Source organism: Salmo salar, chromosome 19, assembly GCF_965601325.2.
Source record: "Salmo salar chromosome 19, fSalSal1, whole genome shotgun sequence".
NCBI lineage: Eukaryota > Metazoa > Chordata > Actinopteri > Salmoniformes > Salmonidae > Salmo > Salmo salar.
Window position 1 is genome coordinate 30,241,676 of NC_138309.1, and position 251,397 is coordinate 30,493,072.

The following is a 251,397-nucleotide window of genomic DNA, read 5'->3' on the forward strand; positions in this document are numbered from 1 at the left end:
CCTGGTATGGCAACTGCTTGGCCTCCGACCGCAAGGCACTACAGAGGGTAGTGCATACGGCCCAGTATGTCACCGGGGCCAAGCTTCCTGCCATCCAGGACCTCTATACCAGGCGGTGTCAGAGGAAGGCCCTAAAAATTGTCAAAGACTCCAGCCACCCTAGTCATAGACTGTTCTTTTTGCTACCTCACGGCAAGCGGTACCGAGTGCCAAGTCTAGGTCCACTTCTAAACAGCTTCTACCCCCAAGCCATAAGACTCCTGAACAGCTAATCAAATGGCTACCCAGACTATTTGCATTGCCCCCCCCCCCCCTTCTATGCTGCTGCTACTCTCTGTTATTATCTATGCATAGTCACTTTAATAACTCTACCTACATGTACATATTACCTCAATTACTTCGAGACTGCACATTGACTCTGTACCAGTATGTCCTGTATATAGCCCCTCTATTGTTATTTACTGCTGCTCTTTAATTATTTGTTATTCTTATCTCTTTCTTTTTTTAGGTATTTTCTTGAAACTGCATTGTTTGTTTAGGGCTTGTACATAAGCATTTCACTGTAAGGTATAGACTTGTTGTATTCAGCGCATGTGCCAAATAATGTTTTATTTATTTCATTTGCTCGGTCTTGAAGAGTGAGAACCAATTTTCACCACTATAGACGGCCCTGGTGTCCCCTAGCTGTGGCCCGGGTCCGGCGACTCTCTTCAGACAACAAAGGCCGATAGATGGGTGTTTATTTAATCTCGACTGTTTGCAAATGTGTATTCAACAGCACCCCATCAAATAATTTTTATGAACGCTTTTTGTTATTAACATCATTTACATCCAGCCTCAGTCAATTTCTGTGAACGCTGGCAGACTGTCAAAATGATGCGTAAACCTGCGCTTTAGAACTTCCAGTTACCCAATCCATCATCCCAATAGGCCTACACAGATGAGATAGTCCATGTGCATTAGGCTTACATCTGACTAACAGTGAGAATAAAATATACTTTAAGGCAGAGTTAAAACTTAAGAGGTGGGAAGTGATATAAAACTGTCTAAAACTGGAAAACAAGATTTGAAAGTGATGGTGCATGAGCAATGGAGCAAGTGTCTCTCACCAAAGCAGCATTTCAGTTGAATTCAAACGTTTGTGTGCATTAACGTTGACTTTTTCGGATATTCATTATTTGATATTTGCTCAATTTGATAGGCTGTAGGACAAATTATTTTCCCATATCCTTTTAAAATGATGTATCCCAAATTATGTTCTGGTGTTTCTTTCACGAACGCAAGATGTTCTTATTTAATCATAACCCCAAAATGCACAATAGCAATATTCCGTCTGTTTAATCTTGAACTGTGTTTGGGCACCTAATGTGTTGCTTGTATTATGCATAGACGACAGTGCTTGTCTCCATGGGTGGTATCGCGCTCCCAATAAGGCTGGAAGGCGGTTACTTCAAACTTTTTGCGCCTCAGGGGTGGGCACTCACACCTTATGTTGATTGGTTGCCTGTGCTCTTATAGTATCCCCACCTCAGGGTAAAATAGTCAGCTCTAGTTTAGTCTGCTCCTGGCTATTATCTAACAGTGACGGATATTTCCCATTCAGTTTGGAATCGTTACTCTTGCGTTAACATTCATTTTTATATCAGTACAGCTAGGGCCACTTCTGTTTTTTTGTGCGAGTTGCTGCGGTTGGTGTAGATAGAACAGAGATGAGTAGTCCGGATGCGGGTTACGCCAGTGACGATCAGACCCAGGCTAGGTGCGCGATGTCAGTCATGATGCCTGGAATGGGACACTGTCAGTGGGCAGACCCCCTGAGCCCTCTCGGGGACACCAAAGTGAAGAGCGAGTCGTGCGCTACCAGCTCCGGGAACCAGAACCGTGGAAAGACTGAGCCGCGGATCCGGCGACCCATGAATGCGTTCATGGTGTGGGCAAAGGATGAGCGCAAGCGACTGGCACAACAAAATCCGGACCTGCACAATGCGGAGTTGAGCAAAATGTTGGGTAAGACAATACAATTATAAAGTAGGCTTAATTGATTTTGTGAGCCTGTTATTCCATGATATTTATAAAGATCAATGTGTATTTCTTTCGTATTTCATTTTTTTTAAATATACATGACGAAATCCTTAGTGAATTATTGTTATTCTAAACAGTGTGTTGTTGTCACGTGAAAGCATAATGAATTTATTTTACAATAGATATGATAAATATTATTGTAGCCTACTTCAATGATTTTGGTTTGCAGTATTTGTGTAGTGACACATTTTCATGAAAAAGCACATTATGGAAACTATCTGCCCTTACTTTGGCCATTCAAATATAGAGTAAGTAACTAATATTTCCAAATGAACTAATTACAACAATTACTGCTTTTGATCAATAATAATAGTGATATTATCATGTTATGAAATCAGTGTTCTCCTGTTGTTACTAAATTGGCAATTAGCTATTTTGGAGCTCCACCAGTCTGCATGCCTGATGCCGCCATATAACTCATATGAGCTCTGTTCTTGATCTGTAGGGAAGTCGTGGAAAGCCCTTCCTGTGTCCGAGAAGCGCCCCTTTGTAGAGGAGGCTGAAAGGCTCCGGGTCCAGCACATGCAGGACCACCCCAACTACAAATACCGACCCCGGCGGAGGAAGCAGGTGAAGAGGATTAAGCGTCTGGACTCAGGGTTCCTGGTTCATGGCGTGTCCGACCACCAGAGCACCTCCGTGGGTGGGGACGGCCGAGTGTGTATGGAGGGCCTGGGGATGGGTTACCACCACGAGCATGGCTACCAGATGTCGACTCAGTCCCTCGGCCACTACCGCGACGCCCAGGGCCTCGGGGTGGCTTCCTACGAACCCTACAGCCTGCCTACCCCCGACACCTCCCCACTGGATGCCGTGGAATCAGACTCCATGTTCTTCCACTCTCAGGAGGAGTGCCACATGATGCCTGCGTACGCCTACCACTCCCAGGGGGCAGAGTACACGCCTCAGGACCCTCACTCCAACCAGCACGCCAACCACATGCTCCACAGACACCTCTCCTCCCCCACTGAGCAGCAGCAAGGCCACCAGGCTGGCCCCATGCCCCCCTCTTTCAACCAATTGGCTATGTACTACAGCCAGCATTGTAGCCCCCGTCACCCCAAGCGACACCCAGGACATGGGACAGGACAGCGCTCCCCTCCCCCAGACTCCCACCCAGCAGACCAGGTGGAGCAGATGCATCCATCAGAGCTGATAGGTGAGGTGGACCGGAGTGAGTTTGAACAGTACCTGAACTCCTCCAGACCTGGAGACATGACAGGCCTGTCTTATGGGTCACATGAGGCCAACATGCAGGGACCTGAGAGCCTGATATCCTCTGTGCTCTCTGATGCGAGCACAGTGTTCTACTGTAACTATACCTCCTAACCTCCTGGTCCTCCCTGTCTCTATCTACTACTGAAGCTATTACAGCACATAACCTGACCTCAAATGTCTCTTTCTGTCTCCTGTCACTATTTCTGTCTTCTCTCTTTCTCTCTCTCTCTCTCTCTCTCTCTTTCTCTCTCCCTCTCCCCTCTCTGTCTCTCAATGTCTTTCTCTTTCATTCTGTTACAATTGAAGACCAGTGGGAAAAGTGGGATCTCTTTAATTTGAGGGTTCAAATTCAGTATGTTATTTTCTTTTTGTGTGAAGGGCGTTCAATGTGTATCACTGTATGAGCTAAGAAGCCATAGTATGACATCTGAATTGTAATGATGATTGTTCACACATTGGTTTGTATTTTCTTTTTGTTCTGAAGAGGAATATAAATACATTTTCTGATAATAAATAATGTACAGTTACTATTTGAACGTTGTATGTATAGCTGTTTTATACTTTTGCACTTTTGAAAAATAAAGTTTTGAACCAAAATACATGTTCCCTTACTTGTTCCCTTGTTCCCTTTTTTGTTTTTTAATTACTTTACCCTACCTTTTCATTGTTGAAATACAGCATTACACCAATTATTATATCAATGCACCTTGGTAATAAGTAACCATATAGTTATTAATACAATGTTTTCATTGTTTATTTGAATCAATGTTTACATCAAGAAGAGGTTGAAGAGGTTATAGACCATTTAGCCTACACCTGTGTTTTATGTTATTAATTATCACATTTGTTGAAACTGCTTTTTATCCATAAAATAGATCACTTATTTCTATACTGTATAGACATTAGTGGTAGCCTAGATTAATTTCACAACAATATTAGAAACATGTATCTGATCATTTTTACATTTAACAAATCCTCCACAGGCCTACAACTCTCAGCCATCTGCTCACATTTGATAGATAATACATATTATATTTGAATGCTTTGTCTATTCTCAAGAAAACACATACATGGTGAATAAGCTGATGGTAGCGTTGTGGAACATTGTGGAACGGCTCACCGGGCAACAGAGTTAATCCACAGTGGAAGGCTCTGGTCTGGCTTCCTGCCCCGGTTAGAATAGCGGTGATCTCAGGGTTTGACTTACAAATGACGCCTTGTTTTCGCAGCATGGAAGCACAGTTTATGTCCCGGATATCCTGTCTCTAAATGACTTAGTCTCCCCTGACTAATGGCAGAGAGAATTCAATATTTGTGTATTTACTACACCTATGCTAAATAATGGAGAGTCGTACAATAGGACTAAACATATTTATACAAATATATTTTTTATAGCCAAATAAGAGGTATACTGTATGTTTTTCATAGCATGGATTAATTCAGAAAACAGATAAAGTATATGGACATTTGATGTGGAATGGATGAGGAAGGTGTTAAGCACATCAAGACTACGATAGCTATATATTTATAGTTGTATGTACCGTTTTATAAATAAAGATGTTCCTTTTGAAAGGAAGAGGTTCTTCTTCGAGGTGTCAAGCACCCTGACCCCAGAATCCATTTTTAGTTCTTCAGAGGAAGCATGTTCCAGAAGCGTATATTCCTCCACTTTGTTCATGTCCAGTGTTTTGATATTTCTCCTATGTAACACAAGCAGAGGTTGGATCTCAAGGTAAATATTCCCTGTCCTTCCCACAGACATAATGATGATGTCATTTTAGAGATTGGAAATATTCAAGAAAAATAAAAGGTGCATTATAATTCTACAGATTAATCAGATCCTAGTTTGGGTAAATTGCTCTGTCCAGTCCAATTTAATTAATCTCAACGTATTGTATTTTTTTCTCACATAAAACACGCAAGATGGTCATTAATCGAGCATTGCATATGACTGGGATTATTTTCTGTTTATTGTATTATTGTAACATAAGATAATCCCCTAACCACCCCAAACACACACAAAACGCAGATAGGCTTATCGCTTCCACCCCAAAAGAAACATGCCCTACAGATGAAACATTTGCAACCCCACCCGCAACCCGGACTCCGGGGTAGACGTAACTTAGTAAGTACAAATCCGGGACACCCCAATTGGTGTAATATGTTATGTTTCATACGGTATGTATTCATTTGTGGATGTCCATCATCCATTTTGTATGTTACAAATTCAAATTTGTATGAAATGTTACGAATTGCAATTTGGACAAAATGTAACGAATTCGCAAAATGTATGATATGTTACAAATTCCAATTTCTTGTTGCTAACGTTAGCTAAATGACTAGGTGGCTAACTATAGCTAGGTAGCTAATGTTAACTAGGCTAGGGGTTAGGGGTAAAGGTTAGAGTTAAGGTTAGGGTTAAGGTTAAGGTTAAGGTTGGGATTAGGTTAGGTTAAAAGTTGCAAAGTAGCTACAAAGTACTAAGTAGTTGCAAAGTTGCTAATTAGCTAAAATTCAAAAGTTGTCTGTGATCATTCGTACAAAACACCTTTGGGGTTGCTAGACTTACACGTTATACGCCCACCCTTCCACCCCGACCAATCACCCTACTTTTGTTTTTGCCTTAACCATTTCATGAGTATGATCACATAATGTATCATCATTGTTGACTGGTCCCTGCAGCGTACCATCACAAATATGGGATTGGAATAGTAGCAACAGAACGTATAGGGGGTAGAAATCGGGGAAGGTATCATTATCACATTTTAGGGAAGACCCAGATGCAGACAGTGTCAAAGCAACAAAAGTTTATTACTGGAACAGGGGGCAGGAAAAATGAAAGGTCAAGGGCAGGCAGAGGTCAGTAATCCAGATTAGAGTCCAAAAGGTACAGAACGACAGGCAGTCTCAGGGTCAGGGCAGGCAGAGGTCAATAATCCAGTGTGGTGGGGCAAGGTACAGGATGGCAGGCAGGCTCAGGGTCAGGGCAGGCAGAATGGTCAAAACTGGGAAAACTAGAAAACAGGAACTATAGAAAAAACAGGAGCAAGGGGAAAACGCTTGGAGGCTTGACGAACAAAATGAACTGGCAACAGACAAACAGAGAATACAGGTATAAATACACAGGGGATAATGAGGGGAGATGGGAGACACCTGGTGGGGGGTGGAGACAAGCACAAGACAGCTGAAACAGATCAGGGTGTGACAGAAATATTACTTTTATGGGGGATTTATCAATAAATGGGGGGCAAACACAGGATAAGTTTATATGCTGGAAAATAGCTTAGCATTAGCTGATCATAATCAGTACAACCTTCAAAAAAGTATTTTAAACACATCATATGTGTCCATTACAATCTATGCAAGAATCTGTTTGAATGATTTGTCACCAGTACTTGAAAACATGTGAATAAAACAGTAAATACATTATGCTCCATACATACATACGGTATGCTACAGTAGAAATGACAACACGATATTTATAGAAAATAATGCACTTACTTCAATAGGAACGCACACATGACCAAAGTTATTATTTGTAAGGAAAACAACAATGAAGGCAATACGCGTCACCAGCCAGAAAATGTGCCAGGGGGAATATGTTTGTGCAAGGCCAGTTCTGACTAGAGATGCGCAATGTCTCCATACTTGATCTGGGGAAGCACTGGGGAAGTGCTTGGGCTCTCATTGAAGAGAGAAGTTTGTCCGACTCAGTAAAGCCTCAAACATAAATTGTCCGCAACAGTGAAATGGGCTACTTCTTATGTGAATTAATGGGAAGGTGGAAAACAGCTCAATTCAAAATGTTCTTACAAAATAAAAATAATTTGAAATTGACAAGTTGAAACATAGCCTATAGATAATTAGCAGGCAGCGTGCCTTGGTTTGAGGGCAGCGTGAGTTAACTGTCCTGCTGTGTAACAATCACATTTTGGATTCTGTTACAAAATTGCATTTTACAAGCATGGAAAAACTCACGCTGGTGCGACCGTTAGAGATATTTGGAACTCACACGTGAAATGGTTAAGTAACCTTCTGTTTTATGTAACCATACCAAACGTAACATATCATACTAATTTGAGTGTCTCGGATTTACATTTACTATGTTACGTCAAGTCTATGAGACCAGGCTGACCCCCTCTATAACAGGTGACACACTTTCCCTAGGGCTAGGCTGGGGAATCCCGTCTAATTGGTGTGAATCTGTGCAAATTCAGTCTGCAGCTGGGTTTAACTTTAGCCTCTCTGTTGTGATAGCTAATGGCTGGCATAAGGACAGGCTCAGACCACTATCACCACAGCAGCACTCAGGATCAGTGGCGTTGGTGGGTGGGGGTCACCTGTACAGACTGGGGTGGGGTGGGTGGGGAGGTAGAAGCTCCCTGTGAGAGCTAATGTTATCTCCCCCCACTAATTTGATACAAATGATGGGAGCAAACCGCTGAGTAAATTTGCTGTTTTAATATTCAGGCCAGAGAGAGGGGCAGCTGACTCGAAATATGTGTGCTCAAGAACTGTTGGAATTTCCACAGTGAATACAAATATGTTGAGCCGACTCAAATCTCAGAGACTGATCTACAGCTGATATTATCACAGATAAATGTATAGGAGATGACGGGCATTGTTTTGGTGTGGCAAATTGTCATTTTTAAAATACATGATAAAATACAGGGCAATAAAATGGATAACAAAAGATTATAGAGAGAGTGAGAGAGAGAGAAAGAGAGAAAGAAAGAACGAGAGAGAACAAGACGAGAGAGAGAGAGAGAGAGAACACACTGATAGACATAGTCTACAGCCCAGGAAACAGGTCCTTAATGTGTGTTCCTGTGTACTGTGCGAGGTGATGAGAGTCCTGAGGCCTGTCTGTCTGACAGCGAGTGGCCAGCCAGGCCGGGACGGGGTGGGAGGGGAACAGACAGGGAGATTACCACTAGGCTTGCCTGGGCGGCTCGCTACATTAACACAGAAGCACTTAATCACAGCATTGCACTAATCTCACCTCAGGTAGCTGCCTTTCACAAATACAGCTTTATTCAAACACAAATACAGTGACAAATACAGCTTTGGGGTAAATTTGGGCACAGTCATAGTAAAACAAGTGTCATTCACTCACAGATACTGTGAAGTCACGAACAGCTTTAGCCAGTACTGAACACAAAGAAATAGATACACCTCAATATATGTCACAACTAAACATTATTGAAAATGATATGTCCCTTATGAATGACACAGTCTCTGTGTTGTAATAGAAAGAGAAGACCCATTCTATGTCTTATGAATAGAATTTGTCTTGAAAAATCTGGCTTTGCCCCCGAGCCTCCAGCAGAGTATTTGTCAAGGGTTACTAGCCATATTCAGACGTGACTAGTATCACCTTAGAACATTGGTTATGTAATTATTGCCACAGCATGTGCTTTATTCCAGAGGACTTTTCGCACAGCATTAGTTTTTCCTAACTGCCCCCTGTAATTATTTGTTTATTTTATTCAATTAAGTCTTATCTGTTACATCTGGAGTATTTCTCTTGTCTTATCCGGTGTCCTGTGTGAATTTAAATATGCTCTCTCTAATTCACTCTTTCTCTCTTTCTTTCTTTCTCTCGGAGGACCTGAGCCCTAGGACCATGCCTCAGGACTACCTGGCATGATGACTCCTTGCTGTCCCCAGTCCACCTGGCCGTGCTGCTGCTCCAGTTTCAACTGTTCTGCCTGCGGCTATGGAACCCTGACCTGTTCACCGGACGTACTTGTTGCACCCTCGACAACTACTATGATTATTATTATTTGACTATGCTGGTCATTTATGAACATTTTAACATCTTGACCATGTTCTGTTATAATATCCACCCAGCACAGCCAGAAGAGGACTGGCCACCCCTCATAGCCTGGTTCCTCTCTAGGTTTCTTCCTAGGTTTTTGACCTTTCTAGGGAGCTTTTCCTAGGGAGTTTTTCCTAGCCACCGTGCTTCTTTCACATGCATTGCTTGCTGTTTGGGGTTTTAGGCTGGGTTTCTGTACAGCACTTTGAGATATCAGCTGATGTACGAAGGGCTATATAAATACATTTGATTTGATTTGATTTTATTTATGACATAGCCTGGATGCTTTTATTCTAGGCGTTAAGATATTTCAACAGATGATAAAAGACTAGACTGAGAACTTGAACTTCGCTGCCAAATGTATAGGAGTCCACTGTCACGCCCTGACCTTAGAGATCCCTTTTATTCTCTATTTGGTTAGGTCAGGGTGTGACTAGGATGGGAAATCTATGTTTCTATTTCTTTGTTGGCCTAGTATGGTTCCCAATCAGAGGCAGCTGTTTGTCGTTGTCTCTGATTGGGGATCATACTTAGGCAGCCCTTTTTCCCACCTTAGATTCTGGGATCTTGTTTTTGGGACTGTGCTGTATGCCCTACTGAACGTTACGTTTTCGTTTTGTATTTATTTTGGTTTTGTTTTGGTGTTCATCTAATAAAGAATGATGTACGCTTACCACGCTGCAACTTGGTCCGATCCTTCAATCAACGAACGTAACAGAAGATCCTACCACCAAAGGACCAAGCAGCATGGCCAGGAGGAGCAGGGATCCTGGGCCCGGGAGAAAAGGGAGTGGAGGACATCATGGACATGGGAAGAGGTTATGGCAGGGGACAAGACCCTGCCATGGAAGCAGGCGGAGGCAGCGAAGGAGGATCAACGGCGACTCCGAAGTTCACGACCACGATGGAAGCCCGAGAGGCAGCCCCCCCAAAATATTTTTTTTGGGGGGGGCACACGGGTTGATCGGCGAAGCCGAGGGGCAATTCTGAGAGCGAGGAGGGATATTGGGATAGACTGAGCGAGGAGAATTGTGAGATAGTTGAGGGGGGTGATGAGGTAGAGTGGATACATTGGTGTCTGGAGCAAGACAGTCGCCGTGAGGAGCGTGGGACCAGTCAGGCACCATGTTTTGCGGAGATACGCAATGTGTCTCCAGTGCACATCCACAGCCTGGTGCGTTCTGTGCCAGCTCCTTGCACTTGCCGTGTGAAAGTGAGCATTCAGCCAGGACGGGTTGTGCCGGCTCAGCACTCCTGGTCTCCAGTACGCCTCCTCGGTCCAGGATATCCTGCGCCAGCTCTACGCACTGTGTCGCCAGTGCGCCTTCACAGCCCAGTGCGTCCTGTGCCAGCGCCCCGCACTTGCTGTGCTAAAGTGAGTATCCAGCCAGGACGGGTTGTGCCAGCTCTACGCTCCAGACATCCAGTGCGCCTCCATGGTCCAGTATATCCTGCACGGGTTCTACGCACCAGGTCTCCAGTGCGCCTCCACAGCCCTGTACGTACTGTGCCTGCTCCTCGCACTCTTCCTGAAGTGCGTGTTCCCAGTCAGGCACATCCTGTGCCTGCTCCCCGCACTCGCCCTGAGGTGCGTGTCACCAGTCTGGTGTCACCTGTCCCAGCTCCACGCACCAGGCCTTCAGTGCGCCTTCCCAGTCCAGAGCTTCCGGCAACAGTTCCCAGTCCGGAGCTTCCGGCGACGTTTCACAGTCCGGAACCTCCTGAGATGGTCCATGGCCCGAAGCCTCCAGTGACGGTCCATGGCCCGAAGCCTCCAGTGACGGTCCATGGCCCGGAGCCTGCAGTGACGATCCATGGCCCGGAGCCTGCGGTGACGATCCATGGCCCGGAGCCTCTGGCGACGGTCGGCGGTCCGGAGCCCCTGGCGACGGTCCGCGGTCCGGAGCTTCCGGCGACAATCCCCGCACCAGAGTCGCCACCGAAGATGGCGGATCCGTGAGCGGAGCGGGGTCTACGTCCCGCACCGGAGCCGCCATCGAGGCTAGATGTCCACCCGGACCCTCCCCTATAGAGTCAGGTTTTGCGGGCGGAGTCCGCACCTTTTGGGGGGGGGGGGGGGGGTACTGTCACGCTCTGACCTTAGAGATCCCTTTTATTCTCTATTTAGTTAGGTCAGGGTGTGACTAGGGTGGGAAATCTATGTTTCTATTTCTTTGTTGGCCTAGTATGGTTCCCAATCAGAGGCAGCTGTTTGTCGTTGTCTCTGATTGGGGATCATACTTAGGCAGCCCTTTTCCCCACCTTAGATTGTGGGATCTTGTTTTTGGTACTGTGCTGTATGCCCCACTGAACGTTACGTTTTCGTTTTGTATTTATTTTGGTTTTGTTTCGGTGTTCATCTAATAAAGAATGATGTATGCTTACCACGCTGCACCTTGGTCCGATCCTTCAATCAACGAACGTAACATCCACACAATATTTATAAATTCGGTTTCACATCCACATCTGAACCAAAAATCTAAAGTGAAAGAATAGGACTAAATCAAATCAAAATGTAATGTGCATTTAAAGTTTGATTTGATGTAGTGCTATTCTTTAACTTAAATGTTTGGTTGAGATGGACATGTGAATCCAACATATCAATGTTCTTTTGTGCCATTGTCAGTGGCGCAAAAAATACATCTGCTTCAAATGTTGATATTTGGTTGAGTTGACAACCAAACACAATTCAATATCACTTTTACAATACAGTATATAGCCTACTAACTTGTCGACAAGTTAAGAAATTATGTTGGATTCACATATCCAACTAAACCCAAAATACAAGTGGAAGAAAAGGATTAAGCAAGTGGCTAAGATTTAACTAAGCATTAGTTACATCTCCTTTAAATGTTGATATTTGGTTGCGTCAACTACACACAATTCAATATAACTTTTGTAATATAGTAAATAGCCTAAAGTTAAGGCTATCTCACAAACTAATGTAACAGTATTTATTCAACCTTAAAATGAGTAACACATCCATGGCCACATTTTGAGGTTACTGTAACTACAAATGTATTTTTATGTAATCATAGAAAGCGTGCATGTTCAAGATAGCATGCAAAGGTTGCAGGTCTGTGGAAATCTTCACAAATGCTGTAATAATCTGCACAGAATCTCAAACAGCGTTGATCTCTTTCACTATGTACTTTTCATGTAATCTCAACTGCAATCCAGGTTATTTGGTTGTGCTATTAGATTAAACGTTGATAACACATTAACTCATTGTACAAATACAACATATTTGACATTGTATTACCATTTGAACTTTGTTGTGCTTTTAGATGGTTGAAAGCATAGTGATAACACATTGGGAATTCAACAAACTTCCGGCTGTCTTTTTGAGTAGGTGAATAAAAGATTAAATCTCATTGATCAACGTCTCAATCAATCATTACCCACATTTCTACACTGAAATGACGTTGTGTGCCCAGTGGGCTGGCTGTCAATTAAGTTATTGATAGCGGATTGCATACAGTATGTGAGACAGCTGCAGAAACAGAGGAGGGTGTGTCTGTTCCCTGTCTAAACCAGGGTTTGGATGGTTGTTCTATTGTATAATCCCAGGCAAATGCACTCCTTCTCTGGGCCTGATCAGTTTCATAGCCCCTGCCTGTCAGAACGACCAATGTCCATTTGTGTTGCCACTAAATATAGTCCACATCAAGTCAATATCTGCTCCATGCAGTGACACAATAGTTTATTTTTCCTCTGATTCGGGCCCTTGTCTTGTCTAATACGATTATAAATAGCTATCGCAGGAGTGGGTGTGGGTGGTGTAGAAAAATTATCTGGATCCCTTCATTTTGTCATAACCTCAGTTACGATATCAGTGATTCTCTAAGTAGGTCTACAGCACCATTTCCTGAGACATTAATATCAGCCTTACAAGACTCTTATGCAATATTACTACACAGCTTTTATAGATGTATGCTAAATTAGTACACTGTAATTTCTACCTGAAGGAAAAGGGGCAATGTAAACATGAACAAACTAATAAATACTAGTACTCAAATAAAAACAATCTTAACAGCAGAACAGACACTGTGAATGTATCTACATTAAAAGTTTATAGCTCTAGCCTTGGTCATAGGAAAAGGGGATTCAGTCAGAGAGGTAAATAAACTCCAGGGCTGTTTTGATCAGCTCTCTGTACTCTTGTTCTAAGTCCCTCATGGCATCTCCAGGCATTTTTAGCTTGTGTCCAGGCGGGTAGTGATTAGAAGATGACTACATCAGCAGTCAGTTTCCTCTCCGCTGTGTTTTCCTATGGAGGGCGGATAGGTGGGGGTATTGGGAAGCGAGGCCACAGTAGAGCTCGCACATACAGTGCCTTCAGAAAGTATTCACAGTATCCACATTTTGTTGTGTACAGCCTGAATTTAAAATGGATTGAATTTAGATTTTTTTGGTGTCACTGGCCTACGCACAATACCCCATAATGTCAAAGTGGAATTCTGTATTTAGTCAAAAACAGAAATGTGAAATGTCTTAAGTCAATAAGTATTCAACCCCTTTATTATGGCAAGCCTAAATAAGTTCAGGAGTAAAAATGTGCTCAACAAGTCACATAATACATTGCATGGATTTTTCAATGACTACCTTATCTCTGTACCCCACACATACAATTATCTGTAAGGTCCCTCAGTCGAACAGTGAATTTCAAACACAGATTCAACCACAAAGACCAAGGAGGTTTTCCAACGCTGCACAAAGAAGGGCACTTATTGGTAGTAGACATTGAATATCCCTTTGAGCATGGTGAAGTTAATAATTACAGTTTGGATGGTGTATCAATACACCCAGTCACTACAAAGATACAGGTGTCCTTCCTAACTCAATTGCCGGAGAGGAAGGAAACCGCTCAGGGATTTCACCATGAGGCCAATGGTGACTTTAAAACAGTTACAGAGTTTAATGGCTGTGATCAGAGAAAACGGAGGATGGATCAACAACATTGTAGTTACTTCACAATACTAACCTAATTGACAGAGTGAAAAGAAGGAAGCATGTAAAGAATTAAAATATTCCAAAACATGCATCCTGTTTGCAAATAGGAAATAAAGTAAAGATGAAAGTGTGGCAAAGAAATTCACTTTATGTCCTGAATACAAAGAGTTATGTTTGGGGCAAATCCAACACAACATATCACTGAGTACAACTCTTCAAATTTTCAAGCATGATGGTGGCTGCATCCTGTTATGTGTATGCTTGTCACCGGCAAGGACTAGGAAACTTTTTATGATAAAAAGAAACGGAATAGAGCTGCGCTAAACACAGGCAAAATCTTAGAGGAAAACTTGGTTCAGTCTGCTTTCCAACAGACACTTGGAGACAAATTCACCTTTCAGCAGAACAATAACATACAACACAAGGCCAAATATACACTGGAAATGCTTACCAAGATGACATTGAATGTTCCTGAGTAGCCTAGTTACAGTTGTGACTTAAAATGGCTTGAAAATCTATGTCAAGACTTGGAAATGGCTGTCTAGCAATGATCAACAACCAACTTGACAGAGCTTGAAGAATTTTTTTAATAATAATTTGCTAATATTGTACAATCCAGGGGTGCAAAGCTCTGAGAGACTTACCTGGTTAGACTCACAGCTGTAATCACTGCCAAAGGTGATTCTAACATGCATTGCCTCAGAGGGTTCAATACTTATCTAATCAAGATATATTAGTCTTTAATCTTTTTTTTATTTTATTATTTACAAATGTTAGAATTGCTCTTCCATTTTAACATTACATAGTATTTTCTGTAGTTGGTTGACAAAAAAAATAACAATTAAATCCATTTTACCTTTGTAACACAACAAAATATGTAAAAAGTCAAGGGGTGTGAATACTGGTAGTAGTGGTGGTGGTGGTGTTTGCGCCCAGTATCCCACGTACGTCAAGACCACTTAATTAAGGAAACCTCAGGAAATAGTCTCAACCTCCGCAGGTCTGTCACTGGACATTGTAGTTTACTCATTGACAAACAGTGACTAACTTTTACCAGTAATAACTAGGAATAAATCAACTAGGAATTATGAATAAATAAAAAATTGTGTTTTGAATAGAACCACCCATTAAAGAAAAGTTACACATGACTGAATGCTGACATTTTATTGCCAAATAAATAACTACATAAGTATATTTTTGTAAGTTTAGAATAATTGGAAACAAGGTATAATGAAGGTAATTTCTATTCACAAAACGATTTTGTCTGTGAATAAATTATACACAAAATATATTCATCGATATTACATAATATTTTAGAATACAAATTTCCTTTGATAATATGCCTACTAATATAACCAGAATTTTGTTTTAAAATTAAAAAAAAAAAAAATCCTATTGAAAAAATGTACTATTATCACTGGCAGTCATAATATGATAAATGTGGACCATTGTGTTTTATTTCTGTGGATTTTTGAATCTTTCCGAGAGCACCTGTCCACACTTCCTTGTCCCAATGACTCCTGTTTGCTCTATCCATGAAAGATTGGCTGGGAACATCCTCCATCCGGGAGGAAACCTTGCTCCATAAAATTCACACCGCTCTTCCCATTTTGGGATCACCGGTAGGATTTCCTAAAAAAAAAATGATACATGAAAATAAAATCTAAATAAAGTGAGAGAGGGCAGAGTGTCATGACCCGGGTCAGGCCCCTTTGTTGTGTGTGTGTGTGTGTGTGTGTGTGTGTGTGTGTGTGTGTGTGTGTGTGTGTGTGTGTGTGTGTGTGTGTGTGTGTGTGTGTGTGTGTGTCAGTTCAGGTGCAATTTTAAAAACACCGGCGTAGCATAAACAACAGGGATATAGCCTCACACCAAGTGCTGAGAACGCCAGTAACAGGACTTACCCACACGGGTGCATCTGCAACAACAGATAGTCCCTAGCTGCTATGATTCTGTTCTCATATTGACATCTATGGCGTAGGTAGGTGGCCTATACTTTAATGCTTGGTAGTCACTGTTGATAGTCTGTCTAACTAATAATAACTTATAGCAGGAGTATTCAAAGTTGAAGGATTGGAATTTAAATATAACATATTTATCTTAATTCATTAAATCAAAATGTGCCAATATGTTTACCCACAGTACTCAATTGATTAATAGTGGATCTAAAGTTAGGATTTCAGAGGTCTGTCCTGCTTTTTTAGATTGTGTCCTACACAGGAAAGTAAATGTCTCTGTTTAAGTTGGAGCTAATATGAACTTCAAATAAATTATTAACACATTGTATCATTAAAATAGCAAACAGTTTACTTCCAGTTCCCCAAGAAAGACGACGGGTTCTCCTCCTTTTTTCAAGTAGACCTACAGTCTCTTTTCCAGTCTCTAGGCCCAGTTTATTATTATCCATAAATTGACACCCATTCAAAAGGCACTAAACTACTGAAGGCTAACTCTCCTGCTTTCTCAGAAGTGTCTAGATGCAATTAGTTTTATGTTCATAGTTTTATGTTTATAGTTCTATATAATGAACGAATATAATATTATACCGTGTTTTTGTACCAGCAAATGAATGCCTTTAGAAAAAGTTAAGAGCTGAGCTGAAAAGATAAATAAGATTTCCCGCCAGAGGGCAGCCTCGCGCAGTTTGTCAGTGTAGCACGCTTTCAACTGAACATTTCCACAGGCACGTCGCGTGCTGCTGCTGCTAATTATTACATCGTTTTCCCGCGGTTTGGTACATGATTACAGTGTCACCAAACTATTCCTTTCTAGCAACATGGTTCATGTTGAAGTTGTAGCCTAACATCACATAACCACTTACAATTTGAAATGGTAAGGTTACACAGGGAACTACTCTTCTTATTTTCACTCAAAATGCACCAGTCTGCCTAAACTAATCAGACGTTTTCCTGATCCATATACTATGACGTTGAGCAATACTTTTGTTGTTTTCTCGACATAGACACGGATAGGGTGGGTCGGTATTTGACTAACTGGCTAATTGTATTACCGTGTTACTAATAATAGAAAAACAATGAGCACACAGGTCCTCACTCCCAATACATATCTTGGAGAAATAACTAAGATTACAGTTGTGTTCAGTACTATAGTAGCCCAGGAAAATAGGCTAAATTGTTGTTTTTGTTGTTGATGATGATGAGCGATTTGTCTTCAGGCCAGTTTATTTTATTTTTTATTTTACCTTTATTTAACTAGGCAAGTCAGTTAAGAACAAATTCTTATTTTGTGAGCCTATGTTTTGGCAAATTAGGCCAAATATTGTATTTGCTGTGTTTTTTGCAGACTTGTTCATTGGGCCAGAACAGAAGCAGTTTGACACTGACTGTGTTGAGACTCCAGTATGCCAATATAAAGTTAATGGGATGCCTACTGTGTGCCACATGGTCCGTGTGAGATGTCAGGGCCTGAGGTGTGCAGGTGATGTTGGGATTTGCAGATGGAGTTGTTGGTAGGTAAGAAGGAGGTAAGAAAGAGTACCATCACGTGAACAACAGTGTCCAATATGGAGCATACAGTAGAGGGATGGGTATCCTGGGCCCTAGTAACCCCATCACTGCTCACTGTTTGGTTACTCTACCACACAGGGTCACCGTTTAGTTTCAGACGTCTGCTTGTGTGCTCTATTTGCATAGATCTGAGAAGTGATTTTGTTTTTGAAAGTAATTCCTACAGAGTGATGTCATTATGTGCTGTTGTGTGCTTATGCTGTCTCATTTTAATGTTAGAACAGGGTTGTGTGTTAAACAAGAATTGCAAATTATATAGAGAGAGATACAGTGGGGAGGAGAGAAGGGCAGAGAAATAGCTGAGGGGTAGAGGAGAGGGGGTAGGGTGTTTTGTGTGTGAATGTGAACAATTTGATTGAGTGTTGTGGGCTATATGTAGGCAACAGTTTGAAGGGATAAAGCCTTGAATTACACATGTGGTCTTCTTAAATTAGGTCTATACAAGTAATCAGTGATATGTAATAATAACATTTCAGTCCGTTGCATTACAAAATTCCTATGTAGTCAGATTTTTCACCCAGACTACAGTTCTTTCCATTTACAGGAAGAACTGTGCAGATACACATTTTGGTAACAGAATAAAACTGAGGGAGATTTTACCATAATTCTGTCAATACACTTTGCTTCTGCACAGTTTTTCTTCCTTTTTTTTATTGTGTAAATTGTTCAAAGTAGTTATTGTGCATAAAGTTTGTTAAACTTTCAAATCAGTGGTTTTGGTATGTAATTTTTTTTAAAGTGAAGAATCGGAGTCTCAGTGTAGTTTCGTTACCATGTATCGAAAGAGGGCTGATAATCGCACAGAAATGGGCACTAAATGTCCTGCATGTACTCTGTATGAGATTTGTTTAGTATATTTCCAGGTTTTGCCAATCTGAAAAGGAAACCTAGTCAGTTGCACAACTGAATGCATTCAACCTAAATGTGTCTTCCGCATTTAACCCAACCCCTCTGAATCAGAGAGGTGCAGGAGACTGCCTTAATAGACATCCACGTCCGGGGAGCAGTTGTTGTTGGGGGTTAACTGCTAGCAGATTTTTCCACCTTGCCAGCTCTGCGATTCGATCCAGCGACATTTAGGTTACTGACCCAATGCTCTTAATCGCTGGGCTACCTGCCACCCTGTATACTGTAGAAGAGAACGTCAGATACAGATAGTGGTTATGGCTGTAAGAGTTATGAACAGTCTGGAAATAGTTGTGTAGATCGTTGTATTGTTTAGCGCTTTTAGTCTGTACTAATTAGCAGTCTTGAATGACTGGAAAATGACTTCTTCGTCATATGGTAGCGTATAACAATTATCTACAAAAAAACTGTGACGATAACATAATCGGACATTTATGAACAAACAAAGCAAAATTATGAAACGCTGATAATTGATGAAATACAGAATAATAGTTGTAACTGTGAAATTAAGATAAAAAATGACAGGAACTGAAGGGGTGTGCATTTATTTCATTTGAAGATATCGAAAGAGTCAGCTATTGCTAACAATGTTCATAAAATGCCTACAATGGACCCAGGGCCTCAGGGTTGGCAGTAACCTTCAAGTGAACCTTGAGCGTTAGGAAGACAGTGGTGTTTAATAGTCCACTGGGACAGGAGTTTAACAGTGGGGGACTGAGATTCACCACATCCTTTTGTTGTTGGGTTGAGGGAATGTCAAGGCCACGTCAGTTGAGTTGACTCCTGGCTCACTGATGTGTGTGTGTTTGGGGCAGCGTATGGAAACTCCATTTGTTTGGTGGTCAGTGTCTCGGTCGCGCTGGAGGCAGGCTGCCCATCTGGTCTGATCTGGTCTGCTTTGCTCGGTGGCTGGCTCTGGCTGAGACTGACCCCTAATCAGAGGAAGGTCGTCTGATTTAGACCCCGTCCAGAACACAGACGGATAAATCACTCCTCACCCCTGAATGCTATCTGGGGCGCTGACTGACCCTCCGCCCACCCGCGTCTCTCCAAAACTAACAGCCATGTGGCACTCAGCCCTGGGGTCAGTACTCGCACAGTGACCCCTGGGCACATACAGAGACACGTTTCTGCTTTTTATTACAATGTTATTGAATGATTGAGTGAGTTATTAAGTGATCATTGTAAACTGTATCTCCCAACCGACCCAAAAGAGAGGTCTACTCTGCACACTTCAAGATTGTAAAATGTAAAACATAACAATGGGATGTAGGGCTGTGACAGTCATGGAATTTTGGATGACAGTTATTGGCCAGCCAAATGACCGCAGTCACTGTAATAATATGTACAGTACGAGTCAAAAGTTTGGGCACACCTACTCATTCCAGGGTTTTCCTTTATTTTGACTATTTTCTACATTGTAGAATAATAGTAAAGACATCAAAACTGTGAAATAACACATATGGAATCATGTAGTAACCAAAAAAGCGTAAAAGTAGCCACCCTTTGCCTTGATGACAGTTTTGCACACTCTTGGCATTCTCTCAACCAGCTTCATGAGGTAGTCACCTGGAATGCATTTCAATTAACCTGTTATGGCTAGGGGGCAGTATTTTCACGGCTGGATAAAAAACGTACCCGATTTAATCTGGTTACTACTCCTGCCCAGTAACTAGAATATGCATATAATTATTGGCTTTGGATAGAAAACACCCTAAAGTTTCTAAAACTGTTTGAATGGTGTCTGTGAGTATAACAGAACTCATATGGAAGGCAAAAACCTGAGAAGATTTCATGCAGGAAGTGGCCTGTCTGACAAGGTGTCGTTCTTCTTGTCTCTGTTTATTGAAGAGTGAGGATCTTAGCTGTCCCGTGACACTTCCTACGGCTGCCATAGGCTCTCAGAAGGCGGCAAAACGCTGAATCGTGGCTTTGCAGGCTCTGGCTGAAACAAAGTAGCGCGTTTGGGTAGTGGCTGGTTACAGTACTGTGAGACTCAGGCTCGTGCCCGCGTCGACCGAAAGCTTTGTTTTCTTTCCTCTGTTTAGCTAAATGGACATTCCCGGTCGGAATATTATCGCTTTTTTACGAGAAAAATGGCATAAAAATGGATTTTAAACAGCGGTTGACATGCTTCGAAGTACGGTAATGGAATATTTAGATTTTTTTTGTCATGAATTGCGCCATGCGCACGACCCTGATTTACCATTTCGGATAGTGTCTGGGACGCACGAACAAAACGCCGCTATTCGGATATAACGATGGATTATTTTGGACCAAAACAACATTTGTTATTGAAGTAGCAGTCCTGGGAGTGCATTCTGACGAAGACAACAAAAGGTAATGAAACTTTTATAATAGTAAAGCTGATATTGGTGAGTGCTAAACTTGCCGGGTGTCTAAATAGCTAGCCCGTGATGGCTGGGCTATGTACTTAGAATATTGCAAAATGTGCTTTCACCAAAAAGCTATTTTAAAATCGGACATATCGAGTGCATAGAGGAGTTCTGTATCTATAATTCTTAAAATAATTGTTATGCTTTTTGTGAACGTTTATCGTGAGTAATTTAGTAAATTGTTAGCAAATTCCCCGGAAGTTTGCGGGGGGTATGCTAGTTCTGAACGTCACATGCTAATGTAAAAAGCTGTTTTTTGATATAAATATGAACTTGATTGAACAAAACATGCATGTATTGTATAACATAATGTCCTAGGTGTGTCATCTGATGAAGATCATCAAAGGTTAGTGCTGCATTTAGCTGTCTTCTGGGTTTTTGTGACATTATATGCTTGCTTGAAAAATGGGTGTCTGATTATTTCTGGCTTGGTACTCTGCTGACATAATCTAATGTTTTGCTTTCGCTGTAAAGCCTTTTTCAAATCGGACAGTGTGGTTAGATAAAGGAGAGTCTTGTCTTTAAAATGCTGTGAAATAGTCATTTGTTTGAAAAATTGAAGTTTTTGTATTTTTGAGGAATTTGTAATTCGCGCCACGCCTATCATTGGATATTGGAGCAGGTGTTCCGCTAGCGGAACGTCTAGATGTAAGAGGTTAACAGTTATGCCTTGTTAAAAGTTAATTTAGAGAATTTCTTTCCTTCTTATTGTGTTTGAGCCAATCAGTTGTGTTGACAAGGTAGGAGTGGTATACAGAAGATAGCGCTATTTGGTAAAAGATCAAGTCAATATTATGGCAAGGACAGCTCAAATAAGCAAAGAGAAACGACAGTCCTGCATTACTTTAAGACATGAAGGTCAGTCAATCTGGAAAATTTCAATGACTTTTAACGTTTCTTCAAGTGCAGTCGCAAAAACCATAAAACGCTATGCTGAAACTGGCTTTCATGAGCACTGCCACAGGAAAGGAAGACCCAGAGTTACCTCTGCTGCAGAGGATAAGTTCATTGGAGTTACCAACCTCAGAAATTGCAGCCCAAATTAATGTAAGTAACAGACACATCTCAACATCAACTGTTCAGTGGAGACTAAATGAATCAGGCCTTCATGGTCGAATTGCTGCAAAGAAGCCACTACTAAAGGACACCAATAATAAAAAGAAACTTGCTTGGGCCAAGAAACACGAGCAATGGATATTAGACTTGGTCTGATGAGTCCAAATTTTGATTTTTGGTTCCAACCTTCGTGTCTTTGTGAGATGCAGAGTAGGTGAATAGATGATCTCTGCATGTGTAGTTCCCACCATGAAGCATGGAGGAGGTGTGATGGTGTGGGGGTGCTTTGCTGATGACACTGTCAATGATTTATTTAGAATTTAAGGCACACTTAGCCAGCATGGCTACCACAGCATTCTGCAGCGATACGCCATCCCATCTGGTTTGCACTTAATGGGGCAATCATTTGTTTTTCAACAGGACAATGGCCCAACACACCTCCAGGCTGTGTAAGGGCTATTTGACCAAGAAGGAGAGTGATGGAGTGCTGCATCAGATGACCTGGCCTCCACAATCACCCGACCTCAACCCAATTGAGATGGTTTGGGATGAGTTGGACCGCAGAGTGAAGGAAAAACAGCCATCAAGTGCTCAGCATATGTGGTAACTCCTGGAAAAGTATTCCAGGTGAAGCTGGTTGAGAGAATGGCAAAAGTGTGCAAAGTTGTCATCAAGGCAAAGGGTGGCTACTTTGAAGAATCTAAAATCAAAAATATTTTTAGATATGTTTAACACTTTTTTGGTTACTACATGGTTCCATATGTGTTATTTCATAGTTTTTTATTTTGTAAAAATAAAGAAAAATCCTTGAAAGAGTAGCTGTGTCCAAGCTTTTGACTGGTACTGGCTAATTACTGTGTAGAAACTCTTTTGTTGTATTATTATAAAAGTCTGTTAGGGTATTGTAGCCACTGTGAGAGCAGGCTAATTGAATAGTAGTAAACAAGTGAATGAGTGGGTGTGTGGAGTGATTTACCGCACAGAGGAGTGTGCTTATTTCTCCCTCTGCCCCATAGCGGAAACACAGGGATGTCACCAGGCAGATTAAAAGCCTGGCACAGCTAGCTGAAAATGGAAGGGGTGGGGGACTTCTGAGTGTGTGTGTGTGTGTGTGTGTGTGTGTGTGTGTGTGTGTGTGTGTGTGTGTGTGTGTGTGTGTGTGTGTGTGTGTGTGTGTGTGTGTGTGTGTGTGTGTGTGTGTGTGTGTGTGTATGTGTGTGTGGATTGACCGCATGAGTCCTGTTTGGCAGACACTGCTCATTCAAAAGTTGGGAATTCCACTGAAAAGGGGAAGGGAATAAGGTCTAACCCTAAAACATGATGTCATCATGGAATTCTGAATAGCAGGCATATTTTGGGAAGTTAACAAATTTGTCTGGAAAGATTTTTTCACTTTACTCCACATTTCACTGTCCTCTACAAATGGAATTTTTACCATTACATACTGTGCTAAGAATTCTCCCAAAATATGAACATTTTTCCTTTGGTGTATGTTACAGAGTAAAGCTTAGATAAGAGCTTGATCAGCTGCTTGGTCTTTAATTGGAATGGCTAGTTGTAGTCGTGACTCTTGTTGGTGAGATTGCAGTTGAGTTACATATAATTGGTTGCCTGGCAGCTGCAATGGTTGGAATCTTAGCAGGAACCCACGTTGGCCATATAATCATATTTTAATTCAAAACAATGCATTCAATAAGCTTTTCCTTCTTGCCTCCCATAACTTCTTTAGAACACAGAGCAAAGCAAGGTGTTTATTTTTGTGAATGCTGGATGTTGTTGACCTGAAGAGCAGGAGTTGACCCCAACACTTGGTGTGTGACATACTGGAGGAGTGTGGCCATGGATTGAAGCATTACACCGGAGAGATGTGTCTGATGTGTGTACGGCCAGACAGATCTGCAGGAGCAGCTGCATAGAGAACACCAGGCCAAATATAGCAAGGGTACAAGGGCCAAAACATATCACACATTTTTTCCCATTAACAGCATAGGTTTGAATCTAACTTGGCGCCAATTAGTTATAGATGGTAAGGGTTAAAAATAGAGCATGGTACATTATGTGTGGCAATGCACATGGAATGTTGAAACAGATATCTGTTTAGGCAGTGTGTGATTTTAAGTGTAATCGGGACTTTGTGAAAAGAAGACAAAAAAACAAATTATCATATCAACAGCTGATTTAGTAGAATTTGACTGAGAAAATTAAAGAAACAGAACACTTGTGTTAACATTGAAGGGAGATGAAGCTTGAAGCGTGGGTGTATTTTCAGTATCAACAAGGCATAAAGCCCCAACCCAAGCCCCCTGCTTTAAAAACATTCCCCAGTCTCTTATCACTAGAGGAGAGGGTTGGAGTGAGGGGCATGCAGGCTCCAGGCTTACCTGTTTACTCTGAGACCTTACTCAATTGTTCATGCCAGCTTCCTTTTAAGGATTTTTCCAAATGTTTAGCTCTGTTTGGTTTTGGGAACAGGCCACACGGTGGATGCACGGGGAGCCCGCAGTGGCAGTTGTGAATTCTTCCAGGTCTGTCTGTTGGGGCTCAAACAAAATTATTTCCTGGAACATCATGCAAGCACACGTAAACTCACAGAAACACATGCTGCTCCCACACACACAAAATCAGCATTTTAAAATGGTATCTGCCTTGTGATGTGATGCATGTTTGCTGTTACATCATGTCACTCGGATATGTTTTGTTTTGAAACATTTGTTACTGTAAGTAGAACTGCCATTAGTATTTTCCTTGGGTCCCTTACTGTACTGATCAAGGCCTTACATAGCAGGAATGAATCCACCTCCTGAATAAATCCCTCTCTTGCTATAAATAGAGTCAGTACAGTTCAGATTTGGTCGCTGTTGCATAACTTCTGAGTGCTGATATACAGAACATAAACATGACTGGCTAATACCTACAGGTCAGATGTCATCGAGTGGCGCTGCGGTCTAAGGCTCTGCATCTCAGTGCTAGAGGCGCCACAACAGACATCCTGGTTCAAATCCAGGCAGTGTCACAACCAGCTGTGATTGGGAGTTCCATAGGGCGACGCACAATTGGCCCATGTAGGCCGTAATTATAAATACACATTTTTTTCTTAACTGACTTGCCTAGTTAAATAAAGGTTAAATTAAATTTAAGAAAAATACCTTTATACTGTAACTCTGTGGAAAGTTAGACCTATGTCAAAAAGGAAGTGTGTATTAATAGTAAATGTATTTACTATACGGCAGTGGTTCTCAAACTTTTATAGTCCCGTACCCCTTCAAACATTCAACCTCCAGCTGCGTACCCCCTCTAGCACCAGGGTCAGCGCACTCTCAAATGTTGTTTTTTGCCATCATTGTAAGCCTGCCACACACACACACTATACAATAAATGTATTAAACATAAGAATGAGGGTGAGTTTTTGTCACAACCCGGCTCGTGGGAAGTGACAAAGAGTTCTTATAGGACCAGGGCACAAATAGTGATATAATAATAATAATAATCATTTTGTTCTTTATTTAACCATCTTACATATAAAACCATATTTGTTCATTGAAAATTGTGAATAACTCACCACAGGTTAATGAGAAGTGTGTGCTTGAAAGGATGCACATAACTCTGCAATGTTGGGTTGTATTGGAGAGAGTCTCAGTCTTAAATCATTTTCCACACAGTCTGTGCCTGTATCTAGTTTTCATGCTAGTGAGGGCCGAGAATCCACTCTCACATAGGTACGTGGTTGCAAAGGGCATCAGTGTCATAACAGCGTGATTTGCCAAGGCAGGATACTCTGAGCGAAGACCAATCCAGAAATCTGGCAGTGGCTTCTGATTAAATTCAATTTTCGAAGAAGCGATTGTTGCAATTTCGATGAGGCTCTTTTGTTCAGATGTCGATAAGTGGACTGGAGGCAGGGCATGACAGAGATAACGAATCCAGTTGTTTGTGTCATTCGTTTCGGGAAAGTAGCTGCGTAATTGGGCACCCAACGCACTCAGGTGCTTCGTTATATCACATTGTCCGTAAGCTTGAGTTCATTTGCATACAAAAAAATCATACAATGATGGAAAGACCTGTGTGTTGTCCTTGTTAATGCAGACAGAGAAGAGCTCCAACTTCTTAATCATACCCTTAATTTTGTCCCGCACATTAAATATAGTCCCTGTAAACCTAGATTCAGATCATTCAGGCGAGAAAAAACATCACCCAGATAGGCCAGTCGTGTGAGAAACTCGTCATCATGCAAGCGGTCAGACAGGTGAAAATTATGGTCAGTAAAGAAAACTTTAGGCTCATCTCTCAATTCAAAAAAATGTGTCAATACTTTGTCCCTTGATAACCACAGCACTTCTGTGTGTTGTAAAAGCGTTACATGGTCGCTGCCCACATCATTGAATAGTGCTGAAAATACACGAGAGTTCAGGAGCCTTGCTTTAACAAAGTTAACCATTTTCACTGTAGTATCCAAAACGTCTTTCAAGCTGTCAGGCATTCCCTTGGCAGCAAGAGCCTCTCGGTGGATGCTGCAGTGTACCCAAGTGGCGTCGGGAGCAACTGCTTGCATGCGCATTACCACTCCACTGTCTCCCTGTCATGGCTTTTGCGCCATCAGTACAGATACCAACATGAGCAGCAGCTATGTTTGACTACATACGGACCGTTAGTGGAATTCCCGCGAGAGTAACGGTTAATGTGATTGGATGTTAATTATTTGACTAGGCTACCTGTATTTGACATTGTGTTGTTATTTCGCTGAACACTAGATTATTAAATTGTATTTTTGGCAGTGAAACGAGGCTACTCAGGTGAGAAAAAAAATCTCACCCAAATGTATAACCCCGTTGGAAAATATAAATGGACTGTTTGAAAATGTGAAGAAAAATAAAAGTAAAAAAAAAAAATATATATATATATATATATATATATATATATATACTTTTTTTATGTGAATCACATTTTTATTTGGCGTACACCCGACAGCATTGCGCGTACCCCTGTTTTTTCTCGCCTGAAGGATCTGAATCTATGATTACAGTTTGGGAATACCTGCTATAGGGAAATGTGGAATCACAAAAGTAGAACATTTAGAAGGTACAAGTATGTTTTTCTCGGAATAGAAACACCATAATATTAATCAAATTTATTAAGCCAAATCTCATAAAATCAATCCCATGTACTATGTTATTACAAAAAAGGTTTTAAATTCTCTAGTAATGCCAATATGGGAGACTATCAAATGCTTCTCAAAGATGCCGTCTGGTGGTCAAACTCGCACTAACTTGCATTAATGTAAAAAATGGCTGGCAATTAAATAACGTGACAGAATGCTGCAGCAGCCTGCACGGTGTGCTGCAGTATGACGCATCTTTTAAAGGAGGAACCAATGCACGGGTGAATGAAAGAAAATTGTTGTTAAATTGTATTTTAATATTTAAGGACTCTTGGAAGATTAGTCCAAATGGGGACTAAAAGAGATCCAAATAAAATAAAATCCCTCATTTTAGGCCTACTGCTGCCTGTCATAACCCACTGCTGTTGCTACAGGTAGGAGGAGTGGGAAGGTGGCCTAAACTTGAAGTAAAGGTTGTATCCCTGAATTGACAATGCCAAGGCAGAGCGTGATGTGCTGTGCACACCTCATATCACCTCATTGAGAATAAGCACACTCTCTGAGGGTCCTCTGATTGAAAGCCCCCTAATCCTTATTACCTAAAGAAGTCTCTCCAATGAGATTAGGCCTTGCCTTGCTGGAAAATTAGAATTGAGTAAACTACTATCTGCTCATCTGCTGGCCCTAGTGGTCAGAATGGACAAACCTGCAAATGTGCACTAATTTCACTTTCTATTATCAGTATTTCATGTTATTCTCACTGGTAGTGTAATATGGAAAGGGGTGTTGTACATTTGAATTATTAGGCTAACACTCAAAATTAAATGTTCAATGAGCCTAGATACAAATGTGATCATATTTCAATCACTGTCATGGTTTTGCAGAGAAATACACATTATCTCCTCAGGTGGGAATCTCTCTTAAATATATGTTCTAGAAACAATGAATGACAGCTGAATAAATGGTATTATTTGATCTGGGCAGGCCTATTACACACAGTCCCTCTCTTCTCCCACAACACTGTTGTAGGGGAGATTATTTTAGAGCAAAGATTAAGCAAATTAACCATGATGTTGCCTCCCAAAATAACCCTTAGCTCCCAGCACAGAGCTGGCCAACAGTAGCCAAAATGCAGAGCACGGGACAACATTTTGTGGATACATTTGTGGATACACCAACTGGGATTTCTGGGATTTTTAGGATGGGATATTAGGTAAGTTTACTCAATCTTTTTATGTTATTGAAATTTTCATTCACTTATGTATTTGTTTTATTGTGAATGAGAGGAGTTGTTGAGCTATCGCACATACCTGTGTTCAGGTTAATCTATGTTTAGCCTAGCTACCTTGTAGGTCTAACATAGATAACCTTGTAGGTAAAAGATAGATAACGGTATATATTTTTCTATATAACAGTGGCTTTAATGTTACTTTACAGTAATATTTTGTGATGGATACGAAAGGGACTGTGATAAATAGTTACCCTATATGAACACATTTTTATTTCTACAAATTCCTCATCAGAAATAGGATCAGACTATTTTCAACTACTTTGATATTACCCAATAGTCTGAAATAGCTAAAAATGATACATAATGCATTACAATGTTGTTTCATGGTTGTAGTTTATTGTTGTCAATAATAGCTTAACATGGGTAATTAAGTAATTGAAAATGTCAGTTACTTGGAAGGTTCCCGCTTCCTAGTAGTCTGTTAAACCTGATGTCACGGGGTCCCTTAAACAGCATATGCCCTCAAGACGTCACTCCATCTGCCACAAGTAAACAATTAGGCCTAACGAGGAAAATAGCTAGAGGTCAATGTTTTGACTGGGTTTTGTTTACATCCTTTATTCATAATGAGTATTGCTAATGGGACTTCCCGCTTGTGATAATTCTGTAATCATAATGATCATGTGTTCACAGATCCGAAATAATTGAAATAGTGTACCCATTCAAGTACATTAGGAAACACAATTGTTGCATTTCCCCCCAGACTCTTATGACCTATTTCCCATGTAGATATTTCTTTTACAGCACTGGTAAGAATAATATAATTTGAATTTAATATAATTGAATTGTTTTAACAGCACATAAGTTATCACAATTGCCTTCATTTTTCAGAATGATATACTATTGATATTAATAGTCTAATGACTGATGACACATGATTCTGCAGCCATAATGAGTGACGCCAACAAGGATCAAACCTGCCTAACAATGTTTACACAATGTGTTTATTTAGACAACTCCTAATTACATTTTTGACACTGGAAAATTCTATAAGAACCTTGAGGGGAGTCGACCTGCTAATTAACCACCGTCCAAAACTATTCTGTCGTTTTATTTGATGTAGAGAAAAAAACATTTTTTGTTAAGATACTACTGATACCACTGCAATGCAGGTTTGATTTGTATCCTTGAAAGTTGATCTGATATACTACAACAGATATCACAATCCCATAATAATCAAGTAATTAATGTTTAACATTTTTTCTTCATCCAACTCCCCTTTCTATCTGTAGCCTATTAACCAATCAAAATGAGTGTTGTGGGGCTCACAAAGCCCGCCCAGGACCAGTCCTCAGGGAGTGGGCACACAGTGACCACGTCACGCCACCCATATATCACAGATCCCATCGCCTCCAAGCGCATCTGCTTCTACAAGAGTGGTGACCCTCAGTTCAGTGGCCTGCGCATGGTCATCAACAATCGCACCTTCAAGACCTTCGATGCCCTCCTAGACAGCCTCTCCAAGAAGGTCCCGCTGCCATTCGGAGTAAGGAACATCACCACCCCCCGAGGGGTCCATGCAGTGCACACACTAGATGAACTGGAGGATGGGAAGGCCTACATCTGCTCTGACCAGCGGAAGGTCAAACCCATCAACATGGCAGTAGCCAATAAGAAGCTGCCACCCTGGTACAATACCCGCCCCATGAGCGCCCGGCATCGGGCCTTGCAGCTGGCCAAACAGAACCCTGGCAGGCCCATGCGCATAAATACCCCTGTCATTGTACGCACACCTAAGAGGTTGATGGTATTCCAGAATGGGGACCCCAGTGTCAAACATAATCTGATGCTACAGAAGAGAACCACACCCACATTTGAGGCTCTGCTGGATTACTTGTCCGAGTTGATGCACTTTCCTGTGCTAAAACTACACACACCAGATGGAAGAAGGGTAAGTGCTCTCCCCATGCCTATGGACACTAAAGTTACTGCTATTAGTAATTCAGATTTGCTTGATATTGTTTAAAAACACATATTTCATATGTTTAATCTCAAGCTCCAGTTAGACAGGAAACCAGTGCTGATACTGTAACCAAACACATGGAGGTTCAGGCACTCAACTCTTATCTCACACAACATGCATTGGCATTATTCTGTGATGGCCTCACCTCATGACTGGAGGTGACCTGGCCCTAACTGATTGGCCTTACTGATCCATAATAGTTGGACTCACATCAGGACCCATAAATAACTGACATAAAAAGGGAAAGTCTTAAGCTCCTCAATTGTTATATCCTTTTAACTGAGAAGGCATTTTGGGATAGTGTTGCTAAGGACCTCAGGATGTGCATCTTCTGCTGATGTGTCATGAGATCGATTTCATACATAGCCCTGGTGTCACATATTTATTGAATGATACATTTAATTGATGAATTGAATTGATAAATGTATGAAATCAATTAAATTGTAGTTCTGATTTAGGTACAAACATGATTTAAGTACATACCAGTGTTTAGGTACATATTTAGGTACATACAGTATGGAAATATTTTGGATACATACATTATTAGTCTTAAGTCATGATTCTAAAAGTAAGCTATTTTAATCATTAATAGATGCCGTTCACAACAACATTTTATTACACTATTACAGTTAAAATATTTCATTCTGTCTGCAGGTGGATGGGCTCCCAGCTCTGATTATATGCTCTGGGATTGTAGTAGCTGCTGGTCGGGAGGCCTTTAAATCTGGAAACTACAAGACACAAAAATCTTCTGCTTCAACATGGCTGCCTGCTAGACGAATGGCATCTAAAAGACTAAAGCAACCAGCATCCCGTAAGTCTCATTATGTTCACTCAACATTTTGTATGTATTTTGAAGCATGTTTTTGTCTTGATGTTTTAAAAATCATTTGGATAGCATCTGCCTATTAACTGGCATGTTTTGCATTACTTTGAGAATATTGAAAATGCATTGTTAAACATTCAGGTGTCACATCTACAGTGCTACTGTCTGTCCAGTAGTAATCTATCCCCTCCATGTCTACATGCTTGTACGGGATAAGCAGTGGGAAAGTGCAGAGACATTACTATCATCCATAATACCATGAATGACCTACAAAGGCCTACTCTCTTCATATGCGGCCAGTCATTATGCAGTATGAACTGTGTGGACTGTGGATCTGGTTTTCCTAACTATTGTTTTTGTTCTCTTTTTCTTTGCTGACATGCTGAACATTCTTGCCTCCCAAAAAATACCCATCCATCGTTCTACACTCTCTCTTTTGATCCACTCCAAAGGGAAAAAGAAACCTATATCTAGCGGCAAATCAAAACTTTTCTCCCCATCGTCAGAGAGATACTTTGTGAATCAGATAAACCACTGCATTGCAGGAAGTGAGTGTGACCTCCCCAGTAACAACGCAGAATCTGTAGAACTGGAGGCTGGCCATTTTCTGGAGTCAGTGGCCGAAACAGACGGCGACTCCTACCATGTAGATAGGGGTGAAGGGGCAGACAACTGCATGCCCGGTGACGATGACATTGAGAAGTCCTTTCGGGTGAACCAGGATGGCAGCATGACAGTGGAAATGAAGGTGCGACTAACCATCAGAGAGGAAGAAACCATCCACTGGACCACCACCCTGAGCAGGTCCAGTGTGGCCAACCAGCTCAGTGCGGCTGAGTCTGAGAACAGTTCTCCTGAGTCCAACATCCTACCACCAACACAACCCAACACCATGGGCACCATCAATGGGTACAATGTTAAAAAGGATGATCATGATGATAAGGATGATATGTCTCCAGAGACCAGCAGACTTACCAGTGTGGAAGTAGACAATGAGGATGATGCTAAAACACATGTGGGTGTGGTCTCTCCCAGGAGGGCTCCTACCCCAGGACCCAGGAGATATAGACAGAAGCAGGCCTCAGTGGAGAGCATCAAAACAATGTTGGGAGATGAGATTCAGGAGAACATGGTAGGTTCTAACTCCTACAGAGAGACAACTGAGAACGGAGAGGTAAAGGAGGAATACTGCATGGTCAGACAGTGCAGCAGCAAGCCAGTTCCTAAACCAAGGGGAGTTGGCTCTGTGGATATCAGCAATTACAATAAGACTCAATCCACTTTTAAATCAGGCATGGCTGAGATGTTGCAGTTCCAAAATGGCGGGGAGGAAGTCATAGAAAGTGTAATGCACATATACGAGCAGCAGACCTGTCAGGACAATTTCCTGCCTAACAGCCAGTACAATGTCCAGGGTGTGTCCATATATGGGATGATGTACGGAAGAACAGCCACCTCTGACACAGCCCACTTGTCCTCCAGTAATGAGCTGGAGCTGGGTAGACCCTCTACAGCCTCAAAGTCAATCAGCTTGTGGAGGGCTGACCAGTCTCTTTCATCTGAGTTCACCATCCCCAAATTTAAGGCTGGAGGATCTCTCCTACGCAACAGGGTACTAAATGTCCATAAAACCCCTCTCTCCATGCCCACCAAAGACAATGACACCCCAGAGTGGGTCTCTGAAGCAAGCAAAGAAAACTCCACCACTGGTGTAAAGAAAGTCAAGAAAATGTTCTCAAAGCCCAAAGTGAAAAAGAACCAGGTTCGTAAGGTTACAACACCAGACAAAAGACGTAAAGAGAGTAATGCAAATGCTCCTGAAAACAATAAAAGAGTGAAAACTGGGGGGTTTAGCAGGAATGTATCCATAAGGAAAATGTATGGACCAAAACCTGCCAGAAGTGTCATCAAAAACAAAAAGAAACTAAAAGGAAAGGAAATCAATTTAAATATTGAAAACCCAAAGGAATCGTCAGTGAAAGAACTAAATGTTACTGAAAATAGAAACAAGACTTCAGTTTCAGTAAAGAATCACGTATTGCATGTTTCATTTCCTACGGAGGCCCAGGTGGAGGGAACACTAAAAAGGCAGAGGTCTATGCACGAGGAGAGAAGGATTGATAAAGAGAGTCATGATCTGAGCTCTTCTAATATCAATGAATATGTTGAGAATTGGTTAGAGAAAGCCCTCCCAACTGTGTACCCAGACCCAGTGGAGGAAACTCAAAATGTGGAGACACCAACAATGTCTCCGGTAGAAACTGAGGGAGACATTGTTCCAGATGTATCAGAATTCAATTGTGAAATGGATACTGAAGACGATGAGCCTTCTTTGTTTAAGGAAAAAACACAAATACCAAGTAGTCCATCTTTGGAAATGACTGCATTTCCAAATAGAACATTTGAAAATGTAGCAACACAGACCAACCTGGCTTTGGAAATCACAACATTACCATGTCCTTCTGACCAATCATCGCAAAAGACTCCATTACACAGTGATACTACACAGGAAAGGTTGCCCATTAATCAATCAGTGGAAAAGACACCTTTCTCCAACGGTCTCTCAGTCTCTCCAACTGCAATAATCTCAGTAGAAAAGCCATCACCATCTGACAGTCATTCCTTGGAAGAAACATCAATGCCTAAAAATATCTCAGAAGAGAAGCCACCAATCACAAATGGTCTGTCATTGGAAAATAAATCAGTACCAAATAGCTCCTTAATAGAGAAGACCCCAGTCTCAAACAGTCTCTTGCCTGAGAAGACACAACTGCCTGCTAAAACGCAGATGGAGAAGACACCATTATCCAACAAAGACTTAGATGTGTCTTCCATAGCTAGCAGTCCTTCATATTTCATGTGTTCATCACCTAGTAGTCTAGGTGATGAAGAACAACCCTTATCAAGCAGTCCTTCATCAGATAAGGCTCCATCACATACTGGCCATGTATTTGAAAAGACAACATTGTTCAACCACTCCACTCTGAAAGAACCACCATCACCTAAACTCTCAACAAAAAAGACAAGATTGGTCAGTAATTTCACCCTGGAAAAGCAACTAACACTTAGAAAAGCTTCAGCTGAGAAGTCTTCAATATCCAGTGATCCTACTGTGGAAAAGGTGTTGATGGATAAGGCATCAATCTTCAATGGTCTCTCATCTGAGAAGACATCACTGCCTGCTAAAACCCAGATATCCAACATTGTCTTAGATGAGGCTCCATTAGCTAGTAGTCCCTCATGTTTCATGTCGACATCACCTACTAGTCTCACATCAGATGAAAGACCCATATCACCCACTGGCCATGTTTTGGAAAAAACAACACTGTTTAACCACTCCACTCTGAAAGGACCATCAACACCTAAACTCCCAATGAAGAAGACACGATTGATCAGTGATCTCTCCCTAGAAAAGCAGCTATCACTCAAAAGAGCGTCAGTGGAGAAGTCTTCAATACCCAGTAATACTACTTTGGAGAAGGCCCATCTATCAAATCCTGTTCAAATCACAGTAGAAAAAACACAATTACCTAACAGTCACTCATTGGAAGAGACATCACTACCAAATAAGTCCTTACCCAGTGATTCCACTTCGGAAAATACCCAATTATCTAGCAGTCCTCGACAAGGAAGGACACCACTACCAAGACATTTCTCTTTAAAAACATCATTACACAACGTCTCACCTGAAATTGCAACATTACCCACAACTCTTGTGATGAGAAATGCTCCCAGTAATCTCTCTTCAGAAAAGATACCAGTACCTAGTAATCGCACATTGAAAAATAGACTGTCACCGTATTCTCAGTCATTGGAAATAGTGTCACCACCTATGGGTCTCAAGGTTAAAAAGAAGCCAGTATCTAGAAATCAATCCCTGGAAAGCAAACCATCACCAGTAAGTCCCACTTTGAAAAATATACCTTTACCAAGAAAAAGCCACAAAACACCATTATCGCCCAAATCAACGCCAGTACACCTCAATTCCTCTTTGACGAAGCCAATACCTCCCAGTTCCGCTTTAGTGAATCACAAAGAGATGAACGGGGATGATAAGCTGAGCAATTCAGATCAGGGAGACAGCACCAAAGTAACAGCAGAGGAGCCCCTAACAAAAACACAGATACTGTCACACACAGACAAACTTCCTCCCCAGCCAGATATGAAACCTGTGCTAGAGAAGCTCTGTTTCTCAATTCAGTCAATTAGACAAATCACACACAACAATCGTCCATCTTGTCTTGAAAAGTCAAACAGCTTGCCTGATTTCTCCTCCCATGTGGCCTCTACATTTGGGTCATCTACTAAAGCTCTCCTTTCTTTCTTATCTGTTATTACTTTAAAGGAAAGCTTCACTAACTGGAACATACCTGAACTGAATGCAAACAGTGTAAGCTGTGCTGAGGCTTTGAAAATGATGGAGTCTCTGAGAGAAATTGCCAACATAGAGGGTGCAGAGGAGTTGAAAGCTAGTCTGTCAGAATTGCAAAAGTCAACTTCCACACAACTACTTCAAAGTTGGAAGGGTTTCCAGGAACTCAACAGCAAAGTCAGAAGTCGCAGCTCAACACTGAACAGTTCAGAGCACAATGTCTTGTTTGAGACATGCCCAGAAAAGGACTACATCATTGAAGAAAAGGCATTGGATATCGATGAGCTAATACATGAGCTTGACTTGCCTGAAAAGCTGAAGGAAGCATTGGCAGCCCTTCCAACCGGGGTGAGCGAAAGCATGGAGGGGGATGAAATAGAAATGTCTAAAGAAGCGAATGAAAAAGTGGAGTCATTCCCAGATGAAAGGGTAAATGCCAAATCAACTGCAGTCCCTAAAGAAGAGGCTTCAAATGATAATGTGCTTAATATTGATGCTAATGTTGATGTTAAATCCATCATTAAAAGATTTATAAATATTTACCATCCCAAAGAGGTGACTGAAAACAAGATGTCACCAATCCCAGAGAGCCAAAGCAGTAGGCAAGAGCAGCCCTTGTCCTCAGAAGAACACAACTTTAAAGAGGATTTTACTTGCCATAGAAGCAGACAGGCAGCAAATAAGGAAGGTTCTGAACTTGAGCAGGACAACTGGGAAGAAGAGGCTAAATGTAGCGACAAACAGATTGACCATGATGAAGAACAGACATACTCAGACATAGAGCGGGTTTACAGTTTAGCATTGCATGATGGCTATTTGGAACTGCAAGCGTGTCCCTTGGAGACCAAAGTGAAGGATGGGGACATACAGTCAAGCTATGTGGAGGAGGAGGAAAGCTTGGAGGAAGAGCAGGAATCCTATATTGAGAATGCACTTGTGGAGCAGGAGAACAAATGTATGGATCTGCAGCTTAGCAATGAGGACAGAGAGTACACTGCTGAACAAACCCAGGCTAGCTCAAACCAACATGAGGAGTCAGAGGTTACACTTGTTGAGTTGAGGTTTAGCAGGGAGGAGGAGGAAGGCTTGGAGGGAGGGCAGGAATACTACATTGAGAACCCACATGTGGAGCAGATCAAATGCATGGAGCTGCAGGTTAGCTGTAAGGAAAGCTTAGAAAAAGACCAAGCTAGCTCGGAGGAAGAACAGGAATGTCATGTTGAGGACCAACTAAGCTATGTGGTATCAGAAATTAGATGTATGGAGGATGTATGCTTGGAGGAAGAGCAGCAATGTCACATAGAGGATCAGCCAAGCTATGTGGGGCTGCAGGTTAGCTATGAGGAAAGAGTATCCACCCTCAAGGAGCAGGCTACCTCAGAGGAAGAATATGAGTGTCACATAGAGGATCAGCCAAACCATGAGGGGCCAGAGGTCAAATGCTTGGCGCTGCAGGATAGCTGTGAGGACGGAAAGTCGACCCCTGAAGAAGACCAGGCAATCTCAGATGAAGAGCTGGAACATTATGTTGAGAACCAACCAAACCATGAAGACACTGAGATTAAACGTATGGATGCAAAGGTTAGCAGTGAGGAAAGCACGTCTAATCTTGAAGAACAGCAGGCTAGCTCAGAGGAAGAGCTGGAATGTCACATTGAGAACCAGCTAAGTCATGAAGAGAAGGGGGTTAAATGTATGAAGATGCAGGTTAGTAGAGAAGAAATAGAGTTCACCCCTGAAGAAGACAAGGCTAGCTTAGGGGAGGAAGAGGAAAGCCATGAAGATGACTTGAGCTATGCAAATGCACACATTAGCGTGCAGGATGAGCAGACTCACTTATGGGTGGAGCAGACTACTCAAAAAGAAACTGAGTATGCTGTCAGAGAAACACTGCCTAGCTTGTTCAAGCAGCATTCTATTGCTGACAGGATGGATAAGGTTAGTGGGAAGAATAGTGCGCAGCATGTTAGCTTCGAACAACAAACTGATACTGCAGAAGAAGCAAACTTTGAGGATAATCAGTGTAGCTCAGAGGAGAAGCGAGTAAGCTATGAAGAGAAGCTGTCTGGCTCTGATGTAGAACATGTTAGTGTAGTGGATGAGCCATACCCAGAGGAGGAGTATCAGGAAACCTTAGAGGAAGAGCCTTCTGAGGAGGATAAACATTATGAAAAGACTGAAGCAAAAACAACCAACTGTTTTGAGGAACCATTACCATCTGTAGCAGAGCGAGTAAAAATACTGGATAAGAAGATTGCTGATGTAGAGCAAAGGAAAAGCATTACTATAGCGACAACTGGCATCAAACCGTTTGGCCAAATAGAGGTTTCTGCTGTCTCAGGCGGTGATGATGTCAAAGAGCAAGACAAAAATACGTCAGAGACTGTAGTCATGTCCCCCCCAGCTCCACGATCCTTGTTGGCATTTAGCTATGACGGTTGTATAACTAGAGAGCCTGACGGAAATAGGGTCAAGTCAATAAAGGAATTGTTTATTGCAAAAAGCGTTGTGGACATTCAGTATGGACAAACAAGACTACCCAGCCCAAACACCTCAGATCTGTCTGACAACAGACCGGAGACTTCTGACAGTGGTGGTCATCGATCACAGACATCAACTGAGACGTTCAGTGGTGAGGATGATTCAGTGAAGAAATCCATCATCAAATGCGTTGTCAGGAGAACAATTGATAGGCTTTATGGAAAGAAAGATACCAATGTCAAAGACCGTGCCAGTGAAAGTCAGCCCCCATCTTCCCTGAAACCAAAGTCCAGAGAATTTCCTGGTAAGATCAGCCTTTCCCCATTTCATAATGCACAGACCAAAGGGATGTCTGACTTATCATACTTCAATGCCACAAGCTCTGTAGGCACATACAGTGATCCAACACGGTGTATCGCCTTCAATGCACAGGTCGGGCCTGGAGACTGTTTCCTGATAGACAAAGACAGGTGGCTCCTCAGAGAGTGCGTGATCAGAAAGTCTGTCTCAGAGCCTATTGATATCAACAAGAACACATCTGCATCAACTGAAGATGTGTGCAAAGATACAAAAGAAGACGTCCCTTACTCCCTTTTCGGCCACACTGATTTGGAGGACATAGTGAAGTCTGTGAAGCCTTTGGTGCCAAAGTGCACCTATTTCAACCTGCCTCATGGCTGTGACTCAGACCCGCACCAGGATGACCTAAGCCCTGTCAGCAAGGGCAGTGCTAAGGGTGACGTCTCAAAGGACAGTAAAGACAAGACAGAGAAACCAAAATTGTGGGCTGAGAAGAATGGAATAGCTTTTGCCCCTACTGACTTCAAGATGCCAGATAATAAAGTGCACCCTCTAATAGAAGGCCCGGGAGGTGGAAAGGTTGTGGTGGTACAGCCTGGCAAAGGTCAGACAGGCAAAGGTCAGACAGATGTCATGAAAATCCCACAGGAACCAGATGCACTAGAGATGCTCTACTTCTCCTGTGGCCAGCACTGCCCCATCCTGTGACTGACACACTTAAATATGGACTTTTTTCCACAGGCAGCTTAGAATCTTATTGAGGGTATTCAAGGTACCAGGATATGTCATATACAGTGCCTATAGAAAGTCTACACCCCTTTAACGTTTTTCAAATCTTGCTGCCTTAAAATTCAATCTTAAAAAGGATTACATTAGATTTCCCCCCCCCTAAAGATCTACACAATCTTCTCAAAGGAGACACTGGACTGATCTTATGGCACATATTGTTAGTTGATCACATGCTCTAGAAATGTATTGTCAGTAAGTAACCCCCTGGTACTTAATGTTGTATTGTGTATTAGCTGTACAGTTCATTTATCTGTGTAAATGCATTTCTCTTGCATCATTACATAAGAGAGTGAACTCAGAAAGCTCCAGATTTGCATTTACAAACATAATAACCATGAACATAACTTGCAATAACAGATCAACTTTTATTACAGTAGTTTTATATAGATGTTTATGACCTTTCTACATTTCTGGCAGCTGTGATTTATTGTTCTGTTGAGTGTTTCTTCACTTTATTTTTTGTGATATGTCAATAAAACAAAACAGAATCTATACCTGTTTCGTCTACCCTGTGTTTGTCTAGTAAATGGATCATCTACTGTAGATGTTCCTTTTCTGTGAATATACTGATTTTGTGGGTGCCATGTTTAATGGCTCACCCAGCAGGCCCTGCATTTGAGGAAATAATTTCCTGATCAGTATCAGAGCAGCTCTGAGGATCAACGTAGCTCAGTGTTTTCTCACGCCCTCCGCCTGAGGAAGTATCCATGTTGTTCTAAGGTGCTTTTGTTTCTCTGAAGTAACCATGGAGCAGACCCGGTGTTGTGACAGGAGAGGCGAGAAATGCACTAACAGGAGAGTGTTTACATCAATCCATTTACAAAGTTACAGAATGACAGCATGGTGGCCAGATTTAAGATATACTAACATATTGATGTTAGACAAAATCCCTTTCAGTTGAGACTGTGGCCAGGTCAGATGCATTGAGTTGCTATGACTGGTGTCATAGCATCGATTATTTTCTGTACTAGCATCAGCCAGTCTCAGAGAGCTGATATGAAACTCACAGGGAAATGTGTGACTGACTACTATAATACATGGGATTGACAGTAATAGAACACCCATCTATTCATGCTGTGGCGGTAATGACTGTGGCTCTAATTAGAACATTCAACAGCAAGACGGACAGAAACCTGTCTGTCACAGAATGAATAATAAGAATGAATAATAAGAAAGATGCCAAACAACTCAACTTCATGGTAACATTGGGCTTTGTCTGTATTGGCCACCACTGGTACAAAGAAAATAGGTTGGAATGTCCACTAGGTGGTAGAAGAAGCCTTCATCACCCAACCAATTCAAAGTCGTGATATGTAACCATGAAGCTTAACTTGTGAAGGTTATCACATTATGAATGCTACATTCGTGCTCAAAACACTGAGCTGTGAGACACGTCAATTTAAATCAATTCAACCATAGCAGGGCAGGTTAGTTTTTATTTTTAAATAACTATTTACATGACAGCTCTTTATAAATCAAATGTGTTTTCTTACACGACCCACAATATTTCTAAAAGAAAATGTTTCAAAATGAAGGGGAATGTGATGAATAAATCATTGATACCAGAAAATGTACGACTCGCAACCCTTTTTGATGGCTGAGCAACTGACCCTTGGTTTGCTGTGATAATCACCTTTGACATGGATGGTGTTTTCAACTCCCTCAAAAAACCAAATAACCCTGAGCTTTTAAACCCTTTCAACGGCATTATTTATATTATTCATATTACGTGATTTACTTTTAACTCTTAATGTATTATCAATGAGGTCCTAAATGTGAATAACAACATTTTCTGCCAATAGAAGAAATGGTCAATTATAAAAAATTGTGATTTCAGGTGTGGTGGGGGGGGGGGGGGGGTCGGGCTCATATAAAGGCAGTTTGGACGAGAACATTTGTGGGAGTCTACAGTACGATCAGTCTGTCAGTGAAATCTAACAGTCAGGTTGAGGTTTATGATTCACGGTAGGCACAAACATACACAGGCAGAAACGAGCGAATGCTCACTGCCTTGCCAATTCACTTATAATCACAGCTCACATTTAACATTTCTGCAGTTAGATATATTTCTGAGGCAACTTGGGTAAAGAGCCTTGACTAGAAGCACTACAGAAAAATGCCCCGTACAGTAATCTAACCATTATTACCTCCGTTTTTCTTCCTGCTAGTCCATCCTACTTACTGCCTAAGGAGGATAACTATCCCAAATAGGACTCTCCATTTTAATAATGGACATGATTAGGACACATGGCAGCAAGACTGAGAACAATCATGAAGTGAAGAAAATGGTGAGTAAAAACTTCACTCAACAGAATCAAAACAACCACATTCTGATAAATTCTGTGAGAGTGACCTTAACAATAATGTACTCTGTATCACATAATGGAACCTCAGGTGGTCAACGCATCCCTTCGTTAAAAGTAAAGAGATGATGAACATGGAAGTGTGTAAGAACAACCCCTTGTGTACACATGACAACTCATCATAATATTAGCAACTTCTAACCATTTTAAGATGCTCAACGTGAATGAAAAGCATTATTAGAACAGGACAACATTGTTTTAGAACCGTTTGAGTAAAATTAAGTGCATCTTCAAAAACTATGAATTGTGAAATGCTCTTTGTTTTCTATTGCTGTCAAGCTTAATGCATGTCAACTCTTTAATACTGCCAATAAAAGCTTGTTTCTTATTTAAAAAACATAAATAAAAATATTATTTGTCTCAAAATACTATGCAGGGATTAAAGGGAGATTTTAAATCTTTTAAACAACACCTTGTTGTTTTCAACCTGAGATTAAAAACCAAGATTTCTCCTCAGAAGAGTCAGTACAGTAGTCTTTGATGAGTCTAAACGTTCAGTCTAAAAGAGCCACAATGTGCTTGTGACAGGATGTCCACGACAAGATTGGTTGGTGAGGAGTCACACTGGGCCTCAGCAAAAATCCACCTTGATGCGATTGTTTACACCAAATTTGGGCTTGGTTGGTCTGAACGAGTTCCACTGACAAAGTTATAAACCAGGAACTGCGAGGTGCCACAGTAGTGTGAAGCAAAGAGCTTCCCGTCGGGCGTGGGGTCGGAGAAAGCAATCTCCTCCTTGCTCAAGTAGGAGCCGTAGATGAAGTTGTTCCTGTGGGAGGGCAATGAGAGAAGAAATGAATGTTGGAAGTTCCAAAACTACATTTTTCAATTATATACCGTAATTTCCGGAATATTAAGCGCACCTGTATATAAGCCGCACCCACTGAATTAATTTTTTTTATTTATTTTGAACATAAATAAGCCGCACGTCTATAAGCCGCAGGTGCCTACCGGTACATTGAAACAAATTAACTTTACACAGGCTTTAACGAAACCCGACTTGTAACAAAAATAAACAGGCTTTAACGAAACACGGCTTGTAACAAAACATTTGCAGTAAGCTTTAGTTGTCTTTTTGCACTGAGTCAATTCCTCACGCTGCTGTTTCCAACGTCTTATCATCGACTCAGACCAAGCTCCCGTGCAGCAGCTCTATTTCCTTTTCCAACAGCCAGATCAATCGCCTTCAACTTGAAAGCTGCATCATATGCATTTCTCCGTGTCTTTGCCATGATGAGAGTGACAAAATGACTACCGTAATCAGAATGATGGGAAGTTTGAGAGCGCTTGATTTAATCTAAACAGTAAACAAAAAAGTTGTTTGACCTTAACCCGTTCGGCAATTTCATTGGTCTAATGAAAGCTTCATGCCGCCAAAAAACCGAGCACGTCACAGAATGTGTTTTTTTTTTAAGAAAAAAAATTGAAAGCGGGAAAAATCCATATATTAGCCGCGTCATTGTTTAAGCCGCGAGGTTCAAAGCGTGGTAAAAAAGTTGCGGCTTATAGTCCGGAATTTACAGTATACACCCCTTGACTTTCTCAAAAGAAAATTGTGTTACAGCCTACATTTTAAATGGATTCATTTTAGATTGCGTCACTGGCCTACATACAATACTCCATAATGTCAAAGTGGAATTATATGTTTTTACTCATTTTTTTTTATTACTAAGAAGTGTAAAGCTGTAAAGTCTTGAGTCAATAAGTATTCAACCCCTTTGTTATGGCAAGCCTAAATAAGTTGGGAGAAAACATTTGCTTAACAAGTCGCATAACAAGTTGCATGGACTCACTCTGAGTGCAATAATAGCATTCAACATGATTTTTTAAATGACAACCTCATCTCTGTACCCCACACATACAATTATCTGTAAGGTCCCACAGTCGAGCAGTGAATTTTAAAAACGGATTAAACCAAAGACCAGGGAGGTTTTCCAATGTCTCGCAAAGAAGGGAACCTATTGGTAGATGGGTACAAATAAAAGCTGACACTGAATATCCCTTTGAGCATGGTTAAGTTATTACTTACACTGGATAGTGTATCAATACACCCAGTCACTACAAATATACAAGCGTCCTTCCTAACTCAGTTGCCGGAGAATAAGGAAACCGCTCAGGGATTTCACCATGAGACCAATGGTGACTTTAAAACAATTAGAGTTTAATGGCTGTGATAGGACAAAACTGAAGATAGAGCAACATTGCTGTAGTTACTCCACAATACTAACCTAAATGACAGAGTGAAAAGGAAGCATGTACAGAATAAAAATATTCCCAAACATGCATCTTGTTTACAATAAGGCACTAATGTAAAAATAAATAAAAAAATGTGGCAAAGAAATGAACTATGTCCTGAATACAAAGCATTATGTTTGGGGCAAATCCAACAGCATCACTGAGTACCACTCTACATATTTTTCCAGGCACGGTGGTGGCTTCATCATGTTATGGGTATGCTTGTTGTCAGCAAGGACTAGGGAGTTTGTTAGGCTAAAAAGAAACAATAGAGCTAAGCACAGGGGAAACCCTACTGGGAGACAAATGCACCTTTCAGCAGGACAATAACCTAAAACAATTTGACAGAGGTTAAAGCATTTTTAAAAGAATGTTCAAATATTGTACAACCCAGGTATGCAAAGCTCTTAGACATTCCCAAAACTCACAGCTGTAATCGCTGCCAAAGCCGATTCTAATTTGTATTGACTCAGGGGTGTGAATACTTATGTTAATGAGATATTTCAGAATTTCACGTTTTCACTTTGTCATTATGGGGTATTGTGTGAAAAAAAAATAATCTGACTAACAGGAAAATGTGGAGTAAGTCAAGGGGTATGAATACTTTCTGAAGGCACTGATATATATAGTGCATGCATGCATGCATGCATGCATACGACATATTTTAGATTTTAAACATTTGGAAACAGAGGGGGAAACATGCAAGTGGAAGTACAGTAGGAAGGCTGAACGTGGGGATTGAACTAGTCTCCGGTGGGGAGCAGTATATACATTGTGTACAAAACATTAAGGACATCTGCTCTTTCCATGACAGACTGACCAGGTGAAAGCTTTGATCCCTTATTGATGTCACTTGTTAAAGCCACTTCAATACGTGTAGATGAAGGGGAGGAGGCAGGTTAAGTAACGATTTTTAGCCTTGAGACAATTGAGACATGGATTGTGTATGTGAGCCATTCAGAGGGTGAATGGGCAAGACAAAAGATGTACAGTGCTTTCGGAATGTATTCAGACCCCTTGACTTTTTCCACATTTTGTTACGTTACAGCCTTATTCTAAAATTTATTCAATTGTTTTTTCTTCCCATCAAATCGACACACAATACCCCATAATGACAAAGCAAAAACAGTTTTTTTTTTACATTTTTGTAAATGTATTAAAAATAAACTGAAATATATTTACATAAGTATTCAGACCCTTTAAATCAGTACTTTGTTCAAGAACCTTTGGCAGTGATTACAGCCTCAAGTCTTCTTGGGTATGACGCTACAAGCTTGGCACAACTGTATTTGGGGAGTTTCTCCCATTCATCTCTGCAGATCCTCTCAAGCTCTGTCAGGTTGGATGGGGAGCATCACTGTACAGCTATTTTTAGGTCTCTCCAGAGATGTTCGATCGGGTTTAAGTCCGGGCTCTGGCTGGGCCACTCATGGACATTCAGAGACTTGTCCCGAATCCACTCCTGCGTTGTCTTGGCTGTGTGCTTAGGGTCATTGTCCTGTTGGAAGTTAAACCTCCGCCCCAGTCTGAGGTGCTGAGTGCTCTGGAGTAGGTTTTCATTTTGGATCTCTGTACTTTGCTCCGTTCATCTTTCCCTCAATCCTGACTAGTCTCCCAATCCCTGCCGCTAACAAACATCCCCACAGCATGATACTGCCACCACCATGCTTCACCATAGGGATGGTGCCAGGTTTCCTCCAGACTTGACACTTGGCATTTTTACTGAGGAGTGGCTTCCATCTGACCACATCACCATAAAAGGCCTGATTGCTGGAGTGCTGCAGAGATGGTTGTCCTTCTGGAAGGTTCTCCCATCTCCACAGAGGAACTCTGAAGCTCTTTCAGAGTTGGTCACCTCTCTGACCAAGGCCCTTCTCCCCCAATTGCTCTAGGAAGAGACTTGGTGGTTCCAAACTTCTTCCATTTAAGAATTATGGAGGCCACTGTGTTATTGGAGACCTTCAATGCTGCAGACATTTTTTGGTACCCTTCCCCAGATCTGTGACTCAACACAATCCTGTCTCGGAGCTCTACGGACAATTCCTTCGACCTCATGGCTTGGTTTTTGCTCAGACATGTACTGTCAACTGTGGGACCTTCTACAGACAGGTGTGTGCCTTTCCAAATCATGTCCAATCAATTGAATTTACCACAGGTAGACTCCAAATCAAGTTGTAGAAACAACTCAAGGATGATCAATGAAAACAGGATGCACTTGAGCTCAATTTCGAGTCTCATAGCAAAGGGTCTGAATACTTACGTAAATAAGGTCTGTTTTTTATTTTTTATAAATTAGCAAACATTTCTAAAAACCTATTTTTGCTTTGTCAATATGTGGTATTGTGTGTAGATTGATGAGGGAAAAAATGAATGTAATACATTTTAGAATAAGGCTGTAATGTAACAAAATGTGGAAAAAGTCGAGGGGTCTGAATACTTTCCAAATACACTGTATGTGCCTTTGAACGGGGTATGCTAGTAAGTGCCAGGTGCACCGGTTTGTTACAAGAACTACAACGCTGCTGGGTTTTTCACGCTCAACATTTTCCCGTGTGTATCAAGAATGGTCCACCACCCAAAGGACATCCAGCCAACTTGGCACAACTGCGGGAAGCATTGGAGTCAACATGGGCCAGCATCCCTATGGAACCTTGTTGTCCATGACCTGATGAATTGAAGCTGTTATGGGGGCAAAAGGGGGTGCATCTCAATATAAGGAATGTGTTCCTATGTTTTGTACACTCAGCGTATGTGTCTGAATCAGGGGGCATTAAGGCGTCAGCATGCTTCTGTTAGGCTGGCACCTAGCTGAGCTTACCCCCTTAAAATATCTTTGCTTGAAAAATGAAGAACAAAAGTGGCAATAGCACTGTTTGTCCATTTTGGGACGCCGTTGCCATTATACACTTCCTCAAAATAGTCAGAATTAACTCAAGAAATCGGTCATTCATTTTGACATTTTTGTAGAGGAGCTCTTAGTCACGCAATTTTACATCTAAATAAGATGATTGGTGCAGTAATTCTCAATGGCAAATTTTCCATGAAAATGAGTCGTCTCTCGTTGAATGACAAAGACTTTATTGAAGAACACCTACTCTTGACCAATCACCAACAAAGGGATGTCGTCTTTGGCTGCCGACTTCGGCTTGCCTTGAGAAAAGAAATTGTGCACGAACAGCCGAAAAAAAACCTTACCGAAGTCCAAAACAAACAAAATGCCACAAAATATGCAAACACTCTTCTGAACTGTTTTGGCTGGGAAGCATGCGGACGCCTTTACCCCCTCCCCACGGAGCAAATGATGTTGATTTTTCTACCTTCTTCGATTCATGCCCAAGTAAGACTGACGGACTGACCTGAGACACTCGATCATGCGTGAGGCGATGCCCCTCCGTCTCATCATGCTGAAGACCCAGATGCGGCTGATGCCACAGAGGGCTGGCTCTGGGTTGGTGGAACAGCACCAGGCTCTCTGACGCTCAAACATCACCTTCTCTCCCTCCGAGCCCTCGGGCACCGCCTCCTCAATGACCCTGTAGCCCTGCACACGCACATACAATCACATACATGCAACAACAGCGAATACATCGTCACAATAAAGTCTCTTGACTTTGCATCTCAACCACCCTCCCAACAAACACACACATTCCCAGCCTTAACCCACACAGTCTTTCTCACCTCCTGAATGTGCTCAGCAATAAGGCACCCAGCTACCTTCTTGTCATTGGAGATAAACAGGAAGGTTTTAGTCTGGGAGGGACACTTGGTCTCAACCTGCTGGAAGCCCAGGTCATTGTCCACCATCTCTCTAATCTCCTCAACCTGACAAACCACCAATAAACAGGCTATGTAAGACTTCTTTGCAGGGTCGTATTCATCAGTGCACACCGTAGCAAAACCTTTTGCAACAGAAAACCAGTGTTTCTTATCCCTCCCTGTTAGTCAGTTTTCATTCTGTTTGATGCCTAGTGAATATGACCCTGGACTACAGGACAATTAAACTGTAGTGATGTACAGAGGATATTGGCACCCTTGATAAATATGAGCAAAAAAAATGCTGTATAAAATCAGCAATACAAACACAGATATATTGTATGCTAAAAATAATAATAATAATCTGACAATTATATTATTTTACACTAATACAATTGCTCAGAGAAATACATTTTGTTTAACCCATTACACTCACAGCACCCATCATCCCATATACGGGTTGAAAATGGCAGATTTTGTCATTGATAAGTGCCTAAATTGGAAAACAGTTGATATACAGTAACATGCTATACATGGCGTCAGAGCTCAGGTTCTCCGCTTCACAACGCTGTATGAGTTTTGACTGACAGAAGTTATAAACTTGAGCACTGTGCGTGACAAGAAGAAGCCCCCATACCTCCTGCTAATTGGGCAACTTTTGCAAATGTGTTGTTTAAGTGAGGGAAATCCTGTAAATCACGATTAGTTTGTGTTCTGAAAGATGAGATGTTGAGGATTATAATAATAGAAACCGCTTTGTCAAAGAAGCGAATCACCCACCTATGAGTTAAAATGTGCACTTCACATTTCAATATTTGAAAACTCGTAATTTACAGTATCAACGTTTCATAATCGGCATGTTGGATCCACAGTTACAAGGTTTTCAAAGCCGTGGGAAGTAGGGGTGCTGCGGCACCCTCTGATAGATAAACGGCATTGGCACTTGGATTGGAACCGATGCTATGAAAATAAGGCTCTTTGGCCACGCACACCAGTGGTGGGTTTAGCGTTGAAAAACAGAAGCATTTGCAGAAAAGTACCTAATATCTACAGTAAAATATGGTGGTGGATCTTTGATGTTATGGGGCTATTTTGCTTCCACTGGTCCTGGGGCCCTTGTTAAGGTCAACGGCATCATGAACTTTACCAAGTACCAGGACATTTTAGCCAAAAACCTGGATGCCTCTGCCAGGAGGCGGACACTTGGCTGCAAGTGGATCTCCCAGTAAGACAATAAGCACTGATCAAGATCCACAAAGAAAGAGTTAATTTACCACAAAAATCAACATTTTGCAATGGCCATCTCCGTCTACGGACTTGAACCCCATTGAAAACCTGTGGTTTGAATTGAAGAGGGCAGTCCATAAGCACAGAGAAAGGATATCAATGATCTGGAAAGATTTCATATGGAGGAATGGTCTAAGATCCCTCAACTTGTTTCCAATCTCAAAAAATATTTTTAGAAAAAGGCTTTGTCGTTATCCTCGCAAGGGGAGGGTGCTAGAGTACTGAAAAACAGGGGTGCCAATCAATGTTCCCTCTAAGCTGCGCTGCTGCGCAAGCTCCCCTGGGACTGCCTTGCGAGAAATATCAGCCCACGCAAAGCGGTACAAGATTGAACTTCAATTATCTAGAGTTTTCCCTGTTAGTTAACAGTATCAATGTTTCCCGTCACTGTGGGAATTGTGATCGAATCAACGGAATACTAGCCACTTTCAATGCAACATCCCGAAACAAAAACTATGCAATAGATTTTGTTGTGGGCAGAACGCATCCGAGTAGGATTCTATTGCATTGACAGGCTTGACTCAGGCCCGTACCACCCTACACAGACTATGTGCGCCACAACCAATTAGAGCTGCAGTAGGCCTTTATGCAAATAGACCTTTGCCATTCACTTTGCACTTGTTTTGAGTTCAAAGCGAGAGCTACATGTACTGTAGCGACATGTGCACATTTGTTCATATCCTTTGCTAGTTAGTTATTAGCCCAGTTATAAACAATTTGCAGTCAGCAATAGGGGAGTGATTGCTTCCTACAAGAGCACAAAATGGGTGCATTTCTAGACATCTTTGAAAAGTGAGTCAGATAAATCGTTTTTTTTTTTTAAAGGGGCAGTGTTGTATCTTGAAAAAAAGCTTGAATAAGCTAACTAGCCAATAGGTAGAGGGTATCATCATTTTCCTGATTCTCTGTAATAATGGTATGGGAATAATGATACATTTTAAGTATTTAAGTGTTTATATTTTTTATTACTTGTTAAACAAAATCTCTTTCTCTGTGCAATTGTATTAGTGTAAAATAATATAATTGTCCAATTTCTTTTTAGTATACCATATAGCTCAGTATTTGTATTATTTATCTTAGTCTTTTTTGCTCATATTTATCAAGGGTGACAAAAATTATGGACCCCACTGTATATCAGGGGCTTACAAAACCTCGACATATGTAGTGGTGTGTATCAGGGGGATTTAAAGTATACAGTAGTTTAGATTAATAATGGCCTTTTTTTATATCGTATTACAGTCAACGTTTTTCCATACGTGATAATGTGTACATTTGGAGCCTGAAGCACACATACCTTCTTCAGTGCATATTTGGGGTCATCTGGAAGGACAAGGATGATCTTACCATCGGGGTACTCCCCCAAAATCCTCTCCTTCTTCCACCCCTGTGGATGGCATGACAAATCAGTGGTTTATAGGTTAAGAGATGTGTGTGTGTGTGAGAAATGTTTGAGTCAGAGAAGATGAGTTGGCACACATAGTCTGCGTCCCAAACGGCTCCCTATTCCCTATATACAGTAGTGCATTACTTTTGACCAGAGTCCTATGGGACGCATTCATGTGTGGGAGACAGCTCATTCTCACCACATATCTGACAGCACTGGTGAACTGGTTGTGGAATAGCAAATGCTGGGATTCATCCTCTGGGTTGGCAGCGGAGTACAGCATCCCACACACACCGCAGGTTACTGGGCCAAAGTGCTTCTGCCCTGCATCCTAGGAAGTGACACACACAGACTCTAGGTCAGTTCTGACATACAGTTAATAGATTATATCTAAATATAGGAACTTACTGGCCTGAGTGCCAGTCTGTGCAATCATGCCAACTCCTTGTCATGCCAAACCTTTGGCTTGACAATTACAGCAAGTAAGAGGACAAACAGATTTGGGACCAAGCTAAGAACATGCATAGTCTTTGAATAACACCACTGTGTTACAAAGGATAACTCAAAGTACAGTAATACAGTAGGCAGTATTTGGCGAAGGACTGAAACACTCACAATAATGGCTTGATTTCCGTCTTTGTCGGTCTCCTTTAGTTTCTTGATTTCTTTCTGCAGACGTTCGTCAGAGAGGGGACTGCTATTACCTGCTGATTGAACGACCCCACTGCCATGGAAACACAGACATTGTTCGAATTGCTCCGGAAAATAGCTTTTGTGCAGAAAACTATTTGGTCATTGTAATTTGAGTGTAAATTCTTACGAGTCAGAGGCCTTCTCTGTTGTTGTCTTGTCCTCTGTCTTGACCTCTGGGGATGCGGGTTTAATCTCAGTAACTGATAAGTAAGAGACATTCTATAAGAAGCAAGTTACACAATGTATGATATGACAATGTGTTATAACACTGTTCAAACTGGTCATTTGGATGTTATCACACATGAGAGTACCAGCAGGCTTTTCTTCACACTGCTCTTGGTCAACATAATCTCTTGGGGGCTCTTCAGAGGGAGGGGAGGACACTGGTGCTATGGAATCCTGTGGAAAGACAAAAGGTTAAGAGGGATACATTTTGGCGCCAAATTCATTTTTACCATAAAAATGGCCGTATGATGATCCACACTGCTTCTAATGTGTCACTGAAGTGCCCTGTACAGTTATTGAATGGGATTTTAATATAATTTCTAAAACTAACCTACCATTCTTACATGCTAATAAAGAAATAACAGGTCCAAGGATGTTACCTCATCTTCGCCAGTTTTGGCCGTAGGTGGTGCTTCTGCTTTCTGCTCAGTTTTGGGGGAAGATATAGGTACCACCGCTGCCTTTGGTACACTGGGTCTAGGCATGTCTGCCTTCGGTACGGTAGGTACTACTGCATTCTGTACAGTAAGTTTGGAGTCCTGTGGAAGGAGGGGATATAAAGACAGTTACAGTACCACACAAGACAACATTTAAGAAATGATAAGGATGTGGGTAAGAGCGTTGCTAGTGCTACACTCTAGCAGGTCGTGGGTTCAAATCCTACAGGGATACAAAAAATGCATGGTTGCTTTCAATGTCTGCTGGCATTAAAAAAAAAGTAAAATATCAACCAAGAAAGTTACCTCAAGCAGCATAACAACCAAGAAAGTTATTTCAAGTAGCATAGTTCTATAGTTGCCATAGAGCTACCGTAATTTCCGGACTATTAAGCCGCACCCACTGATTTTTTTTTTTTACATAAATAAGCCGCACATGTCTATAAGCCGCAGGTGCCTACCGGTACATTGAAACAAATGAACTTTACACAGGCTTTAAAGAAGCACGGCTTGTAACAAAAATAAATAGGCTTTAACGAAACACGGATTGTAACAAAAATAAATAGGCTTTAACGAAACACGGCTTGTAACAAAAAATAAAACATTTGCAGTAAACAGTAGCCTACCAAGAAAGTCATTGGTCACCATCTTCCTCCTCCTGTGCACTGAAACCATCTCCTTCGGTGTCGGAGTTGAATAGCCTCAGAATTGCTTCATCCGATATTGGATCGTTTTCATTGTCGCTCTCGTGACTTTAATCCGGAGGCAAATCCCCCGCTGAGCCCTCTTCAACACGCAGCAGTCCAGCCTTTCGAAACCCGTTGATAGTGGATTTTTTGACAATGCTCCACGCTGTCAGGACCCACAAATTTGAAAGCGGAAAAAATACATATATTAGCCGCGTCATTGTTTAAGCCGCAAAGTTCAAAGCGTGTGAAAAAAGTTGCGGCTTATAGTCCGGAATTTACGGTACTGTAAATGTGTACATAGTAATTTTTTATTTCACCTGGCTGCCAATTCCAAAATCTCCTGAAACCAGAAGTAGACGGTTGGGTATGGGGGCTAGCAACCCCATCCCGTAAAACCTTTGAGCATTAATTCAAACAGCACTTTCGTGCGTTTGCCAGCAGCTCTTCGCTGTGCTTCAAGCATTGAGCCGTTTATGACTTCAAGCCTATCAACTCCCAAGATTAGGCTGGTGTAACCGATGTGAAATGGCTAGCTAGTTAGCGGGGTGCGCGCTAATAGCATTTCAATTGGTGACGTCACTCGCTCTGAGACCTTGAAGTAGTTGTTCCCCTTGCTCTGCAAGGGCCGCGGCTTTTGTGGAGCGATGGGTAACAATGCTTCGAGGGTGGCTGCTGTCGATGTGTTCCTGGTTCAAGCCCAGGTAGGGGTGAGGAAAGGGACGGAAGCTATACTGTTACACTGGCAATACTAAAGTGCCTATAAGAACATCCAATAGTCAAAAGGTATATGAAATACAAATGGTAGAGAGAGAAATAGTCCTATAATTCCTATAACTACAACCTAAAACTTCTTACCTGGGAATATTGAAGACTCATGTTAAAAGGACCCACCAGCTTTCATATGTTCTCATGTTCTGAGCAAGGAACTTAAATGTTAGCTTTTTTACATGGCACATATTGCACTTTTACTTTCTTCTCCAACACTGTTTTTGCATTATGGAAACCAAATTGAACAAGTTTCATTATTTATTTGAGGCTAAATTGATTTTATTGATGTATTATATTAAGTTAAAATAAGTGTTCATTCAGTATTGTTGTAATTGTCATTATTACAAATACATTAAAAAGGCCAATTAATCGGTATCGGCTTTTTTTGGGTCCTCCAATAATCGGTATCGGCGTTGAAAAATCATAATCGCTCGACCTCTAATGCTGAGGTAACAAACCATCAAGAAAACCTTAATAATGCAAGTTCGCAACAAGTATCAAGCCCTTTCAAACAACACAGAAGAAAAAGATGAGGCGGCAACTGAGGAAAATATTGACAGGAAGTGGGGGAAAGTGGTTAAAGCAGCAAGAAAACCATAGAACACAGAAGGCAACGCAAGGAATGGATCACCCCAGAAACATGGGAAATGATCGAGGAAAGAACAGACATTAAAATTGAAAGATGCCAAATTAAAGGCTAAAACTAAAATTGGAGGAGCAGTACAGAAAAATCGACACAAGTCAAAAGGCTAGTAAGAAGAAACAAAAGGGCCTACCTGAAAAAGCAGCAGCAAGCAACCAGCAAGGAAAAGTATACAAAATCACTAACCTAATCTGTGGCAGAAAATTCTAGTCAAATACTCAAATCTAAAAGACAAGCAAGGCAATCTCCTGACAACAGAAAATGAACAGGAAGCAAGATGGACAGAACACTTCAGAGAAGATCAACAGAGAACCTCGGGTGGATCCAATTAACACACCACACCTGAAGCTGCTCTAGAAGATCTAAACATAAACACCAACCCACCAACCAAAGAAGAAATAATCACTATCATCAAGTCACTAAAGAATGGGAAAGCTCCAGTTCCTGATAACCTTAATGCCGAGCTGTTCAAAATCGATCCAGTAGGGGCTGCAAACATCCTTTCACTTTTCACTGATATCTGGTTGAAGGGAAAGATACCTTCAGATTGGACCCAGGGGGTCATCATACGGGTACCTAAGGGCACTCTATCCGATTGCAACAACTGGAGGGGCATCGCACCTTTATCCGTTCCCAGCAAGATCTTTAACAAAATGATCGTACAACAGATGTCTTCAGCTGTAGACAAAGTGCTTAGGAACGAACATGGGAGGGAAGAAGGAGCTGTACATACCAGATCTTTGCTCTCAGAAACATCATTGAGCAATGTAGTGAGTGGCAACAAACTCAACAACTTTATTGACTTCCAGAAGGCTTTTGACAGCATTCACTGCAAAAGCCAAACGAAGATTTTAAGAATTGATGGAATCCCCAACCATGTTGTTAACATCATAAAACAGTTCTACAGCAACTTCTTCATGCACTGTGGTAACGAGCAACATGAGCTTTGCTGTGAAGCTGAGTTCGTCAAGGCTGTGTGATGTCAGCCTTACTCTTCAACCTGACAATAGATTGGGTCATGCGGCGAACCAAAGAAGATCAGGCAAGAGGAACACAATGGACCTGGTATTCTACTCTAGAAGACCTAGACTTCACCGATGACCTGGCTCTTTTATCACACACACACACACACACACACACACACACACACACACACACACACACACACACACACACACACACACACACACACACACACACACACACACACACACACACACACACACACACACGAGAAAACTGCCCAGTCCTTTGGCCAGCAAGTCGGCCTGGTTATCAACTGCAGCAAGACAAAGGTCATGTTCATCAACACAGCAAAATCAGTCAAAATCAAGGAACAGGACCTGGAGTTAAGCCACAGTTTTAGTTACCTTGGGAGCACCATATGCCATGATGGAGGCACCAGCAAAGACATCTGCACCAGAATCAATAAAGCAATCTTTATGAAGTTCAAGTTCTGGAAATACAGCAATAATACAGCACAAATACAAAACTCAAAATATTGCAGAGCTGTGTACTGGCAACTCTCCTTTATGGTTCAGATTGCTGGAAAATGACAGAAGCAGACCTGAAAAAACAGTCTACCTTCCACACAACTTCATGAACATCTTCTGGCCAAACACAATATCAAACAACAACTTCCTTATATAAACGAAGCAGGAAGCTTCGATCTAGTAATACAGCAGTGCTCAGGCAGAAGACTCGTAATGAGGACAACTGGCTATTATACTGAACTGCGTGATGAGCTTTTTGTTTCCCAGAGCATCACCTAAGTGGGTGCTACACAGAGTGGAAACGGAGAAGTCCAGTGGCAATAAGAGTCAGGCTGGTACCCAGACTTTCCCTATACAAGATCATCAGCAGACTCCATCATCTACCATCCTCTGAACAGCTCTCTCCGCTCAAGCTATTAAATTGTCCCTCCTCTCCATCTTTGGAGGATGCAGCTTTCAAAGATTTGGCCTCTATTGGTTGACCGGTCATGATATATTGCTTGTTTGTTTTTTGCTCTTGAAGCACTTTGACATTCTATGAAAAGCGCTATAGAAATGTAAATAATACATTTGTATTGTTACAACTAAGAAACTTACCTCATGTTTACCATTTTTGGACATAGGGGTTGGTATCTCTACGGCCTTCTGTACAGTTGGTACTGTATTCTGCGCGGTAGGTCCTACTGTTTTCTGTGTGATATGTCCTGTTTTCAGTGCAGTAGGTCCTAATGTTTTCTGACCCCTGTTTTCTGGCTTCTGCACGGTAGGTTTCGAGTCCTGTGGAAGGAGAAATTAAGAGGGTATGAATTAATTTCAATACCATTTTTGACACAAAAACTGCATTTTATCATTTTAGATCAATGTTTAAGAAAGTTACTTCATGTTTGCCATTTTCGGCCGCTGGTGTAGGTGTCACCGCTGCCCTCTGAATGGTGGTAGGTGGTCTCCCTGCTGCCCTCTGAACGGCGGTAGGTGGTCTCCCTGCTGCCCTCTGAACGGCGGTAGGTGTCCCTGCTGCCCTCTGAACGGCGGTAGGTGTCCCTGCTGCCCTCTGAACGGCGGTAGGTGTCCCTGCTGCCCTCTGAACGGCGGTAGGTGTCACTGCTGCCCTCTGAACGGCGGTAGGTGTCCCTGCTGCCCTCTGAACGGCGGTAGGTGTCACTGCTGCCCTCTGAACGGCGGTAGGTGTCACTGCTGCCCTCTGAACGGCGGTAGGTGGTCTCCCTGCTGCCCTCTGAACGGCGGTAGGTGTCACTGCTGCCCTCTGAACGGCGGTAGGTGTCACTGCTGCCCTCTGAACGGCGGTAGGTGTCACTGCTGCCCTCTGAACGGCGGTAGGTGTCACTGCTGCCCTCTGAACGGCGGTAGGTGTCACTGCTGCCCTCTGAATGGTGGTAGGTGGTCTCCCTGCTGCCCTCTGAACGGCGGTAGGTGTCACTGCTGCCCTCTGAACGGCGGTAGGTGTCCCTGCTGCCCTCTGAACGGCGGTAGGTGTCCCTGCTGCCCTCTGAACGGCGGTAGGTGTCCCTGCTGCCCTCTGAACGGCGGTAGGTGTCCCTGCTGCCCTCTGAACGGCGGTAGGTGTCACTGCTGCCCTCTGAACGGCGGTAGGTGTCACTGCTGCCCTCTGAATAGTGGTAGCTGTAGGTCTCACTGCTGCCTTCTGCACTGTGGGTTTCGGCTCGTCATCACATTCAAAGTCATCAAAGGAGTACTTGGGCCTGGATTTGTAAGGCTTATACTCCACCACAGGCTTGGCCTTCTGAGCTTTCAGCCCGTTGGGCATCGGTGGGGGTTCTGCTGGAAGCGTCCTCTTTCTCAGGGTGGGTCCCTTACTGGGGGTCACTTTGGGGAGCTCAACTTTTGGGGGCTCAACTTTTGGGGTTACTTCTGGAATGGTTGGGGAGAGTGCAGCTACTGTGGGTGCTGCTGGACTGGCTGAGGGGGGTGGGGGTGTGGTCACTTGGACAGGTACTGCTGCTGGAGGGGAAGGTTTAGTCTCAGTCTCTGGAATCATCTTCTGATCGGACTTGAGCTTCTTCACCATGGTCCAGGACATATTCTTCTCCCGCTGTAGCTCCACCTGCCGCAGCCTCTGGAACCTGGTAAGCTTCTTCTTCTCGTGGATTTTGAGGGGTACTGTCACTTGGCTGATGAAGAAACGCCTCTGAGGTGGCTCTGGAGCTGGGGGCTTGGCTGGAGCAGGCTCCTCAGCGGAGGGTTCTACTGCTGGAGAGGGTTCCTCGGGCCCGGCAGGAGTTGGAGGTATAGGAACAGTCTCAGCCTGTGTGACAGGCGGTGTGCATTCTGGCTCCTTGCTGGGTTCAGCCTTAACTGTTACAACCTGCTCCTCCTCCTCCTTCGTCTTTATTAACATTGTGTCAGTGGCGATATCATCTGCTATTTCTTCACATAGGGCCAGGAGGTTGAGCTGCCTGCTCGCTTTTTTGGAGGCGGCTGCCTTTTGCTCAGCTAGTGCTGCTAGTCGGGCTTTGGTCCGGGCCTGAGGGTTCATCTGCTGTTTCTTGGGTTTTTCCAGGCTACCCTGTGTTTTTTTAGTAGCTTCCTTCTTACCACTATTTGTGCGGTCTTGGTTAGAGGAACTTGTGCCTTTCTTTTCAATACCATCTTCACTTTTATCCACACTGCACTCTTCTTCAGACCCTTTGGTTAGCTCAAGTGTGTTCTCTGGCCTCTCAGAGATGTCTATGATTTCCAGATCACTGTCCACCTCATCTCCATTCTCTCCCACCACCTCCACAACACAGTGGCCGATCTCCATATCCTCGACAATAATCGGGGTCTCCAGGTCTAAAGTACACTCAATGCTCTCTGTTACACCAAACTCACAGTCTTTTTGTGTGATTTCTAAAGAATCCTCTACTCCCAGAAACTCTTTAACATTTGAGCGCATCGTATGAGACAGTGGATGTTTGCAAAGATTGGACTCCTTTAGAGCACTGAAAAGCACCTCTAGGGGTGGAGACTTTATTTTAGCACCCGACTTTGTTCCTAAACTTTCCCTAAGTTCATCTGTAGGGGTGGTCATGGAATCTTCCTGGACTTCCTGTGTCTCACTGCTCTGCAGCACCTGTTCTGAGACAGAGACCATGTCTGAATACTCCTCAGAGGATAGTACAACAGGTGGAGGAGAATTTACCTCGATATCAAGCTTGGTGTCTACACTCTCACTTACTTGATCTGCATGAGCTGGCGCGGAATCTCCCTGCATCTCCTGTGTCTCAGTGCTCTGCGTCACATGTTCAGGTGCAAGTTCTGAACACTTGGTCTCTACATTCTCACTAACTTCAAATGTATGGGTCTCCTCAGAGGATGCTTCTAAAGGTGGAAGGGACATTATTTCTGCATCAAGCGTGCCATCTAAACATTCACTTACTTCATCTGTTGGGGTGGTCATGGAATCTTCCTGCACCTTCTCTATTTCAATGTATATCTGATTCACCTGTTCAGGATTCACCTGTTCAGGGACAGGGTCTGAAGCCTCCTCTGAATATACTTCTATAGATGGAGGCTTTATATTTGCGTCAAGCTTGGCGTCTACACTCTCACTAGGGGTGGTCATGGAATCCTCGGTAACTTCTTGGTATGTAGGGGAGGCCATGGAATCCTCGGTAACTTCATATGTAGGGGTGGTCATGGAATCCTCCTGCATCTGCCTCGTCTCACTGCTCTCCTTCACCTGTTCAGAGACAGGGTCTGAAGCCTTCTCTGAAGATGCTTGAGTTTTCATCTTCACATCTATTGACTCTGTGACTCCCGTCCTGTCATTTCCCTCACTTTCACATTCAGAATCACTACTGCTACTATATGCTACTAAGCCTATGGCTGGAGGAGACAATATTTTTGCACCGATCTTAGTCTCTAAATGTTCATTAACTTGATCTGTATGGGTGGTCATGGAGTTTTCCTGCATAACCTGTGTCTCAGTGCTCTGTTTTAGTAGTTCAGGTATGGGGTCTGCAGACTTTTTATATGCATCAATCTTGCTCTCTACACTCTCACTAACTTGATATGTAGGGATGGTCATGGAATCGTTCTGCTCCTCATGTGTCTCACTACTCTGGTTCACCTGTTTATGGATGGGGTCTGAAGCTTTCTCAGGGGATGCTGGAGGATACATTTCTGTGTCAGTCTTGGTCTCAAAACTCTCACTAACTTCATCTGTTGGGGTAGTCATGGAATTATTCTGGTTCACCTGTTTATGGATGGGGTCTGAAGCTTTCTCAGGGGATGCTGGAGGAGACATTTCTGTGTCTGGCTTGGTATTGACACTCTCACTAAATTCATCTGTTGGGGTGGTAATGGAATTATCCTGCATCTCATGTGTCTCACTGCTCCGCTTCATCTGTCCAGATTGTTCAGGTAAGGGTTCTGAAGATATTTGAGTTTCCATCTTCACATCTCTCAGGGTCTCTGGGCCTCTGGTGGACTCTCTGACTCTTTTCCTTTTATTTTCCTCAATTTCAGAATGACTACCACAAGACGCAGAGGGTATACCATAATTGTGATCCCTCTGCACAGGGTCTGAGAGCAATACTTCTTCATTCAGGTTAGACTGTGACCCTTTACGCTTACCTCTATCCCCATTAGAGTATTTTCTGATGCAATGGGGTTTATGAGTTCTGATAAGCTCCTCATCAGACTCTGTGGAAGCAATTTTGAAGATCTTGGCTGGTCTTTTTAGGGTTCCTTTAGAGTTGGGATTCTTTGAGGAGGCACTTGTGGCTTTCAGCAGCTTGGTGTTCTTTACAGGTGGATTGAACTTGGTCCTAGTCCTGGCCTTTTGGGTTGATTTTGTCTTGGAGGAATGGCGGCTGGACCCTGCAGGTTTATTTCCCTCTTTTAGTTCTGCAGGGGCCTTTTTCTTATTCCTTCTCTGCAAAGGTGCTTCTCTTTGGGGGTTGCTTGACGTTGCAGAGGCTGGTGTCGTTTTGTTGGATGGCATGGCGACTTCATTCTGATCCATCTTTCTTCTCTTTGCTTGAGGATCCTGAAAAGACTTGTGTCTTTTAGGGGCAGGCATTCTATAAAGAAAAAGGAATGCAACATATGAATGGTAATAGGCACATGTGTTTGTTGTCATAGTTATTATTGAACATGTATAACAGTCAATCCCATTGAGGCTACAATAACCACTAAATGGGGTAAGTAAGCTTGTATGTGTGTCTGTCTGTCAGTATTAAGTCATTGCTAACTATCAGAGTAAGCCAGCCAATGACAGAGATAGAGCTACCATGCAAATAAATACTTACTCGAAGCGTGGGATATGGTTATTGTTCAACTATTTTACTGTAGCCTAATAGCTAGTAATTGAATTTGCGAGTTACCTAAGTAAACGAACTAGCTAGTTAACCTGCTGTAATGAGCGCAACAGCTTAATACTGACTGGCTAGACAGTTAGCTATGTTGTTAGTTAGCTGCAACAATGTAACAAGAAAACTACCTAGCTAGTTACTCCAATAATCAAACTCCCATCCATTCACGATGCAGCATAGCATTAGCACGCTAGTTGTTGTGGAATCGATTGCAAGCAAACCACTTTGCTTGCAGAAGATAAGACACTTGGGAATTACCGTTAAACGACAGCATAGCGTCGTTGCGAGTTAGCTAGCACATTTTGGCTAGCTACAAATGCGCAAGAAGCAAACTAAGATGCCAAACTAAATCACATCTTGTCATTTATTATGATACGTATTACTATAGTAAAACTATAAAATAATCACATTCGTCACTAAAACTCACTTTGCTGTTTTGTTTCCCAACAGCAGTTTTTTTTTCCTTTTCCTGTGAACCAAAAAAATTACTGTACTTCCGGAGCCAAAATGCCGGAACTGAGGAGGCGGGGCTATGACGAGTTGAGCGTTCCAAAATTAGTGACACGTTTAATGTATACACTTACAAAGTTTGTACTGATGCGATAATAAGCGATATCTCTTTTTCGATTAGGTTTAACGGCGGTTGGCATCCAATAAATGTTGCATTACCGCCACCTACTGGACTGGAGTATAACGCCCTTATACTTTGCTTTATGGTTGTTCTTTTTTTTTACACCCTTTAACAAATACCCAAACATATAACCCAACACTCACAAAACAACCACCACCATACTCCACTATTTAAATCCATTTAGTCCTTCCTCAGGCCAATAACATGAAAGGATGGGACACGACCACTTAACACACCCTGTAACTCTTCTGACATCAAGTCTCGCACACCCAAATACCTCTCTGCAGCTGTCACCACAACCTCAATTTTCTGTGACTTACGTTCCATCCCTGCAGTTTGATAACCATTGCTATAAATGCAAAAAAAATCAAATCTTACTGAAACATACCTAGGAACCTCCCTCCTACACACTGCTTCCACATGCCCATACGCTTGACACCTGTAACAACATAACGTATTCGGCACAAAAGCTTGTACGGGATAACTTATATATCCTAACATCCCTTTGTCGGGCAAAGACTCAACATCAAAACTCAAAAGGACAGACGACTCTTCTGTTTCACCATTCACTCCACCCTGTCTGCGTCGCACAAAACGATGAGCGTCACAAACACCAGAGTGAGCGTATAGCTCACTCCGCTTACACTTTCTACCATTCTTCTTTAACAAATCTCCCTTTTTTGCCATTATTAACCAAGTCAAGCTCACCCTCTTCCTCCCTCTCGCTCTTCAACCTCTTTTTCCCTCCATTACTCCTCCGTATTACAAGTATGTGTCTCTATGAGAATACTGCACTTCTCCTGACATTTAACCGGCTGTCACAATCAGTACGAACGCCTCAGGATGTAGCGCTCAACAGTGCATCCCACTTGTAAAACAGCTGCTTCGTCTTTGTTTTTCTTTGTCAGTTTTCAAAGCACTACTGATCAAATCTAAGAGATATTTATGAAAAATGCTATGAGGGTACTCATTTGACAAAGTCATTTGACAGATCTACAACAAAAGGATATCCAACTAAAATAATGTTTGAAGATGCTGTAGACGGGGCTGTGTTCTCTAAGCAGAGTGTAGTCCTTCTCAATAGAACAAGTGATACTTTCCAATAAATGTAGTCACTGAAGACCAAAAGTCTTGTTATTCTTGTAGAGAATTTGTAGGTCCATTACTAAATACAGTATATTATTTAATGAGCTACAGTGGAAATTATAGATCCCTTTTAACACACATTGAGATTTCAAAAGCCTTTTATTTGGAATCCTAAATTCATTGATCATTGAGGTTCAATGCAAATTGCAAGAAGTGAATTAAGAGGAAATAGTGCAGCATTTCTTATTTTATTTTAGTAACAGTTAAAGGTAGACTCAACGAAATGACGTGGCCACAGGAAGCACCACAAATATTGGGATGAGCGAGATGCAAGACTGCGCTCTCACAGTTTCTGCACAGGTTCGCTTCACACTGTTACAGCCTGGTAGCCAGGGAGCCAAAACAGCAGAGAAGTTGAGCCTCGTGCTTCAATGCTCTTAGTTGTTGCGGAAATGTACACACTATGCAGTTTACTTTCTGCCTCTACGTCATATCGCGGAGTCTACCTTCAACATTACAACATATTATGCATTTGATACAACAGAGCACACTGTGACAGAGGAATAAGCTAACTGCCATTCACTCCAACTGGGGAAAGATGAAGTGATGGCATGGGAAGGTGAGCATTTCCTGTTACTTCTTCATCTCCATTATCCCACTTCCTGGCCCTCTCCGCTTCGCACTGCAGATGTTGCAAAACTGGACCCCAGGAATCTGAAAGAAGAGAAAGGCAAAAGGCATATTAGGCATGAAATCTGCTGCTCTCATCTGAAAGTCCATACTCTATATGAAGTGAGAAAGAGAGGGGGATGAAAGGAGATGGGGTAGATACTTACCGTTCCAGGAGAAGGTAAACACTCCTTGTGGAACATGTGTCTGCAGTGGAAGACCACCACACTGAAGTTCTGGGCCATATCTACGCCAAAGGAGCAAAACATGAAAGCAGGTGTTTTGAATAGCTTCAAATGCAATGATGGTAAGAAGCATCCCAATTATAATACTGAAGTGTAGACACTATATATGAATATGCAACATTATACTGTATAATGCTAAATAAGGTAAGCCCACCTGATGGTAATATTGAAGCGTGACAGGATTCACAGATGTTCTCTTCTGAAAAAGAAATCAACAATTCAAACACAAACAATAAAAACACATTAAAACTAATGCTTAACAAAGTCATTATGTTCCAACTCCACAGTTTGCACATCCACACACAAAACAAAAAACTACCCACCATCCACCCTGACCCCTCTCATCTGAGTCCTATGCATCTTCTGGAGCAGTGACAGCGAGTCAGCCACTAAGATCTTCTTACAACCCTCCCGGAGCAAGATCTGAGAGACAGTGAAACAAAAACGTTTAAAGGCAAGGCTGTTGTTACAGTGATATTCTAGGTACACTATGTGATAGCAGATATTTTGACATATAATAATGATATATTTTTCCTATTTCATTGGAAATGTGTTTTTTGCATATCCCACTATCCCTTAGACACCCTCTGAGAGTGGGGTCATGGACTGGGTCATCCATTATCAACGGCGACCCTGGAGTAATTAGGGGTAAGTGCATTGCTCAAGGGCACATTGACAGATTTTTCACCTTGTCGGCTCAGGGATCCGAACTAGTGACCTTTCGGATACTGGCCCAACGCTCTAACCACTAGGCTACCTGCAGGTTGTAGTCTTGGAGGATCTTGACCAGTGAGTCTCTGAGGTTAGGAATCTCCATGCCCTCCTTTATGCGGTGGATGAGTAAAATGGGATCCACATGTGTCCCAATGTTATTGAGGAGACCAGTAATGAAGGCTTGAGAGAGGAAAAAGACAGAAACTTAAAATGACACCTGTGGAAACACTATGCAGTAGGCCTGATCATTTGAAAGTGCTTCTGTATTCACGTGACTTACGTGGCTTATCGATGGAATACGAGATGAGATCCTCCCACAGCTCAGCGTCATCCTGCTCCTTGGCAAACTCTATGGCCTTGTCCACATCCTCCAGTTCCTCCATGATCATCTGAAGAGCGCGTCTACAGTTCCCCATTCTGCCTATGAAGGACAAGTTACAGTGGGTCAGTTTCCTCAGACCAAATGCAATTAGTTACCTGACTGGCTGGAGGTTTAGTTCAGCTTGTCCTCATATCTAACAGCATTTCTAACAATTTATAAAGCACTTATGAGCATTTATAACCTGTTATAATGGCTTATTCATTAACGTTATTAATGTCACAGAAACTATAAGGGGACACTTACTGAGCAGGAAGACAGTTTCCTCCACAAAGTTTCTCTCCTGACAAATTTCTAGAGCCTAAAAAAAGATAGGGAAGGCAGTTGCAACACACTTGAGTTTCAGAAGTAAGATGATTCATTATTCTTCTAATGTAGTAATCTGACATACATGGTAAGATACTATACATCTAAATTCGAAGAAATGTACTTCATTCCATGTGTAACACTGTGTTGTTGTTTGTGTCGCACTGCTTTGCTTTATCTTGGCCAGGTCACAGTTGTAAATAAGAACTTGTTCTCAACTGGCCTACCTGGTTAAATAAAGGTGAAATATATATATTTTTTTAACAAAAATTGTATTTGAGCACAGTTTTGAAAGTGTCTCAGAACCTTTTCTAGTGGGCAGTGGATGCTGTCTCTCAGAAATGGCAGTAGGTTGGGCCGATCGTATTCAGCATACAGGCCAATTTGTCTCTCATGGTACCGCTGACCCTTGTGGTGGTCCCTCTTGAATAGTTTGTGGAGATACTGAGAGAAGAAGGTGAAATGCCATGTTAAACACAATTTTCAAATCAAGATAATCATAGGAAATTAAAAACGTATAATCACTAAAGAACTTGTAGTGTGACTCACAATGTGTAGCAGCTCAGGCCTGTTCCTGAGTTCCTCCACCACTCTGTCAATCTGTAGAACATTGAAGACAGAATCATCATTAGCGAACAGCATGTGCTTTCATTTCAAACTCCCCAAGAAAGATTAAGAGAAGCCAGTACACATACCGATATTTTGTCTTCGTTATCCAGGAGCATGTCGACAGCTTTCTGACAACACAAATGAAAAGGCCATTCTTCAGACAAGGAGACATACAAAGTGACTTATGACCTTTGTGGCCAGACAATCCAAATGCAATAAGAGCTGTGTGTATGAGGCACAAGGACTCAAGACAGGGTTTCCGTGACTTTTTCACAGTTTAAAGCACTCAAAGACTGACTTTCAAAAAGGCAAGTTGATATTACTATTCAAGTAAGGACAATTATACACATAACACAGCCTTAAACAGTAGCAAGGTCCTATGATACAGTAAGGAGTCTACTTAATAAAACAATTGTGCATGTGCTGGCGAACCACCTCTTTATCAAAGTCCATGAGGAGCACAATCTTGTCTTCTATGGAGGAGAAGAGGTTGTGTTTGTGGATCAGCTGGTAAACATCTTTATGCCTCAGTCTCAGGTAGATCTCCAGGGCTCGGTCATACCGCTGGTCATATGTATACCTGCATGGACAGAAGAAACACACAGCTTAGTGGTACTATACATCTCAGAGGAAAATAAGGATTGCAGCAATTGAGAGGTAATGAAGTCAATCAAAATGCTCAAACCAGTATAGAGTCACTCACAGTTCAGCCAGTGTGGTGAGCAGGGTGCTGTTCATGGGGTCCTTCTTGAGGTGGTCGGTGACTGCCTGAACAATGGTCATGTTATTGTAGAGCTCTCCTGGCCACTCACGGATCAACGTGGCAAAGCCCTTGGAGAAAGAGGTTGCAGAGAGAGGCTGGTTAATGCTATTCAATTTGGTTCTTCTTGAGTAATTGTTATAATACGAGTTATAATGTAAGGCAGTAAAAAGACCACCAGACCATCAGGAACAGACAGACATACCTCATAGTCTGACTTTAGAAACTCATGTAAGATCATCTCATAGATGGCAGGTCTGAGACGCAGGTCCCCTCTAGGCAAGTACTGACTGATGGCCTGAAGAGACAGAGACAGGAGGAGAGGTGGGAAAACAAAAGGAGAGAGATGGGAGGGAGTTATATGAGGGAAAGAAAACGATAGAGAATTACAACAACAGTTAATACTGAGGGCAATACTGAGAGTATTGTTAATTCCAAAACTTGCTCAAAGTCTCTAATGCCAGAATTTCCCACAAGTTGCAAGGTCACAATGTGGCCTGACTCACCTTCAACTGCCCAATGGTTTTAAACCTGTACACCTCATTCTCCCAGAGTTCCATGTTTTTTCCCAGCACCTTCTGACACTTCCTGGACTTAAAAGAACACGAGAGAGAGAGAGAGAAAGAACACGAGAGAGAGAACACGAGAGAGAGAGAGTGAGGCAGAGAGAAAATAATCACCACATCTACTCCTTACACTGGTATTTTGCAGAAGAAACACTAAACTGAAATAACTAAAAGGCTGTAGTACCTGGCAGCGGTGTCATAGTCACCTTTCTCCACCAGGTGATTGATGTAGGCCATCCCAATTTTCTGATTACAAAAGAAAAGACACTCCATGAGGGAACACAACATGAGTAATGGACTGTATCCTCTGTAATTTCATCAAATGTTGTTTCCAAAAATCTACTTCATTCTTTTCCTTGACCTCAACAGATCTGTAACTCATTATTAATGTCAAGAAATCCTGTAAAACCAAAGCCCCATCTAACTTAAAGTGAAGAAAGTAGAGGTCTTAGATTTTCATTAGAAAACTAAGGGATCGCAGTGTGTCAAGGCTTGAAGACATGCAGTGAACTCCAAAAGTATTGGGAAAGTGACCATTTTTTCCCCCAGCACTTTGGATTTGAAATGATAATGACTGAGGTTAAAGTGCAGAATGTCAGCTTTAATCCATATCAGGTGAATAGTTTACAAATTACAGCACTTTATATACATTGTCCCCCAAATTCACTTGTGTGTGTATTAAAGTAGTAAAACGTTACGTATTTGGTGGGTGCTACCATGCTTACGGATAATCCTGACTGAATCGTGAGTAATGTGAGAAAGTCAGATGCACAAATATCAAAACCCCAATGCCTATACAGTACCTGGACTTCATGGCGTTTAATGTTCTTGAAGCTGATCTCGGCAGCCATCAGAGCTTCCTGTGAGAGAGAAAATACGTTTTGGTAACACAGTAACAGCCGACAGTTATAATGCATTAGTACTGAACACAGAAGATATATCACAGCAAAATACGAAGTCCCCACATGAAGTCTGCTTGATTGGATGATTATAAACACCAACCTCATACTTCTTCTTGTCCAGCAGCCAGTCAATGTGGTCATCTTGGTCTCTCTCTTTGGCCACCACAATGTCTTTAGGGCTGATGATGTAGTAGAGGGATTCTCCCTGGGAATGTTCTGTTGACACATGAAGGTACAGGACAGAGAACGCTGGAATGATCTTTAGTACATGATATATCCTGCACAGTAGTTTATAGTAGCTAGAATAATCTGTAAATACAGAGTGTCACTGAGTAGTGTTTGCCGGGGCTTTTCTGATTGGCTCACCCAGTCGGTAGTCTCGACACTCGTTCTCCTGGAAGTTGCGGACGGTCAGGGCGTCTGATGAGATTTCCTCGTAGCCCTCTGGAAGAGGCTGAATGATGTCCAGACAAGGCCGCGCTCGGAACTCCTCCTCCTGATCTCCCCCCACACACACACACACACACACACACACACACACACACACACAAATGGTATATAAAAGTGCCTTCAGAAAGTATCCACACTAAACTTTATTTTTTTATTACAAAGTGGGATTGAAATGGATTTGTCATTTTTTGTTAACGATCTATTCAAAATACTCTAAATTGGACGAAAATGTAAAAAATTGTATCAATGAAAAATAAAACACTAATATATCCTGATTAGATAAGCATTCACCCCCGAGTCAATATTAGAAACGCTTTTGGCAGTGATTACAGCGGTGAGTTTTTGGGGGCAAATCTCTAATAGTTTTGCATACCTGGATTGTACAATATTTCCCCATTCTTTTTTTTCTTTTTTATTCTTCAAGCACTGTCAAGTTGGTTGTTGATAATAGCTAGGACAGTCATTTTCAAGTCAAGCCGACTTAAGTCAAAACTGTAACTCAGGAGCATTCAATGGCGTCTTGGTAAGCAACTTCAGTGTAGATTTGGCCTTGTGTTTAAGGTTTTGTCTTGTGGAAAGGTGGATTTGTCTTCCAGCATTCTGAACCAGGTTTTTCCTCTAGAATTTTGCCTGTGCTTAGCTCTTTTCCATTTATTTTTATCCTAAAAATCTCCCTTCTCCTTGCAGATGATAAGCATACCCATAACATTATGCAGCCACCACCGTGCTTGAAAATATGTCACAAACATAACGCTTTGTATTCAAGACAAAAAGTACATTTCTTTGCCATTTTTTTTGTTGCAGTATTACTTAAGTGTTGCAAACAGGATGCATATTTTATTTTCACTCTGTCATTTAAGTTAGTATCATGGAATAACTACAATGTTGTTGATCCATCCTCAATTCTCATATCACAATCATTAACTTCTTATGGATGGTGGCAGTATTGAGTAGCTTGGATGACTGACGTGCCCAGAGTAAACTGCCTGCTACTCACGCCCAGAAACTAAGATATGCATATTATTAGTAGATTTGGATAGAAAACACTCTGAAGTTTCTAAAACTGTTTGAATGATGTCTGTGAGTATAACAGAACTCATATGGCAGGCAAAAACCTGAGAAAAAATCCAAACAGGAAGTGGTTTGTAGTTTTTCAAGTGATTGCCTATCCAAACTACAGTGTCTGTGGGGTCATTTTGCACTTCCTAAGGCTTCCACTAGATGTCAACAGTCTTTTTAACCTTGTTTGAGGCTTCTACTGTGAAGTGGGGATGAATAAGAGCTCATTGAGTGAGAGGACTGCCAGCAGGACATGAGCCTTAGCCATGCGCGCTCATGTGAGAGGTAGCTCAGTTCCTTTGCATTTCTGAAGACAAAGGATTTCTCCGGTTGAAACTTTATTGCAGATTTATGATAAAAACATCCTAAAGATTGATTCTATACATCGTGTGACATGTTTCTACGAACTGTAATGGGATTTTTTTAGTTTTCGTCTGACCTGCGCGTCTTGAATTTGGATTTGTGAACTGAAGGCGCGAACAAAAAGGAGGTATTTGGACATAAAGGATGGACTTTATCGAACAAAACAAACATTTATTGTCGAACTGGGATTCCTGGGAGTGCATTCTGATGAAGATTATCAAAGGTAAGTGAATATTTATAATGCTATTTCTGACTATTGTTGACTCCAACATGGTGGATATATTGTATGGCATGTTTTTGTGTCTGAGCGCCGTACTCAGATTATTGTATGGTGTGCTTTTTCGGTAAAGCTTTTTTGAAATCTGACACAGCGGTTACATTAAGGAGAAGTGCATCTATAATCCAATGCATAACACTTGTATTTTCATCAATATTTATGAGTATTTCTGTAAATTGATGTGGCTCTCTGCAAAATCACCAGATGTTTTGGAGGCAAAACATTACTGAACATAACGCGCCAATGTAAGCTGAGATTTCTGGACATAAATATGAACTTTATCGAACAAAACATACATGTATTGTGTAACATGAAGTCATATGAGTGTCATCTGATGAAGATCAAAGGTTAGTGATTCATTTTCTCTCTATTTCTGCTTTTTGTGACTCCTCTCTTTGGCTGGAAAATGGCTGTGTTTTTTTGTGTATAGGCGCTGACCTAACATAATCATATGGTTTGCTTTCGCCGTAAAGCCTTTTTGAAATCAGACACTGTGGCTGGATTAACAAGAAGTAAAGCTTTAAAATGGTGTATAATACTTGTATGTTTGAAGAATTTGAATTATGAGATTTTTGTTTTGAATTTGGCGCCCTGCACTTTCACTGGCTGTTGTCATATCGATCCCGCTAACGGGATTCAAGCCATAAGAAGTTTTAAACTCTAACTGTTTTAAAATCACCATTGGCCTCATGGTGAAATCCCTGAGCGGTTTCCTTCCTCTCCGGTAACTGAGTTAGGAAGGATGCATGTATTGATAGACCATCCAAAGCCTAATTTATAACCATAACCATGCTCAAAGGGATATTCACTGTCTGCTTTATTTTCTTCTTTTTTTGACATCTACCAATCATTGCCCTTCTTTGCAAGGCATTGGAAAACCTCCCTGGTCTTTGTGGTTGAATCGGTGCTTGAAATTCTCTACTCGATTGAAGGACCTTACGTATGTGTGGGATACAGAGGTGGGGTAGTCATTAAAAAGTCATGTTAACCACTATTATTGAATACAGAATGTGTCAATGCAACTTATTATGTGATATTTACTCCTGAACTTAGTTAGGGCAGCCATAACAATGGGGATGAATACTTGACTGAAGACATTTGAGCTTTCCATGCCAAAATGTTTTTTCTCACTTTGACATTATGTGGTATTGTGTGTAGAACAGTGAATCCATTTTACATTCAAGCTGTAACACAACAAAATGTGGAAAAAGTAAAATGGGTGTGAATACTTTCACTTTAGACAAACGCATGCATGCACACACGCACGCACCAGCGAGCGCGCACAGACAGACGTAAACACACACATACAGAAAATATCAACATTTAAATACCATGGCTGTGACCACTTAAGCCATTCCATCATGCAACATATGTACTGTTTCTAACCAAACATTACCATGTGATCAGAGTTCTCCTTCACAAAATACAGGGTGACCAGCTGGTCTGCTAGAGGCGCCAGGCCACTGATGAAGAACTCCGTTTCAAACGCAGACACTACAAGAGAGAAGAAACCCACATTTCTTCAACTCTAAACTAATGCTCGTTACCCCCACATTATATTACATTACAGTTCTACAAAACATTTTGTTATCTACAATACATGTCCTCACCAATTTCCACATAACGGCTAGGAAGGTCTCTCAACTCTGTGTGGCCCCTCTCCTTCACAACACAGATCTTAATGGAGGAGCCCCAGCCGATGATGAGGGTGGAGTTGTCTTTCCAGCACAGACTGCAGGGGTACATATCAGGCCGCAGGCTGACGTTATCCCGCAGGACATTGGTGATTCGCTGTTTGGTGCTGATGTCATAAATCTTCACCCCCTGGAAGAGACCAAGACAAACAGAGCATGTTCACTATCTGTACGTCTAATGAACTAATCTATGTAAGTTGACATGCTATATGCTGCAATAAAAATCCTAACAGATACAATAAAGTAAATTATCATAATGTTTAAATACATAAATATATATTAAACCACATAAACTAATCACCATGTTTCTTGTTGCCACGTATCTGTAGCTTTGACGGTTATCCTTACTTACCATATTGTTGGCCCAGGCGATGAGATTTGCCCTCCATTGGACGTTAGTGATTGTGCCCTCCCCCTCGTGCAGAGTGGACGTCTTCCAGCGGTTCAGCCAGTTCTTCTCGTACAGCAGCAGCTTGGGAAGGTAACATAAAAAAAACTCACATCAGAATCACGTGTGTCATCAATGGTATCCAAATCAGCACCACTGTTTCAAAAACAGACAAACAATCGTGTCCTTGGAGCGGTGGTTTGTGGTTCTGTATTTCCACCACCAGAGGGCAGTAGAGCACAGGGACAGGAGGGTAGTCTGTCGTGTCAGTGGGCCTCCCAGAGCGGGAGGATTGTGTTTAACTTTATCATAAACGTTAAGTAAACAGACACTGTGTTTCCCAACTTACTTCAACTCTGTGAGCAGACATGATCTGTCTTCACATGATTCAACTAACCATTCAGTGTGTATGTATGGCATGATGTGACAAAAGAAGTGGAAGGGAAAACTAAAGATTGCATTAAAGATGTGGTCTTGAAACACGGATCACCTTCATAATAAAAAAGAGACAAAATCAATTCCTGATTACTTAATTACTTCAGTAGGTTGGACAGACAAAGCCTTCGCCATATTTCTCGAAATCACTTTGATTCTCGTCAACGGCTTTGAGACAACGATGGCTGTAGTCACTCTTTCCAGTCATTATGTAGACGGCGGAGGCGTCACCTCAAAGGCCATATACATAAAAAGCCTTTCAGGCCCTTTAAAAGCATCTCTCAGTGTCATACAGATGGATGTACAATACCATATAGGTATTATGTTCTGGGGAGTGAGATGAGAGAGAGCCCCGGCCTCTCTAATTCAAAAAGTCTGAAAATGTTAACAGTTCTCTACAAAGAGAGGATATAACACTGGCAGAACTGTGGAGACAGAATTGAATTGCCTTTGACAGGATGTGGCTCCAGTTGAGGCTTATTGATTTTCATCACAGGGCGCTTTATGGAGGGTCTTGAGAACAGGGAGAGGAAAGAAATCAGTACCAATTGAAAGAAAATGGTTACACTAACAATGAGTGTTTCATAAGAAAAGAAAGGTGGATTGGATGATTCCAGAAGCTTTCTCTCACCAGTGCTGTAGATATGTATACAGCTTGTTTTTTTCTCTCCAATGGTCATTGAAATACAGTACTGTATAGATTTTTGGTCTATTTTAATCATTTATACTAAGTGATGCTGCAGACTGCAGTCTTCGTAACTCAAAAGGGAACATTAATACCTAATATATATCAAGTGTTTTCTGAGTCTGAGACAAATTAGAGAAGAAACTGCTGTGTGCCTGCTGGTCCAGGACCCTAAGACTATGGGCCTTCCTGATAATGACATCTATTTGGTGTGCTTGTAAAGCATTGCCTTTCAAACATTGTTGAGCGAGCAGCACTTTGTGAAAATGGGCCGTTCTCCCCGGAGTGCACTCCAGAAGAGAGACAGGGGAAAGTAAGAGCCTTTCACACCACCCAGCAAAGGCCTACAGTATGTGTGCACAGCCATCAGCCAAACACAAGGGAGGAGGCTCACAAGAACAAAATCTAAATAAATTCATTTTGAAAAACAATGGCTAATATTCTATCCACATTAGCTAATGCTCAACAGTTTTCAACTACACCGCTAACACTGTTGAGATGGGCTATATACTTTAATCACATTGAAAAATACCTTTCAAATCTCACCTTGTTGCCTCCGGTGACAAATTGTTTGTAGTTTGAACTGCTGAACCGAGGGTGTAACGCCACCACCTGGAGAACATGGCAAGTGGATCCATTTAGAACGCATCGAGAGTTTAGAAGCAATGATGGGGCTATCTTGAGATGCACTCAATATATTAGTATACCACCTCGTACACATACTCTCAACTAAAAGTATGAAGTTAACAGAAGTACATGTATTTGACATCAGCTTACTTTGACAGGGCAGTCAAAGTTCTCATGGAAGCCCTCCCTTGTGTAGAGTCCAAACACTTGAACCTGCAATAGAGAAAGTGTAGAATGTCAGTATAAAAAAATAAATCTGTACTGTGTTTGCAGCTGTTTCTGAGGCACTCTTGTGTATGCAGGGGGAGTTCTGGACAGCAAGACTGATTGGATCACTGCTACCCTTCCACTGGGTCACCAATTAGTGGCCAGGTTGAATCTCTGAACCCTCTGGTGCTTTGATACGAGTGTCCTAATCTTTGGCTTTACCACAGCCGCAGTTACTATAGTTACCTCAACACCTTATGTAACAATTACACTGTACCACAGCCTGACTGTCTGGGAGTCAAAAAAGTCAAAAAATGTAAAAAAGACAAAAAGAAAGTTTCAAAAAGAAACATCAAGCCCTTTTCACTCTCCAATTTCAATCCCATAGATGATTCAGGATTATTTGAAGGGATTGACACAGATTAATGGCAAACTGAATTGGTCGAGGATGAACAACTGCAGCGGTGTCGATTTTAATTGTCAACGCCACTTTCTGTGCGACAAGATCTTGTTTTGCCGCTGGAGTGCGAGCGAGGAGGCGATATCAGAGAGCATATCTGGACTGCAGGATCCATGAAGGATGGTAATAATGATCAGGAGAGGAGCGATAACAAGAAGGTAGAGAGCACTGAGTGGGTATCCATAGAGACCTGATGACTGACAGCCAGGCAGACAGATGGGAGAGTCTTTCCCCTTAGAACATGAACATGTGCTTGTTCAAAACCCTATACATTTGTAGATGTATGAAAGTAAACAGGTATGAGGAAGATAAAGCTTCTGGTTTGTAAAACGTATATGGGAACTGAGGCACATACCATATTTCTAAATTCCCTTTCTCCAGGCAACAAGTTCCATTAAATTCTAAATATGAACAAGAATATCCTTTGCTTTTGGCATTGATGAAATGAGTTCAACACATTGTATAATTTCATGGTAAATGCAAAGTGATGTTCAACATATTACACCCTGCCACTTAATGGTGGTGCAGAGATCTAGGCTACATTCCAAATGGCACCCTATTCCCTAATTGAATCAACGTTGTTTGCACGTAATTTCAATGAATTTACGCTGAACTAACGCGGAATAGACGTTGAATTGACATCTGTGCCCAGTGGAGTGTCACTCGTTCTGTACTGCCACCAGTTTGGAGCAGAGAGATGATCTCACCTTGCCGTCTTCAGAGCAGATCCCCATATGCTCTCCACTCTCATCCAGACTGATCTGGTTGATCTTCACTGGACTCTGAGGAGAGACCACCACAACAACATTGACACTGAATGACTGGGAACGTTCTGAGAGCAGGTGATTATTTGGAATTGAGTTGAGTACTTACAATTTCAAACTTCTGAGTCAGATTTCCTTGGATGTCCAGAAGGAAAACCTTCCCAAAGTGAGTGCCCAGTGCAAGGAACTGAAATGGAATGAACCTGAGATTAATCTTTAGGACAATTCAAGATTTTTTAGCAAAAATGCGTACTACTGGTGAAAGCTGTGGCAAGAGGATTAAAAATGCACTGTCTAGCATAGCTGGGGGAGGCGAGTAGCGGGGTGGAATCAGTGGGCTCTGGGGCAAAAACTGTGAAATTACAGAGGGTGGGAAAACCCTGTTTATTAAAGCAGACAGTGTGAAATGGTATTGTCTCTCAAATTAAAACGCTTAAACATAATAAATGCGCTGTACATCTGGCTTCTCCTTGCGTCGCCAGCAACCCAACCACCGCCTCTCCTGCCCACCATAAAGCTATTATTTTCTACAGAGCAGCAACTGGTTTCCCACGTTTCCTGCTTCTGTACAGTATGTGAGTGTGTTGAAGTGTGTGTGTGTGTGTGTGTGTGCGAGAGAGTTTGTATGTGTAGGTCCGCTGGGACAAGAAATTATTAAAAAAACTGGGAGGCTTTTTGGCATTAGATTAAGTGTGCGTTCTTCCACACAGGCCCAGCTCGAGCCCCTCCCCCTAATCCCTCTCCCCTTCCTCCCGTGTGTGCGGTGAGCCCACCATGCTTCAGTGCAGCCTATAATGAAACGCGTATATTTACAGGCACAGCTGAGCATGTCAGACAGAGCCCCTGCAATCTCCCCAAATAAAATACCCCAAATAAATAAATAAAAGGGGTCAACCTTGCGAGGCGGAGTGACTTTTAAAAAGGATTTATTAGAATGGAATTGTTCAAATTAAATTCCAATTCAGGCACTGTAAATATGAGGCAACATCGGGCAATGCGGAGTGCTGGTGGTTTTAAAGGTGCTGGGGGTTGGCTGGGTAGGGGGTTTGTCACAGTACAGGTAGCAGAGCTGGCAGGCGGTAAACACAAGCACTAAAACACCGGCAAGAAGGAACGTTGGGTAAAATGTGGAATTTCTGCACAGCAATGTCTCTCACTCTGGCACGATTGCTTTTTTTATAGGATCAAAGAGAGGAGAGAAAAAATAAATAAGTGAAAATCAATAGTGGTTAATAAAACATCAGGTGAGCAGACATAACCAGGTATGACTCGTCCTCTGTTCAGACGTGCATGAGTGCACTCGGTGCCATAACGATTAGCCATCCAGCTCAGAGATGGCCCGGTGAAAAACAGAAACGTTCAAAAAGAGAACAGGGGAGCAAAAAGCTGAAAGAAACTGAATAAGAAAGGGATAAAGAAAATGGCCGGCGGCGGCTGATGTGTACCTCCCTGAGTGAAAGGGATGAGTGGAGGGTGAGAAAGAAATGGCCTGCCTCTCCATATTGTAGAAAGAAAATGCTAACCGACATTGAATATAGCAAACGTGCGTAAACAATGACATTTTAAATCTAGTGTAGTTTAGCCTGAAAAGCTCTGCTAGGTTAGGACCTGTACCTTATCATGGACAGTCATACAGCTGGCAGCATCCTTTTGGAGAATCTCAGTCACCCCATTGGCCAGTCGCTCATACTTCAGCTTAGGCTCCTCCTCGCTGTCCTCTTCCTAGTTTGAAAGAGGGATTCAGTTAAAACAATCCAGCATAACTCATCTATAATACACAGAATATTACACTGGCACCAATTCATGCATTCACCTTGCTGATAGGGAATCTGAATTTGGTATGGGAATTCCCTATCAGCAAGGTAGGAAATTCAATACAAAATTTCCATAGAAAATTCCCTTTCACTATCAGCAAGGTAAATGTTTCTAGATACACAAATAAATGTCCAAGGCCAGTCCACTCTCCATCTGTAACCAGATCATCCTTCCTCTCTCTACTGGCTGTGCCACACTGTCCCAGGAACATAAATTGATTACAACCCTCCTAGGAACCCCAAGCATGTGTGCTGCTGCCATATTCTCCTGTTGTACATTTGCTGTCACAGCCTGAATATTCCCCATAACCCAGTTTATAACCAATGCTGCATAGACTGAGGCCGTCTATATGGTGCATCAACACAAAACAAAGACTGCTATTATCAGCACTATGGGAGAAGGTGTGTGTGGGGGGGGGGGGGGGGGGTTCAGTGTGTGGAAAGAATATAATTTACAAGAACCATCCTTTCCCACTTTACACCAGCATGTCTATTTCCTGTTTATTCCCTTGTGAAATTTCTAATGCATGGGCATTTGTCACAGTTTTACAAAGCTTTAACACAGAACAACAAATTTACACCCCATAGAGGGTCTACAGGCACCGTTTTTCAGACGTTTGTTAGTGTGGTAAATTTCCTTTTTGTTAGGCTAATGAGACTTTGCCACAACACCACATTTCAATTAATATATATTAATAAAGGCTAAATGTTTAGAGGGCATGCTAAATCAAGGGTCTGATTGTTAAGTCATATTACAACAGCCCATGGGGGACACAATCAAGTGAACGTGAATCTGTCTAAAGAGCATGAACCAAGGGACTGGTGGGAGTATGTAACTTGGTTCCGATCTAGCCATTCTGGCAAAGCCTTCAGAACATAGGCTACACTCTCACTTCATTCATCAAGTCAGTCTACTGACAACCCACTCACAGAGACAGGTGCCTAGCGAATGGGCAAGCTACACCACAATAACTAAATAAGCGGGGGCTTGTAGCGATTCAGAGGGGACATACAATCATGCAGTCCCAGGTGCTTGTTTACCTGTGAGTGTTAGTGTGCAGAGAGGATTCTGTTTGTGAACTGGTGATAGGGGGCAGGCAGACTTTTCATTTACTGGTGAAGATTTTCTTTCTCCATTCGGAATGGTTTTTCTTTGGGGAGTAGGGGGTGGAATTGCTCAATGTACTGGCTATTTCTTACATTTCATTCTCTGTATCATTTAAAGACAGGCTGCTCCTCACCCTCCCTAGCAGTCTGACATGCTATATTTTATTTAGTGATTCCCAGACGCACAATTGCAGGAGCTGGATGATACAAACGTATGCAGAATCAAAAGGTGTGGTGCAACAGTGTACTTCACAACTGCATGCGTCTCTGACATGGTCAGACATTTTATCTTCTGCTGTTAATCCAGACAATTTTCACAACATCTGGAAAATTGCATAATAACATTTCTCTAAATCTGCCTTGCTTTTGCTGTAAAAAAAAACGTTGTTTGTTTACAGGTGGGAAGAGAATAAATGCACAGACAGCACATACATTTTCTCCAATTACTTCAGCCAAAATTAATCAAAATCTTCCACTTTATATTAGCGGGCCATATACATAGTTTGCACACAGTATCTTACCTCAGAGTCATCTGTGGATTCTTCACTTGGTTTTCTTCCCTAGAAGACATACAATCATGTTTATTAAAAGACAAGAGAGCTCTAAAGCAAAAATGACATTACATTATGGATGCAATGTTTGCTTTAGACCAGTTTGGTTTGAATTTTACTTGGCTAATTATCTGTCAAACTCAACTCCATGATGTACTTCACATCAACGGAGTTGAGCTGAGACGGGAGTGGGCGGGGTGTACCTCCGACTACATCGAGTCGCTCTCAGTTGATACGAGGAAACAGTCGGTGGTTGTATTTTATTATAGTTTTATTAAAAAGTATGGATTTCAGCAAACAAAGGAAGGCACACAACAGAGGACAAACATGGGTAGGCTACATGGTAAGGGTTTAAAAGGGCAACTGCACTTCCTGATTTGGCCTGGTTTTAGATTTGGTTCATTAAAGGGCAAATCCGCCACTTTTTAACCTCAAATTCATCATTTCCAGCACCAAACCAGTGTCTACATACAGATAACTGCCAAAATAAAGGAAACACCAACACATATTGTCTTAACATAGATTCTATAAGTGTCTGGAACTCTATTGAAGGGATGCGTCACCAATCTTCCGCAAGAAATTCCATCATTTGGTATTTGTTGATGGAAAACGCTGTCTCAGGCGCCGCTCCAGAATCTCCCCTAAGTATTCAATTGGGTTGAGATCTGGTGAATGAGACCGCCAAGGCATATGGTTTACATAGTTCATGCTCATCAAACCATTCAGTGGCCTGTGGATGGGGGCATAGCCCTGTGGATGGGGGCATAGCCCTCCTATGGAGGCACAGCCCTGTGGATGGGGGCACAGCCCTCCTATGGAGGCACAGCCCTGTGGATGGGGGCACAGCCCTGTGGATGGGGGCACAGCCCTCCTATGGAGGCACAGCCCTGTGGATGGGGGCATAGCCCTCCTATGGAGGCACAGCCCTGTGGATGGGGGCATAGCCCTCCTATGGGGACATAGCCCCGTGGATGGGGAGGGACATAGCCCCGTGGATGGGGAGGGACATAGCCCCGTGGATGGGGAGGGACATAGCCCCGTGGATGGGGAGGGACATAGCCCCGTGGATGGGGAGGGACATAGCCCCGTGGATGGGGAGGGACATAGCCCCGTGGATGGGGAGGGACATAGCCCCGTGGATGGGGAGGGACATAGCCCCGTGGATGGGGAGGGACATAGCCCCGTGGATGGGGAGGGACATTTGTCCTCCTATGGGGGCATAGCCATGGTAGGCAAAATAATGGCCTGCCCAATATTTTTTATACATGACCCTAAGCATGATGGGATATTAATTAAATCGTATTTTTTTTCTCCAAAACCTAGAAATGCACCATTTTCACATGTTGACACTGGTATTGTGCTGGACATAATGCAAATGTTCACGACTCCTACCGAAGGTAGCTCCCCTTCCTTCTCGGGTGGTGCTCGGCGGTTGTCGTCACCGGCCTATTAGCTGCCACAGATTCCCTTTTTTCCCCCTTTCTGTTTATTGGTTTCACCTGTTTTGTGTTAGGCTGATTAGTCTGGTTATTTTAGCAAGTAGGCCCGCCTGCTCTGTGTGCGGGATTGTTTGTGTGTTGCTACTGTGCACGCTTGTGTCCGACGTGTTTTCGGTCATGGGTTTACTCCGGACTGTTTCAGTCCCCAGTGTTTGGGCATTTGTTTTGTGTGCGCCCTGTATTTTCGTGGGGTGGCTTATGTTCGCTGTTTGTGCAAATAAAGCACTACCCTGTACTCTCTGCTTCCTGCGCCTGACTTCGCACCCACTACACCCAGAGCCTTACAGAATCCCGCACCTTCTGAATGGAGTCAGCAGGAGCAGCTGCCACCCCCCTTCCCTCGATGGAGGAACGCGTGCTCCATCATACCACCGTTCTCCATCGGATAGGATCGGCAATGGATCAGATGATGGAGAGAATGGACCGATGGGAGGAGTGGTCTCCTCTCTCTACCTCCAGTTCCTCCGACGAGTCCACCTCCTCCCCCTGCGTCTGGCTCCGGCGTGCTTCGTCTTGCGCTCCCGAGGGAGTACGATGGAGCGGTGGCTGGGTGCCAGGGATTTCTGCTCCAGCTCGAGCTGAACCTGGCTACCGTGAGACCTACTTCCTCGGGGGAGGAGAGTGTGAGTGTCCTCGTCTCCTGCCTGACGGGTCGAGCTCTGGAGTGGGCCAACGCGGTCTGGAATGGCCCAGACTCGGCGAGGGATCATTATCCAGAGTTCACCCGCCGCTTTCGGGCCGTATTTGACCACCCTCCGGAGGGCTGAGCGGTGGGTGAGCGACTATTCCATCTTAGGCAGGAGACGAGGAGCGCGCAGGACTTCGCGTTGGAGTTCCGGACCTTGGCCGCTGGGGCTGGGTGGAACGACAGGGCCCTGATAGACCACTACCGGTGTTGTCTCTGGGAGGACGTCCGCAGGGAGCTAGCGTGTCGGGACACCGCTCTCTCCCTCGACGAACTGATAGACATGTCTCTCCGGCCGGACAATCTGCTGGCTGCCCGTGGGCGTTCGGAAAGGGTCCTGTCTGTTCCACCTCCTAGCACTCCCGCCCCTATTCCTATGGAGTTAGGGGGGACCGTGCCGAGGGGTACCGGAGGCGGAGGCTCCTCCTGCACCAGCTGTGGTCGGAGAGGACACACGGCCGACCGGTGCCAGTTTGGGAGTCGAGAGGGCAGGCAGAACACTTCTCGGTCACCCCAGGTGAGTCAGCACCAAACTCACCCAGAACCCCCTGTTGGTCACATGTTTGTATTTATTTGTTTTCGTGACTTTTCTCCCTCTTCCCAGCATAAGGCGCTAGTCGATTCAGGCGCAGCTGGGAACTTTATGGATCGCGGACTCGCCATCAAGCTGGGAATTCCTCTAGTGCCGATAGATTTCCCCCCCCCCCTCACCGTGCACTCCTTAGATAGCCGGCCATTAGGGTCAGGGTTGGTCAGGGAGGCCACGGTTCCACTGGACATGGTAACGCAGGGGAATCATAAGGAACGGATTAGTCTCTTCCTTATCGATTCGCCTGCGTTTCCGGTGGGTTCCCTGGCTGGCTAGTCACAATCCCAGGATTTCGTGGAGACAGGGGGTTCTCCAGGGGTGGTCAGAGGAGTGTTCAGGGAGTTTCCATCGGTGCCACGTCGGTGGAGAGTCCAGACCAGGTTTCCACTGTGCGCATTCCCCCTGAATATGCCGATTTGGCTATCGCTTTCTGTAAGAAGAGGGCGACTAAATTACCACCTCATCGACAGGGGGATTGTGCGATAAATCTCCAGGTAAACGCTGCGCTTCCCAAGAGTCACGTGGACCCATTGTCACAGGAGGAGACGTTGGCAATGGAGACATATGTCACGGAATCTCTGGGACAGGGGTACATTCGGCCCTCCATTTCACCTGTCTCCTCGAGTTTCTTTTTTGTGAAAAAAAAGGAGGGAGGGAGGTCTGCATCCGTGCATTGATTATAGAGGCCTAAATGCCATCACGGTGGGGTTTAGTTACCCGCTACCTCTCATCGCTACGGCAAATCATTTCATGGAGCAAGGTTTTACACAAAACTGGACCTCAGGAGCGCGTATAATCTGGTGCGTATTCGGGATGGAGACGATCGGAAAACCGCGTTTAGTACCACATTGGGTCATTATGAGTACCTCGTCATGATGTATGGGTTAAAGAATGCTCCAGCCGTCTTTCAATCCTTTGTAGACAAGATTCTCATTGACCTGCACGGGCAGGGCGTGGTTGTCTATATCGATGATATTCTGATATATTCCGCCACCCGCGCATGTCTCTCTGGTGCGCAAGGTGCTTGGTAGACTGCTGGAGCATGACCTATACGTCAAGGCTGAGAAGTGTGTGTTCCGCAAACGAGCTGTCTCCTTCCTGGGTTATTGCATTTCCACCTCGGGGGTGGTGATGGAGTGTGACCGCGTTAAGGCCGTGCGTAATTGGCCGACTCCAACCACGGTGAAGGAAGTGCAGCGGTTCTTAGGGTTTGCCAATTACTACCGGAGGTTTATCCAGAGTTTTGGCCAGGTAGCGGCCCACAGTACCTCACTGCTGAAGGGGGGGCCAGTGCGTTTGCGGTGGTCGACAGAGGCTGACAGAGCCTTCAATACGTTGAAGGTGCTTTTCACCGATGCACCCGTGTTGGCGCACCCGGACCCCTCTCTAGCATTCATAGTGGAGGTGGACGCGTCCGAGGCTGGGATGGGTGCCGTGCTATCACAGCGCTCGGGTACACCACTGAAACTCTGCCCCTGCGCTTTCTTTTCGAAGAAGCTCGGTCCGGCGGAGCGTAACTATGATGTGTGGGACCGGGAGTTGTTAGCGGTGGTAAAGGCCCTGAAGGTGTGGAGACACTGGCTTGAGGGGGCTAGGCACCCTTTTCTCATCTGGACCAACCACCAGAATCTGGAGTATATCCGGGCAGCTAGGAGACTGAATCCGCGTCAGGCAAAGTAGGCCATGTTCTTCACCTGATTCAGGTTCACCATTTCTTATAGACCAGGCTCCCTGAACACGAAGGCCGACGCGCTGTCCCGTCTCTATGACACGGAGGACCGGCCCATCGATCTTACTCCCATCATTCCAGCCTCTAGGCTGGTGGCACCGGTGGTAAGGGAGGTGGACTCGGACATCGAGCCGGCATTACGGGTGGAACCTGCGCCTCCACAGTGTCCCACGGGTCGCAAGTACGTGCCACTTGGTGTTCGTGATCAATTGATTTGGTGGGCTCACACTACGGGGTGCCGGAGGACATCGTCTCTGATCGAGGTCCCCAGTTCACGTCCAGGGTATGGAGGGCGTTTATGGAGCGTCTGGGGGTCTCGGTCAGCTTGACCTCCGGTTATCACCCCGAGAGTAATGGGCAGGCGAAGAGAGTGAACCAGGAGGTGGGTAGGTTTCTGCGGTCGTACTGCCAGGACCAGCCAGGGGAGTGGTCTAGGTACATTCCATGGGCGGAGTTGGCCCAGAACTCACTCCGTCACTCCGTCACTCCTCTACAAACCTATCACCATTTCAGTGTGTCTTGGGCTACCAGCCGGTCCTGGCACGATGGCACCAGAGTCAGACCGAGGCCCCTGCGGTGGAGGAGTGGGTGCAGCGCTCCAAGGAGACCTGGAGAGCCGTCCAGGAATCCCTCAAGCAAGGCGGTGGACGGCAGAAGAGTGCTGACCGCCACCGCAGTGAGTCCCCCGTGTTCGTACCGGGGGACAGGGTCTGGCTCTCCACCCGAAACCTACCCCTCCGTTTGCCCTGCCGAAAGCTGGGGCCACAGCGCGTGGGGCCCTTCAAAGTCCTGAGGAGGATAAACGAGGTGTGTTATAGATTACAACTCCCTTCCTATTACCCCCTCGTTTCATGTGTCTCTCCTCAGGCCGGTGGTAGCTGGTCCCCTGCAAGAAGGTGAGGTGCCAGAGGTCCCTCCGCCCCCTCTGGACATCGGGGGTCCCCGGCGTACACTATACGGGCCATTCTGGACTCGAGACGCTGGCCGAGGGGCCTGCAGTACCTCGTGGACTGGGAGGGGTATGGCCCGGAGGAGAGGTGCTGGGTACCGGTGGGGGACATCTTGGACCCGTCACTGTTGAGGGATTTCCATCGCCTCCACCCGGATCGCCCTGCTCCTCACCCTCCGGGTCGCCCTCGAGGCCGGTGTCGGCGCATGTTGCGGGAGCCACACGTCGGGGGGGTACGGTCACGACTCCTACCGAAGGTAGCTCCCCTTCCTTCTCGGGTGGTGCTCGGCGGTTGTCGTCACCGGCCTATTAGCTGCCACAGATTCCCTTTTTTCCCCCTTTCTGTTTATTGGTTTCACCTGTTTTGTGTTAGGCTGATTAGTCGGGTTATTTTAGCCAGTAGGCCCACCTGCTCTGTGTGCGGGATTGTTTGTGTGTTGCTACTGTGCACACTTGTGTCTGACGTGTTTCGGTCATGGGTTTTCTCCGGACTGTTTCAGTCCCCAGTGTTTGGGGCATTTGTTTTGTGTGCGCCCTGTATTTTCGTGGGGTGGCTTATGTTCGCCGTGTGTGCAAATAAAGCACTATCGTGTACTCTCTGCTTCCTGCTTCCTTCGCACCCACTACACCCAGAGCCTTACAAAATGAGGATGAAAAGTGGTGAAATTGCCCTTTAAGAAATGCAAGCAGCCATGACTGTGGTTTGATTGAAGTGGGTGTCGTGTGTGTTCGCAGGTAGGAAGAGTTAGTCAAATGATTTCGCCAATTAGCTTCAACCGGCTGGTGTGCAACCGTGGCAAAGTTGGTTTGACTTGTCTTACAGAAAAAATATTTAAAGCATATGCATAACCATGGTAGCGATTGAAAGGGAACAGTTTGTAAATTATGGGGAAATTATTAGACCAAAAGGTTAAGATAACTAGATAGAATCCAAACATTACCCTATTGATTGTATGTGGATTCTACATATACTTTTTGTGAACGAAATCTTAAAATACTCTGGATACATTCAGTAACATGATAAGAATATTCCTGGAAGATATGTTGTAGGTGCAACATAAGACAAACATATGTAGTGGGTTTGAGTGAAAGGACTAACTAGTGTAGCCACTCTAAAGTGTTTCCTAAGTCATTTCAATGCACTTATGACTGAAAGAAGACTCTACAACTGTAAGGTGCTTTCTATTAGCTCTAATCAATGTGCCATTGAGGAATTAAAACAAGCAAACTTGTAATTGTTTTGTTTGGAACACAACCTTGCATCCCTGCCGTCATATAATTACTGTTGTGTCCATTATAAATCGCAATCTGGGTCAGGTGGGCACAATTTTGTTGTTACATCGCCAACATGACTAGCGAAGTTAGAAAATACGATATGACAGTGTTAGGCTTTCACAAGGCAATTCAGGGAAACAAATCGTAATTTTGGTGCACAAAAAAAAAAAGAGTCATGAGAAGTGGCGACCCGTCATTCAGGGCAGAGCGTGTCACATATCAGTTTGCAAGCAATGTAAAAAAATATATAATTCAGTTAATAAAGCTACATACACACGGTCTCTTTTTTGTTTTCTTGAGTAAGGCAGCTCCAAAATGCAGGTGTTTCAGCCTAGCTCAGTGCTTTCTGTGGTGGTGGGGCGAGCCAGCAGAAAATAGGAGCATTGCGCCGTGATTGACTCAGTGTTCTGTCACTAATGGGGACAGTACGTCGTCAGCAAGTTTAAGTCCTTAGCAAGGGTAGACATCCAAAATGTCAGTCCTTTGGGTCCTGCTATAGATTTATATTACAATTGCCCTTCCAAGAAGGCTCAAGGTCATTGGCCACAGATAAAATGAAGGTCAAATCACGTTAATTGGACTGATCATGTCAGCATCTTACTTCCAAAGTCTTAGCTAGCAGTCATCATCATGAATAAAGTTGACAATCTACTGGCAAATCCTTTTTAATCTTTGTCATATGAAGAGAAATAATGAAGAGAAATTGTAGATAAAATGAATTGGTGCTCATTGGCCATGAAGATTACACAAGTTGGAAATCGCAAATTGAACAATGAGTTGTTTTGAAGGAATCAATGGCTAACTGCAAGCATTGCAAAGCAACCACTAACCTGCTATTCAATGGAGTGGCTGTGTGTGTGTGTGTGTGTGTGTCGTCGTCGCCCCCCCCCCCCCCCAAGTTCCCACCATGAATCCAGAGAATGCCAGACCTTGATGACAAATTTTGCCCAAAAAGGAACGCTGCGCCACTTTCACAAGGTAAGTCCAAAAATGTCTTGCATGCTGCTGCATAAATAAATGTAATAAACAAGGGAGATACAGTTGAAGTCGGAAGTTTACATACACTTAGGTTGGACTCATTAAAACTCGTTTTTCAACCACTCCACAAATTTCTTGTTAACAAACCATAGTTTCGGTTAGGACATCTACTTTGTGCATGACAAGTAATATTTCCAACAATTGTTTACAGACAGATTATTTCACTTATAATTCACTGTATGACAATTCCAGTGGGTCAGAAGTTTACATACACTAAGTTGACTGTGCCTTCAAACAGCATGGAAAATTCCAGAAAATTATGTCATGGCTTTAGAAGCTTCTGATTAGCTAATTGACATAATTTGAGTCAATTGGAGGTGTACCTGTGGATGTATTTCAAGGCCTACCTTCAAACTCAGTGCCTCTTTGCTTGACATCATGGGAAAATAAAAGAAATCAGCCAAGACCTCAGAAAAAAAACTGGACACCTCCACAAGTCTGGTTCATCCTTGGGAGCAATTTCCAAACGCCTGAAGGTACCATGTTTATCTGTACAAACAATAGTATGCAAGTATAAACACCATGGGACTACACAGCCGTCATACCGCTCAGGAAGGAGACGCGTTTTGTCTCCTAGAGATGAAAGTACTTTGGATTCGAAAAGTGCAAATCAATCCCAGAACAACAGCAAAGGACCTTGTGAAGATGCTGGAGGAAACGGGTACAAAAGTATCTATATCCACAGTAAAACGAGTCCTATATCGACATAAGTTGAAAGGCCACTCAGCAAGGAAGAAGCCACTGCTCCAAAACCACCATATAAAAGCCTGACTACGGTTTGCAACTGCACATGGGGACAAAGATTGTACTTTCTCGAGAAATGTCCTCTGGTCTGATGAAACAAAAATAGAACTGTTTGGCCATAATGACCATCGTTATGTTTGGAGGAAAAAGGGGGAAGCTTGCAAGCCGAAGAACAAAATCCCAACCGTGAAGAATGGGGGTGGCAGCATCCTGTTGTGGGGGTGCTTTGCTGCAGGAGGGACTGGTACACTTCACAGGTGTATAAAGACTGATTGACAATCAATTTAGGTTATCTTTTCTTCTAAGTTACATTTTTCCCCATTCGTGGCCCGTTCGTGGCCCGGTGTGTGCTTGTTTGGCTACTTTTTTTGTACAACTTTGACAGTGCTACTGATAGTAGTGTTGGCGCTTGGCTTGCATGTGCAAATTCAGCACACACAACATACTATAATAGAATTGTGTTATTTGACGTGTTAAATTAAAAGCTGATTTAACACGTTAAATAGTGTTGTGTGACGTGTATCTTTTTTGACACGCAAATACCCAAACGGCGTTCAATGTGCCTCACCCTAATAATTTGGTATATTTTCACCTCTTAATTTTGCCTCCTGTTCTAACTTGGTGATGCACATGTAGCCTATAACCTGTTTTAGAGAAATGTAATCATCAAATATTGTAAGAGCTCTCATTGTCTGTTTATATGCCCCCTTTATTTATCCTACGGTTCTGACTTGTACAGGGAGCACACTGTAAGAACACACAACACTAAACAATACATTCATTTCACTATAATGGTGACAAACGGTGCCCACAAACTGTTAGGGCCTACATAAAGCTGTCCCAACAGCAGAGTCCCATCAGCAGTCCCAACACCTTACCACTGCTACACCTGGCTATCAGCGGAGCCTCGTCTGGCAGCCAAACAGTTCATTCAGCCTCATTTACTGCCTTAAAAAAAAAACATCGCTGACATGGCTGACTTGCTTCAACAAATGTGGTTTCTACTAACAATTGAGATGTACAAACTATGGCATAAGGGGATGATGATAAGAGGCAATCCGTTATTTAGATTAAGACATTAATGAGCGAGCTAAGATGGACGTAGTCATTATAACTATTTATTCAGCACTTTGAAATGAACAGCGACAGAATTCCGAACATGGGCCGATAAGAGGCAAGTCGTAATTTCGATTAAGACAATGAGCGAGCTAAGACGGACGTAGTCAATATAACGATTTGTTCAGCACTTTGAAACGTACAGCGACAGAATATCGAACATGGGCCGTTCTTACAGTATTCTCCCTGTATACCAAGTCAGAACCATAGGATAAATAAAGGGGGCATATAGGCAGACAGTGAAAGTGCTTAAAATATTCAATTATGATATTTCTATAAAACAGGCTATAGGCTACATGTACACCTCCAAGTCAGAACAGTAGGCTAAGTCAGAGCGGATGTCTGAGAATTCCCAGTTTCCAGTTGTTTTGAACACTGCAGAAGTCATACTGGATTGACAGCATGGCCAATGTATTCAACCTTTTCTGGCCCATGGTGTTGCGTGTGAATATTTATCCTTTAAGCTTGGAAGAGAGACCCATTCAGACAGATGTTTTAAATCCTAAAACCCAGGCATGGACCACACACCCTCTCCACCGGATAGCAAGCAGGGGAAGCAAAAAAGTGATTGCTTTGCAACGCCTGCAGTTAGCCACTGATTCTTTCCAAACCACTCATTGTTGAATTTGCAATTTCCGACTTGTTGTGATTTTACATAATCTTATCTGTGGCCAATGACCTTGAGCCTTCTTGGATGGGCACTTCAAATGTAAATCTTTGGCAATTTTTTTATTGTTTGCAAACTGTGACTCAAATTAATGACAAAATAACATGCAAAACAGGCAACAGCTCTGCCCCAGGTGCCCGGAAGATGCGTCACCACTGCAAGCATAGGCACATTTTCTTCAGAATAACCCAGGGTATGGCGCAATACAATTTTATGATATCGAAATGTGAAGTGCACATTTGGACTTACTAGTGCTTGGCTTGCTGGTATGACAAAGCAGTATTTATTATAATCCTCAACATCTCGTCTTTCAAAATACACCGAGTCCTCTTAATATACAGCATTTCCTTCACTGAATCAACAAAAATGTGCTAAAGCTGCCCATTTAGTGGGAGGGATGAGTGCAACTTCTTGTCGCACGCAGTGTTCAAGTTCAGAACGACTGTCAGTCAAAACCCATACAGCGCTGTGAAGTGCAGAGCCTGAGGTCATATACAGCATGTTACTGTACAGCCACTGGGTTCCAATTCAGGCATTTATCAGTGCCCAAATCTGCCATTTTCAACCTGTATGGAAAGAGTGTAAAGGGTTACATCATCGAAATTTGGAGCTATTGACCTTTTAAAATATTGTCCCATGTACATTGTGCAATTTACTGATGGTCTCTTAATATCCTTATTGTGCCAGTTAATGGTATTTTTTTTACCCCCTTATTTCTCCCCAATTTCGTGGTATCCAAATTGGTAGTCTTGTCTCATCGCTGAAACTCCCGTACGGACTCGGGAGAGGCGAAGTTCGAGAGCCATGCGTCCTCCGAAACACAACCCAACCAAGCCGCACTGCTTCTTGACACAATGCACATCCAACCCAGAAGCCAGCCGCACCAATGTGTCAGAGGAAACACCGTACACCTGGCGACCTGGTCAGCGTGCATTGCGCCAGGCCCGCCACAGGAGTCGCTAGTGCGCAATGAGACAAGGATATCCCTGCCAGCCAAACCCTCCCTAACACGGCCGACGCTGGGCCAATTGTGCGTCGCCCCATGGGCCTCCCGGTCGCGGCCGGCTGCGACAGAGCCTGGGCTCGAACCCAGAGTCTCTGGTGGCACAGCTAGCACTGCGATGCAGTACCTTAGACCACTGCGCCACCCGGGAGGCCTCGGGCCAGTTAATGTTACACCAAATTCACCATGGGCATTATTATCGCCGCGCATGTAGGTGCGCTGCGAATTGGCGATTACTTGGGCGCTGCCAGTTGTGGGCATGTGGGCAGGATTAAAATAAATCCAACCCACAGAAAACTGTAGGCACCTTCATTCCGTGACACAATTTTTTCCTATCATCTCGCAAATCTCTGTTTTGGACGAGACTGACTTTATGACCAAAATGATCCCGTTTACACTTTGTAGTCAATTTTGGCACTAGAATAAATGTTTGACTCATATCGATGCCACATAGGTCTAACGAGAAATTACTTTAGGGGCAGTCGCTCTAGAATTTAAAAAAATTAAGTATCAACTGCAAAGCGAATCAAAGGAGTCTGAAATTCCTTTCAAAAACGAGTCTGCTCTCAACTCCGTGGAGGAGTTGAGGTACTTGGCTAACAGGGGCTTATTCATTAGGCCTATTCTGTTGCAAAGCATTTCTTAAACGGAAACAATGCCCCCGTGCACAAAGCGAGGTCCAAACAGGAATGGTTTGTCGAGATCAGTGTGGAAGAACTTGACCAACCTGCACAAAACCCTGACCTCAACCCCATCGAACACCTTTGTGATGAATTGGAACGCCGACTGCGAGCCAGGCCTAATCACCCAACATCAGTGCCCGACTTCACTAATGCTCTTGTGGCTGAATGGAAGCAAGTCCCTGCAGCAATGTTCCAACATCTAGTGGAAAGCCTTCCCAGATGAGTGGAGGCTGTTATAATCAGCAAAAGGACCAACTCCATTTTAATTCCCATGATTTTGGAATGAGATGTTCAATAAGCAGGTGTCCACATACTTTTGATCATGTAGTGTACATAAATAAAATCAAAGATCCTATAAAAGACACCAGGAGTATGTTAAGAAACAAAAAGAAAGATATCTCAAGAGAAAAGAAAGTGGTGAACTGAAACCCACCTCACAACTTTCCCAGCTAGAAAAAAGGGAAAAAAGGAGGCAATGGAAAATAAACCAAAGAAACAGAACATCACCTATCCAGAAAAGAGTGGTTATGGTGTCATACCTGTCAAGGAACACACTGCCACACTCACCTTAAGTCTTACAACTACACAATGATGACCTACCCGCACCTCAAATGACTCCACTTCTATGTGATTATTGAATTATTACAGTCTGTGGGCCAAAACAGAGGCAGACAAAGCACAACCTTCTACGTTAACCTGCACAGCACCACAGCCATCTCCTAGCGCAATACAGCCCATTTCTGACATATCCGAAGGCCTGATTGGAAAGTGTTGTGAAATATGATTTATATATGACCCTTACCCTGGTATTATACAAGATGTTGATGCAGAGAGCTGCGCTCTAGTCAAGACGATGAGTCGTGTGGGAGCCAACCGATTATTTTGGCCAATGAGAGAGGACATTGTATGGTACCAACCAGAAAATGTGTTTGGGCTTGTCCCTGAGCCTCATCCAGTGACAAAACGGCATATGATCCTTGATGGCGCAGTCGGAGGAAATGTGCTCTCTCGTTGAGCAAAAGAGGGTATTAAGGGCAAAACCTAATATTGAGTGAGCACACACCTATCTCACGAGTCTGAATTAATAGACTGCAACCAGTGAACAATAATTTGTTTAATGTCAACCAGTGTTTCCAACTATGTATTTCTGCCTAATGCATTGAATCCCAAAATTGTGAGGTTTGAATGGTGTGTTCTATATCTTCAATGAAATTAAACATATGTGACATAAAAATATTTAATGCTATTTTCATCAGTTGTTTATATGTCATTTCCACCATGCTGTCATTACCACAACACTAAGTCATTACCATCACAGTACATATTTTTGAGGAAAAGGTGTATTAAATTACAATTGATATAGATGATTTTTCCCATATGTGAACATGTTCTTAAGATAAGTCCTAAAATAATGTAAAATATGACAATGTTGATGTGGTAAATACATGTTTTTGAGTATCACCAAGGCATATATGGATATCTAGACATGATGAATTCATATAATTAAGAAAACTTCCCAAAAAATAAATAATGTGAAATGTTATATAAAATACATTGGGCACAATTTCTGTAATTGCCTTTTCAACTAAAATAGCAATATTTATGACGTGGTGGTACTGACATTTCCCCTCGGGTATTTGGGGAAACCGATCAAAATCTTTATATTGTTAAATAGTATGGTCTCAGACGCTATTCAATCTTGTTTCCAGACAGAGTGAAGAAAATATTCTGATAGATAAAAAGCAGTTTCAAGAGGTTCCATTTTCCCCCAAAAAAGTACAAATAAAAGTGCCCGTATTTGCAAAATCAACCATAAATGCCGAAAATAAGGTCCGTGGTAAAGAAGGTTTCTAGATGATCATCAGGGAACATCACTTTGTGAATTTTTTAGAATTGATGTAACAAAAACACAAAGGGCTCATAATTCACAAAGGTCATGGTAACTCACTGCTATCATCTAATAGAACAAAATGTATAACCTCAGGCCTTATTTTCGGCGTGTATTCCAAAACCCTATTCTTTCCCCCATTTTTCACATGGGGTGGCTAAAGAAACAGAGCTAACTTATTTCCGGGTTTTAGGACTACACGCTGGCGTTATACGAATAACTAGCAAAATACTGTTGTCTTTGTTTACATTTTTCAGCAACGCACTGTCTTCATCACATGCATACTAGGTTACAAATGCAAATAAATAATTTTGTTAGAATAATATCCTAGAAAAGCCAATGCACGAAGATAAATTGATTTGATTGCAAAACAGATGAGACGATAGGCTACGCTTACCTTCTCTACTTCTGCCATGATGATTGGAAGCGATAGCAGAACAGCGTTCTGTTTTCAACTAACCATTAGTGGCTTTAAATATTTAGCTAGCTAATGGTACGCAAAAGAAAACTAAACGAATTCACTGAATTCTCCAGATACCAAAACGGTTTCTTGTTGACAAACGCACTATGCAAGTCATATAAAATCACATGACAGAAACCGGAAACGTGTGGTATTATGGTTCTCTGAGGTTTTCTTGTCAAATGGACTGCACCAAAGGGGATCTATTATTTTGCCAAGATGGTCGACTGAGCGCTCTACTAATGGAAATACATTGCGGGAGGAGGCACGATCAGGTGGGAACATTCTAGCCAATTATATTTTTGTAGAAGACATATCACTCTCATTATAACTTAAGTATTATGAAACTTATAAAATAAGCCTCGCCTATAAAAATAGCAATTCACCTTAATCTTGACCAAATTCGACACTCGGTCATTGTCCCAATGACTGTATATATGATGCATTGCCCCCTTAAGCATATTTTTTGTTTTTTTATTTCACCTTTATTTAACCAGGTAAACTAGTTGAGAACAAGTTCTCATTTACAACTGCGACCTGGCCAAGATAAAGCGACACAAACAACAACACAGCGTTACACATGGAATAAACAAGCGTACACTCAATAACACAATAGAAAAAAAGAAAGTCTAAATACAGTTTGTGCAAATGACGTGAGGAGGTAAGGCAATAAATAGGCCATAGTAGCAAAGTATTTACAATTTAGCAGATTAACACTGGAGTGATAGATGAGCAGATGATGATGTGCAAGTAGTGAAACTGGTGTGCAAAAGAGGAGAAAAGTAAATAAAAACAATATGGGGATGAGGTAGGTAGATTGGGTGGGCTATTTACAGATGGACTATGTACAGCTGCAGCGATTGGTTAGCTGCTCAGATAGCTGATGTTTAAAGTTAGCGAGGGAAGTGTAAATCTGCAATATGTAACCTTTTGGGCAACCTGACTAAATTCACATAGAAATTTTGTGTTATAGATCTGTCATTCTCATTGAACGCAAGTCTAAAAAGCAGTAGATCTGTTCTATGTGCATTATTTCTATGTTTCCCGTTCTTAAGTTTCGTTTTGCTGGCTTTTACTTTCGGTTTTATGCCAGCTTCAAACAGCAGAAAATACAATACAATATGAAAGTATATTTCACAGCATTTAGATGGTACAATGATTCTCTACACTATACTTGCTTGTTTTTTGACATAAATTGAAATTAGGCAAACTATTAGCATTTTAGCAACCAGGAAATGGAGGAGCGATTTCTGCATAGTGCGTCTTTAAACAGACCAAGTCTGCTTAATCTGCACAGACAGATTTTCGGGCGGAGTCAACTCTTTCACTTTGGCCTCTACCTCTTTGACTGCACCCAAAGATTATCTACAGTGTATAATTCACCACTGCAGAATCCATTCCTGCTGCTGCTATAATAATAAATATGTAGCAACCCTGGTTTATAAGTGGACATTCTTTTATTCATGACCTATTGAGGTCATTGCAGTAAAATTGTTATTATTAATCATTAATTATTATTCTACTAAACATAGCATGCATAGCCCCAACTGGGATTTCAACCCAGGTCCAACAACTGTCAAGCCAACACCTTAACCCTTACACCAAGATGTCTGAACCTCTTGATAATATCGCTAGTGACATCACTATATTACCCCCTTCCTTCAGGAGAGAGTATCCCGACACCTCTCTCCAGTCGTGGCCAAAAGTTTTGAGAATGACACAAATATTAATTTTCACAAATCTGCTGCCTCAGTGTCTTTAGATATTTTTGTCAGATGTTACTATGGAATACTGAAGTATAATTACAAGCATTTCGTAAGTGTCAAAGGCTTTTATTGATAATTACATGAAGTTGATGCAGAGTCAATATTTGCAGTGTTGACCCTTCTATTTCAAGACCTCTTCAATCCGCCCTGGCATGCTGTCAATTAACTTCTCGGCCACATCCTGACTGATGGCAGCCCATTCTTGCATAATCAATGCTTGGAGTTTGTCAGAATATGTGGGTTTTTGTTTGTCCACCCGCCTCTTGAGGATTGACCACAAGTTCTCAATAGGATTAAGGTCTGGGGAGTTTCCTGGCCATGGACCTAAAATATCGATGTTTTGTTCCCCGAGCCACTTAGTTGTCACTTTTGCCTTATGGCAAGGTGCTCCATCATGCTGGAAAAGGCATTGTTTGTCACCAAACTTTTCCTGGATGGTTGGGAGAAGTTGCTCTCGGAGGATGTGTTGGTACCATTCTTTATTCATGGCTGTGTTCTTAGGCAAAATTGTGAGTGAGCCCACTCTCTTGGCTGAGAAGCAACCCCACACATGAATGGTCTCAGGATGCTTTACTGTTGGCATGACACAGGACTGATGGTAGCGCTCACTTTGTCTTCTCCGGACAAGCTTTTTTCCCCGGAGGCCCCAAACAATCAGAAAGGGGATACATCAGAGAAAATGACTTTACCCCAGTCCTCAGCAGTCCAATCCCTGTACCTTTTGCAGAATATCAGTCTGTCCCTGATGTTTTTCCTGGAGAGAAGTGGCTTCTTTGCTGCCATTCTTGACACCAGGCCATCCTCCAAAAGTCTTCACCTCACTGTGCGTGCAGATGCACTCACACCTGCCTGCTGCCATTCCTGAGCAAGCTCTGTACTGGTGGTGCCCCGATCCCGCAGCTGAATCATCTTTAGGAGACGGTCCTGGCGCTTGCTGGACTTTCTTGGGTGCCCTGAAGCCTTCTTCACAAGAATTGAACCACTCTCCTTGAAGTTCTTGATGATCTGATAAATGGTTGATTTAGGTGCAATCTTACTGGCAGCAATATCCTTGCCTGTGAAGGGCTTTTTCTGCAAAGCAATGATGCCGGCACTTGTTTCCTAGCAGGTAACCATGGTTGACAGAGGAAGAACAATGATTCCAAGCACCACCCTCCTTTTGAAGCTTCCAGTCTGTTATTCGAACTCAATCAGCATGACAGAGTGATCTCCAGCCTTGTTCTCGTTAACACTCACACCTGTGTTAACGAGAGAATCACTGACATGATGTCAGCTGGTCCTTTTGTGGCAGGGCTGAAATGCAGTGGAAATGTTTTTTTGGGATTCAGTTCATTTGCATGGCAAAGAGGGACTTTGCAATTAATTGCAATTCATCTGATCACTCTTCATAACATTCTGGGGTATATGCAAATTGCCATCATACACACTAAGGCAGCAGACTTTGTGAAAATTAATATTTGTGTCATTCTAAAAACTTTTGGCGACAAGTGTATACCAAGTCCCTCACGCCATCCCACTTCTGACACCAATGCAGCTACTAAATATAGACACATGTTTTGAAAGACATTATCATTCTCCCAACAGTCTTTTGTCATTGCACTAACACTCCGGTGATCTGTTCTTGTCAATGTGATATCAAGACAGGAATAACAAAAAATGTAACTAGGCAAGTCAATTAAGAACAAATTCTTATTATCAATGACAGCCTAGGAACAGTGGGTTAACTGCCTTGTTCAGGGGCAGAATGACAGATTTTTACCTTGTCAGCTCAGGGATTCGATTTAGCAACATTTGCAGTTACTACTCCAACGCTCTGACCACTAGGCTACCTGCATATCCTTAGTCTTCAATCATACAAGGTGGGACGTGAAAAATGTACCTGTAGGTATATGCCGTTCTACCCGGTTCTATCTCACTATAGTAGTGTATTAGCCTAAACAATATATACTGACAAAAGCACATTATATTTAGCCAAAGCAACTAGGGTTAAGTGCCTTGCTCTAGGGAACATCAACAGATTTTCACCTAGTCGGCTCAGGGATTAGAACTAGCAACCTTTCACATACTGGCCCAATGCTCTTAGCCACATACCTATCACAGCATACTGCAGGTTTTGGAGGGTGTGAGAAGGTCAATTCTAGTGAGTTTTTAAAAGGACATTCTACTCTAAAGTGAATTAAAATAGAATGATGCTGACATCTAAAATGTAATTTCCCCCTCCAGAAATTAGCCCAATAACATTGGTCCATATTATCAGGCAGATGTTCTATTTAAGCATTATCACCCAATTTACCCCACCTGATGCAGCATAGTGGCTATAAATAAATAGGCTGAGAGTTGCCCGTCTGCATTTACCCAATTGGGCTAATTATTAGCTAGATCACAAACTTTAAAAACCAACATATTGATGACTTGAATGTCAAACAAAACATTCCAGTGGCACTCAGTCAACCAATGATCATGTACTGTGAATATAATGTAGGCCTACCTGTTACACCTGACCCGTGTTACATGTATCCCCTGTCTTTCCTATGCATTCAATGCCATTGACGCATAAACCAATGCCGCTGCTAAAAACTCAGGTTATAAAATTGTGCATTTTACACATTTCTTGGTTTTAAGAAATAAGTGTAACCTAGTAACACTAGAAAGCTCCTTGATCCTCCTCTTTTAACAGTGGTCATCAAAACTGGGGGGGGGGGGGGGGTATGGAATTGTTTTAAGAAGGTCATACCAAGGACCACTTAGCTATTTGATTTGATATTTAAAGACCCCTTGAAGTATCCCCAAAAAAATATATACAATTATTTGATGAAAAATTATTTTTGGACTGCTATTAGCCCATACAAACGTATTGAATGACAGATTCACTACATGGAACAACAGATAGTACCCCGGAAAATCTAAAGGAAGTTTGTTCTGAAGTGTCTGTCCTATATCTGAGAGATATATGAAAGATCAGTAAAAGAAAAAAAAATATGTATACATGTATTTAACCTCTTATTTTTGGCACAGTCTCCATACAGTATATACAGTACTTTCATACATTTTTTCAACTGGTACAGGGAGACTTTCAGACGAGTCTTGTGAGGCCTGCAGGCCTTCTAGAGCAACACAACTGACATGTACGTGTTCGTAAGAGTCTTATTAGTATGGAGCCCAAATTGTTCGGACACTACAGACAGAAGTTGGTAGATTGGCTGTACCGAATTCAGACGATTCCCAAGACGCTTATGGAGGTCGCAGTGCAAAACGGAGAACACCATCGTGTTCGTGAGAGTCTCATCTTTCCAGAGATATAATAGTTTGTAGGCCAAACCGATTGAAGTGTCAACTTTCTCCGCCAATGTGGAAGTGCGACAGCGGCGGATACGGCAGATGCGGTGGATGGAGATGCATCCAGTGCAAAACTGATATCTCTAGCTTAAACTGACAGATGTTTATGGGGATTGTTTATTACGCTAATTACATTTCCATGGGGGTGCAGACATCGACTCTAGGGTTTTTTAAAGAATGTTGTAGAATGACTGGGCATGAATATTTCTCTCCCTGTGTGGAGGGAGAGGAATATTATCGCCTGAAGAGGAATATTATTTTCTTGCATAGAATTTAACAAGCTGAACATTTAAATAGGTAAACATTCTACTATGGGGTTATCTGATTTTGCTGTTGCTTACTCGTATTGTTGGCTGTGGTAAATTGGACAACAATTTTTCATTAGTGAATTCCAATAACCAAAGGTACTGGGTCCCAGCTGTGCCTGGCTCTCATTTGGATTATAAACTCAGCAACAAAAAAAAGTCCTCTCACTGTCAACTGTGAGATAGGGATAGGATTAAGTAATCCTTCTAACCCCCCCCCCCAAAAAAAAAAAAAAATATATATATATATAGATGTACTATTGTAAAGTGGTTGTTCCACTGGATATCATGAGGTGAATGCACCAATTTGTACGTCGCTCTGGATAAGAGCGTCTGCTAAATGACGTAAATGTAAATGAACTGCGTTTATTTTCAGCAAACTTAACATGTGTAAATATTTGTATGACCATAACAAGATTCAACAACTGAGACATAAACTGAACAAGTTCCACAGACATGTGACTAACATAAATGGAATAATGTGTCCCTGAACAAAGGGGGGGTCAAAATCAAAAGTAACAGTCAATATCTGGTGTAACCACCAGCTGCATTAAGTACTGAAGTGTATCTCCTCCTCATGGACTGCACCAGATTTGCAAGTTCTTGCTGTGAGATGTTACCCCACTCTTCCACCAAGGCACCTGCAAGTTCCTGGACATTTCTGGGGGCAATGGCCCTAGCCCTCACCCTCCGATCCAACAGGTCCCAGATGTGCTCAATGGGATTGAGATCCGGGCTCTTCGCTGGCCATGGCAGAACACTGACATTCCTGTCTTGCAGGAAATCACGCACAGAACGAGCAGTATGGCTGGTGGCATTGTCATGCTGGAGGGTCATATCAGGATGAGCCTGCAGGAAGGATACCGCATGAGGACCTGCCTTACAACAGGCCTGCAAGCACTCAGTCCAGCCTCTCTCAGCCTATTGCGGACAGTCTGAACACTTATGGAGGGATTGTGCATTCCTGGTGTAACTCGGGCAGTTGTTGTTGCCATCCTGTACCTGTCCCGCAGGTGTGATGTTCAGATGTACCGATCGTGTGCAGGTGTTGTTTCACGTGGTCTGTCACTAAGGATGATCAGCTGTCCGTCCTGTCTCCCTGTAGTGCTGTCTTAGGCGTCTCACAGTACGGACATTGCAATTTATTGCCCTGGCCACATCTGCAGTCCTCATGCCTCCTTGCAGCATGCCTAAGGCACGTTCACGCAGATGAGCAGGGACCCTGGGCATCTTTCTTTTGGTGTTTTTCAGAGTCAGTAGAAAGGCCTCTTTAGTGTCCTAAGTTTTCATAACTGTGACCTTAATTGCCTACCGTCTGTAAGCTGTTAGTGTCTTAACGACCATTCCACAGGTGCATGTTCATTAATTGTTTATGGTTCATTGAACAAGCATGGGAAAGTGTTTAAACCCTTTACAATGAAGATCTGTGAAGTTATTTGGATTTTTACAAATTATCTTTGAAAGACAGGGTCCTGAAAAAGGGCCGTTTCTTTTTTTGCTGAGTTTAGGTGCCGGGTCTCGGACCCAGCTGGACCTGGCCCAATTTAACCCCTGCTTATTTGGTATTTTAGGTATTTTATTAGGATCCCCATGTTGCGAAAGCCGCAGCTACTCTTCCAAGCTACACTTATACCTCCCAAAATCGATGCAAGCAGAGCGCTGCATCTTAGCTAGAAATGGCTTTACCTCTTACCTCCTCTATCCCACCGGGCCACCGCATCACTAGAAGAAGGACCTGCTGGGAAACAATCAACTAACACATTTCTCTCAGATCTGAGTGATTCCAGCCAAATCAATACTCCATGCTGGTCTACTGTGAACACATGAGAGGCTTTGGCCCTGCAGGTATCAGAGAAGGTACATTTGTTGTAACCTTGTCTTAAAAGCACGTCATAAGCACACATTTCCCTTTTATATTTTATCCAGTTCTGGACATTTGTAGGATATCAAATATGTGTTCTCCAATTGTGGGCCTATCAGTGTTGTCTGAGTAAGTTTAGTCTATGCATTTTCTAGAAATAGGCTACAGTGCAACACAAAATAAACATATTTTAGTAATAGAAAAAACATCTAGCCTCATTATGTATTATAGACAGTATACTGTATAAATGTTTAGAATATTATAATAAGTGAACACATTCACAGTTGTTAGACAATGCAATTTGACATTACTGTCCGCACGTGACGTCAAAGAAAAAATATATATATACATTTTTTCCCGTTTTGTTGGGTTAAAATCAATCAAGGTAGCACGTGTAGCTGAGGAACGCTCAACTCTGTTCTATTACATAGAGGCAGAGTTGAGTTTTGTTAACTGGTCCCGGGATTGGCTAGCAATATTGAGTCACCATCAATCGATTAATTGTTGTATTTGTTATGCCACATGTTAGAAGCACGTAACTAGCTGTTTATGAGAAAATGTTTGCCATGTGGGACTACCTCCTGGGACTACCTCCTGTGAGTATTTTAGTGGTCAGCATTGCCACTTTCGGCTACTCAGATGAAAAAAGGGTAGCCTATTGTTAAAATAGTATGAAACACCTAGCTGCCTGTTGTGTCCAATAACAATAAGATATATTGTAATCCCTATAATCTCTATAGATTCATGACAGCAGTACATAGGCTAGGTGTATTTGGCTATGACCTAGGCCTAGGCCCTATCTACATTTGAGGGCCAATACTCCAGAATAGTGGCCAATAATAGATGCCCAGCTGTTTTGATTAGAAATAACTGAGGGTATTATATTAACATATTGCCTTTAGAAACACCTGCTATTGGCATTCCCTGTAACATATGAGCCTTGAGAGCAGCCATAGAGCATTTCTGGCCAATACAGCTTTGGGACCCAAAATCGAGAGTCTGTATTGGTTGGACACCCTGAGTTGTGATTAGTTCTGGTGGTTGGCGACGGAAAATAAACATACCACAATATAGCCGACTTCACCAAAAAAAAAGTGCTGCGGTTTGGACAAAAGTTGGATTCTGATGTTCATTTGATAACGAGGGACACATTTCACTTTATGTCTGGTAAGTACAGTTCCTAGAGATTATACATATGCTTTGGTTGACAGGAACGTTTTTTGTTGTTGAAGCCGGGCCATATTGAGGTATGCTTCTTTTCTGTCGCCAACCACCAGAACAATGCATAACTCCAACCAATACACAAAGCTAGCCAACACACCCAGTAACTTCATTAGTAGGCAGTGAAATAATAGTTATTCCAGTTTATCATTAATGTCAAACAAGGTATCAAGAGGAATGTAATGTGTTTCAGCAGAAAGATAATATTGTAAGTCATTTCCATGTAATTGCAGGCTGGGATTAGCTATTCATTTTCTCTCTGAGCAGGAATAAAATGTAATCTAGTTGACATTCAAAGTATTGCTTCTCCCCAAATTATGATCAACCAACAGTAGATACGACCCACTACCCCCTTCTGCAATTACTTTATATTAGATAGTTAATGACTAAGAATCTCTGGTGACATAAAAACCCAATGAGGTGATACATTCAAAGAGGTTCAAAAACTGTGCTATATGTGGAGGACAAGTTACTGCTGGCATCTGAGGCCGCTGTTGTCATGTGGGCTTGTCCTGAAAAACGTTACAGGCTATGATAGGCTCATATTGTATTTGTTGGTCAGGGCTTATGTAGTTTATGTAGCAAAATTTGAAATTGTGTTTTTTACATTGGCTAAAAGCAGAGACACAGAACTACAAAATGGTATATCATACACTGTATTTGAGGAACAATGGAAAGTAATTCTGCTTTGAAAGTTGATCAACTTGTAACTTCACTTTGAGAAAATGGCCTTTGAATGTTTTGGTACCACCTGTAGAGCTCTTCTTTGTCTACACCCATTCATACCCTCTTAAGCTTTAGCACCACCCATCTCTTTTTACCTTTATTTAACTAGGCAAGTCAGTTAAGAACAAACTCCTAATTTCAATGAGAGCCTAGGAACAGTGGGATATCTGCCTTGTTCAGGGGAAGAACGATAGATTTTTATATTGTTAGCTAGGGGATTTGATCTTACATCCTTTTGGTTATTAGTCCAACACTCTAACCACTAGGCTACCTGTTGCCCCTCTTCAAGAGTTGATCCGAGCGTTCTGTTCTAACAACAACAGTTAAGCACTCAAGCTAACTGGCTAATGTGAAAGAACCGTTCACTGACCATTTGACTCATCCTAGAAGCTGGTTAGGCTGTTTTCATGTTATCCAGAGCGTTGGTGACTACAACTGTGCTGCTGGCAACAATTTACGCTTTTTTTGCCAACCTTGACTGACACCGGCCATATCCAACAGGTGTTGAGCGTTCATAAATGTGTCAGTTATTCTGCACTCTGGCACACTCAGATGAGAGTGCTCTGAAATCGGAGTAGATAGCCAGAGCGAATTTACCAGCTACATCTATCTATTGAAATAGTTACTTGCATAGTTACTTGCATAGTGGTGTCTTTTGTTAAGACATGTAGCTAGCTAGCTAGGTAAAAAATGAACCATAATCCAAACTCATCATATTTCTACCCTGCATGAATCTGCAGGTAGCTAACCAACCGGGTTCAATGTTAGCTAGCTAACATTAGGCTATAACTAGCAAAGTAAATGGCTCTAAGATACAAATAATAAGATCATACATGTAACATTAGCTAGCGAGCCAGCCAGCTAACGTTAGCTAGCTAGCTAACATACACTAACTTGAAATGAAAATGACTTACTGTTCAAATTAGAAACGTGTAATGTCTGAAAATGTAGCTAGCTACACTATCTTACCCATATACACCATGGATGGACGCCTCTCCCTATCACAGATGCCGTGGTTGCCCTTAGTTCGAAGATGTAATCCGGAGACAGGTGTTTTTTCCTTCTCCTTAGCTATCATACTCTAATTCCACTGATTTCAAAACTCGGTCCTCCAGAAAGTGGAGAGCAACACTGTGCCTGTTCTACTACGCGATACATAAGAAAAAGCCACGTTAAACAGGATTACCTACACATACTGACCAGCTCAAATAGACAGAGGCGTGATGTATGGCAGAGAAATCCGAACTCGTCAGTCAGCATGTCCAGCCCACTCATTATCTCAGCCAATCATGGATAGCGGGAAGGTTTTTGTCTTTTTCTGTGACTAAACAAACTGGGCTCGTAACTTAACAATTTTATTCATATTTACAGATGGCATTTTGATAACGAAAAAAAGGTTTACGTTCAAATGGCTCTCCTGTGAAGTTGTGATCCGCGACATACACCTAGTTTCCTGAAACAAGTCACATTTTGGCGTCCTTCCTATCAAATCCCATTAGAGCAGTCATTGACAGAAAAACTTGAATTGTTGCATCTCATTGTGTTGTTGTCCTCTGGTGGCTAGCTAGCTAGCTAAAATTGGCCCTTTCCTTAATTAGCCATGGATGGAGATAGGGATTTGGACTTGTGGTTTTACTTAAATCTCCATACTGGCCAATGATTATAACAGCGATTCTGATCCAACCATTAATTCATACGTTTTTGTGCCACTGGTCTGAGAGGATGGACATTCAATATGTAGCTAGATGTAGAAGGCTAATGTTAACTAGCTAACGTTGCCCATGAATGGAAGTTAGGCTAGCGAGCAAGCATTTTAGCCAGGTAGCCTAGGACAGCAAAAATTAAAGCATGTACTGTGATAGATTATTTTGTCAACATGAAAGAGAGGAGGATGGCACTTGCCGTTTCTCTACAAGTAGAGTGAGTCAATATGTTTTACTACTGGTTTTCCTGCTTGTTTGGACTGGATATTTACCAACTAACCAGCCAGCTAGCTAGCTAGGTTGCAATGGAGCCAGATTCACCTGGAATAGCTAATGAACGTTTCCAGCGTTGTAGAAGTTGTGTTTATTACGCTCTTGTCCGTGACAATATTGCCAATCCGGAATTCCAATGTGGCAATTGTTTGCTTGCGGAGGATTACAGGAATGATGTGGCTATTCTTAGCAAAAAGCTCATTTAAATTCTGCATGAACGTATCCGGAAAATGCAAATTGGAACTTTCTTGTTCTCAACTCCTGTGGCTGAACGCCTCTCGGACTTGATGGATGTATCCCCGCCTTGTCATCTGTCCCTATCCGAATGCCCTGTGCTACCTGGAACTTTCCTGCCAAGGAAGTCATCTCCATCTGCTTCTCCTCCTCCATCTTGTAGTGGAGTAGACAAGGAACAGAAAGAAGATTGTTCCAATCAGCGCTGGTCCCATGTCACAAGTCGTGGAAACCGAAAGCAGTGGCATGCTGCTAAACAGACTAGAGTGTCTGCGAGAGGTCAAGAGCAGATTGACATGAAGAATACCTTCGCCGCCTTGGTGCCTGATCTACGTTTGCCTTAATCGCTGTAACTGTATGTGTCTGTGACAGCTGTGCTGACTCCAACTACGCTGAATCCAACAGCAACTTTGTCGTCGAGCTTGGCTCCTTTCCCTCTCTCTGGATCTGACGGGGCTCTGCCTGCTGTGAGGAGGTCTCGGCCTATCGCCGAGAGCTGTGGGTGTACGCTATCCTGCCTTTCATGGGCTCGTGAAAGGTTCCACAAATTTTGTGAAGGGTAGGAAGGGGCGGATTTATCAATCCCCTTCTCCGGCCGTTGTATTGGGCAGTTCAATGTCTGAGAAATGTCTCAGTCCCTGGAGCAAAAACGTTGCGCTATCCGGAAGCATGAGTACAGGACATCAATAAGCTGCTCCCAAACATTTTAAACTTGCATCTGGAAATGGAGTCTATCATAGTTCATGTGGGATTCAATGACATTATGAAGGGAAGCTCAGAGCAGCTGAAGATGAATTTTAAATAACTGATTGGGTCTCTGCTTGACACCAACAAACGCCCCATAATATCTGGCGCTGTGCCTTCCCTAAATCGTGGCATTGAACATTTCAGCAGACTTTTAGTTCTCCATAACTGGCTACGTGACTATTGCAGCTCTGTGGGTATAACATTCATTGCAATTTGGATACCTTCTGGAAACAAAGCTTGTTTTATAAGGAGTCATTTGGGTCCCTGAATCCTTTCACAGCATTATAAGGCTGCACTGAGACAATGATTTATCAATGACCCAGACCCAGCTGTCAGGCGGTGGGTAACTGGTGCAGTGAATCAGGCGCAGGAGAGCAGAAATGAGTGTACAGGGTATTTAATTCCACGACAGCACCAGTATACAGACAATACTCAAGGTGCGGAGAAATACCAGTCACTCGAAAATAACGGGCGTAAATACATAACCCGGCAAACATAACCAGCCGACAAGTACCGACATGAACAATCAATAAACACACACACAAACATGTGGGAAACAGAGGGTTAGGTGTGTAGAAAACAAAGACAAAACAAATGGAAAATTAAAAGTGGATCAGTGATGGCTAAAAGACCGGTGACGTCGACCGCCGAACGACGCCCGAACAAGGAGAGGGACCAACTTCGGTGGAAGTCATAACACCAGCTCAGTTAATCCCTACCATTGTGTCGCTGAATTGTCATAATGCTTCAGCAAATGTACAGTATCCCATGGGCGTTGGTAGACACAATATAAATAACCTAATTTATGTCCATCTAACTGCCATAATTGCCTCTGCTGATCCTACAGCTATTGTATGTAGTAATCATGTGCCTATGAACAAGAGTTATACTGTTAGCACTGAGGCTGTGTGCCCTAGTAGGAATTCCTCTCTGCAGCTCACCCTGCACTAACATAAATAGCATGTGCATGTCTACTTCTGCTAAGCTTCCCAGTAAAGCAATGAAAACAATCAAGCATCCCAGAAAAGTGCCAAAAATTGCCCACGTTAACATATGTAGCTTAAGAAACAATAATCTTCTAGTAACAGATTACATTCATATTCTGACAATCTCTGAAACTCACTTAGATAATACCTTTGATGATACAGTAATAGCAAAACATGTTTACAACATCTCCAGAAAAGACAGAAATGCCAATGGTGGAGGTGTTGCTGTTTATATTCAGAACCACATTCCTGTAAAGCTTAAAGCTCATGTTAAACACTGTTCAAGTAATATGGCTACAGGTTCATCTTCCTCACCTAAAGCCCATTCTTGTGGGAAGCTGCTATAGACCACCAAGTTCTAACAGTCAGTATCGGGATAACATGTGTGAAATGCTTGATAATGTATGTAATATGAACATAGAGGTATATTTTCTGGGTGATTGAAATATTGACTGGCTTTCATCAAGCTGCCAACTCAAGAAAAAGCTTCAAACTGTAACCAGTTATCTGTCAACCTACCAGGGTAGTTACAAACAGCACAAGAATGAAATCATCAACATGTATTGATCACATCTTTACTAATGCTGCAGAAATTTGTTATAAAGCAGTATCCAAATCCATTGGATGTAGTGATCACAATATAGTAGCTATATCTAGGAAAACCGAAGTTCCAAAAGCTGGGCCTAAGATATTGTATAAGAAGTCATACAATAAGTTTTGTAGTGATTCCTATGTTTTTGATGTAAATAATATTTGTTGGTCTGTGGTGTGTAATGAGGAGCAACCAGACGCTGCACTTGACACATTAATGAAATTGCTTACTCCATGAATTGAAAAATGTTATGGTTGAGAGGGATGAGACAAAAGGATTGGCAAATAACTCTGGCTGCAAAACCGACTGGCAAATGTACTGCAAATTCAGAAATAATGTGACTAAACTGAATAAGAAGAAACTATGCTATGAAACAAAGATAAATAATATAAAGAATGATACTAAACAGCTTTGGAGCACCTTAAAGGAAATTTGGGACAAAAAGGCAAACTCAGCTCCATCATTCATTGAAGCAGATGCTCATTCATCACAAACCCCATTGATATTGCCAACTACTTTAATGCTTTTTTTCATTGGCAAGATTAGCAAATTTAGGCATGACATGCCAGCAGCAAATGCTTACACTACACATCCCAGTATAACTGATCAAATTATGAAAGACAAGCATTGTCATTTTGAATTCTGTAAAGTGAGTGTGGAAGAGGTGAATTTTTTGTTGTTGTTGTCTATCAACAATGACAAGCCACCGGGGTCTGACAACTTGGATGGAAAATTCCTGAGGATATTAGCGGATGATATTGCCTCTCCTATTTGCCATATCTTCAATCTAAGCCTACTAGAAAGTGTGTGCCCTCAGGCCTGGAGGGAAGCAAAAGTAATTCCGCTACTGGTTTAAGTAGTAATCCGCCTGTTACCAACCCTTAGTAAACTTTTGGAAAAAATGGTGTTTGACCAAATACAATGATATTTTACTGTAAACAAATTGACAACAGACTTTCAGCACGCTTATAGGGAAGGACATTCAAGAAGCACGGCACTTACACAAATGACTGATGATTGGCTGAGAGAAATTGATGATAAATATATTCTGGGAGCTGTTTTGTTAGACTTCAGTGTGGCTATCAATCATAGTCTGCTGATGGAAAAATGTGTGTGTTATGGCTTTACACCCCCTGCTATATTGTGGATAAAGAATTACCTGTCTAACGGAACACAGAGGGTGTTCTTTAATGGAAGTCTCTCCAACATAATTCAGGTAGAATAAGGGCTTCCCCAGGGCAGCTGTCTAGGCCCCTTTCTTTTTTCAATCTTTACTAACGATATACATCTGGAAATGGAGTCTATCATAGTTCATGTGGGATTCAATGACATTATGAAGGGAAGCTCAGAGCAGCTGAAGATGAATTTTAAATAACTGATTGGGTCTCTGCTTGACACCAACAAACGCCCCATAATATCTGGCGCTGTGCCTTCCCTAAATCGTGGCATTGAACGTTTCAGCATATAACGATATGCCACTGGCTTTGAGTAAAGTCAGTGTGTCTATGTATGCGGATGAGTCAACACTATACATGTCAGCTACAGTTGAAGTCGGAAGTTTACATACACTTAGGTTGGAGTCATTAAAACTTGTTTTTCAACCACTCCACAAATCTCTTGTTAACAAACTATAGTTTTGGTAAGTCGGTTAGGACATCTACTTTGTGCATGACACAAGTCATTTTTACAACAATTGTTTACAGACAGATTATTTCACTTATAATTCACTGTATCACAATTCCAGTGGGTCAGAAGTTTACATACACTAAGTTGACAGTGCCTTTAAACAGCTTGGCAATTTCCAGAAAATTATGTCATGGCTTTAGAAGCTTCTGATAGGCTATTGACATAATTTGATTCAATTGGAGGTGTACCTGTGGATGTATTTCAAGGCCTACCTTCAAACTCAGTGCCTCTTTGCTTGACATCATGGGAAAATCAAAAGAAATCAGCCAAGAATTCAGAAAAAAAAATTGTAGACCTCCACAAGTCTGGTTCATCCTTGGGAGCAATTTCCAAATGCCTGAAGGAACCACGTTCATCTGTACAAACAATAGTACGCAAGTATAAACACCATGCAGCTGTCGTACTGCTCAGGAAGGAGACGCGTTCTGTCTCCTAGAGATGAATGTACTTTGGTGCAAAAGTGCAAATCAATCCCTGAACAACAGCAAAGGACCTTGTGAAGATGCTGGAGGAAACAGGTACAAAAGTATCTATATCCACAGTAAAACGAGTCCTATATCGACATAACTTGAAAGGCCACTCAGCAAGGAAGAAGCCACTGCTCCAAAACCGCCATAAAAAAGCCAGACTACGGTTTGCAACTGCACATGGGGGCAAAGATCGTACTTTTTGGAGAAATGTCCTCTGGTCTGATGAAACAAAAATAAAACTGTTTGGCCATAATGACCATCGTTATATTTGGTGGAAAAAGGGGGAGGCTTGCAAGCCGAAGAATACCATCCCAAACATGAAGCACGGGGGTGGCAGCATCATGTTGTGGGGGTGCTTTGCTGCAGGAGGAACTGGTGCAATTCACAAAATAGATGGCATCATGAGGTAGGAAAATTATGTGGATATACTGAAGCAACATCTCAAAACATCAGTCAGGAAGTTAAAGCTTGGTCGCAAATGGGTCTTTCAAATGGACAATGACGCAAGCATACTTCCAAAGTTGTGGCAAAATGGCTTAAAGACAACAAAGTCAAGGTATTGGTGTGGCCATCACAAAGCCCTGACCTCAATCCTATAGAAAATTTGTGGGCAGAACTGAAAAAGTGTGTGCGAGCAAGGAGGCCTACAAACCTGACACAGTTACACCAGCTCTGTCAGGAGGAACGGGCCATAATTCACCCAACTTATTGTGGGAAGCTTGTGGACGGCTACCCGAAACGTTTGACCCAAGTTAAACAATTTAAAGGCAATGCTACCAAATACTAATTGAGTGTATGTAAACTTCTGACCCACTGGGAATGTGATGAAAAAAATAAAAACTGAAATAAATCACTCTCTACTATTATTCTGACATTTCACATTCTTAAAATAAAGTGGTGATCCTAACTGACCTAAGACAGGGAATTTGTACTAGGTTTAAATGTCAGGAATTGTGAAAAACTGAGTTTAAATGTATTTGGCTAAGGTGTATATAAACTTACGACTTCAACTGTACTACAGTGAGTGAAATCCCTGCAACACTTAACAAATATCTGCAGTTAGTTTCAGAATGGCTGGCAAGGAATAAGTTAGTCCTAAATATTTCAAAATCTAAAAGCGTTGCATTTGGGACAAATCATTCACTAAACTCTAAACCTCAACTAAATTGTGTAATAAATAATGTGGAACTTGAGCAAGTTGAGGTGACTAAACTGCTTGGAGTAACCCTGGATTGTAAACTGTCATGGTCAAAACATGTTGATACAACAGTAGCTAAGATGGGGAGAAGTCTGTCCATAATGAAGCGCTGCTCTGCCTTTTTAACAACACTATCAACAAGGCAGGTCCTACAGGCCCTTGTTTTGTCACACCTGGACTACTGTTCAATTGTGTGGTCAGGTGCCACAAAGAGGGAGCTCAGAAAATTACAATTGGCTCAGAACAGGGCAGCACAGGTCGCCCATAAATGTACACGGAGAGCTTACATTAATAATATGCATGTAAATCTCTCATGGCTCAAAGTGGAGGAGAGATTGACTTCATCACTACTTGTTTTTGTAAGAAGTATTGACATGCTGAATGCACCAAGGTGTCTGTATAAACTACTAGCACACAGCTCAGACACCCATGCAAACCCCACAAGACAAGTCAAGAACAGATTATGGGAGGCGCACAGTACTACATAGAGCCATGGCTACATGGAACTCTATTCCACATCAGGTAACTGATGCAAGCAGTAGAATCTGATAGAAATACACCTTATGGAACAGCAGGGACAGTGAAGAGACACACACACACAAACACATGCATACACACATGATAAGACACACACTACACACACGTACACACGTTGCATTGTAGATATGTGATAGTAGAGTAGTGGCCTGAGGGAACACACTTAATGTGTTGTGAAAAGTGTTATGAAATGTAATGTCATGTAATATTTAAAATGGTATATAACTGCCTTAATGTTGCTGGACCCCAGGAAGAGTAGCTGCTGCCGTGGCAGGAACTATTGGAGATCCTTAATAAATACAAATACAAATACGCACACACGCATGCACAGGCACACATAAATCAGAACCATGGACAGCCATATCATATTTAGCATACGTTGATGGACTAAATTGTTTTGGTGTCTTTTAATTGTCACTGTATTAGACTAAGCAGAGGGGATTTGATCATGTTGAAATGGTGCTGGAATAGTGGAGGCAGCTCCTGTTTTCTTTGTGACTTGCTCTCTGTGGCTCTAAAACAATAGTTGTTTAGTGGTCCAAAAATGTGGGAAACATTAACTTGCTTGACTATGCTGCAGGTCATGTAACTGTCTGTTATTGTACATGCAATATGCTTTGTGAACTTCAATAGATAGAGGTTCAGTATCGGTGCGTGGGTAAAATCTGTGTGCGTGTGTGCATATGTATGTGTGTATGCGTGCGCATTTGTGCAAGTAGAAAAACATATTGACATATAGGACCTGCCTTGTTGATAGTGTTGCACGCTACTTGTAGAGAAACGCCAATGCATCCTTCTCTAGTTCATGTTGATGAAAAGGTCTATCAGTCTGTCATACAGTACATGCTTTAATTTTTTGTTGTCCTAGGCTACCTGGCTAAAATGCTTGCTCGCTAGCCTAACTTCCATTAATGCGCAACGTTAGCTAGTTAACATTAGCCTTCTACATCTAGCTACATATTGAATGTCCATCCTTTCAGGCCAGCGGCACAACAATGTATGAATTAATGGTTAGATCAGAATAGCCGTCATAATCATTGGCCAGTATGGAAATCCCTATCTCCGTCCATGGCTTTATCAAGGCAGGCTAAATGCTTGCTGGCTTCCCTTGCTTTCAATACTACGGGCAGCAACAATATCATACTCTTTTGGCCCAGACAGCATCAGATAGATGGGTTCCACGTAGAGAGACAGAGGGGCGCTGTTTCGCTCGCTCTGATGCTTTTTCCTGTGAGAAATATTCAGTCTCTGAAGGAACATTATGAAAGACAGAGAGGCTAAATATCTATTTTTATTGGTACATTTTTTGGGGAAGCCTGGCTTCCCTTGGCATCAATGAATACACGCCACTGCAGAGCTTGCTGTCCGGTTTTGTGATAAAACAAAAGTGTGGTTGAATTTATTCTGCCACTGTGTCTCGGCCTTTAGGCCTATATATCATGTTCGCAAGGCATATGAATTAACAGGTTATAGAGCAAACAACACAGTTATCAGAACACATAGGTTGTAATATGGCTTTTTTGGGGGTGGGGGTGAATTGGCTTCCCCAGTGATTTTACTCAACCACTGCTACTGCTGGAGACTAGTCTCTTTCTAGTTGCCTTTGGCAAAAATGTAATCATGTGCATCAGACAAAACACAAGCGTGGTAACCAGTGGAGGAAAACGTTTGTTCTCATTCTCCTGCCCCTCAAACTAGCATGATATTTATAAGGCTTTACTTTGCTGTTATAGTGGTGTGGCTTGGGTCCAGATGGGTGCTAAAGGCATGATTTGTCTCTGCTTTATTACACCTACCTTCTCCTCTTATCCATCCTCAGAAGAATCCTAATGCAGTGACACCAGCGGGGATACTTTTTTCTTTACAATCTACTTAGCAATGATTTATCGATCACTGCCTCTTCCCTCATTGAGAATTAGCAATCCTTTTTGGGAAATCAGATTTTCACACCTTTCATGAGAATGTGGATATGGTGCAGGTCCCGGGGGGGGGGGGGGGGCTTGGGGAAGTTGACTTTGAGGAGAAGTCCCAAGGATGCTGTGTGGTTCTGTGGGTGTGTCAATCATGATATTGGCGATAGCACAGGTTGCTGAGGGGAGGACAGCCCCAAATAAATTCTGGAACAGATGCAAACGGAATGGCAATAAACACATGGAAGCCAGTGTTTGACGTATTAGATACCATTCCACTGATTCTGCTCCAGCCATTACCACGAGCCCGTCCTCCCCAGTTAATGTGCCACCAACCTCCTGTGGGCGAAAGTAACGTTGGCCCAGTGACATCCATCTCTATTTCCCTCTCACTCTCTCTCTCTGACTGAATTATGCACTGCACAACTTTTTAAATGTTTTTTTTTGTATAATTGCAGAATAGATTGAGTTAAATGCTGACTACAGGCAGTATTTAAATCAACGTGAAGATGAAAGGCCCTTCTTAGAGTTGATACATTGCTGTTCCAACCAAGCCGATTTTGAGCAGATCTATGAATGGATCTACAGTGGATCTATATGGATCTACAGTCGTTCAGTAGAATGCTGTGTTAGATGCATCACAAAACGACCTGTGTCATATGTCGCACTGTCTCCCTAAGGTAAAAGCTTGTTACATTTTCCACAGGGAAAGCTTCCTGTGCCGTTTTAGGAGTCAGATTAGCACAGCAAAGGCTTTGATGCTCCAGAATGAGAGCCCTGTGGATTGTTGTACAGAAAACACACTCCTGACCAATCGGGGCCTTTTATTTGTTGTGGACCTGCTGATTTACAACCTTCATAGAGCCTGTCCCGTTGGACGGTTTAAACTGTTATTCTGGGAAAAGTTGGTTTAGTACATTCAGCGAATCTATGCATTACATTGTATTCCAAGTTCGCAATTAGTTTACTACATGATACTGGTGTCTTGAAGAAGACATTTGAAAGAATCGCACTGGGGTCTCGTATATAAAGGATAGGAAAGTATCAGACAATTTTTCTTAAACGGCCTACATTAGGCTACTGACAAAAAGAAAAAGCCATATTTACACAACATCTGTCAGTATTGTAGACGTTTCATATTTGATTTGAGTACATTTTAGATTTCACTTGACCTTTTTGCTTATATATATATATATATTTTATTTTTTTTTACGCAGTTTTGTTTTAACAGGAGAATAGCTGGACACTAACGTAAAGGCTTCCCAGTCCACAACAGATATGCCAAACTGAGGGAACAGTATGTTTCCCTACCTTAAGGCGGAGACAAATCATCATCTCTCGTCGCGCGTACATACAGCATACCATAGAGGTCCTGGAACATTATAGCAGCTAATTCTAGTGGTGTAGGATGCATTATTTTTTCCACCTCTTACTTACCTTTTATAGACATTTGGTTCTCCGAAAGTCAGATAACTTCTCCCTGTCTTACTGTATTTCTGGGACCCTGTGCTTTTTTGTGGGTATTGAGACAAAGCTTCTTTAGGTGAATAGAAGGGCTAATTTACCCTGCATCTGGCAACCAAACACACTATAAACCATCAAAAAGTGTAACAACTCTGCTATCTCCTCAGGGACATCAATTGTGATCTAAATTTAAGCAACACACATTCTGCCACAAAGAATGACCTGTCCTTAATTTATGACAAGTAACTGTGTTTATGTCAATGATGCCTTAATAAAATAAGACAGTAGTTGTCATACTCAATCAGCTTATGGATTTGCTGTCAAATACCTCAGAAAACAAATTACCACTATAATTTAACCATTTCCTTTTACATTTAGAAAAGTATGATTATTTATTTCAACTGGGGAATGTTTCATACATGATTAAATGATATAATTAAATGATATTATACTTTTAAAATAATGATTGCCATACTATTATATATTATAACATATATGCTATATGTTTGACACAGAATAAGCTACAATTATTATAGTTATTACCACTGTTTTTATTATTGTTATTACCATTATTATTATTATTATTAACATGACTTAATTATCATTCTCTTTCAGTGCCTTGAATGTCAGTTGAGTGGAGCATGTTCGTCCAAGTCAGAAGCCCCTTGCCCAGGGGGACTCATGGGACAACGGCATTAAGGCCATTAGCTATTAGCATGGATATCTGATGAGCGCTGAGGGCTTTGTGCTGACCACCTCCTCCATGGAAACTGGGGGTATGAAGAGAGGAGTGGGAGGGAGGGAGGGGTGAGAGCCGAGTGCTTTTCCCTGTTCCTGCACTGCGGCCAGGGGGAGTAAAGCAACCCCACTCCCCCCTCTACTCACCCCACTCCACCCTCGAGCCCTCACACCACACACACCTACTCTGTTGAAATAAACATTCACACTTTGGCTGAAGAGCTGCACCGAGAGCTCCTTTTTAATAATGTAATTAACAGCCTTGGATGAAGGCGGAGGAGACAGATGCTTACCTATCCGCCAATGGAACTGAAGATTAGAGCTGTGATCTCATTCCCACCACTTGTTAAGAGTCTGTCAGGAAGAGGAATGTCAACATTAGATATGATGAAATAAGGAGAAAATACAAAAAAGGAAAGATGTGGAAGGATGGACAGAGAGGACCTTGCCCTACTCTAAAGTGTCAGTTGCTTCATGTTCAATTTTTTTGAATCATAGCTGGTGGGGAAAAGATTCCCCTTTCCCTTTATTTCTCCCACATTCTAACCAAAGGCATTGCCTTCATTGTTCTCTATTTTACTATATGTCTTGCAAACAACTACATTTTCAAACGACAAGAGAAATTTGAGCACTGCCCGTGCTTTCTGCTGCTGTTCCTCTGAGCTTTCAAACAGCCGACAGACTGTGAAGAATAAATAATAAAAAACTATTGATTATTTTGATGACTGCAAGATTCAATTAGGTATTAATTTTGCCCTCCAGTGGACCTATCAAGTGACTCAAAGGAGAAGAGGTGGGAGGTGGGGGTGGGCCCAAATGGATGCAAAGAGCGAGTAAGGCCAGGCTCAGACAGAGGGGAAAATGTGTTTACCTCACCGGGCAGAGAGGTGCATTGATGCGCAGAGTCCCATATTTAAGTGCTCCACAAATGAAGCCCTGATGACAAGAGACATTGTTACCAGGAATATGAGTATTGACCAGCTGACTCGCCTTTCGATGACATCTTAAACTATTTCTATTGATTAACATTTTCATAGATTATCATGTGTCATATCAAAGCCCCTCGGTTCCCCTGATGAGCACATTAAAAAGGACCCTCTGGACAGGAACACATCGACCACCATGGCAAGAGTGAAGGTAGTGGGGGACTGGCGCATGGGCAAGGTTGACCCCCCTCTCCCTCTTTCCCTCGCGCCATACATGCTGGTCACCTGTCCCCATCTCCAACCCATTTAGACTGAATGTTCTCAACCATAATTAAGGCAGAGTGAGAGGGACAGAGAGTTTTACCCCTCTCTGTTCCTGTTGTTCATTGTGTGTCTCAGAGCGGGAGGGAGGTGTAACAGTCTGAGGAGACACGAGGGAGAGGAGACACAGGAGAGGCAGAGAGGGAGGAGAGAGAGTGGAGGTGACATCTGCTTGTCTTGGGAGGCAACCTTAGGCTTGATCCCGCAGTGGTTATTCAGATGCACCAAGATCAAGGAAAATGTTTCTGGTTTTGTAGCAAGCATCGTGCACTAGCTGGTCTCTGCTCTGTGGCCACGAGCATGTTTTAATTGGTTTCTGTCAGGTTTTTTGGACATTCAGAAGATAATTTCTACAATATTTTTTGGGCCATTCATTCACTGGAGCTTCATTTAGGTATGTATGCTTTTTGTTGGTTTATTTATGATATTTTTCATTTGGTGCACTTTTACGTAGTTGCACATCGGTAATTAGCAACATTACTTCGTGACATTACATTATACATTACTTTGTTAGTAATTAACTGACAGTCATTCTAATTCCTTCCAGTTTACGGTGGTTTTTGTTTTTGTGAGACATTAGAATTACATTTTTGGGAGGACCAATGATATGCCTCGATCTATTCCTGCTCTTGATTGGAAGAGGACTTAATCGTTTGCTGGTGTAGCCTCTGAATAATGATGCCAACGTTGACTTCTTGCTCTTAATTAAAATATCATGCAGGCTTTACTTTTGAGAAATGAATTAACTGTCGACGTAGATTTGTAGCAGTAGATAGAGTATGTCAATATTTCTGAAGCAATTTAATGTGTAGGTACAGTATGCGTGTACAGGATGTGTGTAATGCTGAAGTTGTGACACATATGTTCTGTGGGTATTAATGAGCCTTCAGAGGTGTGAAGAACCTTGAAGGCTGCAGGGTATAATGGCAAAGCCAAACAATCCGTAACCGCTCTTCACCAGGCAGGTTGCAGCCACCAATACCAGCAGGAGCAGCACCAGTCTCAGATAAAAGAGAGACCGCTGGAGAGAGAGGTAGGGGGAGGGAGGGAGAGAGTGGTTAGTGAGTGATAGAGGGGAGACACAGGGGTAGAGAGAAGGGGAGTGAAGGGGAGTAGACAGAGAACAAGCCAGTGTAGAGTAGTGTGTGAGAGGCGGCGAGGCAAATCTAACCACGTTCTGTTGTATTCCCCACCTGGGCTCTCCAGCTCCCTCCAGGATCCGATGATTACAGGGCAGTTGAGCAAGCCGCTGCTCTCCCTGCGCAGCGAGATGAGCGCGGCAGAACTCCGGGCAGAGGACAAAGCGGCCACCCCAGACAGCAAGCTCAATGACGAGCCCCTGCTCCTGTCCTCCGAGGCCACGGGCAGAGAGGACACTCCCAACAAGCTCTATGGTGAGTCCATTGACAGGACAGTTCTCGGTCTCTCCTCTCCTTTCTGAGACTTGTCATGGTATGATTGACCAGGGAAATGCTCTGTCTCTGTGTGTTTTGGAAAGGGTGTCTGAGACCAGGTGCTACTGGAGCAGGTTCTAGAAGAGTGTGATAGACCAAACTAAGTTGAAGTGCAATGATTCAGGGGTGGATGAGGTGGATGCAATAAGGTTGGTTGCCTGAGTTAGAGTATGCAGATGTTGAAGATAAGTTCTTTAGGTGAGCTTTCAGATGACATGGTGTTTTATACGTTCATTATGTCTATGACTCATTTCACTGGAAATATCAATGAAGTCATGTCCTATAAACTGTTTGGTGTCTTGTTATGAGTCTTCTGTTAATTGATTCATTGATTTCCTTATAGGCTACATCTTGAGAAGTTTAGTTGTGGTAATTTTCAAATAGATTGTCGTGAGCGTCGCAATCAGTTGAATACTCAAAATGTCACACTAGAGTTGTTCATGTAATCACGTTTCATAATGTGCATTTAGGCCTACACATTTAGAAATGAGTGTTTGTATAGTTCACATTGATTAGATTGGTAGGAAAGTGACCCTTCCTTTCAGAAACATCTTGGAATATCTTGGAATGTGGCATTTTGTATTTTGTAGCAGGTATGAAAGTGAAATGTGTGAATGTTGTGACAAAATATGCTAAATAAGAGAGAATTTTAGGCTATTTTGTATCAGAAATGTGTGTGCGTTCTCAACTTAAAAATACCTATATATTGAACAGTGGTGAGGATCTCTGGCTTTGGTGTTGGCTTTGTTTTGTGACATTTCCTTACGCTTGATTTTATCTGCAATGGTGGGTCATCACAATTTATCATTTTTTAAGCAACTAACACATTTTTTTTGTAGGTTAATTGCAAATACCAGTATGAAGATTAATTGATATTTATAAAAATGAAATATGGTAAACACATTTAAATTACTCATGACATTAGCAATTTAGAAATATAAATGAAAAATGGCCTATTGCTCTGATAGGGAATTACATATCCTTACCACAAGTAGACCAACATAAGAGATACTAATTAGAAATGCATATTTTTTATTTTTATTTCTCTCAATTAACTCCATGTCCAGGTTCAATTACAGTTGTGATCAAGTTAATCAATATGCTTTCGATGAACCTAATTTACTTATACAGACAGTCTAATTTAATCCTAGGTCATAAGGATGAATCGCTATGTCTAATGAGATTAAAACAATTGTTTTGTATAATGAAACTATAAAAGTCATTGCACGATGTCTAATATAGACTACTGTAACATGGAGATTCAGTCTCAATGTAAAGGTTAAACACTACCTCATTTCAATTTGTTTGGATTTTGGATTGATCCTTTAGGATGGAAGTATAAGCGTTACATTTATAGTCAATGCTATCGCAATATAATCAGAATAAAATCAGTCACTCACTAATCCTTATTTACAACAAAGTAAAAAAAAATTGTACCATCAAAATAAGGTTGATAAAAAACAATGTAGCGATTGGAACATTGTGATATGTAATATGCATCTAGATATGAATTTATGCTTTTCAAATGGCACCATATAGGCAAAATTTGGTTTCAGGCATTTCAATTAGATTTTTTGTGTAATGAAATGCATTAATAGAACAATTACTGTATGTCATGGATGGTCTAAAGTGTACTTTTGGAGTTATCCTGATGATTGTGCTTTGGATGTATAACTATCTCTGAGAAAACAATATGTAATGCAGTTACAGCGTGTGCCCTTGGTGTGAGTAGATACTGGATGGGATATGATGTGGTCTATTTAAGACATTTTACACAGAGAATTTCATCAAAGGCTATTTCAGGGTACAGTAATTTTACACTTAGTACACATCTAAACAAGCTTGTAAGGTTATGAGTCAGTACTCAGCATTGAGAATGTAATACGTCTATTTCTGAAGATGCCCATGGACATCATTGTAAAAGATTATTTCACACTCACTAAAATTCCGTGAACCCCCTTCAAATTACAGTAAAGGTATGCTTGTCCGGAGAGGCTTTTCGAAAAGTAAGTGAATTGTGTCTTCTAGATATTATTGATACAAACTACTACAGTACTACTAATACTTGATTAAATTGGTAGTAAAATATATTTTCATATTAACATAATACATTATAAACATAATAATGATAGTAATATAATAAAATTAAAAACATATTTGTTCAGTAACCTAAACATCTCATGAAAAAGCAGTGCCAAAAGAAACAATACCAAAACACTACACAGTGACTGACGTGAAGAGTGCAGGATTGTGAGTAACTGCAGTCACCATATGTAGGGCTCTATAAAATCTGTTTAATTTTTTTCCTGATTCCGTTTTTTCCCAAATTCGGTTTCCTCAGTTTAGTTTTGTCAGGTTTCCACTTTCCACTGTTTTTCAGGGTTTTTTTTCACTCAAAAACCCCACAGATGTTCTAAATCTACAACAATGCTTAAACCACATCAGTATCCAACTTTTGAGGTCTTGGAAATTTTGGGGGGATGTAGTTACCCTTTAATTCCTAGCATGAGGCTAGCAACAGGATGTTGCTTAGCAGTGTTTTTGTAGCGCACAAGTGATAGTAGAGTTTACAAAACAAATACCCACTGGATTGATGCAAATAATCATTATAGAATTCTGACAGGTAATCATAGGCTACTTTGTAGTTATCCTTTTTGGGAAAGCCTTTCGATCTAGCAGAATACTTTTCATTAGCATCATCGCTACACAAAGTGGTAGATGTGTGACCACCATTTGCCTCATGCAGCGCGACACATCTCCTTTGCATAGAGTTGATGAAGCTGTTGATTGTGGCCTGTGGAATGTTTTCCCACTTCTCTTCAATGGTTGTGCAAAGTTGCTGGATACTGGCGGGAACTGGAACACGCTGTCGTACACATCGATCCAGAGCGTCCCAGAAATGCTCAATTGGTGACATGTCTGGTGAGTATGTAGGCCATGGAAGAACTAGGACATTTTCAGCTTCCAGGAATTGTGTACAGATCCTTGCGACATGGGCCATGCATTATCATGCTGAAACATGACGTAATGGCGGCGGATGAATGGCACGGCAATGGGCCTCAGGATCTCATCACATATCTCTGTGCATTCAAATTGCCATCGATAACATGCAATTGTGTTCCCCACCATCACCATGGAGCACTCTGTTCACAAATTTGACATCAGCAAACCGCTCGCCCACACAACACCATCCACGTGGTCTGTGGTTGTGAGGCTGGACGTACTGCCAAATTCTCTAAAACGACGTTTGAGGTGGCTTATGGTAGAGATATTAACATTAAATTCTCTGGCAACAGATCTGGTGGACATTCCTGCAGTCAGCATGCCAATTGCACACTCCTTCAAAACTTGAAACATCTGTGGCATTGTGTTGTGTGACAAAACTGCACATTTTAGAGAGACCTTTTATTATCCCGAGCACAAGGTGCACCTGTGTAAGGATCATGCTGTTTAATCAGCTTCTTGATATGCCACACCTCTCAGGTGGATGGATTATCTTGGCAAAGGAGAAATGCTCTGTAACAGGGATGTAAACAAATTTGTGCACAAAATTGGAGAGAAATAAGCTTTTTGTGCATATGGAAAATTTCCGGGATCTTGTACTTCAGCTCATGAAACATGGGACCAAAACTTTACATGTAGTGTTTACATTTTTGTTCCGTGTAAGTTCAGGAGTAAATATTTGCATAATTAGTTGCATGGACTCACTCTGTGTGCTATAATACTGTTTAACATGATTTCTTAATGACTACCTCACGCCACCCATACAATTATCTGTAAGGTCCCTCAGTCGAGGAGTGAATTTCAAACACGAAGACCAGGGAGGTTTTCCAATGCCTCGCAAAGAAGGACACCTATTGGTAGATGGGTAAAAATGTAAAAAAGCAGACACTGAATATCCCTTTGAGCATGGTGAAGTTATTAATTACACTTTGGATGGTGTATCAATACACCCTGTCACTACAAAGATACAGGTGTACTCAGTTGCCAGAGAGTAAGGAAACCTCTTTTGGATTTCACCATGAGGCCAATAGTGACTTTAAAACAGTTTGAATTTAATGGCTGTGATAGGAGAAAACTGAGGATGGACCAACAGCGTTGTAATTACTCGACAACACTAACCTAAATGACAGAGTGAAAGGAAGGAAGCCTGGACATACTTTTTTTTCTCCAAAACATGCATCCTGTTTGCAATAAGGCACTAAAGAAAAAGTGCAAAAAATGTGGCAAAGAAATGAACTTTATGTCCTGAATACAAAGCGTTATGTTTGGGGAAAATCCAACTCAACACATCACTGAGTACCACTCTTAAATGTTTAAAGCATGGTGATGGCTGCATCATGTTATGGGTATGCCTTTCATCGGCAAGGACTAGGGAGTTACAAAAAAATAAAAAAAATGAATAAAGCTAAGCACAGGCAAAATCCTAGAGGAAACCTGGTTCTGTCTGCTTTTCAACAGACACTGGGAGACAAATTCACCTTTCGGCAGGACAATAACCTAAAACATAAGGCCAAATATACACTGGAGTTGCTTGCCAAGATGACATTGAATGTTCCTAAGTGGCCTAGTTACAGTTTTGACTTAAATCAGCTTGAAAATCTAGGGCAGGACTTGAAAATGGCTGTTTAGCAATGATCAGAGCTTGAATAATTTAAAAAAGAAAAATGTGCAAATATTGTACAATCCAGGTGTGCAAAGCTCTTACAGACTTACCCATGAACACAGCTGTAATTGCTGCCAAAGGCGATTCTAACATGTATTCACTCAAGGGTGTGAATACTTATGTAAATGAGATATTTCTGTATTTCATTTTCAATACATTTGCTAAAATTTCTACCAATGTTTTCACTTTGTCATTATCGGGCATTGTGTGTAGATTGGTGAGAAAATATGGCTAATATATTATGGTTAAGGGCTGTTCTTATGCACGATGCAACGCATTGTGCATGGATACAGCCATGGTATATTGGCAATATATATAACACAAATACCCAAGGTGCCTTATTGATTTCATAAACTGGTTACCAACATAATTAGAGCAGTAAAAATACATGTATTGTCATACCCATGGTATACTGCTTTCAGCCAATCAGCATTCAGGGCTTGAACCGTTTATAATAATTGCCATTATTGTTACTTAATTTATGTGTGCTAGGCCTGCCTCATGCCAACAACACAAATATATCATGTTGGCTTTCTATACACACTATATAATCAGGGTTAATCTAATTTTGGATTCATTCTAATGCTCAAGCACATTAAACCACTTACATGCACGCATCAATCAGTACAGACCCATTGCTGCTGGCATCCTTCAACACCATTGGTGCCCAAGAGGAGCAATGCTCTTATTCTACCTGTTATCACACAATAAGAGTAAAAAAACATGGTAGTGCTACATTGGACATGGAAAGACGAGAGAAAGGCATTGGTATTTGTTTTGTCATGAATAATACATCAAAAACAGCTATCCCATTATGATGAAGCATACAATAACAAGGTACTTCAGGGTATGTGTGGTCTATGAATGTGAGTGTGCGTGTGCGTGTATTTGTCTGTCTGTTTATTGTCTGTGCGTGTATTTGTCTGTGCGTGTATTTGTCTGTGCGTGTATTTGTCCGTGCGTGTTATTTGTCTGTCTGTTTATTGTCTGTGTGTGTATTTGTCTTTGCGTGTATTTGTCCGTGCGTGTATTTGTCTGTGCGTGTATTTGTCTGTGCGTGTATTTGTCCGTGCGTGTATTTGTCCGTGCGTGTATTTGTCCGTGCGTGTATTTGTCTGTGCGTGTATTTGTCTGTGCGTGTATTTGTCTGTGGGTGTATTTGTCCGTGGGTGTATTTGTCCGTGCGTGTATTTGTCCATGCGTGTATTTGTCTATGAGTGTATTTGTCTGAGCGTGTATTTGTCTGTCCGTATATTTGTCTATGCGTGTATTTGTTTCTCTGTGTGTGTATTTGTTTCTCTGCTTCGTGTATATGTTTGTGTGCATGTTTTGGGATCAGACAAGGGGACGATAGTGTGCAGTCTGGCAGTGGTGTGTGTGCGTGTATTTGTCTGTTTTTGTGTGTCTGTACAGTTCGCATGTGTTTTGAGACTAGACAAGGAAGTGGCATAAGGTGAAGATAGTGTGCTGTTTGGCAGTGTTGTGCTCCATTGTTACATACTGCTGAGAAATATTTTGGGAGAGAGTTCTCCAAACAACCTCCCATGTCCTGAACAGTGTATAGCCCCAGCTGTCAGTCAAATGAATTTTTTAGGATATCCCAGGGCTAGACTCTGCAAAACAAAGACTAGTGTACCAGGTAACTAATTCATCTCAACAGTGTTACAATTCTCTGCAATAAGCATCAAGCGTTCTTTCAGTTCACTTCCAGACTCATGATTACATGTGAAGCCCGCTGGTCCATGTTTGTCTGTACCTCTCGCTCTGTCTCCCCCCCCACATTGGCGAACTGGCAGCCCGGCCCGCGGAACAATTCCCCCTCCCCCCAAGTTACTCAGTTAGCCCATGTCAGCTAACATTTTTTAGATTGGTAAGTTAGTTTAGCGGCCATCAAAACTTGTAGTAATCATGGTCGAATTACCAACTGGGGGGCCCCCATTGATTTTGTTCGTCACTCTCACTCAGATATCATATTAAAAACTTCAAACATTTGGCAGAATGAGTAGAATTGCATGAAGTTAGTTATACAATTAACAAAATCTTCTCTACTCTCCATGGCAAAATGTGTAGAATTGCAGGAAATTAACTGTAAAGCTTAAAAATGTTTTCTCCGCTGCCAAGTGGGTGCCCCATAACAACATGTCGCTTAGGGTCCCCGAAAGGCTAGGGGGCCCTAAGGGGACCACATAGGCTAGGGGGCCCTCTGACTGCATGTGTGGGTATGGATGTGGGTACACAAACCCGCACCAATAGCTCATGATGAGTTCAGATTTTTTGTGTCCCCCACCCCCATCAAAGTAACCCATCCATGTAATACAACTTTCTAAAACGGCAGTCTTTATTTTTATAATACTGTATTCCACATAACTCTGTTGTCATTTTTTATTTCATGTCAATTCACCTGCTGTCACCTTTATTGTGAATTCAGTGGTGTGTTTTGGTAGAGGTTGTCTCAATATGTGGTTGGCCCGAGCTGCCCTGGTGTTTCTTGTGATGCTGATGGAGGGATGGCATGGCTCGGCCCGTAGGCAGTGCCGGGGGGGGCAGGCTGGCACGACTCGCTTGCTCTGAGACTAGGCACAGCTTTGAGACAGTCAGGATATGTGGTGCAGTCAGATGGAGAAGAGACAAATGAGAGAGAGAGAGACAGAGAGAGAGCTCAACTCCTCTCACAAAGCAGCACAGCTCCCCTACATGCAGGTCACAGGGCATTGTGGATGACAGGAGGATGGTTTCTCACAACAAGGAAACAGTCTAATGTTATGCCAAGGTTGTATATGCATCTATGTACACACACGTTTGTTTATGCATGTTTAGCCTATGTTACAGTATTATTCTTAGCCTTAGATGTGGGTGTAGGGCAGTGCTACCTCGGTGCAGATATTTGAGTAGAGTGTGAGGTCTGGATACTCTCCATGTTCTTTTATCAGTGTCCTTGAGTCTCCTTTGCCGTAGACGACAGATGCATGTACAGTAGGCCTATTCTAGGTACGGTATGGATATGTGTCTCTTTGGGGTGGCTTACTTTTATAAATGTGCAGATTTGTTAATGAGATTGTAATTTCTGAAATAGAAAGACAATGAATAGTCTTCAAGTCACGGTACCTGCTGTTTAAAGTGGTTGATAATGTGTGTGAATCTCCAATGCTCCAGCGTTTCCCTCTAAAAATGTATTGTTGTGTCATTTTTGTGTCCAAGTAGAGAACATTTGGGATGTTTAGAGAAATCCTGACTCTTGATTATCTCAGTTACATTTTGAGCCCAACTCATTATCCAAGAAAATTATAGTAATTATTTCAAGCTATGATTGTCCATGTATCTCCACACCACCCTCGGGATTGAGTACGTATGTATTAAGTTCAGCTCTTTGAATAAACCCCTTCTGCATAACGGTAATTGAGCTAGTCATATGAGCCAGTTCAGATACTCTACATTTTATTTGGTTAAGAAGTCCCTGGTATTAGACAAACTACACAATATTATTTGCTGTTGACGGACTTAAGAACTTCCTACCCATTTCTCGAGGCGACTCTTCACAGTGTTCGCTGAATTGCCAGTTTCAATGAATAGAACAGCAAAGGGAAGTTTAATATTTTTGTGTGTCATTTTCATCAGTATGTTGGTGGATGGTGACAATGTACTCAATGTACGCATAATAGAGGTGTTTGTCAGAAAATGCACGGTACAGGTTCACACCATCAATCTGAAAATATCCATGCAGTGGTCAACGAACACATGTACTTGGCTGTATGGGTGAAAGTGTCTATATTCAGCTGGGATGCGAGCAGCTATAGAGAGTGAATGTTCAGAATTCACCAAGCATGATTTGTTAAGTGCTAACTTTGTTGAGGCAGCAGAGGGAAATAACCGAAAGAGTATGAGAATGATATTCAGTGACTCTTTATTCAGTGACTATTTCTGTGTCAACACAGTAAGAGAGTTCAGGTTCAGTTAGGTTATTTGTGAGGAATTGCTTTGTATAGAGTAGAGTGCTGCTTTTGGATTTAGTAGGATTTTTTTTACAGTTAAGTGGATACGTACTGAAGTTTGATTTCTGCAGGGAAAAAGTGTTGATTGAAGTGGTGTCAACTTTCTTGGGGTTCTCGAATTTGGTTGATTGTTGTGAGTAGGGTTGCAAAGGGAGTGTACGTTACTGGAAACTTTTACCAGTAAACTACCGGAATTTTCGTATCCTTCAAGGATTTTATATCTATCAGGAGTCATCTAGTGGCCCTTTTGGGTACTTCAGATTATCACAGGTGTCTGTAATTATCTCTGGCCCTCTCTCTGGCCTTATCACATGTAACATGACAATGTAAAACATTATTCTAAATATAAACCATTAACTTAGTCGATTCCATTGGGGTTTAATAGTAGGCTTAAAGCATTTAATATACCTTATCTTTTTTAGATTACTTTTTTTTACTATTGTCAATATGTATTTGTTGTCAATGTTTTGGCGTCAAACTGGTGGGAATTGTGAAAAAAAAAGTCAATAGTTAGACGAGTTGCAGAGGTAATTGAAAATAATGCCAATGTAGATCTTTTTTCTCTCTTCATTAATTAGGCTATTTTCTCTTGTGCCATATGGTCAATCTATTAGAAACTCATGGATAATATGGACACAGATATAAAACATTTATACTATATATTATAATTTTTTTTAAGTTATTCAAATATAAATTGCTAAAGTTACAATAGATTGCCATGGATTTTCTGTTAATTACCAAATTATTGAAGATTCCGGTAACTTTGGTACATGACCAGTAGAATTGCAACCCTAGTTGTGAGTGCCCAGGCAGTTGTATAAAAGGAAACACTGGTAGACAATGTCATTAGTAATGTTTGTTTGTAATGAGTAATGAGTAATGTTTGTCTACCACACCTAGCCATGCTCGTTTCACTGGTGAAATGGTTTCTCTCGTTTTTAAAGCAAATTTCTCATGGTTGTGCAAATAGTCTTCCACTCCAGCTATCAAAAGCCACGAGGCACCACAAACATCCTGAAAAGTGGATGTTAGGTGGGAAAGCTCGTCCCCAGCATGAGGACGAGATGGCGGGTCTGTGTACAGATTCTGTCTTCCGCTCTCAAGCAAATCTCTCCCTTTCAAACATCAACAGACAAGATAATAAGACACTCAGAGCACAATTCGGTATTATATTCCGCAACCAAAGGCTCCTCTTGTCAGTTTGCATTTACTCTCCCTAGGATGTGACGCTTCTATCATCATGCCGTCAAAAACAGCCTGGCTAGAACGACAAGACCACTCATTTCATACACTTACTGTCTACATGAAATGGCCTGCACTTATACCGATTCTGCCAAAATGGAGGAACATTTTCAGAAAGGTCACCTACAGACTAAAAAGAGGAGAGAAAAAATCATCTTCTATCGATTTATGCGATTGGGGGTCATTCCGAAGAAAAAGTCTAGAAAGACTTACATGTCTTTATTTGTTGTATTTTGTAAGATCAGTTACTCATTCATTTCGATAAGATAACATATTTATGACTAAATGTGGGCTTTTTTGCAATCCGGTAGCAACTGTACAGTACCTCACTAAAATCACTTAAATTAATTGGATTACTGAAGTAGTCCTTAATACCAGTATAAAAAATATGGTTATCACTAGGAAGAACCTGTTGACTTTTATTAGGATCAGCATGTATTTAATTTCATACCAACATTCTCTACAACTATCTCCTACTTCCTCCTTATCCCCTTGTTCCCTTCAACTTGCCTTTCCCTCCTCTGCATACACAGAGACACACTGCTGGAGGTAGCCCTCCATACTTACAATTTTTCTGTAATCAGCTTAGTGAGCAGGGTGAGTGAGTGGAGCTGTTTGGCTGCTTGCTAATGCAAAGAGGCCTGTAATGTTCTGATGTGCTGAGGTTAAGTAATAAAGTGGTAGAGACATTGTGTAAATGGGACTGGCTCAGTAACAGTAAATAAGACTAAGGATAAAGAAGGCTGAGAGAGGGGGAGGACTAGAAGTCTTACTCCCGAGGAGGTGGATCTCATTATGAGGATTTCAGATGTCTGCGCCGCAAACTTGAAAAGCGGCTTAATGCATGCCCTATAAAGCAGGTGTAATACATTCTCTAATGCGCCCAGAGCGACCGTGTACTATCCTTGCCATCGTCACCATCACAGCTCAGATAGCATCGAGGAACAAGGAGGAGCTGTTTCTGAGCTGGACAAGCAGAGGTCATCTGTTTTACAAATAGAAACCCCAGTCATGTAGATTACATTCTCGGTGACACTGAGCACGTCAAAGTGACTGACATTATAATCCGTCCAATATATTGTGCATATACTGTAGAAATGAATTGTTAACCTTATTGCGAAGTAAATGACATTGAGGGCACATTTGCCAGTGGTAGAGGACATTTAATGAATATTAAAATGCACTTTATTCCCGCTCTCGGTATGCTCAGTCATTTTGAGATGAAAATAATAATTTTCAAAGAAAAATGTATTTCATAGTCTCCATAAACAAGATCAATCAGCTCTTCATGTTGGACTAACAAAGAAACGTCGCAACTCCTTGGCGTTGACACGGTCGGTGTTGTTGGGATGTAATTGAAGCTGGGGAAGGGGTCACGTTTTCAGGAATGGAAATTACAATGTTGTCTTTCACTTGTGTGGCGTGAACCAGAGATGTATCCATCCTACAGTCCGTGTGTCGTTCACAACCCTTTATTATTTATAGCTCTCCCTCTTTGAGCAATGACCAGTACTAATGCATAACCTTCTGTCCTTCTGGCAGATTCGCTTCCTTTGAAACAAAAGATTGAGGGAAGAGAAAAGGGTGTGTGGAGATCCAGGCTATCGAGAAGTTATTAGTTTTTTTCCCCCCCTTCACATCTGAGGATGTGTAATAACATTGTGACGCTTCTTTTCTTGGGGAATGGAGTTACGGGCTTGAAAGCAATAGTCTATCCTGTACATTCCCCTCCCTCCGCAGCGTGACGGCACTATGAGGATGTTGTGTGCTGCTGGGGAAATTCTGTTAGAGAGAATCGAGGGCCGGTTCTCGGTTCTGAACCCCCTCCCGCCGGAAGTGGGACATAGAGGCAGCATTAGTGTTAGTGTTGGGTAGCCTTAGGGCCCGGAGGTGATGTGTCAAGTGTGACATGTGGGTGTCTAGTAACCCCCCGCACCTGCCCCTGTCCCTGTCCCCGGCCCTGTCTCCACCCACAGACGCCACTGGCTGCCTCTTAATTGTCCTGCCACTGCTCTCGCTTGGCCAGATGCAACGGAGGTTGACGGGCGGCCGCTCTTTGGACGCAGTGCATTCACCGTACATACTATGTGCTATCGATGTTCTGCCTATAGTAATTCTAGGATTGTGAATATTTCACATAGCTATAACTGTTTCTTTCCTTGATACTGTTGAAATGAATAGCATCAAATCATTAGTCACTTATTTGCCCTTTTGAACATGAAGCCGTGCTATTCCACACATTTCCTTTGTTTGAGACGGAGGTAAAGGAAGATAAATTACAACCAGTGCTGTGAAGAAAACACGTTGAATGGAGATGCAGACAGAGGGCCATGGCTGAAAAGAGACCCTCGTGCAGGACAGGGATGAAGGGGGCACCAGATCAGGCGGAATCCTATTTACCACAAATATAATTTAAGTCATTTAAAAAGAGTTGCCCATCAATAGAGAGGGAGGCACCTCAGTATTCTCCTCATCTCCTAACAGGCTTAGAGCCCTCTCAGGCAGGCCCTGATTTCACCATCCACGCTGCACCGATGGACATAAAAGGATGAGGAATAATTTGGGATTGTTATTTGTCTCTTTCAACCCTGAGGTAATCAGGTTGACATTGCTAGGGGAATGAGGAGAAGAGGCCGCAACAGATGTGCTCATGTGCAAAGTGTTCTACTCCCCTGAGAGCTTGCCTGCACAAATGCCCTCTCCCTTTCTCTCTAACTCTCCCCCTCTTCCTCCTCTCCACCCCCCCATCCGTCTCTCTCTCTCTTCATCACACCCTCTCTTTCTTGACCTTTGAGATTAACATTCCCCCTTCTCTCCAATTTACCTCATCCTGTCCCTCTTGTGTTCTCCAGCCTCCTCAGCTCCTGGTCCCCTTCACTGCAGAGGGAGAGGCAGGTACGAGCAGGCCTAGAGCACTTCCCTGTCTCAGAGAGCCTGTTGGAGGGAAAGAGGAGAGAGGATAACTACGGGAGGATGCTACTTCCCTGTTATCAGATACATTGACATACTGACAATGACCAGTAGCTACCATTGAGCAGCGACAGCAGAGTCTACACTTCAAAAACATAGTTTTTACCCTGTAAAAACTGGGAAGACAGAGACATTAGTCAGTCTCTATACCTCCATCTCTCTCTCTTACTCTCTCTCTGCCACTCTCTCCCTGTCTCTTTCTCCCCCCCATGTTTTCCAATGTGGTACTGTAATTACTCCAGTAGTGGCTGAGGAATTGCTGTGGTGAAAAAACAATCCACGCTTCCCTGTGCTTTGCTTTGAGAACCGACCCCTTAACTAAATAAGTCCACTTATTGGTGGAATAATGAATTAATAAGATATTTTTGCCTGTAAACTCTGGCGCCCCTTGCAGCTCTCCTTGCAACTCCAGCAAATCAAACTTCAATGTAAAGGGCCCAGAGAGACTGGCACGGTCCCTGACCACCAAGCCCCTACGCTGGGTCCTTAATTAAGGAAACGACAGCTCTCCAGCGGGCTATAATGTAGCTAATGGTATTACAGGCTGCCAACCACTCAACAGTCAGTCTCTGGTGTGTTCCGACTCCAAAAACGCTATTGACCTGTAACCAGCCAGCCTCTCCTCTCACTCAGGGTCTCTAAACAGCGTATTACTTTCCTGCTCATCCTCAGGGAGCCTAATAAAGAGGACCCAGGGTTATTGGCAGCACATTATACTCAGGGTTATTGTTGAAGGCTTTAGTGTGCTCAATGAAAGACAGAACAATGATATGAAAAACACTTTGTCAGTCTGGAGTCTAACACAAGGTGCTTCCACATAGGGATACAGGTAGAACATTCTTGAGCAGGTAATGTTCTGCCACTCAGATTTAACTATAGCCTACTGTAGTGCACTATAAAGTACTGTATATGCTCTGTCCCTTCTCTTATGCATCTCATTTTGAAGTATTATATAGTATGAGTAGGAACTGAGGAATCGGACATTTTCTCTCTCCCTCGTTCTCCTCCTCTCTCTCTCTCTCTCTCTCTCTCTCTCTCTCTCTCTCTTGTGTGTGAATACTTGTCTGTGTGCCAATCCTATAAAAGCTATGCCATGTCAGCCATTTCAGCAGCATTAGTGAAATCAATGGCCAAACAATCCAGCACAATTGGTCTGGTATTGACAGAATTAAACCTTGTGTATGATGTGACTTGTCATTTTCTGGGCCCCAGTATGATGCCCTGATCCTCATCATCAGTGAATCTCTATTGATTGGTGCAGCCTGAGCGGTCACCCTCATTTGTTTAGCACTAAACAATGACAAGGAACAACAACACATATTTCCATAACAAATAGAAACTGTATGATAAGAATGTATTTTCTTTTGAATGTACATTTTGTGTGGATATTTAATAGTAGAAAATAGATATGAATAATACATACAGGAAAACCAAAATGTTGAGAGGAGAAGTTGAGTCATTGCTGTCATGAATATACTACATTTCATGTGAGACCAGCTACATGAAGAAATAACATGCACTCAGCCCAGCTCTTTAAAAAGAGCCTTTACTCAAATGGTTGGTTGGGGGGTTGATGGCCTGGTTGATTTTGAAAAGCTTGAATCGTTACCACAGCTCTCTCTCCCACATTTGACAACTTATATAATGAATCGCCACTAAAACAGCTTCATTGTTAACGTTTCTTTTATGGACAAAACTAGATTCAGAAATGCACTGGGGCAAAAGCTAACTCGGGACACAAAGCCTTCAATAAGACCCATTTCATTGAGATGGTCAATGGGTAAACAGTTGCTGCATTAGAGTAGGTGGCATACTGATTGCTTTATGAAATGCCGGCTTATTGTTTTGTGCTATGGTGTCCTCGGTGCAGCACTCTGTATTGAGGAGAGCGACGGTTGATTGGCAAATAAATGCAGCTCTTTGCACCCCATACGAAGCCTTCTGCCTTTTGAAAGTGTCTCTCTAGTCGCCACTTAGGTGATCAATGCAAGATCATTTATGTAGTGTCCAATATTGGGAATATGTCCGCATCATAAGCCACCTCAGAGCCCCACCAACACTGAAATAGGAATCATTCTTGTTGTAAAGTGTAGAACGGATGACAGGTAGTTAGACTAAAGTGGGAGATAGTTTTGGGTTAAGTTAAAAACAGCACAAATAAGTTACAAAATGGTATTTTATATTAACAAGCAATAAGTTCCTACGGTCAAGGCAAATTCTATGTGACAGAGAGAGGTTAGCTATTCAAAATAATATAGTGAACACATTCATCCTTTCAGTACTAGATTTTTGTGCACACAATAGTTAAGGAAGTACTTTAGTCTATGTATAAAATCGTCAGTCTAAATTTTGTCTATGTATAACATTTTCATCAAACATTCTTTTCAGCAAACATTTTATCATTCCATGTGCCAGTATTGCTATTGTCAGTCCAGTGTTACTGTCCAAAAAGGAATCCACTTAAGAAACCTTCACGTTATATAAACTGGTTAAAATAACTTCAAAGAACCTAGTAATAAAAGGGAATTGAAGATGGCCTCCCTGGATATTTCTCCTGTCAGCTTTTTAATTTTGTTAAAGAAATCACACCCAACACCTTAGGGAAAGATGCATGTGCATTTATTTATTATCGATTCCTTTCCCAGAGCTAAACGTGTTAACGTCACAGATATTTGCAGGGGGATCAAGCTTTCTCTTAACATCCCACTAAGTTATTGTGAGATGACGCAATGAAAGGCATACAGCAGTTATTTAATAAGCCATAGCCCCCTGCGCTGCTTATCAAATGGAATATATTATTCACCGCACCAACTGCATTTATGAGCCATACGTTCATTACTTATTGATGGTTTTGTCATGCATTCTGTAAACTCTGAATCGCTCATCAATAATAGAGCAGAGTGATCCGTCTGATTAGGGGTGGGTGCCAGAGTCAAGCCGTTGTTATTTCATCTCAGATATTGAGATGGAATGGATATCTGCTAATTAGCCTTTGTTCAATCCTATTGTCAAGGTTGTCGTTCTCTGATATGACATTTGATGATACACAGGCTTGTAGGCCTTGTTGTCTAAATGAATTAGCGGCTAGTTATGCCATTGAATAATGTCTAATATGTTCATGAATATGAATGAGATCCTCAGTTGACTCGTGAATTCCGCTTTTCATTGTATGAAGAAACTTGTCTTCGAAGACATAACATTTAGTGGGTAGTAATGGGTGAATTGATGCCATAAAGAATAGCTGTGAGAAATAGAGACACCCTTAACCAGGCTCATCATCATGCACTTATTTGAACCTCTTTTGAATGTTTGCCCCGGAGTTAGGATGAGACGAGGGTTCTGCTGTTCAAAGCCATAGTGCCTTCCAATAGTTGTTTTCTTCTCTGCAAAGATTAAAGGCATTAGGTTGGGTTCTGTTTGACTCATAATGGGTGAAATTGGTAAGAGACTGTACCGTCTAATGTTAAGTGACTGCAGGGTTGACAAGCTTGGGTTTATGTGAACCAATACCTAGATGCAGGCCCAGTGAGCCAGAGGTAGAAACCAGCTCGAAATGCGGACTTGTCCCCAGGGCAATTAAATCAAGCCTCAAATGCTTAAGGTTTATTTGATGGGTCATGCCATTCACCAATTATTTGGATTTTATGTATAGATAAGATGATGTTGTATGGCGGAGTGGAGTTTTGGATGTAATGTGCACATTTGTACAGTCCCAGTCCAACACATCCAACCGGCAACGAGATCTTGACAGCAAAGCCTTCAATAATACAAAGACTATGGTCTGAATGGAACTCTCAAACCCAGTGTGTGCATTTTCACATCTATGTCTAGTTAAGTTCAGAATTCATGAACAAAAGGCTTTTTTAAACCATTCTTTTTTTACTGTGTGTCTGTCAAATGTTCTTGGTCTTTCTAATATTAGTGTTTTGAAGTTTGTTATTCAATTTTGAAGGTCAAGCTATGATTTTTCTTCAATAGTCCTCTTGTAAATTGCCCAAATTGAAAAGAGATACACAAGTGTATTCATTTTCATTGGCTTTCTCTGGAACTCTCCCACTCACATTCCTACTTTCCTTGATTTGTGTACTTCTTTTACAAACTTGAATTAAAGTTTTTGAGGGAAGTGAGTTAGAATGTGTTGTGGTACAATGCATTGAATTAGTTGTGTAGTAGCCTACCATTTGAAGTATGACTGCATTTAGAGAAAGATCAATTTTCCGAGACCTTTGTACTGATTACTTCTATTTACTTGTGATATTTGAGGTTTACGTTCTTTGGTCAATGAACTTGACTTATGTAAAGCATGGACGTTATAAAAGTTATACAAGCCCATGAGGTACGAAAGCAAATAGTTTATCATTGAACTATCTGATTGAAGATACTTTTTCAAAGTTGAATGTCCAATCTGCAGTATACAAGATAAAATAGCTAAGCAGAAGGGATCTATAAAGAATGTACTATAGTGCACTTTTCTAGTAACATGTTATCACACAAAACCCTTGGGATTAGCCACCCACAAACTGAGCATGAGCTGTTGAGAGATGCTGAGAGAGTCAAACCCACCGGGCAAAAACTGGTTGACTCAACATTGTTTCCATGTCATTTCAACAAAACAATTTCATATCTTTTCACCCAACTTTTAACCTAAATCTAATGACATGGTGAAATGTTTTGTTGATTTCATGTCGTTGAGAACTCAACCAAATGTAAATCAAAACTAGACGTTGTACTGACGTCTATGCCCAGTGGGAATGGTCAGTATCTGTGGCTCAAATAGTACCCTACGGGCCCTCGTCAAAAGTAGCGCACTACGTAGGGAATAGGGTGCCTTTTGAGACACTACCAGTGTCTCACCACCCACCCACCCTGAGTGGCTTTGTTTTCTCTCCAGCCATCACATAACACAGCAGGCCAGGCTTATTATCATGTCTATGTCTGATGTGTGTCTCCGTACTCCGCTGTGGCTTCGTTGCATACAGGTCTAATGGTGTCTCATAGCCGCAAGGCTGCTTGTGGTACAAGGGGGAGGAGGGGGGTTAGATGGGTGATGATACTCAGCGATGTAAATGGATGAATAATGCGGAGCCGGGCCCCATAGTTTATGCAGCGCCGTGGCCATCCATCCCTCATCCCTCAGCTGTAATCGGGGCGTCGTGGGAGCGCCATCTCCCCATCAATGAGCCTCTCAGCTGACGGGTCATTTATTCAGGGATGATTGTAAACGGCGGCAATACGTTTATTGATAAAACACTTAAACACAAAATCCTCTCCCCTTCGTACTTGAGGCTGTGTGATCACAGCTGGCTATGTCTGTGTGTGCATGCGTGTTTGTGCATGTTTTACGATTGTTTTGATGTTACAGGGGATTCAAATCTCTCTCTCCCTCCCCCTCTCTCCCCATCTCTCTTTCTCTCCCCCAGGAGCCCGTGATGGCTCTGTCCAGTCTGATGCCAGCAGCAGCCCATCAGAACAGTGTCATCTGGGTCAATCTCACCCAGCCTACCCGGTAGGACCACAGGTGAGTGTCTCCCCATGTCACCTCCTGACCTGCGCCTAAACACACACGCCCAGCACCACACACACAATCACACCAGGTACACAACAAAACATGAAAATGATCTGAGAAGGCTTTCAAATCCTCTACAAAGGTAATCAGTCGACATGTGACCTTAATGAATATATACCGTTTTTGAATAAATGGTGAGTTGTTTACATTTCCTCTGCCCCTTCAACGCCAACACAAGCACAGTCTGCCCCCTTCAACGCCAACACAAGCACAGTCTGCCCCCTTCAACGCCAACACAAGCACAGTCTGCCCCCTTCAACGCCAACACAAGCACAGTCTGCCCCCAGGCAGCCCAATAAATAGCTCAATACGACAGTCAGCTTATGTGATTGGATTTATTGGCCTGGTGGCTCAGCCCTGTTTAATGAATATCTATCTCATTAGTGCTGTCTCACTGTCACCTCCCTAAACCCAGTAGTGTGAACAGCTATCCAGCCAGGCAGACATAGGGCTTCCCTCCCTCCCTTCCACTAACGAGGCCACTCTCCCAGCACTCAGTGGTCACGTGCTAAATTACACCCTATTCCCTGTATAGCGGAGTACTTTTGTCCTGAGCCCTATGGGCCCTGGTCAAAAGTAGTGCTCTATAAAGGAAATAGGGTGCTATTTGGGACACATCACTCAGTGTTACTCAATAAGGGCTCCACTACTGAATCAATCCTCATCAGGGTAAACAAAAGAGGATACGTGAGAGTCTAATTCACTGAGTTCCCTGCTGAATTACCTCACTCAGCTCAGCAGAATCAAACACAGAGAACCAGACTGATTAAAGCCACTCTGATAATGAGAGAGACATGATAGCTGTTTAATCCATGAATGGTAAACAAGGTTATCAGACAGAATAGAAATGCTTTAGTGCAGCTAGTTGTGCCAGTCCCTATAAGCTTCAGAAGGTTGTTCCCCCAACAGTCTGTCTAATATATTAATGCTGTCAGTAGAGTCTCAGTGAAGCTAACAGTTTTCAGAAACAAGGCTCTCCCCATGCCATAACCAATTCTCCTATTTTGGGATCAATATGTTTTGATAGATTCTCACTTCGGAGCCGGATATTGTGCGAACAGGCATTATCCGAAGGTAGTTTACCCAACATGAATCCGCTTTTCCCCCTGTCTCCCACTCACAGTTAGGATAACAAACTCTGTGATTACGGGCAATTGCTCAGAGCCTGACTGGGCTTCCGGTCAGATGGAAGGGCCTGCTGGCCCCTATTGGGCAGAGAGGCAGGGTATCTCAGCCAGGTCTAAAGCTCTTCCCAGAACCATCCAGACCCCATCCACCTCCACCCAGAACAGGTTTGGACCAGAACATGTGCCTGTTCCCTGGGCACCCCACTCCTCAACACTCAGCTGTCAGCCATGCCTAAGGCAGTACCACACCATCCCCACTAGACCTGCGTTGGAGAGACAGGCAAGACAAACACAGAGGAAGGAAAATAACGCAGAACTATTCACACGGACACCCAAAGGGAGCAGATAGGGCTGTTTACAGTAATGATCTGGTATTTTAAAAGGACAGTTTTGTTTTAATGTTCTGGAAATTTAAGCTCACTTTGTGGTGACGGTCAGGGGCTAGTTTTACAGAAGCAAGTTAGGTAAACATTTAATATATTTCTGAACTATCCTTCTCTTCCCCTCACAAAAGCCATGAGTTGCACAGCAACAAACACAGCCTAAAGACAAATAGCAAGGGGTCTTATTCACTTGAAGTGCTCTGAAGCTGGCAGACCCGTGCCTGTAATAATAAATCAGAAGTACATTTGATGTATGTAGAATAGTTTTTTAATATCATTCCCTTCCATGTATCGCTCTTCAGTGTCAGGGGAAGGGATCTCATTTCATTTCAATATCAAATGTTCAAGATCAAATGTTCAAAGACTTTTCTATGATTATATGCCACCACAATTCGACGTGAAATTTACATTAAAAAGCGAGATTAAACATATGTCACTTGCCTTGGCGAATAGGCCCCCTTTGTTATTGTCCTTTGTTGGTTCTTCTTTGCTCACTCAAATGACTTATTCCTTAGTTAAAGCGAATGACAAAATGTAATTTTGAATGCATTCAAAGGAGTCAACCCGTGTCACTCATTTCTGTTATGATTTGTTATAGTGTTTCAAAGCAAACTAAAATGGTTGTGAATTTTGAAAATGTTCAGTATTTTAAACCTACGGTAACGAGTATTATATAAAACATACTCTGTTTTGTTCACATGACACTGTTGCTAGAACGAAACGTCTCTCCATGCCAGTGACTATTCATTCGTCCCTGGTCTCCTTTGATCAAAGCCGTGGGACAAACAAATCCATGATCAAATTAGATTTTTTTGGGGGGGGGGGGGGGATTTCCACTGACTTTTAATGCTAGTGTTTACCTTCCAATCTCTCCCAGCCTCTTGGCTTTAAACTCATGCAACATCACATTCCTAAAACTGTGATTATGTCGAAACTGGTGCTCGCTCTCCGCACTGCGCCGGGTTATCTTAGTGACACCGCTGTCACCCAGCAGCACCAAGCCTGGGAGGATGGTGCCATGTTCACACCAGTCGACCCCTCCACTCCGTCTTCCGCTCCTTCGCCACAGGCACCCCATGCAAAACACAAGCAGATAGCTGACAAGTGCCGTTAAAGGTTCGTGGGCTCAGGTTAGTGTGGAGGAGTCAAGCGGAGAAGGATCAGCACCAAGGCCACAGGGCAGCCAGGCATACTACAGGCATACAGGGGCTGATGTTCAAGAGCAGTGTTAGGCTGGGCTTGGACACAAAGAAGCCATGCATTCCCCCATGTCCATGCCGTGTATGTAGAGGCACTAGCAGCTATTTTGGGAATGTCATTTTACGGATGTAAAACGCTTGTTTCCCCTGATGACATTATGAGAATCATAATGTATCTGTATCTGACAAACTGGCAAACTGACAAACTGGTGAACTAATAGATGATATATCAAATGTAATACATATCTGGGTGTCCTAACTCTGGACTAACTCTGCTCTGCATTCTGGTGCTACATTCATTAAACTCGGGTTCAAAGCACTGTGCTACAAAATGTGTTTGTGGCTGTATATTTGCAGAGCTGCTCGCTGTGAAAATACATTTGAACGGCTCCTCTACTGTGCCAAATGTCTTCTAGCGATACTTCAGATAACATATCTTAGCGTCTGTGTCTATGACTGCACCGATTCTACTCTGACTAATATTAGTGAATGCTGACATGAAGTCAGTGATGTACTGTATCTCCCACCAAAGGAGGAAAGTGCTGATATTTATGAAAGCTTGGGGGAACAATTCAACGGCTGATTCTAGGGTATCAGAAGTGTGTTCATTGTGATGAAATATAAACCACTCTGCATCCGTCTGAAAGGAAAATGCACTGCTCTTTTTCAAAGGTTGGAGTTGGATTCCTTTTTCCCGCATGCCAGCAAGCAGCACTGCGTTGTGACTGTCACTCTGGCTGTGGCATGTTTCAAAGCACAGATGTCAGCAGAAAAAAAACAACAGCATTCAACACATTGATTAGAGCACCTCTGTCACTTGAGTGAAATGTGGGTTATATGTGTGATGGCCGTTGATTACTCTCAGATGAATCTGATGGGAATATCTTCATGTATTTTTATGAATGGTTCCATATCCATTCCATATCCTGAGGCACTCATAAACATATGGATGAAATGTGATATTAATGTAACCTCTCTCTACTATGCATGCTAATACATGAATCACCGTTTACTATGCGTTTTCCTATGCATACTAATATCAATATATTTTTGTAACCCAGTGTATTTCTCTTCAGTCTCTGCTGGTGGCCCAGCAGCTGGCCGGAGGGTCGCCAGGCCTGAACCAGCCCATCCTCATCCCCTTCAACACGGGCGGCCACCTGGGAGGCCAGCAGGGTCTTGTGCTTTCCCTGCCCACCGCCAACATCCAGGGCCTGGTGGCTGCAGCAGCCGCACAGGGCATCATGACGCTTCCCCTACAGAACCTGCAAGGTAAGAGGGCTGCCTCAGCAGATAACCTATAGAGGACAGGGTGGGAGACTACATATACAGTCATTTTGACAATGCATGTATTTTGATGTAATAACAGAAGTTATCTTTTATTTCCGTAAGAGTGCATTGTACTCTCCCTCACCTCTTTTCTCTCCATAAGAGTGCACTGTACTCTCCCTCACCTCTTTTCTCTGCATAAGAGTGCACTGTACTCTCCCTCTCCTCTTTTCTCTCCATAAGAGTGCACTGTACTCTCCCTCTCCTCTTTTCTCTCCATAAGAGTGCACTGTACTCGCCCTCTCCTCTTTTCTCTCCATAAGAGTGCACTGTACTCTTCCCTCTCCTCTTTTCTCTCCATAAGAGTGCACTGTACTCGCCCTCTCCTCTTTTCTCTCCATAAGAGTGCACTGTACTCTTCCCTCTCCTCTTTTCTCTCCATAAGAGTGCACTGTACTCGCCCTCTCCTCTTTTCTCTCCATAAGAGTGCACTGTACTCTTCCCTCTCCTCTTTTCTCTCCATAAGAGTGCACTGTACTCTTCCCTCTCCTCTTTTCTCTCCATAAGAGTGCACTGTACTCGCCCTCTCCTCTTTTCTCTCCATAAGAGTGCACTGTACTCTTCCCTCTCCTCTTTTCTCTCCATAAGAGTGCACTGTACTCGCCCTCTCCTCTTTTCTCTCCATAGAGGCACGCCCCCCCCCTTCTCTCCATAAGAGTGCACTGTACTCTTCCCTCTCCTCTTTTCTCTCCATAAGAGTGCACTGTACTCTTCCCTCTCCTCTTTTCTCTCCATAAGAGTGCACTGTACTCTTCCCTCTCCTCTTTTCTCTCCATAAGAGTGCACTGTACTCTCCCCTCTTCTATTTCCTCTCTTTTTCACCTCATCCACGGCTGTTCTTATCCTCGCCTTTTAAACTTTAGTGTGCAAGTGTTTTCTTTTGATCATAGTTGTAAATGGTTTCCACTTTCATGTTTAAAACATTGTCTCTTTTATACCATTAGATTGAGGGATGGATGGGGAAACCATCAGTCATGAATGTTGGATGAGAGGGGCCTCGCTAATGTAAAAAGATGCCAGGCTGCATGTAAAGCAGTGTGTTTTTTGGTGGAGATTACAATAATGCCAGGGCAGCACAAAGTGCAGAGAAAGGAGGAAATGTGAGGAAATGGATGGACGGATGGATTGAGTGAGGAAATGTGAAGGAAGGTAGAAGCCCTAATGGACACAAGCATGCATAAATAACAACGTGCATCATCGCTACGGGGTGAGCTTTTAATAAACCCCTCATATATCTAGCCACTGAAACCCCTCCAATGTATCCTGGAGCAAGGGGCGATAAGGGGCCCAAAAGGCTGTCTGTCTGTCTGTCTCACATTTCAACAACTTCTCATACTGTATGTGGGACAAGCCAGAGGAAGTAATAACCGACTGACAAACACATTGTCATAATGTTGAAGGCACAAAACCAACACCTCTCAATCATCATTTTTATAACAGATGGTTTGGTCCTCAATCACTTGCTATACTTCATCATCCGTTGGGTACAAAGTTAAACAATAAAATGCCTCCATGGCAGTTTAATTTTAAGCGTACAGACGCATTGACAGACTGGCTGTTCCCACATCCTCCTCCCATCCTATCTGAGGGGGACGCAGTGAAGGGACCTCCGTGAAGAGAAAGTGACACGAGTCAGGAGTGAAGCTAAATGTCTTGACTGTGTCCGAGGCCCTCTGGCCACGTGCCGCTCCTCCACTCTCCCCTGTCGGAGCGCATCAGGGCCCTGCTAAATGAGGCCTGCTGGCACAGCACCTCTGTAAGGCGGCCCCAGCCTGCCCCTGCCCTCGCCCCTCGCCCTTTCACCTCGTTACTCACGCCAGTCCCCATCAACACTGATTAATCACACGTTCAATGCAGTCATTGCCCCTTTTGAGCTCAGAGCCAGCAGCCAGCTCATTTCACGACCTCAAGAGCAAGTGTGTTTTACAGGCCTGCTGCACTGCACTGTGTAACACTGATCTGCTGGTTAATTAGCATCAGATCAGACACATACAGCTGTTAGCCTACAGTAATGAGACTGCAGGAAGACCTTTGACTCTATTTAAATCTACTGACATGGCTAATGATCAGCTAATAGCTGTTTGTCTTTGGGAGGGTGAGGGATTCTTCACTGTACATGTTTAGTATAGCTACTATAGCTAGTTAACCCAGGATGGATTCCACTTTTGGAGTCCACCTTTTCATATTTTTAACAGAACCCCAAATGTAGTGCTAAAAAGTATGCATTTTCTATCAGCACTCACTGGCTAATTAATCCGATTGTTCGCCCCTATCAGCTTTAGTTTTTGACAAGGTGCTAAACATTCTTACAAATGAGATAAGCAGGGAAATGTGAGAACCAAGAGATTCCCGCTAAGCATCTTTGATCACTTACCTCTTGTTAAACACCCCTGGCTTTTACCTTGTCTAAGATCCTTCTAGAGCAGAGATGGGCAACTGTTGGCCCGCGGGCCCGCGGCCCCCCATTTTTAGGCCCACAGACCAATTTCACCCTCCCCCCAAATGTTTTCAATGTTAAAATTGTATTTTTACAAATTGACTTAGTCGGGGTCTCAACTTACTGTTGAGAGTTAGAATAATAGAATACACAAGGTGCAATTACGAAATTTGGTTTGGCATCAGCAGTCACTCAATTGGCCCATTTTTTTATTTTATTGGTAAGTCAATCTAGTGGCCAGCTATCTAATCTTGTAGTGAGCATGGTCGAACTACCGACCAGGGTGTGGCCCATTGATCATCAGTTATCATGTTAAAAACTGCAAACATTTGTCTCCACCTTATGGCAAAATCTGTAGAATTACACGAAATTAGCTGTAAAACTGCAAAAAATAAATATCTGCCCCACGGCAAAATGAGTAGAATTGCATTAAATTAGTTATAAAATTGCTAAATCTTCTCTCTGCCCCATGGCAAAATGAGTAGAATTGCATTAAATTAGTTATAACATTTCTAAATCTTCTCCCCATCCCCAGAATTGCAGGAAAATATCTTTCAAACATAATTGTTTTATCTTCGCTGTCCACTAAAATGTTTTGCTTGCAAGGTGTTTGCATGATCAGTTCCGTTATTTTGTGGCCCCCACCCCATCAAAGTTCCCATCCCTGAGAGAGAGAGAGAGAGAGAGAGAGAGAGAGAGAGAGAGAGAGAGAGAGAGAGAGAGAGAGAGAGAGAGAGAGGAGAGAGAGGAGAGAGAGAGGAGAGAGAGAGAGAGAGAGAGAGAGAGAGAGAGAGAGAGAGAGAGAGAGAGAGAGAGAGAGAGAGAGGTGTGTGTATACAGGCTGGAGAGTTGTGAGAGTGAGGCAGAGTGATGAATAACCATCATTGTAATGGGGTTGTGCAGTAAAGTTGGAACTGTTGCTTAAATAAAACGGAGTAGCAGCATCTTGTCGCGGAAACGGTAAACACAGCAGCACCCAGTGTAACTTGTTACTTGTCAGAATGATTTATGCCAGGAAGCATTCTGTACAAACAAATTCCCATTGAAACTAAACAAGGGAGAAAGTATATTTTTTTGATAGTGGACACTGTTTTAGCTGCAAACTAGGTTACGGTCATGCTGTTTGTACAATTATGTGATGATGCATTTATTTATTAATTGGCTCATTAACATAATTGGTTGTTACTTCATTACTATATTACTGTTGTATATTGTAAGTAATTAGATATGTAAAAAAAAACACAGTTGCACAAAAAGTAACTAAATATAAGATTCTAGGAAAGATAGATTACACACATTAATACCCTGACAATATTTATATTGGATTTTCAATATAACTTTATTGCACATAGGGCCTACAGTAACTGGCCATGCAAGATAGCTTTCCTTGTATTGTAAGTTGTAAAGTATCAAAGAAGCAGAAATGTAATGCTCAGTGGAGGGAAATGAATGAAACATCATTTGCCTGCGTATTTTCTCTAGGACTCACTCGACAGTACTCAATTCCACTGAACAAACCCCTTTCTTGTAAGTGTATCTCGTTCATATTTGCTCTCAGCACAAACTCCACGGTGCACATGACATCAGAGACAGCAGTTCTAACGGTGAAGTGATAGCATTGTTCCCCTGCATTAGTCCAGAGGAAACACGAAAACATCACTCAGGGATCCAGATAGATAAACCCTGTGTGTCTCACTCACCTAGCTCTAGCCTAATGAGAAGCCATGTCAGTAGCAATCAAAGACATGTCTCCTCCCTGGTTTGATGAAAACGCTCAAATGCAATCGGTGGCGTTCTCATGTTGTGAGTGGGTGTTAACATGATACAAATTATGGAAATCACTCCTCTCATTACAGCACCAAAGGTTGGGCTCCTGGGGGGTACATTCGCTAGTCCATGTCAGACTCCATCTTTTCCGACTTAGCTGACTGTTGGGTGTACGCCACCACTCCTTTAAGAGGTTAGCTCGCCACAGCTCCCAGAAACCCTGGGATTTAAAGGAAATACCTGTCTATGCCCTTCCTTACTCCATTCCACCATTGGCACAGTAGGCGCATTTCAAACATGTCGTTCAGCTTCATTTGTACAGTACGTCATACAGTGTGTGTGCGTGTGTGTGTGTGCGTGCGTGCACTTTGCAGCAAATAAAAATCTCTGCCGCGTTAAAATTAAAATAATAAGAATACTTACAATAACTTCAACAGATTGTTGTTTGTAAAAAATCCTAGCAATGAGTACATCAAGATGGAGTATTTTTATGTTAGAGAGACTTCTGAGGCTTTATTACTCCCATAATTCTCCTAGATCAACACCCCTATCTATTCCGTTCTCAATACAATAGAACCTATCCCAGCCCCTCTCCCTTCTCCTGTTTATTTTGAAGTGTTTTCCACCAGTGTGTATTCCACGTCGTTCCTTTAATGATTCAACTTTGCTGTTGTTGTAAGATGACTTGCAAGGGAGAGAGTGACATTAAATAAATAACAGTGATAAAATGTAGACCTCATACATTTCAAAGCTAATGCAACTAGCAATGCCATAGGAGCAGCTGCACACACTGTCCTGGAGCGATAATTTGATTGATTTGTTGTGACAGCAGCCAAATAATTGAGAGCGAGAGGTGCTGTTGGCGATAAAGAGCAGGCTGAGGCAGGTTTGCCCAGGCAATCCCAGCAGATATGGCGCCTGGGTTCTCATCTCTGCCATTTATATCAGCTACCACTGGTTTATTGTTTGTCTTCAGTAAGCAGCTTGGAAACGTAAAGGGGCGACTGCTTATGTGACAGTTCGGGGAAAGAAAATAACTCACCAATCAGAATGTACCACAGCAGCGTACAAAAAGGTTAGAACCAAACCCCCTCGTATTCACTTAAGCAGGCACACACCTATCCCTTGACACTTACTATTTAAACCTAGGCGTTCTTTTTTGAAGCGAAGGTGTAATTCAATTTCACCTCCGAATTTGACATCATCTCAAAATGTTTGTTATCAATTTGCGGTGGAATTGTAACACCGCGAGTGAGATCAAATAAGAACTGAAAAACATAAGCATGAACAAAACTCCCTTTTTGAGATATGTACATGTGGAACACCCTTTATCCTTTGTTCTGTATTCATGTGGCCTATTATGTGTTATGAAATTGCCATGACCTGGCATATTCTCCTATATTTACTGGTCATAACATTGACCTGCTAAATCCCAGCTCCTCCACTTGCTGTTATTTGTTTTGGAGATGGTGGCATTGTCACTCTGGTTAAACTGCTGTAGCCTTTGCTCTCAGCCCAAACTCCACGGTGCACATGACACCAGAGACCCCAGTTCTAATGGTGAGGTGATAGCATTGTTCCCCTGCATTCGTCCAGAGGAAACACGAAAACATCACTCAGGGATCCAGATAGATAAACCCTGTGTGTCTCACTCACCTAGCTCTAGCCTAATGAGAAGCCATGTCAGTAGCAATCAAAGACATGTCTCTGTTGGGAAATTATCCCAACAGAGAAAAATGTCCTCGTTTGCTACCTATATCTCCCCAATAGAATCCCCATACTTTAACGATGACAGCTTATCCATCATAGAGGGGGAGATCAACAGGCCCAGGGAGATGTACTAGTCTGTGGTGACCTAAATGCCAGAACTGGACAAGAACCTGACACCCTCAGCACACAGTGGGACAAACACCTGCCTGGAGGTGACAGCATTCCCTCCACCATATGCCTCCCTAGAAACAACTACGACAACATAACCAACAAAAACGGGTCACAACTCCTGCAGCTCTGTCCCACGCTGGGTATGTACATAGTCAATGGTAGGCTTCGAGGGGACTCCTATGGTAGGTACACCAATAGCTCATCTCTTGGCAGTAGTACTGTAGACTACTTTACCACTGACCTCAACCCAGAGTCTCTTAGAGCGTTCACAGTCAGTCCACTGACACCCCTATCAGATCACAGCAAAACCACACTCTACTTGAACAGAGCTATACTCAATCATGAGGCATCAAAGCCAAAATAACTGAATAATATTAAGAAACGCTATAGATAGAAGGATAGTGTGGAAATCTACCAAAAAACAATTAGGCAACAACAAATTCAATCCCTTTTAGACAATTTCCTGGACAAAATGTTTCACTGTAATAGTGAAGGTGTAAACTTGGCAGTAGAAAACCTAAACAGTATATTTGACCTCTCAGCTTCCCTATCAAATCTAAACATTTCAAGCAGACAACCTAAGAAAATGAACAACAATGACAAATGGTTTAATGAAGAATACATAAACCTAAGAAAGAAATTGAGAAACCTATCCAACCCAAAACATAGAGACCCAGAAAACCTGAGCCTACACCTTCACTATGGTGAATCACTAAAACAATACAGAAATACACTACAGAAAAAGAAGGAACAGCACTTCAGAAATCAGCTCAACGTAATTGAAGAATCCATAGACTCTAACCACTTCTAGGAAAATTGGAAAAAAAACAACAACACGAAGAGATATCTATCCAAAATGGAGATGTGTGGATAATCCACTTCTCCAATCGTTTTGGCCCTATAACAAAGAACAAACAGCAAAAACATAAACATGATCAAATAAAAATCTTAGAACCAACTATTAAAGACCACCAGAACCCACTGGATTCTCCAATTATATTGAATGAACTACAATACAGAATACAAACCCTCCAACCCAAAAAGGCCTGTGAGGTTGATGATATCCTAAATTAAATGATAAAATAAACAGACCACAAATTCCAATTGGCTATACTTAAACTCTTTAACATCATCCTTAGCTCTGGCATCTTCCCCAATATTTGGAACCAAGGACTGATCACCCCAATCCACAAAAGTGGAGACAAATTTGACCCCAATAACGACCGGGGGATATGCATCAATAGCAACTTTTGGAAATTCCTCTGCATTATCATTAACAGCAGACTCGTGCATTTCCTCAGCGAAAACAATGTACTGAGCAAATGTCAAATTGGCTTTTTACCACATATTCACCCTGCACACCCTAACTGACAAACAAACAAACCAAAACAAAGGCAAAGTGTTCTTATGCTTTGTTGATTTACATTTTTTTTTACTCAATTTGGCATGAGGGTCTGCTATGCAAATTGATGTAAAGTGATGTTGGGGGAGCACCCAGCATCACCCTACTAGAATCTGAAATCAAATGTCAACTGTTTGTTGATGATCTGGTGCTTCTGTCCCCAACCAAGGAGGGCCTGGAGCAGCACCTACAGTGGAAGTCAGAAGTTTACATACACCTTAGCGAAATACATTTAAACTCAGTTTTTCACAATTCCTGACATTTAATCTTAGTGATTATGCCCTGTCTTAGGTCAGTTAGGATCACCACTTTATTTTAAGAATGTGAAATGTCAGAATAATAGTAGAGAGAATGATTTATTTCAGCTTTCATTTCTTTCATCACATTCCCAGTGGGTCAGAAGTTTACATACACTCAATTAGTATTTAGTAGCATTGCCTTTAAATTGTTTAACTTGGATCAAACGTTTTGGGTAGCCTTCCACAAGCTTCCCACAATAAGTTGGGTGAATTTTGGCCCATTCCTCCTGACAGAGCTGGTGTAACTGAGTCAGGTTTGTAGGCCTCCTTGCTCGCACACACTTTTTCAGTTCTGCCCACAAATTGTCTATAGGATTGAGGTCGGGGCTTTGTGATGGCCACTCCAATTCCTTGACTTTGTTGTCCTTAAGCCATTTTTTCCACAACTTTGGAAGTGTGCTTGGGGTCATTGTCCATTTGGAAGACCCATTTGTGACCAAGCTTTAACTTCCTGACTGATGTCTTGAGATGTTGCTTCAATATATCCACTATTTTCCTTTCCTCATGATGCCATCTTTTTTGTGAAGTGCACCAGTCCCTGCTGCAGCAAAGCACCCCCACAACATGATGCTGCCACCCCCATGCTTCACGGTTGGGATGGTGTTCTTCGGCTTGCAAGCCTCCCCCTTTTTCCTCCAAACATTACGATGGTCATTATGGCCAAACAGTTCTATTTTTGTTTCATCAGTCCAGAGGACATTTCTCCAAAAAGTATGATTTTTGTCCCCATGTGTAGTTGCAAACCGTAGTCTGGCTTTTTTATGGCGGTTTTGGAGCAGTGGCTTCTTCCTTTCTGAGTGGCCTTTCAGGTTATGTTGATATAGGACTAGTTTTACTGTGGATATAGATACTTTTGTTTCCTCCAGAATTTTCACAAGGTCCTTCACTGTTGTTCTGGGATTGATTTGTACTTTTCACACCAAACGGCTGCATGGTCCCATGGTGTTTATACTTGCGTACTATTGTTTGTACAGATGAACGTGGTTCCTTCAGGCATTTGGAAATTGCTCCCAAGAATTAACCAGAATTGTGGTGGTCTACAATTTTCTTTCTGAGGTCTTGGCTGATTTCTTTTGATTTTCCCATGATGTCAAGCAAAGAGGCATTGCGTTTGAAGGTAGGCCTTGAAATACATCCACAGGTACACCTCCAATTGAGTCAAATGAATTAGCCTATAAGAAGCTTCTAAAGCCATGACATCATTTTCTGGAATTTTCCAAGCTGTTTAAAGGCACAGTCAACTTAGTGTATGTAAACTTCTGACCCACTGGAATTGTGATACAGTGAATTATAAGTGAAATAATCTGTCTGTAAACAATTGTTGGACACATTACTTGTGTCATGCACAAAGTAGATGTCCTATCCAACTTGCCAAAACTATAGTTTGTTAACAAGAAATTTGTGGAGTGGTTGAAAAACAAGTTTGAATGACTCCAACCTAAGTGTATGTAAACTTCCGACTTCAGGTGTATATTTTCTGCACAGATTCTGTTAGATCTGGGCCCTGACAGTAAATCTCTGTAAGACAAAAATAGTGGTGTTCCAAAAAAGCCAGGACCATGAATACAAATTCCATCTAGACACCTGTCATGAGAATTTTGCTATCTCAATGGTTGAACTCAACTATCACTCAAGCTTTGTCTATTTTCCAGAGGTCGTAAATCTCCAGTTAATAAAGAATTAGACAATGTCTCAGATTCTGCAATAGATCAGTCCTTTATTCAGAGAGTGCCCTGTCTTCAAAATGAGAACACAATCTTTTTATAGCACACACACACACAAATGAACTCACATCAGTAGAAACTCCACCTCTCTTTAGGTGGGCTGTATTTTTCCAAAGTTCACATACATTGTTTATCACCCTTCTGCAACATGTTTTATCATCTTCTGCAAGCCTAGCCATTTCTAACAGTTTTTCTCCTCCCTCCTCCCTAGGGTGGGGATGCCTCTTTCCAGTTAATAGTTTCACAGTTATCACAAGTCGACAGTTCAGTTGTCCTTGAATGTCTCAACTATACCCAGCTCATATTGCGAAATAGTAACACAATGGCCTAGTCACACACATTATTGAATTATGACTCTTAACACATTTCATACAATTATATGGTTTCAGGGTGGAATACTTTAGTCATTATCTTAAACATACAAATTATTCTATCAATCCACCCTTTGACTAAATATTACATCTTGATTGCATCTTAAAAAATCACATCATCACACCCATAAATGTATGTACAACGTCTATTTCACCTCACCTGGGTATAGTTCTATTTCTACTTCCAGTTATAACTCTTCCTTTTGAGATTTTCACTATAACCTTCACACGTTATTTTTTTTAATGTTTTATTTCACCTTTATTTAACCAGGTAGGCAAGTTGAGAACAAGTTCTCATTTACAATTGCGACCTGGCCAAGATAAAGCAAAGCAGTTCGACACATACAACAACACATGGAGTAAAACAAACATACAATCAATAATACAGTAGAAAAATAAATCTATATACAATGTGAGCAAATGAGGTGAGATAAGGGAGGTAAAGGCAAAAAAGGCCATGGTGGCAAAGTAAATACAATATAGCAAGTAAAACACTGGAATGGTTGATTTACAGTGGAAGAAAGTGCAAAGTAGAATTAGAAATAATGGGGTGCAAAGAGCAAAATAAATAAATACAGTAGGGGAAGAGGTAGTTGTATGGGCTAAATTATAGATGGGCTATGTACAGGTGCAGTGATCTGTGAGCTGCTCTGACAGCTGGTGCTTAAAGCTAGTGAGGGAGATAAGTGTTTCCAGTTTCAGAGATTTTTGTAGTTCGTTCCAGTCATTGGCAGCAGAGAACTGGAAGGAGAGACGGCCAAAGGAGGAATTGGCTTTGGGGGTGACCAGAGAGATATACCTGCTGGAGCGTGTGCTACAGGTGGGTGCTGCTATGGTGACCAGTGAGCTGAGATAAGGGGGGACTTTACCTAGCAGGGTCTTTTAGATGACCTGGAGCCAGTGGGTTTGGCGACGAGTATGAAGCGAGGGCCAGCCAACGAGAGGGTACAGGTCGCAGTGGTGGGTAGTATATGGGGCTTTGGTGACAAAACAGATGGCACTGTGATAGACTGCATCCAGTTTATTGAGTAGGGTATTGGAGGCTATTTTGTAAATGACATCGCCGAAGTCGAGGATCGCCGAAGTCGAGGGTATGTTTGGCAGCATGAGTGAAGGATGCTTTTTTGCGAAATAGGAAGCCAATTCTAGATTTAACTTTGGATTGGAGATGTTTGATGTGAGTCTGGAAGGAGAGCTTACAGTCTAACCAGACACCTAGGTATTTGTAGTTGTCCACATATTCTAAGTCAGAACCGTCCAGAGTAGTGATGCTGGACGGGCGGGCAGGTGCAGGCAGCGACCGGTTGAAGAGCATGCATTTAGTTTTACTTGTATTTAAGAGCAGTTGGAGGCCACGGAAGGAGAGTTGTATGGCATTGAAGCTCGTCTGGAGGGTTGTTAACCTCTTGGCGTTCCCCTAGGATAGGGGGCACTAAAGCGATTTTTGAAAAAAATTCGTGCCCATTTTAAACGGCCTCCTACTCAAACTCAGAAGCTAGGATATGCATATAATTAATACTTGTGGATAGAAAACACCCTAAAGTTTCTAAAACTGTTTGGATGGTGTCTGTGAGTATAACAGAACTCATATGGCAGTCAAAACCCCGAGACAGATGGAAACAGGAAGTGGAATTCTGAATTGCGAACTCAACTTCATCACGTTGCCTATTAATCACACCGTGAGCTATGGTTCATTGAGCGCTTCCTATTGCTTCCACTAGATGTCCCCAGTCTTCACAAATTGGTTTGAGCCTTCTACTGTTAAAATTGAATGAATGAGACGCTGTGGAACGTGGTCACACGGAGAGGGCCATCACCATTATGACGCCGGCGCCCCTGGTTACCCTCCCCTTTCGAAACGTTTTGAAACACAATGCAATCGTCCCCCTCGAATCTTATTGGCTCTCTTGTTGAAACAGGCCCTGAAGATTTATGTTAGACAACGTTTGACATGTTTGAACGAACCTAAATGGGAAAAAAATGCTTTTTGTCGAAATGGCTGTCCCGTGGCCGACGGAGGATTTGGATCAGCCTTCAGACGCGCTAACAAGAACAAGCTAATGGAACATAATGGATGAACTTTTTCGAACGAAAATACATTTGTTGTGGACCTGGGAGTCCTGGAAGTGCTTTCTGATGAAGACAACCAAAGGTAAGGGATTATTGACAATAGTATACAAGACTAGATGTGATATGCGATTGTTCCAAGATGGCGCTGACATGTAACGTTAGCCTATTTTTCAGAGTATCGCATCCCCTTTCATCGCAAAGTATGATTACCCAGTAAAGTTAATTTTAAATCTGGTATTACAGGTGCTTTCAAGAGATATTCATCTATAAATCTTAGAATGACAATATTACATTTTAAAAATGTTTTCGAATAGTAATTTAGTAAATTGTAGCTCTGTTTCATCGGATGCATTTGAGGGAAAATAGTTAGTCAACGTTACGCACCGATGTAAAATGCTGTTTTTATATATAAATATGAACTTTATCGAACAAAAGAATGCATGTATTGTGTAACATGATGTCCTAGGTGTGTCATCTGATGAAGATTGTCAAAGGTTAGTGCTGCATTTAGCTGTTTTTTGGTTATTTGTGATGCATGTGATTGGTCGGAAAATGGCTATGTGGCTACTTTTACGATATACTCCTCTAACATAATCTAATGTTTTGCTTTTGCTGTAAAGCCTTTTTGAAATCGGACAACGTGGTTCGATTCAGGAGAGGTGTATCTATAAAACGATATAATTTGAAAAAAAAAAAAAAAACAATTATTACATTTTGTTATGCTAATGGCGATATGATTTTTCGCTGGATGTCTGTCCCGCATACGGGACGGAGGCCGCACAGGGGTTAACACAGTGTCCAAAGAAGGGCCAGAAGTATACAGAATGGTGTCGTCTGCGTAGAGGTGGATCAGAGACTCACCAGCAGCAAGAGCGACATCATTGATGTATACAGAGAAAAGAGTTGGCCCAAGAATTGAACCCTGTGGCACCCCCATAGAGACTACCAGAGGCACGGACAACAGGCCATCCGATTTGACACATTGAACTCTATCAGAGAAGTAGTTGGTGTGCCAGGCGAGGCAATCATTTGAGAAACCAAGGCTATTGAGTCTGCCGATGAGGATGTGGTGATTGACAGTCAAAAGCCTTGGCCAGGTCAATGAATACGGCAGCACAGTATTGTTTCTTATCGATGGCGGTTACGATATCGTTTAGGACCTTGAGCATGGCTGAGGTGCACCCATGACCAGCTCTGAAACCAGATTGCGTAGAGGAGAAGGTGCGGTGGGATTCGAAATGGTCGGTAATCTGTTTGTTGACTTGGCTTTCGAAGACCTTAGAAAGGCAGGGTAGGATAGATATAGGTCTGTAGCAGTTTGGGTCAAGAGTGTCCCCTCCTTTGAAGAGGGGGATGACAGCAGCTGCTTTCCAATCTTTTGGAATGACACGAAAGAGAGGTTGAACAGGCTAGTAATAGGGGTTGCAACAATTTCGGCAGATAATTTTAGAAAGAAAGGGACCAGATTGTCTAGCCCGGCTGATTTGTAGGGGTCCAGATTTTGCAGCTCTTTCAGAACATCAGCTGACTGGATTTGGGAGAAGGAGAAATGAGGAAGGCTTGGGCAAGTAGCTGTGGGGGGAGCAGTGCTGTTGACCGCAGTAGGGGTAGTCAGGTGGAAAGCATGGCCAGTCGTAGAAAAATGCTTATTGAAATTCTCAATTATAGTGGATTTATCAGAGGTGACAGAGTTTCCTATCCTCAGTGCAGTGGGCAGCTGGGAGGAGGTGTTCTTATTCTCCATGGACTTTACAGTGTCCCAGAACTTTTTTGAGTTTGTGTTGCAGGAAGCAAATTTGTGCTTGAAAAAGCTAGCCTTGGCTTTTCTAACTGCCTGTGTATATTGGTTTCTAACTTCCCTGAAAAGTTGCATATCACGAGGGCTGTTCGATGCTAATGCAGAACGTCACAGGATGTTTTTGTGTTGGTTAAGGGCTGTCAGGTCTGGAGAGAACCAAGGGCTTTATCTGTTCCTGGTTCTAAATTTCTTGAATGGGGCATGCTTATTTAAGATGGTGAGGAAGGCATTTAAAAAAAATAACCAGGCATCCTCTACTGATGGGATGAGGTCAATATCCTTCCAGGATACCCGGGCCAGGTCGATTATAAAGGCTTGCTCACTGAAATGTTTCAGGGAGCGTTTGACAGTGATGAGTGGAGGTCGTTTGACCGCTGACCCATTACGGATGCAGGCAATGAGGCAGTGATTGCTGAGATCTTGGTTGAAAACAGCAGAGGTGTATTTAGAGGGCAAGTTGGTTAGGATAATATCTATGAGGGTGAACTAAGAAAAGTTTTATCTAATTGTGGGTCATCAGGGTTGAATTGGTCAGCATCATTCACCATTCCAGGATGCATGTAGCGATCATCCCACTGGTCTGAGTCAGGTATGGGCCTATACCTCACCATCTGCTGGGTCACAGCATTCTCCAACGCCTTGCTCACCAACCCTCGGACACAAGGAATAAAACAACAACCACATAATACGAGCATACCCATACAAACAATAGCAGCCCCCAAGATGGTAGCTACTATGGTTTTCCATTTGCCAAACATTTCATAAAATCACCCTGTCACAGATGTATTAACCCCTGAGTTCTCAGCCCATTCTTCACTTAGAGCCGTTAACCCTGCTAGAGCTCTTGTAACTGTCCCATCTGGTGATGTGTTATTAGGAATAAACAACAATGAACCCCTATCATTCTACATACCCCGCCCTTTTCTACCAATAACATATCGAGAGCCAACCTATTCTGCCAAGTCATGAGGGAGGTGGCGGATAGATGAGTCGAGAGTCCCCTTACTGCATCCCTAGTCTGATTAACAAATCTTTGTTGGTTATAATAGATATAGTTTATCCAATCCACATTCTTATTTATCGTAACCCACCAAAAGAAAGTAGTAGTGAACCATTCCCCTATTTGATTCAATGCCTTGTATTCATCGGGTACTCCCCTAGGGATCCCTATGGAATCCATCCATATGGGGCTAACCTCATCTAGGACTTGACTTCTCTTATTTCTGTACATTTTACTCACAACTGGCCGTTGATGACTAATCCTCACTGCTTGAACCAATAACACCGGGGCACAAGTGCCGAACCACCCTTTTGGCAATGCTTGTCTGAGTCTACCTTTACTAGTACAGGCCCACGGAACCACGAGATTCGAGAGTTTTGTTTGATCTATGGTATTCAATTCACTTACATCCACTGTCGTTTTACAGACATTGAATGCACCCAAATTTCTGGTGCCATTCGTATGTTTATAACACGGTACTCCCCAGGAGTCACCGTGAACGGCGGTGGGGTGGCGGAGCTTTTCAATCGTGCAAGACCAATCCCCGTACAATTGACTTCAGTTTGGTTAGACCCTAAGTCTAAGACGCAGGAAAACATTACCTGTGGCATCGGGGCCGTTAACATAGCTGGTCGCCCCTTAGAACATGCATAACAATTGTTTTGGCCCAGGGCCCTGGCCGTGTAATTCATCCATCTCAACCAGAGATTTTCATCTGGTATTCCTTCTACCTCCCCTTGGTTCCTTTCTTGGAGAAGGAAATCCTTCACATCGGGTAGACTAGTAGAATCAAATGAATGTCCACCTGAATGATCAACTCGACTTGGTCCTAATAATGGATTTACTACGGGGTATTTCACTATGGTGTCCGTCAATTGAAATGGGAGGCAGGTATCCTTGCCATACTCATCAGCGCATGCCAGATACTTCATTTGTATATCTCTCCTAGTTACATTTTGTATAGTTACTACTATTCCGAACATACATGAAGGAATGTCCTTATTCCGTTTAGCACCCCACCGTGTGCTCCATTTCCAGATATTAGTCTCATATTCCCTGCCCCATGTGTGTTTAAACACCTGGGACCAGGAACACGTGGACATAGTTGGTTGACACAGGTATAAGGGGGTGTTGTCGTCAGTTATCTCCTTATAACAGTAACCCCACCCGTTAGTCAAATTTAGTACCCTTATCTTAAATCTCACGTTTTGTCCTTCTCTAACCCCTATTTTATATGTCACTCTTCCTTGGCTGTCCTCATATTGAGTAGTTTGTCTTTTGCTTCTCAACAATGGTAGAGATTCGGTACGATTTATGCCGACTGGCGGTGGATCTGGATGTATTAGGAAGATTATTAGTACTATGATGCAGCTTAGGGTCCCCCATATTCCCAAAAACCGCCAACCCCCTCCTGCCTGTAGCCTATAAAATTTAAGAAAAACTCATTTACCAAATCAATCACAGAGAAATATCTACTATCTAATTTTACCAAATTTAGGAGAGTACTAGATTCAGGGATGCAAGAAACTCTTAAAATAATACTTCTATTTACTCCTTATAAGTCCAGCACTATTTTCTATCCCACAAAGGGTGGAGCCTTTCGGATTAAAAACATCGACAAGTTTCAAAAAACATCTTCTCCTCCAATAATAACATCATTATCCATGATTTAATTAAACATAGGTATAGTCCTTGCTATTACTTCTGGTTTCAATAAATACTGCCTTCAATAAGGTCAATAAAATAATTTAAGAGTAACAGTTACAGATAAAACTCCTTTAATAAATCCCACATCTGTCACTCCTTTTAACCATAACATCTCCGGTATCCCTGTGTCTAGCTCTAAACTTTCTCTCTGCTCTCGTTGTCTCTGTCTCTCTCTCTATCTTGCTCTCTCTGTCTCTATCTTGCTCTCTCTATCTTTTATCACTTTCTTCTTCTTTCTTTACTCTTGCCTTCTTGCCTTCTTTTCCGGGCATCAGACAGCCACACCCTGGCGGTATCTAACCCTCGACCTGCTGTTTCCCTTGATTATCTACACACGTCTTATGTAAATGCTTTATCATAGTTTCTAGTTTATCTACATCTAGGCGCCCTTCAAAACCATACTTCTTCCTCCGCTTAGGTACAGTTTACATGCACTTCTATTTAATCATAGATTTCAATTTGTCTACATCTTGACGTCCTTCAAACTCATAATTCTTTCGCCACTTAGGTCCATAATATATGTTCCTTTTATCCTTAGACTCCATATACCTTTCATCCACGGGTAATCCCGGGACTACCTTTGAGGATTTACCACTCCTGTTATTCAATTACTTTCCTTGTTATTATGTGTATTCTCACAATCTATGTGTGTGCTCTTACTGTTATTATACTTAAATCTCACAATCTATGTGTGTGCTTTTACTGTTATTATACTTAATCTTACAATCTATGTGTGTGCTCTTATTCTCATATACTTTTAATAGTCCCAGACTACTTCCCATATATTTTGAATAGTCCCAGACTACTTCCCATATATTTTGAATAGTCCCAGACTACTTCCCATATATTTTGAATAGTCCCAGACTACTTCCCATATATTTTTACTAGTCCCAGACTACTTCCCATATACCTCTAATAGTCCCAGACTACTTCCCATATATTTTTACAAGTCCCAGACTACTTCCCATATACCTCTAATAGTCCCAGACTATTTCAATACGGGGTAGTTTTTTTTGGTAATGGCCTCAACTACCACGAGTCATCACGGACCCATCTTTCGTTCAATACTCAGCCCCCACCCTCCCGTTTTATATTTATCTAGATACTTTGTTACTTTTGAACTTTCTCTATATAAACTTCTAAAAACGGTATACTGAATATGAATCCTCAGCCTGATTTTAGTGGTTACCACCTTACCTACATCAGATTTTTTAACAATATATACGTCTAATGCAAGTTTAGATCCTACCCCCAAAACCCATGAATAAAGACTACTGACCTTATTCTTACAGCTGAGAATTCAATGTAGGTTGGATCTCGTCACCGTTTCTGTCGTGTACCAGTTCGCCACCGGCCTGAAATGGACCCTCAATTTCAGAGGTCAGGTCTTTATCTTACGGATCTCTGATCCGCCCGTGCACAGTTTTCGGCGCTCCCATGGGACGACAGAAACAGGTATTTAGATCCGGCTCAAAGGACGAAGTTGTCACGAGAATTTTGCTATCTCAATGGTTGAACTCAACTATCACTCAAGCTTTGTCTATTTCCCAGAGGTCGTAAATCTCCGGTTAATAAAGAATTAGACAAAGTCTCAGATTCTGCAATAGATCAGTCCTTTATTCAGAGAACGCTCTGACTTCACAATCTTTTTATAGCACACACACACAAATTAACTCACATCAGTAGAAACTCCACCTCTCTTTAGGTGGGCTGTATTTTTCCAAAGTTCACATACATTGTTTATCACCTTTCTGCAACATGTTTCATCATTTTCTGCAAGCCTAGCCATTTCTAACAGTTTTTCTCCTCCCTAGGGTGGGGAGGCCTCTTTCCAGTTATTAGTTTCACCATTATCACAAGTCAACAGTTCAGTTGTCATTGAATGTCACAACTATACCCAGTTCATATTGCGAAATAGTAACACAATGGCTTAGTCACACACATTATTGAATTATGACTCTTAACACATTTCATACAATTATATGGTTTCAGGGTGGAATACTTTAGTCATTATCTTAAACATATAAATTATTCTATCAACACTGTTGCCCTAGAGCACACAAAAACTAAACATACCTCGGCACCACAGGTAACTTCCACAAAGCTGTGAACGATCTAAGAGACAAGGCAAGAAGGGCCTTCTATGCCATCAAAAGGAACATAAAATTCGACATACCAATTAGGATCTGGCAAAAAATCCTTGAATCAGTTATAGATCCCATTGCCCTTTATGGTTGTGAGGTATGGGGTCCGCTCACCAACCAAGAATTCACAAAATGGGACAAACACCAAACTGACACTCTGCATGGAGAAATCTACAACAATATATTTTGTGTACAATGTAAAACACCAAATAATGCATGCAGAGCTGAATTAGGTCGATACCCGCTAATGATCAAAATCCAGAAATGAGCCGTTAAATTCTACAACCACCTTAAAGGAAGCAATTCCCAAACCTTCTATAACAAAGCCATCACCTAAAGAGATGTGAACCTGGAGAAGAGCCCACTAAGCAAGCTGGTTCTGGGCTCTGTTCACAAACACCAACAGACCCCACAGAGCTCCAGGACAGTAACACAATTAGACCCAACCAAATCATGAGAAAACAAAAAGATAATTACTTGACACATTGGGAAGAATTTACAAAAAACCTAGCAAACTAGAATTCTATTTGGCCCTAAACAGAGAGTACACAGTGGCAGAATATCTGACCACTGTGACTGACACAAAATTAAGGAAATCTTTGACTATGTACAGACTCAGTGAGCATAGCCTTGCTATTGAGAAAGGCCGACAAAGGCAGACCTGGCTATCAAGAGAAGACATGCTAGTGTATGTGCACACTGCCCACAAAATGAGTTGGAAACTGAGCTGCACTTCCAAACCTCCTGCCAGTTGTATGACCATATTAGAGACACATATTTCCCTCAGATTACACAGACCCACAAAGAATTAGAAAACAAATCCTATTTTTGTGGTGAAATACCACAGCAGCATGATTTGTGACTTGTTGCCACAAGAAAAGGGTAACCATTGAAGAACAAACACCATTTTGAATACAACCTATATTTATGTTTATTTATTTTTCCTTTTGTACTTTAACTATTTGCACATCATTACAACACTGTATATAGACATAATATTACATTTGAAATGTCTTTATTCTTCAGGGCTCCCGAGTGGTGCAGCGGTCTAAGCACTGCATATCAGAGAAAGAGGTGACACTACAGTCCCTGGTTCAAGTCCAGGCTGAATCACATCTGGTTGTGATTGGGAGTCCCAATTGGCCCAGTTTGGCTGGGGTAGGCCATCATTGTAAATAATAAATAAAGAAATTCCTTGCCTAAATAAATCAAAAATAAATACACTACTGTTCAAAAGTTTGGGGTCACTTAGAATTGTCCTTGTTTTGGAAAGAAAAGCAACATTTTGTCCATTCAAACAACATCAAATTGATCGGAAATATAGGCAGAGTTCCTCTGTCCAGTGTCTGTGTTCTTTTGCCCATCTTAATCTTTTATTTTTATTGGCCAGTCTGAAATATGGCTTTTTCTTTGCAACTCTGCCTAGAAGGCCAGCATCCTAGCCTCTTCACTCTTGACGTTGAGACTGGCGTTTTGTGGGTACTATTTAATGAAGCTGCCAGTTGAGGACTTGTGAGGCGTCTGTTTCTCAAACTAGACACTCTAATGTACTTGTCCTCTTGCTCAGTTGTGCACCGGGGCCTTCCACTCCTCTTTCTATTCGGGTTAGAGCCAGTTTGCGCTGTCCTGTGAAGGGAGTAGTACACAGCTTTGTATGAGATCTTCAGTTTCTTGTCAATTTCTCGCATGGAATAGCCTTCATTTCTCAGAACAAGAATAGACTGACGAGTTTCAGAAGAAAGTTCTTTGTTTCTAGTCATTTTGAGCCTGTAAACGAACCCACAAATGCTGATGCTCCAGATACTCAACCAGTCTAAAGAAGGCTTCTTTAATCAGCACGACAGTTTTCAGCTGTGCTAACATAATTGAAAAAAGGGTTTTCTAATGATCAATTAGTCTTTTAAAATGATAAACTTGGATTAGCTCGCACAACGTGCCATTGGAACACAGGAGTGATGGTTGCTGATAATGGGCCACTGTACGCCTATGTAGATATTACATTAAAAATCTGCCGTTTCCAGCTACAATACACATTTACAACATTAACAATGTCTACGCTGTATTTCTGATAAATGTTATGTTATTTTAATGGACCAAAAAAATTGCTTTTCTTTGAAAAACAAGAACATTTCCAAGTGACCCCAAACTTTCGAACGGTAGTGTATATATTTTGGAACTAATGTTTACTATTCATTTTATATTTCACTTTTGTTTATTATCTATGTCCCTTGCTTTGGCAATGTAAACATATGTTTCCCATGCCAATAAAGCCCCCTAAATTGAAGAGAGAGAGAGAGAGAGAGAGAGAGAGAGAGAGAGAGAGAGAGAGAGAGAGAGAGAGAGAGAGAGAGAGAGAGATACTTGTACTGTGTAGGGCGTGATGTTTATTTCTGCACATGCTTTGTACGATATAGTAACCGTGTTTGTCGTCCAGTAATTTGGGCTGACAATAAAGGTATATGTGGGAGAATACAGTGCTCTCTTCTGACAGAGAAGTGGTGCACGGAGGCCTGAAATGACTTGAGCTTTGCCAACCGGCATTAAAAATGAAATGACAAAGTTGGAACACATTCCCTTTACCCCAGCCAGCTGTCATTCGATCAACTACTGGACTATAACAATACATTACATTACCAGCCTGACTCACTGTCGTCCCATGCTCAGTCAAATATGGAATGAAAAATGGGATGGTGTTAAAGGAAAGTTTTTTACTTGTTCGATACTGAATTTGTATTTTAAACCTTAAGGTAATATTATTATTATTATTATAGTAAAAATAATAAATACAAATTCAAACATTTGACATTTCCATACATCCAATGTTTCCAGCAAATTGCCTCAGTGCCTAGACAGTCGAGAAGACGGTTGTAAGCATAATGCAGAATTATCCCTTACTTGTTATTTTACCTCCAGAAGGTTTCCAAAATATTTTCTATAATATTTGCCCTCACTAATTAAAGGTCTGCCAGAGATTGCCAAGGCACGATACCTAAGCTTTCAGAAACAATCTGTAGTCAAGCATTTTAAATGAAAATGTATTTGTGATTTAAATGGTCAGTGAGAGGAAAATTAACTTACGAAATGTTGAAAATGAAATATTAGACAAGGTGCAGTGGGAGACAGCAGACAGAGATGGTAATTTTGTGGAACTGGAAATCCCGCCTTGGCAGAATTGTGTGACATTTTACATTTATCTGTGTTCTGCATGGCTTGTAATGTTAATGGTAATTTTATGGGACCGAACTGGAATGAAAATGGCGTTATCTCAGATTGCCTCCAATGTAGAATTGTGTAAGGGAGCGCAGTTGTATCCTTTATTTTCCATTTTCCAGTAATGTGACTTATTGCATGATCTGTCCTCTGTTTTTGAATGTATGAATTCAGACCATTTTTTATCAGGCAGTTCTACTCAGAACACCATTACAAACACACACCTTTACTGAAGCAAAGGCTATACAGAGAGGCTGTAGTATTTTAGCACTGGGTTGTTTGAACATTCATCTTCATTGGTTAGAGATTTAGAAATGTGGAGTAAAAAGTACTTGCTGAATGGCTTCTGATGCTTTTATTTCTACCAAGCTATTCAAACTGAATTTTCCTCTAGGGATACTTAAAAATCGAGTTACTGACATTGTTAATATTCAGTTGAAGTTTGTGGTCTTCAGAAACAGCGCTGAATACTTTGCAAAGGAATATATATTTATTTCATAATGGACGAGTAGCTATTATTGGAATACAATATTTGTTCAATACAAAAACATAATTATCAATACATCTTTTCAGTAAAAATCTACCATCTACTTAAAGAGACTTTCCGGAACATTTGCGTACTTTTTAGCCAGTAGCTCTGAAAGTAGCGCTCAAGGGCCAAAACGGGTCCCCGAAAATGTCGTACTATGTCATTATGTGCAGATGCAGTATGTCATTGCTCACTCTCTCTCTCTGCTATGCCACTGAGCCATTGGGCCCGCCCTGCAACCTCATTGTAAAATGCTGGGCAGGCCTGGGCCAGCCTTATTCTTTCACTGTGAAACTTGTCAATGTGCACCTTGCTAGCTGTCACTGAAATGGCGAGGGGCTAAAACTCATCGGCTGGAGCTCTAATTCCTAGGGGGCTGGCCCACGTGGGCCAAGCTTGCAGTGCTCAAATTGGCGCTACACAGCTTCCAGAAAACAGTCGCTTTCAAACTATGGATTTCCTGGCTAATTGAGGTAAGGTAGTAATTCTACTCATAGATTTTGCATTTAGGAACAACACATCAAGCCCAGAAGAGGGAGGTTTAAAAAATACTTACATAGTCGCCAAAGTTATGGAACGTCTCTTTAATAATAACATGAAATCAATAAAGACTTATCTACTAATCAATAATGCTTACACTCAACCCACATTTACACATTTTTATCAATAGTCTGTGCACTTAACATGTCCTTTCCCTACAAAGGTCAGACAGGCATACACTAAACACAGGCATTTCAAAAGTAATAGAAACATCTCAATAGAACAAAGTGCTACTCCAATAAGGGCTCAGGGGGTCACAACACCAGCCAGCCCAGCCATATCACACTAAGGTCACTATTAAACATGGCTCTCCAATTCCATGTCTGTGAAAGCAGAGAGCTTGTGGTGATATTTGTCAGCATATAGTGTTGAAACAAACCCCATGGCCATTAGGAGGAGCCTGGTCCGCTAGGCTGCTAAAAGCTATCTGTGGTTACTAATTGCTGGCCGGGGCCTAATTGCCTTAATTAATAGGCTTGGTGTCTCAGGCCTGAGACAGGGACAGGGGGGCTTAGATCAGTGTCAGATGATTTCTGGGGAGTGGTGTTGGGGTCCCTGGGGGGCCATCTCTGGGCTCACCGCAGACACATCACAGATGGAGATCCATTACTCACTGATCATAAGAGAGCATCACTAACTAGATCTCAGCGTAGAGAGAAAAGCAACGGTTTCTGACTTCGTTCAAACACATCGCCCACCCCTCTCTTCTTGTACTCTCCTCCCTCTTTCTCTCTTCCTAGCTTATGGTTACTGAATTACGTAACTGTAATTCACAGTGACAAAGTAGGCTAGCACCTTTTGCCCTGACCGTGGAGGTTTGTTCAATGAGCTCTGTGAAATTAGCCCTGGTACTCTCATTTTCCAGCTGCAGGGAAATGGTTAAAAGACACAGATCATATGAAATTAGAACTGATTCAACAAATCTGCTGCTTTCCCCTTCTGCCTAATCCTCCTCCCAACCCCCTCTTCCCCTCTGCCTGCTCCTCCTCCCAACCCCCTCTTCTACTCTGCCTGCTCCTCTCTCCAACCCCCTCTTCCCCTCTGCCTGCTCCTCCTCCCAACCCCCTCTTCTACTCTGCCTGCTCCTCTCTCCAACCCCCTCTTCCCCTCTGCCTGCTCCTCATCCCAACCCCCTCTTCTCCTCTGCCTGCTCCTCCTCCAAACCCCCTTTTCCCCTCTGCCTAATCCTCCTCCAAACCCCCTCTTCCCCTCTGCCTGGTCCTCCTCCCAACCCCCTCTTCTCCTCTGCCTGCTCCTCTCTCCAACCCCCTCTTCCCCTCTCCCTGCTCCTCATCCCAACCCCCTCTTCTCCTCTGCCCTCTCCACTACCCCTTTGCCCTCTCCACTACCCCTTCCTCTTCCCTCTTCAAGCACCTTGTCCGCATCCAGGAAAGACTTCTAAGTTTCAGGTGCACGCATACATTTCTTCTGATGATATATTGTCCTGGTGGGGAATTTCACTTACTGCTGCGGCCTTTTGCTGAACCTGTTGCTAGTCAGTGAGCACGATAGGTGTATAAGTGGCGAGGTTCTTCATTCATCATACATTGTTCTTGGACCGCAAATATCTCATATGCGATTCAGGAGGAAACTACTAAAACGGCACAAAGAATCCCTGTAGGAAGCAGCTGAGGTTATATCAAATGCTGTGCAATAAATAATATATGGATTGTTTGCATGTGTAATGGAATATACATTTTTGATGTTTGCATTTTGCCATCATTTCGGTTTATGTGGTATGAAACTCACAATTAGTGGTGCTCGTGATTGACATTATACATCTCTCATACATTTCTGACACTATCTTTGTCTATGAATTTTGAAGTCAGTTTTTCCCCCCAATCATATTTGCTGCTGTGTTGTGTTGTATTAAAGAGCATTACTAATCACAAGAGGCTCTGTGTTACTCAGAAGTCTCCACATCACTGGGGCTGACAATGTTGTGCTGGTGGGCATGTTGTGCTGTGCAAAAGTGCTTACACGCTCCCACAGACAACCAAAGGGAATAATTAAAGACAGAAGATGTAGGCAGAAGAATGGAGAGCAAATCCCATTGTTTGGGGTTATTTCATCCCACTGAATTCTTTCTCTCCTTCTATTCTCGCATTTCTCTCTCCAAATTCACTATGGGTCTATGGCGCACTTTCAAACACATATGTAAGCGAGGCAGTGTACAACAAAGGGGCTATGATGTCCTACTCATCCCTACATTGTCTTTTCATTCTTTCAGAATAATTTGATATCTGGGGGAGTGGGTGAGTGAGCAGGCGAGCGAGGCAACGCTTAATAACCCCATAATGTAGCTGCCTGGAAGCTGAGAATGAAAGGTGTTTTTTAAAGGACAAACCGTGTGCTCTCATTTCTCCCTCCCTCCTCTCTTGTTTTCTAATGGCATCATTTCTTTAAACCCCCACAATCCCAACTGTTACCAAAATAATCCCCAATGAAATTCTAATTTAAGTTGAGCAGACTATTAGAGGAGCTCGACTACTCTCCGTTTTGGGAGCAGTAAATGTAGCCCCTCAATCTCTCCCAGCTTTTACTGTCAGTCAGAGAGCACTCAGTCATCTCTGTGCATCAGGTCCACAATATTGATTTTACCACCCACTGAAACAGCCGCATGAACATACATTTTGCATGAGGCTTTTACTCGCGGGCTCCTCCTCGGTCTGACAACACATGATGGGACCATGGACAGGCTGTATAACCCTGGCCTGCCAGGGCTAACAGGCTTGACCGGGGCTCCAGACTCTACTGTAGTATATACCACTGAAGGACAAAAGGCAGAGCTAGAGGGCCAATCATGTCTGTTGTGTTCAGTGACACCTCCACCTCTGTCTGAACCTCCCTTCTGGACGGACTTTGAAGAGCGAGAGAAGCCTGCTATGTTCATAGGGAGTTTCCTACTTGAGTGGGCTAAGCAGCCATGCCTGGTGTTACATCTTTATTGACTATAGTACTGTAGTAATTGATGTATGATATTGACATTTCACATGGACAGATACAGGGTTAAAAAGAGTAGGGACAAAATGAGAAATAATGATTGAAATCAACTATAGCCATTAAATATCTACAGTGAATCTAAACTAAAGTTGTCCGCTTTCCTAACATTACAGTCTCAACTTTTTGTATTCTAATATCTCCATGGAGAGGACTCAATACTTTAAAATCCTTCCCCTGGGGTTAGAATTCCACAACACAGCTTGAGATTTTATTGCATCACAAAGGGATCTGTGGATCCCTACAAGCAGAGCGTTTTACTTTGTAAAACCCCATGGCCCACTCAACTCAGTCTCAACTGCTTCCATTTTTGTAGTGTCTAAACACCTCCAAAGCGGTATTGAAACAACTGACTGCGGATAATATTTTTACACAGTTGGTTCTTTGATCCCGGTTTTATTTCCCTGTGATTATTCCAACCATGGTGAAGGAGCAGGAATCTATTTTGATGCTGAAATTTTAAATCCTTCCCTACCCTATAAAAAAAAGGTGAAGGGAAGCACGTCATTATGCTGAATTATTATGCTTGAGCCGCCATATTGCAAATACCAATAACATGAACTATTTCTTGGGAGATAGCAATCCTCCTAAAATGATTTACCACTGTGATAAAAGTGGCAACAAATGTTTTCATCCAGTTTATCAGTCCAAGTGAGTTTACTCTTAATCCTAGGGGTAAAAATGTCTTTCCGCCGTCATAATTACCAAGCGCCTCGCCGACAGGCCCATCTCTCTCCAGTGTAGTAATTACCTGTGTGGCTCATTGAGCAACCAATTGAGACGGTGCTTTATGTGCTCCCACTGAGAACGGTGAGGCAGAGAAATAATAGGGATGTTGTTCCTCTCCTCTCCCTTGACTTGTTCAAGAACCACAGCACAGTTTAGAAGACCCCTAAAATACAGGATGAGTCATAACAGAAATGTTTATTTACTTCATGAAGGCACCTCTTCAGACCCCTGACTATGTGTTCAGAGGGTAGTGCGTACAGCCCAGTACATCACAGGGGCCAAGTTTCCTGCCATCCAGGACCTCTATACCAGGCGGTGTCAGAGGAAGGCCCTAAAAATTGTCAGACTCCAGCCACTCTAGTCATAGACTGTTCTCTCTGCTAGATAACTGCAAGCGGTACCGGAGCACCAAGTCTAGGTCCAGGAGGCTTCTAAACAGCTTCTACCCCCAAGCCATAAGACTCCTGAACATCTAATCAAATTGCTACCCAGACTATTTGCACTACCCCCCCTTTATGCTGCTACTCTCTGTTATTATCTATGCATAGTCACTTTAATAACTCTACCTACATGTACATATTACCTCAATTACCTCAACTAACCAGTGCCCCCCCCACATTGACTGTACCGGTACCCCTGTATATAGCCTCGCTATTGTTATTTTACTGCTGCTCTTTAATTATTTGCTACTTTTATTTCTTATTTTATTCCATAAAAAAAAATACAAAAAAGTATTTTTCTTAAAACTGCATTGTTGGGCTTGTAAGTAAGCATTTCACTGTAAGGTATACACCCGTTGTATTCGGCGCATGTGACAAATACGATTTGATTTGATTTACTACAACATGCTAATGACGCTGGGCAGAGAGAGGGGTGAAGATAGATAGCGGTCAGAAAGAAATGTCTCATCTCACTGTGTACTGGAAGGCTTACAGGATAGATAGAGCATTGTATTGTTTTAGGTACATTTGTTTTTTGACCTTTTGATGTTTTATGCCTCCGAACGTTTGAACACATATTGTACTGTACAGTTTTGCACTGAATGTTGTAACCTAGACTAGAATCATTGTATCTTGTTTGAGGGATTTCATCTCCCACCTACTGGGACCTCTTATGGTCCAGAAGTGTTACTGAAATGCACATCTAATGTTTTAAGTTGATTCATGTCTTTTGAGTCCTTTTTCTGTGACTTATTCCTTATTATCATCCTTATTATCCTCATTAACAGAGGATTGCTGGTTCAACAGTCAGATTGGGACCCTCGCTCTTTTACCACTAAGCATGGTGCCTATATAAGTGAGAGGACCACTTGAACATAGTACCAGGATTGGTAAGCACGCAGCCAGGGAAGTGTAGAGCATATAATGAGCTCCATAGGATCCCAGTAGCCTTTTGGCCTGTCTCCAACTTCACCGAGCCTCCCTTTCTCATCCTCCATCCATCCACTGTCTGCTTGAGGAGGAAGGAGGGAGAGCACAAACAATTAGTGGAGACAGGGCTGCTGGATCATGTGCTCAGCCAAAGCCATCAGACAGCCGCGGTTAGAAGAATGTGCTTCCTAAAGCCGGGTGCCCAGTTACAAGGGGGAGAAGGGTCAGTGGGCTTGAAAGTCTTAACAAGATGACAGAATTTATAAACCACAGCTGTTAAAGAATATAGTTACCTGTGGTGCAGCCCTTATAATAAGGCCACATGGGGCTTCTTCCATATTCCCTCAGTATTTGTTTTCCTTCTTCTTCATATTCTTTTGTCGTGCCACTCTTTCCTCCTCTGCCTCAGGTCAGCGCTTGGAGGAAATTCTCAGAATCCTCTTTGATCTTCCCTAGGTTTCAATTTTTATTTTTTTTACAGACATTTTCTATTTATCTCTCTCTCGCTCTCCTTTTCGTTTGTTCGTTCTGTCTTTCTTTCATTCGTCCCATTTTCCATCTTTTAACTGGCGCACTCCACATTTTCTTGTGGTTCACTTGTAAGGGAAGACAGAGAGAGGCGCCCAGTCCTGTCATACTTTGCGAGACAACTTGCCCCAACATTTCAAGTGAGAATTGGACTCTTGGCTTTCGCGAGCCCAAGATGATATATAATTCATGGTGGGGTTTGGGAGAGGTGTCAATGTGTCAGGAGGTAGAAGAAATGTAAAAGTGTTGCTGCTGTTTACTGGCCCAGAGACACTGGCCACGTCCTAAATGGCAACCTATTCCCTTTAAAGTGCAATACTTTTGAGCAGGGTCCGATAGGGCTCTAGTAAAAAAGTAGTGCAGTTTATAAGGAATAGGGTGGCATTTGGGACGTACTCACTAGCTTCCTTCGCTGGCATTCTTCTTCTGCTACTTAGAACTGAGGAAAAGGGGGAGGTCTTGATCAAATTTTCGCATGTGCCTGTCCAGAACCAAGAGCGACCAGACTAATCAAAGAAATGTCTGCCCTGAGGTTTTATTTATTCATCTCACTATGAAACAGCCCATGGTTTAATTAGTGAAGTGCAATGATTCAGTACGTATACAAGTTTGTCTACCCCTCTATTCACGAATGCTCTGTTGCATTATCAATACGCCAATCAACACCATTTTTTGTGCCATTGATCTGTTGTTATTCTCTCAATTTCTCGAGACCTCTCGTTGTTTTTTAAGGCTGAAAAACAACTATTGCAGTAGCCTTGTCACTATAGGTTACATTGATGTTATACGGCTTAAAATAGCATTCATAACATATAGAAAGTAGATAATAGTACTTTGGCAATATACTGTTAGTACACTCACACGTAGTCCCAGAACTGGCAAAAACAAGGTCTTAGGCTGCAGGTAGACCTACAGTGAGTGGCAAGAGCCCTCTGAATATCAATCGGATCTTTGTATGGTGCCGGTCGTGCACCACACCGCCAGTACCTCTTCCCAAGGAACAAAGTCAAGTAGATTCACAGTCAAATGAACGGCCAAATGTTCTACGTCTCAGAGCGTAGTCTTCTCCTTCCTTTTACTGGAGAACGAGTGGGTCAGTTAGAAATGTGATGTATCGGTCAAATCAACTGGTATGCATGTCTTTATATTTGGTTTTGCTATTAGAATTCGTGTGGTTTTTGCACTCTTTTCATTCTAATTACTGACTGATAAGAATAAAATGCTGTATGCCTTAGGTCACTTATACAGTCACTTATACAGTCACTTAGGGCTTTGTTAAAAAATAAGAACCAAGGAATTTCAGAGTCAATGGTTACAAATTTGTGCCATCACATACTGTACTATAGAAGCGCTGAATACAGTGCACTAGGAAAGTATTCAGACCCCTTGACTTTTTCCACATTAGATCGAGTTCAAGTCCAGGCTCTGGCTGGGCCACTCAAGGACATTCAGAGACTTGTCTCGAAGCCACTCCTGCGTTGTCTTGACTGTGTGCTAGGGTCGTTGTGCTGTTGGAAGGGGAACCTTCACCCCAGTCTGAGGTCCTGAGCACTCTGGAGCAGGTTTTCATCAAGGATCTCTCTGTACTTTGCTCCATTCATTTCCCCTCGATCCTGAATAGTCTCCCAGTCCCTGCCACTTAAAAACATTCACACAGCATGATGCTGCCACCACCATGCTTCACCGAAGGGATGGTATTGGCCAGGTGATGAACGGTGCCTGGTTACCTCCAGACGTGACGCTTGGCATTCAGGCCAAATAATTCAATCTTGGTTTCATCAGACCAGAGAATCTTGTTTCTCATGGTCTGAGAGTCTTTAGGTGCATTTTGGCAAACTCCAAGCGGGCTGTCATGTGCCTTTTACAGAGGTGTGGCTTCCGTCTGGCCACTCTAACATACTGTAAAGGCCTGATTGGTGGAGTGCTGCAGAGATGGTTGTCCTTCTGGAATTTCATAGCAAAGGATCTGAATACTTATGTAAATAAGGTATTTCTGTTTTTATTTTTTATGAATTTGCTAAATATTCTAAAAACCTGTTTTTGCTTTGTCATTATGGGGTATTGTGTAGATTGATGAGGATTTGTTTTTAATTTAATACATTTTAGAATAAGGCTGTAACGCAACAAAATGTGGAATGAGTGAAGGGGTCTGAATACTTTCTGAATGCACTGTAAATGTACGATAGGTATTATGGGAGTGAAAATGTATTCCTTTCCCATCTTGTCCTGTCAATTTCTTCCCTGTACTGTCCTGATTCCGCAACAGTTCTACAACCCTTACAACCCCGGAACTTTCCTCTCCCTTCCCGATAAAAATCACTCCTGTCCCATCCCATGCGAGTTTTTGCAGTCAAAAATATGTTGGCTATTGTGCTTGTTTAGGAAGTATTGAAAATAATTTCAGTAATGTAATATGTGACTGTGATATGTGGTTGTCTTTACTATTTTAGTTAAACGCAATGACTGTAGGCTTAAATCGCTCTGGATAAGAGCATATTCTAAATGACGATCGATTAAGGCTGGAGGATGAGGACAGAGACCACAGCAGGACGGTCTGCTCAGCACAGCACAAATACGTAGCCTACAGCTGAGCATTGCCCACGTTATTTTTTTATTTCACTAGGCAAGTCAGTTAAGAACAAATTCTTATTTACAATGATGGCCTACACCAGCCAAACCCAGATGATGGTGGGTAAATTGCACGCTGCCCTATGGGACTCCCAATCACAGCTGGTTGTGATACAGCCTGGATTCAAACCAGGTTGTTTGTTGTGACACCTCTAGCACTGAGATGCAGTGCCTCAGACCGCTGCGCCACCATATGAACATTTACAACATGAACATACAAAATAAAAACCGAGTGGCAGTACTGCATAAATCAATCTATTTCTATTTTGCTCTTCACCTCAGATGATACGGGTTTAGTTAAATACATTAACAATTGGGCTTGACAGTAAAGTTGTTAGGAGTACATGTATGCCGCTTCTCCCGCTCTCCGGTTGGTAGCCTATTTGATTAAACCGCAGCATTTTTTACAAGCCTTCCTTGTCAAAGACAACTCCATAAAATGTTGCTAAAACATCGCTCTTTCCTTGGCTCTAATGTTAATGTTAGTGATGGGTCCTTGGCTGCAACAAGACATTTGCAATTCCTTGAACGCTTCATCATTTAGACTACTGATGTAGGATGGCATCTGAACCCTAGTGACTGGCAACAACTGGAGTGAGCCGACAGAAGGAGCAGAGGGGAAATGACATTTAAAACAAATGTTTATTAAGTAAACTATATAAATCCTACACAGTTGTTGTTTCATGAAATGCTCCACACATGACATATTTATATTTTTATAAAAACATTTTATAACTATTCCTGTACTGCCCGTTCCAGTTGACTGTTGATCCTGTCCCATCCTGTCTCGATCTTGACTCTAGAAATTTACTCCCATTCCTGCCAGAATCCCGCGAGATTCGGGAGTCCTGTTCCCCTGTCAAACTCGAGTATGCGTGACTGTCTCTCTGAAACAACACTGTCTGTGTGTTTTACTGAAACTGTGCATGAAATCTATTAACATTTAAATCTAGAAATGAGGATAATGGCATGCCATTATTGAATCCAATTAGTTAATGGATTGATTTCTTAAGATGTCCAGTCAAGATGAATGGCTCTTCATAGGAGATTTTCCGCAATTAAACCCAAGATCGTGGCATTCATTGCGTGAAATTGAACAGATTCTCTCTAGAGAGAGCAATTATGTCAATCAATGTATATTGCTTTGTCCTCTAACTTGAAGTTAAGTGGTTCTGTAAGTCCGTTGTAGAAGTTAAAATACTACAGGACCTTGTTGTGGAGCTGACCAATTTACATCATCGTTCCACACCTCCACCTAGTATGTATCGTGTGTCTGAGGCGTGACCATTCTTTTTCAGTATGATAACCTGACTGCTGGTTTTCATGATTGCACATGAATGTCTTACAATAGCTTTGGAATGCCTCTGACTAGTTTTAGACGGTGATGATGATAACAATGGAGATGATATCAGGAGGTTGACACTCTGCTTCTGTTTCTCTTCCTTCTTCAGCTACCTCATCCCTGAACTCCCAGCTTCAGCACCTGCAGCAGCTCCAACAGATACAACAGCACCACCATCAGCAACAACAGCACCACCATCAGCAACATCAACATCAACATCAACACTCCCACAGCCACGCTCACAACCAGCTGTCATCGCGGGGTCGCATGACCCCGCCCAGCCTTCAGCAGTCCTCTGTCTCGGTCCCCTCCCCTGGCTCCGCCTCCTCCTCCACCACCTCCATGACTGGCTCTGGCCAACCGCCACAGTCTTCGCCCCTCCGGCAAAACCAATCGCCGGCCCGCAGCCTACCCTCGCCCGTCACCCCACCCATGCCACTGCAGGTGAGCTCACTCTTACCCCCTCCTGTTAGCGTACGCCAATGGTTTAGTCACAAAATGATCTAGAACTTTGTTATCCAAGTTGGAAGAATAGTGGTTTATGTAGACCTTACTGCTCATTGCTGCTGCACCTTTGACACCGTCATACAAAACTTCAGCAAATGGATGTGTTTTTCAATTGTTTTACTAGTGGTGATATGCTATTGTTGGGTGCGATTTGTGTAGAGACGGAGGCCAACCTCGAGATAACACAATGCTGATGCCTACTTAATAGACGTTGTTTGTCCAGGTACTCTGTTCTATACTTGATGTGAACCAAGACCCAGTGTTTGACTCCTGGCAGGCAGCTCTGCTGTCAGTGTGGGGAACATAAAATGTGCATCTCATTGACAAGGTCATCCTACAGTGAGAGGTTTCTTCAATGCACACTAAACCCCGAGTCTCGAGCCATCATGCATAACTTTTTCAGCTGATCCATCTCGGATAGATCATGTTATCCATCCCAGCTCTCATCAACATTTATCAGTCCTTTTTAGCTTAGCTGCCCTTCCCTTCCCTCATCCGACCTCCTTTTCAGTCAGTTTGTCTGTCCATCAATCTCAGCCCCCTTCTGTCCATCTGACGATAATAACCTATTTTATATCCCTGTGGTTTCATTTCTGGTGGAGCCTGGCCAGGGTCGCCTCCCTCTCCCCAGCCACATTCATCAGCGTCAGGCCCTTATTGGGTTGTGGCGCTGCACCCTTCTTCTTTAAGGCCGGGATGAGTACAGCCATTTGTTTCCCCCCTTGCAACCCTCTCCGGCCCTGTCATGGCCTAGTGAGACTCAGCAGGAAAAACAAACGCCCGCATTTAATGACCTCCAAAGGCTGGCTAGCTGCTGCCTGCCTCCCAGACCTAGATGCCAACCATATACTGTAGCCACAGTCCAGCCATGGCAATGAACCCTGAGCGCTGACGGTAGATTGGGCTAGTCAAAGGCCGCATATCCCAAATGGCACCCTATTCCCTATATAGTGCACTACTTCTGACCAGGGCCCATAGGGCTCTGGTCAAAAGTAGTGCACTATATAGTAAGCTTGGGCATTTGGGGTATTTGGAAATAGCCACGGGATGGTTTTTCAATACCGTCAAAACCGTTGAAACTATTTCTTTAAAGTTTTTCTATACATTTTAATATTTGTAGCTACTTTTTAAGTAAATACCTGCAGTCAACTTATGCAATATGTTAGAAGATAAAGCAGATTGCGTTCATTTCACTTTCACATTATTTTCCATTATGAAGCTTACCATAGTTCCCCAGAACAGTTGAGCCAGTCACGTGTGTGTTTGTAAATGGCACAATGGGAGAAAGCAGGATCAGGTGATTCCAGCTGTGTATCAACAGGGGTTAAGTTTTATATTGAAAGTCAAGTGTGTTTTGTTGCTTCAATAAACTGATCAGGGACGTGCAACTATAGTTTTCCTTCACAGAAAACACATTAGTGCAACACATTAATCTGAAAGTAGCTTCATTTTCATCAGATGACAACAGAAGTGCAACGCTATTTGGCAGGCAGCCATACTTGTAGGCTAAATTAGCTTACAATGAAAAAGCAAGGTCTTTTTTGCAAAAACTATGCATGGCCATCATATTTCTGTTTATCATAGAAAGAATGTAGCCAGCTACATTTCCTAATGTTTTGCTCAAAGTTTATCTTGCATTTTACTGGAGAAAAGTAGGCTGGCTACACCTAGAAAAGTACTGGAGAACAGTAGCTCCACATCAGTCAGAGTGCTGCCTGCTGATAGACTACCCATTAGTGAATTCTCATCTGAGTGGAGAAATGCAACTGAAGCACAAAATTAGTCTGAAGCCGAGCAGAAATTCCAATAAGAAGCATTTTAGATCTGCATTTACAAAACGCAGCAAGATATTTCATATGCGTTTTAGAATTCTGTGTTAACGCGACCCCCGTGTTGGAGAAGTCAAAGCCCTTTGGATGAGTTATCTGTACAGCTGCCTATCTTTTGATTTCCTTACGTTTTCTTCTCTTCTCCTTTCTCGGCCCATCTGCTCCTCAGAGCAGAGCAGGCAGGCCCGTTGCCCTAGAGTGTGTACACATGCTGCTCTAAAGCCAGTACTGTTCATTTGGACAATATCTCTCGTTCACATTCGCTTGTAAATGTAATAACGTAACAAAAATGGCATATGTAGCTACCTACAGTATATGTGTATAACTTTGAGCTGGACTGCGTGTCTTTGTAATTATTAATTTTTTCGTTTGCGCTCGTTAGCATATTTAGTTAGCAGCCTCCATGGAAATTCACTATTAAGTGTACAAATTCTGTTAGTATTCTGGTAATAGACACTCAGTTGGCTTTAAAAAAATATATTATTGCCGCCCCCTTGTGTAATAAGCCGGTAATACCGTAAATCCCGGGATGAGAGAAGGACGATATGACGATATGAAAATCTGGATCCCTCCCAACCCTACTATATAGGGAACAAGGTGCTATTTGGGATGAACACAAAGTACTGGTCCACTCAGACACACCTAGCATAAGGGCCAAAGCCTAACAATAATGTTTTTTTCTAGAGTAAATTAGTATTCTAATGTTAGTACATTACAGTCAAGCAAAGCCCCCCATTTTCTTCTCTGAATATTTTAGCCTGTTTGAGGAATGTCTTAGAAAGCATGGCTTTTATAGAACTTCTTTGAAAGCAGAGCTACAGAGAGCAATCTCTGCCTGTGCCTGGCATACTCACAATACATTCTAATGCTTTATTAAAATGAGAAATCCTCATTTATTAGTGCTATTATGACATCTTTCACCAGTTTCCCCACAATCACACCCTGTTCTTAGCATGGCTTGTATTGGATAAAGAAGCTGAGATCCTGATTATAATGACTGGGGATAGACAGATATATAGATAAATAGACCACCCTGGAGGGGAGCCGAAGAGGAAATCATTAAGATATTGCCTCGTCCAATGGTATTAAGGCTGATGTGAGAGGGAGGTAGGCAGGCTGGGTGTGAAATGTTTCATCTCTCTCTGGCTCAGTGCTGGGGTTGTCACTGAGGGCGTTGCTATGTCACCTGGTGAGGGTCCCTCCATGGACAGTTCTTGGGTGCGTCCCAAATGGCACTCTATTCCCTACGTAGTGCACTACTTTTGACCGGGGTGCACTACACAGGGAATAGGGTGCCATTTGGGACACAACCCGTCTCTGCTGAAAGCAGTCCTGCCCAGGTCTCGACACACTCAAGTCTGCAATATGATTTGGGCCCCTCCATCCATCTGCACCCTCCACCCTCAACACCCAGGTCAATGATTACATTTTCAGTTAAGAGTCACTGAGCATCAATTTGGTTAATCCATAGAGGCCTCCATCCGGGGAGAGTCCCCATCTGTAACCCCCTGAGTGTGTGTGGGCGTGTGGGGGTGTGTGTGGTGGTGCGTGTATGTGTGTGTGTGCATGCATGCATGCTACATTAAACCTTTCCTCTGAGAATTCTAAACCATAATTGGCCTTAGAGTACATTTTCATTATGCATTTTGCATTATTGCTTTGGCCATGTGGGACTAAAATACAAAAGTGTTGTATTGGGAATCTATACAGCCAAGGCATGCCATAATTAGTCCTCACATTAGATTATAGGTCTCTTGTCAAAGGTAGTGCACTAAATAGGGAATAGTGTGCCATTTGGGATGCACAGTAGTACAGATCACAGCCCTTTTATTGTTCACCTATTATTCACACACACAAGACCACTCAGCCATTCAACCATTTGTTTTAAGAACCGGAGGGAGTGTCAGATAGACAAACAGTCATTAGGATACTATTACTCTCCTAATTGTCCCCCACTGGGAGATGATGCTCACATTGAACCTTTTAGAATAGAATCAACAGTCCGAGCTAGTCATTGTATGTAGAGAAACTAACATCCACTGGCTTCTAATATCAACATTAGAGTGGATGAAGAGAAACGATGCTGCTGTTTTCTGTTACTCCCTTCTTGTTTCAGTAGAGTAGCCTAACAGCCTAGGTTACTGGTGGACTCTCCACAGTTTAACTTTGAGCACAACGAGAGGTTCACTCTCCCGTTCCTCAGTGCGTCTCCACCACAGCAGCCAGCCCTACTACATTACTACCTCCTGTCTCCCACCCCACTCCAGCATGCTGAGTTCCAGGCGCTCCCAGAGGGGGCCCCAGCCTCCCTCCACAGTGATGACAAATAGACGGGGAGGGAGATTATGAAATTTGCTTAAGTGTGTTAATGGCCTGATTGCTGGATCCGGGCTGGATTTGCTGGAAGTTGATTGAATAGAGGTGCAGGTTTTCTCCATGCCCAGCAGAGCTCAGGGATTTGACGGCGCTCGCCAAGTCTGTTACACCAGAATTGATCTTAATTAGATCTGAAAGACCTGCCACAGCAGAATGGTCGCGGCGATTAAAATGAAAAACAGGAGAAATTACTGATCAAATTAATCATAATGTCGGGCTACAGCTGTAGGTCTGGTGTAATTTGCCAGTCCACTGAGTTACATCGGCCCCGGCAGGGTTGAGGCAGAGGAGGGAGAGAGAGGCTGCTACATACTGATCCGTGGCAGTGGGAGGCTTAGGCCAGCCCATCAACTCTCTCTAATTCCATTCGCTGAGCCCAGGCCCTCGTGACCCCTGTGCGCCATTCGGTGGCGCTAACACACTCACAGGCGCGCGCACACACACACACACACACACACACACACACACACGCACAGAGACACAGGTTTGCATGCACACACACACACACATTCTACCATATGTTATCACTCTCTTCCACTCTTTCTTTTCACATTCTATTCCTTTAATTTCTGTTTTATTAGTTTCTTTTTCTGAGTTCTCACATGTCCTTTCTCCACTTTCCTGTTCTTCTATAGAAACAAGAATGTAGAATGTCTCTTAACGCAAACTGTCTGGTTGGTTAGGTACAATACTCAGTCTGCCTGAGCCTTATCTGCTGTTTCTTGTGTGAGTGACATCTTCCAGAGGCTTATGAACAGTATCCTGTATTCGCCAGCCCTACAGTACCTCTTGTATTGGTCAGGGCTGTCCTGTCACATGCTGTGTGTGTGTGGGTATGTGTTCACTTATAGCCCTTAACCTTGGCACAGTGTCTAGCGGTGTCTAGTTCTGTGGTTTCAGGGCTTACAGTATGTCCTGTCTCCATCCTCCATCCCTCTGTCAGCTTCCTGCCGTCTGCCTGGCCTCCCCCCTGCAGTCCTCAGCTTTCCTCTCCTCCGTCCCTGTCAGAGCTCCACACTGGGCCTGTCCACTCTATTCCATCCCTCCATCCCACAGACTCGCTGGGGTAATTACTGCCCAGAGCCCTGCTCTCTCTATCTCCCTCCCTCCCTCCCTCCTGTTCCAGCGCTCCACAATTTACCACCAAAACGTCTGCAGACATCTCTTTCTCTCCCTCTCTCTCCTTCCTTCTCTTCCCCAGTGCACCCCGACATCACAGGACCGCGGGGCATCAGACCCACAAGTGCTGCAATTACCTGAGCCCTTTCTCTCTCCCCTATCCTTTTCTCGCTCTTTCTTCCTCCTCCTCTCTTCTCTCCTGACTCCCCTTCGGCTCCCTCAGTAGTCCCTGGCAATCAGGCTTCATTAGAGCCATCTCGTGAAAACCCATCGTCACCAAGGTCAGGCCCTGCCCACCACAACAGGCTTTCAGGGGCCTGGCTGTCTGCACTCTCCCCATCTCTTGCACTCCCTCCCTCCCTCCTTACCCTCGGTCGGTCTCCAGCCCATCTCAACTGCTTTTGTCTCCAGCTGACGCCCCTTCAAAACACCCGTGTCACTGTCTTCCGCTGCAGCGCACTTTTGCCTATGTCAACCATTGTTAGAATCAGCACCCTTCAATTTGTTTCATTCCTTTTTTGTGTGTGTTTTAAATGGCTCTTGCATATCGATGAATTGATTTTCCAGATCAGGTACACGCCTGCTTAATTTACTCATGCAGCCCTGGATAATTCCACAGTGTATTAAATGTAAATTAAGATGACATGCCCCTAGCATGCTAAATGTACCCATGATTTCCATGCCCATAGCTCTTAGTATGATAGTATCATATCTAACAGGACTCATGTAAGTCTATGAAATTGTCCTTTACCGCTCAGAAATTTCATGAGAAAATCGAATGTTCTTTGGTGAACAAAAATAGTGTTAGAAGTGAATTAAAAGATGTCATAGACCTAATACAAACATCAAAGATATATGGTCATATCGCAGTAACTACTACTGAATTAAAATACAGCATCTTTTTCCATAAAGCACTGGATTCAATTAATTTGTTATTAATGTGTCCCTTAAAAAAGAAAGTGTGTAAATGAGCAGCTGGGGGTAGATGTCTTATGTGTTGTGGCGTCACTGCTGTCTAGTGCTAGCAGTAGGGCCTTGTCGGTAGTCACTGCTGTCTAGTGCTAGCAGTAGGGCCTTGTCGGTAGTCACTGCTGTCTAGTGCTAGCAGTAGGGCCTTGTCGGTAGTCACTGCTGTCTAGTGCTAGCAGTAGGGCCTTGTCGGTAGTCACTGCTGTCTAGTGCTAGCAGTAGGGCCTTGTCGGTAGTCACTGCTGTCTAGTGCTAGCAGTAGGGCCTTGTCGGTAGTCACTGCTGTCTAGTGCTAGCAGTAGGGCCTTGTCGGTAGTCACTGCTGTCTAGTGCTAGCAGTAGGGCCTTGTCGGTAGTCACTGCTGTCTAGTGCTAGCAGTAGGGCCTTGTCGGTAGTCAGGCTCCTCAGCAGCTCAAGTTGTTAGGAGGTGGAGGGAGGGAGTCTCATTAATGCACAGGAGAGCTGGCTCTTAAGAAGGCAGAAAATTGCCTTACATAACGACCTCAGCACCACCACCACAATTTAGAAATACAAATGTGCACTGTTGACTGAAGCAGAAAATAAGACTGTTGTCCATCAATAGACAGCGGCACATTTCTCATATGAATATTTATACAGCAGCATAGGTGGAGGGAGATGAGGGAAACAGCATGACAGCCTTACTGCTTTTATTTACTTCAAATTAGAAGGATTAGGCCCGAAGGCAATCTTTAGACTCAGGACCAAATACATTTGAAGAAGTAAAAAAAAAAAGCAAAAAAAAAAGCATATTCATATTTACTATATTTTCTGAAAGAATAATACGTTTTTCACTCTAGCCCATGGACAATTCCTGCACATTTTTTTTTATTAGGGATGTAACAAGCACTCTGTTGCTGTGTGGCTCTGCAGAGGCATACTCACCTATTTACTACTTCCCGTCTGTGTTTTGGCGCTTGTTCCTCTTCCCCAGCCTTTCTCTCCCACTGGGCAGGCAGAGAGCTGGGGAGAAGAGAGGAGGTAACCAACTCAGCCTAGTAGTGAGACTTGGTTCCCCGATCCACCTACACTCACACTGGGGGCGACACGCGTTAGATGCCCACAGGGGAGCCTTGGGGTTGGGAAGCCAAGCCAAGGCTCACTTAACAGTGGATACGGAATAGGGTTTCTTAAATTATGAGGCTAGGCCGTGACATTGAGTTCCCCCCTCCTCCTCCTCCTCATGTGAGCTCCCAGACACAAGCTGCTGTCTAAGTGCTCCACTCCACTGAGGAGGCCAGTCCCCCTGTGGGGCACGATTCTCCTGCCTGTAATTTCGAATGCCCATTAGCGACCACAAGGAAAACAGCCGCTCTGCACAGCAGCACTGACCTGCACCGCAAAAAGCATCCTCTTTTAATGCAATGTTATTGCATTACTCTTATAGGCCAAGTAAAATGTTTCCATTTCTGGTCAGTGCAAAATATGAGGAGAAAGTATGTTGTTTGCATGTTATGTTAGGGTCACTCGATAGCTACACTCTAAATGCTGATATACTATTGGAATTAAGGAAATGGAAGTATAGGCTCCATCTTATATTCATCCAGGTGGGGGATCTTTGGCCTCATTTGATTAGCGGAGTGAAACTGATGTTGATGCTTCTGTGAATGGACCACAATACAAAACCAATAGATTTAGTTAACTTTAGCAGCTCCTCAAAGAGCACGGCCTCGGGAGTTAAACAAGCAGATTATCAATACACAAAGTCTGTAAATGTCATCGATTCATCTCACCACTTAATGCTGATATAGCGTGTGTGTGTGTGTGCGTGTATGTGTGTGCACGTGTGTGTGTGTGCCTGTGTGTGTGCTTGCACGTGTGTTTGCGTGAGCAAATATGTGTGTGTGTGTGTGAGTGTGTGTGTGCGTGTGTGTGTGCGCGTGTGTGTGCGCGTGCGTGTGTGCGTGCGCGTGTGCGGTAGGGTTTATCGATCACGGGTGACTACGTCTCGGCCACAGAGCCCCTCTCTTGTGATTAATCTCTGGAGTCAATGACACATGACAGGCCTCCCCCTCGACCTCCCTCATTTCTCTTCATTATAAGCCGTATTTTGGGACACCACAGTAAAGAGTAATCATTTACCTTTATTGTGTTTATAAGGCCGGAGCACGGATGACCCTTTCTATATTGAATTGAGGACATGGAAAGATCACCGGTCATTGATTAGGAGGAAATTAAAGTAATTCAAATGCTATATTTATATGTCAAACAACAGCAACTTGAAAAGAGACGGCATTTCCCCTCAGGTCATGAAAAATGGTCAATATATTTTGTTTAGGTGATTGTTGTTCCTTAACCTTTTTAACAGAAATTGTTTAACACACACCCAAATAATTGAATCAATCTCTTGGGGTAGTTTCCTGGACACAGGTTAAACCTGGTCCTAGACTGAAAAGCACTTCCTATGAATAATCTCTATTGAGCCTGCTTTTTAGTCTAGGACTATGCTTAATCTGTGTCTGAGAAACCAGCCCCTAATTCTATACCATGTGATACTCTGTTGTTTTTCTGTGCATTTTTTCACCTGACGTTTCATTTTTCACTTACTACTGTAGTAAACTGAGAAGTAGCACAGACCAGGAAAGCAATGCATCCACTTCACACTCTCAGCCAGAGTAATACTCTCTCTGCTATTTTACATCTGCAGCAGGAGAGGAAAAGTTGCTTGAAAAAAGGGCATGTTTCTCAACTTTACAACTGTATGCAAACTGGACCAAATGTGTCACTTCATAAAATCGCAATGGTCAGTTCTTTTCCACGAATGGTACTTCATCATATAGACAGTTGCCGTAAATTTAACACATCCGAAAAAAAGCCAAATATTATGGATTATTAAGCAGAGAGAAATGAGAATAAAAGGGATTTTATAAAGGTACCTTTTTTAGCCACACAGTCGGTGGCCCCTCTGACCAGAGGAAATGTACTGTTCTGCTGATGGATGACTATAGAACCCACCGTGAACTCTCAAGCCCCACAATTATCAACGAATGGGCGAGAACAGATTTCATGTAACGATTCAAGCCGCTGTTAATTTCACATGAGGCTAATGAGCGAGAGGATTGACGGCCACTGTCCTGCACTCAATCATCCCTTTATAGTTAGCCCGAACGTTTTCAGGACTCTGCTCTTCCTTCATTAGCATTTAGCCTCATTAAATTCATTAAATATAGCCATTCTCCCACCACTAAGGATGTCTATTTCCTGGAGTTAATGCATTTTATTTTATCAGCTCCCACCCCCCTCTGTTAACTAACTGTCAGACTGCTAGGCTATGATGACATCACTCCATTAGCACGCACCACTCCCACCCATCTCAGGCCCACTGCCATCAGAATGGTTTGAATGGTTACCGATGTGCTTGTGTTGTATTGTTAAGGCATTTTCTGTCCCTGATGTTCTTTTTGCCTTTCTGGCTTTCTCATCCCTCATCGTCAATGTTCAATGTCCTTTCGAATGTTAATTTGGGACAATGGTCAGTAAGTAGAGTGGCAACAGAGGTCCATGAGTGACCCAGACTACGCTCTGAGGACCCAGAGTGGAGGAGCAGTGTGTGAGGCTGCTCCCCCCCAGCCATTTCAGCCAACCCTGGGACTAGAGGTGTTTGGGAGGGCCTAATGGCCTTTTGATGTACATGAGCCCAGTAGCGGATGTGAGGGCAAGGAGGAGCCAGGAAGGGAGCTGTTTGGGGAAGCTAGGACGAGCAGAGGACTGGCAAGGCACTGACAGACAGAGAGCGTGTTTTCTCATGTCACAGCTGATTACATTCACTCAGGAGTGGGAAAAGAAGAGCGGGATGGAGGGGATGTGAGAGGTGGGGCCGAGAAAACGGGAGCGAGGGAGGGGAAATGTACACTGTGTGTTTTTCCTCCTGAGATAGACTCTCGTTGCTCTCATCCAGAAGCAAAAACGCTATTTATTGTAAACGTTCCCTGTTTGGTTAACTTTTGCCACACTTTTGGCTGAGTGATAACGAGCATGACAGCAGGACTTAAGATGGATGGGCCGCTTTATCAGATGGGCTTCTTGCATCTGGCTACATTCAAGAGCATTACTTTGCCAGGCTTCCTTTTACTGTTATCATCCTCGTTTCCACGTGAGGACCCTCTTAGGCAAGCTGAAGTACATTCTGTTCCATACTGGTCAGATATACTGTGCCCTTATGTACAGAATCATTTGTCCATTACACATGCTGTGTATGTAGGTCTAATAAAGGGAGTATTTTCATCCTACAGTAATTGTCTACTCTTAGCTAAATGCTCTCTGATAAGCGCCTTCTAAGGAGCTGAGAGAATCATTATGGATGTTGTTCAAAGCTCATTGATAATGATAGAACACTATGTTTTCCTTTCCCAGTACATATGGCTGTGAAACAAACAAAAATGATGGTTTGTTAAATTATTGTGGCTTTTGGGGGGCAGTAAATATCAAAAAGGTTTGAGCGCTGCATGCATCAAGCCTATCAAAACTCCCATGAGATGCTTCCCTTTTTGTTGTCTGACCTGGGTTGATACCCATTACCTCTGCTCTTCTCTGTTCCATTGTGTCTGCTGGAAAAGCGGTTCACTTTCAAACAGGCACATAAGAAGAGCCAGCCCAGAATAAACTCCAGTTAGTTTGAGTCACACACATTTACGTTTCCAGGGTTCTGTTCACACACACAGAGACCATTTTTAGCCTATTCCAGAGATTGCACGGGTTACTGCACCAGGTGACCCTCATGGACAACGGGTTACTGCACCAGGTGACCCTCATGGTCAATGGGTTACTGCACCAGGTGACCCTCATGGTCAATGGGTTACTGCACCAGGTGACCCTCATGGACAACGGGTTACTGCACCAGGTGACCCTCATGGTCAATGGGTTACTGCACCAGGTGACCCTCATGGTCAATGGGTTACTGCACCAGGTGACCCTCATGGTCAATAGTGACTGTAACAGAGTTGACATTCACTGTCATCATTTTACCCATGGTGCAAAATATGTATTTTTAACAATTTGGCTGCTTTATCAAAGAATGGTATCTACATTGAATCAAGGACCTTCTTTTTGTACCTACTGACCCCATGTACTGTACAGTATGTATTCAGTTAGGGTGATGAATAAGGCTTATGGGGAGTGATGACAAGTAGATGTGACTAGAAACATCTGTGGCTTGTGGTTCTGTGATGATCACATACTGATGTTTCAATATAATAATATAATATTATAATATTTGTCCTACAGTGCACCTGACTTTATATCACACAGCAGTAGAAGATTCAATACTCACTGGTGACTCCACAATATGTATTTATCCAACTATTTGATGTCATTATCAGATTCCTGGGGCTCCTGTGTGTGGGTTATTGGCACGATTCAGCCCTAGCAAACGGCTAGTGAGATCCATACCACTAAGACTCCATAACCACCCTATTGATGGGAGAATGAAAAGGCTGGAACACAACGGTTTATATGGCGGCCTTGTAAATAGGAAGATCACTGTTTATCTCCTGCAACACATGCAATCAACACAAATGCTGGGCCACGTCTGTCATTTTCTGCCTCCTGTAGCGCTGTTGAGAGGAGGCACTGTGGCGGAAAATCACCTGTTTAGATGTCCAACACTGCTATCCCCCCTTCTTATGCCTAGTTCTCCCTCACACTGCTATCCATATTACCCAATTGAAGACCCTAGGCTAGAGCCCAGTCGATTATCTCTTTTTACCTGGATTTACCAGAATAATAGCCTCCAAATAGCAGAGGAATAGCAAACACAATGATACTACCACCAACATATTCAGTTGGGCACGTATAGCTACACAAGGAAATAGCACTAAAGTATCAACACACGCACACACTGATACCATTATCTGTTCACTGATCCAGACCTCTCCAACTCCACATGAGGCCTGGCTCTGCTCTGCTTTGCTAGCTGTAGTGTTGACGCCCCTCTCTACATCCTCCTCCTCTCCACTGTGCCTCTATCAGGCTAGCACATCACCCCGTGGTATTACCAAATACACATCATTAACCCAGTTAAATAAGGAAATCCCCTTTATCAGACCAGCGCATCGCTTGACATAACCAAATCACCTAAGGGCATGATGTTTAAACGATCATGACCAAATCCCTCTCTGCCTCACCATTATATCACCTCTCACTCACACAAATCCTCTCCCCCTCAGCAGAGAGCAGAGAGAAAGTGGCTCCACTCAGAAATGAAGGGAGGATTATCTGTTAATGCAATCTCTTACTGACTGATATCACCAGCCGACCCTTCCTGCCACTTTCGCACCGATACATGTATTTATTTGAAGATTTGGCCCGGATAAGACCCTCTCAAATCCAGCACCGTGGTCATAAAGCAGGATGAGGGTGTCTGGCTGGCTCTCTCCATCCCCCCACCAGGACAGATATAGAGGCAAACCTGGCTCCTCATCACAATCCTTTATTTCTGTCTAAAATGTCACTATGTGAACATATTGCTTCAAGGGAGAGATATGTATATCTCAATGTAACTATTACAATAATAGCAGGCTAAACTCTTATTGTCATAGTGACACTACAAGCTTTGTCATAGAGAAGAGTATAAACAGTCTGTCCACACACTACCATTTTGTCTAGATACCAATCCCACTCCAAATACTTTTTGGCACGAAGGAATCTTGCCATTCCATTGGTTAGCCAGGTTTTATTTTGTTATTGTTTTTCTTTCTCCTGATTCCATGAGATGTCAAAATAAACAAACTATTGCTATCTCTACTGACATCAACTTCAATATGATCTAAAATGAATAAGATAAGTTTAGAAGGTTAGAAGTCAGTATATCATCTCAAAAATGTCTATTTAAAATGACACGAGTCCTTTAGGGCATCCATTTCACAGGAGAGTGACATGTTTTCAAAACGATTACTGTATGCCAAGTAATGAAATACATGCTTCCTCTTCTGTTCTGTTTCTCTGGCCTTTACAATAATACTACCCTGACTATTGATTGTAAGTTACAAGCCTCCACTTGTAGAAAAAAAACACATGATTGCACATGCAGAAACTCACATGATTTTACATATAAAATGTCACGTTTTGCACATGTAAAATGTTATTTCACATGAAATTTGACATGTGAAACCATGTAGTTTTGGAACACTTCACATATGATGATACTTCATATAAAGCTTCACATAAAGCTTCACATGTGGATATTTTTTACATGAAATTTCACAGGTGAAGCCCTGCTAACAAAAACTCAGTGTTTTCAACGTACATATTTAAAATACATGATTACAGTGTGCATGTTTATTTATACAGTAATTATTACTCAACATGTCCTCACCTGGGATTTTAATACAGCATTCCGATCTTCCTGCTACGCAATCATGTCTGTGTCAATAACTGATTTTACCTGTATTCCTGCACTTTGGAAAAACTATTTTATTTATCATAGGGATTCAGTAGTATCATTAAAACTGAATAATATGACCCACCAACATTGGACATTAAATAAGTCAATGAAATCAATGAGAGAATAATCAGATGAATTGATAACTAAAAGAGCAATGCAGATGGCACTCTTTTGCTAAGTGCAGCGATGTATTATATGTTATGAATCTTTAGAGGACTTCTCAGAACGCTGAAGACTTTGTGGCGCAGCAGAAATATCAGCAGACCCCAAATTCAGAGATCGCGAGTTCAAATTCCAGTTGGGGTCATCTTGAAAAGTCAGCACTAAATGATCATGTCAAATGTAATTATGTTGATTAAAGATGTTTACACTATTTTAGCTGAACAGTGTATCACCTACCTTAAAACCCCATATAATTTCATTACTTCCCTTCCAAAAAATATGTAAATAGCCATTTTCACATGTTGAGCTGTCAAAAGAGACACATGAGGTCAGTTGTTCACATGTGAAACCATATGTTCACATGTATTAAATTTAAAGTTCACATGTTAACACCCTCCTTTCTCATGTGAGGAGAATAACATGTTTTCACTTCACATGTGAATTTCAGATTCAAACGTGAAATTTGCAGATTCACATATGTGGAAATAGAATTAGCATTTTAGTTTCATGGTATCACATGTTGAAATTTTACATCCCTATGTTGTCACATTTATTTCACATGAGATAATGCTTCCACGTGTGCTCAATGTTTTCACATATGTAGTTTCATGTTATCACATGTTGCTTTTAAATGTTGCCACATGTTAACACATTGACTTCAGTGCTTCAATGTGGTCACATGAAATGTGTCTCTTGGAACAAGAGCATGGAAAAACAAATACAATTGTCAAAAGTTTACAACCCTCCTGAGATATATGGAAATTGTGTGCATATGTTTCATCATTTTGAGATAACGATATATGTCAATTAGCCAATGACGAGTAAAAGCTTGAATGAGACTCTCAAATGCACTTCACCTCTGTAAAAGATGAATAACTAAAGTGAACAGAAATGTCTTCTTAACGTTTAAGACTGAAGTTGGTCAGAAAGACGAACGCGGGTTGGGCATTTAAAGAAAATCCTGCGATTTTCTGTGGGGAAAAAAAACTGGATGACTAGGGGACCCAATATCAATCATGGCCAGTTTGAGGCCACCAACATGACATATGATTTCATAAGAAAAATGCAGTGTCATTCTTAATGTGCTTAACCTTTACTGTCAATGAAAAAGTATTGATCGTTCCATGGCATTTTTTCATCATTTGATTTCAGAAGGCGTAATAATATAGTGGTGGGGGTACCATAAAAGATGAATGGCAACTGAATGGTCTCAGCTTAACAAAGCTCAGGTCCCCACAGAATGATTTAGCCGGTGGGCCGAAGCACCCTATCTGCTTTAGTTTAAAAGATAATCGATCCTTGGCGAGGTGGAGTGTTTTTTTTTCTTCATAAAAGCTACATTTATTTTTTCTAAACACATTTCCATTTGTTGGCAATCTCTATTCTAGATTTTTTAGCTAGCTGGTCAAGCAAATGCTGCCAAGTACTATAACAGTAAACCAATCAAAACCTGGGTACCATCTCTGCTAATTGTGTCTGCCAATCATGTTCTCTGTTACAAAAGAAGTAAACACAGCTGATGCCAGCTCGAGGTGGAAGGAGAGAGGGGGAGCCCAGGAGTCGGAAATGGCGGCGAGTAGTGTGGAAATGGAGGAAATTGAGAAAAAGTTGGTAAAGCAACAGCTGTGCTGGAATGCAAACAATATGGGTGTCAGTTCTGAGTGGGAGGATGAGGGTCAAGGACTGGAATGGTCGGTAGTGGAAAGACATAGGAAGAAGAGAGATCATGATGCAGAAAGCAGTTAACCGTTTAGTAAAGAAAGCATATTTAGGGCAAAGGCAGGAAGCCAGAGTATTGCTGTGTTTGAGTCGAAAGAGGTGATAGTGTTTGATGAGACCACAGGGCCTCACTTACACCCTTTCCAACTAACTAATGCCATAGAGAAAGAGGTAGGTGAAGTGAAATTAGCTCGGTTCATTGGAAATGGTAGATTGTTAATATTTTGTGGTAGCCAGGCTCAGCATGATAAGATTCTGAAAATGAAAAAGCTTAATGGGAAGAAGATTAAAAGCCATGACCCTGGTGCTTATGTTATTTTCCCCAGTGTATTGATCCCTGTGTTTCCTGTCTCTCTGTGCCAGTTCTTCCAAGTCAACCAGCGTTTTTCCCGCTCTCCTGCTTTTTGCACTCTCCTTTTTCTAGTCCTCCCGGTTTTGACCCTTGCCTGTTTCTGGACTTTGTACCCGCCTGCCTGACCATTCTGCCTGCCTTGACCACGAGCCTGTCTGCCACTTTGTACCTCCTGGAATCTGATCTGGTTTTGACCTTTTTGCTTGTCCACGACCATTCTCTTGCCTACTCCTTTGGATTAATAAACATTGTAAGACTCCAACCATCTCCCTCCTGTGTCTGCATTTGGGTCTCGTCTTATGCCTTGATACAGAAGTATATGAAAGATATTGCACATCCACTATTCATTGAAGTTAAATCTATCCATATTGTTTTTACATGGTTATCCTTTTGTCTATGCATTTTCTATGTGCTATTAGGATTTTCAGTTGTTTCACCAGGCCTCAATTGTTTGAACATTAGCCCTTCATAACATTATTGCCCACCAGCACAAGCCAGTCGCAGCTTAAGAAGTGTTTCTATTATTTCTCTATTCTGTTGAGTAATTGGACAGTCTCCTCTGTCGGCCTGCTCTTCGATCTACTTACACAACCTAATAAGGCTCTGCTCTGCTGCACTACAACCAAATCAGCAGAGCATTTTCAGGCCTAATAAGTGGTTAGCTTGATTTATATGGGTAATCTCATGCTCCTACTTGGCTGGAGCTCCACAGGCTCTGCCCACACGGAGACCTCCTTTACAACTGCTTGGCCAGTCCACCAGTTCCAGATGAGTCCATTATAGCCGGGGTAAAGACGGTCATTTTTTAACCCTCGAGATGAGCGGTGTGGTGGCGGGGTGGTTCAGAGTGGGAGGTGTTGATGCATGGCCACCGTGGCTCCTTCTATTGTTAGAGCTAGATGGTCTTGGGCTGCCTGTCCCCTGTAGAGACGGTGCTGGACCCTGGGGGCCACAGGAAGCACTTAGACTGGTAAAATTGCCACTTATTCACCGGCCCACCCCAAGCTTTCATCTGGGCCCTGGAGCACACACCTCTAGGGCCTGGATGATGGACTATTGTACATATAGACATCACAGTACAACTGTCGTTAGGAACAAAGCATTGGCACTCTATTTTCTCAAGCTACTTCACTTTCTTCATCCTGCACTCTCTCTCCCATGTTTGTGTATGCTAACATTTCAAGAATACCAATAAACCTTATTGCTACTGATCAAATAGCATAATTTATTATATTTGACCTCTAATGGTGGATTGTGTACCTTCAGTTGAACCCTCTGGCCAGCCAGGCAGCGGTGGCGGCGGCGGCGGCGGCAGCTGCAGCAGCTATGGGCTCCATCGCCGGGTCCCAGGTCTTTGGCAACGCCCTCTCCAACCTGCAGGCTGGAGTCACGGGGCAGCTGGTCACCAATGCACAAGGACAGGTGAGTGTCCACTCATTATACCACTTATAGCACAAAAAGTGATGTATATCAGGTTTCAACTTTTCATAAGACCTGTCTGGAATGAAAACCTAGTGGAAGATCACATCCCACAATGGTGGTTACTGTTACAGTACATTTCCATGCTGTTCAGTGCTACAATAAACACTTTTCACTAACTAAATACATGCAAACAGAATTCCAAAGAATGGATGGTCTCAATATTCAGCTTTCTTATGTAGCAATGTTGTTTGGGGGTTTATTTGTTTATTTCTCAGCCCCGTGGCAGACATCCTGCCATATGTTAAGCTTTTTGGGAATAAACAAAGCCCTTCTTCCTCTTATCCGCATTTGCCGGTCACAGTAAAATGCTGACCTTGTCATATTTACAGGGTGGCTGCAGAATTGTTCCATCAGTAGCCAGTGGCTTGAACAATGACACTTGTCAGAGTGGGGCCCTATCTAATGAATCATCTTATTGCAGGTGTGCACAGCACATATTCAAGGAACATTGTATGGACAATGTGCCCTTTCATGCCAGCCAGTTATTTACCTTAACCCCTGTTTCATCCCTCTCTCTCTGCACTCCTCCCGCTATCCTGTTTATCACCAACTTAAAACCACTGCCAGACGAATGCCTTAGATGTTGGCTCTCATAGTTTTATGATAAGACAGACCTTATTCCATGTTTGTTGTGTAGGAAATCTGTAAGGCGTAAGAGTTGCCGTACAGGAGATTTTTTCTCAATATGCTCATGACTAAGCAATGCACATATTGCAGGCTACTAATAATTGTGTAAAAATGTGTTTCTCAAGAGTGTATATGTTCTTCTTCTGATAAGCTGTAGACCACACTATCTGCCTAGCTGTCTACATACCACCACAGTCCAATGCTGGCACTAAGACCGCACTCAATGAGCTGTATACCGCCATAAATAAACAGGAAAACGCTCATCCAGAGGTGGCACTCCTAGTGGCTGGAGTCTTTAATGCAGGGAAACTTAAATCTTTAATTTATCAGCATGTTAAATGTGCAACCAGAGGGGAAAAAAACTCTAGACCACCTTTACTCCACACACAGAAATGCGTACAAAGCTCTCCCTCGCCCTCCATTTGACAAATCTGACCATAATTCTATGCTCCTGATTCCAGCTTACAAGCAAAAATTAAAGCAGGAAGCACCAGTGACTTGGTCAATAAAAAAGTGGTGATGAAGCAGATGCTAAGCTACAGAACTGTTTTGCTAGCACAGACTGGAATATGTTCCGGGATTCTTCAGATGGCATTAAGTGCATCAATGACGTCGTCCCCACAGTGACTGTACATACATACCACAACCAGAAGCCATGGATTACAGGCAACATCCGCACTGAGCTAAAGGGTAGAGGAGCGGGACTCTAACCCGGAAGATTACAAGAAATCCCGCTATGCCCTCCAACGAACGATCAAACAGGCAATGCTTCAATACAGAACTAAGATCGAATCGTACTACACCGGCTCCGACGCTTGTCAGATGTGGCAGGCTTGCAAACTATTACAGACTAAAAAGAGAAGCACAGCCAAGAGCTGCCCAGTGACACGAGCCTACCAGACGAGCTAAATTACTTCTACTGTATGCTTGCTTCGAGGCAAGTAACACTGAAACATGCATGAGAGCATCAGCTGTTCCGGACGACTGTGTGATCACACTCTCCGTAGCAGATGTGAGTAAGACCTTTAAACAGGTCAACATTCACAAGGCTGCAGGGCCAGATGGATTACCAGGACGTGTACTCCGAGCATGCGCTGACCAACTGGCAAGTGTCTTCACTGACATTTTCAACCTCTCCCTGTCTGAGTCTGTAATACCAACATGTTTAAAGCAGACCACCATAGTCCCTGTGCCCAAGAACACTAAGGTAATCTGCCTAAATGACTGCCGACCCATAGCACTCACATCTGTGGCCATGAAGTGCTTTGAAAGGCTGGTCATGGCTCACATCAGCACCATTATCCCAGAAACCCAAGACCCACTCCATTTGAATACCGCACCAACAGATCCACAGATGATGCAATCTCTATTGCACTCTACACTGCCCTTTCACATCTGGACAAAAGGAACACCTATATGAGAATCGTGCCCTCAAAGCTTATCACTAAGCTAAGGACCCTGGGACTAAACACCTCCCTCTGCAACTGTGTCCTGGACTTTCTGACGGGCTGCCCCCAGGTGGTAAGGGTAGGTAACAACACATCCGCCACGCTGATCCTCAACACGGGGGCTCCTCAGGGGTACGTGCTCAGTCCCCTCCTGTTCTCCCTGTTCACTCATGACTGCATGGCCAGGCACGACTCCAACACCATCATTAAGTATGCCGATGACACAACTAGAGGTCGACCGATTATTATTTTTCAACGCCGATACAGATACTGATTATTGGAGGGCCAAAAAAGCTGATGCCGATTAATCGGCCGATTTTATAATTTATTTTTTATTTGTAATAATGACAATTACAACAATACTGAATGAACGCCTATTTTAACTTAATATAATACATAAATACTATCAATTTAGCCTCAAATAAATAATGAAACATGTTCAATTTGGTTTAAATAATGCAAAAACTAAGTGTTGGGGAAGAAAGTAAAAGTGCAATATGTGCCATGTAAAAAAGCTAACGTTTAAGTTCCTTGCTCAGAACATGAGAACATATGAAAGCTGGTGGTTCCTTTTAACATGAGTCTTCAATATTCCCAGGTAAGAAATTTTATGTTGTATTTATTATAGGAATTCTAGGACTATTTCTCTCTATACGATTTGTATTTCATATACCTTTGACCTTTGGATGTTCTTATAGGCACTTTAGTATTGCCAGTGTAACAGTATAGCTTACGTCCCTCTCCTCGCTCCTACCTGGGCTCGAACCAGGAACACATCGACAACAGCCACCCTCGAAGCAGCGTTACCCATTTAGAGCAAGGGGAACAACCACTCCCAAGTCTCAGAGCGAGTGGCGTTTGAAACGCTATTAGCGCACACCCGGCTAACTAGCTAGCCATTTCACATCGGTTACACCAGCCTAATCTTGGGAGTTGATAGGCTTGAAGTCATAAACAGCGCAATGCTTGAAGAATTGCGAAGAGCTGCTGGCAAACGCATGAAGGTGCTGTTTGAATGAATGCTCACGAGCCTGCTGCTGCCTACCATCGCTCAGTCAGACTGCTCTATCAAATATCAAATCATAGAATTAATTATAATATAATAACACACAGAAATACGAGCCTTTGGTCAGTAACATGGTCGAATCCGGAAACTATCATTTCGAAAATGAAACGTTTATTATTTCAATGAAATATGGAACCGTTCCGTATTTTATCTAACGGGTGGCATCCCTAAGTCTAAATATTCCTGTTACATTGCACAACCTTCAATGTTATGTCATAATTATGTACAATTCTGGCAAATTAATTGCGGCCTTTGTTAGGAATAAATGGACTTCACAGTTCTCAATGAGCCAGGCGGCCCAAACTGCTGTATAGAACGCAAGAGAAGTGACACAACTCCCCTAGTTATAAGAAATTCATGTTAGCAGGCAATATTAACTAAATATGCAGGTTTAAAAATATATACTTGTGTATTGATTTTAAAGAAAGGCATTGATGGTTATGGTTAGGTACATTGGTGCAACGACAGTGCTTTTTTCGCAAGTTCGCTTGTTAAATCATCACCCGTTTGTCGAAGTAGGCTGTGATTCGATGAGAAATGAACAGGCACCGCATCGATTATATGCAACGCAGGACACGTTAAATAAACTAGTAATATCATCAACCATGTGTAGTTAACTAGTGATTATGTTAAGATTGATTGTTTTTTATAAGATGTTTAATGCTAGCTAGCAACTTACCTTTGGTTCTTGCTGCGCTTGCGTAACAGGTAGTCAGCCTGCCACGCAGGCTCCTCATGGAGTGCAATGTAAGGCAGGTGGTTAGGGCGTTGGACTAGTAACCGGAAGGTTGCAAAAACGAATCCCCGAGGTGAAAAGGTAAAAATATGTTGTTCTGCCCCTGAACAAGGCAGTTAACCCCCGTTCCTAGGCCGTCATTGAAAATAAGAATGTGTTCTTAATCTGACTTGCCTATTTAAAACAACGTGTAAAAAAAACAATAAAATAAAAAAGATAAAAATAATAATAATAATTTACATTTAAAAATAATAATAAAATAAAAAAAAATAATAATAATAATGATAATAATAATAATAATAATAATAATAATAATAATAATAATAATTCGGCAAATCGGTGGCCAAAAATACCGATTACCGATTGTTATGAAAACTTGAAATCGGCCCCAATTAATCGGCCATTCCAATTAATCGGTCGACCTCTAGACACAACAGTGGTAAGCCTGATCACCAACAACGACGAGACAGCCTATAGCGAGGTGGTCAGAGACCTGACCACATGGTGCAAGGACAAAACTTCTCCCTCAACGTGATCAAGACCAAGGGGATGATTGTGGACTACAAGAAAAGGAGAACCGAGCACGCCCACATTCTCATCGATGGGGCTGTAGTGGAGGAGGTTGAGAGCGTCAAGTTCCTTGGCGTTCACATCACCAACAAACTAACATGGTCTAAACACACCAAGACAGTTGTGAAGAGTGACAGTTCATGAGACTGAAAGATTCGGCATGGGTCCTCAGATCCTCAAAAGTTTCTAGAGTTGCACCATTGAGAGCATCCTGACGGGTAGGATCACTGCCTGGTATGGCAACTGCTCGGCCTCCGACCGCAAGGCACTACAGAGGGTAGTGCATACAGCCCATTACATCACCGGGCCAAGCTTCCTGCCATCCAGGACTTCTATACCAGGCCACCCTAGTCATAGACTGTTCTCTCTGCTACCACACGGCAAGCAGTACCGGAGCGCCAAGTCTAGGTCCAAGAGGCTTCGAAACAGCTTCTACAAAAAACTTTCTTCTGAAACTCATCAGTCTATTCTTGTTCTGAGAAATGAAGGCTATACCATGGGAGAAATTGCCAGGAAAGATCTCGTACAACGCTGGGTACTACTCCCTTCACTTAACAGCGCAAACTGTCTCTAACCAGAATAGAAAGAGGAGTGGGAGGCCCTGGTGCACAACTGAGAAACAGACGCATCACAAGTCCACACCAGTCTCAACGTCAAAAGTGAAGAGGCGACTCCAGGAGTTCCTCTGTCCACTGTCTGTTCTTTTGCTCATCTTAATCTTTTCTTTTTATTGGCCAGTCTGAGATATGGCTTTTTCTTTGCAACTCTGCCTAGAATGCCAGCATCCCGGAGTCGCCTCTTCACTGTTGACGTTGAGACTGGTGTTTTGCGGGTACTATTTAATGAAGCTGCCAGTTGAGGACTTGTGAGGCGTCTGTTTCTCAAAGTAGACACTCTAATGTACTTGTCCTCTTGCTCAGTTGTGCACCGGGGCCTCCCACTCCTCTTTCTATTCTGGTCAGAGCCAGTTTGCGCTGTTCTGTGAAGGGAGTATGTAACGATGTGCGCTGAGAGTTGAGAAGCATGCTCAGGGAGTGAGTGTTTTAATAAAATAAATGGAACATAATACAAAACAAGAAACACTAACAGCACACAGACCAGAAACAGAAACAATGACGCCTGGGGAAGGAACAAAAGGGAGTGACATATATAGGGAAGGTAATCAGGGAAGTGATGGAGTCCAGGTGAGTCTAATGACACGCAGGTGCGCGTAACGATGGTGACAGGTGTGCACCATAACGAGCAGCATGGTGACCTAGAGGCCGGAGAGGGAGCATATGTGACAGAGTAGTACACAGCGTTGTACGAGATCTTCATTTTCTTGGCAATTTCTCGCATGGAATAGCCTTCATCTCTCAGAACAAGAATAGTGTCACAAGGAGTGGCCTGAGGAATCAGGAGAGGTGGAGTCAGGCGCAGGAGACAGATGATTCCGGGAATAAACTTTTAATAAATATTCTCACGGAAAAAATGACAAAAGAACGGTGTGCAGGGTGTGCTAAATAAAAGGCACCACCCTATTACAAACGATAACCAGGGACGCAGCCCAAAACAATACTTCGTAATCCCAAGAGGGAAAAACACTAATCCTCATAAACAACATACAACCCGGACAACAAACAATCCCGCACAAACCACAAACCTAACTAGCTAGCCTAAATACCCCTCCCCACTAACAACTAATACAAAACAGGTGCGTAACTAACCTAGGCCTAACTAACAGAACGTGAAACATAAATCAGTGGCAGCTAGTAGGCCGGCAACGACGACCGCCGAGCACCGCCCGGGCGAGGAGGGGCGCCACCTTCCGTAGGTGTCGTGACAAATAGACTGATGAGTTTTCAAAAGAAAGTTCTTTGTTTCTGGCCATTTTGAGCCTGTAATGGAACCCTCAAATGCTGATTCTTCAGATACTCAACTAGTCTAAAGAAGGAAAGTTTTATTGCTTCTTAATCAGAACAACAGTTTTCAGCTGTGCTAACATAATTGCAAAAGGGTTTTCTAATGATCAATTAGCCTTTTAAAATGATAAACTTGGATTAGCTAACACAACGTGCCATTGGAGTGATGGTTGCTGATAATTGGCCTCTGCCTATGTAGATATTCCATAAAAAAAAAAAAAATCTGCCGTTTCCAGCTACAGTAGTCATTTACAACAATAAAAATGTCTACACTGTATTTCTGATCATTTTGATGTTATTTTAATGGACACAAAATGTGCTTTTCTTTCAAAAACAAGGACATTTCTTAGTGACCCCAAACTTTTGAACGGAAGTGTACATATTACCTCAACTAACCTGTGCCCCCGCACATTGACTCTGTACCGGTACCCCTGTATGTAGCCTCGCTATTGTTATTTTACTGCTGCTCTTTAATTATTTGTTATTTCTTTACTTTTTTAGGTATTTTTCTTAAAACTGCCATGTTGTTTAAGGGCTTGTAAGTCAGCATTTCACTGAATACACCTGTTGTATTCGGCGCATGTGACAAATAAAATTTTATTTTATTTCTATGCGTTTGCCCACATGTAGTATATACTGTAAACAGCATGCGCGAGTGATGCTAAACACGGCTAATGAGAAAGTACGGGTTTCCCTGGTCTGGAAATGCCCAGAGCGCCGGGGACAGATCGCCATGGAGATGGATTTGATGGGATGCTCTGTGCTTTTGTAATGTCATGGCGACTGACACTGGCTGACATAATAAGGTCACAGAGACGGTCAAAGCCCTGGGTGACAGTCCTTTGCTCCCCCACCTTATTATTCAGAGCATTATTCAGTCTGAGCACTCTGAAACATGCACTACACTACTACTAACTCAGGATCCCCCCACCACACACGCACACACACGCACGCACAAACACACACACACAAGTGGATACGCGTGCACATGCACACATACCCCTCTGATACAGGAAACATTACAGAGGTTAATGCATGCCTGAGGACCAACAAACAGTGCCTCAGAAGCTGAATGCCCACCATAAAAGCAGCACTTGTGTCAGTCTGTAGAATCCCAAACAGACTTTGGTGTTTGTTTTGCTGGAAGAATGATAGAGGAACTAGAATCCCTCCAAAATGTGTGTTCTTGTTGAATATTATGTTGTGGTTTAGCTAGGTTAGGAAGCAGTCGTTTAGCTAGGTTATGCAGCATCGTAACAGCATTGTAACTGTACTAAAAGCTCAAGGAATTTGAACAAGGTATCCGAATGAAAATGCCTGTCCTGCCTTCATTTGGAGTCCTTTCTTCTGCTATAGGTATTTTAATCTGAATGAAGTATTTGTATTTTGAAGAGAGGATAACACAGTAGATGACCCTGTCATTAATGCCCACTAAATTTCTTCCTCTTAGCTTATTAGAGTAGGTTCCAGACAGGGGCCTTATTAAAAAGCATTGGATTTGATAATGTGGCTTTAACATGTGTCCACCTGATTACATTTGTCAATCTTTTTTCACTTTCCAAGGCTAGTCGATGAAGCCACTCTTCAGTCCTATCTTTTTGAATACGGCTGTGAGAAAATAGTAAAAATTAATTTGATATCAATACACAGATTGCCTTAGGAAAGCATTACACCATTTTACTTTAGTTTCCTCAGTATCTAATACAACGATTAAGGTCAAATATATTGAAAAATATCTTGAAATACAGTGAGGGAAAAAAGTATTTGATCCCCTGCTGATTTTGTACGTTTTCCCACTGACAAAGAAATGATCAGTCTATAATTTTAATGGTAGGTTTATTTGAACAGTGAGAGACAGAATAACAACAACAAAAATCTAGAAAAACGCATGTCAAAAATGTTATAAATTGATTTGCATTTTAATGAGGGAAATAAGTATTTGACCCCCTCTCAATCAGAAATATTTCTGTCTCCCAGGTGTCTTTTATACAGGTAACGAGCTGAGATTAGGAGCACACTCTTAAAGGGAGTGGTCCTAATCTCAGTTTGTTACCTGTATAAAAGACACCTGTCCACAGAAGCAATCAATCAATCAGATTCCAAACTCTCCACCATGGCCAAGACCAAAGACCACTCCAAGGATGTCAGGGACAAGATTGTAGACCTACACAAGGCTGGAATGGGCTACAAGACCATCGCCAAGCAGCTTGGTGAGAAGGTGATAACAGTTGGTGCGATTATTCGCAAATGGAAGAAACACAAATGAACTGTCAATCTCCCTCGGCCTGGGGCTCCACGCAAGATCTCACCTCATGGAGTTGCAATGATCATGAGAACGGTGAGGAATCAGCCAAGGACTACACGGGAGGATCTTGTCAATGATCTCAAGGAAACTGGGACCATAGTCACCAAGAAAACAATTGGTAACACACTACGCCATGAAGGACTGAAATCCTGCAGCGCCCGCAAGGTCCCCCTGCTCAAGAAAGCACATATACATGCCCATCTGAAGTTTGCCAATGAACATCTAAATGATTCAGAGGACAACTGGGTGAAAGTGTTGTGGTCAGATGAGACCAAAATGGAGCTCTTTGGCATCAACTCAACTCGCCGTGTTTGGAGGAGGAATGCTGCCTATGACCCCAAGAACACCATCCCCACCGTCAAACATGGAGGTGGAAACATTATGCTTTGGGGGTGTTTTTCTGCTAAGGGGACAGGACAACTTCACCGCATCAAAGGGACGATGGACGGGGCCATGTACCGTCAAATCTTGGGTGAGAACCTCCTTCCCTCAGCCAGGGCATTGAAAATGGGTCGTGGATGGGTATTCCAGCATGACAATGATCCAAAACACACGGCCAAGGCAACAAAGGAGTGGCTCAAGAAGAAGCACATTAAGGTCCTGGAGTGGCCTAGCCAGTCTCCAGACCTTAATCCCATAGAAAATATGTGGAGGGAGCTGAAGTTTCGAGTTGCCAAACGTCAGCCTTCGAAACCTTAATGACTTGGAGAAGATCTGCATAGAGCAGTGGGACAAAATCCCTCCTGAGATGTGTGCAAACCTGGTGGCCAACTACAAGAAACGTCTGACCTCTGTGATTGCCAACAAGGGTTTTGCCACCAAGTACTAAGTCATGTTTTGCTGAGGGGTCAAATACTTATTTCCCTCATTAAAATGCAAATCATTTTAACATTTTTGACATGCGTTTTTCTGGATTTTTGTTGTTGTTATTCTGTCTCTCACTGTTCGAATAAACCTACCATTAAAATTATAGACTGATCATTTCTTTGTCAGTGGGCAAACGTACAAAATCAGCAGGGGATCAAATACTTTTCCCCCTCACTGTAAGATACATTTATTGTATTATGCCTTGTTTAGGTTTAAATAAGCTAAATTATCTGCCAATGATGTTAGATCATTTAGCTTGATACAGAAAAACAAGAAAAATAATAATTTGAAGTGAATTATCACTCAATGTAAGATATTTAGGCTTGCTTAGATTTCACTTTTTGCAGTGCACAGTTAATATTGTATTTACTGAATTGTTGTGGACATACACTATATTTCCAGTTTACTATAGCATAGATACTGTAGTAAAAAACTGTAGTATACAGTATACTATAGTAATTACTGCAGTGTTTTTGCGTACTGTAGTATTTACTGAAGTGTTTTTGTGGATATTACTGTAGTATTTACTATAGTGTTTTTGTTTTACTATCTTGGATAAGGCAGTGGGAGTATTCTCCTTGAGGAAACCTACTGGACAAAATACTCAAAGAGCAAATTTTCCATAACCTGTAGGTAGGTAGGACTGAGGTCTGAATGAATAACATTTTTTACATTTAAAAAAAAACATTTTAGTCATTTAGCAGACGCTCTTATCCAGAGCGACATACAGTAGTGAATGCATACATTTCATACATTTTTTTTTTCTCCAAATAACCTGTAGAGAACAAAATATATGGTCTATACTTGGCATGTAGGTTTCTCCCTTCTCGGTCGCACAAAATGGGATATAGGGGAGGGGAATGGACAGGGTATATGCAAATGAAATACTGTAGTATAATATACTATACTAATTACTATAGTGTTTTTGCAGACTGTAGTGTTTTTGCAGAAATCACTGTAGTATTTACTGTAGTGTTTTTGCTGTCTGAGGTATGCTGTAGTATTTACTAGTGTTCTACAGTATACTACAAAATTCTATAGTAAGTACTACACATGATCGAGGGATACTACAGTGTGTAGAATATTATTCTACAGTAGACTACAGTTTACTAAGTAATTCTATTGTAAGAACTGTAGTATTCTATTGTAAACTGTAGTATTTTTTCATGTGGGATGGGGGGACTCCCAGTGCTGTTAACCCTGGTACCTGCTCTGTGTTTCCTGGTGAAACCCCCATGAGCCTAGGCTGTTGGGCCCATCCATCCTCTTCACTGAGCGTTGATAAAGGCCAGAGCCCACAGGGCTGACTGCTGTTACTAATGCACACAATGCCAGGTAGGAATACACATGCTCTGTTAACCTGCATGTGCACAACCACAGAGGGACTCCATTGAAATACAAATCAGACCTCAGTGGTAGAGGAAACATATTCTGACATTGTCATTTTAACTTTTGAACACCTGTTTTCACCTAACAGCGGGGCAAATAAAGGCAGGTAAATAATACTGTAGGTGTCTGTATATTTTGTAATATGGTAGAATATTCACACTGTGTTAGGACCACAATCAAAAGGGCTTTACATCTGACTTTGTGATCTTATAAAGCAATTAACATCCTTTATCAAATGTTTATGCTTGATGTCTTTGAGCTGTAATGAAGTAAGTCAGGAATTCCAAACGTTTCTCAACCTGGGTCTCTATCCCAACCTGGTTCTCTATTCCCAGCACGGAGATAGCAGGAGGGGAAAATGGCCAGAGATATTGTCTGGCCACCATGGCTAACACCACAGATTGCCCTGGCCTGGCTGGATAGATGAGACAGCATTTCTGTGGAAACAAGAGAAGAGCAGGATAATCTTAATGAGTTCTGCTGAGAGAAAGGAGAGAGAGAGGAGGATGCAGGTCCTGACCGTTCCTGACACACCACACTATCACGAGTGGAAAACAAATACATGAGGAAGAAAAAGACAAAGAGAAGAAAGGTAAACATGACGGATGCTGGTTGGACAAAGCTGACAATACTATTGTTTGTTAGAAGGTGCCACAACCTATGTGACTCTGTGTGTATAAAATGCCATACCTGGCTGTAGTCTGCCACCGAACGATGTATTCTCCATGGACCTCTCCATGAATCTACAGGTTTCCATCAGAATTGACATGTTTTACATAATCAGTGTCACAATCAACTGCCTTGAGAAACGCCTTCTGAGCACTGCCATAGATCATCCAAGAGGTCTGAGGGAGAGAAGGAGATGTGGTGGTAGCGGTGCATCCGGGGAAAGAGCTAAGCTGTCAGTTCCCTGCCTGTGTTATTACGCTTATCACTTATAGAATAACCACTTAATCCAACGAGGATGAATAATTGAGTGGAACAAGTCCTCCGCCACAGAGGCACGCGAAGCCAGATGTCGAGACACATGAGCGTCAGGCGGCGCAATAAAATATGCTAAGTGGCAAGAGAGCAGAGCATTACATGGGGAATCAGCGGAGGCGACACAGAGCCCGGAGAGAGAGATAAATTATCTGACGCTTAACACGAAGCAACGTAAGCAAATGAGCCGTGGAGGGATGAATTACAGATTGCCGGCCTACCTTTCTACCACTGATCCTTCCCCATTATGTCAAACAGAGAGGGGGAGAGGAGAGAGAGGCATGGCAGGGAGAATCAGATTAGCACTGGAAGCAGTAGTGAGATGCTGGACTACAGTATGGGGGGACCTGTTTGCATCTCGCTGTGAAATTATATATAGTGGCAGGTGCATGTGTAATAATTGTATCTCTGACCTACAGTATATATATATATATATATGATTATTTTGGTGATTTATACACAATGCTTGAATTAGGCAGCATGAGCTACCAAAAAGTTAATTGTGCTTGTGTCCATTTATTTCGGTAAAAATCTTTTGCCTTTGTTTTCTACTATAACAAAATACAACAATGCTACCCCAAATCTTCCAGCCAGGTCCAAATGACAAGTTTTGTAAAATAATTGCAAGCCCAACCATGTTCACTCTCCTCTGGCATAATTAGGCTGCATGCTGTGGTCCTGTCAGTGGAGAGAACAGGCAGAGAGACTGAAACTCTGAAGCTGTCTGTCCAGGACCAGTCCACAGATTACATTAACCTTCATCATTGTGAAGAGGCGCTAAGTCCCCCCCTAAAGCGCTACTCTTGGCCGCACTCTGGCAGCTCTGAGAGCTAAAACGCTGCGGTGACACTCTGCCGCCCCCTTTGATCTGCACTTCCTGATTACAGCCATGGAGGAGAGAAGAGGAAAGCTGGGGAGGGGGGGATGAGAGGAGGAGAGGGGAGGAGGGGATGAAGCACCCCAGGGACCCTGGGAGCTGAATTGGACATTTGGGGTGTGTGTGTGTGTGTTGGTGTGCATGCAAGCGCACTTGTGTGTGTATGTTGAAGGGGGGGGGTCTCTCAGTATTAGCAACCCCCCTTAACAGAAACCGACAAATACACATATACACACATGAATCTTACACACACGCCCCTCTCCTGGCCTGGTGATGGATAATACAGGCAGTGGTCTGCACCAGCACACACACACAGGTACTCAGAGCTGACCTTTGCAGTGTGCTCCCAGCAGTGGGCTCTGCCTTCACTTGGTTTGGCCTATAAAACCTCCTCTATGACAGATGATCAGATAATCTATCTGTGCGTTCCCTCACACACATGAACTCAACCATCAAGTGCTTGGGCTTTGATACTGCCATTCCAAATGTTTGTGCGTCCACTGATATACATGTATTGTCATACGCAATACACAAGTATTTGATGTGGGAGTTCATATAGAATCTGAAAGGCGCTCTATACTTCTGTGCAGTAGATCATAAGTACAACAGTTGTAACGATGTTCGCCCTCCTACCCTTATCCATGTACTGTAGATCAATGGAATGACCCATCTGATTTCTTCTCCTCTCACCCCTCCTTTTTCAGATAATTGGAACGATCCCACTGATGCCCAACTCTGGCGGGCCCTCGAGCCAATCAGGGGGCGGAAACCCTGCGCTGCAGGTCCAGCCAATTACACCTCAGCTTCTGACCAACACCCAGGGCCAGATCATCGCCACGGTGATCGGCAATCAGATCCTGCCTGTCATCAACACCCAGGGAATCACGCTGTCACCAATCAAGCCTGGACAGCAGGTAACCACACACATGTACTGTATAGTACACACACACACACACACACGAGTCACATCACATACAAGACACATGAAGATATATTCCTACTCACAGAAAATGCCAATTGAGTACATTCGAAGACCAAAAATCTGTGTAGATATAGCTTTTTTCTGTTTTCTCGTGAGAAACAAAACTAGTCAAGTCTTGATGTTTTTTCAGCTATCACGTCTTCTCATCTTCTGTCTAAACACAACTTGAGAAGATTTCCTTCTCATAAACATAACTCCCAACTGTAGCATTTCATTGCTCCCAGTGTTTGGAAGTGGTTGCTTTCGATTAAACTAGTCTCTTGACTAGGGCAGTAAAGATTACAGAAGTGTGACAGAAAGAAAGAGTGATATATCAAAATTTGTCAGGCCTTTGAAAATATACTCTTTTCTTAGGAGCTAATAAGCAGCACGAGGGTGCATCCTCACAAAGGTGTGTGTTTGTGTGTGTGTAAAGCACCTGTCAGGGACCTCTCAAACTCCCTCTCTGGCAGTCTGCAGAGCCCCTGCAGAGCCAAACGAAAAACAACGCTTTTCATCACCCCACTTAAAACTCAAACACTACCTCACCCTGTTTTTTTTCTCTCACTACCCGCTCTATTTCTCTCTCTCATCCTCCCCACCTATTCGTGACCTTATCTGTGTCCTGAGCATGTCGTAATTCTCCTTAATCACACATTTAAAAGGAGAATTGTGTGTCTCTAGCTAGCGTAACAAGACAACACCAGACCGAACCTCTAAAAGAGGCTCTCCTAATACATGCACAGAAGAACATGAGTTCTATGGCGCTATATGTTTGACAGTGAGCTCAACCCCCACCTAGTGCTGAATTGTTATGTACAATGTAAATGTTCTTCCTTCTTTTGGACTTCTAAATGCATAGTAGGCGTCAGAGGCACACTTACCAAATAAAACAAAAGAAATGTCAAAGCTTTAAGACTACCTACTATGGACCAGGCTTGAAACATGCTATGTAAACGGCTAGGGCAGTAGGTGTGACTTCACGGAACACCAGATCACACTCACGAATGAATAAATGCATTTGTAATAATGTTTATGTGTTTTGGTCCTCACTTCAAAGCCACGCGCGTAGACAACGACTGTTCCACGGGTATAATTTACGGTTGTCAGCTCCGGCAGTGCCGAATATTTCAAGTGAAGCTAGATAATTCTCTCTGCCTGTCAGCCGTCTTGACAGTATGTGCATCGCTGTTGACATCCACCACCATTCCAAACAAACACATGCCGATGGGAAAATAATTAATAGCGAGAGAGAGAGTATTGAGAAAGCCAACCTAGTTTACGGAGGAGACAGCTTTCACTTTAGAGTGAAGACGTACGTATCAGCTTGATCTTGTAAGAGCAATTCATTTGCGCAACAAACATGAAAATACATAGTTTTCTTACAGCCGCAGTACATTGCCTGTAAATCATACATTATCTTTGATACGGGAGCGGCGGTGTACATGGTTCTTTTCCTGCGCGGACTTGCCTTTATTAGCAATTCCCTTATGTGATGACTGGAGAAAACACCCTATAATTGTCATAGTTTTTTCTACACTCCTGTATGGCAGGCTGGGGATGGTAGAGGTATTCACTTTTTGTACCCGTTCTGAAATGGACCTGGGGCTTTCCCACCCGAACCCGATATGGATACATTTTTATTTATTTATATATAGACACTAGTTCCGAACGGACCCGAGGACAACTAGACCCGTTCCATATCGACCTGGTCGGATCCAGACCCGATCCAATCCGAGTGAGGGAAGCAGAAGAAAATATCTATTTTTAAGCTACTTTATTGACCGGAGTTGATAAAGTGAGAGGAGGGAGACAGAGGTGCTGCTCTGGCAGGCGGGGAGGGACCCTACTGTGAGCGAGTGACACTGGGAGCAGGGAGGGAGAGACAAGAGACAGCAATCACGCCGACTAGCGCTATAGTAGACTAAAATATGTCATATCTAGGTTATTTATCATCAAATATGACTGCATCAAACTGGGAGAAGCTAGTTAAGCTAGCTAACGTTAGCTACCGTAGCTAGGCTAATTGACGTTGCAGTGCATGTGCTTTCTCATCCTACAGTTACAAATATTCTGAACTCCGTTCAGAATATGAAGTAGTAGCCTACCTGTTGGCTCTTGGTCGTTGTTGCCTATCCTTCTTTAACTTTTAATTTGTCATTTTAATTGAATCTTCCATTGATTAGATATCTACTAACTATTGCCGTTTCGATGATTTATGATTGGTCAAAAACAACAACAATCTATACGCTACACACTCCACTATCGTGAAAAGCATGAAGCAGCAGCATAAATGATACAATTTCTCTCTCTACTGCAGCAGTCGCGTTCGGATATGTACGGGCCGGGCCCTTCCGGGCAAGTCAGTTAAAAGTACACATACCCGGGCCGAGACCATTGACAGTCGTTTCAGATTCAACCCAGACCTGTGAAATTATTCAGAATTCTGGATCTGGATCTGCTCGAGTCCCGGATCGGGTCTCGGGTATTCGGGTACAGGTGGATCCATGAAGACCTCTAGGGGACGTTATTGCTCATGGAGAGCGGAAGAGAGCGAGAAATACAAACAGCTGAGCCACCATTCATCTCCTATTAAAACCCAGTGTCTCTTTTATACTAATCTAACACTTTCTGTTTCAATTGTAATCTAGCTCTAAATAGTCTTCTCCAGAGATGGGTAACTTTGATGGTGGTGAGGGCCACAAAAAAACGGAACTCATCATGAGGGGCAGTGGCTTGTGGGTCTTCATACCCACATCCATAACCCCCCCACTTTGCAAGCAAAACATTTTAGCGGCCCCCCTCATGACAGTGAAGAGAAGGGCGTAGAGAAAATGTTCTCGTTTTAAAGCAAGTTTGCTGCAATTCTACACATTTTGCGATGGGGCGGAGAGAAGATTTTGCAATTTTCTAACTTGTTTCATGAAATTCGACTAATTTTGACATGGGGCAGAGAGAAGGTTTTGCCATTTTATATCTAATTTCATGCAATTCTACACATTTTGCCATAAGGTAGAGGCAAATGTTTTCAGTTTTTAATATGATTACTGATGATCGATGGGCCCCACCCCGGTCTGTAATTTGACCATGCTCACTACAAGTTTAGATAAGCTGGCCGCTAGACTAATTTACCAATCCCCCCAAAAAATTATCAGACATGGGCTAATTAAGTGACTGCAGATGCACAACCAAATTTTGAAATTGCACCTTGTATACTCTATTATTCTCAGACCCTGACTGAGTTCCTAAAAATTATTGAGAAGATAACTTGTGCTATTAAGGTGTAAAATTATAGTGGTTATATTGTTGTTTTAAGTGAATATATTCAGTCAATATTTAATTTCTGTGTGTGTGTCTTCAGCTGCCTCAGGCTCAGCAGGTTCAGACAGGCCCAGTGTCGTCTCAGCCCAACCTACTCCACATGCCCCACAGCCAGAGTCCTCTCCGCCAGGTCTCTTCCTCCTCCTCATCGTCCTCTTCCTCCTCCGCTCTCAGTGTGGGTCAGCTAGTCAGCAGTGAGTACCCGGCGACACCCCCACACGCAAACACACACACAAACACACACGCACACATATTAAAATAACATACAAGCATACAGATAAACCTACATTGTCAGAGAATTACATTTTGTAATTGACCACAGTCTTTGGTATGGTGAACCTTCTGTTTCAAGAGTGCTGGCTTTCTGTTTGTCCAAAAACATTAGATTTTTCAGTAACCCTTCATTTTATAGCCTCTTAATTACTATGTATTTACATAGTAACAAAAACAATATACATAGTAACAATTTAGCCTTAAACAACCAAGTAAGTATTACATACATACTTATATAAGTAAGTACAGGTAAGTAAGAAGTATAAGTAAGAAGCAGTGTTGCTATGTAAATATGTAGTCACGCCAGTCTCTTTCAAAGTAATACCTAAGAAAAACCAATGAACATACATGGTAATTTATCATTTAAATGCCTTCATTTAAATACCTTCAAGTGATCCTCTTTTGTTGATATTCTCTCAGTTGTTTCCGTGTACTTTACCTTTAGTTACCATGTATGTTCATAGTAACAGGGTTGTAAAATTAAGTCATGTCTGTTTCCATGTAGATACAATGTAGTTACTTGTGAGTTACCACCGTATTGGTTGATTCCATCACAGGAAGACAACAGCAAATCTGTCTGTGATCCTACCCTACATGGTACCACCTTTACACTCGCAGGGTAGGTAGGAGGTAAGAGGGCTGTAAAATGAAATCATTGGTAATACCATATACGGTGCTTATAGAAAAGTCTACACCCCCTTTAAAAATATCACCTTTTGTTGCCTTACAGCCTGGAAGTAAAATGCATTAAAATAGTAGTTCTCCCATTGATCTACATCATACCCCACAACTTCCAAGTGAACATTTTTATTTTTTTAAATCAATAAAAAAATAAAACCTGAAATAGCTTGGTTGGATAAGTGTCCCTTGTAATAGTGATCCGAAATTAGCTCAGGTGTGACCAATCACCTTCAAAATCACACACCAAGTTAATTGGCCTCAATTGTAGTGATTGACATGATTTCAGGATAAATTCAGCAGTTCCTGTAGATTCCCTCTGCTGGGTAGTGAAGACGATTATTAAGAAGTGAACAATATCACAAGGTGTATGGAACCACCAAGACCCTGCCTAGATCAGGCCATCCCTCCAAACTGGATGACCGACCAAGTAGGAGACTGATCTGAGGCTACCTTGAGTCCAATGGCAACTTTTAAATAGCTATGGGCTTTTATGGCTAAGACTGGTCAAAGTGTGCATGTGACAACAATAAAGCACTCCACAAATCTGGCATGTATGATAGGGTGGCAAAAAGGAAGCCGTTACTCAAGAAAGCCCAAATTGAATCCCGTTTGAAATGCAAGAAAACACTTGGGAGATTCTGTAGCCGTGTGGCAAAACGTTTTGTGGTCTGACGAAACTAAAATGGAACTTTTTCGGCCTAAATGCAAAGCGTTACATTTGGTGCAAATCCAACACAACACATCACCCAAAGAACACCATCCTTAGTGTGGCAGCAGGTAGCCTAGTGGTTAGAGCGTTGGGCCAGTAACCGAAAAGTTGCTGGATCAAATCCCTGAGCTGGCAAAGTAAAAATATGTCGTTCTGCCCCTGAACAAGGCAGTTAACCCACTGTTACTAGGCTGTCATTGTAAGTAAGAATTTGGTCTTAACGAACTTGCCTAGTTAAATACATTTTTAAAAGATAGTGTGAAGTGTGGTGGCAGCATCATGTTATGGGGATGTTTCTCATCGTCAGGATAGAAGGGAAAATGCATGGCGCAATGTACAGAAAACTCCTTGAGGAAAACCTGCTGCCATCTGCAAGAAAGCTGAAACTGGGATGGAAGTTCACCTGTCAGCATGACAATGACCCGAAGGTCAAAGCTACAGTGGGGTTGCTAAGTAATAAAAAGGTAAATGTCCTTGAGTGGCCCAGTCAGAGCACCGCACTAAATCCAATGGAAAATGTGTGGCATGACTTGAAGATTGCTATCCATCAATGCTCTCAAAGGAATGTGACAGAGCTTAAACAGTATTGTAAAGAAGAATGGTCAAATATTGCCAAATCTAGGTGTGCAACCTGGTCTCAGAGCATTTCGTATTATTCTGTAAGTAAATCCGAGAAACTCTATTTAGTATGATATGTTACAAATGATAATTTGTATGATATGTTTCGAATTGAAATTGGGATTATAGGTTACACATTCCAATTTGTTGTGGCTAACAATAGCCAGGTGGCTAACATTAGCTAGGCTAAGGGTTAGGGGTTAATGTTAGGAGTTAGGTTAAATGGTCAAGGTTAGGGTTGGGAAGGGTTAGCTAACATGCTAAGTAGTTGCAAAGTAGCTAGAAAGTAGTAAGTAGTTGCAAAGTACAGTACCAGTCAAGTTTGGACACACCTACTCATTCAAGGTTCTCTTTATTTTGACTATTTTCTACATTGCAGAGTAATAGTGAAGACATCAAAACTATGGAATAATGTAGTAACCAAAAAATATATTTTTTTAGATTCTTCAAAGTAGCCTCCTTTTGCCTTGATGACAGCTTTGCACACTCTTTACATTCTCTCAATCAGTTTCACCTGGAATGCTTTTCCAGCAGTCTTGAAGGAGTTCCCACATATGCTGAGCACTGGTTGGCTGATTGTCCTTCACTCTGCTGTCCAACTCATCCCAAACCATCTCAATTGGGTTGAGATCAGGTGATTGTGGAGGCCAGGTAATCTGATGCAGCACTCCATCACTCTCCTTGGTCAAATAGCCCTTACACAGCCTGGAGGTGTGTTTTGGGTCATTGTCCCATTGAAAAACAAATGATAGTCCCACTAAGCGCAAACCAGATAAGATGGCGTATCGCTGCAGAAAGCTGTGGTAGCCGTGTTGGTTAGGTTTGCCTTGAATTCTAAATAAATCATTGACAGTGTCACCAGCAAAGCACCATCACACCTCCTCCTCCATGCTTCATGGTGGGAACCACACATGCAGAGATCATCCGTTCACCTATTCTGCGTCTCAAAAAGACACGGTGGTTGGAACCAAAAATCTCAAATTTGGACTCATCAGACTAAAGGACAGATTTCCACCGGTCTAATGTTCATTGCTCGTGTTTCTTGGCCGAAGCAAGTCTCTTCTTCTTATTGATGTCCTTTAGTAGTGTTTTTTTAAGTAATTCAACCATGAAGGCATGATTCATGCTGTCTCCTCTGAACAGTTGATGTTGAGTTGTGTATGTTACTTGAACTCTGTGAAGCATTTATTTGGGCTGCAATCTGAGGTGGTGTCAACTCTACTGAAATGATCCTCTGCAGCAGAGGTAACTCTGGGTCTTCCTTTCCTGTGGCGGTCCTCATGAGAGCCAGTTTCATCACAGCGCTTGATGGTTTTTGCGACTGCACTTGAAGACTGCACTTTCACAGTTCTTGAAATTTTCCGTATTGACTGGCCTTCATGTCTTAAAGTAATGATGGACTGTCGTTTCTCTTTGCTTTTTTGAGCTGTCTTGCCATAATATGGACTTGGTATTTTACCAAATAGGGCTATCTTCTGTATACCACACCTACCTTGTCACAACACTACTGATTGGCTCAAACACATTTAGAAAGAAAGAAATTCCACAAATTAACTTTTAACAATGCACACCTGTTAATTGAAATGCATTCCAGGTGACTACCTCATGAAGCTTGTTGAGAGTGTGCCAAGAGTGTCCAAAGCTGTCATCAAGGCAAAGGGTGGCTACTTTGAAGAATCTCAAATATAAAATGTATTTTTGCTTACTACATGATTCAATATGTGTTATTTCATAGTTTTGATGTCTTCACTATTATTCTACAATGTAGAAAATTGTACAAATAAAGAAAAACCCTTGAATGAGTAGCTGTGTCCATACTTTTGACAGGTACAGTATCTAATTAGCAAAAATGCTAAAGTTGTCCATGATGAGACTCAAACACGCAACCTTTGGGTTGCTAGACGTTCGTGTTATTCACCCACCCATCCACCTCTACAAACTATTCTCCTTTCATTTTTTGCCTTAAGTAACCTTCTGTATTACGTAACCATACCAAACACAACATATCATACTAAAATTTCAGTGTCCCGGATGTACATTTACTATGTTACGTCTAATCTATGAGACCAGGCTGAGGTGTGTAAAGTTGGTAGAGACATATCCCAACAGACTCACAGCTGTAATTTCTGCCAAAGGTGCTTCCACCAAGTAATAATTCAGGGGACTTATGACTTGTCCAATTATGATATTTCAGTTTTGTATTTTTAATATAGATTTACACTTCATGACCAAAAGTATGTGGACACCTGCTCGTCAAAAATCGAATTCCAAAATCATGTCCAATAGAATGGAGTTGGTCCCCCCTTTGCTGCTATAACAGCCTCCACTCTTTTGGGAAGGCTTTCCATTAGATGTTGGAACATTGCTGCGGGGACTTGCTTCAATTCAGCCACAAGCATTTACATTTTAGTCATTTAGCAGACGCTCTTATCCAGAGCGACTTACAGTAGTGAATGCATACATTTCATAAATGTTTTTCTCCGTACTGGTCCCCCGTGGGAATCAAACCCACAACCCTGGCGTTGCAAACACCATGCTCTACCAACTGAGCCACACGGGACCAAGCATTAGTGAGGTTGGGCACTGATGTTGGACGATTAGCCCTGGCTCGCAGTCGGCGTTCCAATTCATCCCAAAGGTGTTCGATGGGGTTGAGGTCAGGGCTCTGTGCAGCCCAGTCAAGTTCTTCCACACCAATCTCGACAAACCATTTCTGTATGGACCTCGCTTTTTCCATGCTGAAACAGGAAAGGGCCTTCCCTAAGCTGTTGCCACAAAGTTGGAAGCACAGAATCATCTAGAATGCTGTAGCAGTCACCCAAGTCATAGACTGTTCTCTCTGCTACTGCACGGTAAGCGGTACCGTAGCGCCAAGTATAGGTCCGAAAGGATCCTTAACAGCTTCTACCACGAAGCTTACCCCCCCTTTGTTTTTACCTACATGTACAAATTACTTCAGCTAACCTGTAACCCTGCACATTGACTCGGTACTTGTACCCCTAGTATATAGCCTCGTTATCGTATTGTGTTACTTTTTTTTTATTTTTTTTTTACTTTAGTTTATTTAGTAAATATTTTCTTAACTCTATTTCTTGAACTGCATTGTTGGTTAAGGGCTTGTAAGTAAGCATTTCACTGTAAGGTCTGTTACCTGTTATATTCGGCGCATGCGACAAATAAAATGTGATTTGATTTGATTCGCGTTAAGATTTCCCTTCACTGGAACTAAGGGGCCTCGCCCGGACCATGAAAAACTGCCCCAGACCATTATTCCTCCTCCACCAAACTTTACAGTTGGCACAATGCATTGGGGACAGGAAGTGTTCTCTTGTCATCCGCCTAACCCAGATCTATCCGTCGGACTAGTGAAGCGTGATTCATCACTCCAGAGAACGCGTTTCCACTGCTCCAGAGTCCAATGGAGGTGAGCTTTACACCACTCCAGCTGATGCTTGGCATTGCGCATGGTGATCTTAGGCTTGTGTGCGGCTTCTCGGCCATGGAAACCCATTTAATAAAGCTCCTGACGAACAGGTCTTGTGCTGACGTTGCTTCCAGTCAGTTTGGAACTCGGTAGTGAGTGTTGCAACCGAGGACAGACGATTGTTACGCTATACGTGCTTCAGCACTTCTGTGAGCTTGTGTGGCCTACCACTTTGGGTTTCTCCTAGACATTTCCTCTTCACAATAACAGCACATACAGTTGACCAGGGCAGCTGTAGCAGGGCAGAAATTTGACGAATTGACCTGTTGGTAAGGTTGCATCCTATGACGGTGCCATGTTGAAAGTCACTGAGCTCGTCAGTAAGGCCATTCTACTGCCAATGTTTGTCTATGGAGATTGCATGGCTGTGTGCGTGTTTTTATACACCTGTCAGCAACGGGTGTGGCTAAAAAAAAAAATGTTTATATTGTGTATTTTTGCAATAAAACTAATTTTCCTTTAAAGTGTTGAGTATGGTGTGTAGATCATTGGGGGGGAAACATCTTTATTTAAATGCATGAAACTGAGCCAAAAATGTGAAAAAAAGTTCAAGGGGGCTCAGACTTTATAGGCACTGTGCATTCGGAAATTATTCAGACCCCTTGACTTTTTCCACATTTTGTTACGTTACAGCCTTATTCTAAAATAGATTAAATAAATAAAATCATCATCAATCTACACAAAACACCCCATAATGATAAAGCGAAATCAGGTTTTTCACATTTTTGGAAATGTATTTACTTAAGTATTCAGACCCTTTGCTATGAGACTCGAAATTGAGATCAGGTGCATCCTGTTTCCATTGATCATCCTTGAGATGTTTCTACAACTTGGAGTCCACCTATGGTAAATTCAATTGATTGGACATGATGTGGAAAGGCACACACCTGTCTATATAATTTCCCACAGTTGACAGTGCATGTCAGACCAAAAACCAAGCCATGAGGTCGAAGGAATTATCCATAGAGCTTCGAGATAGGATTGTGTCGAGGTACAGATCTTGGGAAGGATACCAAAAAATGTCTGCAGCATTGAAGGTCTGCAGAACACAGTGGCCTCCATCATTCTTAAATAAAATATGTTTTAAACCACCAAGACTCTTCCTAGAGCTGGCCGAGCAATCAGGGGAGAAGGGCCTAGGTCAGGGAGGTGACCAAGAACCCGATGGTCACTCTGACAGTGCTCCAGAGTTCCTCTGTGGAGATGGGAGAACCTTCCAGAAGGACAACAATCTCTGCAGCAGTCCACCAATCAGCCTTTATGGTAGAATGGCCAGACGGAAGCCTCTCCTCAGTAAAAGGCACACGGCAGCCCACTTGGTGTTTGCTAAAATGCAACTAAAGGACTCTCAGACCATGAGAAACAAGATTCTCTGGTCTGATGAAACCAAGATTGAACTCTTTGGCCTGAATGCCAAGCGTCACGTCTGGTGGAACCCTGGCACCATCCCTACGGTGAAGCATGGATGTGCCAGCATCATGTTGTGGGGATGTTTTTTAGTGGCAGGGACTGAAACACTAATCAGGATCGAGGGAAAAATGAGCGGATCAAAGTACAGAGAGATCCTTGATGAAAACCTGCTCCAAAGTGCTCAGAACCTCATACTGGGGCGAAGGTTCACCTTCCAACAGAACAACGACCCTAAGCACATAGCCAAGACAAGGCAGGAGTGGCTTCGGGACAAGTCTCTGAATGTCCTTGAGTGGCCCAGCCAGAGCTCGGACTTGAACCCGATCAAACATTTCTGGAGAGAACTGAAAATAGCTGTGCAGCGACTCTCCCCATCCAACCTGACAGAGCTTGAGAGGATCTGCAGAGAAGAATGGGACAAACTCCCCAAATACAGCTGTGCCAAGCTTGTAGCGTCATACGTAGGAAGACTCGAGGCTGTAATCGCTGCCAAAGGTGCACTGAGTACTGAGGTGCACGAAGTACTGAGTAAAATGTCTCAATACTTATGGAAATGTGATATTTTCTTTTTTACATTTTTTTAATACATTTGCTAAAATTCTAAAAGCCAGTTTTTGCTTTGTTATTATGGGGTATTGTGTGTAGATTGATTAAGGAAAAAAAAAAACATTTTAATCAATTTTAGAAAAAGGCTGTAATGTAACAAAATGTGGAAAAAGTCAAGGGGTCTGAATACTTTCTGAATACACTGTATATACCAGATACTTGCAGATCAATTATCCCTCTTTACAATTTAGTCTAATTCTTGTGTAGACTTATTCCACATTTTGTTTTGTTAGTCTGAATTCAAAATGGATGAAATATATGTTTTTCTAACCCATCTATACACAATACCCTATAATTACAAAGTGAAAACATGTTTTTAGAATTGTTTTGTTATTTATTGAAAATGAAATACAGATATCTAATTTACATAAGTATTCACACCCCTCAGTCAATACTTTGTAGAAGCACCTTTGGCAGCGATTAAAGTTGTGTCTTTCTGGGTAAGTCTCTAAGAGCTTTACACACCTGGATTGTGCAACATTCGCCCATTATTCTTTTCAAAATTCTTCAAGCTCTGTTAAATTGGTTGTTGATCATTTCCAGACAACCATTTTCCGGTCTTGCCATAGATTTTCATGCAGATTTAAGTCAAAACTGTAACTCGGCCACTCAGGAACATTTACTGTCTTGTTGGTAAGCAACTCCAGTCTGGATCTGGCCTTGTGTTTTAGGTTATTGTCCTGGTGAAAGGTGAATGCATCTCCCAGTGGTGAAATCTTGGTGAAATCCCTAAGCGGTTTCCTTCCTCTCCGGAAACTGAGTTAGGAAGGACGCCTGTATCTTTGAAGTGGCTAGGTGCATTTATACACCATCCAAAGTGTAATTAATAACATTGCCATCCGCAAAAGGATATTCAGTCTGCTTAAAAAAAAAAAAATTGGACCCATCTACCAATAGGTGCCCTTCTTTGCGAGGCATTTGAAAAGCTCCCTGGTCTTTGTGTTTGAATCTGCACCAATCGGTGCGCCTACGTTCTAACGTGCTATACTTGCTAAAAGTCCAACCTCAAAACATAAATGGAAAAAACTAAACCTGTAACACCATGTAAATACCAGACACTTTCAAGTTTACTCCAGTAGAATCTAACAACGTTATTTTACCCCTAAAAAAAATCCTAACCTCCCATGTTATGCTAACCTCTCACCATTAGAAATGTCTTGGGGGTAGGATCTTTCTCACTCGTCATTATTCACGATTAATACATTAATGTAGAAGTGTTCAGAAACATATTATATTCTTATTTACAAAAAAAGTGACTCCAAAACTACACAATACATTATTTACTATTCATTTCTGTTGGGCACAACATAATCTGAAACACAACCTAAACAAACTGCAAATTAGTCACAAGCTTGATGTAGTCATCGCGTGCTAGTAAAACGGGACCAAATACTCAACTTTTGACTACTTTCAGTGGTGTAAAGTAACTAAATAAAATACTTTTGAAGTACTACTTAAGTAGGTTTTTTGGGGGTATCTGTACTTATATTTTTTACAACTTTGACTTTTATTCCACTACATTCCTAAAGGAAATATGTACTTTTCCCTGACATCCAAAGTACTCATTACATTTCGAATGCTTAGCAGGACAGGAAAATGGTCAGATTCACGAGAACATGTTGTCATCCCTACTGACTCTGATCTAGCGGACTCACTAAACACAAAAGAAAACGATATCTTAACATATGCTGTATTTTTCCAAGCAGTCTCTCCCTCTATCCCTCCCACGTCTTACCTCCGGCTGTTCAGAACATTGAAACCTAACTACTGATAGCAATCATTTATTTCTAGTAAAAATACTTTTTTTACTAACTAATAACATGTACGTGGTCAAATCATGACAAAAAATAGTTGTACTCACAACCAATTTAAAGGATAGAAAGACAAGGATGGGTATGGTTTGGGGCGAGTTTGAACATCGTTGGTGAGATTGGAAAGTAGATAGCTTAGTGCATTGATAGAAACACTTAACGAGCTACTTTTTTTACATTTCCAAGAAAAACTCCCCTATGTCATAGTGTCAAAAACATATTTAGAAACCTTTAGTTTTTTCCCAATCCAGTTATAATGTTGCATCCCAATGTAATGTTGTCCACTATGGAAAACTGTAAAAAAAAAAAGTTATTGAATTCATATCATACACATTTTCTTTTGATGGCAAAAACCGGAAGACTTGATGTGGCCAGCTGTGGCCATGGGTGAGCTCCACCATTCCTTCTCAATGAGCTTTAGAAAGATATTATCCGTTTTTTTTTTCTGGATCTGTCATGCCTGCTCCCACTCCCCCTCCCTGGCGCTCGAAGGCGCCAGGCTCCCCAGCATTACACACTCCTGCCACCATCAGTATGCACACCTGCCTTTCCCCGTCACGCGCATCAGAGTTTTATTGGACTCACCTGGACTCAATCACCTGTTTATTACCTCCCCTATATTTGTCAGTTCCACACCTCTGTTCCCCGCTGCTGCATTGATTGTCATTTGTCGTTGTTTTGCCCGTGTGCTGATGCTGTGCCTGTCCTGTTACCAGTCTGTTCTGGAATAAATGTTGACTCCTCGTACCCGCTTCTCATCCCGGCGACAGGGTCTGAGCGTGCCAGGGGGCGTGGCAAAGGGCGCGGTCGGCGCGGGTGAATTTGTGAGAACATTTGAGAACGTTTTAGAGGGCCTCACTTCATGTTTTTTTGTGACATTTTTATAATTTTTTTTAAGCCAGTTTTCTGCAATTCTCAGAGTTTCTCCATGGAGCCAAGCTTTTAAAAAATCCATGCTGTTAAATTCATTGTTTTTTGAATTTCCAATTCCCCTGATTGTTCAGCTTTTATTTTGATTATTTGTTAGTTATCAAAGATTGTATTATAACAAGATATGTAGGTTCATTATCTTTTCTACATGCTTTATATTTGGTTTAGTCGTTTTAAGTTTACACTGAAAGTGTTTTCCATCCCGAAAATTATAAAAGTTTGTACTTTGACGTCCCAAAACAATGCTTAGACAAGAGTTTTCTACAGCAGAAAAATCCCTGGATATGTCTCTGGCTAACATTAGGCACCTTTTTGTTTTGAAAGTTAAAGACTAGCTTTTGTTAGCACAAGCAGTGTTTTATGTTGGAATTACGTTTTTGTGTGTTTATTCTAGCTTCTAAAGTCCGCAAGCGTGCTAAACTAATTAAGCTAACGAATCGTCATTGACTTTACATTGTGTGTTGTGTGTTAGCCTGCTAACTCCCGCTTTAGTTGTAATTTTTCTTTAACTGGTATTTACATGGAATTAGCAACAGCTTCATTTTACAGACCTCTTTGTAATGGTCCTGTGTGTAGCTGGTATAGAGAGTCAGGCGCAGGACAGCAGATATGAGTAATCAACGTACTTTACTCAAAATACACAAATACAAAGCAATATAGCGAGCCCACAATAACGGACCGATTTACAACAAACAATCACTCACAAACAAACATGGGGGAACAGAGGGTTAAATAATTAACAAGTAATTGGGTGAGTGAAACCAGGTGTGTAAGACAAAATAAATGAAAAGTGGATCGGCGATGGCTAGAAGGCCGGTGACGTCGACCGCCGAATGCCGCCCGAACAAGGAGAGGGACCGACTTCGGCGGAAGTCGTGACACTCTTACCTCATATCTACCCTGTACGTGTAAAGATAGTACCATGTAACAACAGGGTAAGATCACGGCCGGTTGGACGTACTGCCAAATTCTCTAAAATGGCGTTGGAGGAGGCTTATGATAGAGAAATTAACATTAAATTCTCTGGCAACAGCTCTGGTGGACATTCTTGCAGGCAGCATGCCAATTGCATGCTCCCTCAAAACTTGAGACATCTGTGGCATTGTGTTGTGTGACAAAACTGCACATTTTAGAGTGACCTTTTATTGTCCCCAGCACAAGGTGCTCCTATGTAATGACCATGCTGTTTAATCAGGTTCTTGATATGCCACACCTGTCAGATTTATGGATTATCTTGGCAAAGGAGAAATCCTCACTAATAGGGATATAGACAACATTTGAGTAAAATAAGCTTTTTGAGTGTATGGAACATTTCTGGGATCTTTTATTTCAGCTCATAAAACATGGGACCAAGACTTTACATGTTGCGTTTATATTTTTGTTCAGTATACATTGAATCTATGTGGAAACAGACACCACTTAATTTTATAGCCCTGTTATTATGAACATACAGTTGAAGTCAGAAGTTTACATACACCTTAGCCAAATACATTTAAACTCAGTTTTTCCCAATTCCTGACATTTAATCCTAGTAAACATTCCCTGTCTTAGATCAGTTAGGATCACCACTTTATTTTAAGAATGTGAAATGTCAGAATAATAGTAGAGAGAATGATTTATTTCAGCTTTTATTTCTTTCATCACATTCTCAGTGGATCAGAAGTTTACATACACTCAAATGGTATTTGGTAGCATTGCCTTTAAATTATTTAACTTGGGTGAAACGTTTCAGGTAGTCTTCCACAAGCTTCCCACAATAAGTTGGGTGAATTTTGGCCCATTCCTCCTGACAGAGCTGGTGTAACTGAGTCATATTCGTAGGCCTCCTTGCTCGCACACACTTTTTCAGTTCTGCCCACACATTTTCTATAGGATTGAGGTCAGGGCTTTGTGATGGCCACTCCAATACCTTGACTTTGTTGCCCTTAAGCCATTTTGATTCAACTTTGGAAGTATTCTTGGGGTCATTGTCCCTTTGGAAAACCGATTTGCGAGCAAGCTTTAACTTCCTGACTGATGTCTTGAAATGTTGCTTCAATATATCCACATCATTTTCCCACCTCATGATGCCATCTATTTTGTGACGTGCACCAGTCCCTCCTGCAGCGAAGCACACCCCCGTGCTTCACGGTTGGGATGGTGTTCTTCGGCTTGCAAGCCTCCCTCTTTTTCATCCAAACATAACGATGGTCATTATGGCCAAACAGTTTTGTTTCATCAGACCAGAGGACAGTTCTCCAAAAAGTACGATCTTTGTCCCCATGTGCAGTTGCAATCCGTAGTCTGGGTTTTTTATACCGGTTTTGGAGCGGCCTTTAAGGTTATGTTGATATAGGACTCGTTTTACTGTGGAAATAGATACTTTTGTACCTGTTTCTTCCAGCATCTTCACAAGGGCCTTTGCTGTTGTTCTGGGATTGATTTGCACTTTTTGCACCAAAGTACGTTAATCTCTAGGAGACAGAACGCGTCTCCTTCCTGAGCGGTATGACGACTGGGTGGTCCCATGGTGTTTATACTTGCGTACTATTGTTTGTACAGATGAACGTGGTACATTGAGGCATTTGGAAAATGCTCCCAAGGATGAACCAGACTTGTGGAGGTCTCCAATTCTTTTTCTGAGGTCTTGGCTGATTTCTTTTGATTTTCCCATGATGTCAAGCAAAGAGGCACTGAGTTTGAAGGTAGGCCTTGAAATACATCCACAGGTACACCTCCAATTGACTCAAATTATGTCAATTAGCTTATCAGAAGCTTCGAAAGCCATGACATAATTTTCTGGAATTTTCCAAGTTGTTTAAAGGCACAGTCAACTTAGTGTATGTAAACTTCTGACCCACTGGAATTGTGATACAGTGAATTACAAGTGAAATAATCTGTCTGCAAACAGTTGTTGGAAAAATTAGATGTCCTAACCGACTTGCCAAAACTATAGTTTGTTAGCAAGAAATTTGTGGAGTGGTTGAAAAATGAGTTTTAATGACTTCAAACTAAGTGTATGTAAACTTCCGACTTCAACTGTACATGGTAATTAAAGGTAAAGTACTGTACATAGGAACAACTGAGAGAATATCAACACAAGAGGATCACTTGAATGTATTTATTTGGTAATTATGTGGTAACAAATGATAAATGACCATGTATGTTCATTGGTGTTTCTTAGGTATTACTTTGAAAGAGACTGGTGTGACTGAGTATTTACATACTAATATGCTGTTTCGTACTTGTACTTACCTTTGGGACTAAGTTGTTACTTTATAATTACATTTTGTGAGTTCGTATGTTGCTTGGTATTTCTTTTATATTACATTGAAATAGTGGCGTGAGTAGGTATTTACATAGTTATTAACTGGTACTTAGTTGTACCTTCCTTTTTACTTACTTGTACTTACTTGTACTTACTTATATATAATACATTTTGTGACTTTGTATTTACTAATTAAGTAGCCTATGTACTACTTCAGGTCGCAGTTGTAAATGAGAACTTGTTCTCAACTAGCCTACCTGGTTAAATAAAGGTGAAATAAAACTTAATTACCTAGTAAATACATAGTTAACAGGCTGTAATATGAGGGGTTAACAGATTTTTTTCCTTCCTCTTTAATTTGATTTATTTAATCCCCTATAAATGAAATCTGTTATTTATTAAACTATCAAACACCCTGTATGTAATGAACAAGGGCCTCAGTTTCCAAATGCTTAGCCCTCTGGTGGACCCTATATGAATCATAGGACCCAAGGTTGTCAGTAACCTTAAAAAGGCTGTTTTAGTCAGATACATTTCATTTGTCACAGGCTAATCACCTAATCATCTCGCTAAACTAATTTCTAAAGCATCTGCGATTGTGTTCTGAATTCAATATAAAGAAGTTGCCATTGATCAACTCGATGTGAACATGAGCAATGGAGCATTATTTATGTGTCAAATCATCATCATTTGAGTTCTATATTCTTCCAACCAATGTACTGCTGTGGTCAAGCTCTTTATATTGGCAAGGGCCTTGACATAACTTATATTTTGTATATTTTCTCTATTTACCTCTAGAATATGAGGAGGTTTTTATTCTGAATGAGTGGATGGGATTTTCTAAATAGTGTGCAGAATATGTAAAAACTTTTAAAACCAAGACTAGAGAAAGACTCTGACTTTGCTGATAGCTACTTTATTGAGGAAAAGTGTACTTACTATGCCCGTAATATTTGGTTGTCCCACCTAGCCATCTTAAGATGAATGCACTAAATGTAAGTTGCTCTGGATAAGAGTGTCTGCTAAATGACTAAAATGTCATTTAGCACTTTGTTCAACACTTTTTTATAAGCCATAACATGTGTGGCTACTTCCACTCATGCTACAACCAACACTGCAGCTTCAATGAATGAGTATAGCAAAGTGTTTCGATAAGCATGTTTTGTCATTATTAGTGGCTTGTGTCTTTTTAATATCTAGGAATATTTCACTTTCTCTGATCATAGGGGTAAAAACATGAATTGGTGTACAGTGATAATGTATTGGGCCTATAGCCTACTGCACAAACCTCATCGCTACAGATCTGTTTTTAATAGGTTAATGATGCATAGGCTTATATTTTTTAAGTCTTTAAAAATATATATATCTGAGCGGTAGAGCTTAGCTTGCTTTTTGACTCAGAAAGGGATCTTGACTGAGAAAAGATTGGTGACCACTGCCCTAGAGTCTAAGGGCCCGGAGCTGGCTTTCTATTAAGCTAATATATGGAATTGTTTTAAGATGGTCATACCGAGGATCATTTAGCTATCTGATTTTACATTTCAGGACCCTGTAGGTATAAAGAAAAATACAAATAGTATTCCATGAAGCATTGAATTTGGCCTTACTACTATTAGCCCATAGAAATGCATTGAATAATAGATTTATACAAGGAAAAACAGATAGTAATTATAATTGGCTTATTTTGCATGTTATTTTGGCATTAATTCATGTTACAAATCAATTTGCAAACAATGTAAAAAAAAATGCAGGCATTTCAGCCTAACTCAGTGCTTTCTGTGGTGGAGGGGCAGCCAGCGAAAGCAGAACATACATCAGTACTTTTCTCTAGTTGCACCGTGATTGGCTCAGTGTTCTGTCACTCATGGGGACACTACGTTGCCACAGAATCTTCAGGGAGAGCTAGCTAGTTCAAGCCCCAAATCCAAGAAGGCTCAAGGTCATTGGCCACAGATAAAATGACATCAAATCATGTTATATCTTTTTTTTTTTACCCCTTTTTCCTCCCCAATTTCGTGGTATCCAATTGGTAGTAGTTACAGTCTTGTCTCATCGCTGCAACTCCCATACGGACTCGGGAGAGGTGAAGGTCGAAAGCCATGCGTCCTCCGAAACACAACCCAACCAAGCCGCACTGCTTCTTGACACAACTCACATCCAACCCGGAAGCCAGCCGCACCAATGTGTCGGAGGAAACACTGTATACCTGGCGTGCACTGCGCCCGGCCCGCCACAGGAGTCACTAGTGCGCGATGAGACAAGGATATCCCTGCTGGCCAAACCCTCCCTAACCCAGACAATGCTGGGCCAATTGTGCGTCACCCCATGGACCTCCCAGTTACGGCTGACTGCGACAGAGCCTGGGCTCGAACCCAGAATCTCTGGTGGCACAGCTAGCACTGCAATGCAGTGCCTTAGACCACTGCACCACCCGGGGGGCCTAATCATGTTATATCTACCATAGCTTTGATTGGACTGATGTCAACATCCTACTTTCACAATCTTAGCTAGAAAGCTAGCTAGCTAGACAAGCAGTCATCATCATAAATCATGTTGACAATCTACTGGCAAATCTTTTTCAATCCTTGTCATATGAAGAGAAATTATAGATAAAAACATGTCAGTGCTCATCGGCCATTGGACATAAACATTACACAACATGTCGGAAATTGCAAATTCAACAATGAGTGACTTGGAAGGAATCAGTGGCTAACTGAGATGCAAAGCAATCAAATGCAAAGCAATCAACAATCACCAAGTCAGGGTTTAAAGATTTCAAATACGTGTCTGAAAGGGTCTCTTTTCCAAGCTTAAAATGATAAACATCCACACACAACACAATGGGTCAGAAAAGGTTGAATACATTGGCCATGCTGTCAATCTAGCATGACTTCTGCCGGGTTCAAAACAGCTGGGACCTCAGAACTTGGAACTGGGAAATCTCAGACTTTGGTACGTTCAAGACAACTGGGAACTGGGAAAATACATTTTGAACGATCATCCAACTCGGAATTTAAAGTTGGGAACTCGGATCTCTTTCTAGAGCTCTGACTTTCCGACCTGAAGATCACTGATCTCATGATTCAACCTCGTTTTTTGGGGGAGTTCCTCAAAAAGAAACTTGTTCCGAAGCCACTCCTGCATTGTCTTGGCTGTGTGCTTAATGTCGTTGTCCTGTTGGAAGATGAAACTTCACCCCAGCCTGAGGTCCGAGCGCTCTGGAGCAGGTTTTCATCAAGGATCTCTCTGTAGTTTGCTCCATTCATCTTTGCCTCGATCCTGACTAGTCTCCCAGTACATGCCGCATAAAATAATCCCCACAGTATGATGCTGCCACCACCATGCTTCACCGTAGGGATGGTGCCAGGTTTCCTCCAGACGTGACGCTTGGCATTCAGGCCAACGAGTTCAATCCTGGCTTCATCAGACCAGATAATCTTGTTTCTCATGGTCTGAAAGTCTTTAGGTGCATTTTGGCAAATTCCAAGCGGGCTGTCATACTTTCCGAAGGCACTGTATGTATATTATAGCTAGAAAAGTAATACTAAGTGTATGTTGTGTTGTAAGCTGTTAGTAGAACGTGTCTCACCCTAAGAATGTGTTCCCTCTCCCCCTCAGAACTTAACTTATACTATTCTGACTTGGTCGTGCTCATGTAGCCTACAGCCAGTGCTAGAGAAATGTCATTATCGAATATTGTAGAAGCTTTCATTGTCTGCTTATGTGCCTGTTATTAATCCTACATGTCTGACTTGGTGTACAGGGAGAATACTGAAAGAATGGCCCATGTTCTGAATTCTGTCGCTGACCATTTCAAAAGTGCTGAACAAATAGGCATATCGTCCGTCTGACCTCGCCCATTGATATCTTAATTGTAAATTGCCTCTTATCCGCTCATCATTCCCTTATGCCATACTTTCTACATCTCAATTGTTATATTGCTTATATAGGTCTATCTCATTAGTATCTTATTCATCATTTTAGTCTCTCTCTGTGGTGCCTTAAAGAAGTGTAAAGTTAACGCCCTAACATCTTGCTGAATTTATCTGAACTAACACCAATCTGAATTTCTGTCCGTGTCCATTTTGAAAGTGCTGATCGAAGGCCTACCTCGTCGCAGCTCGTTTGCTTAGTGTTAAGGAGATATAAATAAACAATATGAATCTACTGAACATAAATGTAATAATGTTGGTGTATGGTTCAGAAGTCAAACTCATGTCGACATTCATTATTATTAAATGAGAATGCATTTTTTATCTAGTTACACAACTCCACAAGTCAGTAGAAACCATATTTATTTAAGCAAGTAAGCCATATCAGCTATGGTTTCTAAAAAGGCAGTAAACGGCTGAATTAACTTTTTCACTGCCAGATGAGGCTCCGCTGATAGCCAGGTGTAGCAGTGTTAAGGATTCACTCCATGGTGCTGAAAAGAAAGCTCTGCTGTTGGGACAGCTTTATGTAGGCCCTAACAATTTGTGGGCACCGTTTGTCACCGCTGTAGTGAAATTAATGTATTGTTTAGTGTTCTGTTGTGTAGTGGCTTTGCTGTCATGCATCAAGGGGAAAAAATGGTTTGCCCCACCAACATTTAGATGCTAAAATCGCCACTGGCGATGAGGCATTACCAGCTGTGAACTCTATAGCACGCTTGACAACCACAGTGAATATGACTGTATATCAAATGTTGCAATGGTAAAACGTTTAATATAATTTTTGCCTGACACAATCCCTTTACCTACTTTTAATTCTTGCCTAATATGTTGGCATGTGTAACCTTTTTTCAATTCTAATAGTTGTTAAAAGCGGTGACTTAACATACACAATACTCTGTTTCAAAGAAGCATGCCCCATATAAGAGATTAAGGGTAAAGGACAGATCTAACCCATGGCTCATGGGTTAGATCTTGAATTGTCTGAAAGATTTTATGAAAGGAAACTTAGCTTGGGCTAAGGTTCGATTGACTGATTCTACTTCTGACTGGCAGTCCTTCAGACATTTGAGAAATGTATTACTCTGGTTAGAAAAGCAAAGTCAACATGCTTATTGCATTGTGTATCAGAGAGTGTTAGAAATCCAGCTAAATTCTTGAAAGTGTCATATCTTTGAGAAAAACTCCACCCCTCATTGCCCCAGCAGGTTATGACAGCCTCTGGTCCCATAACAGTCAAAAAATACATTTGTGGTGTTTTTAATAACCATTTTGCCTCAGCTGGCCATCTATTTGAAATAATGGTTTCTGAAAATACCTAAACGTCCACTAGAGGGGAGTCCTTTATTCACCTCTAAACAGATAGTAGAGAATGATGCACTTCCTAACACTCACTCTTTTTTTCTTCTTCATTTGAACCATTTTAAGTCAATGATGTATTGAGTGCCTTGCAAAAAAAGTGCCTTGCCCTACTCATTCAAAGGTTGTCTGAAATGGGGCTCGACCAGGCGTCTTACATGTGGTTTGGGAACTGTCAGACAGAACACGGTGTGCTTTCTGATGGTGTCAAGTTACCTCGATATTACTAAAGGTGTCCCGCAAGGTTTGATTTTGGGACCTGTCCTTTATACTACTTATATAAATAATATATATACACTACCGTTCAAAAGTCTGGGGTCACTTAGAAATGTCATTGTTTTTTAAAGAAAAGCAAAATTTTGGTCCATTGAAATAACATCAAATTGATCAGAAATACAGTGTAGACATTGTTAATGTTGTAAATTACTATTGTAGCTGGAAACGACAGATTATGTATGGAATATCTACATAGGCGTACAGAGGCCAATTATCAGAAACCATCACTCCTGTGTTCCAATGGCACGTTGTGTTAGCTAATCCAAGTTTATCATTTTAAAAGGCTAATTGATCATTAGAAAACACTTTTGCAATTATATTAGCATAGCTGAAACTGTTGTTCTGATTAAAGAAGTAATAAAACTGGCCTTCTTCAGGCAAGATGAGTATCTGGAGCATCAGCATTTGTGGGTTCGATTACAGGCTCAAATTGGCCAGAAACAAAGAACTTTCTTCTGAAACTCGTCAGTCTATCCTTGTTCTGAGAAATGAAGGCTATTCCATGTGAGAAATTGTCAAGAAACTGAAGATCTTGTACAACGCTGTGTACTACTCCCTTCACAGAACAGCGCAAACTGTCTCCAGAATAGAAAAGGGAGTGGGAGGGACGGTGCACAACTGAGCCAGAGGACAAGTACATTAGAGTGTCTAGTTTGAGAAACAGACGCATCACAAGTGCTCAACTGGCAGCTTCATTAAATAGTACCCATAAAACACCAGTCTCAACGTCAACAGTGAAGAGGTGACTCCAGGATGCTGGCCTTCTAGGCAGAGTTCCTCTGTCCAGGGTCTGTTCTTTTGCCCATCTTAATCTTTTCTTCTTATTGGCCAGTCTGAGATATGGCTTTTTCTTTTCAATTCTGCCTAGAAGGCCAGCATCCCGGAGTCAACTCTTCACTGTTGACGTTGAGACGTTGTATTCAGCACATGTGACAAAATATGATTTAATTTGTATCAAAAGGTTGGCTGGTCCACATTACTCCCTTTTTGTTTACAAAGCTCTACTACACAAGCTTCCGACCTACCTCACTTCACTGTTAAAATTGGAATATATTAAAACCAAACCCATTCACAGAGATGGTTACCTCTCGAGGTTCCACTAGTACACACCGATCTAGGTAAATCTGCCTTCAGTTTTAGTGATCCCTTTTTTTGGTATAGCCTACAAAACTCCCTACATCTTGACTCTCTGGTGCCTCTAGTGCAGTTTAGGACTTTAGTGTTGAATGAATTTAATGAGAATTGGTAAATAATTGTATTTGTGGTGTTTGAAGCTATATTGTTGATTGTGTAATTTGTATTTATTTAATCTGTATTGATCATTTTGAATTTGTATTCTTGTCCTCAGGGTACCATTGTAAATGAGACCCTGGTCTCAATGGGTTACCCCAAAATAAAAGTTTGTCGATACGGGCCCTGGTCTGACAAACACGCTCTAGCTCTGCCACCTTCTATCGCAGATGCAGCCCATGCAAAAAAAAAAAAAGATATCTCTAGTTTAAACAGGCAGATTTTGATGGGGATTATTGTATTAGGCTAATTCGATTTCCGCACGTGCACAGGCATTGAGTCTAGGGGTTGTTTTACGACAGAAAGGGTCTGCATCCCAAATGGCACCCTATTCCCTATATAGTGCACTACTTTTGACCAGATGAACCCCCCCATTAAGTTAAAAAAAATATACTATGGGCCCTGGTCAAAGGTAATGCACTACGTAAATGTTCACACATCTGGAGCTCGGCCGCTGTAGAAGCACAGAAGCCCCACTCTTATGAGGCCTCACGGCAAGATGACAGCCCAATAGATTTTTCTTTAAATACGCTTGGAGGATTCCTTTAATAATTAATTGATAATGACCAAGATTAATAATTCACCGGCACAAACTTTGCTTTAGTAAGCAGTATGCCAGGGCACAATGTGTACAATGTGAAATCCCTTTTTATTAGCTATGAAATTCTTCAAATGCTCTGGGGAAAAAAAGTTTCCTAAAGTCACTTACACTGAGTGTGCAAAACATTAATAACACCTGCTCTTTCCATGACATAGACTGACCAGGTGAATCCAGGTAAAAGCTATGATCCCTTATTGATGTTACCTTGGATGTTAAATCCACTTCAATCAGTGTAGATGAAGAAGGGTTTTTAAGATTTGAGACAATTGAGACATGGATTGTGTATATGTGCCATTCAGAGGGTGAATGGTCAAGACAAAATATGTAAGTGGGGTATGGTAGTAGGTGCCAGCGTGGGGACTGTTAAGGAGACCGTATTTCACCCACACTGACAGTCAGGAGTCATGACCGCAGTCAAACACCATGTGACCATTGAGTCACTGTAACTAGGCTTCTTCAAAAGTGTGCTTTGATGCCTCTGATGGTCATTAGTAGCCTACCAAACTTGCTAATGGACCAGTACTCAGCGCTCTAAAATCAAATCAAACAATTCATGAGACTGAAGACTGGCAGAATCTCTTTTAATACCTCACAAATTATCAAAATGACAGGCTACTTTGACACTGAAAAACTGAGAATGTGAGATCAATCAAACCTTGTCTTAGCCTAGGCCTAGGTGTGTGTGTGTAGACACATATTGTAGGCTACCATATGAGGAGGAAATTATAGTCCTAAAAATACTTTCCAGTTTCTCTGACTCACCCAATGATGCGCAGGTCACTGTTAGGTAATGGCCGACGTGTTCGTGCCAAAAGCCTGTCTCGCTCTTGTTTTACTTCTTCGTAAAACAATATTTGGAAGTTGATCAAATATTTTCGTAGCATACAGCATACAAATTAGTTGCTTTTCTTTTCAGCAGGAGCCATTTGCTTAGCAACCTGTGTTTCCCGGCGATTGTATTTGAAATATTGCGAAAGGTGTGTTTTGTCTGCATGCTGTTCACCGACAGATTTGCGGCACGTTCCTGACTGTAGGCTATGCATTCATATTGGGCTACACAATCCACAGCTAAGCTATTTCTAATGACGCTATTGAGCCTCTACGGCTAAATTATAGGCCTACTCATGGTGTAGTAGGCTATTCGGAATTATGTCATTTCTTTCTGAACAGACAGCAGTAATTCTATAACTTTGGCAAATGCATTTACATTTATAAGCCCAGACATTGCGCAATCGCGTGTGGAAACAGAGTTTTGACTGGCCACTATATAGTAAAAGCAGAACCCAGCTTTCTCGTGCTGCTATATTTATTGCACACAAACGGTGTAGCCTTCCTGGCGTATAAAAAAGTAACTGCAGGTAACCTCCATTCGCTATTCCAGTGCAGGCTATGGATTACTTTTTCAAATTCTACACATTTATTAGTAGGCTATATGTAAAGGCCAGATTATATTGAGAATACTGCATGAGCATATTATTAAGTGCTTGTCGAATTATGAATGAAAAACTGATGAAGTGTGTGCAGCCTGCACAAGAAACAGAGAAGAGTGCTTCCCTTTCATGCAGAGCCACGGGCAGTAGGAGTTCTGAAAAATCGGAATAAAATGTAAATATACATTCTTTTTTTAAGAAAAAAAAATCACAGAAGTAGGGCACATGGACTTTACTAGTATTAGCGGACCTATATAGACGTCTGTAGCGCGGGCAACATTTTGTTTCAGCATCTCCGCTTTGGCAAAACATTTTGTATAATTAAGAAGAGTATGTTGCTATCACGACTCAGGATAAGACCCAGATGCAGACACAAGAGGCGGATAGTTCCAATCTCAGGTATTCGTTGTTACACAGGGGGCAGGCAAAGGGCAGGTCGAGGGCAGGCAGGGGTTCGTAAACCAGGTCAGAGTCAGGCAGGTACAGGATGGCAGGCAGAATCAGGGTCAGGACAGGCAGAAAGGTCAGAACCGAGAAGACTACAAAACAAAACTTGAAAACAGGTAAAAACGGGAAACATGCTGGTATGACCTGAACAAGACAAGATGAACTAGCAACAAACAAACAGAAAACGCAGGTATAAATACACAGGGGATAATGGGGGGAAAACGTGAGACACCTGGTGGTCGCCCTGAATGACGAGTCGCCACTGTCAGGGTGTGATAGTTGCAGGATTCAATCAGTGGAATTATACGAGTTGTTGCCCTGTCCTCAAACAATTACATCAAAAGGTGCAAAGTTATGGGCAAAGACACAAAACATCCACATCAAATTAAATATTTTTCTTGATGAAATAACATGAAAACAACCACTTTTTATGCAGTTACTGTATTGTACATTAGCTGGTCATCTAGGTTTGTACCTGTAGACTTTCAATCAACACGAAGAAAAACAATGCACAATACAGTAATTGAATACATTGAGACGTCAAGTAGTTTGTGATGAGGTGATGTGATGATGTGGCTCAGTTGGTAGAGCAAGGTGCTTATAGGGTTGTGAGTTCGATTCCCACGAGGGACCAGTATGAAAATGTATACACTCACTACTGTAAGTTGCTCTGGATAAGAGTGTCTACTGAAAAGGATTTAATAGACCATTTCAGTTTTCAAAACATATATCAAGCAAGTATTTTTATATTTCACAAGTATTATCAGATTAACTGTTTTGTACAGATAATTATCAGACTCATGTTAAAAATGCTGGTAAATACTCAAAATGTCATGACCGCCACTGCCCTAGCCAGGCGCATCGGTTTGTGTCAAGAACTTCTCCGTTCCTACGTTTTTCACACTCAACAGTTTCCCAGGTGTATGAAGAATGGTCCACCACCCAAAGGACATTCAGCCAACTTCACACAACTGTGGGAAGCATTGGAGTCAACATGGGCCAGCATCCCTGTGGAACGCTTGTAAAGTCCCTGCCCCGACAAACTGAGGATGTTCTGAGGGCAAAAGGGGGTGCAACTCAATATTAGGAAGGTGTTATTAATGTTTTGTACCCTCAGTGTATATAGGGGTCTGCAAAGCAGCAATTTACAAAAACATTTCTATAAAGTGAATTCTACACAGATTAGTTTTTTGTCATCTGTCAACACTTGAGTTGTGCAGTGCACAGCAGCACAGTCTTTCTGTGGAGACCTCAATTGACTAACCCAGAGGGACACATGAATAGGAATGGTTCTCTAATAAACATTCCACAGACCTTATCTTTTATTATAAAAGCAGGGAGAGTGGGTTATAAAGTTTGCATGAAACAGAATGAATGCCGAGAATGGCAATTGGACACCGTAGACTACCTTGTTAAATGGCTTTATGCCACGGAGTATGTTGTATGAGCTTTTATATGGAAGATTAAAGGAGGAACATTTTCAATTTATTGTTAAATGCAAAGCCAGCCTTTCACTCTCACTACCATTGATACAGCACATACTGTACAGAGACTGCTATTATCAACTAGAGAGAGGCAGAGAAGCACCAAACTGAGAATCGCTGCTATTTGAAGGTACATTTCATAATATATTTTCTAAAGATACTCTTTGTTCTTCAACAAAGAACAGCACTGTCACATTATATTGGAATGTATATATATGAGCTATATTCCTTATATCCAGTGTGTTTAACAGTGAAATTCAGGTAACTGAACCCCGCCTCACTCTGCACTCCCTGACAAAGAGTTTTTGAGATTTTGTTCTATTGAACAGGCCATCACAATAAAGGAATTTTAACTCTATGAAGAGAAACCCTGATGAAGACAGCTTGCTGTGGAAACGTTGGTGAATAAATAATTGTATTGGAGCTACTAGAGTGCAGATTTTCCTTTAAACTATATGAAGAGTGCCTTGGTCCTCCTCGGTTTTTGACCCACTCCAATCTGTGTTGTATTGTAGACCCCCAGATGGCACCCAGCGAGGTGGATGGGGTCAACCTGGAGGAGATTCGGGAGTTTGCCAAAGCATTCAAGATCCGTCGCTTGTCCCTTGGCCTGACCCAGACTCAGGTGGGACAGGCGCTCAGCGCGGCCGAGGGCCCAGCCTATAGTCAGTCTGCCATCTGCAGGTAAGGAAGACTTGAGGTGCCATGTGATTAACATCAAATCATGCTATATTTTACCACAGATCTGTTGATTATGGTGTCTTCTGGAATATTCCTATCCTTCCCATCAAGTGATAAATTGTTTTTTCTTTACTGCAGTGCAGAATTTAAGTTTACTAAGTCATTGTGGTATTAAAATGACAAATAAATACAATATATTACCAGTGTTATGGAAATATATATGTCATTCATGTACAACATCTTATACCATTTCATATCTGAATGATGGACAATAATTTCTCTGTAGTTCTACTGACCCTCTTGCTCCACTCCTGTCAGTATGCAGTAGTAGCTACAGTAGACGAAAGCACTCAGCAGTGCTGTATTTGAGAATGCACATAATCTTCTGGTGTCCATGATGACTCACATCCATATTTCATCTCATATTTAAGCAGACATCATTAAGATATTAAAACGAATACATAATTGAAGACCATCCAGTCAAATTAAGCTCTCGCGTCAATTCTGTGTCCTCTTCTTTCTCTCCTCTCACACAACAGCGCGCTGTTACTTATGCAAAATACATTACCTAGAGTATTACACGAAGCACTTAAAGCATTTAATAATTACTAAGGCCTTTTGCTGTTCCCTCTACATTGGGCTTAAGAGAACCTGTCAAGAACTGGTCTGTTAATAAGATTGTGATGTTGTACAGTCCTGTAAGGATGTGCGTTTAGTCATAAACAGCTGCCTTATCTATTCATTAGATAATCAGTCATATAGTGTTGTGTGTTAATCTCTTCCTTTTTATGTCTTTCCTTCCACCTGGTTAACTTTAGTACCAATGAAATAGACCCCTTAGAAATATACCTACAGTATCTCTAATCAGACAAAGTCACATTGGGTTAATATAATGTTGCCCACCCTAAGAGTTTCACATGATCAAAAAGTATAATCATTTATCTCACCAAACATGTAATGTATGCTTTTTAGCAGACACTTTTACCAAAAGCGACTTACAGTCATGCATGCATACATTTTATGTATGGGTGGTCCCGGGAATTGAACCCACTATCGCAGTATGGCAAACACCATGCTTTACCAACTGAGCAACAGAGGACTACATGTGAAGTCAATAGTTTTAACAATATCATAATCATGTTGTTTTCTTAAATTCTGGCATTTGGTCGTGACCTTACTGTGGCTAATTTCATGTTACCTTTTCTTTGTCCTCTACCCATAGTATTTTGCTTTACCATAGTTGCATGCTTCACTGTCAACAGTTATCAGCACTGTACCCCGTCTTATTCCTGTATTCATTTGTAATGTGTTCCTGAAATACATGTGCTTTGCTGATGACCTGCCCTGCTTCTGTGACATATTGGTGCAACGGGCTTTTAAAAGTTTCATCACATCAACATCAAACGGCCGATATAATCTGAAACTGGGGGGAGCAGGGTTCTTATGATGGACAGCCCTTTCAAACTAATGTTTAAAGTCTTAAAAATCACACATGAAATATTTACAAGCATCCATAATTCAGATATTTATAACATACATTAAAAGCCATTAGCTTCAAATAAATAAACAGGTAATATGTCCTTGAGGGTTCATTTATGTCGGTAAGATAGTATTTGTTTTGTTTGTATGACATTGGACATGACAAGCATCTTCTATGTTTTAAGTAGAGAGGCAGTCTTCACATGCTTTAGTTTAGTTAACATCAACAGAGACATGGAAATTGGGGGAGAAGAGGGGACCATGCTAGCTCAGGGGCATTTTGTTGTCCGATATCACTGGAACATACAGTGACAGATGGTTCCATCTTGTCTGATTCCATTGCTCCCTTTGTTAAAAAGCCTTATTAGCTTATCACAGGGGAACAAACATCCCATAAGTACATCATCAGACCAATGGGTTTGGATCTTGTCTTATGATAGAGTGCTTGGTACATGCAATATGTCATCTTGCTACATGTCATATTTAAGGGTTAAACACAAAACGATTATTCTATTGTATCAATTATTTATAGATAATGTTGCGAATTATGATTGATGGCATCGACTCTTTCACAAATGGAGGACTCATTTTATTGCAGAAAAATATGCATGAAGTTTGAGTCCACCTCAATAAAGTTACATGTCCAAAGATTCACAGTGCTCTTGATGTGAATGCTGCTCAGAATGCATAGGTGCACAATGTTGTCTTAACTACTCATTGCTGGTGTAATTCTTGAAAGGGAATCATGTCGCTGCATGCATGTTTAAGCTGCATGCATTTACAACATTCATTCACGCTAGAACACAGCCCTTCCACATCAACGATTCATATCTCATGACAAGAAACTGTTGTCTCTAATTTGTGCATCAATGTAGCAGATACGTGCCTTCACGTCCTCCATATGTCTATTTCATCACATCCACTTCTTTCTCTACCTGCTCCTGGGTTGATATTTGAAAGATGGGATACTGATCTGTCCCTTGTATTCTGTAAGTAATAGAGCCTCCACTCAGTCAAAGACCCACTCTTAGCCATGGCCTCACAATATTCTTAAAGGGTTAAATATAAACAGTACAATAATCATATGCAAATCTTCATTTTGGGCTACACTTAGCAGATGTTTGTGCATGGCCTGAAAAAAGGTACTTTTAAGACCGTTAAGAGAGAGAGACAAGGGGGTAAAAGAGGTAGAGATATGTTTTTATTTTCCCCTGGTGGTTCTGAACCAGTGGGAGCCAGCCGAGCAGCTCCCAACTCATTTTAGTGCATTTGGTTCCTGTTGATCCATGAAATGTCCTGTCTCTACCGACTCCTCATATTTACTAAAGTATTCCCTGCAGTATATAACCGTCCTCTTTCCGCTGTTTAAAAGGTGGTTATTTATAAATAATAATGACCGTCGACAAGCAGAAATGCACCAACAATCAGAGAGGGGAAACAGGAAAAAACAGGCAGGGTCCTTCTTCAGTAAGCTAGGGCAGGATGACTTCCCTACTGTTCTGTATAACAAGCCGACTTGCCACTAAGAAATGTCTTTCATTTTGTTTGTGTGAGAGGGGTCCTTTCCCCCAACTCTAAGGTGTCTCCTCACCTGCCTGCCAGGAAGATTCTATCAAAGACATCCATGTTCGGTCAAGGTCTTAGAAGAGGCCTGGACAGGAACGGCTGTTGTTTTAAAGGGGGAACACCTTTTTCTCTCAGCTGCTCACTCCCGAACACCTGGACACATGTCTGGACTCTCATTAGAGGGCAGGCAGCTCAAACCACACTCTGACACTGACCCCATTATTATACAGCATGAGAGAAACCCAGCAACTTTAGCCCAGGTCCATCTTCTTTCATCATGTGAAAGCCAAAAGCCATCTCTGTGCTTGTCTCACAGAACTCTGCAACTGACAGGGTCAGAATACACAGAGCTACAGTACAGATACTCCTGAAAATGTTCTAATAGGACAGTAGTATCAACTATTTGGTGAGATTAAACTGATTCAGCAAGCCATAATTCAGCTACTGTTCGTGACTCAGGAACTCTATCAAAACATTGTAACTATAGTCTTGAGCTGTTGAAGGTACTTTTCAAAAGCACTAAAGTGCACAATACATTAAATTCAAATAATGACTTATGCTTCATGCATCCATAAACTCTGAAGTATATTCAAGTCTGAAGGGTGGAAATGTATTCATATTAAATATACAAGAGAACTTGAGGCAGAAGAAAAGTTTGAAAAATGTATTAAAATGTGGATGTGGATTAATAATTCATACTGCTTTTGTAAAGAAATTACAGTTATGTATTTACACTTGCTCAAATCGCTTACAAACATTTTTGGGAATAATGACTATTTTCAAAACAGAATCCACAAGACAGAATTCTGTGGCCTTTTGCAAAACAGTAAATGTGTTTTCAAAATGTAGTTGCCTTCTGAAAACATAAATACATTCATTAAAACTCTACTATACTGTCAACATTGCAAATAGATCCATCAAAAGACTACGACTGCCTGCAAAAAGATTAACACAACCACACTTATCTCTCGAGTCCAAGCAGGCAAAACAGAAAGTTAGTCTGTCTTTTAAAAATCCCACTAGATCAATACATTTTCTTTACAGTCACTAAATCATGATGGTCAAAATTGCAGAATTATGGACAATTACATATTTCACCAAACAATTTCATACATATCAAATCAAATATTATTCCTGATAAAAAATAAAAGTAAATAATAAGTTTGTTGTGCAGGATTCATTCATCGATATCATCACAATCCAATTCCATGTATTCAATACATACAGTAGGCTGGTTTGCTCACATTTTGTAGACTTTCCAATTGGTTACAGAAACACAATCCACAATAGAAATTGGAAAGGTGAATACAATGGAGAAACACAACTGATACAGTCGGAATGTATACTGTAGGCCTCAATCTACACCAAAGCAAAGCTCTATAATCGAAGGTCACAATATTGGAGATGATGACTTAGGAGTAACCCAAAGTGATGTTGTGCATTAGTATTTATTTATGGCAGAAAGTGAACACAATTGCACACATTTCTCTTCTGATGAAAACAATGAGTTAATATTCTGTGAACAAAACACTTAACAGTGAGTTTTGTATTCATTGTTGACATTTGTATTTAAGGTTTTGCAAAAAGTGGTCTAAGATATACAAGGCAGGTACAAAGGCAAGAAAATGATCCGTTCTGTAACTGTATTTGAGCGTTTGATCATTGCTGTTGTGCTATAGATAAGTTTCAACACTGATACAAAAATTGAGTGTACGTGACTGAGAAGAACTAGGTGCATGCACTGCTGCCTGTTTGACCATATGAATTAAAAACATAGATTTTTTTATCACTTCAAGGGAAGGTATGGGAATAATGTTCAATTCATTGTTTGGTTAACCCCTTTTTACCTTTTGTTGATTGGTGATATAATATGTGGATTATATTTCACATCAATGTGTTGTGTAATCTACATTGCTAAAGCTCAGTGTTTGATCATGATAGTCAGATGCTCTGTCTGTTTTTTGGGTCTATCTGCATTTTTTTTTAGCCAATGGCAGGGTATCCTCACTCCAACACTGCCTATCTGGGACAGCGAATCACAACCAAATACAAGACAAGCGGAAAAACAAAATAGCACCACATGTAACACTCACTTCTAAATTCCTACAACTTTGGCTACAAACTGTCATGAATGTATCCAAGGCTGGTGGGTGTCTCTGTCCCAGTGGCAGTTGTCTGGGAGAGGAGGCCCTTCCAGTTCACTGAAGCAGGCAGGTTATCCCTTGGCCCAGAAGGGCACCTAAGTAAGATTCTTCTCTCTCAATTCTCCCCAGACACACCATCCTGAGAAGCCACTTTTTCCTACCACAGGAAGCCCAAGAGAACCCTATAGGTAGCAGTCTGACAGGCAAACTGAACCCTGGCCTTTTATATCCTGCCAGGTTTGAGAAGTTGGACATCACCCCAAAAAGCGCCCAGAAGATTAAGCCCGTTCTGGAGCGCTGGATGGCCGAGGCCGAGGCCCGTCACCGGTCCGGCATGCAGAACCTGACCGAGTTTATCGGCAGCGAGCCCTCCAAAAAACGCAAGCGGAGAACCTCTTTCACCCCGCAAGCGCTGGAGATCCTAAACAGCCACTTCGAGAAGAACACGCACCCCTCTGGACAAGAAATGACAGAGATAGCCGAGAAACTGAACTATGACCGCGAGGTGGTCCGCGTCTGGTTCTGCAACAAGAGGCAAGCGTTGAAAAACACAATAAAGCGGTTGAAACAGCCCGGTGACCTGGACCTGGACCTCGGCCCGACCGTGCCCATGGACCCTCTCTCTGATTCTCTGGATGAGATCCCAAAATGAACGACCAAAACTAGAGATAAAGAGAAAAGTCCTAACAACATGGTGGATCATGACCCAAAGTGGGAAGAAGAATGAAAGAACATTCCACCCCTTTGATAGTCAACAGAAAGGACAGTTATGAAAGTTTGCAAACAAGAATACGTGTTATCAGTGTGATTACCACAGTTATTGACCTTGCCGAAATCCCCAAATAAAAATAAATATGTTAATATTTGATAGAAAAAAAATCACAAACCTAGAGTGTGCTGTTTCAAAGAGTTCTAGTTCTGGCCTCATAGAACAGAATATTGTCCAAATTTGGGTTCCCATTAAGGAGATTTTAGTAAAGCAATCATGCCAAAATCAAAGACAAAAACACTAACTACTTACCAAAGTCTGTTGCATCGGAATACTAAGAATAATTTTTTAAGTGTAAAAGTGTTCTAAATTTTTACATTTGTACTGGCAAGAACATCTAAGATATATGTGTGAGTTTGGCTTTACATTTGATCTTTGTCTCACTTAATTTCATTATCTCCTGTGTTTATATATAAATATCTACTCAATTGAAACCACAATGTCAAATTTGTCATGTAAATGCATTTTTTGCTGTTCAACAATGGCATATTGTTTGTCTCAGATTCTTTCTCATCTGCAACTATTTTCAGTCACAGTGTTATTTTGTACAACTTTTACAAGTATTTATCGATGATTTTATGAGATAGTCTATGTTTTGAGGAAGGGTAATAAACTGAAGGCTGTCTAAACAATGAGGGGGTACTCAGTACCTAACCATATAGGTTCTGTCTCTGTGCACCAACTCTATTGTGGATATGTCTGAAGCTACTGTATCTCATTCTGTTGCCAAAGCCTGATAGCCAAAGAACACATTACTTCAGCTCAAGAACATTGGGGTATTTTACCTTGGCCAATAACATGTTTTAGTTATTTTTATGTGCCTAAGTTCCCTTTCTCTGGTTCTTTTTACTGTACAGTTTCTTTCATACACTGAGCTCAACTAAGTTACACAAAGGCCAACAGAATGCCAAATAACATTTTGATTCCAAACGAGAACTCTTTGTTTGTTGACAACCCTTTGATATTGCAATATAGAACATGTGTTTTACTGTGAGGACTTTTCTGCCCATCCCTTTCTGAAGTGTGTGTCTAGTTTTTTATATTTGAAGAATTGCTCCTGCATGTTTGAGATGAACCACTTATAACAAAGTTGGACTTACAGAAATCTGGAAACAAGACAACAAAACACAAAAGGCAGCCCAAGCTCCAAATCCCTAAATACATGTATATTCTTCTGAGTACATTGTCACTGAGAACAAATTACACGTTAATGGTTTTAGCAATTATTTTACATGATTTGACCTTTAGAGTAAAATATGCATTACTTCCCTTTAGCATTCAGTAACTCATTATAATCTTATCAATCTGAACATTTTCTCATCCCTGAATCTTTGTCTTCAGGGGTCAAATATGTTTTGTGAAACGTCCTGCTGCGGTTTTCTGTTCCTCTTCTTTTAGTGATTCTATAGTGAAGCCTTGACAGACAGTATAGCCTAATTCAAAAAGTATTTTGGAAAAAGTTGTGTGAAATGCAAGACAACCAAGTAGCCCCTTCACAAGACATAATCCATATTCATTTCAACCAACAAATCATAGGCTGTTATTGCTGTGTAGCTGTTGGATATAAACAGGGTGTCATCACAACATGTAGCTCACCTCCTATAGGTGTACTTCAATATTACCAGGACCCACATGGAGGATTTAAGGAATCCATATTGTTACACCACTGATGTGTTAATAACCTATAGGCCTACTGCCACTGTGTTGAACTATAAAGAGTATTGCAAACTGATACATACATGTAAAACCACTTTTCAGAACTCTTAAAATTACACATTGATATGAAATGATCTAATTTGATTAAAGTAAAACACTTAGTCCCACTTTGCACTGTTGCTTGCCTAGCAGCATAAAGTGCACTTGATAACATTTACAAACGCGTAAGGAAATAGACATTAGTTCAGGATAGTATACATAAGGCTGAGGTTTGAGAGGCACTACATAGGAACCCCCTTACGTGTTCATTTACTCTTTATTATTTACTGTAGGCCTACCTTGAGAAAAGATTGAATACTTTTTTGCAGGAAGTAGTTTTAAACAGTGTAATATTGTAAGTCAGTATTACTAAATGGTGTTCAATCATAATATACTGTAAGTCATATGTGATTTGAATCAATTTAAAGACTTTTATGTGTCCCCTCTCTGTCTCTCACCCCACCTCATCCCAACATGTAAGACAAGTGATTATGCGGCTTCTGTATAGTATGGGCATGTAGTACTGAGGCTAAACAATGAAGCTGTAACCAAAAACAAAAAAACAAAGGACGGAGTTAAACCTTCACGCAACCTTTTGATGCTGGACCAAAGCTCTATAGTTATATGCACATTGTACAGAGAAATGGGTTAATGTCGCCGACAATCTTGAAATACAAAGAGAATCAATGAGTAGATAAGTAGTAGTTCTTTGAAATTTGACGTTACCACTGTCCACGTACATTGTGAGCAATGCCATGCAAAAACCATAATAGAAAAAAAGACAGAAAAATGACTCCTGTATGTTTGAAAGTAGTGTTCACATCTCATGGGGGGGGGGGGGGTTGAACTGAGATTCTGTATGACACCCGTTTTACTTTTGCCAAGTGGTTTCCAGGGTCACATGTATAGGACTTACTAGACTTTGTTGTTACTTGTTTAGCTTTTTTTTCTCTCTGTGGCTATGCTACATACACTTCTCAGTTTCAGTCTCCAAGATGTGGGGGCAAAGAAGGCTTTATGATTGTACCCAATTCTGTAAAAAATAAAGATAATCATAATTAAGATAAATGTTTTTAAATTATATCCACACAGACTCATACACCAACTGGTTTGAAATATTGTTAGAACTCAAGAAAGACCTCGAAACCAAAGCTGATGAACCTGCAAAGGTTGCTTTTCATTTTATAGACTGAAAACTGTACTTAATCTATAGAGCAATACCTGTTGGGTCATTTAAGCGGCGCTTTGTGTATTTCTAAAAAGCTTCAAGTCTGTCACATTTATTTGTACCATAATTAATAATAAACAAGTGTTAGACATTAATGGATTGTCTTGTTTATTCTGAAATGTAGAATTAATTATTCGAATCTAAACGATATTTCTAGTGACTTATAAGCACCAAAAGGACATTTCCAACTAATTATCTGGTAAGAACTGCATATTTTCTTGTACAGTATACTCTTAGAATAAAAGGTTATAGATCCAAAAAGGGTTCTGTATTGCTTGCTTCATATATCTCACCCCCTAAAAGTTCTATAAAGTAGAACCCCAATGAACCCTTTTTCTTCAAGGAAAAGGGTTCATTGGGGGTTCTATATAGGATTTAGGGTGCCATATATCAAGCGAGCGATATAACCTTTTTAGAACCTTTTTTTTCCTGTGTATGGTAAAGAAAGCACAAATGCACCACATACTAACAATATACCAACAGGCACTGTAAACACTGCAGTAGGAGTAATTAAGCCTGGGGGTGCAGAAAACGACTCACTGTCTTCTAGTCTCACAAGACCTGTACATATTTCCCTATCAAATTTCACCAAATGCATACTTTGCTGTCATTGCATTAAAACACACACATATATATAGTTGGAGCATAAAGTTAACACAAACTTCTGTGTCTCGCCAATCATTTTCCCTGTGTAGTTTTCAGAACATCTTAGCTATCAGCTTTCTTGCACTTCCACAGTGCCATGATTGAGAGAGAATTGAACAATGAACCACATTTCAATACAGAGAATTTGCACCTAAAAGCAAACGGACAGGCTGACAGCCTGTGGGGTCAATAGCAATTCATTTATATTTCCATAGGGTCAATAGAAATGAATACATGTCAGGGTTATTTCACATCAATGCCTTACCAGATAACAATAACGAGACAAGCGTACAAGAAAAATAAAATCAACATTCTTCAGTGAAAGCCTTTTGAAACTAAACTCCAAAGTTTGAAACAGCTTTCTTGTTTATGAAGCCTTTGAAAACTGTCTGGCTGGTGAATAGAAAGTAGTAAATAAATAAATAATAAAAAAAGCACAGACAACATAAATTATTAACATTAGGCTGAAAACAGCTTTTTCCCCTCTTCGTTTCAAGAAACTAGATGCATTTTTACGTGGTGATGGGTGAGGTATAGCTTGGGCTATTTGATATTCTTCTGTTTTGTATTTCTTCCATTTTCTTTCTTTTTCAATGTACAACATAATTGTACAGACAGCCATTTTTTTTCAATGTCATTTATAATTTGTTGATGGAAAAGTAAACTTCAACATAACAAAGGTTAACAAAATGGCAATAAGTGAGTGACCAGTGCACAAAAACGACATATCTCACTCTCAACATACCAAAACACATCTCTCTGGTACGGAGAGGAGTAACCCAATAAGTGAGGTGGAATCATGGAAATAGTATAGATAAAACAAACATTGTTAAAATGCTTCTGGACTTTGTCATTGCTAGTATATGTACAGCATTGTGAGAAGCACAAGGACAGAATCACACTCAAACATTCAAAATGGTACAGCTGATATGCTGATATTCTAGTCCACAATTAATAGAATATTCTGTTATATTAATTGTGTTTCTACGGGTGGGATAATGTTGCTACTAAAGTATCATCAATCAACACTGTCAGTACTGAAGCTGTTTGATCCTGAATCTTAACCATCCATGACCCCTAATAATGATCTGCAATATTTCAGTGTTGTTTGCGGTGCCCTATTTCAATGAAATCAGAGGAGGACATTATCACTAGTATTGCCATATTTCTTTGCAAATTAGAAAATACTATTTGGATTTTGTCTACATTATGTACATATACACTGTATAGTCTTTCAAAAAAAGGGAGAAATATGTTTCTGTGTTGATCTATGAGTCTAAATAGAAAAAATAATCTCTCTTGAACAGCTCTTTGTGACAGTCCACCGACTGATTTAGATCACATTCCTGTTCAACTAGCAACCAACTGAAATGATCCTGGAAGAGAAAGAGGGTGAGAAGAAAATATTATGACATGTTGGCAGTGCAAATGGATTATGATTCAATATCAGTCAGGACTCAGAAAGAGAAAGGTGGAGGAGGAGGGTACATGTGTTGGATGCAGATGGTTTTAAATTGCCCCCTTTGTTTTCCATCAGGCATGAGGCATTCACTTCCCTTATCTTTCAGACAATGTGCACTGGGCTGATGTTCTCAGTAAATGAACTGTCGGTGTATCCCTCTCTACCGGCAGCCCTCCGCCTCCTTGTTTTCACTTCCGCCTCAAGGTTGAGACGTTGCTTCTCTCACTGCTCAGCCCCCAAGCCGCTGAGGCGTCTCCCACTCTGCTGCTCTGCTCCGCACACCAGGTTACCTCTGGGGGTACAATTAAGAATCCTCACATGCAATCCAGGTTGTCCATGCATATGATGCCTGGTTGCTTTTTGGTATTCTGTTTTTTCCACCATTCTTAGCCATGACACAATTTGAGGCATTTGAAGGTAGAGGAGTTAATAGGCTAGGTTTTTTTTGGAGAGATGACCGGCACCCTGTCTGGAACAGCAGATTGCATTGCCCACAGTCCATTAAACTTTCTACACTGTCTAATCTACACTGACTGTGTGAATGCTCCTTCTCACTTTGTGATGCCTTCAGTTTTCCATCAGGACTCAAGACTAGGCCCAGTGCTCCCACCACCATGGGTCCCACCTCTTCTCTTTTGCATGCACCAATCCAAGGGAGTTGGTTTGACATATTCTTCTTCACTACCATTCTTGGTTTTACCGAAATTCTAAATGAAATCAGGTTGAATGAATTCAACAGAAATATTTACAGTACTGTAATGTTCTGAACATGAACGTTAAAAAAGAATGGGCAAAGACCATCTGCATTACCTAATTATTGTTGTCCGACCTATAAATCTGTTTAACTCTTCCAGGGTCGGGGTCAATTCCACCCTCAGTTAACTCAATAAGGAATTGGATTAAAGTGCCATTTAAAAATAGGATTGCCCATGAATTCACTTTCAATTAATTGGTTGAAATGAGTGGACCCAACCCAGATCTCTATCCACTGACACTGCTTTATTATATTATTACACACACCGGCAGTTATTCTGATCTGTAACCAGGTTTCCATCCAACCTTTTTATGCAAGTATTGTACGTCGTATGGAAACAGCTCATTTTTATCGGTAACATTTCCAAATGTCCACAAAACAAAATATGCTAGACAAGGTGGGATCTTTTTGTGTCGGTAAAATTAATGATGTGAGAAATGGCGGTGGAAATGCCTTTATGCACATATATTGATATAAGAACCATCATATCAAAGTAAACATGGAGTCACGCGATGATATTGTTTGGTCCTCCCACTACTACTCGGGAAAGAATACTGTTTATCAGGCTACAGATGAAATAAATGATGATGAACTTCACAGGGTGGTGAAAGTGCACAGTGATGTGCTTGATGCTTCTTTCCAATAGATATATTGGGTCTTATTCTGGTGACATGATGATCGATGCTTGGCTGCCATTTGAAAAAAAAAATATAATCTCGCTCTCCTCATGTATGTAGCCTACCAGCAGTGTATCTGCGAGCTGTTGGCTAGAGCGCAGGTGCCAAGTCCAGAGTGGGCACATTTGCTATATAACGCAACATTTCATTGTTTTATTCGGTACCTGGGAATTGAAGCGCAAAAGTTATTTTTTGTGGAAAAAATCTATTTGATGGAAACATCTCTGGTATGAAAATGCACATTGTTTTTATGCAGATTTTAGAATATTTTCATGAAAATCTGTCACCAATTGGATGGAAACCTAGCTATTGTGGAAAATATTGTTGTACTGTCCATTTCTCTCAGATGTCTATGGTAAAAACAAGACACGAGTTGTATTCTAAGTGGAGTGGTATCATCTGAGAGTGATATATATATATATATATATATATATATATATATATATATATATATATATATATATATATTTAACATGGATCACAGGAATTTGAAGGGTCAGAGATCCCATCCTAAGATGTTTGGAAGTCTGGCAGATAACTGTTCCTCTGATGAGATGTTTGTATGGACAATGTCCACCTCTTCATCTGCCTCTTACTCTCTCTTCCAATCACCTATAGTATATTCTGAGGCAGAGAGACAGAGAGTACATAGCAAAAGGCAGTGAGTGAGAGAGGAGATATGGATTGAGGAGTAGGTCGTGAGTGGTATGGTTGGCCGCATCGTTGCCGTCTTATTAGTGGGGGCCCAGTGCGGACACTTTGGCCTTCTTTATGGGGCCATGATGAGACCCTCTTCGCACATCTCAGCAAAATGGCTGGGGGAAATCACAGACGAGAATCACTCAAAAACAGGGAGATGTCAACAGGACCATAATGATACCTGATGGCCCCAGAAGACTCTCTCCCCTTTTCCCTCTCAGCCTTATACCTGCCCAAGTTGCACTATACTTGAAAACATAATTAGAGATAAAACAGGCAGAAGCTTTACCCCCCACCCCCCAGTGGCGGTTCTAGACCATTTCAACTGGGGGGGGGGGGGGGCAGTAGTACTGTTAGAGTGGCCAGTTACATTAGACGTTATTGTTGTCATATCGTTTTGCATGTGGTACGATACTGTTTTGTTCCGCCTAAAGCCACTCTAGAAAATGTGTGGGTTAAATTAGTGTTCCGCGTTGCCACTGTCTAATAACGGATGTAAAAAAAGAACGATAGCAAAAATGTGTTATGTAAAAATGATTTCATACTCCACATTTAGGGGGGCCACAAGGGGGTCCAAAATTGTTGTCACAGGAGCACTGCCCACCCCCCCCCCCCCCCCCCCCAGAAGCGCTAGTGCACCCCTCCACCATTTTCTGTAGCCAAAGCTCTTTGTTTTATACGTCTGGGATTCTTTTTCACACACCTTTCTTTCACTTCTTCAGAAAGGGGGATGAAAGAAGGAGAGAAAAAGAAAAAAGAGAAAAGGAGAGCGAAGAGGAGGTGGAGAGTTCCCTCTGCGAGATGCCAAGGTGCTCCCAGTCCATTGTGCTGCCGGCTGTCAGGTTAAATTAGGGAGTACAGGCTCCGTGAGTGTAAAAAAATCAATACTTGATGGAAGACTGCTCCCCGGAAAATCTGTTTTGATTCCAGGATTAATTCTTGACCAAAGGCTCTAGCAAAATGACATGCCATTAGGCTGAAAATGAACACATTCTGCAGTGGAAATTGGATGGAAATGTGTCAGGTGATTGCCCTGGCTAGTTGTTCTGCACTTTGAGCAGCGGGACTGAAGGTGTGGCTGCTGTTGCGAATGAGGCCCCCGGACTGACTCGATTTCCAGAGCAAAAGACAACTCCACTGTGGCCTGGGAGTATTCTCAAGGCCATTGTTATCCAGCTCCTGTAAATGCATTCTTACCTAGTTGAAATGCATTTGTCCACCACGTTCTCTCTCTCTTGTGTTTTCCATGAAGCATGGCATGAAGAATGGGGGAACCTTAAAATAAAGCAATGGCGAGAAGAAAGGTGGAAATGCAATATTGATGAGCAAGTAATGTGTTTGTTATCACAAATAACATATATTCCTGTTTGAAACTTCAACAGGAGATAGCAAAGAGCATCTGAGCATTGACATTAACAACAGATGCAGTCAAGCTGGACTAAAGACGTTTGCAAATGTATTGTGTAAATAGAGCATAAGGTACAGAGCTTAATGCCACAATAAGATGGTCTACATTTGATATTGAACATCAGCCCATCCACCCTGTGACATAAAGCAACATTTACTTGACCAAAATGTGAAGAGTTAAGGAAAATAAACGTTCATTTGGCCACTACTCAATTACAAAACGAAAGCAATCAATCATTATTTCCTCAAACAATTCTAACATTTTACTAGAATGAAAAAGGATACCAGGTATCATATCAAAAGTTAAAATATTAACATTTCCGGTATAATGAACGAAAAGCTGTGAGAGAGAATAGCCTACTTTCAGAATATGTTTACTCTGCGTGCAGACCATCTTCCACAGGATATTTTGCATCTCTCTTAATGGCTATGTATCTGAGCACCAAAACTCTGTAAATAGACAGGAAAAATGTCTTGCACACAAAGTAGTCAGAAAGTGGAAGGTATTGCCATTCTTTCCGTTCCAGCGCTCTTCCATTGTGCCAGAGATTTGTTTGACTGATCGTTTTCCACATGTGAAAATAGTGAATTATATTTGGGACTGGTAGTGGGTGGAAAGATAATTGAGAATATCAAAAATATTAATATGCATAAAATGCAATATATGATGCAATTCATTTTAATGTAGGCTACAGTAGTCCTGTCTGCATGTCAGCATAGGCGACCGAGTACCTACATCTTGCCTTTGAAATAGACCTACTCTTTGGATGTGTGTGAACTACATTTTCATTCATGTTTTCATATAGTTTGTTTTACTTGTGTACAAAAATGTCTAGACATACTTAGATACACTAGACTCGCATGGGTATTCAACTCTTACCCTACGAGGTCCGGAGACTGCTGTTTTTCTGTTCTACCTGATAATTAATTGCACCCACCTGGTGTGCCAGGTCTAAATCAGTCCCTGATTAGAGGGGAACAATGAAAACAAACAGGGGAACTAGCTTCGACGTCCAGAGTTGAGTTTGAGGGCGACTAGAGTAACCAAATGTGACAAATGGTGGAAGACCTACATTTTTTAGCAGCTCCGTAGAATTGTATGGGTTTAGCGCCATCTACAGGCTAAATGAAACTCAATCTGGAGACGAGTGTGTCATTTTACTTCCACGCAGTAGATGGCAGAATTTATCACTTCGCTTTGGGTATACATTGCCACCCAAAGAAGAAAAAAACCAATGCGCATTGTGATGACATCGTACATTTTCTGGCCCGTTGATGAGCGCCCACTTCTGCTTTTAAACTCTGCCAGCCCAACGAATTACTGTGTTCATTCGTTTATTGGGTTAGGCTGAGAGGTTGACCATCCCACTGCTACTGTTCTACATGACTGTTGGGAATATTCTAGTAGACAAGGCAGTGGATTTGGTTGGACAGTTGGAAAGCTTGCTGATGAGAGTGGTTTGAGGGAGTTGGAGGTTGGCCCTTCTGTGGTGATAGGGGATGTTCCTCCATGGCTACTCCCACCCTTACGAAAAACATATTGCAGTCAAAGTGCAGTATAACTGCAGTACACTGTAGTATAACTGTAGTTAGAGTGCAGTGTAACTGCAGTATGCTGCAAATACTGTGTCCAAAATAACACCGTTTTTTTCACTGCAGTAATTTTGCAATATAACTGCAGTTACAGTGCAGTATAACTACAGTACGCTGTAGTTATTCTGCAATTACTGTGTCGAAAGGTGTAAAAGTAATAAAATAAAGTGATATAGGGAAAATGGTTGACAATTACATTGGTGAAAGTTGTTATGCATTTCTACCACATTTCACAGAGGGATCCAAGGACCCAGATAGTGGGCACAAAGGAGCAGGCGTTTACCTTGTTGAATGTGATGTGCAGATATGTAGAAGACTAACAGATGAACTGTCAGTATACTCAGTTGAACTGTTGGCGATAGTAGTTGCCCTCCAGTGGGTGGAGGACGTACAACCTGTCAGAATTATAGTATGCTCATATTCTCTGTCTGTATTGAATAGTTTATCATCGGCAAATCTTATAGGAGTGACCTACTGTACTATTGGAGGTATTAATGTTATTATGGAGAATTGAGAGACTGGGTGTAGTAGTGAGATTCTGCTGGGTCCCAGCACATTTGGGTGTGGAAGGGAAGGAAATTGTAGACCAGTTAGCTAAAAGAGCTTTAAAACAAGATATAATTGATATTAATGTTCCACTGGGTAGAGGTGAGGCCAAATGTAAGATCAGAGCCATTTCCTTCCTGTTCTGGTTGTTATAAACAAGTTTCTGGGGATTCATAAGTCTCTAAAAATGAATGGCTAGATAGTGTAGTCAAAATGGTACAGTTTAACAGTCATATTGTAAATAATTACCTTAAGGTGTGAATTCAGCATAGGCTCTCCAGAAACTACACTGAACAAAAATATGAACGCAACATGCAACGATTTCAAAAGTTTTACTGAATTACAGTTAATATAACAAAATCAGTCGATTGAAATATATTAATTAGGTCCTAATCTATGGATTTCACATGACTGGGAATACAGATATGCATATGTTGGTCACAGATACCTTTTTAAAAAAAGGTAGGGGCGTGGATCAAAAAACAAAGTATCTGATAGGGCTGTGGCAGTCATGAAATTTTGTCAGCCGGTGATTGTCAAGCAAATAACTGACCATCTCACGGTAATTGACCGTTAATTAGCATAACTACGTTTAGCATTTCCTGGCTTCCAAGCAGCAAGCCACTGATGCAGACCTTTGGAACATCTACATTTTAAATCCATGTAATATAGCCTACACCTTCACAATAAATCCATGATTTATTTTAGACAGTTCTAAAGAAACATGATATGAAGAAAATGTAGTCTATTTCAGAAGAACAGAATAACATACTCTGACTTCACAGGAGGCTGCAGAAGGGAGAACGGCTCATAATAATGGCCGGAACAGAGCAAATGGAATGGCATCAAACACCTGAAAACCATGTGTTTGATGTATTTGATACCATTCCACTGACTCTGCGCCAGTCATTACCACGAGCCTGTCCTCCCCAATTAAGGTGCCACCAACCTCCTGTGTCTGAATTGTCCTTATTTTAGGCCGTGATATGGCTATGTCATATGGCTGTACTAGCTAATTTAGCTGACAAGATTTGCTTAGAATTCTGTGGCATTATTTTATAGTATGAAGAATACAATTGAACATAGCTTAATAAAAATAGAAAGGATAGTGCGCACATGTGGCTGTCCTGTGTTGAGTGGTTAACAAATAAACTGGTCCTCCTATATGCTTAATTTAGTTATCTATGCAACTTTAGTTGTGATACAAACGTTGGGCTATATGTTTTGATGTTTAATACATTCTAAGGCTGCATGATAGGACTTTAATTATGATTTGAAAAAAGTCTCTCATTCACAATTTGACAAGCACTTTATAATATTCGCACCAGCCCTTGAATTTCCCGGCAGCATCCCCCTTGTGTGGCCGTAAAGTCCCCTAAAAAATGCATGCCTTTTGAGGCCAAAGTGGCCGTTGTCCTCTTAGGCTGAATATAATACGCTAAGTATAATTCCCTTCTCCCTGCTGCCGTGCTCCAAAGCAACTCTCGCTCACATGGCTCTCTTAGATGTCGCCAATACCCGTCACGTGATCGGGTTCATTCACAGGCATTTCAGCTAAGTAGGCTTCAAGTGAATGAAGACAGACACATCACAGACACAACTGCACGAATTCCGAGGCGCATATTGAATATAGAACTGTGCACATTTAGCCTACTTTTCGTCAGCCAACAAGATGAGTAGGCCTAACAAACAGCAATTGCACTAGCCTATGTCAATCTACTGTCCCCCATAGTACAAAAGTTGACTTATTATATTGGCCAACTTGTCCTTCTATGCAAGAAATAAATATTCCAAGCATACTTTGGGACAGTTGTTCTTCACCACGCTGTCTGTGTGTACGCCGAGGAACTTAAAACTTTCCACCTTCTCCACTACTGTCCCGTCGATGTGGATGAGGGGGGTGCTCCCTCTGCTGTTTCCTGAAGTCCCCGATCATCTCCTTTGTTTTGTTGACATTGAGTGTGAGGTTATTTTCCTGACACCACACTCCGAGGGCCCTCACCTCCTCCCTGTAGGCCGTCTCGTCGTTGTTGGTAATCAAGCCTACTACTGTAGTGTCGTCTGCAAACTTGATGATTGAGTTGGAGGCGTGCATGGCCACGCAGTCATGGGTGAACAGGGAGTACAGGAGAGGGCTGAGCACACAACCTTGTGGGACCCCAGTGTTGAGGATCAGCGGGGTGGAGATGTTGTTTCCCACCCTCACCACCTGGGGGCGGCCCGTCAGAAAGTCCAGGACGCAGTTGCACAGGGCGCGGTCGAGACCCTGGGGCTCGAGCTTAATGACGAGTTTGGAGGGTACTATGGTGTTAAATGCTGAGCTGTAATCAATGAACAGCCTTCTTACATAGGTATTCCTCTTGTCCAGATGGGTTAGGGCAGTGTGCAGTGTGATTGCGTCGTCTGTGGACCTATTGGGGCGGTAAGCAAAATGGAGTGGATCTAGGGTGTCATGTAGGGTGGAGGGGATATTATCCATGACTAGTCTCTTAAAGCACTTCATGATGACAGAAGTGAGTTCTACGGGGCGATAGTCATTTAGCTCAGTTACCTTCACTTTCTTGGGAACAGGAACAATGGTGGCTCTCTTGAAGCATGTGGGAACAGCAGACTGGGATAAGGGTTGATTGAATATGTCCGTAAACAC

At 42.0% G+C, this 251,397-nt stretch overlaps 6 protein-coding genes across 11 annotated transcripts; 4 read left to right on the forward strand and 2 right to left on the reverse strand.

Moving 5' to 3' along the window:
• Nucleotides 1-1,556: 1,556 nt before the first annotated feature.
• Nucleotides 1,557-3,911, forward strand: LOC106578689 (transcription factor Sox-17-alpha-A). Its single transcript, XM_014157792.3, has 2 exons — nucleotides 1,557-2,007; nucleotides 2,528-3,911. Exons 1-2 carry the CDS (start codon nucleotides 1,710-1,712, stop codon nucleotides 3,409-3,411), a joined length of 1,182 nt encoding a protein of 393 aa, XP_014013267.1. The 5' UTR covers nucleotides 1,557-1,709; the 3' UTR covers nucleotides 3,412-3,911.
• Nucleotides 3,912-29,361: 25,450 nt separating this feature from the next.
• Nucleotides 29,362-33,396, forward strand: LOC145862344 (oxygen-regulated protein 1). The gene is made up of 4 exons (XM_082966043.1): nucleotides 29,362-30,233; nucleotides 30,960-31,119; nucleotides 31,584-33,009; nucleotides 33,339-33,396. The coding sequence occupies exons 1-4, from the start codon at nucleotides 29,592-29,594 to the stop codon at nucleotides 33,394-33,396; spliced, it is 2,286 nt and encodes a 761-aa protein (XP_082822169.1). The 5' UTR covers nucleotides 29,362-29,591.
• Nucleotides 33,397-35,137: 1,741 nt separating this feature from the next.
• Nucleotides 35,138-39,919, forward strand: LOC145862295 (uncharacterized). The gene has a single exon (XM_082965680.1). It carries the CDS (start codon nucleotides 35,171-35,173, stop codon nucleotides 38,990-38,992), a length of 3,822 nt encoding a protein of 1,273 aa, XP_082821806.1. The 5' UTR covers nucleotides 35,138-35,170; the 3' UTR covers nucleotides 38,993-39,919.
• A 572-nt stretch (nucleotides 39,920-40,491) lies between these two features.
• On the reverse strand, nucleotides 40,492-60,988 carry LOC106578687 (uncharacterized). Of its 4 annotated transcripts, none has more exons than XM_014157787.3 (12): nucleotides 60,807-60,977; nucleotides 55,921-60,088; nucleotides 55,641-55,820; nucleotides 51,394-51,552; nucleotides 51,100-51,187; nucleotides 50,916-50,988; nucleotides 50,711-50,819; nucleotides 50,295-50,426; nucleotides 50,006-50,095; nucleotides 47,350-47,493; nucleotides 47,028-47,212; nucleotides 40,492-42,205 (listed from the first exon to the last, which is right to left on the reverse strand). In XM_014157787.3, the coding sequence occupies exons 2-12, from the start codon at nucleotides 60,085-60,087 to the stop codon at nucleotides 42,037-42,039; spliced, it is 5,496 nt and encodes a 1,831-aa protein (XP_014013262.3). In that variant the 5' UTR covers nucleotide 60,088; nucleotides 60,807-60,977; the 3' UTR covers nucleotides 40,492-42,036. The 4 variants fall into 4 exon arrangements, 3 of the variants coding, with proteins under 3 accessions (XP_014013262.3, XP_082821804.1, XP_082821805.1); XM_082965678.1 differs by lacking the exon at nucleotides 60,807-60,977 and adding an exon at nucleotides 60,508-60,795; XM_082965679.1 differs by lacking the exon at nucleotides 60,807-60,977 and adding an exon at nucleotides 60,317-60,487.
• A 1,248-nt stretch (nucleotides 60,989-62,236) lies between these two features.
• LOC100195256 (vacuolar protein sorting 41 homolog (S. cerevisiae)) lies at nucleotides 62,237-92,618 on the reverse strand. Of its 2 annotated transcripts, XM_014157693.3 has the most exons (28): nucleotides 92,390-92,618; nucleotides 78,098-78,136; nucleotides 76,270-76,377; nucleotides 74,765-74,842; nucleotides 74,599-74,673; nucleotides 73,375-73,437; nucleotides 73,144-73,209; nucleotides 71,442-71,561; nucleotides 71,006-71,219; nucleotides 70,792-70,889; nucleotides 67,613-67,742; nucleotides 67,347-67,462; nucleotides 67,148-67,204; nucleotides 66,529-66,590; nucleotides 66,285-66,366; nucleotides 65,984-66,076; nucleotides 65,722-65,849; nucleotides 65,454-65,598; nucleotides 65,105-65,146; nucleotides 64,959-65,009; nucleotides 64,716-64,853; nucleotides 64,350-64,404; nucleotides 64,005-64,145; nucleotides 63,768-63,904; nucleotides 63,334-63,433; nucleotides 63,165-63,209; nucleotides 62,933-63,012; nucleotides 62,237-62,810 (listed from the first exon to the last, which is right to left on the reverse strand). In XM_014157693.3, the coding sequence occupies exons 1-28, from the start codon at nucleotides 92,405-92,407 to the stop codon at nucleotides 62,730-62,732; spliced, it is 2,562 nt and encodes an 853-aa protein (XP_014013168.1). In that variant the 5' UTR covers nucleotides 92,408-92,618; the 3' UTR covers nucleotides 62,237-62,729.
• LOC106578684 (POU domain, class 6, transcription factor 2) lies at nucleotides 92,616-241,062 on the forward strand. Of its 2 annotated transcripts, none has more exons than XM_014157779.3 (11): nucleotides 92,616-92,727; nucleotides 114,083-115,846; nucleotides 116,659-116,846; nucleotides 135,194-135,291; nucleotides 139,110-139,320; nucleotides 171,963-172,297; nucleotides 189,553-189,708; nucleotides 203,240-203,449; nucleotides 206,858-207,011; nucleotides 231,921-232,089; nucleotides 237,405-241,062. In XM_014157779.3, the coding sequence occupies exons 3-11, from the start codon at nucleotides 116,675-116,677 to the stop codon at nucleotides 237,925-237,927; spliced, it is 2,028 nt and encodes a 675-aa protein (XP_014013254.1). In that variant the 5' UTR covers nucleotides 92,616-92,727; nucleotides 114,083-115,846; nucleotides 116,659-116,674; the 3' UTR covers nucleotides 237,928-241,062. The 2 variants fall into 2 exon arrangements, with proteins under 2 accessions (XP_014013254.1, XP_014013256.1); XM_014157781.3 differs by having other exon boundaries at nucleotides 139,125-139,320.
• The last annotated feature ends 10,335 nt before the right edge of the window (nucleotides 241,063-251,397 follow it).

Coding starts and splice junctions, on each gene's coding strand:
- LOC106578684 (XM_014157779.3), top strand. CDS start 116,675: ATGATTACAGGGCAGTTGAGCAAGCCGCTGCTCTCCCTGCGCAGCGAG. Junction 116,847..135,193: donor CACTCCCAACAAGCTCTATG/GTGAGTCCATTG, acceptor TCTCTCCCCCAG/GAGCCCGTGATGGCTCTGTC. Junction 203,450..206,857: donor CAATCAAGCCTGGACAGCAG/GTAACCACACAC, acceptor GTGTGTCTTCAG/CTGCCTCAGGCTCAGCAGGT.
- LOC106578689 (XM_014157792.3), top strand. CDS start 1,710: ATGAGTAGTCCGGATGCGGGTTACGCCAGTGACGATCAGACCCAGGCT. Junction 2,008..2,527: donor GGAGTTGAGCAAAATGTTGG/GTAAGACAATAC, acceptor CTTGATCTGTAG/GGAAGTCGTGGAAAGCCCTT.
- LOC145862344 (XM_082966043.1), top strand. CDS start 29,592: ATGAGTGTTGTGGGGCTCACAAAGCCCGCCCAGGACCAGTCCTCAGGG. Junction 30,234..30,959: donor ACACACCAGATGGAAGAAGG/GTAAGTGCTCTC, acceptor TTCTGTCTGCAG/GTGGATGGGCTCCCAGCTCT. Junction 31,120..31,583: donor ACTAAAGCAACCAGCATCCC/GTAAGTCTCATT, acceptor TCCACTCCAAAG/GGAAAAAGAAACCTATATCT.
- LOC106578687 (XM_014157787.3), bottom strand. CDS start 60,087: ATGCCTGCCCCTAAAAGACACAAGTCTTTTCAGGATCCTCAAGCAAAG. Junction 50,096..50,294: donor CCAGTGCTGTCAGATATGTG/GTGAGAATGAGC, acceptor TGCCATCCACAG/GGGTGGAAGAAGGAGAGGAT. Junction 47,494..50,005: donor CCAAATATGCACTGAAGAAG/GTATGTGTGCTT, acceptor GTGGTTTGTCAG/GTTGAGGAGATTAGAGAGAT.
- LOC100195256 (XM_014157693.3), bottom strand. Junction 73,438..74,598: donor TCTGCTCTGAAGACGGCAAG/GTGAGATCATCT, acceptor TCTCTATTGCAG/GTTCAAGTGTTTGGACTCTA. Junction 64,405..64,715: donor TCCACTGCCCACTAGAAAAG/GTTCTGAGACAC, acceptor ATCTTTTTTTAG/GCTCTAGAAATTTGTCAGGA.
- LOC145862295 (XM_082965680.1), top strand. CDS start 35,171: ATGAACGGGGATGATAAGCTGAGCAATTCAGATCAGGGAGACAGCACC.